General features: G+C 41.2%; 6 protein-coding genes and 2 pseudogenes across 16 annotated transcripts; 7 read left to right on the forward strand and 1 right to left on the reverse strand.

The window, feature by feature from the left end:
• Positions 1 to 24,514: 24,514 nt before the first annotated feature.
• Positions 24,515 to 44,667, reverse strand: FBXO45 (F-box protein 45). The gene is made up of 3 exons (XM_079764413.1): positions 44,139 to 44,667; positions 34,916 to 35,272; positions 24,515 to 29,178 (listed from the first exon to the last, which is right to left on the reverse strand). The coding sequence occupies exons 1-3, from the start codon at positions 44,454 to 44,456 to the stop codon at positions 28,993 to 28,995; spliced, it is 861 nt and encodes a 286-aa protein (XP_079620539.1). The 5' UTR covers positions 44,457 to 44,667; the 3' UTR covers positions 24,515 to 28,992.
• On the forward strand, positions 44,172 to 75,448 carry WDR53 (WD repeat domain 53). Of its 8 annotated transcripts, none has more exons than XM_079764353.1 (5): positions 44,172 to 44,306; positions 58,929 to 59,058; positions 60,309 to 60,802; positions 69,537 to 70,863; positions 71,099 to 75,448. In XM_079764353.1, the coding sequence occupies exons 3-4, from the start codon at positions 60,323 to 60,325 to the stop codon at positions 70,128 to 70,130; spliced, it is 1,074 nt and encodes a 357-aa protein (XP_079620479.1). In that variant the 5' UTR covers positions 44,172 to 44,306; positions 58,929 to 59,058; positions 60,309 to 60,322; the 3' UTR covers positions 70,131 to 70,863; positions 71,099 to 75,448. The 8 variants fall into 8 exon arrangements, with proteins under 8 accessions (XP_079620479.1, XP_079620481.1, XP_079620478.1 ...); XM_079764352.1 differs by lacking the exon at positions 44,172 to 44,306 and adding an exon at positions 44,838 to 44,916; XM_079764349.1 differs by lacking the exon at positions 44,172 to 44,306 and adding an exon at positions 44,861 to 45,216.
• On the forward strand, positions 45,170 to 87,447 carry SMCO1 (single-pass membrane protein with coiled-coil domains 1). The gene is made up of 4 exons (XM_079764447.1): positions 45,170 to 45,216; positions 69,537 to 69,630; positions 85,403 to 85,552; positions 85,998 to 87,447. The coding sequence occupies exons 3-4, from the start codon at positions 85,497 to 85,499 to the stop codon at positions 86,440 to 86,442; spliced, it is 501 nt and encodes a 166-aa protein (XP_079620573.1). The 5' UTR covers positions 45,170 to 45,216; positions 69,537 to 69,630; positions 85,403 to 85,496; the 3' UTR covers positions 86,443 to 87,447.
• LOC307095223 (splicing factor U2AF 35 kDa subunit-like) lies at positions 49,442 to 58,450 on the forward strand (annotated as a pseudogene). The gene has a single exon. The product of its transcript is annotated as a splicing factor U2AF 35 kDa subunit-like (transcript).
• Positions 87,448 to 93,282: 5,835 nt separating the features above from the next.
• RNF168 (ring finger protein 168) lies at positions 93,283 to 119,080 on the forward strand. Of its 2 annotated transcripts, XR_013813181.1 has the most exons (8): positions 93,283 to 93,516; positions 93,892 to 94,201; positions 97,877 to 97,953; positions 100,490 to 100,669; positions 103,338 to 103,459; positions 109,042 to 109,123; positions 111,890 to 116,800; positions 116,833 to 119,080. XR_013813181.1 is itself a non-coding variant. In XM_079764285.1 (7 exons), the coding sequence occupies exons 1-7, from the start codon at positions 93,400 to 93,402 to the stop codon at positions 112,850 to 112,852; spliced, it is 1,851 nt and encodes a 616-aa protein (XP_079620411.1). In that variant the 5' UTR covers positions 93,283 to 93,399; the 3' UTR covers positions 112,853 to 119,080. The 2 variants fall into 2 exon arrangements, 1 of the variants encoding a protein (XP_079620411.1); XM_079764285.1 differs by having other exon boundaries at positions 111,890 to 119,080.
• Positions 119,081 to 144,873: 25,793 nt separating this feature from the next.
• UBXN7 (UBX domain protein 7) lies at positions 144,874 to 218,451 on the forward strand. Its single transcript, XM_079764406.1, has 11 exons — positions 144,874 to 145,026; positions 177,636 to 177,783; positions 181,015 to 181,082; positions 191,660 to 191,725; positions 193,353 to 193,465; positions 201,528 to 201,674; positions 203,785 to 203,875; positions 204,970 to 205,097; positions 213,886 to 214,279; positions 214,409 to 214,488; positions 216,475 to 218,451. Exons 1-11 carry the CDS (start codon positions 144,954 to 144,956, stop codon positions 216,634 to 216,636), a joined length of 1,470 nt encoding a protein of 489 aa, XP_079620532.1. The 5' UTR covers positions 144,874 to 144,953; the 3' UTR covers positions 216,637 to 218,451.
• Positions 154,384 to 155,647, forward strand: LOC307095230 (putative high mobility group protein B1-like 1; annotated as a pseudogene). Its single transcript has one exon. The product of its transcript is annotated as a putative high mobility group protein B1-like 1 (transcript).
• Positions 218,452 to 238,244: 19,793 nt separating the features above from the next.
• Positions 238,245 to 242,508, forward strand: TM4SF19 (transmembrane 4 L six family member 19; the record flags this gene model as incomplete). Its single annotated transcript, XM_079764476.1, has 4 exons — positions 238,245 to 238,436; positions 238,829 to 238,906; positions 241,837 to 242,006; positions 242,325 to 242,508. The coding sequence occupies exons 1-4, from the start codon at positions 238,257 to 238,259 to the stop codon at positions 242,506 to 242,508; spliced, it is 612 nt and encodes a 203-aa protein (XP_079620602.1). The 5' UTR covers positions 238,245 to 238,256.
• Positions 242,509 to 247,674: the final 5,166 nt, after the last annotated feature.

Consider the following 247,674-nt stretch of genomic DNA (forward strand, 5'->3'; position numbering starts at 1 on the left):
CACTGACTGAAATAAAAAATATTATACAGAGACCTAAAAGCAGACTAGAGGATCGCCAAGAATCAAGTCAAATATTTGAAATACCAAGAAGCAAAAAACACTCCTCTGAAAAAGAAAAAAGAATACAAAAAGTTGAAGATAGTGTAAGAAGCCTCTGGGACAACTTCAAGTGTACCAACATCAGAATTATGGGGGTCCCAGAAGAAAAGAGAGAGCAAGATACTGAAAACCTATTTGAAGAAATAGTGACAGAAAACTTCCCCCACCTGGTAAAAGAAATAGACTTACAAGTCCAGGAAACACACAGAACCCCAAACAAAAGGAATCCAAAGAGGACCACACCAAGACACATCATAATTAAAATTCCAAGAGCAAAAGACAAAGAGAGAATATTAAAAGCAGCAAGAGAAAAACAGCTAGTTACCTATAAGGGAGCACCCATACAATTGTCAGCTGATTTCTCAACAGAAACTATGCAGGCCAGACGGGAATGGCAAGAAATATTCAAAGTGATGAATTGCAAGAACCTACAACCAAGATTACTCTACCCAGCAAAGCTATCATTCAGAATTGAAGGCCAGATAAACAGCTTCACAAATAAGAAAAAGTAAAGGAGTTTATCACCACCAAACCAGAATTATATGAAATGCTGAAAGGTATTCTTTAAGAAGAGGAAGAAGAAGATAAAGATAAAAATTATGAACAACAAATAGGTAACTATCAACAAGTGAATCTAAAAACCAAGGGAATAAAAAATCTGATGAACAGTACTAACTGGTGAATATAATAGAATCAAGGGCATAGAAAGGGAGTGGACTGACAATTCTCAGGGGAAAAGGGGAGTGGGGGGTGCAGGAAGAGACTGAACAAAAAGTGTACACCTATGGAGGAGGATACTGGGGGCGGGTAAGGGCACAGGGTGGGGTAGGAACCTGGTGGAGGGGAGCTATGGGGGGAAAAAAGAGGAACAATTGTAATAATCTGAACAATAAAGATTTATTTTAAAATAAATAAATAAATAAATAAGTAAATAAATAAAAAGAGCTGATAATGCCCTTAGGTCTGAGGAGAGGCAATGATGATCAGAACACAGAAGATGACACAGAGAGGGCCTTTGATGTAGGGAAGCAGCCACCCTAAATATACTTTGAAAGAAGGGAGCCAGAAGAATAAATACCCCAACTGCGCTCTCCTCTCTGCCTCTAATCTCCAGGGATCCCACCTAGAAGCAAAGGACAGAGGAACTGTTGATGTAGTCAATACAGACATGTCAGCTGCCTTGAGCAGAGAGCAAAGTGGACAAGGGTGGAGAGTGGATCCAGAAAGTCAAACGGAATAAATCCGGCATTCTACACAGGATGGAAGGAATCATGTTAACTATTAACTGGGTGTGTGTTTTTCTATTATATTTTTCCAAAATTGTGGCAACAGCAGCATTTAACACAATAGTTTTATTTTTTATTACTTTTATTGGGGTGACATTGGTTAATGAAATTATATAGGTTTTAGGTGTACAATTCTATGATACATCATCTGCATATTGTATTGTGTGTTCACCACCCCAAGTCAAGTCTCCTTCTACCACCACTTATTCCCCCTAAACCCTCTCTTACCTCTCCCCACCCCTCTTGGCACAGTAGTTCTTAAAGAGCATTTAATGCCTCTCACTTTTTTGTCTTGCAACTTCTCATACTATAAACAGAATTTAAATTATAGTTTCTTATTTGTGTTACTGCAACTGAAAAGTGCAGGTTTGGCTGCCTGCTCCAACAAAAGCCAAACTCATGAGACAGGTGCTGGTGCAAAAGGAAAGAGCCGAGCAACCTGGAAGAATGGTGGACTTCCACCTCAAAGACCATCTCCCCCTCCTGCTCAAGCCTGTGGTTCTCATTGGGATAACGAGAGGAGGGCTTTTTTCTATCCAATTATCCTGCCAGCTTTTGGCTGCACCCTATCCATTCATCTTTCTAGCTATTGGTGAGCTCAGTGTAAAAACCTCCCCTGCACCACCTTGGCCCATGGGGGAGATTCCCCAGTGCTCCAACCGACTGTCTAAGGTACCATTAACAGTCATCTGCTTACACCCACACCCAAAATTAAGTCACTTTTCTTGCCTCTAACATGGTCTCACACACGTTCCCTTCAGAAAAAGTTTGCTGGGTTTATTCCCAGTCAGGGCTTGATCCCCAGTAGGGGACATGCAGGAGGCAGCCGATCAATGTTTTTCTGACATTGATGTTTTCTCTCTCTCTCTAAAATCAATAAAAATATTTTTTTAATGTTAAAAAAAAAAGAATTATTCTGTTTGACTTTTCAGTCTCACTGTTTGTTCATTAGTTTCATACCCTCCTCCAGATCATTTACATAAATATTTTAAAGTACAATCTGGAGTAATCAGGATTCTTTTAATTATTAGTGATAGAAACCCAACTCAAATTGGCTTAAGCAAAAAGGGGAATTTATTGGCTCACATACCTAAAAGGTCTGATTTTAGGCAAACCTGGATCCAGGTGTTCAAACAGTGGCTTTCAAAAATCTGTTTCTCCAGCTCTCAGCCCTGCTCACCTCTGTCTGGCTCCACCATCCGGCAGATTCTTCCCAGGTTGCATCTAGGATGGATGCTGGCAGCTCCAGGCCAATATCCTACTAGGTTAGCAATTCCAGGGGAAAGAGGGCCTCTTTCAAAACAAGCCAGCAAGAGTCTGTCTGTGTATGTCTATCTATGTGTGTTGTGAATACGCAGCTACTTGGTGCGACCTGGGGTCAAATGCATCTCCCCTCACCAGTCACTGTGGCTGGAAGATGGAATGTGCGGATGTTTTTCGACTGGGTTACATGCTTATACCTAAAATTCCATCCAAACTACATGAATTAAATGGGAAAGAGGGAGGAGTGGTACCCTAAAGAAAATGAGAGGGGTTTTATCAGAAGAGGGATGGCCGGTCTGGAATGTGTAAACTATTTGCTAAGTGTCCTCCCTTAGAGAAGATAAAGCCTTGTGATTCATTAGCTGGCTGTAAATTGCTCAAATTGTTTGGCCTTATTTGATTATTTTGTCTCAGTTTCCCTTATTCCACCTGTCAAGGAGCTTCTCTCGCTTCTTACTGCTTCTTACTATCCTGCCACAGATTCCCCCTGAGAGAGGGGCCTGAGAGTGGACCCATGCCTTAGGAAGCCTCTCAGCATCTGGTGCCGCTCCCTGGCCCTTGTTCCGGTACTCTTAGGGGGCTAGGCATCTTCGTGGGGCTGCCTGCGGGAGAATTTTCTCTAGGGCATACAGCAGCCCTATAGGGAGAAGTACATGTAATGTAAAGGCTGGCTTTCCCTGAAAGTGTGTTCAGACCCTACAGATCTCAAAATAAACACAGGTAATCACACCTTCCAGGCTGACAAGGCCTCCCATTAACACTGAGATGGCCAAGATGAGTATCCTTTGTTACTTTTAAATTAATTTCTGCATGCACAATTAGAAAAAGCTGGCTATAATACTAGGCAGAATGAATGGAACCCAAAACCTTTTTGGAGTACAGGAACAACTCTCCAAGCAACTGAGCCACTGGCTGAGGCCACAATTGAAGAATTTTGTAAAAGAAGTTTAAAGGGGGAAGGAACCTTAGAGATCTTTTAGTTCAAATCCTTTATCTTAAGCCAGGAAAACTAAGACCCTGGGTGTTAAATGATTTACATAAGAATAGAACACAGTAGCAGAGAGGAAACCTCCATCCATCCCAGCCCTTGCCTTTTTTTTTTTTCTTTCTGATCCATTGTGACTTTAAAATACACATCACTTGACATTTATACATTTGTCTGGTGCTATAATACAACAACCACACAAATTTCTTTCTGATCACAAGAGGAAAAATCACAACGAAGGGGTCAAACTACCAACACCGGGTCCAGGGGTTAATCTTAGCATCACTAATGGTAGGACAACCAAACATGTCTCCCCATGTGAGGCAGCATGAAGTCCAACACCATCGAGAATATATCCTTGCTAAAAATGTTTAACTTGAATTGAATCAAACCCTAAAATCTAACTCACTATTTATAGAAAACAAAGGGCATAAAAGAACCCGCTGGAAGAACATTGCAAGAAAGCAGTCAGATAAATCCAGAAGATGGGACACTCCTTCCACTTACCAGCATTGTACTGAAAAGAGCCTTACACACTAGATGCAATGTGAAGCATGGTAGCAACCATGCTTGGGTAAAAATTGCTGTTTAATATTTGAACCCTGCTGTTTGGCTTCTGTACTTACTTGCTTGCTAAAACAATAGAAAAGTTATTTTGATTTTCTGAACTTATGTATGCTATCCCAATCGATTAAATACTCCATTGATGCTGGTTTGAATATCCCATTGATTGTGATCTCACTAGTTATCGAAGCACATTCTTCTGGGAACCAGGACAGCTCAATTACCCTAAATTGTCTCAGTAGCTACAGATAATGAGTTTCGGTTGACTCAGTGGTCCCAGAATCAGAACAGCACAATTAACCCTAAATTGCCTCAGTAGCTACAGATAATGCATTCCGGTTGACTCAGTGGTCCCAGAATCTGGACAGCATGATTATTAAATTGCCTCGGTGGTACAATGGATCAGAAAAAAAACAAAAAACAATAATGTGTTTCTGTTGATTCAGTGATCCGTAGACCCAAAACTATACTTAATCTTTATAGATAACTAATTTGCTCAATTTCGCTTCTGTAACTGCTTTGTGCAAAACAGGTTCCTCATTCCAAACCCAAAGATGTAATCGATACCTTTGTGATATTCTGCCAATATAAGCCAGATGCGGCAAGCTTTTCAGCGCTGCAAGGTCTGGAGCACTTTTGCCCCTCGTATGCCGCCGGCCTTTAATAAATGACTCCATAATTCGACTTCTTGAGGCGTCCTTTGTGAGATTCGGGGTACAATACAACAAATGCATAGTCCTGGATCAGATCCTGGTTTGGACAAAATAGCAGAGAGACACTTTGGGGACAATTGGGGAGACATTGAATATGGGTTAAGTGTTAGATACTATCAGAAAATTATAATTAACTTTGTTCCATATTATGTTTTGATTTGAACTCTGTAGGAAAATATTCTTAAGTTTTAAACATATATACTGAAGTACTTGGGAGTGGAATGTCATTATGCCTTGAAATATACTTTTAAATATTTTAGCAAAAATTAATAAAGTGAACGGACTGGGGCCAAAACCGGTTTGGCTCAGTGGATAGAGCATCGGCCTACGGACTGAAGGGTCCTGGGTTCGATTCCGGTCAAGGGCATGTACCTTGGTTGTGGGCACATCCCCAGTAGGGGGTGTGCAGGAGGCAGCTGATAGATGTTTCTCTCTCATCGATGTTTCTAACTCTCTATCCCTCTCCCTTCCTCTCTGTAAAAAATCAATAAAATATATATATTTTTAAAAAAATGAACGGACTGGGGAGAAAGTCTCTCCTTAGACACTGGGCACACAGGAGGGGAAAAGGCAGTATGTCAAGGTCGTAGTAAACATCAGGGTGAACCACATGCTTCTCCTTGGCAAGGAAAGGGCCCACTAACAGCCCTTTGTTCTTAGCACTTCCTTCCCACTGAGGTTCCAGTCCTGACTTCCTTTGGGTTTGTAAGTTTCTGATAAATGCATGCCTTTATTTGGACCTCCTGGGGTGTGTGTGTGTGTGGGGGGCATCTGAAGGGCTATGGAGGAGAGAGTCCATGGTGGGCCAGTAGAAATGGCTGGATAAAAGGCAAAATGGAGCGAATTTCTTGAGGAAGCAGGAAAATTCCCACCTCAGGAAGTGTCAGATGGAGGCTGGAAGATGTGGGAGTGCTGGCCTTGATGGCTTCTACAGTCCCTCTCAGCCTCACATGCAGGACCCAGGAAAAGGGTAGGTGGGGCTGGAGGTGGTGAGAACAAGGCTGAGCTGTAGGAAAGCATCCCAGGTGCCAGGCACTGACTGGGCTGGGCCTTGAGCTAATTCTCTGGTTTCCCCTCCTGGCCCCTGCTTCTCAGTGCTGCTTCCTGTTTCTCTCACTCCGGAGAAGCCAATTTCCTTCAGTGGCAGATTTCATCTGATAAAGAAAGTGAGGGAGCCCCTGCCAAGCCATCATTCGGGGCCTGGCCTTGACCAGAAACAGGGAGCTCAGTCTTTACAGGTCCTACCCCATCCTGGTCAGTCCCCAAGAGACGGAGAGTTAGGAGAGAAGCTTGTTACTGCAAAGTTTGTTTTGAACTTTGCCAATACTGTATTTAAAGCTGGCAAAGGTCCTAACTGGTTTAGCTCAGTGGATAGAGCGTTGACCTGCAGACAGAAGGGTCCCAAGTTCAATTCCAGTCAAGGGCATGTACCTTGGTTGCAGGCACATCCCCAGTAGGGGGTGTGCAGGAGGCAGCTGATCGATGTTTCTCTCTCATTGATGTTTCTAACTCTCTATCCCTCTCACTTTCTCTCTGTAAAAAAATCAATAAAATATATTTAAGAAAAATAAAAAAAGCTGGCAAAGGCCCTGGCCAGTGTGACTCTCTCTCTCTCTCTCTCTCTCTCTCTCTCTCTCTCTCTCTCTCTTTCTCTCTCTCATCAATGAACATATCCTCGGGTGAGAATTAAAAAAAGAAAGAAAGAAAGAAAACAACTGGCAAAGTATAGTGACCAGCATATTTCCTAGTTCTGGTGAGGACAGAACAATACAGTTCAGGTCAACCAACCGGACCCCAGGGCTACTTTGTGCTGGGTTTAGATGAGATATGAAGATGAATAGATGCTTTCCCTGCCCTCAAAGCATTCCAAACCTTTGAAGGCAGCCCAAAGGTGAAAAATTAAATATAAAGAGGTCACTGTAAAAGACACTTAGTTTTGAATTATTGGGAGAGGATATGAAATTTCCTCGGAAACACTTAAACAGATAATATGCCATATTCTTTCTTATCCATTGGGGTGGTTTATATGCAGCCTTAGGTGAGAGGCAAGGAAATGGTCTAAGGTCAATAGCTCTTCAGTGTTCTTCTCCGGGCCCAGCATTCTGGAGGTAGATCTCTCTCTCTCTCTCTCTCTCTCTCTCTCTCTCTCTCTCTCTCTCTCTCGGCCCCAGGGAAAGAAAGAAACCTATTCTTCACACATACACTAGGAGCCAAGTCCCCCCAAATAGTCCCACTCAGTTATGTCCTGTGTTACCTCTCAATAGCCCCCAAACCCTCAAGAATCCAGTTTGTCTCAATTCCTAATTCTGTGCCCATGAAACAGGACCCAAAGTACTCTTGAAAAAGAAATATTCACAATAAATGATGTTTTGAAGGCATCCTATTGTTTATAAAACTTTTTCATATCATTACCTTATTTGAATATCTTAATTTTGTGAGGTAGTTACGGAGGGCATTATTAATATCCATTTGAAGATGAAAAAACAACAACAACTGAGGCTAAAAAGCAAGTGACTTGCTTAAAACCACACAGCAGTAAAAGTCAAGCGTATGGCCTGTGGCCTAGTCCCGCTAGGCTTGGGGTGACAGACTCCCACATGCTTTCTCCTATACCACACTGCCTCTAATGGAATCTGACAGAGTGCAGAGAGTATATCAGGGCATTGTAACAGTGGGTTTGGAGGGAAAGCGGTGAGAAGGTACTAGGGCCACATTCTCTTGGGACCCTTGCAAAAGATTCCCATCACTGTGCTTTGGCCCACCATCCCACATGCTCTGTCCCCAGGATCACTTCACCACATGGCATGCAGGTGTGGATCACGTTAGTGGCCAGATTGCAGGTGGGTGCCCATGTGCTCATCCTGTCTGGGCAGGGGATCCGGTGAGTGAGTGAGAACATGAAGCCGTGTAAGAGATCTCCAGAGGCTTTGACCAGAGGTGATTAGAGTCTCTAAGACAAATGTGATGCCCCTGGGGTGGCAAGGGTCCAGCCAGCTTTGCTCCTCCCTCATGCTTCACCCCCTACCCCCCACCCCTACCCCCTCACCGCCCACCCCGTGACTGGGTGTCAATGCAGTGACTATTTAGATTGACCCATGATCACATCACAGTGGTGGAAAAATGGAAGAAATGAAAGAATGGGAAGAAGAAAATGGGAGGAACTAGAACTTTCACCGGTAAAAGCAGAGGATAAAGAATTAGGAAAAAAGCAAAAAACACAAAACCAGGTCCTCCAAAGTCATCCTCTTCTCTCCCGAAGAAAAGACTCTGTCAGCTTTTACAGGAAACGTGGTGTTTGTGGCTCAGCTCACCCTAGGGTGTGGGTTTGGCTCTGAAGTGGAACTGAGGAACTAGTTAACTTTTCCACTCTACGGGTTTCCTCCCGCAAGCTCCGCCCCTCGGGCACCCACAGCACCCCACCCTGCCCTGAACACCTGAAGTGTGCCGCTGCTGCCCTCTGGTGCAGGAACACTGGGGGACCCGGCAGAGGGGTGGATACCTTTGGAGGCCGGCCCTTTTCCACGTCAGGGCCAGAAGAGGATGGACTCTAAAAAGTAGGCAATAAAACCAAGTATTTTAAATACAGTTTAACACAAAAATTAATATTGGCAGGAAATATTTGAAACATCTGGCTTATCATCAGCATATAGGCCTGCTAACAGAGATCAAGGCAGAGCAAGGCAGAGAGTACCCACCTGAGATAGAAGGTTTTCATGAGACCTGGACTACCCATCTTCTCCCTTTGGCCAACCTGAAATGTATTAACCTTCCTAAAGCACATTGGAGGTAGATCTCGATCTCTCTCTCTCTCTCTCTCTCTCTCTCTCTCTCTCTCTCTCTCTCTCCTCCCGGGAAAGAAAGAAACCCCTTCCCTCACACATAGACTAGGAGCCAAGTCCCCCCAAATAGTCCCACTCAGTTATGTCCTGTGTTACCTCTCAATAGCCCCCAAACCCTCAAGAATCCAGTTTGTCTCAGTTCCTAATTCTGTGCCCATGAAACAGGAGCCAAAGTTGGGAGGGCGGGGGGGGGGGGGGGGGGGGGGTGTGTAAAAATCTTCTAAAACTACATAGCTCAAAGAATATTGAGCATACTTCATCTATCTTTTTCTCACCTCTTTTTCCTAAGTCCTCAGATTGATCCCAACTTCCCTTTTCAGCCCCGCCTCCTACTAGTCTTCCTTTCACAGGCTGCACTCTGATCAAACTGAACTGTTTATCATTCTCAAACTCTCCCTCTTCCCTTCCCACTGTCATTTCAGTGTCAATGCTCTATGAGTAATATGCATTATACAGACACAAAACTATGAAACAAAACTGAAATAAAAACAGATAAGTATTTTTAAAAACCCAATAACCTATTTATTATATTTTATAACTTTTGACTTTTGTGCAAATGTGCCTATATTGCACATTCAAAACTAATAAAGTAATGAAATAGTTTACTTCTTTTTTATTTTTACTTTTTATATTGTGTGGCTACAAGTTTATTTTTTTATGATTTGTACACTTTTTTTTTTCTCACCCAAGGATATGATTCCATTGATTTTAGAGAGAGGAAGGAAGAGGGAGAGGGAGAGAGAGAGAGAGAGAGAGAGAGAGAGAGAGAGAGAGAGAGAGGACTGGGGATTGAACTTGCAACCTTTTTGGTACACAGGACAATACTCCAACCAACTGAGCCATACGAGGGCTATAGTTTATTTTTTAAATTAAATTTATTGGGGTGACATTAGTTAATAAGATTATGTAGGTTTCGCCCTGGCCAGTATGGTTCAGTTAGTTGATCGTCACCCCATGCACTGAGAGATTGCCATTTGATTCCCAGTCAGGGCACATGCCCAGGTTTCAGGCTTGATCTCCAGTGCAGGGTGTGCAGGAGGCAGCTGATTGTTGTATCTCTCTCATCAATGTTTCTCTCTCTCTCCCTCTTCCTTTCTCTCGCTCTCTAAATTCAGTAAAAACATATTTAAAAAAGAAAAGATTAGCCCTGGCTGGTGTGACTCAGCAGTGAGAGCGTCAGCCCACAGACCAGAGGGTCATAAGTTTGATTTCTGGTCAAGGGCTCAATCCCTAGCCCTGGCTGGGGTGCATGTGAGAGGCAACCAATCCAAGGGTCTCTCTCACATTGATGTTCCTCTCTCTCTCTCTTTCATTCTCTCTCTCTCCCTTCCTCTCTCAAATCAATAAACATATCCTCGGGTGAGGATTAAAAAAAAAAAAAGATGACAGAGGAATAAACACTATAAAAAATTTTTAAGAAAAAACAAAAGTAACAGCAGTCAAGTGACATGAAGAATAGATTTAGTTTCTAATCTAGTCTCTTTTAAAGTCTCAGGAGAAAAAAATAGAATGGTGGAGAAGAAATTTTTGAAAATTAATAGTTTACATGTATATCTGCATGCAAAAGAATTAAGTTGGACCCCTACCTCACACAACAAATAAAAAGTAACTCCAAATAACCATAGGCCTAAATCTAAGAGCTAAAACTATAAAACCCTTAGAAGGAAACAAGAGTAAATCTGTGACCTTGGACTAGGCAATGGCTTCTTAGATATGACACTAAATGACAAAAAAAGAAATAAATTAGATTTCATCAAATTAAAAAAAAAATTTTGGCACTTCAAAAGGACACTCTCATTTTAGGGTATATAAAAAAACTCTGACCAAAAAAAAAAAAGGATAAAAAGACAAATTTTCCATTTAAAAAATGGACAATTATTTGAACAGACCTTTTTCAAAAAGCTTATACAAAGGCCAATAAGTACATAAAAAGATGTTCAACATCATTTAAAAATCATGAGATACCACTTCACACACACTAGGATGATTAAATTTAAAAACAAACAAGTGTTGGGAAGGATATGGAGAAAATGTAACCCTCATACACTGCTGGAGTAATGTAAAATGGTGCAGGTGCTGTAGAAAACAGTTTGGCCATTTCTCAAAAATGTAAACATAGAGTTACTATATGATCCAGGAATTCTACTTGGAAATTTCACTCAAGGCAATTTAAAGCATATATTCATGCATATGTTCAGATAAAAACATGGACATGAATGTTCACAACAGTATTGTAGTAGCTAAAAACTAGAAACCCAAATGTCCATCAACTGATGAATAGATAAACAAATGTGGTATCTATATATAATGGAATATTATACAGCCATAAAAAGGAATGAAGTTACACTCTTCATTGCCTTAGTTTCCTCATCTAAAAGAGCAATAGGGGACTCTTTCCCCCTCCCCATGTGGGAGCCTGTGCTTGTTTCTCAATAAATTTCCACCTTTTGCTATAAAAATAAATAAATAATAAAAGCATAATATGCAAATTGACCGAATGGCTGAACAGCAGAACGACCATCCAGACAACCACACTATGACACACACTGGTGCCAGGCCAGCCAAGGTGGGTGCGATGCAATTGGTCAGGGGACCCTGCCATCACCCCACAGAGGGAGGCCCAGGCCACCCTCTGCAGTGCTATCGATCAGGGGGCTCTGTGATTGCCCCAAAGAGGGAGGCCCAGGTTACCGAGCCAGCGGCACTGCGGCTGGTGGATGGGGCCTCCCTCTGCGGGGCTCGATCGTGGGCCTCCCAGACTGCAAGAGGGCACAGACCGGGCTGAGGGACTCTCCACCCCCACCCCGAGTGCACAAATTTTGTGCACTGGGCCTCTAGTAATAAAATAAGAGGAATAGCCCGGCCGGCATAGCTCAGTGGTTGAGTGGACCGATGAACCAGGAGGTCACAGTTTGATTCCCAGTCAGGGCACATGCCCAGGTTGCAGGCTCGATCCCCAGTAGGGGTGTGCAGGAGGTAGCTGATCAATGATTCCCATCATTGATGTTTCTATTTCTCCCTCTCCCTTCTTCTCTGAAATCAATAAAAACATATTAAAAGAGCAATAATAGCCCTGGCCAGATGGTTGGGGCATCATCCCATACACCAAAAAGTGGTGAGTTCAATTTACAGACAGAGCACATACCTAGGTTGTGGGTTCAATCTCTGGTTGGAATGCGTACAAGAGGCAACCGATCGATATTTCTCTCTCACATCAATGTGTTGTTTTTTTCTTTCTTTCTCTCTAAAATCAAAAAAAAGCATATCCTTGAATGAGGATTTTAAAACAAGAGAGAGAGGAATGACAATAGTATGTATCTCATAAGATTGTTCTAAGGCTGCTGAAAATGAGGTCATCATAGATAGATCAGTAGAATTCCTTTATACCCATAATAACCAATAAAAGAATGTAGTGGAAAACAAATTCCATTCTCCATTTTAAAAACGAACACCTTAGGTACCTGTAAGGAAAGAACACTTCTTTCCTACTTGTAAGATGACCTTGCATTTGAAAGGAGCTCTACTGGTGTGACTCTCCTCTCCTTTACTCATTCTGCTCCACGGAAGACAGAGTGATGTTAGTTACTAAATTTAGGAGGAATAATTTGGGCATGCTAGGCTCAATTCTGTTTATCTTCTTCTTGGGGAGCAAACTACATACAGAGCCCTATATATAGCAATATCTATTATATTGTTTGTATAAATCTTTTGAATGCTTACTAATATTCATTGGCTTGATCTACCAAGCACTTGGATACCTGTCTTAAAGCCACGTCCTATATCCTGATCTCTATCATCGGTAAAGGTAATGTTTTGGCCTCCCAGATACAACTCCTGTATTTCTCAATTTATTCCAATCCCAAGTGAGGAATTCTATCTAATTATTGTCCCCTTAAAGATGATATTGAAAGATATAAAGGATAGTGAGATACACCATCATCACAGATAAGAATACACTTTATCATAAAGATATCACTTCTTTCCAAATCTGTTAATTCAATATGTATATTGATTTATATTTTCTATTTTTAATACAAATAACAACAGAATTTTCAGGTCGTGACAAGTTAGCTCTAAAATTCATATGAAAGAGCAAAGGGCCATGAATAACCAAAATACTTTTTAAAAAATCACAACGTTAAGGGACTTGCTCTTTCAAAAATGAAGACTGATGAAAAGCAAGGACAACTAAGAGTTTATGGTTTAAGTCTATGAATAGAGAAATAGACCAAAGGAATAGAACAGAGAGCCCAGAAACTGACCCATGTATATATGCAAACTTGGTAAGTGACAAAGAGGGCATGCAAACCAATGGAAGAAAGCATAAACTTTTCAATAAGTAGTACTAGGATAACATGTTAGGCATATTTTTTCAAAATATTTTATTTATTTTATTTTTTTATTATTTATTGTCTAAAGTTTTACATATGTCTCCTTTTTCCCTGATTGACCCCCTCCCCTCCCAGCCATTCCCACCCCGGGCAAGCCCCCACCGCCCCAATGTCTGTGTCCATTGGTTATGCTAATATGCGTGCATATAAGTCCTTTGGTTGCTCTCTAATCCCCCTCCCCTCCCCTGCCATTTGTCTCTGGATCTATTCTTGTTTTTTTTATTGATTTCAGGGAGGAAGGGAAAGGGAGAGAGAGATAGAAACATCAATGATGAGAGAATCATTGATTGGCTGCTTCCTGCACACCCCACACTGGTGATTGAGCCTGCAACCCAGGCATGTGCCCTGACTGGGAATCAAACTGTGACCTCCTGGTTCATAGGCAGGTGCTCAAACACTGAGCCATGCTGGCCCGGCAATCATATTTTTTAATAATAAAATTGCTACTTTATAACAAGAAATATATTCTAGGTAGATGAAAGACCTATATTTTTTAAAAAATTTTTTAAACACTCTTTCTTCCTTTGTATTACAGATATAGACAAGAAGTTCCCAAATAACTTTCCTGTCTTTCATAGCCTCTGATGCAAACTCATCACAATGCTGTCAACTAATGTAGCCCTGAGTTGGAAGGCCTCTGTTTAACAAGCCCCCAGGGTCAGAGGTGTCATGTAGAGAGATAAACCAGTTGGTCAAATGGATGACCATTGTGAACTTTTTCAGGTAGCCTAGCAATGAGCCGGCTCTTCAGGGAGGGCTGCAAAGCCTCTGGTCTATAAATTCTCTCAGTTAGTGGGCTTTCTCTAACACATTTTTCATGCTACGAAGATTGAAGCCTTAATTTCAAAGCCAGTTTTTTTTTTTTAGATGATCCTGATTCCTCAAGACTCCTCTATAAATGTGTGAGGCAACAGGAAATTTGAGGTCCCTCTCCTGTACACAATGCTGTTTTAGGAAGCATGCATATGTAAAAAAGTTAAAAACCAAGCATGGGAGTGAGAAGCATCAGATTCTGGAGAGAAAGAGAAAGGAAAGGAATCAAATCACAGGTGAGGATATAAAGAGGCTTCAACTGTATCTACAATGTTTTGTTTCAGGGAGAAAATGATATGAAGCAAATATGGCAAAATGTTAAGATTTGTTAAAGCTGAACAGTGGACACATGGGTGTTTGTTATTATTCTCTCACTTTTCTGCTTATTTCACAAATGTCAAAATTACAAAGGAATAGCCACAAGACAGAAAGCTTCCCGCTTGTGTCTGCAGAAGGGGCCACCCGTGGGAATCAAGTCAGTGGAGTCACAGAAGCCCATGGAGGCAGCACGATGGGTTTAAAATTGGGTAGAAGAGAGAAGGCAACCTTGTCACATTTTTTGACATTTGGGACATGAACATCACCTGAGACTTTTTAAAAATAATAATAAACGGAATCTTTGAAAGCCTTGGTAAAAAAAAAATTGCCATAAATTATATAAATAGTTAAAATAAACAAAGTTAGCCCTAGCTGGTTTGGCTCAGTGGATAGAGCATCAGCCTGCAGACTGAAGGGTCCCAGGTTCAATTCCAGCCAAGGGCACATGCCTGGGTTGAGGGCTTTATCCCCAATAGGGGATGTGCAGGAGGCAGCCAATCAATGATTCTCTCTCATCATTGATGTTTCTATCTCTCTTTCCCTCTCCTTTCCTCTGTGAACTCAATAAAAATCTATTTTAAAATAAATAAATAAATAAAATAAAATAAGATAAACCAAGTTTTAATAAGCGGGTCATTTGACAAATTGGTACAATTGCTATTAATGAATTAGTGTTCAACAATTAGTTACTTAGAAAATTGAGAGATGTTTAAACATGACTTATTCTTTGAGGGTCTGCTCAAAAGACACCTCCTCCATGGAGTTGCTTGGATTGAACTCCTCCCTCACTCAAAATGCCCTCTTCTTCCTCTGGAGTCTCTCCACTTCCCTTATCATCTTCTACCATATGGTACAGCTATTTGGCCAGGTCTTGAGTTCCTTGCTGGGCCATGAGATCCTTGAGGACAAAGTTTTTGTCATCTCCGCCTGCCTGGTGCTATGGTGCTTAAGGTAGATCCTTAGGAAGGATCTGAACAGAGGAGAGGAGAAAGGAGACCAGGAATCCTGAGGAAAGGATCAAACTAAGAACGTCTGTTTGCAAAGTGAAGGATATTTATAACAGTCTGTGCTTTGAATTTAGGCCACAGACTTTTGCTATTTCAACATTTTCCCCTCGTAGGCCATTTCCTTTGAGATGATGTTCTGCCAATTTTTACCATCAGGCTCTGCCTATGGTGCCAGCCTACCAGTGTGGTGCTGGGGAGGTGCTCTCAGAGGAAGCAAAGCAAGAAAATATGACGAAAGCTTTTCTCTGCAGCAGCAGCAGACCCAGCTCTCACGCTGGGGCCCGTACAGCAGCAGATGAGGAGATCTTGGGCGGGACCAGGAGCCTACAGCCAGGCTGCTATCAGGATGCTACATGGAAAAGGGGAGAAAAAAGCCAAGGGTTGAAAAGGGTAAGGCTGCTGACAGTCAGGATCAGACAAGAGGCTTCTGGCTGGGTTTTAGAGTTGCCAGATTTAACAAATAAAAATACAGGACACTCAATGAAATTTGTATTTCAGATAAACTATAATTCTTCTTTATTTTAAGGGAAGGCACGGATGTGTCTTTTTTTTAAAATATATTTTTTATTGATTTCAGAGAGGCAGGGAGAGGGAGAGAGAGAGAGAGAGAGAGAGAGAGAGAGAGAGAGAGAGAGAGAGAGAGAGAGAGAGAAACATCAATGATGAGAGAGAATCATTGATCGGCTGCCTTCTGCACACCCCCTACTGGGGACCGAGCCCACAACCTGGGCATGTGCCCTTGACCAGAATCAAACCCAGGACCCTTCAGTCCAAGGCTGATGCTCTATCCACTGAGTCAAACCATCTAGGGCAAACTATAATTCTTTAGTAAAAGTATATCTCATGCAACATTGGGGCATACTTATACTAAAAAAAAAAAAAAAAAAAAAAAATCATTTATCTGCAGTTCGCATTTCATTGGGTATCCTGTATTTTGTCTGGCAATCCAGACATAGGTTGAGGTTGTATAGTTATTGCTGATCATAAGTAATAGGCAGGCTAAGACGGAACAGTTCACAGAGGTTAGAAGGGAAGCAGAGAGGAGCTGGCCCAGGCCCGATGTGGCTCGAGGGCAGGGACAGGTGTTGTTCCAATTGTCTCCCTAGTGCTGATGAATAAAACAGTGGTCAGTGTCCCCACTGGCTCTCCAGGCAAGTCAGACACACCACCACCACGCTTGTCTGCCTCTTCAAGAGCTCTTAACCTTGTTATAGGATATCTATTGTTGAAATGTCTGCCTCCCTCTTAGTGGAAAGTGACCAAGCTTTTGAGTCAGAGATCTGAGCTCAAATCCAGACTCCGAAACTTAAAGCTGTGTGACTATAGTAACTTATCCTCTGTCTCAGCTTACCCTCTTGCAGAACATGTACCATTCAGAGTTGTAATAAACAAATGAGATAATGAAGGTAATGCATGCAGTCGGTGCTCAGAAATACTAAACGCAACATCTATGAAGACCGAGTGCAAGGACCTAGTCCTAACACCACGCTGTACATGCTATGCCATACTTAGATGGAGAGATAAGTGAACAATGGAAGGAGTGTGAGCTCTATATTGATTCTCTAGACTAGAGGCTCTTCATATGTTACTCTTGCTGCTAGTCATGATTCTAATGCAAAAAGAGATAAGAAAGCCTCAATCATAATTTTCCACTAGCCACCTCCGATAAGGCTCTGAAAGAGGGATGCACAGAGGACAAGCCCTGGTAATACCCTTGTCCTTGACCATATCCTGTGCTTCCTCATGGGAGGGACTCCTGCAGGGAAGATCCTTTCATTCCTTGTGGGGATCCCCAAGTCAGGGACTTGGGTGTGAGGGTGGCAGGCCACAACAGGTCATGCAATCAGGGGACACATAAAGGCTTAGGCAGGGGGCTGTGCTGAGGGTACGGTAGGTCTTCCTAAGCCCCCGTGGGCAGATGACTGGCTCCATCTTCCTACAAGAGTTTCTTTTCTATCTAGAACCCTGTAGCTCCAAGTTTCACTCTGTGAGAAGCAAGCAGGAACATTTTATTTGGTTGAAGCAGTAGAAGATCTGAACATTAAATTCCTTTGCTATCTGTCATGGACTGAATGTGTCCACACAAAATTCATATTTACAAACCCCGCACTAGGAGGCGCGCTTTTGGGAGGGGATGAGGATTAGATCAAGTCAAACAGGTGGCGCTCTCATGAGTGGGGTTAGTGCCCTTAATAGAGTCCTGAGAGCTTGCTTGCTCTGCTCTGCTCTCAGATATGTAAGGATGCAATGAGAAGTCCGAAGTCTGCAACCTGGAAGAGGGTTCTCACCAGAAACTGACTAGGCTGGCACCCTGACCTTGGATTTCCAGCCCCCAGAACTGTGAGAAATAAATTTCTGTTGTTTATAAGCTTCTGGTTTATGGTATTTTGTTATAGCAGCCTGAGCTAAGACACGGTCTTTTCCCTAAAATATTTCCTCAGTTTACCTCATCACCAAACTCCCCCCTAGGCTGTGACCCTCAGATCACTTTAGTACCCCAACAGCAATCAAAATTAAACTATGGGGTCTCCAGAAAAGGATTTTTTTTTAATTTGTTGATTTTAGAGAGAGAGGAATGAAGAGAGAGAGAGAAACATCGATGTGAGAGAGATATGTTGATTGGTTGCCTCCCGCTGCCCAGACAGGGGCCGGGGATGGAACTGGCAAAGAAGGTACATGCCCTTCACTGGGAATCGAACTTGTGACCCTTTGGTGCTCAGGCTGACGCTTTGACCACTGAGCCCACCGGCCAGTGCCAACTACCCTTGTTTTTAATGCTCAAAATGAGCAGTGAGTGAGCAGCTGGTTGTCAATGATTCAAGATCAGCCAAACAAAAAGCAGACCATTGAGCTGGCTTTCCTTTGAACTTCAAACCTCACCATCCTTCAGTCTCTCTCTTAAAAGCAGGGACCAGAAGCTTGAGGCAAGAAGCATCTTTATTTTTTTTTAATCCAAAAAACCTGAGATTCTTATTCTTGCCTTTAATTTGGCAACACCGCTTCTCTCCCTCACCCCCCCCCCCCCGCCCCCCGGGAGTGTCTGTTGCCTCTGAGAGCGGAGTCTGGCATTGAAACATGGGTCCTCTCCCTCAGGGTGCTGTCCTGCCATGAGCCTCCATACCTCTATGGCAGGGGTGGGGAACATCCGGCCCACAGGCAGTATACTAGTAGGCCCACGAAATCATTTGGTCTGGCCCTGCCAAGGCACTGGAGGTGAATTATTTAAACGTCTGACCAAATATAGCAGGCTAGTTTTTTAGTCGATAATCTTATATGGCCCTCGAATGATGTTATAAATATCCAAATGGCCCCTGGCAGAAAAAAGGTCCCCCACCCCTGCTCTATGGGGTTGCCCAGTTCTCCCCTCTATATCTTTTTCTCCTCACACCTTTAAGCCTCTTTGTCTTTCTTCTCTCAGATTCCCTAAAAGTACTACTGCTCTTTATGTGGCCACACTTTGCACATTTGTTAGTGTCTTTGTGCAGCATCCTGCCACTCTTCTCTGTCACTGCCTCCCACCTCTCCCACCCCTCAGCCAAGGTCACAGACTGGAACCCTGGTGACTTCATAGGTACTGTGTGAACCCACTCCCCATCTCATGACATGACCACAGCTGATAGGACCATTAGTGAGAAGTGGAGTCCCTATCTTTGAAATTTGGTATTGGGCTCAGAGTCCAATCTCATCCTGGGTTGACCTCTTGAAAGAAGGAGAGGTATAGGTAGCCTACAATGGGACTATGTTGAAGGGAATGCTTGGGGAAAGAATAAAGAGACATCTCAGGGACAGTTCAACTGCGTTCTTGCCATTGACCTCGGTGAGATACCCCTGTACTTCCATAATCAACTCCTTTTGCCTAAACTACCCCAAGTTTCTGTTGTTTCCATTTTTTCCCCCTTTAATCCTCACCAAGGACATGTTTTTCATTGATTCTAAAGAGAGAGGAAGGGAGAGGGAGAGAAACATCAATGTGAGACAAAAACATTGATTGGTTGCCTCCTGTATGCACCCTGGCGGGGGATTGAACCTGCAACCTGGGTATGTGCCCTGACCAGGAATTGAACCAGGGACCCTTTGGTACATGGGACAATGCTCCAACTGAGCCACACTGGTCAGGGCTGTTTTGAATATTTAAAAAAATGTTTCCTATTTTTAATTTTTGGATCAAATGAGTTAAATTATATTTCAGACATACAGAAGAGCGCGCGCACGCACGCGTGCGCGCACACACACACACAATGCTTTCCTCTCATGGTTGGTTCCTAATGTTATGTACACGTTGTAGAACAGTCCAGTAATAATAATGAGAAATGTGTTTACCATGTTCCTGGCACTGTTCTAAGAAGCTCAATGTGCCTTTCATTTCATCTTCACAACATCCTTTAGAGTAGATAGCACTATTCGCCCATTTTACAGGTAAGGGAACTGAAGCACAGAGAAATCACTTTCCCAGAGTTAATAAGTGGTAGAAGAGGGGTTTGAATCTAGACAGTCTTGACTAAAGAATCCATGCCCTTATCCACAATACTACTAGTATATACTTTACAAACACTGGGTTACAAATACAACCTGACAAAAGAACTTCCAGCAAATCTATAACACCTTGAAATAGTTCCTGGCCTTACCTCTTGTTCCAGTTAACAAAACACAGTATTGAAGTTACCTTCAGAGAGAAGAATTTGTAGAGAGAAAACTTACCAGGTGTATTAGTTTCCTAGGGCTGCCATAGCCAAATACCGTACACTGGATGGCTTAAGCAGCAACACTTTATTGTCCCACTGTTCTGGAGGCCAGAAGTCCGAGACCAAAGAGTTGGATCCTTCTGGGAGCCATGAGGGAGCAATCTGTCCCATGCCCCTTTCCTAGCATCTGGTGGTTTGCTGGCACTCTCTGGCATCCCTTGGCTTCTGCTGCATCATCTGATCTCTGCCTTCATCTTCATGTGGCATTCTCCTGTGTTCAAATATGCACTTTCTATAAGGACACTAATCAATTGGATGAGAGGCCCAACCCTACTCCAGTATGACCTCAACTAATTAATCTGTGATGACCCTATTTCTAAAAAACGGACACATTCCGCCCTGACTGGTGTTTCTCAGTGGTTAGAGCATCAGCCTGCACACCGAAGGGTCTCGAGTTCCATTCCCAGTCAAGGGCACGTACCTGGATTGCAGCAGGTTCGATCCCTGGGCCTGGGCCAGGCGCCTGTGGGAAGCAACCAATCGATGTGTCTCTCTCACATAGATGTTTCTATCTTTCTGTCTTCCCCTCCCTCCCCTCTCTGTAAAAATCAATGGAAAAATATACTTGGGTGAGGATTGACCAAAAAAATAAAAAAAGGATACATTCTGAGGGACTGGGGGTTTGGACTTCAACATGTGAATTTGGGGGTGGGTATATAATTCAACCCATAACATCGGGTTTTCTTTCCTGCAGCAATTTTCAATGATTATGTTATCTTTTTTTCTTTCTTTTCTTTTTCCAAAGACGAAAAAGGTTTGATTTTAAAGTGTGGCAAACCACAAATGCAGCTTCTCAGCTTTGGCTTTGCACTCAAATTTCATTGCCTTCCTGATTCAGGAAGGATATCAAACCCACTGCTAAGGACACCAAATCCTGATAAGGACACTTCCCTCTTTTAATGACTGCAGAAATTTAGCTCACCTAAAAGGAGATATGAAGTGTTATAGGTTCTACCTCTGACTTTGACTTGCTCTTGGTCTAGGACTAGAGGTTTATTCTTCCTGGTCATAAAACAGAGAATTTGCTTCTTCTCTCGGGCTCCTCAAAAGTCAGTTTTGAATGGTGATCTTCTAGTTCAGTGGAGAATTATCTGGGACTTAAAATATACATACCGAGACGTACTGATGCCTGAATCCATTCCCCTATTCCATCGAATTTGTCTGGGCATCTTATCTTTTAAAATCCATCTTGATGCAGACTGAAGGGTCCCAAGTTCAATTCAGGTCGGGGATACATGCCTGGGTTGTGGGCTTGGTCCCCAGTGGGGGGCGTGCAGGAGGCAGCTGATCAATGAGTCTCTCTCATCATTGATGTTTCTATCTCTCCCTCTCCCTTTCTCTCCGAAATCAATAAAAATCTATTTTTTAAAACCTTATAAAATTGTACACTTTAAATATGTGTAGCTTATTGTATGTCAATTATATCTCAATTAAGCTGTTTTAAAAAATTAAAACTTCTCAGATTATTCTAATGGGCATCCCCAAATGAGAACCATTGAGCTGGGTCAACCTCCTCTTTTAAGTAGATAGGGAAACAGCCCTAGAAGGGAAGAAATCTGCTCAGGAATCAAGTCATGCTAGCAACACTGCTAGGATTTAGAACCTGTGACTCCTGAACTACTACTCTTCTGATCTTATCTTAGAACCAAAATGCTAGAAAATTACTGAGCGCCCCCCCAAAATTTTAAGAGGCATTTGAAATATTTGAAGTGTTAGGATTGTTACTCAGAGGTGTAGGGCATGAGAACTAAGACAAAAAAACACACACCCAAGTCACCAGGTAGAGGGGCAGTTCAATGTACTCCAGGCATATCCTCCATCTGCCTGCCCCCTGAGCAGTAGAGTCTAGTGGAGAAGGTAGAGCAAGTGAGGAAAGAACACATCAGCAGCTGTCACTTGCTGTTTAGTGGCCTATTGGCTAAATCCTTCCTTAACCCCTGACTTATTTTCAACACCTTTGAGTATTTCTACCTCAGGTTCAACATGGACAAAACTGAACTCTTGACCTACTCCAATCCATTCCTGCTTCTCGGTTCCCTATATTAATAAAGCGTACCGTTATTCTCCCAAATGTACACACACACACACACACACACACACACACACACACACACACACACAAAGTGCCTCATCTTCTACATACAAATTGTGTCCATTTATCTTCCTGAATATCTCTTAAATACATCCTTTTTCTACATCCTTATGGTGACCTGAGTTTAGGTCCTCGTCATTTTCTGCCTAGACCTCTTGACTCATCCTCCATCTTTCTATCACTGTCTTGTGCAGCTGGAGTAATCATTGAGAAATACACCGATCATGCCATGCCCCCACTAAAAACCTTTGGCTTCGCCCTAGCTGGTTTGGTTCAGTGGATAGAGCATCAGCCTGCAGACTGAAGGGTCCTGAGTTATATTCTGGTCAAGGGCAGTCAAGGGCACATACCAGGGTTGTGGGCTCAATCCCCAGTAGGGGACGTGGTAGAGGCAGCCAATCAGATTCTCTCTCATCATTGATGTTTCTCTCTCTCCCTCTCCCTTCATCTCTGAAATCAATAAAAATATATTTTAAAATAAAAATAAATTAATAAATTAATAAATAAAAACCTTTGGCTTCCCCATGAAAAATAGAATGAAACCCAAACTCCTTCGCATGACAATTATAATCTGGCCCCAATACTCCTGTTCCTTATCCTCTCCCATCACTCTTCCAGGATGCACCATTTCCAAATATACTGGATATACTTATGCCTCCCTATCATTGTTCCTGCTATCCCATCTGCCTAGAATGGTGGATCTAACCTAACTCTTTGTCTTCTAAGGCTCAAGTTTAAGTATCACTCCAGATTAAGTTAAATACTCCCTTTCTATGCCACACTTGAACTCGTACATAACTCCATTAAAGCAACTATTCCACTGTTTCATGCTAGTCTGTTTCCACATTTGCTCTCTCACTAGCTTGTGAACAACTTTAGAATAGACCATTTTGGGTTTTTGTCATCCCTATATCCCCAAGACTTGGCAAAATCCTGGTACATATAGGTGCTTAAAAATATTTGGTGAATTATGAATTACCTTCTCTGCACTTTCATTCTCCTAACCCACAACCTACTAAGTGGGTGACTAGCAGCTGGGTGGGTAGGGAGATCCTCACAATTTCAGAAGCTATGGCTCAGCTACGGCCACCTAAAATCCAGAGTGGTATAGGGAGTCACTATTCATTCCATGTGGCTCCATCCATAGGTGCTTTAAGTTCACTATTCCCATAGATTGTGCTTGGAAAAGTGGATGCATTTGGCTGTTCCCCCAAACTAAATGCTGCCAGTGTCCCTTAACAATGTGCCTTTCAGCAAGTAGCCATCCATCCATGCTCTTCACTGCCCTGGGAAACTTGGTCATGAATTGTATTGCTCTTTGGCTTGGTGAAGCAGGGAGAGGACTCATTGACTTCTCTCATTCCAAGCATTCTTTCCTTCAAAGATAAAGGTGATCAATAAAGGGGCACAGATGAATAAAAGACCTTTAAAACATTGGTTGGGGAATGTGACAAGTTAGTTACATTAAAATAAACAAAAATATTGGGCCTATTCCCATTTCAATAGGCCTCTAATCTAACTTTGGAAATCAGCATTTTAAAAAAATATATTTTTATTGATTTCAGAGAGAAAGGGACAGATAGAAACATCAATGACAATTATTGATCAGCTGCCTCCTGCACCCCCACCACACTGGGGATCGAGTCCTCAACCCAGGCATGTACCCTGACCAGGAATCAAATCATGACCTTCTGATTCATAGGTTGACGCACAACCACTGAGCCACAGCCCTAACCGGTTTTGCTCAGTGGATAGAACATCGACCTGCAGATTGAAGGGTCCAGAGTTCAATTCTGGTCAAGGGCATGTACCTGGGTTGTGGGCTCAATTCCCAGTAGGCAGGATGCAGGAGGCAGCCAATCAATGATTCTCTCTCATCATTGATGTTACTCTCTCTCTCCCCCTTCCTTTCTGAAATTTAAAAAAATAAAAAAGTATAAAAAATAAATTAAAAATAAAAAACCACTGAGCCACACCAGCTGGGTGGAAATCAGCATTTAAAATATTTCAGAAAGACTTTCTCAAGGGAGATGGAACCTCAAATCATCATTACTCAATGTCATCCGCCACTTTATTTGTAGGGGAAGAGAGGGAGCAGAAATACAATATAACTTACTAAGTATCATACCATAGGTTAGGCAGGATTTCTCTTTTTTCTTAAGTGTTTTCTTGTTTAAAAAGAAACAGAAAGTAAGGACTATCAACAGGATGATCTAAGGAAAACTCCCTAAATAATTCTTATTTCTTGTGTCGCTCAGTATGAAATCCAAAACATACAAGCTGAATAATAAAAATCTTAAATCCTGAGGGGCTGCTTCTATTAACAAACTATAAAGAGAACACATTGCTCTCAACAATATTTTAATGAATACATTAAATATAAAGCAAACGGTTCGGAGGAGGATCCAAAAAAGAAAATAGGACAACAGACTGGTAAAGCTATCCCTGAACAAAAAGACACAGAAATTTTACACTTTTCTTGTAGAAAATTAAAACCCTTTGCATAAATTTTAGCATATTAATACATCAAGCAACTTTGAGCAACATGATCAACTGATTCTCTCATAAGGTTTTGGATCACAGGAGCCATTTGTTCAGCCATGCCAGTCTCTTATTACTCTTGGCAAACTACCACATTGTCAAACAACCGTTAGCTGGGGTGGAGACAATAGGTGAACAGGATCCTAGTGAATTACTACTCCCTATCTACATTCCACTCTAAACATGGGAAATGTAGATTCCAGTATTAAGCGCCATGGAATTTGTAGGTAAATTCCATTAGGTTTGATTATTAAGGTTCCCGTTTTTCTTTCTGACTAATGTATAAAGAAGTTCTTTGTTTTAAATGTAAGCAATCACAGGTGATTAAATTTTTTTTAACTTTTTATTATGAAACCAAAGCAAAATAACAGAATTTCAAAAATTAAAATACAGGATTTTAATTCTAAACAAATATTAAATCTACACCAATAACTAAAAATCAGAGTTTACCAATATTTAAGAATAAAGGGAAATGGCTAAAATGTTCACAGTCATTATTTCTTCCTTATTAGCCTCAGAGTTGCATCATTTTCCTTTGTGCTTCACTTGGACAGGATACAGAATTTCTTTCTCATCTATCTTTTGTTACTGTAGACTGTAATTTCAGAGTAACTTTTGTCTTCCTACATAGTTCTTTATATGTTCCTTCAGCAAATATGCGAGCACCTGCCTATTGGGCTGAGATGATGTGGACATAAAGAAGAGTCCATCAGTGATCCTGTCCTAAGATGTTCAGGGGAGATAAGACACCAACAAATAATCAATAAATATAAATAAACTTATACGAGGTATAAATACAGCTTAAGTATAGATAAAATATAAAAATAGGGGAATTTCAAGGAAGAAGAGATTAAATTCAGCTATTGCAACTGAGGAATGCTTTATGAGGATAGTATTTGGGTTGAGAATGGACTGGTCCTTCAAAGAAGGCTTCAAAGTGGTTCTGAATGTGGTGGCCTTGATTTCTGGAGTGTAATCTTCTCAATGCTAATTTAAAACTCCTTACCTGTCTATCTCTTCAAACTGCTCATTTTTTTAAATGATCAAAAATATTAATATTGCTGTCTATATAAACAGCAATTGGGGTACTTAAATTAAAAGTTAATTATAACACCTACTATATGGTTTAGGGCTCTGTTATTTTCTAAACTCTTTCCCAGGTAAAACCATATTTGAATTGCAGAAGATGCCTAATTATTGAGCCATGACTTTTAAGTATTCAACTGGGAAAAACCTACTTGCATTAGGTGCTTTCTCAAGTCTAAACCTAAACTTACATGAATAAAATGAAGGAGACGAAATAAATGGCTTAACATTCAAAAGTGAGATGATGAAAAAATGGCAACAGTGAAATGATATATACTAACCACAGATTTCTTTGTATGAAATGTTTTAATTATGAGCCATTCACCATTACAGACTTTAAGTCTTAATATTTCTTCTTTCCTATGTAAAAGCAGATAATGAAAACTGCCTATCTCAAGTATGACAGAATACCAGAGTCTGAATGAGAGTATTAGTAATGTCTGCTTACACATCTGCATGCTTCACTATAGAGCTAGAGAATGCTCCTGGTTTCTCAAGTCAACAAAGCAAATTCAGTTACACGTTTTTCCTGCTCATAGTTTCAGTTGAAATACAACTACTACTTTGCCTTTCAATAGCACCTCTTATCCATCATACAAGCCTTTTGACATTATTTTCTCTACCCTCAATACTCGTGTAAGGTAGTGAAGAGAGGGAGCAAAGATTTTGTTTGTTTTTGGCAGATGAGAAAACTTAACATTAATTTTGAACCCAACTTGGCAACATATTTGAAAATCATCTAGAATTATTTTAATCTTTATGGTAATGTCATATCCCAGACCAACATCAAAATCTTAGGGTATGAGATCCAAGTATCAAAATTTTCAAAACACACATGATTCCAAAGTACAGCTGAGGTTGAGACTACTGGTTTAGATGATTCATGCAACTGTCTTCTACTTAACTGCTCAGCACCAATGAAAAAAAGATTCCATTTCCTTGAACATTGTAGTAGTTTGTTTTACTATTCTGTACAGCTACTATTGGTCTCCAGTAACAAATTCATTTACCAGGTTATAAATGAAGGCTCTTCATTCCCCCAATTCTTGTGCTAAATATGAATCTCCATTTTATAAAATTTGCAAATGGGATATTAGTGAATTTAAATCTTTGAGATAAGAATAGCTTGTTGTTAAATATTTAGGCAATTATTTGATTCTAGCTTTGATATGCAATAACCATGTGTTTCTGTTTTCCATTCAGCACCTTCAAAACTTTGTTACAAAATAAATGTTTACTAATAAGTCAAAACAGAAGTTATAAACAAAACTTTCAGCAAAAGCTCTTGGAATTGGCTGTATCACAATCTGAAAAAGAAACAAGTACTTAAAGGATTTTTAAATTTTCTAACTAGTTCAATTTTCATTGTGACCAGTTGTCTTCTTTAATTAAATTTTAAACACTTGACCAAATCGATTCATTCCACAGCAAGAAAAATCAATTTCTGTAGCAGCTATACTCTTTAATATATGTAAAATAATTTTGCTTTGTACTATTGAAAATGGTTTCCAGATTTCTTCTTGACATGGATATGGAAAAGAATCTGTAACAGATTTTATCTTTAAGCAACATACCAAACACACAACAAATATTTGTAAGCCTGTCACGTGACAAAAATAAATCTTTGTTCATGACTGAAATCCCCTGCTTCATAGGATATTGATAACCTTAACTCTCAAGCAGCAACCCAAGACCCCCAGCCAGCTGCTTGCTGTCCCTAATTTTATTAGACTTAAGACAAAATATACATACAACCATAACCTAAAAAAGTACAAAGATTCCACTTGCCTTAGTCAATTCTTATCACAAAGATTTATCTGAAACCATACAATATATACTTTCATACAGAAAGATGCTTGTTTCTCTTCTAACAAAAGAAAATATCAAATCATATGTTAGATTATTAATTTGAAAGAGTATTAGTGAAATCAGTTATTAGTCAAAAATTCTGAATAGGAATTAATGTTAAGCTCTTCTACAATGAAACCTTCAAAATATTGCCAACCTGAAGTTTTCAGCATAAGGTGTTTTATTTCAAGTCCCATGGGGGCAATTACTACAATAAGATTAAGAACATTCTTAACCTGGGTTCAGGTTGGCACTGTTCCAGGTGGGTGAGTAAACATTTTCTTGATAACCCAATGAAGAGTTTGAGGCTTAGATTGTTGCATGTTGTAAACAATATGAAATTTTTTAAAAATTATAATATCTACAGCAGTATAAAGTTACAAAATAAAAGGACCATTAATCAATTCTTTTCCTAAGATCTGTGACTAACAGCTTTCATATTTGAGGCCTACAAGAGCAAATAGCAATATTCTGTGTTTTTATGAGACACTTTCTCAGAAGGCCAAAAAAACAAAACAAAACAAAAAACAAACTCAGATACTATAAGGTGGACATTATTATATATATAATTAGAAAGAAATTTGTCTCCCCTCAATCTTTATCCAGTATATTAAAATATTTTTATAATAATTTTGATCATTAAAAAAAGGGACTATAATAGTTATGGAAACTGTAAACCAAATCTAACACAAAATGAGCCAATACAACATACCTCCTCTTAAAATCCTCTTCTTTGTAGTTACCTAATTGTCCCTAAATGTTATTTTAATTTTGTACCATGTAGTGGTTTTTAAGAAATTGAACTAGAACAAAGCAACCCCTTTGTCCTGTTTGTTTTTACACACATACTGTATATACAACTTTTAAAATAGCTGCACAATTTTACATCTCACTGTTAAGAGAAGTGCAGTCCAAGCAGACCATGCTTCTCAATATATTAAAAATATTAAATAAAACCCAACCAGTTTCATACTTTTCTAATAGTCAAGCTGGCTGGGGGGAAAAGGGTCTGAAAAAAAAACAGGCAGTTGTAAAACAGTACCAGTCTTTCTTCAAAAACACACTACTTTAAAATCTTGCTATTTCCTTCTTATCCCTTTTACAGCATCTCTAAGATCTTACCTTAAAAGTTGGAAATAACACATTGCTTGCTTAGAGACAAATTCTGTTGCAACATGCATATGTCAACTGCCCAACCAACTGCAACCCTGAGGATTTTTCTGGCCCAGTAGAAAGAGGAAACACTAAGATTATCTTTGCTGTAGAGTTGCTTCTACAGTTAACATTTTCATGTGTTTTTCAGGATGTTTCTTGGACATGCATGTATGACACTGTCACTTCATGATTTTACTTTCCACAAGCAGATATCTCCTCTACTCTGTCTTTCATCCCAAGAAAGCCACTGTCATCCATCCAAAGGTTTTCCAAGGTAAACCAAAGTCACTTCTGTGTTGCCATACACAGCAGAAACTGCTGGATACAAGCAGGCCTTTGGAAGTCCTCTAAAGGCAACCCCCAGGAACTCATATCCACGTTCAAAAGCTAAAGTCTTATCTTCCATGTCCAAGATGACTCGAATTCTTTCTCCTATCTGCAAACAGATATCAAAAGAAGATTAGAGAAAAAAACCAAGTGCATAGCTAATAGAAACATAACACAAATGAACAGGCTGAAAATATTAAGAACTAGAGGCCCAGTACATGAAAATTCATACAGTGGAGGGGGGGGTGTCCCTCAGCCCGGCCTGTCCCCTCTCACAGTCTGGGAGCCCTCAGTGGCACCATCACACCTCTGCTGCTGCCACTGCCAGCAGCGCAAGCCTTGGCCGGCCCTGGTTACCTGAGCCTTGGGCGGCCCTGGGCAGCTGGGCAGCCGCCATCCAAGGCTTGCCTGCGCTTCGGGCCAGCCCTGGGAAGCAGCTGGGGGGCTGAGGGGACTGGGGGACTCCGGAGGCAGGCAGGCGCCACCCGGGCAGGGCTGAGGGGACTGGGCACCACCATCTGTGGCTGTGGGTGCTGCCATCTTTGAGGGCGGGACAGTCAATTAGCATATTCCCTCTTTATTGGCTGTAGGTGCCACCATCTGAGGGTGTGACAATTAGCATATTCCTTCATTATTGGCTGTGGGCGCCGCCATCTTTGAGGGCGAGACAGCCAATTAGCATATTCCCTCCTTATTGGCTGTGGGTGCCATCATCTTTGCGACGGCTTGAGGGTCAATTAGCATATCCCTTCATTATTGGCTGTGGGCACCGCCATCTTTGAGGGCGAGGCAGCTAATTAGCATATTCCCTCCTTATTGGCTGCGGGTGCCATCATCTTTGTGACAGCTTGAGGGTCAATTAGCATATTCCCTCTTTATTAGATAGGATATATTACCTAGAAAAACCAAAAGAGAAGATTTCTAGTCAGGGAGAAACATCTAGAACAGTGATGGCGAACCTATGACACGCGTGTCAGCACTGACACGCATAGCCATTTCTGATGACACGCGGCCGCATGCCGAGGATGAAACATTTGCGAAATAATGTTTTTTCCTCAAAGTGACACACTACCCGAGTTATGCTCAGTTTTTTGGCGAAGTTTGACACACCAAGCTCAAAAGGTTGCCCATCACTGATCTAGAAGAATATATATCAATTTCATCATAACTGCTTGATTTTTTTTTCAGTTAAGACTTATATGGAATATACAAATATTGAAAATTCAAATGTCCCCTAGAACAGTCCTCTAATCTTATTTACTCTTTGTTTACAGGCTTTTCTTAAGAAGGATATCACTAAAATCTATAACTTGGTATCATATTTTACCTAAAAAAGGCTATCTAAGTAACCTTTTCAAATTACTATAGTATACACACACACATACACGGGTATTATTCATCCATATAAAATATGCACCTTGCCCTAGCTGGTTTGACTCAGTGGATAGAGCGTCGGCCTGTGGACTGAAGGGTCCCAGGTTCGATTCTGGTCAAGGGAACATGCCTGGGTTGCGGGCTTGATCCCCAGTGTGGGGCATGCAGGAGGCAGCCGATCAATGATAATCTCTCATCACTGATGTTTCTACCTCTCCCTCTCTCTTCCTCTCTGAAATCAACAATATATATATATATATATATATATATATATATATATATATATGTGTGTATGACAGACCTGAGTTTGCTTCCCAGTAGTCACTTATTACAAAAAAAATGCACCTTTGATATATGCTACATGGATGCACCTTGAACATTATGCTAAATGAAATAAACCAGACACAAAAAGACAAATATTGTATGATTCCACTTATAACAGGCACCTAGAATGTTCATATTCATAGTCAGAAAGTAGAACAGAGGTTACCAGAGGCTGGGGGGGTGAGAGGCACAAAATGGGGAGTTATTTTTTAATGAGTACAGAGTTTATGTTGGAGATGATAAAGTTTTGGGTATAGATAATGGATGGTTATACAACACTGTGAATATATTTGATGCCACTGAATTATATACACTTACAAATGGTTAAAATTACAATATCGTTGCATATATTTTATTACAATAAAAAGTACATATCTATATATATAAAAGCCTAAGCGAAAAGACCTATACGCGGAAAACTACAGGACACTGAAAAAAGAGATAGAGGAAGACGTAAACAGATGGAAGAACATACCATGTTCATGGATTGGTAGAATCAACATCATTAAAATGTCCATACTACCCAAAGCAATCTACAGATTCAATGCACTCCCCATCAAAATACCAACAGCATATTTCACAGACCTAGAAAGAACTCTCCAAAAATTCATCTGGAATAAAAAAAGACCCCGAATAGCCGCAGCAATCCTGAGAAAGAAGAATAAAGTAGGAGGGATCTCAATACCAGATTTCAAGCTGTATTACAAAGCCACTGTTCTCAAAACAGCCTGGTACTGGCACAAGAACAGACATATAGATCAATGGAACAGAATAGAGAATCCAGATATCGACCCAAACCACTATGCTCAATTAATATTTGACAAAGGAGGCATGAACATACAATGGAGTCAAGACAGTCTCTTCAATAAATGGTGTTGGGAAAATTGGACACACACATGCAAAAAAATGAAACTAGATCACCAACTTACACCATACACAAAAATAAACTCAAAATGGATACAGGACTTAAACATAAGACGGGAAACCATAAAAATACTAGAGGAATCCACAGGCAACAAAATCTCAGACATATGCCAAAAGAACTTCTTCACTGACACTGCCCCTAGGGCAATGGATTCTAAAGAGAAAATTAACAAATGGGACCACATCAAAATAAAAAGCTTTTTTACAGCAAAAGAAACCATCAACAAAACAGCAAGAAAGCCCACTGCATGGGAGAACATATTTGCAAATGCTATCACTGATAAAGGTTTAATCTCCAACATCTACAGGCAGCTTATGCAACTTAATAAAAGGAAGATAAATGATCTAATAAAAAAAATGGGCAACAGACCTAAACAGAATATTTTCAAAAGAAGACAGAAGGAAGGCCAAGAGACACATGAAAACATGCTCAAAGTCACTTATTATCCGAGAGATGCAAATCAAAACAACAATGAGGTACCATCTCACACCTGTCAGAATGGCTATCATCAACAAATCAACAAACAACAAGTGTTGGCGAGGATGCGGAGAAAAAGGAACCCTCGTGCACTGCTGGTGGGAATGCAGACTGGTGCAGCCACTGTGGAGAACAGTATGGAGTTTCCTCAAAAAACTGAAAATGGAACTCCCATTTGACCCAGTAATCCCACTCCTGGGAATATATCCGAAGAAACTAGAAACACCAATCAGAAAGGATATATGCACCCCTATGTTCATAGCAGCACAATTTACAATAGCTAAGATTTGGAAACAGCCTAGGTGCCCGTCAGCAGATGACTGGATCAGAAAACTGTGGTACATCTACACAATGGAATACTATGCTGCCATAAAAAAAGAAGGAATTCTCATCATTTGCAGCAACCTGGATGGAATTGGAGAATATTATACTAAGTGAAATAAGCCAGTCAATGAAAGAAAAATACCACATGATCTCACTCATTTATGGATAATAAAGAACATTATAAACTGATGAACAAAAAGATAGATACAGAGACAGTAAAGCAACAAACAGACTTTCAAATTACAGGGGGGAAGTTAGGGAGAAGTGGGGGAGATAAGAAATCAAACGAAGGACTTGTATGCATGCATATAAGCATAAACAATGGACGCAAAACTGGGGGGTGAGGGCATGTATGGATGTGGGGTGGGGGGGGGGTAATGGTAAGATATGTACACATATAATACCTCAATAAAAAAAAAAAAGAACAAGACAAAAAAAAAAGCCTAAGCGACCGTTTGACCGGTAGCTATGATGTGCACTGACCACCAGGGGGCAGACACTCAACACACAGTCATGGAAAACATGGAACAGGCTGATGAATCTCAGAGGGAAGGGGGGAGCCAGGAGGACGGGAAGAGATTAACCAAAGATCTTACATGCATATGGGTTCGTGCACCAGTGAGATCCCTCGGCTGAAACCAGCAGTCTAACATCCCCCAGAATTGGCAGACAACACATAAGCATTAGTAAGTGTAAGAAAGTTGGAGTGGCTATATTAATATCAGAGAAAATAGAAAAATAGACTTAAAGACAAGCAATATTGCCTGCCTGGTGTGGCTCAGTGGTTGAGCATCGACCTATGAACCAAGAGGTCCCTGGTTCGATTCCCAATTAGGACATGTGCCCGGGTTTTGGGCTCAATCCCCAGTAGGAGCCATGCAGGAGGCAGCCGATCCAAGTGTCTCTCTCATAGATATTTCTATCTCTCTAAGCTTCTCCCTTCCTTTCTCTAAAAGTAAAAAAAAAAAGACAAGGGGTATTACTAGAGTCAAAGAAAGTCATTTCATAATGATAATAGTTAATCAAACTGGGAGATATAACAATGATAAGTATATATGTATGTATGTGCACCTAAGAAGAGAGTTCCAAAACACAAGAAGCAAAAACTGACAGAACTGGGGGGGGGGGGGGGGGGAATTAGCAAGTATAGTGGAAATTTCAATTCTACTCTCAATAAATGATAGAACAGGTAGAAGGAAAAATCAGTAAGGATATAGAAGATTGAACACTATCAATCAACTTGACCAAAATGTCATTTGTGGAATATTCCACACAACAACAGAATATATGTTCTCTTCAAGCACACATGCAATAATCAAGATTGATCATATTCTGGGACTAAAACAAGTCTCAATAAATTTTAAAAAATTGAAATCATACAGAGTATGTTCTCTGAAAAACAAAGACCCAAAGTTTTTCACTACAAAATCACCACAAGGTTGGTCACAGGATTTTATCGCCAAAGTCCAGACACTCTTCTCCTTAGAGCCTGAAAGCACAGTGAAGAATTCTATGAAAGAAAATCCTTCCAGGGTTTTCTACCTCAAGAAACTGAATATATTTTTTAGTTCTTCTACTTTAGTATCCCTGACTTGAGGTTATTACTGAGGCTAGAGCTTTCAAGCCACATGTTTTCCTGAAATATGCAATCTATAATTCCTTCAATTTATAATTTCTTATCAGATTACTATCTTTTAGACCTATGGGAATCATATAGCTTTTACAAATAGAAACTATAATTTTGACCCTAAACTAACATAAATATGATATAAGGCTAAGATGAAAAGAATTTTAAAATGTAGAAGTTTGCCTGAGCTTGCCAGTCTTTATAGAAATTACTGACACATCCAGAGCTTTGAATCCACAGATTACTAAGTAGCAGAGGATATGTGTGTGCATGCACACTGGTGCATTCATGGGGGTGAGATGTCTAGAAAAAGCAGATTTGGAGGTGCCATAAGGAAAAATGACAATCTAGAGCACAAGTTGGAAAACTATGGCCCCTGAGCCAAATCTAGCCTACAGCCTATAAATAAGATTTTATTGAAACACAGCTATGCTCATTCATTTACATATTATTTATGGCTGCTCTTGTGCTATAAAAACAGAATTGAATAGTTGTGACAGAGACCATACAGACCACAAAGTTTAAAATATTTACTATCTGGCCCTGTACAGAAAAAGTTTGCCAATGCCTGATTTAGAGCAAAGATGAACTGCTCAAGGTTGAATATGTATTAGGAAACAAATACTGAGATACTAAAAACTTATTAGAATAGCAAAAAAAAGGCCAGTTACACTATTTAATAAAAAATTACCAAAAAGGACATACAAAGCCACTATATAAAATTTTGCAAATTTAAAACAAATTAAGGCATGATTTGACAAAGGCCCACATCTAAGAAAATACCTAATTTCTCACCTGATATTTTGGTGCATTATTGCATTGTGGAAAACTGCCATTGATTTCTCCATTATGTAGTAGATTATTGTCCACCAGATTCCAGCCCCAGCTCTGGTCATCACTGCCCAGCAGTGCCACATAACCTTGGCACTGCATAGGGGCCCGTTTTGTGGCAATTCCAATCACTGCCACAGTGCCCAGAGGGCCCTCCCACCACACTTCCCATGCATGGCGGCCCTCACTGAAACCAATCTTGGTCCTTGCACCATCAGTGCTCTGAGCAATGGGGTTTCGATGTAAAGTAAAGCCATTCTTCTTAATGTAGACATTCCTGGAGCAGTCATTAGTGCTGAAGGCATGTTGGAAAGCACGTACCTGAAAAGATGAAAAAACAGACCAAAAAATAGAAGTTTGATTTTTCTTAAATATAAAAGGTACTTAGCCCTAGCCGATGTGGCTCAGTTGGTTGGAGTGTCATTCTGTACACAGAAAGGTTGCGGGTTCGAGTCCCAGTTTGAGCACAGACGTAGGTTACAGATTCAATCCCTGGTCGAGGCATGTATGGGAGGCAACTGATCAATGTTCTGTCTCACATCAATGTTTCTCTTTTTCTCTCTACCCCCTCTTCCCTCCTTCCCTCCCTCTCTCTCTAAAAGCAATGCAGGTCCTCGGGTGAGGAATAAAAATTAAAAGTACCCAAACCTCAGGCTATGTGTTTTTAAATAATAAAGTTACATATTTTTAAGTAATATAATAAACATTTCAAAAAAGCCGAAACCGGTTTGGCTCAGTGGATAGAGCGTCGGTCTGCGGACTGAAAGGTCCCAGGTTCGATTCCGGTCAAGGGCATGTACATTGGTTGCGGGCACATCCCTGGTGGGGGGTGTGCAGGAGGCAGCTGGTCGATGTATCTCTCTCATCGATGTTTCTAGCTCTCTATCCCTCTCCCTTTCTCTCTGTGAAAAATCAATAAAATATATTTAAAAAAAAAACAAATAAAAACATTTCAAAAAAATTGCTAGTTTTAGGATGGGCCACTAACATAACATTTAAAATAACTGCCAACTATTTCATTTCTGACCAAAATTCTAACCCATGGTATTTCTCCAAATAGACTTCTTAAAATATCAAAAGATGTTATATAAAAGAATCCATATATTTTAGAGATGATACTGAAATGTTTATGCATAACATAATGTTATCTGGGAACTGCTTTGAAATATCCAGGGTTGTAATAGGACTGGGTAGGGTAAACAAGAAACTAGATTATGAATTAATCATTGGTAAAGCTTGGTAATAGGTATAGGGAGATTCATTAAACTATTTACTCTAGTTTATATTCAATTATTTTTATATAAAAAATTAAGAGATGCATAGTTTTTATGTTGGCAATCCTGTCAACTAAAAAGAATATTTTAAGTAAAAGAGAGAATTTAGTCATAGCAGCTCTAAAGTTTATGAAAAATTTTAATAACCACAAACGATATTAGATCCCCAGCCTCCTGGCTAGGTATTACTCATACACTGAGACAGCACCACTCTCATTTTACCAAATCAAATAATCCCCCTAGATAGCATCTAAATTCAACCACTAGAACTTATAAAGAGATAGCTATTCAGAATAGCTTCACTGGTAGGAAAGGTTAGTTAACCTTCAGTAATTACCAGTTTTTTTAAGCTTCCAAAATAAAGATGGCATAAAAATTGCTTTTCTGTATAAATAATAACAATTTCTCATGTTTTAATAATTTAAAGCGTTTGGCTCCCCCCACCCCCTTTTATTTTATTTATTTTTATTTTCTTTATTGATTAAGGTATTACATATGTGTCCGCTTTTGGCTTTTTAAAACAAATAAATCTCCTACTTTGTTCAAACTACCCAAAAGCAGCCAAAGGCTGGGACCTATTGCTTTAGTTAACCTGAGAAATCAACTCCAGAATCACAGAATTTCAGCATTAGGAAGGGCCTTAAAAGTCACCTAGTCCAACTCACATAAAAGTCAATAGCTAGACACCCTGGCTGGTGTGGCTCAGTTGCTTAAAGTGTCAACCCAAAGGGTCACAGGTTTAATTCCCAGTTGGGGCACATACCAAGATTGTGGGTTCAACCTCCAGTTGGGGTGGGTTCGGGAGGCAACTGATCGATGTTCTTCTCTTCTTTCTCTCTCTCTCAAATCAGTGGAGGTATATCATCAGGTGAGGATTTTAAAAAATAAATAAAATATTTAAATAAATCAGTTAAAAGGAAATATCTAATTAGAGAAAGGGCCCCAAAGAGAAGTCAGGTATCCAGGCCCCTCATCTACTGTTCATTTACTATTAGCAGCCAGTACTTCAGGTTTTACTGTTGTATTCCAGAGCAGAGAGATTTAATAAAAACAAACTAACCTGCTTATTTCAGATATCCCATGTTTCCTTAGAGGCTGTAAAACTGAAGTATTCCTATATTTTTTTCTACCTGTTCCTATTTATAACCAACGTTTAAAAACCTGAAATATCAAAACAGGATTAAAGGAGTCAAGCATCCACAAAATATTAAGTATTGCCCAAATAACTCACGAGATTACTATAAAGACAATTAACTCATTAGAAAACATTTCATTAATATGCAACTATGCCTATCCTTAATTCTTATAAATACCCATTTCATTTTCTCTATCCTTATTCTCTTCGCCACACTGACACTGTTGACAACCTCTTTCTCAAAATTATATGACATTTTCCTACTACCCAGGACTGATCCTTCATTGTAACATTTTTGGTGACCATTCTACTCCTCCCAATCTTTCCAGCCTCAGTTCTTAACTCTTTACCTGAATTCTTTCCAGACTTTTCTTTTTTCATAGGAAAGGGAAGCTAGTTTATTTATTTATTTATTTATTTATTTACTCACTTATTTTGTTAATCCTCACCTGAGGATACTTTCTTTTCCATTGATTTTTAGAGAGACTGGAAGGGAGGGGGAGAGACAGAGAGAGAAACATCGATGTGATTGGTTGCCATCCCCACACTGGTTGGAGCCCAGGATTGAGCCCACAGCCAAGGAACCAAGGTCCGTGCCCTTGACCTGGATAGATCCTTCGACTCTTCAGTACATGGGCCGATGCTCTAACCACTGACAAAAACTGGCCAGGGCCAGACCTGTCTTTCTAAAATAGCATCTTTATTACATCTCATCCCAGTTCAGTAACCTTTGATAGTTCCATATTGATGACCATCCTATCTAATAATAGAGTAACATGTAAATTACCATCACTCCGCTACACCTACGATTGGGCGGCGGGAGGCTGGGGGGCGGGACTCGGGGTGGCCTATCCGGCCATTGAGAGGCACGGATCCACTGCCACTGAGGGGGGCTACCCTGCTGTTGAGAGGCGCAGGGGGCGGGACTCCCGCCCCCTGTGCCTCTCAACGGCCAGATCCGCGGCCGCTGAGGGGGCCTGCCGTGGACACCCAGCTGCGCCTCTCAACGGCAGAGTAGCCAGGTGTCCGGGGCAGCCCCCCTCAGCGGCCGTTGAGAGGCGCAGGGGGTGGGAGTCCCGCCCCCTGCGCCTCTCAACAGCAGGGTAGCCCCCCTCAGCGGCCGCGGACCATCAAAAGTGGGGGAGCTGGGTGCCTGTCTGCTCCGGCACCAGGCCTTTCAGAAGCCTCCGCCGAGCCGGAGGCTCCTGAAAGGCCTTGTGCACCAGCGGACAGGCACCCAGCTCCACCGCGAAAAGCGAAAGCGTGTAGGGGACCCTACACGTGCATGATTCAATCATGCACTGGGCCTCTAGTATCAACTATAAATTCGTCTGTCTGGCTTTCAAAGCCCTCCAGATCTGGTTCCTCCTATTTTCCTTTCTAATTTTGTGTTAATTTTCCTTGTCTGTAATATCATACCTGCTTTCCTCCTCCCACATATCCTCTAAGATCAGCCCCAATCTTACCATCTTCTTTTTTTTTTTTTTTAATGAATCTTTATTGTTCAGATTACAATTGTTTCTCCTTTTTCCCCCCATATCTCCCACCACCCAGTTCCCACCCCCTCTCTGCCCTTACCTCCCCCCCACTGTCCTTATCCATAGGTGTATGATTTTTGTCCAGTCTCTTCCCATACCCCCCACACAGACACCCCTTTCCCCCTGAGAATTATCAATCCATTCCCATTCTATGCCTCTGATTCTATTAAGTTCACCAGTTTATTCTGTTCCTCAGATTTTTAATTCACTTGACTTTTAGATTCACTTGTTGATAGATATGTATTTGTTGTTCATAATTTTTATCTTTACTTTTTTCTTCTTTTTCCTCTTTTTAAAGAATACCTTTCAGCATTTCATATAATACTGGTTTGGTGGTTATGAACTCCTTTAGCTTTTTCTTATCTGTGAAGCTCTTTATCTGCCCTTCAATTCTGAATGATAGCTTTGCTGGGTAGAGTAGTCTTGGTTGTAGGTTCCTGCTATTCATCACTTTGAATATTTCTTGCCATTCCCGTCTGGCCTGCATGGTTTCTGTTGAGAAATTAGCTGATAATCGTATGGGAGCTCCCTTGTAGGTAACTAACTGTTTTTCTCTTGCTGCTTGTAAGATTCTCTCTTTGTCTTTTGCCCTTGGCATTTTAATTATGATGTGTCTTGGTGTGGTCCTCTTTGGATTCCTCTTGTTTGGGGTTCTGTGTGCTTCCTGGACTTGTAAGTCTATTTCTTTCATCAGGTGGGGGAAGTTTTCATTCATTATTTCTTCAAATAGGTTTTCAGCATCTTGCTCTCTCTCTTCTTCTGGCACCCCCATAATTCTGATGTTGGTTCGCTTGAAGTTGTCCCAGAGGCTTCTTACACTATCTTCAACTTTCTGAATTCTCTTCTCTTCATGCTTCTCTGGAGGAGTGTCCTTGGCCTCTTTGTATTCCAAATCTTTGAGTTGATGCTTGCGATCCTCTAGTCTGCTGTTGGGTCTCTGTATAATATTTTTTATCTCAGTCAGTGTATGTTTAATTTCTAGTTGGTCCTTTTTCATATCCTCGAGGGTCTCATTGAATTTATTGGCCTTTTCCATGAAATTCTTGAAGAACCTTATAACCGTGGTTTTGAACTCTATGTCCAGTCGCTTGTTCTCCTCCATTTCTTTGGTTTGTGATCTGTTTCCTTGCCTCCTCATTTCGCTGCTTCCCTGAATTGGTAGGGTAGCTTTGTGTACTAGATGTCCTATTGGTTCAATGGGTCAGCCTCTCAGTTACTTGAGGTGGACACTCTTGGTGTACCCTTGTGTACTGTGTGCCCCCCAGCAGGAGCTACAGCAAGAACTAGTTTTCTCCTCCTTTGCTTGGGCGGTTTTGGAGCAGTCTGACTGGAGCTGCAGTTTATTTGGTTAAGCTGCCACAGAACAGGCCATTTATATGCAAAAGCCGCTGTGTGGAGCCTGGGCAGATTTGTAGAATGTGCGGGGCGGGCCTCAGGGCGGGGCGGGATCTCAGGGCGTCCCTAGGCTGGGGCGTGGCCAACGGCAATGGCTGGCGTCAGCCGTCTCTGCCTTTCCACGTTTCCAAGTCCCTGCGCCCCGCGTTCCAGCGCAGTAAAACAATGATTGCTGGGCGCACCTCTGCAAAAAAGTCACTCTCACTTTCTGACCCAATGGCCGAGAGTCCAGCTTTTCCCCGTAGGTGTCTGGGTCCCCCGCGAGTCCCCAGAAACTGGGTTTCAGAGTGATCGGGAGCTTGTCTCCCTGCGGGTTGAAGAAAAACCGTGTGCCCAGTCGCCCGCCGCCAGCCTGATTCGCGCCTCCGTACCTCAGCTTTTCAGCGTTTGTGCTCCTTTCTCTCCTTAGTTGTAAATCTTCCACTCAGCCAGCTTTCCCGTGGTTCTGGGTGGTAGACGTTTTGTCTTTTAGTTGTATTTTTGAAATTGTTGTTCGAGGCAGCAGATTAGTTGTTTAACCATGCCGCCATCTTGGTTCCTCCAATCTTACCATCTTCTTGAAGCTAGCTATTCTTAACTGTGATCATCCAATCTTGCTCTCTCTCTCTCTCTCCTACCCACTATAGTCTGCATCATACAACACAATTCTGAACACACCCCAACCACTTGATTCTAGTAAAAACTACTTTGCAAAATGTTTAATCTAACCTAAACTGATCAAACCTCTAGGAAATACAGAGGACAGAAGAGCATGTTAAGCAACACCATGGGAATAAAATATGCAAAATTCAGACCAAGGGAAACTACATGGTAAATTACCTGATTTTTTAAAGATGTTTTCATTGATTTTAGACAGAGAGGAAGGGAGAGGCAGAGAAAGAAACATCAATTGGCTGCCTCCTGCATTCACCCTACTGGGGATCAAGCCTGAAACCCTGGCATGTGCCCTGACCAGGAATCCAACCAGCGACCTCTTGGTTCAAGGGACAACACTCAACCAAGTGAGCCACACTGGCCAGGGCTTGACAACATTGTTTGTTTGTATTTTTTTGTTCATCCTCACCTGAGGATATTTTTCCATTGATTTTTTTTTTTAGAGCGAGTGAAAGGAGGGAGGGATGGGGATGGGGATGGGGATGGGGGAGGGGGAGGGGGAGGGGGAGGGAGAGGGAGAGGGAGAGGGAGAAGGAGAGGGAGAGGGAGAGGGAGAGGGAGAGGGAGAGGGAGAGGGAGAGGGAGAGGGAGAAACATGGAAAGAGACACATCAATTGGTTGCCTCCTGCATGAGCCCGGGGGTCAGACTAAGCCCGCAACCCAGGTACATGACCTAGACCAGGAATCGAACACGAGACCCTTAGGTCCAAGGGCCGACGCTCTAACCACTTAGCATACCAGCCAGGGCATGACCTGATTTCTTCAACAAATAAGTTGCAGGGATGAGAGGTGGGGAGATGGAGGGTGAATTTATAGCCTTAAGAGACATGTCAACTGTTTGCCATTGGAACATTATATAGATCTTGATTAAATAAACTGAAAATTAAAAATAAATATTTAACATTTATGAGACAACTGGAAATCTGAACACTGCATTTTTTATATTAAGGAATTACTGTTAGTTTCTTTATACTTTAGAGATGTAATGATATTGTGCTATGTTAACTGTCCTTATCTTTTAGAGATGGATACCAAAAATTCAGAAATGGAAAAATACACAAATAAAATAATATATAGTTCCTGTCCCAGTCTCATGCACAACATGGACTGTACATTATGGCTATCAGCTTTAAGACCTACTTTAGGATCTAAGTCTGAAACTTAAAGAATTATAGTTAGATGCTAAGTATGACTGGAATAATTGATGCTATTAGGTGACATGGAAAATTTGAACTTTGAAAAAAGAAGACAAATCCTAAATAGACTGACAGCTCGAAATACTTTCCAGTTTTATATTATCCCAAGCCTGTTCCCATCCTTTTTCAGTTACCAGGCTCCCTGGAAATCCTGACTCCACCTTCTTCCTCATCTCACTTAGCCAGTCAGCTAGCTGTCCACTTATGTGGATTTGTTCTCCGCAATAGCTCTCCCAACCATCCCTTTCTCTCCTCTATACACTTGTTTATACATTTGTTCTATATACTTAAGTACCTCTGGTATAGGCACTAACCCCTGTCCTCTCCAATTCATCTTATAGCCAAGTTTTCCTAAAGCACAGCTCTTCTTTTGTTACTCCTCCATTCAAACATCTGTGGTTTCCAAATGTATAACAAAGCCCAAACTATATAGACTCAAAGCTATATTTCAAGGACCTCCATGATATAGCTCGCTTCAGCTTACCTTTACAATCATATTGCCCACTATTTTAATCCAATCAAATTAAACTATTTTTTAATTTAGTCTCTCCTCTAAGCTCCAAACTGTAACCGGTGCCTATCTGAAATCTCTTGGATATCTCAAATACAGTCAATTCTATTCTACCCAAACTGAACTCATTCTTAGTCCTGTAAATCTAGCCCAGGTGACCCCTATATTATGTAAGCCAGATATCTAGGAGTCATCCTTAGGACCTCCCTCTTCCTCACCCCTAATTCACATCTACCGCTAAGTCCTGTAGATTTTACTTCCTAAATCTCTCCTTAATTTCTCTTCATCTGCTCCACTACCTACTTCCTAATTGACCTACCCATATTTCTAAGGTTCCCTCCAACCTGTGCTCCATACTGAAGTTAGAAATAACCTCTTAAAAAATGCAAACTAATCATATCATCAATCCCCACACGCCTAACCCCCTCTTGCTTACAGTTCAAAATGACTTCCCTATAGTTTAGCCCCAGTCTACCTGTTCCATCTTATCTCAAACCTGCCTCACTTTTGCTCTCCATACTCCAGCCACACTGATGTATTTTTGTACCTCATACTCAGCAGGTTCTCCCCTAGCAGGTTCTTCTCACTCCTTGGCTTACACATCCTTATCCTTCAAGTCTCAGTTTATCATTATTTCTTGAAAGAAGGCCTTCCCTGACCTCCCTACCTAGGTCAAATTCTCCATTACTCAAACTAGGAGCGCCAGTGTCCCCTCAGCCCAACCATACCTGTTACTTGACATTTTTTATTTGCATATGAAGAAGGCAGGGATATGCACAATAAGCTAAGGGAGGAGGGGGGAATGCAACAAAACCGGAATTCTATGACAAATAGAACTAAAGAGACACACCATCAAGATGGAACTAGGAAGAAGTTGGCAAGGAAGTAGCCAATAATAGTGGGAAAGGCAGTATTTTGATGGTTAAGCGATGCCGATTGATATCCTGAGAGGTAGCAGAATGCCCAGGACCACACTCTCTTATAAGCCTGAAACATAGCAGAAAGAATTAGAGAACCCGGCTGAAAATATAAGAAAAAAATGATTATAAATCAGATTTTGGGAAAGGTTAGGTGAATGTGAGCGTGAAAACCGAAGTACGAAAGCAGGAAGATCTAATAAAGCCTATTTGGAGGGCACCGAGAGAGAGAGAGAGAGAGAGAGAGAGAGAGAGAGAGAGAGAGAAAGATGCAAGTATTGAAAGGAACAACAATAGGGTGGTCTGTCTTTAAAGGGAAAGACTATGAAAAGTAGAACGAGTGATGGAAACGATACCATCTGGTCCTTTAAAAAGTATCACGGAAGTAGAGTGGGTTAAGGAGCAGAACTTGAATCCAAAGAGATGTTTATGGAGGGGAAGGAGAGGGAAGGCACTGACTGGTGCACTGGGAAGGCGGGATGGTGAAGCGAGGCGGCCGACTCCAGCGGAGATGAGAAGCACTGAGAGCGGGGCTGGGGGTGGCGGCGTGGCCCTGAGCTCCCTCACCTTGGCCTTGTAGCTGGGCAGGTTGCAGAGGATGTCCGTGCGCAAAGCCTCTTCGGCCAGGCTCCGGGCGCACAGGCTCCGCCACACCTCGCTGTTCTCATCGCCGTGCAGGCAGCGGTACCAGTGCTTGCACACCAGGGCGCAGCTCCGCAGCTCGGACAGCTCCAGGTAGGAGAACACCAACTCCAGCACCCGGCTGGGAAGCCGGCCCCCGGTGCCCGCGGACCCAGAGCCCGAGCCGGCGGCCGCGCCGCCGCCGCCGCCACTACAGCCAGCGCCGCCGGAGGCTGCCCCCGCCCCCGGGGCCGGCGCCGCCATCGCCTCACCAGCCGGCCCGAGGGCCGCCGCCACCGCCGCCGCTTCGCCCCGTCTCTGCTGGGGAGGCCAAGCCTCGCCTAGAACCCGGGGCAGCGCTCACCGCCCCTTTCACAGCTCACCGCCGGCCCCTCCGCCACTCCCGCCCCTGCCCGGGGGCGTCCGCCGCCGCCCCGCCTCACTGAGGGCAGACGCGCCCGCACACAGGCGTCCCCGCCCCTCCCCCGCGGTTCAGCGCGGGCGTCGGAACCGCCCGACTCGCGAGGCCTCCCGGAGGCGCGCCCGTGGCCCCGCCATGCGGGTTGAGGGCACGAAGCAAGGGCGCACGCCCAGCTCGCTCGCGCTTCCTCTCGCCCCGGATGTGACCGTTCGGCCGAGGCGCCTCGCGCCCTACGCTGCACGGGATTGGGCGCCGGTAGGTGAGGTCATCACGAGGCGCCGCGGAGGGACGCAGGAAGAGCAGGTAGGAAGGAGTGTGGCGCCGGTGGGCTCCAGACTGGCCTACCGCGCCTTTTCCTCTTTTGGGTCTCGTGGTCCGCGTTGGCTTTCCCGGGCCTCTCTTCCTGTTAGACTTCTCTGTGTCAGCGAGGTCCCCGTTGCCGACGCCACCCTCCCGCTGGAAACGTCCCTCGCCGAGCTAGCCACTCCCGGGCGCCGTCGCCTTCGGCCGAATTGGACCTTCGTTCTTCACCGTCGGCAGCTACGGTGGGCTTTTCCTGGTTGGGTTCTCTTCAGAACGTGTGGCCCAGCGTGTGTTCGGAAAGTAAGGTCGCTGCTTCTGAACTTCCCTCTCCCCAACGTTTGGATAACTACTAAGTGCTACATTCTTTTGGTCAACATGGAGCCTTTCCCAGGCTTCCCTACAAACGAAACGATTGATTAGTAGGAGGATTAAGGCAGAGTGTTCTCATTTAATTAGACATTCCAACGGGAGAATGACTTGGAGACGTCATTATAGAGGCCTTCTTGGAAGGGAAAGAACTTCAGCATTATTTGGTCATACTGTTTTCTTAGCTGAAAACTTGACAAAAGGTTTTCTGACAACTTTCAAATGTTATTCAGTTAGAGAAAATAATAGCTATCATGTGAGCCAGGCACTCTACTCGGGTCCTTGATGGGGGTTTTTATGTAATTCTCAAATAACTCTCCGAGGTAATAATTACGATAACAGGGTTCCTAGGTTTCTTTAGTAGTCAGTGCCACTGTCTTGTTTTTATGTAGTAAGAGTTCTTTCCTGAAACTCCCTTGCTGTGTATAATCCACTTCTTGTCTGCCAGTAAAAATAAAAGGACTAGTTGCGTTCCCTTCTTTCCAGGTTTTTTTTTTCTTCTTCTTCTCCAACACTCTTAGTAACCCAGATTCTTTTCATTCTTGCTAGTGCCAGTGGCACAGCTCTTTAGTCGTTTTGGCTGCTAACCAGCTTCTCCACATCAAGAGCAACTTTGGGAAACCCAAGCATGTGAAGAAAAGCTGGCCTATACTTACTACAGTGATAATGACTATGTGGTAGCGTAACCTCAGTCTTCGGAGTTTTACTCATTTTTCAGCTCTCAACCATAGGACATCCGAGGAGGAAGACCAGCATTTGTCTGGGAAGACGCTTAACTTTTTCTTTTAAATCTTCAAGGATACGTAGAATTGATACATCTGAGGAGGGGGCAAAGAACCAGGCGGAATAACAGTTTTAAAGGCACAGATACTTGCAAAGGAGTTTTAAAGGCACAGATACTTGAAAAGGACAACTGGGTGTATGGTAGTATGACTGCAGCAGAGTGTTTACAGTAGAGATCACTCAGTTATTAAAGATGTTGCCCTTTATCCTGTTTTTTTACAGTGTAGGTGAAGTTGAGCCTTTCAAGGCTCTGATCAGGCGATTCTGATGCTAATCTAGTCCAGTCAATGAGGTGACGTGTGTGTGTGTGTGTGTGTGTGTGTGTGTGTGTGTGTGGGGCAGAGTACCCCCCCCCCCCCCCGGTGGCCCAAGTAGAATTTCAAAATAGGAAAATATTTTCTTTATCATGCCTCCTTTTCTTTATACAAATCTTTCACCTGCTCATCACTCTCCTGACCATGTCCCATTCTTCATGTTCAACCTCATTCTCTCTGGTTGTTCAGAACTGCCAACTTTTGCACTCCACCCTTTCTAAAAATGCTCTCAAAGTACCCCACCTTTCCCAACCCACTCTATGATCTCATTAGGTGTTGGAAGGAATCTATTATCTAATTAAAGTAATTCACAGTAGGATATGATTAATTGTGCTTGACCCTTTAGGCATCTGTGTATAAGAGGTTTGTTGACTTGAAACCTAAATGTGGGGATAGTGGCACTTAACCTATTTCTGGTGGGCTTTCCAGTCCTCATAAGAGAATAACAAGAAACAGTAGCTTGACAACTTATTTCTAAAAGATTGTATTGATTCAATGCAGATTTAATTAAAAATTTTCCCACTACCTTTTACTATAGCAGTTTGATTGTTTAAAACTTTTTGATGGTGGTCTTTGGGTATGTTTCAAATAAAGTAATTTTGGGGACTCTGGTTGAGTTATGGATTAATACTCTGCGTGATAAATGTTGATTGACTAAAATCAAAAGCCTCCAGTGTATGAATTTCTGGGGCTTTCCCAACTTTTTTAAACATTCCCTGTATTAGGTCTCTTTGTCGTTCTAACTAGCTAGGTAATCAGTAAATATTATCCATGTGAGATAGAGATTATAAAAAACAAATTAAACTTTTTTTTAATTTAAATTCTTTATTGTTTAAAGTATTACATAAGTCTTCTTTTTCCCCCATTGACCTCTGCCTGGCCACTTTCACCCCCCAGCACATGCCCTCATCCCCCTACTATCTGTGTCCATTGGTTATGCTCAGATGCATGCATACAAATCCTTTGGTTGATTTCTTACCCCCTAACCTTCCCAGCCTTCACTCTTAGGTTGGATGGTCTGTTCGATGCTTCTATGTCTCTGGCTTTATTTTTTCATCAGTTTATGTTGTTCATTATATCCCACAAATGAGTGAGATCACGTGATATTTATCTTTCTCCTGCTGGCTTATTTTGATTAGCATTATACTCTCCAGTTCCATCCATGCTGTTGCAAATGGTAAGAGCTCCTTTTTTATAGCAGTGTAGTATTCCATCGTGTAGATGTACCACAGCTTTTTTATCCACTCATCTGCTGATGGCCACTTAGGCTGTTTCCAAATCTTAGCTATGGTAAATTGTGCTGCTATGAACATAGGGGTGCACATATCCTTTCTGATTGGTGTTTCTGTTTTCTTGGGATATATTCCTAGAAGTGGGATTACTGGGTCAAATGGAAGTTACATTTTTAATTTTTTGAGGAAACGCCATACTGTTCTCCACAGTGGCTGCACCAGTCTGCATTCCCACCAGCAATGAAGGAGGGTTCCTTTTTCTCCACATCCTCTCCAGCACTTGTCTTTTGTTGATTTGTTGATGATAGCCATTCTGACAGGTGTGAGGTGGTACTTCATTGTCGTTTTGATTTGCATCTCTCGGATGATTAGTGACTTTGAGCATGTTTTCATACGTCTCTTGGCTTTCTGAATGTCCTCTTGTGAAAAGTGTCTATTCAGGTCCTTTGCCCATTTTTTGATTGGGTTATTTATCTTCCTTTTGTGAAGTTGTATGAGTTCCCTATAAATTTTGGAGATTAAACCCATATAGGAGATAACATTGGCAAATATGTTCTCCCATGCACTGGGCTTTCTTGTTTTGTTGATGGTTTCTTTTGCTGTGCAGAAGCTTTTTATTTTTATGTATTCCCGTTTATTTTCTCCTTAGTTTCCATTGTCCTAGGAGCTGTATTGGTAAAGATATTGCTACGACATATGTCTGCTATTTTGCTGTCTATGGATTCTTCTAAGATTTTTATGGTTTCCCATCTTACGTTTAAGTCCTTTATCCATTTTGAGTTTGTTTTTGGTATGGTGTAAGTTGGTGGTCTAGTTTCATTTTTTTTGCATGTATCTGTCCCATTTTCCCAACACCATTTATTGAAGAGACTGTCTTAACTCCATTGTATGCTCTTGCCTCTTTTGTCAAATATTAATTGAGCATAATGGTTTGGGTCGATTTCTGGGTTCTCTGTTCGGTTCCATTGGTCTATATGTCTGTTCTTGTGCCAGTACCAGGCAGTTTTGAGAACAGTGGCTTTGTAATATAGCTTGATATCTGGTATTGTGATCCCTCCAACTTTGTTCTTCTTTCTCAGGATTGCTGTGGCTATCCAGGGTCTTTTTTTATTCCACATGAATTTTTGGACAGTTTGTTCCAGATCTGTGAAATATGCTATTGGTATTTTAATGGGAATTGCATTAAATCTAGTATGGACATTTTAATGATGTTAATTCTATCATTTTCATCATCCTATAGTTTTCTGAGTACAGGTCTTTTACCTCCTTAGTTGATTTTATTCCTAAGTATCTCAATTCTTTTGTTGCGATGGTAAATGGGATTGTTTTTTTAGTTTCTCTTTCTGTGAGTTCAGTATTGCTGTATAAATTTCTGAGTGTTAATTTTGTATCCTGCTACATTGCCGAATTCATTTATTAAGTCTAATATTTTTTTAATGGCGTCTTTAGGGTTTTCTATGTACAATATCATGTCATCTGTGAATAATGACAGTTTTACTTCTTTTCCAATTTGGGTGCCTCTTATTTCTTCTTATCTGATTGCTATGGCTAGCACTTCCAGTACTATGTCGAGCAGGAGTGATGAAAGTGGGCATCCCTGTCTTGTTCCTGTTCTTAGGGAAATTGTTTTATTTTTTGCCCATTGAGTATGATATTGGCTGTAGGTTTGTCATATAAGGATTTTATTATGTTGAGGTATGATCCCTCTATTCCCACTTTGTCAAATGCTTTTTCTGCATCAATTGATATGATTATGTGATTTTTCTCTCTCAATTTGTTTATGTGATGTATAACGTTTATTGATTTGCAGATATCCTACCAGCCTTGTATCCCCGGAATAATTCCCACTTGGTCATGGTGTATGATCTTTCTAATGTAATGCTGGATCCGATTTGCTAGAATTTTGTTGAGGAATTTAGCATCTATGTTCATCAGGGATATTGGCCTATAATTCTCTTTCTTTGTACTAGTAGTGTCTTTATCTTGTTTTGGGATTAGGGTAACGCTGGCTTCATAGAGCTTGGAAGTGTGTCTTCCTCTTGAATTTTTTGGAATAGTCTGAGAAGGATAGGTTTTAGTTCTTTGAATGTTTGGTAAACTCCCATATGAAGCCATCCGGACCAGGACTTTTGTTTGCTGGAAGTTTTTTTTTGGTTGTTTTTTTAAAATATATTTTATTGATTTTTTACAGAGGAAGGGAGAGGGATAGAGAGCTAGAAACATCGATGAGAGAGAAACATCAGCTGCCTCCTGCACACCTCTTACTGGGGATGTGCCCGAAACCAAGGTACAAGCCCTTGACTGGAATCGAACCCGGGACCTTTCAGTCTGCAGGCCGACACTCTATCCGCTGAGCCAAACAGGTTTCGGCTGCTGGAAGTTTTTTGATGACTGTTTCAATTTCATCCATAGTTATTGGTCTATTCAGGTTTTTTTATTCTTCCTGGTTGAGTTTTGGGAGCTTGTAATTTTCTAGGAATATGTCCATTTCGTCTAGGTTGTCCAGTTTGTTGAAGTTAGAGTTGTTAGTAGTACTTGTTTTTTTACAATCCTTTGTATGTCTGTGGAGTCAGTTGTTACTTTACCTCTTTCATTTCTGATTTTGTTTATTTGGGTCCTCTCTCTTTGTTTCTTGGTGAGCCTGGCTAGAGGTTCATCAATCTTGTTTATCTTTTCAAAGAACCAGCTCTTCGTTTTATTGATCTTTTGTTTGTTTTTTTGTTTTGTTTTGTTTTGTTTTGGTCTGTATGTCATTTATTTCCACTCTGATCTTATTTCCTTCCTTCTGCTGACTCAGGGTCTTTCTTGTTGCTCTCTTTCTAATTCTTTAAGTTGTGGGGTTAGATAATTTATTACAATTTTTTCCTGTTTTTTTGAGGTAGGCCTGTAAAGCTATGAACTTCCCTCTCAGGACTGATTTCACTGTGTCCCATAGATTTTGGATTGTTGTGTTTTCAATGTCATTTGTTTCCAGGATGCTTTTTATTTCTTATTTGGTAACCCAATCTTTGTTTAATAGCATGCTGTTTAGCCTCCAAGTGTTTGAATTTTTTCATTATTTTTATTGTAGTTGATTTCTAATTTTATGCCATTGTGATCTGAGAAGATGCTTGATATGATTTCTATCTTCTTGAATTTGAAGAGACTTTGCCTGTGTCCTAATATGTTGTCTATCTTTGAAAATGTCCTGTGTGCACCTGAGAAGAATGTATATTCTGTAGCTTTGGAGTGAAATGTTCTGAAAATGTCAATTAGTTTCATCTGATCTAGTGAGTCATTTAGGATTGCTGTTTCTTTGCTGATTATATATTTAGAGGATTTATTCAGTGGTGTCAATGAGGTGTTAAAGTCCCCTACTATGAAAAATAAAAAAATAAAAAATAAAGTCCCATACTATGATTATATTGCTGTCGATCTTTCCATTGATAGCTTCCAGAAGTTTTTTTTATGTATTTGGGTGTTCTAGTATTAGGTGCATATGTTTACCAGTGTTATATCCTCTTGTTGAATTGCTTCCTTTAGTATTATGAAGTGGCCCTCCCTTATCTCATTATGGCCTTCACTTTGAAGTCTATTTTGTCAAATATAAGTATTGCTATCCCAGCTTTTTTTTTATTTTTATTTCCATTTGCCTGAAGAAGTTTTCCATCCTTTCACTATCAGTCTGTGTGAGTCCTTTTTCTGAGGTGGTTTCTTGTAGACAGCAAATATATGGGCCATGTTTTCTTATCCATTTGGCTACCCTATGTCTTTTGATTGGAGCATTTAACTATTTAAATTTAAGGCTGTTGATATGTACTTGTTTGTCAAGCCATTTTATTCTTTATGCCTATGTAACTTCTTCCCTTTCTATTTCTTCTTTTTACAGCAGTCTCTTTAGCATTTCTTACATTGCTGGAATTGGTGGTAATAAACTCTTAGCCCTTTTTTGTCCATGAAGCTTCTAACTTCACGTTGACTTTTGAATGGTGGTAGCCTTACTAGGTATAATATTCTTGGATTCAGTCCCTTGCTTTGCATCACTTTGTATATTTCATTCCATTCCCTTCTGGCCTGATGTGTTACTGTTGAGAAATCAGTTGATAGTCTAATGGGAGATCCCTTGTAGGTAACTTTCTGTCTGGCAGCCTTTAAGATTCTTACTTTGTCATTGATGTTTGCCAATTTAATTATGATTTGTCTTGCTGTCAGTCTTTTTTGGTTCATCTTGTTTGGACTTGTGTGGCTTTTTTCTTCCCAACATCAGGGAAGTTTTCTGTCATTATTTCTTCAAACAGGTTTTCTATTCCTTGCGCAGCTTCCTCTCCTTCTGGCACCCCTATTATGTGGAAGTTGTTTCATTTCGTGTTATCCCAAGGCTCCCTTAGGCTCTCCTCCTGCTTTTTAAGTTTTTGTTGCAGTTGCTGCTCTGCTTGGGTGGTTTTATCCACTTGTCTTCTAACTCGCTGATGCGGTCCTCAGCTTTTTCTAGTCCAGTGGGGTCGCCAAGACCACTGGTGATCCGTGAGGTCCTAAAGGTTGGCGACCGCTGTATCTAGTCTGCTTTTGAAACTTTACATTGTGTTCATTATTGCACCTATGTCATTCTTCATTTCCTCTTGATTCTTCATTTTTCCTTGATTCTTACATATGTTGTTGAATTTGTCTTCCATCCTTTTCAGCGTCCTTATAACCATTGCTCTGAATTCTTTCTCTGACAAACTGCTTGCCTCCATTTTGTTTATTTCCTTTTCTGGTTATGCCTCCTTTTCTTTCAAATAGGGGTGGTTTATTTATCTTACCATTTTTGCTGTTCCTTTGTGATTGTTTCTAGGTATTAAATCAAAATGTCATGCCACCCAGATTTTTTGAGTTTGTTTTATATAGTAGATGTTTTGTGGGACCCAGTAGTGCAATCTCGCCAGTCTCCTGGGCTGGGTAATCTAGGGATGCCCCATACTTGGGATATTTGGGTACTCTTGGTGTAGTTGGGTCTTGAGTGTTATTGTCCCGTTCGTGGATGGAGTCTCCTTGCAGGGTGTCTGGTTATGAGGCTCACTGTCTACCACATTTACCAAACATCACAAAATACAACTCAACAAGTCATGACACAAGGAACAAAACACAAATGGACTCACAACACGGATAACCCCAATATAAGTGATCAGCAGAGAATTAGGAGAGAGAAAAGAGAACAAAATTGATACAGAGAAAAGAAGAAAAAGGTGAGAGAGAAAAGAAAGAGAAGAAAAAGGGAGAAAAAATATATAGGGAAAAAACACCACAAAGTAAATAGATAAACCAAAAAATGCAAACAACAAACACCCAGAAAAAAAGGGGGCGAGAGGGCAGGATCTGTAGAAGCAGAGCTTACTAGGTATACCGGTTAATAAAGCTGATTTTTTTTTTTCAATAGCTGGAGTTACACATATGTTGATACATATGCGATTTGATAGGTATGCTATTTAGTTGTATTGACAGCAAGCTTCAAAACTTCATATGTCAAATTTGCTGAAGGTGTTAATATCATAGGTATTTTTACGCTTAAAAATGTCAAATTTCGTGCCAAAAAAAGAGCATTTGCAGGAACCTTAATTCATTATTTTGAAGAAAAGTGCTGCTGAATACTTCGAGAAGCTTATGGTGAACATGCTTCATCTCAAGATACTTGTGAACGCTGGTTTAAAAGCTTTAAAAGTGATGATTTCAATGTGAAAGACAAAGAACGTCTAGGTCAACTGAAAAAGTTTGAATACCAAGGATTACAAGCATTATTGGATGAAGATGAGTGTCAAACTCAAAAACAACTTGCAGAAAGATTAAACGTTGCTCAGCAAACAATTTCCAATCATTTACAAGCAATGGGAAAGATTTTAACCTTTTGCACTTGGATGTCGAGTGTGACTCGACACGGTTAGCATTAGAATAAAGGAATTGAGAAAAAAGCAAGCAAGTGCAAAGGGTTAAAGGAAGGAAAACGGGTGCCACATCGTCTGAACAAAAGTCAAATGGAAAACTGAAAAGTCATCAGTAAAATGTTGCTTCAGCGGCACAAAAGAAAAAGTCTTTTTTTGCATCGAATTGTGACTGGCGATGAAAAGTGGATTTATTTTGAGAATCCCACATGCAAAAAATCATGGGTTGCTCCAGGTCCACCATCAACATTGACTGCAAGGCCAAATTGCTTCGGAAAGAAAACAATGCTCTGTGTTTGGTGGGATCAGGAAGATGTGGTGTATTATGAGATTCTAAAACCCGGTGACACGTTAATACTGATCACTACTGACAACAAATAATCCATTTGAACCACATTTTGATCTTGAAATGACCAGAATGTTCCAGAAGACATGGCAAAGTAATTTTGCTTCATTATGACGCACCATCACACACTTCAAAACCAGTTAAAGACACGTTAAAAGATCTTGCCTGGGAAGTATTAACCCACCTGCTGTATTCACCAGACCTTGCTCCTTTAGATTACCACTTGTTCTGATCGATGGCACACACACTTTCTGAGCAGCAATTCAAAACGTACAAAGAAGTAGAAAATTGGGTCTCTGAGTGGTTTGCCTCAAAACAAGAAAAGTTCTATTGGGACAGTATCCACAAATTACCTGAAAGATGGGGAAATGTGTAGCTAGCGATGGACATTACTTTTAATAAAGCATTTTTGAAGTTTCTCTTGAAATTGTGTTTTCTTTGATTACAAAATCCGCTATTATTAACCGGTACACCTAGTATATACAGAAAGTAAGGTTAAGGAGTTGAATGAATAGCAGAAGGACCTCAGTTCAGTATAGAGGAGGAAGAAAGAGAATGAGTGAATAAGATGAAAAGAAATTTTTAAAATTAAATAAATTAAAAGATAAAACAAAAATAATTTTTAAAAATTTATCTTCACTTATTCATCCATTTTGGGAAAAGAATAGAGGAAAGAGCAGGTAGGCTTGAGTTTAGTGAGTGATACTAATTAGGAGAAGAAGAGAGCAAGAGAGGAGAGGAAAAACAAGCAAAAAAATTGGTGAAGATAAAATAGTAGGGTGCTTGGACTTGGAGCAGAGGAGAGGAAATTAGATATATGAATAAGCCAACAGAGACCACAGTAATAATAACACATCAATAAAGCAGATAAAGAAGATCAATTTAACAAGGGGTAAAAAGAAAGAGAAACTAAAGCGGGACAGGAGAAGAGGAAACAGGATGAAAGAGGGAGAAGTGAAGAAGAAAAGGGTGGTGGGGGTAAAATAATAAAATAAAAATAAAAATGAAGGAAAAATATGAAAAAATTAAATATAATAAAAGATTTTTTAAAAAGTGAAGTGTCATTTGTTTCAGCTAAGTTTTAATGCCCCAGGGGGGCTGGTTTAAGACCCCACTCTTTTGTCTGCCACTTCTCAGTTTCCTGTTAGGTAGTCAGCACCGTGTTGAAGCTCCAAGCGATCCACCGCTCCTCTGTGTCTATCTCCACAACCTTGGCTGCAAGCGGGTGGGGCCAATCTGCCCACTTTGCCTGTCTGCCTGCTGACAATCTTAATCTCTGAAGCCTTCGTTTCTGACAGGGCTAAATGTGGGCCTGGTGGTGTATCCATTTCCAAGACTGAATAACCTCTCTTCAACCCAGTCCCTGAGGGCTCCTCATGACTATTCAGAGTTTTTGTGTTGTTTGTACAGCTCAGGGTGTAGTCTGGGTGTGGCTGTATTAGCTGTCTTGAGGCTGCTGAGAGGGCTGGCTCTTCATGCTCTCCTCCACCGCCTCTCCCCAGACTCAACAGTCCACACCTCCACCTGCACCGCAGCCACAGGTTGGTGTTTGTATTTAAAAGGTCCTATGCACTGGGTTCAGTGAATAAAAGCAAAAACAAAACGGGCAAAACAACCGTGGAACTGCCAGGACAGCTCTTCAGGCCGCCTTTCTGGGCTCAGCCTCTTGCAGCTGTGGACTTAGATCTAGAATCCCCTGCTGCCAGCAGCCCTGTGGACTTCCTTTCCACAGTTGAATGTTATACCTTTCCCCAAGGGATGCAGACTTGGTGCTGGGCAGCTTCCTTCTGATCCTCTCAGCTTGGTGGTCTCACAACTCTCTCCAACCCAGTTCCCCAGTCCTACAGTTCTCCAGGCATCCTCTGCCCTTCCCGGCGTGAATTGTCTCACCAGCTGTGTCTAATTAGCCAATTTTGGGTGGATGTTATTCAATTTAGATGCTCATTCTATCTGCTCCAGGATAAGGCTCGGGACACATTTGCTTATTCAGTGCCATTTTTCCCTCCAATCAGTGTTCAAGTTAAACTTCAAGTTTTACTCTGGTGCATAGAGGTTAAAGTATAGCTGACCTTAGTCTTATGAGATTAGTAGTCTGAGAGTTACTACTGGTTCTATTGTGGAAAAAATTTACAGGAGCTATGTTGTTGCTTGCAATAATCCCTTTTTTAAAAAAAAAAAAATTTAGCACATTCTCTGTGTTGTTTTTTAAAAAAATATGTTTTAAGTGACTTCAGAGAGAGGAAGGGAGAGAGAGATAGAAACACCAATGATGAGAGAATCATCAATCAGCTGGGTAATAATCCTGTTAATGCAAAATCCATTTATTGCATTGCCTGACCTCACACTTTGGCATGGAGCTTAACCAAATCTATTTTTTAAATTGAATTAATCTTTTTCAGAAAAGAATTGTATTAGGAAAAAACCTGCTAAAACTTTTGTCTCTCCAGTTAGCATTTACTTAAGTCCCCTGTGAAAAACTGCCTCATTCGTATCTTAGAGAAACCTAAAATCCCAGTAACAATCCAAAATTATATGCATACAGAATCTTAAAGCTGCCTGACCGGTGTGGCTCAGTAGTTGAGCATGGATGGATCCATGAACCAGGAGGTCACGGTTCAATTCTCAGTTGGGGCAAATGCAGGGCTTGGAGTTTGATCCCGGTAGGGGGCGTGCAGGAGGCAGCTATTCAATGATTCTTGTCATTGATGTTTCTATCCCTGTCTTCCTCTCTCTGAAATCAATAAAGACGTTAAATAATAAAATAAAGAATCCTAAAGCTGTAGAGGGCAGATTTCTAGACTTTAATGTTAATACACCATAAAAAAATTAAAAGTTGAGGGTGGGTGGCCTCAGCAGCGCTGTTGGAGGCTGTGGGCGGGAAATGACGGAGTATTTGGCCTCCATCTTTGGCACTGAGAAGGACAAAGTCAACTGTTCATTTTATTTCAAAATTGGAGCATGTCGTCATGGAGACAGATGCCCTTGGTAGTACAATAAACCGACCTTTACCACACCATTGCCCTCTTGAACATTTACCGTAACCCTCAAAACTCTGCGCTGTGCTGTGAGCAATGTCAAGATGCAGGAACCCTATGATGAGTTTTTTGAGGAGGTTTTCACAGAAATGGAGGAGAAGTATGGAGAGGTGGAGGAGATGAATATCTGTGATAATCTTGGAGATCACCTCGTAGGAAACGTGAAGTTTAGCGGTGAAGATGCAGAGAAAGCTGTGATTGACTTGAATAGCCGCTGCTGGTTCAACGGGGCAGCCCATCCAAGCTGACCTTTCCCCCTGTGACCGACTTCTGGGAAGCCTGTTGCTGCCAATATGAAATGGGAGAGTGTACACAAGGTGGATTCCACAACTTCGTGCATCTGAAGCACATTTCCAGAGAGCTGCGGCGGGAGCTGTATGGGTTCCGGATTGTGAGAGGGATGTTTAACTGCCGGCCTAATCACCCCCAACTGTCCTTCCCTCCTGGCCTGATCACCCCTAACTGCCTCTGCCTTGGCCCCACCACCATGGCTTTGTCCAGAAGGTCTCCCAGAAGATCTCCCAGTCTAATTAGCATATTACCCTTTTATTAGTATAGATTGTTGACTGTTAACTATCCTGTACCCACCTAAGTAAAAGAAGTATGTGTCCATCATTTTACTCGTTATTCAATCCCAGACTTCCCCCCACCCTTTGCTTTCTCCCGCCTCTTTAATCTATCACCAATGGATTTCATTTCATCTCCTCCTTTGATTGCAACCTATAAAAATAGATGAAAAACTGCCATTCTTCTTGAAATATTAATGTTTATTAATGTGCATGTAACATTGTTATATTTAAAATTGTTTTTCTTGAAAAAAAAACACACCATTTTTCAGAGCATTATCCCAATCCATTGAGATTCAGCTTACTGGCAATTGTCGACAGTTTGGCTCAAATAAACTCACAAAAATTCTTTGAACGTTTTTACATTAATAACCTGACAACCAATGGGTCCTGGCTGCCTGTCACTACTTGAAGCAATTAAGCAGAGACAGGGTTGAATCATATATGAGTATTTATTCCAATAATGCCAGCAGTATGGGAGAGCAGCAGGTCATCCACAAAAATCTACTCTGAAACCCCCCCATAAGCAAGCTGCTTATATTGGGTAGGACAAAGATTACATGGGGAAGTAGGCATTGTGTGCTGGGCAGGACTCCCATTGTTTGGGCAACCTGATTGTTAATCCTTCCATGATAATAGGCAGTTACTGAATGAGACTGCATTCCTAGGTTGACTCCCTATTGCACAACTCCCAGCCAGATTAGAATGTCCTTTCTTTAATCAGAACAAGGCAATCAGAACATGTTTAATATTTCTTATAAATATAGCTAGTTCTCAATATTCTATTTTTGCCCCCAACAAGTACATTTAAAAGCAGTAATGAATTATTAGTATCTTTTAGTCATTTTCTGTACTTTACCTGGTAAAGAATACTAACAAGCCCAGCTGGCGTGGTTCACTGGTTGAGCATTGACCTATGAACCAAAAGGTCATGGTTCAATTCCCAGTGAGGTCATATGCCTAGGTTTCGGGCTCCATCCCAGGTGTGGGGGCATGCAGGAGGCATTCTCTCTCATCATTGATGTTTCTATCTCTCTCCCTCTCTAAAATCAGTAAAAATATGGGGGGAGGGGGAAAGAATACTAACAAGTAAACTGTTTTGAATAAGTTTTTAAAATAAATTTTGTAAAATTTCTATTGATTTTTTAAAATTATTTTTATTTTTAGAGAGAAAAATCAAGTTGTTGTTTCACTTAGTTATCCATTCATTGGTTGGTTGATTTTTTTTTAATTAAATATATTTTTATTTATTTCAGAGAGGCAGGGAGAGAGAGCTGCTAGAAACATTAATGATAAAAGAGAATCACTGATTGGCTGGCTGCCTCCTGCACACCCCCCACTGGGGACCAAGACAGCAACCTGGACTTGTGCCCTGACCAGGAATCGAACCATGACCTTCTGGTTCATAGGTTGACACTCAACCATTGAGCCACACAGGCTGGGCTATTGGTTGATTTTTGTATGTGCCCTGACCAGGTATGGAACTCTCAACCTTGGCATACTGGGACAATGCTCTAACCCCGTGGTCGGCAAACTGCGGCTCGCGAGCCACATGCGGCTCTTTGGCCCCTTGAGTGTGGCTCTTCCACAAAATACTACAGCCTGGGTGAGTCTGTTTTGAAGAAGTGGCGTTAGAATAAGTTTAAGTTTAAATTTGGCTCTCCAAAGAAATTTCCATCGTTGTACTGTTGATATTTGGCTCTGTTGACTAATGAGTTTGCCAACCACTGCTCTAACCAAATGAACTACCCAGCCATGGCCTGGTCTTCATTATTTATTTAAAAGTTTGGTATCCCTTTATACTGGGTCCCTGTACAAATTTTAAGGGCCAGGAGACTTTGGGCAAATTATTGAACATTTCTGAAACTCAGTTTTATTATCTATAAAATGGAATAATGCCAAGCAGAAAGGTTTTAAGAATAAATAACCTTTTAATTTAGTCTCTGGTGACAAGACCTAAGGGTCTGCATTTCTAACCAGTTTCCCAAATGATTGGTGTAGTACAGGTTCTCAAATTCTAACATGCATCAGAATAATCTGGGGGAGGGGGTTGTTAGAACATATAGCTGGACCCCAACTCCAGTTTGTGATTCAGTGGGCCTAAGGCGAGGTCTGACAATTTTTATTTCTAACAAGTTCCTAGGTGATATTGATGCTGCTAGTCTGGAAGCCATACTTTGAGGATCATTGGTGTAATATATATGATGCCACTTTGACCAGCTTAATAAAAATGAAAAAAGGGATAATGGTAATATTTGTTGAGCACTCATTATTTACCAGGCACTATTTTATGTGCTTTACATATATTGCTTCTTTTTGTTCTCTCTGATTCTATGAAATGGGTGTTACCATTATTATCATTATCCCCATTTTATAGAGAAGGAAAGTGAGTCACAGAGAAGAGGTTCTGTAACTTGCCCAAAGTCACCCAGCTAGTAGGTGGTAGAACTAGTCAAACCCAGAGACTCTAGTTCCGGAGCTCACTCTCTAAGACATCATTCTGATAAAAAATATTACCTGATGGTTGTGCAGCCCTCTCCTAAAAATAATTTTTCCTAATTTAAAGTAAATATATTTAGTGTTTATTCTTATGTGAGCCTCACCAAAGGCTGGAGAACCAGGCTTACCTGGGTTCCTGATTGCAAGGGAAGCCCATTTCAGCATGTTCCAGCCTTGTGTGCCCACAACTCTGTTCAGCTAGGCTTTTGTAGACTTGATCTTCAATTGTCTTTTTGTTGTTGAGTTGTTTAGATGTCTTTTTAAAAATATTTAAATGAAATACTACTTATTGCATTTGTCTCCTACCATTAAGTTCTTAAGTAAAATATGACATTATAGTTCTTTCCTCCTTCACAGTCTTCTCAGCCATTATGGCTGTCAAGTGGATTGGTGGACATTCTTCTCCTATTCTCTGCCTGAGTGCAAGTTCAGAAGGACTAGTGGCTTCTGGAGCAGAGGGTGGAGATCTCATGGCTTGGGGTGAAGATGGGACTCCATTGGGACACACACGCTTTGAAGGGGCCAACGACGTTACCTGTGTCTTATTCTCTCCTTCCTGCCCCACCAAGCTCTATGCCTCGCATGGAGAAACTATTAGCATACTGGATGTCAGATCCCTCAAAGGTTCCCTGGACCATTTTCATGTGAATGAAGAAGAAATAAATTGCCTTTCATTGAATGAAACTGAAAACCTGCTGGCTTCTGCTGATGACTCCGGAGCAATCAAAATCCTAGACTTGGAAAATAAGAAAGTTAGCAGATCGCTGAAGAGACATTCCAATATCTGTTCTTCTGTGGCTTTTCGGCCTCAGAGGCCTCAGAGCCTGGTGTCATGTGGACTGGATATGCAGGTGATGCTTTGCAAATAATATTTGGGTAATTTCTAAATGGGATTTGTTAGTAGAATCAAATTGAACAGACTATATCTTTGAATTTTTTATTTTCTACTAACATGAGCCAAAAGCTTTACTTCTAATGCATGTTTTATGCTAACTTGACAAAGCCTGTTAGATTTTATTCACAAAGTAATCACTAATTATTTAGTCTTTTCTCTGTGCTTTAATACATTCCTGATATCTGAGAATTCAAATATTTGATTCTAAACATTTGTTTAAAAAAGGGACATGCTGAAGGCAGAGTTAATCTCCCACTTTCTAAAAAAAAAAAAAAAAAAAAAAAAAAGTTGGAGGGACTGGATCTGTTGTTTTGTTTTTGTTTGGCCAGGGTGGATCTGTTGTTTACTTTAAACTTCTGGGGTGCATTGCCCAGCTGGTGTGGCTCAGTGGTTGAGCATTGACCTGTGAACCAGGAGGGCACAGTTCAATTCCTGGTCAGGGAACATGCCTGGGTTGCAGGCTCTGTCCCCCGTAGGGGGTGTAACAAGAGGCCCCAATCAATGATTCTCTCTCCCTCTCCCTTCCTCTCTGAAATCAATAAATTAATACATATTTTTTTAAAATTCTGGAATATGTTAATTGAAATATTGTATATTGGTGACCAGGATTGGAGCATTATATTCATTCTGAGTTTTGAAAGGAACATCACAAATCAGCTCATATTCAGAGGAGAGTGGGTATATCTAGAAACCCCATTATGTCTGGAACTGTAGGTGTTTAACTTTTGGTTTTCATGAGGGGGAAAAGTCTAAATAGAAGTCATAGGGAAACAGATTTTGGTTTAATTAAAGAAAACTTTCACTCTGGCACCTGTAGTTCAGTTGGTTAGAGCACTGTCCCATACACTGAAAGGTGTCAATTCCCAGTAGGCAACTGCCAATCAATGTTCTCTCCCCCACCCCCCACTTCCTCTCTAAAATTAATAGAAGCATGTCCTCAGGTAAGAATTGAAAAAAAAACCCAACACTTTCAAATAGCCAAATAGCTTGAACTTTCCCATAGCAGATGTGCTTTCTCTTGAGAGTAAATCTCATATCACTGGAATGAGAAGAATCATAGCTTCTTTTTGGTGAGCACTTAGTACTTGCCAGTGATTTACATATATTAGCTTTCATTCTAATTATGCCCTGCTAGATAGCTATTCTTTTTCATACGTGAGGAAATAGATTAAAATTTAGTGTTCACACAGCTGCCTGACTTGGTATTCAAACCACAATCTCTCTGGCTCCAAAGCTTATATTTTATCTGCATGATATTTCAAGCAGAATACCATGAATAATGTAGTAAAAAACGTTTTTGGTTTGGGAACACATCACTTCCAGAAAAAGAACCATTGTTTATTAAATGACCTATATGCCCACCACTATTCTAGGCATTTCATCTGCTTTTTCAACTATATACAGTATCTTTCTTCTGAGATGCTGTGAGTCTGTTAATTACATCAAATATTTTTTGTCTTTCCACCTTCTTTGCCAGTGATCTTTGCTACTCCCTCCTCTACCCTCCTCACCCCTCAGAATTTAGAACTAGATGAAGCTGATTTTTGTTGTCATTGTGACTGCCACTTCTCCTCTCTCAGGCTACTGGCATTTAGTAGGCAGAATCAGTGGATGTCCTGCAGTGCTGGGACAGTCCCTAAACAGTGAAGAATTCTCCTACCCAAAATACCTATTTAGAATTATTCTAAACTTATCAGGCACAGTAAGTCTATAACCTCTAAAGTTTTTTTCCACTCTAGGTCTTTTTTATTTATTTTTTAATATGTTTACTGATTTTTAGAGAGAGAGGAAGGGAGAGGGGGAGAGAGAGAAACATTGATGTGAGAGAATTGAGCCCAAAACCTGGGCATGTGCCCTGACCGGGAATCAAACCAGCAATCTTTTGCTGCAAGGGACGACGTCCAACCCACTGAGCAACACTGGCTGGGGCTCTCCTCCTAGGTCTTGATCAAGCCCTCAAAGAACTAAAATTTTCTACTGTAGTGGTGATAACCTGCCTACTTGGTTGTGCAGAAAGATCTACACAACCAGGTGGATATCTGTTTTAAGTAGGCAGATTGTACAGTGTCTCTTTGACTAGTCCTCTTATCACTGGTTCATTATTTAATTACTAGAGGCCCGGTGCATGAATTTCGTGCACTCAGCCCATCCTGTACCTTCTCCAATCCGGGACCCCTTGGAGGATGTCCGGCTGCCAGGGATTGGGCCTAAACCGGCAACCAGACATCCCTCTTACAGTCCTGGACTACTGGCTCCTAATTGCTCACCTGCCTGCCTGTCTGATCGCCCATAACTGTCCCCCCTGCCGGCCTGGTCGCCCCTAACTGCCCCCGTTGCTGGCCAGGTCGCCCCCAACTACCCCCTCCCTGCCGACCTGGTCACTCCTAACTGCCCCCTCCATCGGCCTGGTCACCCCTTATTGCGCCCCCCCCCCCCCCCCCCGCGCCAACCTGGTCGCCCCACGCAGCCTGCTGTTGAGTCATTTGGTTGTCCCTCATTAACTCCCCTGCCGGCCTGGTCGTAGGCAGCCATCTTGTGAGGGTATGAGGGTTAATTTGCATATTACCTCTTTATTATATAGGACTAGGCATGGCAATAATGCAAAATGACCTGTATTCTTCAGATTAGAAAAGTGTGGGCATCCAGAATTTACAGTTTTGCATCCAGTTCTAGGCAGGAAGCTTTAGTGGCAGGCAACTGCTAGAGACCAGTATAAAAAATAAATATTTTATGACAAGGAGGCTTAGGTCATTGCTTGACTGCTAAGAATTGTTAAAAGTTTGTTGTAGATTACCTTCTGCACTGGGTAGAATAGTGGCTAAGACAACACAACCATGCTTTTAAAAAATTATTTCCTTACTGAAGGTGAAGCTCTAATTTGCACAATTTACCTTTTAAAACCTGATTATCCAGCATTATACTTTAAGAATATCCAGCCTATAGGGGAGTCTAAGAATATAGTTATAATAGTGGGAGAAAGTTCATATCAGGTTAATTTTGAGTTATTTCTCTCTGAGCAAATGTATTTTATCTCAAGGCAAAAACTTAATTACTACCACACACAGTAGATATGTTTAACACACCTATCCTTGTTATTATAGAAATTATAAAAATTATATCTTTTGATTTAGATAGGTTTAAGTAGGCAAAGCATACTCAGAGAGTCAGAGATTTATTTATTTTTTTAACACTCCAACCCCATGCTCTCCCAAAGGAAGAGAAGAACGATCATCAATGGGCAGTAGCATTGCAAAAGCAACACCAAAAGCCAGTTTCACACTCAGGAGAGAACACTGCACCTCCTCCTCGTGGTTTCAGTTGTTCCACACGTTCAGAGATTTCTCTAGTAACAAACTGTAGAAATGATCCCTGAAAGTATAATCTTGAGCGTCCAAACTGTGATTAATTAAGACACTGGAGACCACTTAATTTTATATTAAACTAGAGGCCCATTGCAGGAAGATTCCTGCAAGAACAGGGCTTCCGGCAGCTTCCCTCCCGCCACCGCCACTTCTCCCGCCCCCCCCCACGTTTTCCCTACTGCCTCTACCCCCCACCACCCACCCCACGCTTTTCCTCTCACCGCCGCCACCCCCCCACCCTCTGCACTTTCCCTCCCACAGCCGCCACCGTCGCCCCCCCCCCCCCCCCCGCGCTTTTCCTCCCACCACCACCGCTGCCCTGCACTTTCCCTCCTGCTGCCACCCGGTGCTTTCCCTTCCCTCCCACCATCTCTGCCCCCTACCCCACACTTTCCCTCCTGCAGCCGCCGCCCCCCACACACACTTTCCCTCCTGCCAACGCTGACCTGTGCTTTCCCTTCCGCAGCCCACCCCGCCCGTGCTCTCCCTCCCGCAGCCACCTTGCTTTCCGCTTTCCCTCCCTCTTCTATGCTGTCTTCAGTCTTCACTCCTCCCTCCCTCAGCGTATTCAAATTAACCACCATCTTTGTTGGGTTAATTTGTATACTTGCTCTGATTGGCTGTGGGCGTAGTGAATGTACGGTTAATTAGCATTTTTCTCTTTTATTAGTGTAGATAGGTACAAGTAATAATTATAGTATATGTGAAGGTATAAAGAATAACATTAAATAGGCATGCTCTCCATCCGGGAGCACTGGGAGTATGTTCCAGTCTTTCCCTTCCCCCTCTTCTTCCCTTACAGGCTCCCTTCTTTTCTCACTGGAGTGCATCTCCCAACTCTAGGGGACCCCATGAGACTTGCAACTACAGGAGCAGTGGGCAGCAGCAGCTTGTCCCAGGCTAACCCCCCAAACCTATCTCCAAGGCCCTTTTTCCTCTGACTTTCCAGTGAACCAAGCAGCCCCACTTAGGCTCATTTCTTTCCTATAACATTTCTGGAGAACCAAAGCAGCCCCACCTAGGCTCTCTCCTGATGCTGCTTCTATCCAAGGCCCTCCCTTGTTTCACTATCCCCAGCTTTAATAAACATACTGTACTCTCAAAGTCAAAAGGAAAAAAAAAAGAATGAAATAGTTTTTTTCTTTGGAAATCTGAAACCATCATATATTTCTGTAGTATACATGACTCCTCCAGCACCCCCATATCCACACCTGGAAATAAATGGTTTAAAGGTTTGTTCTTGTTTCTGGAGTTTGAAAGGTTATTAGTACTAACACAAGGATCAGGATGATGGAGGAGACTTTTTTCCTTTAAAATTAATCTTTACACTTGATCTTAGCCAAAAGGCTGAGAAGTGATAAATGAATCTCTTATGTGGAAAGAAATATTTTTTGTAGGGGAAGAAATAGTGTGTGTGTGTGTGTGTTTTTATTGTAGGGGGAGAAATTTTTGATCAGGGTCACTTTGATATGATTGCATTCACTTCTAAACATTGGCCAGTTGTCCACTTTTTCTTCCTATTAGTGTTTTATAAGGACTATTAGAGGCCCAGTGCATGAAATTCGTGCACGGGATGGGGGGGGGGGGGTCCCCTCAGCTCAGCCTGCACCCTCTCCAATCAGGGACACTCGGGGGATGTCCGACTGTGGGTTTAGGCTCAATCCCAGGGATCGGGCCTAAACCCACAGTTGGACATCCCTCTCACAATCCTGGACCACTGGCTTCTAACTGCTCAACTGCCTGATCGCCTCTAATTGCCCTCCCTGCCAGCCTAATCACCCCTAACCGCCTCTGCCTACTGGCCTGGTCGCCCCCAACTGCCCCCCCCCACCAGCCTGGTAGCCCCCAACTGCCCCCCTCTGCCAGCCTGGTCTCCCCTCACTGCCTCCCCTGCTGGCGTGGTTGCCCCCAACTGCGCCCCCCACCACCACCACCGGCCTGGTTGTCCCACACAGCCTGCTGTTCAGTCGTTTGGTCATCCCTCACTAACTCCCCTGCCAGCCTGGTCACCCCACAAAGCCTGCTGTTCAGTCGTTACTGTGACAGCATCCTGGTCAATTTGCATATTCCTCTATTATTAGTATAGATAACCTCCAGACTTTTTTTTTACCCCAAACTCTTGTATTTTTTTTCTTCATTATCTCTAGCTCTCCTACTTAGGTGATACAGCTTGAACAGTGGTTGAGAAATTGTAAAATACTCTGGAATCTTTAGCAGTTAGGAAGAAGAAAGAAATATAAAGAGAATGTACAGACAAGAACAATTTGGGAATCTTCAGTACTTGGAAATGATTCTTGAATTGGTAGAAACTGGGATGGTTATTAACACATGTAGATGATTTAATTAATACAAAATGTTTAAGCTTCTGAAAACACTTAGGTTATAGTTCATGTTTGGATGTCTTAGGAGGACAATAAATATAATCCAGATATTATGGGGCCTGTGTGAGAAAGAACTTGGGGGTAACTGCCAATACAGTTAAGCTAGCAGATTCTGGAATGTTTATTTTCCTTTGTTCAGGGTGGGGTTTTTGTTTTCGTTTTGTTATTGGTTGTTTTGTGTATATGTGTTATTTATTTATTTATTTTTATTGATATCAAAGAGGAAGGGAGAGGGAGAGATAGAAACATCAATGATGAGAGAGAATCACCAATCTGCTGACTCCTGAATTCCCCACACTGGGGATGGAGCCTGCAACCCAGGCATGTGCCCTGACCAGGAATCGAATGGTGACCTCCTGGTTCATAGGTACATGCTCAACCACTGAGCCATGCTGGCCAGGCTTTTTTTTTTTTTTTTTTTTTAGAGAGAGAGATTATTTTCACATCAAGTTTTAGTACTCACTCATTTTTTGTTATATTTTCTGATATTTTTTATTATACTTAAAGTTACTTTAATTTATTAGTATGTTGGCTTCATCCCAATAGAAATTACTGTCCACTTAGTATCCTACCTAATAATAGACAAATATGCAAATTGACCATACCTCCAACACACCCACAAGCCACACCCACCATCCAATCAGAGTGAGTATGCAAATTAACCCATCCAAGATGGCTACAGCCACAGAGAGCAAGGTTTCCCAGGCAACAGAGGGAAATAAGCTTTCTGCCAGCCATTGCAGGCCTAAGCCTCCACTCAAGCTACAAAGTTTCAATTATAGAAGGTAAACAAATTCAAACAAGAAATGGCATCAGAATGGAGCTTGTGAGAGCAGGCCAGGGTTGCCACCGGCAACAGGGGAAGCAAAGCTTTCTGCACACCCTGGCCGGGACCACCTATTTAAGGCAACAAAGTTTCAATTATAACCCCAACAGAAATGGCTGCCGGCCTCGGAGGGAGCCCCAGGCTTGACTCCGCTCCAGGCTACAAAGTTTCAATTGTAGAAGGAAAATAAATTCCAGATACCAGGGCCTCTGCTTGGGTTGCCAGGAGGCGTGACTGGCCTGCATACCACCAAAGGCCTCTCGCTCAGGCCGCCCCACGCCCCAAGGGAACCCCACCCTGATCAGGGACACCCTTCAGGGCAAACCAGCTGGCCCCCACCCCTGTACCAGGCCTCTATCCTACCTAATAAAATGGTAATATGTAAATTACCATCACTACACTACGCCCAGGATTGGGCCAGAGGGAGGCGCAGGGGGCGGGACTCGGGGTGGCCGGGGTAGCCGATTGGGCCGGCGGGATGCTGAGCTCGCGCTGCCGCTCATGGCTGTGCTGCGGAACAGAAGGGGCCTCTGGGGCAGCGAGCTCACGTCCCGCCGCGGACCATCAAAAGTGGGGGAGCTGGGTGCTTGTCTGCTCCGGCACCAGGCCTTTCGGAAGCCTCCGCCGAGCTGGAGGCTTCTGAAAGGCCTGGTGCACCAGCGGACAGGTACCCAGCTCCACTGCGATCGAAAGCGAAAGCGTGTAGGGGACCCTACACGTGCATGATTCAATCATGCACTGGGCCTCTAGTAATGTTATAAATCGAATCCAAAAGGATTTTCAGTTCTTTTCCTACTAGAAGCAGAAAATAAATGTTACTGTATTTAACTTATTTGGAAAGTAGACTTGATGGAAGTTAACCTTGAATAGAGCAGTAGTAATCTTATCAATTCAGATCTATGGTTTTCACTAAACAAAGTCTTGCTTATCCTAGTATCCATTTTAAATTGTGAGTCATAATTCAGGGATAATACTAGATAGTAAAATAAAGCTGTATATTCTCTCTAAAAGTATTAAAAATATTTTCCTTTTCAAATTGGTTGCTGCAGGAAGAAAACGAATCACTATAGAGTGAAATCAATTCACAAAGCTTATTGTTTCATTTTATTTTATTTTATTTTATTTTTTAATATATTTTATTGGTTTTTTACAGAGAGGAAGAGAGAGGGATAGAGAGTTAGAAACATCGATGAGAGAGAAACATCGATCAGCTGCCTCTTGCACACCCCCTACTGGGGATGTGCCTGCAACCAAGGTACATGCCCTTGACCGGAATCGAACCTGGGACCCTTGAGTCTGCAGGCCGACGCTCTATCCACTGAGCCAAACCGGTTTCGGCTTATTGTTTCATTTTAATTAGCACTTCATTTAAATAAATTTAGTATGTGAGATCGTGGTAGGGAACAACAAAAAGCCAAATATACCAAGATGTCAAATTAATCAACAGATAGGTTTGGAATTTCTGCTCTTTTCCAGGCATTATACTAAGCATTATCAAAGATGTATTAAATCTTCAAAAACTGACAAGCTAGTAATGTTAGTTAATAGAATAGGAATTAAATATGGGAAAGAGAAAAGCGGGCTGGAATAGTTAGGAAAGCCTGCTTGCAGAGACAGGGACTTGAGCTAAGCCCCTAGAATGGATAATCTAATCTGGGTAATGGGAAAGGAAAGGAAAACATTCCAGATACAAATTATTTCAGTGATAACCCAGATTGTTTGTTTTGTTGATTTTTACTTGTAACCAGCATAAACTAAGATTAATAAATTTCATAATCTATCATTTTATTTGCAGAGATGAGGGTAGAATGACCTAAAGAAAACTGGCAACTGCTTAATAATTTGGATTACATTTTAATAGTCTTGTTAATCGAAAGTTATTTAGGATCTTGTTTTCTAAATTCTATCTTACTGCCCATTGGCACTCTAGTTTTGGCACCACGGTAGCATTCTAGTGCCATATTGTAGTGCCCTCTAAATTTTTTCTTAATATTACTGGAAATACATCCTACTAATCAATCTCAGACTATTTTGATGATTTTATTAGAAGCAGAATAAGCATAGTAGTTTAGCAAGATGGCTAGAACTTTATTTGACTGTGTAACATCCTTTTGTTTAAAGGTGATGCTGTGGAACCTTCAGAAAGCCCGGCCACTCTGGATTACAAATTTACAGGAGGATGAAACAGAAGAAATGGAGAGCCCACAGTCACCGGGTCAGCTTTTAAACCCTGCTCTAGCCCATTCTGTGTCTGTGGCATCATGTGGCAATATTTTTAGTTGTGGTGCAGAAGATGGAAAGATTCGAATCTTTAGGGTAATGGGAGTCAAGTGTGAACAGGAATTGGGATTTAAGGGCCACACTTTGGGAGTATCCCAGGTCTGCTTTCTGCCAGAATCTTACTTGCTGCTTACTGGAGGGAATGATGGGAAGGTAATGATGTGGGATGTAAGCAGTGAAGTTGAGAAAAAACAGAAGAGTCCTACAAAACATACCCACAGAAAAAGCACTAAAAGAGCAACTTATACCAACCAGGGTGGAAACACTAATACTTCAGTGACACCTGAGGAACAGGGCAAAATTTTACCAAAGCTAAGTATTGAACATGGAGAAAAAGTGAATTGGCTCTTGAGTACAAAAATAAAGGGTTGCCAAAATATATTAGTAGCTGATCAAACTAGTTGTATATCTGTGTATCCCTTAAATGAATTTTAAATCCAATAAAAACATTTGAATAACTGAAGCCAACTTTTTAGGTTTAAAAAATCTTGCTTCTTTGTTTAAACTGTTTGTCATATGTAGAATAATACCATTCCATTGTATAAATTTTAAGACATTTGAGCAAAAGAAGATAATTGGATAATACTTCATATAGTGAGTGATTAATTGGATAATACTTCATATAGTGAGTGACATTAAAATTTAGGGGAAGTGAACTAATATTAGCTCAGTACTGAACATATACCAGTGATTTGATGTATATTTCATTTTTTATTCCAAATCAATGATTTCCCCCATTTTATTGGCACAAGAATTGAGACTCAGAGGTGTTAAGTAACTTGAAAACCCAGGAAATTTGCAGATACAGTTACTTGCCTACAAAGGATCTCAGTTGTCTTGTTAAGCCTCCTAACTTAGGGAAGCCCACATCCTGACCCAAATGTGGTTACTACACTAGTTAGAACATAGTTATTTCAGATTCTAGGATGCTATGTGGAGCCTTACCAGGCTGGAAGAGGAAACCTGTTATTGTTTGTTCTGTGTAAAGCCCAGAAGGCTTTAGTGACAATTTACCCTTTGCTGTTTCTAAGAAGAGGGTTTTAGAATCAAATCAGTTTAGTATATTATGCAGCAGTCCTGGCCATGATGCAGGTAGGACCAAAAATAAACTGAAGTCACAAATAAGCTCAAGAAATAAGATAGAAAAAAGAAAAGGTAGAAAATAGAGGCCAAGCCGAAACCGGTTTGGCTCAGTGGATAGAGCGTCGGCCTGCGGACTGAAAGGTCCCAGGTTCGATTCCGGTCAAGGGCATGTATCTTGGTTGCGGGCACATCCCTAGTAGGGGGTGTGCAGGAGGCAGCTGATAGATGTTTCTCTCTCATCGATGTTTCTAACTCTCTATCCCTCTCTCTTCCTCTCTGTAAAAAATCAATAAAATATATTTTTAAAAAAGAAAATAGAGGCCAAGATAGAGTATCAATAGTAAACTTCTTTTCATGGCCTGCATTGCTGTCTTCCTTCCTCTTTTCGGCTTCTGCTTATACATCCTACTCTTATATTCAAAGTTTTGAAGAGAGAATCTGATTGGTTACCATTATCCTTGTTTGAGGAGAACCCTTTGATAAGCTTCATTTCTGTCAGAACACTTGTTACAAGTGACAGAATTCAAAATTGAACTGGTTTAAGGGAATAAAAAGGAATTTATTGATTCACATAACTGAGAAGTCCAGTGATAGCTGACATGTACTACTGGGGTAGCTAAGCTGATAGGATGTCAGTCTATAGTGCCTCTCCTGTGGAAAGTCTTTCTTAGAGGTGAAGAGGTAGAATCCTCACAGTAATTTTGAGCCTGGAACCAGTCATGCCTAAAACAAGTGTATTCCTGGAGCCTATTTTTTTTTTTTAAGCTTAAGCTATTTGAGCTAGATTTTTTAACTTAAAATTAAAGGAGTCCATTAAATGGGCAATCAGTAAATATTGTTTAGTGATTTCGCTTGGAATTTAAAGAAAGGAGAATATCTTGGCCCTAAAAAATTTATTGACAAAGAACCTTGGCTTGAGTACTGACAGAAACAAGATTCTAATCCCAGCACTGGGCAACTTTCTTGGCCATGTTGGGCTTTAGTTTCCTTATTTGAAAGTGAAGGGGTGAAATTAGTTATTCCCTAAGGGGGTATGCCACTTTTAAATGAAAACTTAGATACTGATATCATATCTAAGAAACGTAGCAATAATTCACATTCTTGCTCTTAACCACCCAATTGTGACTTAATACCACCCTCTCTCATTAGTCTGGTGATAGGAGCTACAACTGCAGGAGACAGGCCCTTAAGCCATGAGCAAGGCTTATGGAGGTGAAAGTCTGGGGCCAAGTGGGACTTTGTGGCTCAGTCAGGGATCTGAGCAGAGGTGGGTTTCCTTCGTAGCCAACCCTCTTCCTGTGGGGTGCTCCCAGTGGGGAAGATCACCCCTTCCGCTGTGCTAAAGTTAATTTTTTTTTATCAAGGTTAATTTTAAAGTAAGTTGCCAGAGGGATATTGTGGAAGAGTAAACAAGGTACCCTACTATCACCACCACCACATAAGCCATATCCCAACCAGAGGAGCAGAATGTTTTAAAAAATATTTTATTGATTTTTAGAGAAGAAAGGAGGGAGATCAGCTGCCTCCTGCATACCCCTACTTAAAAGCTTCTGCATGGCCAAAGAAACAATTTTCTTTTTAATGTATTTTCATCGATTTCAGAGAGGAAGGGCGAGGGGGAGAGAGAGAGAGAAATGTCGATGAGAGAGAATCATTGATTGGCTGCCTCCTGCATGCCCCCTACTCTAGTGGGGGAATCAAGCCCACAACCCAGGCATGTGTCCTTGACCAGAATCGAAGCTGGAACCCTTCAGTCTATAGACCGATGCTCTGTCCATTGAGCCAAACCAGCTAGGGCCAAAGAAACAATTTTCAACAAAATGAAAAGGCAACCAACAGAATGGGAGAAAATTTTTGCAAACCATATATTGGATAAGTGGTTAATATCCAAAATTTATAAATAATTCATACAACTCTAGAAAAAAATCTTAAGCTGAAAAAAAAAGGACATTTTTTCAAAGAAGATATCCAAATGATTAACAGTGCATAAAAAGGTACTGAGCATCACTAATCATCAGGGAAATGCAAATCAAAACCAAGACCAATTATTACCTCACACCTATAAAAATGCTACCATCAAGAAGACAAGACAAGTGTTGGTGTACATGTGGAGAAAAGGAAACATTTGTGCACTGTTGATGAGATTTTAAACTGGTTCAGCCACTGTGAAAGACAGTATGGCCATTTCTCTAAAAATTAAAACTACCAAACAATCCAGCAATCTTGCTTCTAGGTATATATTCAAAGGAAATGAAGACATATGGCCTGGCCAGTGTGGCTCAGTGGTTGAGCATCACCGTTCAATTCCCAATCAGGGCACATTCCTGGGTTGCAGGCTCCATCCCCAGCATGGGGCATGCAGGAGGCAGCCAATCAATGATTCTCATAATTGATGTTTCTATCTCTCCCTCTCCCTTTCTCTCTGAAATCAATTAAAAATATATATTTAAAAAAAGACATAACACTCCCATGTTTATTACTTTTTAAAAATCTTTATTGATGAAAGTATTACATATTTCCCCCTTATTACAGCATTATTAATAGCCACAATATGCAAACAATCTAAATGCCTGTCATCAAATGAAAGGATAAAGAAAATGTGATACACATGCACGTGCACACACAATGGGATACTATCCAGCTATGAAAAAAGGAAATTCTGCCATTTGCAGCAACATAGATAGACCTTCAGTACATTATGCTAAGTGAGATAAGTCAGAGAAAGACAAATACTGTATGATACCTCATGTAGAATCTTAAGAAAATGGAAATTGTAAAAGCAAAGAGTAAAATAGTGGTTACTATGGGCCCAGGTGTGGGGGAATGGGAAATATGTTTAAAGGTACATGTTTGCAATAAATAAATCCTGGAGACCTAATACACTACAGTGGTTATAGACAAAAAAACTATTAGAAATATTAAACTTGCTGAGACTAGATTAAGATCTTAATTGTTCCTAACACTAGAAGAAATTATAATTGTGTGATACAATAGAGGTGTTAGCTAACACTACAATGTCAATCATCACAATATAACTATCAAATCAATATGTTGTACACCTTAAACTGATTTTTTTAAAGGCTGCTGTTATAAAGTAAGTCTCAAGACAAGTGTCTTGGTGCTCTTTCCAAACTTACTACCTCTCGGTGCCCTTGTATGTGGAAGATTTGTAGCTTTCACATCATTAATATTTGTCTTATTTAGATTTATCACTACGAATTTTTCACTTAAAATAAGAATATTTTTCCTTAGGTTTAACAACTTAATGCTTTTTCCACCCTTTATTTTTGTAGTTTAAAAGTTAGGATGTTAGGCCCTAGCCATGTAACTCAGTTGCTTAGAGCATTGTCCCAATACACAAAGGTTGAGTGTTTGATCCCCGGTCAGGGCATGCAGGAATCAGCCAAGAATCCTATCTAATAAAAGGGTAATATGCAAATTAACCATCACTCCATCACAAAGATGGCGGCACCCAGTCCTCTCAGCCCCGCCAGAGGCCCCCAGTCCAAGGAGCGGGCGGCTGAATGGTTAGAGCATCAACCTGTACACTGAAGGGTGGTAGGTTCAATTCCCAGTTAAGGGCAGGTACCTGGGTTGTGTCTGTGGGAGGCAACCAATTGATGTGTCTCTCTCTTATCGATGTTTCTCTCTCTCACCCTCCTCCCTCCCTTCGTTCCACTCTCTCTAAAAATCAATGGGAAAATAAATCCTTGAGTGAAGACTAAGAAAAAAAAATTTTAACTTAGGATATTAGAAATAATACAGAGAAAACCAAGATGGTGGCATAAGGTAAACACCTAATTGTTGCCTGCCACAACAATTTTGAAACTACAACTGGAAAACAGAGCGCACACCGTCCAGAACCACCGGAAAGCTGGCAGAGTGGAAAACCTACAACTAGAGAAAAAAAGAGAGGGGGACGCTGAGCCTCAGGAGCTGTGGAGGTGCAGAGATCCGTGAGCGCGGAAAGGGCGGATCGCTGAATATGCGGCAGGCTTGCTCGCAGCGCGCGGAGAGGGAGGGCAGCAGACGCTGCGTGGCTAGCTTTCTTATTTGGGAGAAAAACAAAACCTCCCGACTGCACTGAAATCCAGCTGCGGTCGGGGAGAAACTGGTCTGTTTGGCAGCGGGCGAGGCTCGAAAGCTGCCTTCTCTCAGAGGCGCAGCCATTGATTAGGGCACGGAGAAACCTGCCCTCTTAGGGCGGCACGGACGAAAACCAAGTTTGTCTGCACCATTCTGAGACTCCGCCCCATCCAAGCTGAGCACAGCCCTCCCAGTGACTGGTGATGAATAGCAAGAACCTACAACCAAGGTTACTCTACCCAGCAAAGTTATCATTCAGAATTGAAGGGTAGATAAAGTGCTTCACAGATAAGAAAAAGCTAAAGGAGTTCATCACCACCAAACCAGAATTATATAAAATGCTGAAAGGTATTCTTTGAAAGGAGGAAAAAGAAGAAAAAAGTAAAGATAAAAATTATGAACAACAAATACACATCTATCAACAAGTGATTCTAAAAATCAAGTGAATTAAAAATCTGAGGAACAGAATAAACTGGTGAACATAATAGAATCAGAGGCATAGAATGGGAGTGGATTAATAATTCTCAGGGGGAAAGGGGTGTCTGTGTGGGGGGTATGGGAAGAGACTGGACAAAAATCATACACCTATGGAAAAGGACAACATGGGGGAGGGAACCGGGTGATGGGGAGATATGGGGGGGAAAAAAGGAGAAACAATTGTAATAATCTGAACAATAAAGATTTATTTTAAAAAAATAAATAAATAAATAATACAAACGAGTTTTAACTGGGCAGACCCATGTCCCCCAAACCCAATAAGAGTCACTCAAAAAAAGTGTCAATAAATCCTCTCCCCAGTGTCCCATTATCAATTTTCCACTCATCAATAGCAGTAGCAAAAGTAACAGGAAGAATTTATCTTTTATGACATGTTATATCAGTCGTTCTCAAACTACGGCCCGCGGGCCACATGCAGGTGTTTTTGCCGTTTTGTTTTTTACTTCAAAATAAGATATGTGCAGTGTGCATAGGAATTTGTTCATAGTTTTTTTAAACTATAGTCCGGCCCTCCAACGGTCTGAAGGACAGTGAACTGGCCCCCTGTTTAAAAAGTTTGAGGACCCCTGTATATGGTATCTTTGGTTTGAAAAAATTCATAAAATATAAAAATTTTTAAATAAATGGCAGGTGATTTATTTTAATCTAAAATTTACAAACTGAGAATGCATAAACCAAGTGATGGATGTAACTCATTTAGAGAAAAGTGTATGAGTCAACTCTGCCCAAGGTAGTATCAACTTGCCAAATTCAAAAGAACCTTCTTTAAAGCAGTTAATGCTAAATCCATGATGTGAGAAGTTATTTAGTATCAGCAAAATAGCATCAGCCATCATAATACATTAATGTTGACAATTGAATTTTATTAGTTGTAATTTGGGTTGTATTTAGTATGTAGATTTGTTTTGATTTTATAGTTGCATAAGAGTTCTAAGAAGTTTATGCCTAATACTGGGTTTGATATTAAAGCATCATTATATTAAAGTAATTTTAGTATAATAATTAAAAATAACAAGTCCTAGAAGTCTAATAATTTTTTATTTTAAAAATACACAGAACTGAAGCTTGAGTGCATGGACTTGTAGATAATGTCCCAGAAATCCTCTTAGTGGCCTTTAGCGTCTCCTGTTAAGACTAGGAGTGATGTTGCTGGGGCGTGTAGGGAAACAGCAAGGCTGGAACAAATAGCTTGCTCTGAAAGAAGGTATTCTGGAGAAGCACAGAGGATTTTTCTGTATAAATTCTAAGGTAGCTAGGTAGGGAAACTAGTCACATTATCAATAGGAAACTTTGGGATCAAGAATGAAATCCAGCCCGGCTGGCATGGCTCAGTGGTTGAATGTTCACCTATGAACCAGGAGGTCATGGTTCGATTCCGTGCCCTGGTTTCAGGCTCAATCCCCACTGTGGGGCATGCAGGAGGCAGCTGATCAATGATTATCATCATTGATGTTTCTAATTCTCTCTCCCTCTCCATCTCTGAAATCAATAAAAAATGTTTGTTTTTAAAATAAGTATGTCTTCAGGTAAGGATTTAAAAATATATATCTAGATGCCTGGGTCCTATCTCTCAAAAATCTGAATCAGTACAAGTTATAGAGGTTTAATATTTACAGATGGGGGAGCTACTGGGGAGAGCTCAATGAGGGGAAAAGAAGACATGTAAGACTTTCAACAATAAAGAATGTAAATAAAAATATTTACAGATCAGTTCACCCTTCAAAAATATTTAAAATCTGGATTATATATTTTTTATTGATTTGACATCTGTCATAATGGCTAATATTTAAAAAAATAGAACACGAAATGCTAGTAAGGATTAGAGAACTAGATCTATAATTTATTGCTTGTAGGTATGTAAAATGGTACAGCCATTCTGAAGAGGCTAGCAAGTTTCTTACAAAACTAAGCATGCCACTACTTTATGACCCAGCAGTTGCACTCCTGGGCATTTATCCCATGAAAAAAAACATATGTTTGCATAAAAACCTGTACATGGGTATTTATAGGAGCTTTATTTCTGATAGCCCCAAACTAGAATCGGCCCAGATTCCTTAAACAGGTTAATGGTTAAATAAACTGTGATAATATCCACTCAATGGAATACTGCTTAGAATAAAAAGGAACAAACTGTTGGTATATGCAGCCACTTGGATGTTCATATAGATTTTCAAATTTATTGCATGAATTTGTTTATAATATCTTCTTAGCTTTAGCCCTGGCCATTGTGGCTCAGTTGGTTGAGCATCATCCTATGTACCCAAAGGTCACAAGTTTTATTCCCAATCAGGCACATACCCAGGTTATGAGTTAGATCCCTGGTCAGGGTGTGTGCAGGAAAGCAACTGATTGATGTTTCTCCCTTCCTCTCTCTCTAAAAAAATCAATAAAATATGACTTTATTTAAAAATATATCCTTTTTTCGTTTTTTAATACCTGTTTACATGTATAGTGATGTGCTCTTCTTCAATCCTGTTATTGCTTATCTGGTTTCTCATTTTTAGTAGTCTTATCAGGAGCATGTCTTTTTTTTTCCTTTTTTTTTTCAGGAGCATTTCAATAGTAATAGCCTTTTCAAAGAACCAGTGTTTGCCTTTGATAATTCTATTATTTAGCTATTTTCTGTTTCTCCTTCAGTCTATCATCTTCAGGTTTAATTCTTTTTCTAACATCTTAAGATGAACACTTAACTCACTTATTTTTCAGCCTTCTTTGCATATATGCATTTATATTAAGTGTACAGAATAGACAAATCTATAGAATCAGAAAGTAGGTAAATGGTTGCTAGTGCTGGTGACAGGGAAAAGCAATTAGGAAGATTGGGGAGTGATTGTGATGATGGTAAATATGCTAAAACCTCTTGAAATTTATATTTAAAATGAGTCAATTGTATAACATGTGAAATATATCTCAATAAAGCTGTTAAAAATATATACTGCCTGATCCCATTTACAAAAAGTTCAAAAACAGACAAAACTAATAACTAATGTATAATGAGACATAGTGGTTATCTTTTGGGAAGATAAGGAGAACAATGATTAGGAAGAGTCCCAGGTGCTATGCCAATTCTGGCAAGTTGGTAATATTCTGTTTCTTGATTTTGGTTAGGGTTACATGAGTGTATTCACTTTGTAATAAGTCATTAAAAGAAAACACATCGTTTCCTCTCCACACTCAATATTTCTGACACCAGATATGTGGGTTTTTCACATTGAGCAATTCTCCAGTTCTCAGAAGATACTACAATTGGGTATCCTACAATTTAACCCAATTTTCAAACTAACTGCCCAGAGTTAGCTTGGACCCCACAGGTTAAGGGGTCAGTCCCACAAATCTGCTCCCACTTCAGATGCCAATCAAAAGTCCCAAGTTGTCACCTGTACTTCTGACTGACCGGCTGTAAATAAGGGTTCCCATGACCCACTCCTCAAGTTTGATAATTTGTTAGAATGGTTCACAGAACCCAAGGAAACAGTTTACTTACTATTACTGATGTATTACAAAAGATATATTGAAGAATACAAATGAATAATCAGATGAAGAGATGCATAGGGTAAGGTCTAGAAGTGTTCAAAGTACAGGAGCTTCTCTCCCTGTGGATTTGGGGGTACTCCACCCTCTCGGCATGTGGATATGTTCTTGTTCACCAAACTTCAGGTTCTCCAAACCCCTTTGGTATGGGTTTTTATGGCTACTTCATTACAGTAGGCATGGTTGATAAAATCATTGGCCATTGGTGATTAAACTAGTCTCCTGCCCTGACCCCTTTCCCAGAGGTTCAGGGATGGGGCTGAAAATTCCAACCTAATCATGAGGTTGTTCTGGCAACCAGCCCCACATCCTTAGGGGCTTTCTAAAAATTGCCTCATTAATATAAATTTGGGTATGTTTGAAAGGGGATGGTTATGAATAACAAAGGACACTCACTTTGATCATTTCAGAGCTATTCTTAACTGGAGGATTAAAACCAAATATAATAAAGATGCTCCTTTCACCTGTTTTTGGAGCTAGGGACAAAGAAACAAATATCATAACAAAAGATGTTCCTTTTTTTCTTTTAAATATATTTTATTGATTTTTTACAGAGAGGAAGGGAGAAGGATAGAGAGCTAGAAACATCAATGAGAGAGAAACATCGACCAGCTGCCTCCTGCACACCCCCTACTGGGGATGTGCCCGCAACCAAGGTACATGCCCTTGACCAGAATCAAACCTGGGACCTTTCAGTCCGCAGACCGACGCTCTATCCACTGAGCCAAACCGGTTTCAGCTGTTCTTATCACTTAGAAAGTTACAAGTGTTTTAGAAGCCCTGTGCCAAGAACCATAACAAAGACCAAATATAAATTTCTTATATCACATCACCGACATTGTTTGTAAATACTTCAATTTTTGGAAATCATTATTATTTTTTAAATGTTCCTGTAAAATATTATGCTAAGTGAAATAAGCCATTCTGAGAAAGACAAATATCACATGATCTCACTTATTTGTGGAATCTGTTGAACAAAATGAATTGACCAATAAAAGACCTGAAGCATGGAGGTATGGAACAGACTGATATACCCTGATGTAGGGTTAGGGGGACAAGAAAAGATAAACCAAAGAACTTATATACTTACTAGAGGCCCGGCGCACAAAATCGTGTGCTGGTATGGTCCCTAGGCCTAGCCTGCAATCGGGGCCATCTCCCCACCACCCACCCTGTTTCCCCATTCACCATCCAGTGATGGGAGCCTAATAGCGGGGGGGGGGGGGGGGGCAGAGGGACCGAGAGGTTGTTATTACTGTCTGTGAATATGCCTATACATGTATAATAAATGTGAAAGTAACACATTTTGGGGTCAATGGCTGATCTTGCTGTAAGTACGTGTAAGTCTTAATTTGATGTACACCAGAAGCAGGGCCTAAGGAGAGAATTACACATATTTTGTGAGGTGATTCCATTGACGGGGAACAGCACCAGATGTTAGACCTCGGTCCTTGAGTTCAGCTAAGAAAAGAACTCAGAGCCAAAGAACTCAAATACAGCCAAAGTTTATTTAGAAAGACAGAGGTAGCCCTGGCCAAGTAACTCAGTTGGTTAGAGCATTATCCTTATACACCAAGGTTGCTGGTTCAATACCTGGTCAGGGCACATACAAGAAGCAACTAATGAATGCATAAATAAGTGGAACAACAACTGGATGTTTCTCTCTTTCTCTCTCTCTTTTTTTCTCTCCCTCTCCTTCCCTCCCTCCCTCTCAGCCGTATGGACTCCGGGAAAAAGTTACAGAGGGTTCAGTACTATTAGAGGTTTCAAGACATCAACTGGGAGTCTTGGAAAGTATCCCCCACAGATAAGTGGGGGGGCCTACTGTATATTATTTTCAGGGTTATAACATAATGACCTGATAAAAAAGTATATATTGAGAAATTATCAACACAATAAATCTAGTTAACATCCATCACCACACAGAACTACCAATTTTCTTGTGATGAAAATTTTCAAGAAAACTCTTAGCAGCCCTAACCCATTTGGCTCAGTGGATAGAGCATTGGCCTGTGGACTCAAAGGTCCCAGGTTCTATTCCAGTCAAGGGCATGTACCTTGGTTGCGGGCACATCCCCAGTAGGGGGTGTGCAGGAGGCAGCTGATTGATGTTTCTCTCTCATCGGTGTTTCTCCCTCTCCCTTCCTCTCTGTAAAAAATCAATAAAATATATTTTTTTAAATAAGAAAAAAAACTCTTAGCAACTTTCAAATATATAGTACAGTATTATTAATTATAGACTTCATGCTATTCATTACATCCCCAAAACTTTTTTATATCTGGAAGTTTATACTTTTTGATACATTTTACCCACCTTCAGTAAAATGGTAAATTTTATGTTATGTATATTTTATCACAATTTTAAAAAATAACACAACACCTCAGAAGCCCCACAGTAGACCTCTTCTCACATTTCATAGGCCAGAATTCTGCCACCTGCCTATTCCCAAACCAATAGTAATAGCAACAATAATAAAATTAGTATGATTGGCTTAGTCCAGTGGTCGGCAAACCGCGGCTCGAGAACCACATGCGGCTCTTTGGCCCCTTGAGTGTGGCTCTTCCACAAAATACCACGGCCTGGGCAAGTCTATTTTGAGGAAGTGGCGTTAGAAGAAGTTTAAGTTTAAAAAATGTGGCTCTCCAAAGAAATTTCAGTCGTTGTCCTGTTGGTATTTGGCTCTGCTGACTAATGAGTTTGCTGACCACTGGCTTAGTCTAATTAAGATTCACTCCCCTGTGACTGGGGAGAGGCCCAGCCTTCCCTGAAGCACATGAACTTGAACAAAACTTGGATTCTGTTAATGAGATAAAAGTAGATGGGGTCAGAGAGGGGAGGATGGCTATTTGGTAGGACATGAGACCCTAGCAAGGTTTTCCCCACTGAGGCAAGGAGGGACTTGATTCCCAAAGTTTTCTAAACATTTATGTGAGACTTACTGACTCTAACCCCCAGGAGTCCATGGGGGGGATTAGAATGTTTCTCATATCTGTCCCTTGGCCTTTCCACTCTTTGTAATCTACTCCCTCATCATCTCATATCTGACTGTGCAGCAGTGTTCAGAGGGGCATGTCTGCTCTGGTTTTATTCCCACTTAGATCTATCCTAAACACCACTGATTAACTTTATAGAACCTACATCTCACCTATATGTCCTGACTGGGAAACTTCCTACCAGGCTATCTTGAACCATTCATTCTTTTGTAATCCTTGTTTTGTTTCTTCTTACTAGTATGCTCCTTACGGCAAGGGTTTTGCCTTGTTCATCACTGTATTCTCAATACCTGGAATAGTACTGATTATTCCTAGGTTTTATCCATTCCATTGGTATTTATGGTGTTCAGGAAATATTGAATAAATATTGAACAAGTGAATAAATTATTCAATAAATAAATAAATCCATGATCTGGATTTATCCGTTTAAATGCTGTTTTTCTTTTTCTTACATGAATCTTATGCTTAAGACATACCCACACAATTTTCCCTAACCATTATTTACCTTGCCACCTCTATAATTTTGGTCACACGATTATTCCAGTTTGTAATACCTTTCTCTTTACTTTCTGATAACTAAAGACTTACGTTTCCTTTAAGGCAAAGCCCAAATCCTACTTTCAATGTGAGCGTTTCTGAATTACGCAAGGCTTCAGTGACCTGCTCTCATCTTCTATTATTTTTATGGTCTGTACCTATTTAGCACACATTTTATACACATTTTCTTAAAAAAATTTTTTTATTGATTTCAGAAAGGAAGGGAGAGTGAGAGAAATAGAAACATCAATGATAAGAAAGAATCATTGATCGGCTGCCTCCTGCATGCCCCACACTGGGGATGGAACCTGCAACCTGGGAATGTGTCCTAACAGAATCAAACAGTGACCTGTGTGCACAGGAGGACACTCAACCATTGGAGCCACACCAGCCAGGGCCACATTTTCTTTTTAAGTGAAGTCCTATCTCCCCAATTAGAGTTGGAATCCCTTAAATTCCAGAATCCTGTTTTATGCCTGTTTTTATTTACAATACCTAACCTAATACTAGAAGCTCTCAATAAATGGTCTGGGGCTTTCTTTAAACCTAACTTAGGTGATAATTGAATAATGTTAAAATTTGAGTTATATTTCCATCAAACTTAATTCTAGTATATGTCTCCCTTTGTGTATCCATATATACATTTACAAGAATATAATTAGAACCACAATTACATCTGGTTTTTGTGCTCTGTTGATGTACTACAGCTCACTTTTCAAAGGCAAATATTATAGTGCATTCCAGGACACCTGTGTCCACACGATCATTTCTTTGAAACTATATTTGGATGTACAAGCTATTAAAAGCTTCTTGTACTGAGTGACCTTTCAGGCAGAATTTAGATCCAATACTTGCGCTGGTGCTGCCTGTTGCTGAGTGGAAGACAGCAGGAAATCCTGGATTCAAACCTCTATTGGGTTTTTGTTTTGTTTTTGTTTCCTTTCATTTTGCCTTAAGAAGATGAATAATGAAACCGCAACCCTGATATCCTTGAAAGAAACGATGGAAAGGTTGCTAAGGGCTATAGGGAGGGAGCAAGTATAGGCCTTATTTACTGGGAAGATGGGTTAAAGAAGTATAAGGATTAAAAATAGGCAGAGAACTACAGACATGCCAATTAGACTTCTATGTCTGTTAAAGTGGTTTAAGTCTTCCAAGTTAAAAAATATATGTAAGTTAATAAAAAAGAAAAATTTACTCCCAGGTGCAAGAATTCCATTAAATTAGTGCATGTGCTATGTGGTAGGTATACAAAAATAAATGAAATGTGGTTTCTGCTCTGAAGGTACTCACAGCCTGTAGGGATAACAAAAGTATTCAAAAATACTTAAAATTTATTGTGATTGGCCATATAATGGTCATGTTCCTAAATGGCTATGAAGAGAGGATCAATTAATTTTGCCTTTGTTACTAGGAAAAGGAACTCTTCATAGAGAACATTTAAGCTAGATCTTAAAGTGTGAGTAGGAGTTTATAAGAAAAATATGGAAGGGAACTCTAGACTGGAGACGCAGTATATGTAAGCCATATAAGCTTGGAATCACATACCGTATTCATTCAGCAGCTAGATGTCTCCAGGACTGGTGACTAGGCTGTGAGAGGAGTGGCAGAAGATGGGAGCACAGGGTAAAGGACTTTATGTTTCCTGCTGAGGAGATACAGCTTGGCTCTAACAGTATCACTGGGCAAGTCAGGGTGGCATAAAAAGTTGAAGGGCATGATCAGAAGTGTGTTTCAGGAGCATATTTCTAGAGGATGGATTGGAGGTTGCAGAAATTGATAGCATGGATCCAGCTAGGCTGCTATAATCCTAGGTCTCTTTCCTTCCTCTCCCTCACTTCCCTTCTCTCTAAAAAAAAAAAAAAATGTACAAGAAAAAGACTCTGAACCCCTCCTTCCAAGAGTGTACAATTTTGCTCATGAAAAACTAACTCAGAATAAAGCAGTAGGTGGGGAGTGACAGGTGATAGAGGTAGTTCTTGTGAGAACAAAGTATGCAGGGAGGAGATCTTCAGGTAAACAGGAGATTCAAGCAGGCAGTGGACTTTGAGCTTATCTTTAAAGGAAGGATAGGATTCGAACAGTCAGAATAGGACAGAGAAAGCAGTCTTATTAAATACTGGTTCCAGCACTAGCTAACTATATGACATTAGGTCTCAATCTTTTTAAAAATATATATTTTCATTGATTTCAGAGAGGCAGAGAGAGAGAGAGATACCAATGAAGAGAGAGAATCATCGGTCAGCTGCCTCCTGCACGCCCCCACACTGGGGATCGAGCCTGCAACCCGAGCAAGTGCCCTGGCTGGGAATCGAACTGTGACTGCCTGGTTCATAGGTTGACATTCAACTACTGAGCCAACACTGGCCAGGCAGGTCTCAATCTTTTTGATATTTAATATCTTTATCTGTAAAATAGTAGAAATGACTATTTCACTTCCTATGGTGGTTGTGAGACTCAAAGTAATGCTTGTATAAAATACTATTTTTTTCTTTTTAAAAAATATATGTTTTTTATTGATTTTAGAGAAGAATGGAGAGGGAGAGAAACAGAGAGAGAGAGAGAGAGAGAGAGAGAGAGAGAGAGAGAGAGAGAGAGAGAGAGAGAGAGATCCCCTATTGCCCATCACCAGGTATTGAGCCCCCAACCAAGGCATGTGCCCTGATCGGGAATTGAAACAGTAACCCCTTGGTGCATGGGACAAGGTTCAACCAACTGAGCTACTCCAGCCAAGGGCTGTATAAAATACTTTTTAAAGTATAAAGTACAATAAGAAGATAAAACATGACAAATGAATTCAAGTAGACGATTCAAAAGTTTGGCAATATAAGGAATGTAAGAACTAGGATGATGGATAGAGAGAATGGCAAATAGCTACCCAACTTTGGTTGTGGTTGTAAATAATACATTCTCATCTTAGGCAACACCTTAATTTTGTCCCCTGACTTAAACCAACCCTTGATTCTTTTATCCTATAGAGTAGACCACAAACTCCAAGCTTTAGAAGCACAGTTTAAAGAACTGGACTTCACCAAGGATAATCTGACACAGAAATTTGAACATCATAGCAAAATGTTGGCAAGCCAGGCAGCCCAAGATGAGCTGTGGACAGCAGTTCTGGCACTCAAGTGAGTATCCAATGAGAAATCAGTGGAATTTTGTGGCTTTGTGAGAATGGCATGGTCCTTCTAAAATTGAATTTCTTAATGTGGTTCCAGCAATGGATTGTGAAGAAATTACATATGCTTAGGTTCATTTATTCCAAAAATATCAATTTGAGTACCTGTTTATATGCCAGGCACCGCAGTACTCATCTATAGTTTCTTGTTTGCCAAAATCTTACTAACACAGAGATGGATAATATAACTCCTCTGCCATTAAGAAACTTATAGTATGGGTGGCTGGAGAACTAGGTATCCAGTTTAGCACAGGTCTTATTTCTAAAGTATTTTCTAAAATACAACAGCTGGTTCTCCTAGTGGGTTTGTACTTCTTTGAGCTATCCTAATAGAATTTATTTATCTTTGAACATAAAGTATTCTACTGCTTTAGAAGCTCTCCCCTTATTTGTAGGTTCACTTCAATGGAATTAAGTATTATATACAGCTATGTCATTGAAGTACTCATCTGCTTGCACACTCGTGTGCTTGAGAAGCTGCCAGACCTGGTGAGAAGTCTTCCTACCTTAGCCTCTGTCCTTAGAAGAAAAGTCAAGAACAAGCGCATTAGAGTCGCATGGGAATCTGTCCTGGAGGAGTGTGGGCTGCAAGAAGGAGATACCACAGCACTTTGTACCTTCTTTATTGCACATGGTAACAAGGCAGAACACTACAGTGCCAAAGTGAGACAGATGTACATCAGGGATGTCACTTTCATGATCACCAACATGGTAAAGAACCAGGCACTGCAGAATGCTTTGCTGATGGCTGTCCAGCTCATTGAGAAGGGGAAAGCAGTGACAGCCCCTGAAGAGCAAAAGTCATCCCTAAAAGAGTTGATGCCAATTGTCAAAAACTAACCTGTTACCTTATGACCTAGCAATTCCACTTCCAGTAATTTATCTTGCAAATAAGAAAAAAATATGTATATACAATTTTGCTGTGGACTTATTTTTATAGCAAAATTTGGGAGAGTATTAGAGAAATTATTAGATAAATAGATACAATGGATATTTCTGTATAGTCATATAAAAGAATGAAGAAGCTCTTTGGTTTTGGCTCAGTATATAGAGTGTCTGCCTGTGGACAGAAGGGTCCCAGGTTCAATTCCAGCCAAGGGTACATGCCTAGGTTGCAGGTTCAATCCCCAGTAGGGAGCGTGCAGGAGGCAGTAGATCAGTGATTCTCATCATTGATGTTTCTCCCTCTCTCTCCCTCTCCCTTCCTCTCTGAAATCAATAAAAATCTATTTAAAAAATAAAAATAAAATATTTATTTCCAATATGTATTGTTAAATGGAAAAAGGGACAAACACATATACATAAGCTAATATATCCATAAACTTCTTCAGGAGAGATACAAGAACGTGAGAACATTGACTGTCTTAAGGAAGAAAACTAAGAAGCTAGTGGGTCAAAGATAGGAAGAAATCTTGTTAATGCATATATACATTTTGAATTTTGAACCATGTAAATGTATTATCTATTAAAAGACAAAACAATAAAAATACCTTATATTGTATGTTGATGTACATTTTCTCTCTAGTACAGTATCACAGTTATTTATACCAGAAAGGGAACTCACACACATTGATCATATATCTATGATATTTATTGAACACCAATAGCCATGTGCTAGGTGCTACAACAAAAACATTTGAAAATGTGGGTCCTGCCCTAGCCGGTTTGGCTCAGTGGATAGAGTGTCGGCCTGTGGACCAAAGGATCCCAGGTTCGATTCCGGTCAAGAGCACATACCTTGGTTGCAGACTCCTACCCAGCCCGGGCCCTGGTCAGGGTTTGCAACCTATTGATGTGTTTCTCTCACATCAATGTTTCTCTCTGTCTTTCCCTCTCTCTTCCATTCTCTCTAAAAATCAACGGGAAAATATCCTTGGGTGAGGATTAACAACAACAAAAAATGTGGGTCCTGTCCTCCAGGTAAATGTTAAATGCTGATGCTTTTTTGGGAGGTACAAATTCAGGACAGTGAGACTCCGGTAACACTCTGGAAGGATGCTAGGTAGAGAAAGATAAGAAATAATACAAAGTGATATGTTACCTTGCTGGTTCCTCCTTGAAAATGAGCCACAAGAGATACAGCAGGTTGCTTGGCAGATATATCTGCTCAATCTGGTCCTTCTCCAAACACACCATTTGAAGGAGCCATGCCTTGGAAAAAAGAAAATTTCTGTTTTCAATTGGCCAAAGTTTGCTCCATGGGAGTGACACCCCATACTTCCAGGATGCATCATCTAAGCCCTCCCAGCAGCCACAGGCAAGTCAGAGCCTGCATTGTTCAGTGCAGTGTTTCACAGGAGTCCACAAGTGGCAGAAGACAGAGATTTCAAGAATGTCCCTCAGGCAGACCTAGGGACAAGGCCAAGGAAATCTGAAGAAGTATATAAAATGTATCCATTACAGAAGATTTCTAAAAATAGAAATCAAAATGCAATAATTTAAAAATGTATTAAGCCAAAACCGGTTTGGCTCAGTGGATAGAGTGTCGGCCTGCGGACTGGAGGGTCCCGGGTTCGATTCCGGTCAAGGGCATGTGCCTTGGTTGCGGCTGATCGATGTTTCTCTCTCATCGATGTTTCTGGCTCTCTATCCCTCTCCCTTCCTCTCTGTAAAAAAAAATCAATAAAATATATTGAAAAAAATAAAAGTAAAAATGTTTTGATTTTTATAGATAGGAAGGAAAAGAAAAACATTGATCTGTTATTCTACTTTTTTATGCATTGATTGGTTGATTCTTGTATGTGCCTGAACAGGGATGAACATATAACCTTGGCGTATCGAGTCAATGCTCTAACCCAGTGGTCGCCAAACTCAGTCAACAAAGCCAAATATCAACAGTACAACGATTGAAATTTCTTTTGAGAGCCGAAAATCGGCTTCTGCGCATGGGCCACGAAGTTTCAATCACACTGTACGTGTGTGCCCACACGTGGTATTTTGTGGAAGAGCCACACTCAAGGGGCCAAAGAGCCGCATGTGGCTCACGAGCCACAGTTTGCCGACCACTGTTCTAACAAAGGTCTAACTTTTTAACTGAGCTACTCAGCCAGGGCTCAAAATTAAAGAATTAAATAAAAGTATGATAAAAACTACTATAACTAGGGGATATATTGTTACCGGAAAGGGAACCTGGCCCTGAGTGGGTCTGCCTAGGGCTGGCCGGTAGTGTGTGGGTTTTTGACTTCATGCAGGAAAAATTTCACAACACGAGTTCAGATGACTATAGGAGTGTTTATTAACGCTGGAGACAGTGAAACAAGAAAGGGCTTAGCATAGAAGAAGCATCAGGAGAGCCTAGGCTGGGCTGCCTCAGCTCTCTGGGAAGTCAGAGAAAAGGGGGCCGGGAACAGGTTCAGGGGACTAGCCTGCAATGAGCTGTTGCTGCCCTTTGCTCCTCAGGTTGCAAGTCTGGTGGGATCCTAAGGGAGTTTAGGAGATGCATGCCTGTGGGGGGAAAGGAGGGAAGAAGAGGGAAAATGGAATGATGGGGGCTGCTCTGGGTCCCTTGTCTTTTTAAAAATATATATATTTTATTGATTTTTTACAGAGAGGAAGGGAGAGGGATAGAGAGTTAGAAACATCGATGAGAGAGAAACATCGATCAGCTGCCTCCTGCACACCCCCTACTGGGGATGTGCCTGCAACCAAGGTACATGCCCTTGACTGGAATCAAACCTGGGACCCTTCAGTCTGCAGGCCGACGCTCCATCCACTGAGCCAAACCAGTTAGAGCTGTCTTTTTTTTTTTTTAGATATATTTTTATTTATTTCAGAGAAGAAGAGAGATGGAGAGAGAGATAGAAACATCAATGATGACAGAAAATCATTATCAGCTGCTTCCTGCACACCCACTACTGGGGATTGGGCCCGAAACTCAGGCATGTGCCCTTGAGCGGAATTGAATCCAGGATCCTTCAGTCCTCAGGCCCACACTCTATCCAATGAGCCAAACCAGCTAGGGCCTTTGTCTTTTTTTGTTTTTTTTTTTTTCAGAGATGAAAGGAGAGGGATAGATAGAAACATCAATAATGAGAGAGAATCATTGATAAGCTGCCATGCTCCCCTCTCAGGATTAAGCCAGAAACTGGGGCATGTCCTGACCTAACTGGGAATTAAACCGTGACCTCCTAATTCGTAGGTTGAGGCTTAACCACTGAGCAACACCTGTCCAGCTGGGTTCTTTGTGTTGAGGCTTTATCTCTTTCTCAAAGGTGGCGGCCAGAATCTTAGGGGAGTTCTCAGGGAAGAGTTTCAGCAGAATATTAATTTTCTAGGTGTGCTCCTCCAGAGCTGTGGTCTTCACTGATTGGTCAATGTCAGGGCATCACAGCTGGTCCTGGTGTCGCCCACCTTGTTGCTGCTTTTTTGGGTCTGGAGCTGAAATGCAACTGAGGCCTAGATGTTATTTCTCTGGATCTGCTGTAAATTGCTCTGCTAGTTTATTCAGCTATCTGTCTCAATTTCCCTATTCCATTTGTCCTGGCTTACTGGCCTGTCTCAATATGACTGGGTGATTTCAGAGGAGGGGTATCACTTTGTGATGGAGAAATACTTCTAGGAAAAGTGCATTGGTTGATCCTCGAAGCAGGCAAACCAGAAACCAACTCATTTAGGATGAATTGAGAAAGCAATGACCTGAAAGCACAAGATGACAGCAAACAGAGAATAGTTGAATGTTTCAAAGAATAATGGAAGATTCCATGGGAAAAGTAGGTTGGAACCCTATTAGGGAGCTGGAATTCTGGGTTAATGGATTGATACGATGGACAACTAGATGGCAACAAAGGTTTCTGAACCATATTAAAACAAAACAAGCCCTAGCTGGTTTGGCTCAGTGGATAGAGCGTCAGCCTGTGGACTGAAGGGTGCTGAGTTTGATTCCAGTCAAGGACACATGCATGGGTCGTGGGCTCGATCCCCAGTGTGGGGCGTGCAGGAGGCAGCTGATCAGTGAGTCTCTCTCATCATTGATATGTTTCTATCTCTCTCTCTCTCTACCTCTCCCTTCCTCTTTGAAATCAATAAAAAAATATAATTAAAAAAAAAAGATGATTAAAAAAAAGCTTTCTAACAAAGACCAACAGTACCTCCTTGTTTTGGCTCCCTCTGGAAACAACCAATCTCTCTAACCTGAATGACTTCAGCAAAGTCCCAAAACCTTAAAGACTATTTTCATGCCCAGTGATTTTTCTTTTCTCTTTCTTTACAATTGATTTTCTCAAAAAACTCAGGTCTGGTTCTTTCTTCCCCCCAATTTTTTTTTTATTGTGGTAAAATACACATAAAATTTACCATCTTAACTATTTTCAAATAATCAATTCATTGGTATTCAATTCATTCATAAATGCCCAGCCATCGTGGCTCAGTAGTTGAGCATTAACCTATGAGCCAGGAGGTCACGGTTCCATTCCTGGTAGGGCACGTGGGGATTGTGGGCTCAATCCCCAGTGTGAGTGTGCGGGAGATAGCCGGTCAATGATTCTCTCTCATCATTGATGTTTCTATCTCTCTCTCCCTCTCCCTTCCTCTCTGAAATCAATAAATATATATATTTTTTAAATTTCATTTATAATGTTGTGCAACCATCACCACCATCCATCTCTAGAACTTATAAAACTGAAACTCAATATCCATTAAACAATAACTATCCCAACACCATTCTACTTTCTGTCTCTAGGAGGTGTTACCATAAGAACATCCAAACCTGCAGAAAACTTTTATAAGAGTTTATTTGAGCCAAACTGACAACGTATGTCAAGGTAAAAGATCACAAATGCTCCTGAGAATAATTTTTGAGTTTCTTTTATGCATTTGAAATTAACAAAGGAATAGTAAGGAAGCTTGCCTGAAGGTGGGAGAAAGCAAAGGCAATGTTTGAATTACAGGAGTTAACAAGATTATGTGCTCTAGTTACAGCTATTTCAAAGGTGTGTTAATCTCAAAGCACAGAAACAATAGACATTGCTTAAAGTAAAGATAAAACCTTTTAGTAAAAGATATATACCCCAGGTGTGACCACCCACCAGGACCTGCATTAGGAATTTAGGAACAGATCACCCTGTGAGGTTCCTTTCCATAGAAAACTTTTCTGTCCAGAGGCTTGGTTCTAAAGTACTAAGGAGTACTTGAATTTAATTTGCCATTTTAATTTAATTTAATTTGCCATTTTTCCAGCTAAAATATATATATATATATATTTTTTTATAGCAATCAATTCACTAGGCTTATTGGTGGCAGCAGGAATGGCACCACGTGTTAGCCCAGACCTGGGTTCATCAACTTCAGTACTTGAGTTCTGGCTAGGAAAGAATTCAGAGCCAAGACTCAAACATTAAGAGAACATTTTTTGGAAAATCCTGGAGGTAGAAGTAATTAGTAGAAATGGGTTTAGGAACCAATTATAGAGGCAAAGGAAGGGCCTTTGAAGCTTAGAAGTGAGGTAGGTAAAGGTGACTTGCCTGAGGGCAGGGGGCGGGGAGGTGATAGGGAAAAGGGCTGGCTTGATCCTGGAAGGGATTGCTGACTGGCGTCCTCCTCCTATGGGTTTTAAGTGTGGAAATCTTAGGGAGGTTCCAGAGGAGGATTTCAATAGAATATTCATCAGCTTTCCAGGTGTGTCCTTTCAGGGGCTAGGTCTCCACTGATTGATTGGTCAGCGCCAGGGCAGCAGGTCATTATTCAATGCAGCTGGTCCTAAGGCCAGCCATGGTGTTGCTTCTCTGGTTTTGCTGCTTTTCTTGGTCCTGGAGCTAAAATCCAACTGAGGCCTAGATGTTATTTCTAGGGAGGAAAGGTCAGAGGGTCTAAACTGAATGACCAGTGATATGAAAGGTCAGGGAGGTCTAACTGCATGCTAGGGAATGAGGTCCCACCCTACAATTGTCCCTCCCTAGGAACCCAGGGCTTTCCACTCTGGTGACCTTCTGTACCTGGCCCACCTCCTTTCTCTGCTCTCGTCTAACTGCCTACCATAGGGTCAGTTGTCAGTACAAGAACTTAATGCCAAGATGTTAAACTATTTTGCCTTTGGCCTCCTAATAATTTTGACTGTTCTAGATTGATTTAATAATAAAATACTACATTATATACGATGCACACGACTGCTGAGCCTCAGGATAGAAGCAGCCTTGCGCCCGGCAACCCTAAAAGAACCTACCTATGAAAGGCAAATTTGAGAAGGGGCTGGGCTACGGAGGGAACAGTAAATGCTTCTATAAATTATACAAGTTTGCAGATTCTCTGATCACAACCTTTCCCCGAGATCAACCTCAGATCTGCTTTTCTAAAAACTTTGGATAGCAACCTAAGAGGCTTAGTTACAAACTGATAGAAATAGAAAGGTAGTTTGAAGAGTACTGGAAGAATTTTTAGAATTTGTTTGGAGGTTCCCCTTTTCTGACCACAGACGATAAGCCTCCCTGTTTCCGCAGCCTCCGGGAGCTGTAAAATGCGGGGGAAACTCGGACTCCGAGTCCCAAGCTGAAGTAGGAGGGGCTAAGAGGCTGAGGCAGGGACTTTACCCCCCTGCCTCCCGCCCCGTGGAGCGAGAAGGGCGCGCTCAAGCCCCGGAAGTCCCGCCTTGCATAGCGTTCCTGGCCTCTGCTATTGGGCGGCTCCCGGGAGGGCGGGGCCCTTTTCGGCGGGCAGTTGTGACGTCACTAGCTCTGGTGGGGTTGCTGCGGCAGCACCGTAAGGATGTAGCGATTTGACTGCCTCTAGAGAGGGGAGAGGCGGCCTCCGAGCGCTCCAGATGCCGGAAAGCTGGGACGCGGGGGCTCGTGCGCTGACCCCACTGCGATGGTAAAACGGAAGTCCTGCTCCAGCGGAGCCAGAAGCCCCCGCGGAAGCAGGGTCCTTTCCAGAACGGTGGCCCCGAGGCTGCTGCCGTGGCGGCGGCGGGAGCATCCTCACCTGGTAAGAGGGAGGAGGGGAGCTTGTCACACGCCTGCCCCCACGCCGGAGGGGGGAGCCCACCAGCTGCGCTGCGGAAGCGGTTATAGTAATACCTCTGGAGCTGCCACGGTCTCAGGACGGGAACGTTCCTTTATTTTCTTACCTGACGTTTGTCTTAAACGGGGACGAACACACAGCCTTCAGGGTGGTATTGTTTACCTGGCCCGCAGAGCGCCTTTTGCTTCAACCGTTTGGTGCTAACCACCTACGAATTCTGAGACGCTGCTGGGCATAACATTTAAACACAAAACTGATCATTTGATTTCTCTTTGGTTGGGCCGGAAATACTATTTATTCTTTGTCTTTCGGGCGTTGATGTTGAATATGTCTTTTTAGCATATTAAAATGGCTGTACCCAAAGATGCCATCCCTTCCTTGTCGGAATGCCAGTGCGGGATCTGCATGGAAATCTTCATCGAGCCGGTAACGCTGCCTTGTAATCACACGCTCTGTAATGCATGCTTCCAGTCGACTGTGGAGAAGGCCAACCTGTGCTGTCCCTTCTGTCGTCGTCGGGTCTCTTCGTGGACCCGGTATCATACTCGAAGAAATTCTCTCATCAATAAGGAACTGTGGGAGATAATCCAGAAACACTACCCAAAGGAATGCAAACTTAGAGTCTCTGGGCAAGAATTAGAAGAAACCGGTGAGTAAAACCCAGCGTGTTTGTTGGCTAAAAAAAAACAAAATCCTTTTAAAAATGAATAATAAAAAGAATCATTGCTAATCCATTTTTTAAAGGATTAAAAAAAAAAGAGAAAGCTCAATTAGTATTTGTCTAAATTATTTAGCGGTGGTAAAGTCAGAGACAAGATTTCGTTCATTGGTATAATATTCAGGCTGCTGTTCAGTTAGTGTTTGTTGGGTTAAAAATGAAAAGAAAAAACAAGAATTTGAGTCTTATTCTTATGGAAAGTTGTATAAATATTCAGATGAGCAATAGTGGTAGTATAGTAACAGCAGAAATAAGGAAACTACTGGGTTCCTGTGTTAATATTTCTTTTACTTTCACTTACTTTCTCTAACTTACTTGCTTATACATCTCCATCTTAAGCACGCAGTGATCCTAAACTAGCTTTTTTCTTACCAGTTCCCTCTGGTTAAGCCATTTTTATACAAAGTCCTCCACAGTGTGGACTCAGCAGCTATTGAGAATGACCCAAACGGAACATTTTTGATTGTAGCATTTTGATCACTTATGTGGATCAATAAGCTATGAAAATGTTTTTTGTCTTAAATGTGGTGTCTGTGCTCTGGAGTGCTTGCCTTTTTTGTGTTGGAATTATTTTTATTGTAAATATATATAACAATGTGCTATTTTAATCATATTTTAAAATATTTTTAAATTGATTTCAGAGAGGAAGGGAGAGGGATAGATAGAAGCATCAGTTATGAGAGAGTCATTCATAGGCTGCCTCCGGCACACCTCCCACTGGGGATTGAGCTTGCAACCAAGGTACATGCCCTTGACAGGAATCGAACCCTGGACCCTTTGACCCTTCAGTCCGTGGGTTGACACTCTATCCACTGAACCAAATCAGGGTGACATGTTCTCTTTAATTTTTTTTCTAATTACAGTTTATATTCAATATTATTTTGTATTAGTTTCAGGTGTACAGCATAGTGTTGAGACAATCATGTATTTTACAAAGTGTTTCCTTAATATTTCCAGTACCCACCTGGCACCATATATAGTTATTACACTATTATTGACTATATTTCCTATGCTGTATTTTACATCCTCATTACTATTTTGTAATTACCAATATTATCAATCTACTTCTCAATTCCTTCACCTTTTTTTTTTTGAGAATTTTTTGATTTTTTTAAAATGTTTTATTGATTTTAGAGAGAGAGGAAGGGAGAGTATTAGAGAGGTAGAAACATCAATGAGAGAGAAATATTGACCGTCTGCCTCCTGCATGCCCCCCCTCCACTGGGGATGGAGCCCACAATCCAGGTGTCTTCCCTGATGGGAAATCGAACCGTGACCTCCTGGTGCATAGGTCAGTGCTCAGCTACTGAGCCACACCGGCCAGGCTGTACCAAGCTTTTTTATCCACTTATCTACTGATGGACACTTGGGGTTGCTTTCGTATCTTAACTACTGGAAATAACATTACAGTGAACATAGGGATGCATATATTCTTTTGAATTAGTGTTTTACGTTTCTTCAGAGATAAATTAGAAGTGGAATCACTGGGGCATAAGGCTGTTCCTTTTTTTTTAATTTCAGAGAGAAACAAGAGCAAAACATTCATCGGCAGCCTCCTACACACCCCCTACCGGGGATCAAGTTTGCAATCCCGGGCATGTGCCCTGACTGGCAACCTTTCAGTGCACAGGATGATGCCCAACTGAGCCACAGTGGCCAGGGCAAGGCCCCTCCATTTTTTACTTTTTGTGAGGAGCCTCTGTACTGTTTTCCATAGTGGCTGCAACAATCTGCATTCCCACTACCACTGCATGAGGGCTCCCTTTTCTTCACATCCTCACCAACACGATAGCCATTCTGATAGGTATGAGGTGATATCTCATTGTGATTTTAATTTGCATGTCTCTGACGATTACTGACATTGAGCATCTTTTCATATGTCTGTTCCACACGTTTTTCTTATTCCATGGTGTTCCTTGGCTTGCAGTTGCATAATTCCAATCTCTGCCTCCAAGTCACATGGCCTATCCCAGTGTGTCTCTGTCTTTACATATTCATCTTCTTTCTGTCTGCTTTCTTTTTTTTTAAATATATTTTATTGATTTTTTACAGAGAGGGAGAGGGATAGAGAGCCAGAAACATCAATGAGAGAGAAACATCGATCAGCTGCCTCCTGCACACCCCCCACTGGGGATGTACCCGCAACCCAGGTACATGCCCTTGACCGGAATCGAACCCGGGACACTTCAGTCCGCAGGCCGACGCTCTATCCACTGAGCCAAACCAGTTTCGGCCTGTCTGCTTTCTTATGAGGACACCTGTGATATTGGATTAAGGGCCCACTCTACTCCAGTACATCTTACATCCAGTACTTAGTTACATCTACAACAACTCTTTCCAAATAAGGTCACATTCTTAGGTGCAGGGTGTTAGGACTTCTATATTCAACTCATAACAGCAATCCTGCTGTGTGTATTCTTTTGTGCAAGGTTCTTTTACTCAGTGCCAAGTTCAGGATTCATCTTACGTTATGGGTATTGCTAGTTTATTAATTTTTTATTTTTAAATATCATTCTGTTTGATTATATCATACTTGGTTAGCTGTGCTCCAGTTGATGGCACCTCAGCCATTTTTATAAAGTTGCTGTGAAGATTCTTGTACAAGTTTTTTTTGTGGTCTTATGTTTTCATTTTTTTCTAGTGTAAGTACTTAGTGGAATGCTCAGTGATAGAGTAGATGTATGTTTGGTTGTATAAAAAGCTGCCAGATCATTTTCCAAAGTGGTTGTATTTTCTAATCCCAGCAACAATGTACAGTTGACCCTTGAACAACGGGTTTGAACTGCATGGGTCCACTTATTTGCAACTTTTTTTTTTTTTTAAATAATACTTGTGCTGTTTCAGTTCGAGTTTGGGAGTCAGCTGATCCGGAGGGCCAATAGTATGCATTGCTCTATAGTATTTTATATAGGGACTAGAGGCCTGTTGCAGGAAGATTCCTGCAAGAATAGGGCTTCCTGCGGCCATCTCTGACGCCCCGCCTGCTTCCCTCTCTTCACCACCACCCTGCTTGCTTCTCCGCAGCTTCGCTCCCTTCTGCAGCGCTTAGCTTCCTTCTATACTGTCTTCTGTCTTCGCGCTGCTCCTGAATATGCAAATTAACTGCCATCTTGGTTGGGTTCATTTGCATACTCGCTCCTGATTGGCTTGTGGGTGTGGCAGAGGTACGGTCAATTTGCATGTTTCTCTTTTATTAGATAGGATGTAAACATCCTTCGTTTTTGGTATCCATGAGGTATCCTGGAACAAAGGGATGGAAGAAGAATTTTCCACAAATTTTTAATTTTTTGTTGTTTACTGAGACTGTCTACTAATCTCTTTGCTGTGTAGGGTTACTTTCTTTGTATTCCTTTAATGGAGTCTGGAGAAAGATTTAAGTGTACATATTCATGTGGCATTTTGAACCTCTGGTTGTTCTTTTCTTTTATTAGTTAGTTTTTCTTTTAAAATGGAACTCCATAAAGTAGATATTGCTGTAGCTGTTAATAATTGTACATTTTATTTTAATTCTGGATTTTTATATTAATACAGTTTTAATGGAAGACAAAGCTAGCCATAAAATTTTGTGTTGCCTCTTATATTATTTTCTTTCTTAACCTGGAACAGTTGATGACTATCAGCCAGTTCACCTGTTAAGTAAACCTGGAGAATTGAGAAGAGAATATGAAGAGGAGATAAGCAAGGTAGGAATTAAATAGTTATTCTGTTTTTGGAAAATTCTCTGTTGTGTTTTCATTTTCACATTTTACATGTAGTTTTATGTGCTTATATAAATAGTATATATTAAAATGTAAGTAATTTTAATGTACTTTATAAAGGCTCCATTTTTTATGTGTTCACAATAGTTACAAACTAGCTTTAATTTATTGGTGCTCTTATGTGATAGTTATTCCTAAGCATTTTCATTTTCCTGAAGCTTTGAGCTTAAAGGAAGAAATATTGTGGTAGATTATGGGTGTTTTAGTCCATTAAGGATGCTAAGACAAAAATACCATAGATTTAGCGGGCTTGAAACAACAAACATTTCTTATAGTTCTGGAGGCTGGGAAGTTCAAGATCCAAGGTATTTGGTAGATCCAGTCGGGAAAAGGAGAGAGAAAAAGAGGAGAGAAGAGAGAGAGAGGTCAGGAGAGAGACAGCAGGAGATAGAGAGACAGAGAGAGCATCTCTCTTGTGTCTCATGATATCAGGGTACTAATCCCAATATCAGGGTACTAATCCCATTATCCTATTCATGAGGACATGACCCTTTACTTCCCAAAGACCCTTGTGTGGCTCAGTGGTTGAGCATCGAGGTCACAGTTCTATTCCCAATTGGGGCACATGCCCAGGTTGCAGGCTTGTTCCCAAGTTGAGGGTGTGCAAGGGGTAGCCGATCAGTAATTGTCTTATCATTGAAGTTTCTGTCTTCCTCTTTGATATAAATAAAATATACATTTTTTTTAAAAAGACCCCAACTCCAAATACTATCACATTGGGGGATTAGAACCTCAATATATGAATTTTGGGTAGACAAAACAATGAGTTTAGATGAGGAGCGTATAAAATAATGCTCATTGTGAATTATCTAAATAGGAAAAGAGGGAGTAGTGCTTTCAATGAAGCCTTTGAAATCCACTAGTACTAGGAGAGCCCTATTATCTCCCTATCCTGCTTAGTGTAGAGCACTGTTGTCCAATAGAAAGGCAATGTGAATCTACATACAATTAAAAATTTTCTGGTAGCCACATTTAAAGAAATTTTCCAAACAACAGATGAAATTAATTTATATTTTAACGCATTATATCTAAAATATTTTGTTATCAATATAAATGTACTAATTATATCAAATTATAATTATATATGAACTATATGTATATTATAATGTGATTGGGCATTAATTATATAAAGATATACAAAAACTAATCATTGGAGTTTGCATTATTTTTAATTTTTGTACTTATAGTACATATTGCTTTGGTCTAGTCATTTTTCAAGTGCTCGATAATGTAGCTAGTGGCTACTATAATTATGATAGTTAACTTAATTGTCTAAGCGGTGTTCTTAAGGGTTTTTTGTTTGTATCATCCTCACGTGAGGATATGTTTTTATTGATTTTGAGAGAGAAAGAGAGAGAGAGAAAACCCACATCGATGTGAGAAAGAAACATCAATTGGTTTTCTCCTTCCTATATGCATCCTGACCAGGGATTGAACCCACAACCTAGGTATGTGCCCTGACCAGGAATCGAATCTCTTGGTGTACAGGACGATGCTCCAGCCAACCGAGCCACCTGGCCAGGGCTTAAGTAAAGGTTTTAAAGGAATGGTTTAGTCCTTATGATAAGGTAGTGAGAACAGGCTCTATTTTTGACTGCAAATAAAAGAAAACCCAACTTAGCTACCTTAAACAATCAGAAATTGTAATAATTTGGAAGTCCAGAGGTAGGGGCTTCAGGCGTGGTTTTATCCAGAGCTCTAGATCCAGATCTTTGCTAACTTCTGTCAGCTGGCATTATCTCAGGCTAATAGCAAGATGGCCACACCATTCTGAACCTCAGTTTTCTTATGGGATTGGATCAAGGACATATGAGTCAAACCCTTTGGAATTCTAAGTGGTTCTTTTGTTTTGTTATGTGTATCTCCTCCTCCCCCCCCCCTCCCCGCCAGGAGAAGTATTGTTTGTTTTTAGGAGAAGTATAGTTTAAATGACCATAAGCATGGCCTTAGAGTCTAGAATCAGAGTTTGAATCTCTATTTTGCCACTTACTGTTTTAAGTAGGTTACTTGTTTTTCTTTGTTTGTTTCTTCTTTTGTAAATCATATAATAACCAATGGGGGTGTTTCTTCAGCAACGATTCCACTCCTGCCCACTGTGTTTAGGGATTCTTCCAAATTTCAGGGATAGATCCTATCAGTCTTAGTCAGTTTTTAACATTATATTTGCTAGGTTTTGGTTCAGGAACCTAGGCCTAAGTTAATCTGCACATGGCATTCTGTTAACTAGAAGCCCGATGCACAAAATTCATGCAAGAGTAGGCCTTCCTTCCTCCGGCTGCTGGCACTGGCTTCCCTCTGGCACCCGGGACCCAGGCTTCCCTTGCAGCCTGGCTTCGTCCAAAAGGTCGTCCGGAAGGATGTCCAGTCTAATTACCATATTACGCTTTTATTATTATAGATAGATATTGCAAGTATATTAAAAAGTTCAGAGAAGAATTGTTCTCTATTAATTATTTTTAAGGTGGAGGCAGAGCGACGGGCCAGTGAGGAAGAAGAAAACAAAGCCAGTGAAGAGTACATACAGAAATTATTGGCAGAGGAGGAGGAAGAAGAAAAGAGACAGGCAGAAAAAAGGAGAAGAGAGATGGAAGAACAACTAAAAAGTGATGAAGAATTGGCAAGAAAGCTAAGCATTAATATTGTAAGTTTTAGATAATTTTGGAAGTTTTAACATTCCTATTGCTTTGACTATAATTTTCAAAGAAATGTTCACCATAACTACAAGCTATTGCTGACATTTGTTCTACTGAAAACTTCTTTCAGTTTTCGTATATTGTTAATATTTGCTCTAATTCAAGTATACTTGAAAAAACTTTTATATTATTAGTAAACTGAAATTATGCAGGAAAGCTATTCAATGAAAAATGAGAGCTTCCTTTTCCCCCTCCACCTCTTCACTCCCATTCTGTTCCATTACATCAGTCCCAAAGTTTAGCACTATTAACCATTTCTTAAAACTATTTTTCTTATTTGCCTAAAAAGGATTTATCAGTTATACTATTTTTTTCTTGCCTTTTTTCACTTGATATATCTTAGAGATTTTTTTTTGTGTGTGTATTACTACATATACTCTAATTCTTTTAAAGAGTGTTATACTATTCCATTGTATTGATATAGATCATTTTTATAAAGTGAAGCACATTAAATTCTTAATATATTAAAGCTGAATTTTATTATTTTGCTGTAGTTAAATTACTGCATAGGGGAAATGAATGAAAGAAAGGGTAAAAACGCATACTTTAAGACTAAAGAATACAATGGGACCCAGTGATTTGAAAGAACCTGGCAGAATTACCCTGGGATTTTTAAAAAATATAAACTGTTCTATATCTACTGAATCAGAATCTCTGGGGATGGGACTTAGGGAATACCATTCTCAGAGGCATCTAGGGAAGTCTGAGGTATATTCAGGTTTGAGAGCCTCTAAAAACAATTCCTCTGCTTTCAAACAATAAATATGTTAAAGTACACTTACTAAAAAGAACTATATCCAGAGTTGGGATTTTTTTTTTTTTCATTTTTGAGAGGCCTACCATTAATAATAATATATTCAAGTTTTAGATTGTATGTCCTTTTTAATATACTTTCTTTTTAAAATTTAAGTAAAATAGCTTTATAAAGGTACACAATAAGAAGTAAAGACATTGCCGAAACCGGTTTGGCTCAGTGGATAGAGCGTCGGCCTGCAGACTCAAGGGTCCCAGGTTCGATTCCGGTCAAGGGCATGTACCTTGGTTGCGGGCACATCCCCAGTAGGGGGTGTGCAAGAGGCAGCTGATCGATGTTTCTCTCTCATCAATGTTTCTAACTCTCTATCCCTCTCTCTTCCTCTCTGTAAAAAATCAATAAAATATCTTTAAAAAAAAAAAGAAGTAAAGACATTGACCGATAGAATAACAAATAGGATAAGAAAGAGAATACAAGGGTGGGCAAAATAGGTTTACATAATACAAATAAATAATACAGTAGTTAATAAATGATACAGCCCTAGCCGCATAGCTGTTTTGCATGCTCACAGCTGTACACATACTTTTGCCTGCCCAGTAATTCAAAGAGGATAATCTTTACCTGTCTTTTAAGAGTCTGTTATTCTGACCCTTGTTTTCACATGGGATTATAGAGTAGATTTTTTGATATTTTAGGGTAACTTTTGTTAATTGTGAAAGTTGGGTGGTCCAAGGTTAAATGCCTATCACCACCAGTTATATTCATTTTTCCAGTAGTGTGGTAAGAAACTTATGAGAATACAGCAAGTAAATATTCATGTTATTTATTGGTATGACCGTAAGTCCCCAAGTTAAATTACTTATACATAAAACTAACTTTTATTCCAGGTATATCTATACCTCTTTGAATTTACCCCTATATATAAAGGTAGTTATGTGAAACTATTCATTAGAAATATTAACAAATTATCCTATCTAATAAAAGAGTAATATGCAAATTGACCGTCACTCCAACACACAAGATGGCAGCCCCCATGTGGTCAAAGATGGCTGCCACAAGATGGCCAGCAGGGCAGGGCAGTTGTGGGTGATCAGGCCAGCAGGAGAGGGCAGTTGGGGGAGAGGACCAGGACTGCAGGGGAGGGCATTTGGGGGCGACCAGGCCAGCAGGGGAGGGCAGTTGGGGGTGACCAGGCCTGCAGGGGATGGCAGTTGGGGGCGACCAGGCTGGCAGGGGAGGGCAGTTAAGGGGCAACCAGGCTGGCAAGGGAGGGCAGTTAGGGGTTAGCGGGCCAGTAGAAGAGGGCAGTTAGGGGCAATCGGGCCGGCAAGGGAGCAGTTAGGTGTTGATCAAGCTGACCAGGGAGTGGTTAGGGGGTGATCAGGCTGGCAGGCAGAAGCGGTTAGGAGCAATCAGGCAGGCAGAAGCGGGGTGAGTGGTTTGGAGCCAGCAGTCCTAGATTGTGAGAGGGATCCCAGATTGGAGAGGGTACAGGCTGGGCTGAGGGACACACACCTCTTCCCCGCCCCGCTCCCCCTCCCCCCATGCACGAATTTCATGCACCAGGCCTCTAGTCAGATAATAAGATTAGTATCGTTATGCCTTTTGTGCTCTTTCATGTATAGTAAAAATACAATTAATTTAGATCAACTTGGATGAACTTAATCTTTTTTGTTTTGTTTTTGGACTTAACCTTGTTTATACTAATTTTTACATAATTTCATTCAGAGGGTGTGTAGAATTTAAATGTAAGCATAATTCCTGAAAAATTTTGTTGTGAATTCTGAGTTAGTTGAATTAATAGCTTATTTTATTATAAATTTATTTTAATAATGTCTTTTATGCTTTTTCTGTTGTTAAAGAACAACTTCTGTGAGAAAAAAGTCTTGGCTTCTCCCATGAATTCCAGAAAATCTGATCCAGTCACAAACAAGTTGCAAAAGAAAAGTAAAAATAAACAAACAAATACTGGAGATATTCAGAAGTAAGTGAACATGGCTGTTTATCAGTTATTGACCACCTACTGTATGCCAGTGTTTTTTGTTCATGTAGTTCACTAACTGTCAAAATTTGGTCTATGTGCTCTGCATGAAAACCCTCCAAATGGTCTGAGATTGATATAAAATGAAAATAAGAGAGCTACTCACATAGCTTATATTCCTGGCTAGCATGAAGAGAGATATGAATTATTTTTTAATCTTGATTGCTCAGGGTTTCCATGATGTTCCTATTTTCTCAAAACTAACCATTGGGCCTGGCCGATTTAGCTTGGTGGTTCAGCACATTGGCTCTTGGACAGAAGGGTCCGGGTTCAATTCCTAGTCAAGGGTTGAAGGCCCAAGCCCAGCCTTGGATGTGGGCAGGAGGCAGCCTATTGGTGCGTCTTTCATATTGGTGTTTCTTTCTTTCTCTTCCTCTTTCTTTCTCTCTCTCTATCTCTCTTTCCCTCCCTCCCTCTCTCCCTCCCTCCCTTTCACTTTCTAAAAATCAATGGAAAAAATATCCTTGGGAGAGGATTAATCAAAAAAAGATTAAAAAACTAACCAGTTGGATTTTGTTTTCCCCTTGGTTTAGGTCTTCCTCACTGAAGGAGTTTATAATTTGGCATCTAGATCATTCACCCACTTTTTCCCAGTTTATGCATTATATTTCTTCTCTACTCTAAAAAGGTATGAGTCATGTAGTCAACAGTGGAGCAATGGTTTAGCTTCCCCACAACACCCCTCCAGCATCAGGTAGAATTGATGACTATGAGTATATAAGCTTTCCTATCATAATTCATAGTTTAAAAAGTTTAAGAAACACAATCTAGAATTCAAAAACATAATGGCTTTTGGTTCAGCTGAGACAATATGTGCAGAATTCTTGCGGAATTCTTAGAAATTTTGGATTTGGGGTTTGGACAATTAGATTTAGGGTGGGGGCAGAGTTAAATGGAGTGCCTGCTATTAAAAGAAAAACTAGCTCGGCCAGTGTGGGTCAGTGGTTGAGCATCGACCTCTGAACCAAGGAGGTAATAGTTCCATTCCTGGTCAGGGCACATGCCCAGGTTTTGGATTAATCCCCAGTGGACCGCGTGTAGGAGGCAGCCAATTAATGATTCTCCCTCATCATTGATGTTTTTCTCTCTCCCTCTCCCTTCCTCTCTGATATCAATAGAAATATATTTTTAAAAAATAAATAAATATGGCAGTATCAATATTGTTAATGCTGATATTATGCAAAGTAGAAATCAAAAGAAAATCCATTAATAGGAGAAAAGCAGAGGGATTGCATAATTACATAATATTCTGCTTAAAGCAAATAACATGAATCTTCATGCATCTAAATATATATTTTGAAATACACAAAAATAAAAAATTAATAGAAAAAATGGACCTAATAAACTGACAAATTTTAATAAACTGGTGAACTTAAAAGCAGGAATTGAGAAGCTGGTGGATTAAAAGTTAAAATAAAGCCCTAGCCAGTTTGGCTCAGTGGATAGAGCGTCGGGCTACGGATGAAGGGTCCTGGGTTCTATTCCTGCCAAGGGCACATGCCTGGGTTTTGGGCTCGATCCCCAATAGGGGGCGTGCAGGAGGCACCGATCAATAATTCTCTGTCATCATTGATGTTTCTATCTCTCCCTTTCCCTTCCTCTCTGAAATCAATAAGAAGAAATGTATTTAAAAAAGAATAATTTAATAAAAGAAGTTAAAATAAAGTTAAAACAGATAAGGTCTAGTCTCTAGAATATATAAAGAATTCTTAATATAACTCAACAATAAGACAATAAATGGAATTTAATAGATATTTCTTTAAAAATGCACAAATAGCCAGTAAGCACATAAAAAGATGCTCAATATCATTAGTCTTTATGGGAAATGTAAAAACTACAATGAGATACCATTTCATACCCACTAGGATATCTATAATCCAAAAAAAGGAGGAAATAACAAATATTGGCAAAAATGTAGAAAAATTGGAATCTTATGCATTGGCGGGGAGAATATAAAGTGGTGCAGCCACTGTGGAAAACAGTTTGGCAGTTCCTTAGAAAGTTTAATAGACTTACCATGAGAGTCAGCATTCAACTCCTAGATATTTACCCAAAAGAATTAGAAACAGGTTTTTAACAAATGTTAGTGTCAGCACTTCAACTAGCCAAAAGGTGGAAACAGCCCAAATGTTCATTGAGGGATGAATGGATAAACAAAATGTATATCCATAAAATGGAATATTATTCAACCATAAAAAAGGAATGACAGCCTGGCCGACGTAGCTCAGTTGTTGAGTGTTGTCCTATGAACCAGGAGGTCATGGTTCAGTTACTGGTCAGGGCACATGCCTGGATTTCAGACTCAATCCCCAGTGTGGGGCATGTAGGAGGCAGCCAATTAATGATTTTCTCTCACCACTGATGTTTCTATCTCTCTCCCTTTCCCTTCCTCCCTGAAATCAATTAAAACATATATATTTTTTAGAAAAGGGGAATGACATACTGATATAGTCTATAATTGGATAAACTTCAGAAACATGCTAAGTGAAAAGCTAGAAATTAAACTTTCTAGCAATATTAAGTGTTATAGAGGATAAGAAGCACTTAACATGCTTCGGGGGAGTTTAAAAGATTGATACTCTATAACTGGAGTATAGACACTAAAGAAACTCCAGAAGACACGTCCAGGAATGTGCCCAGCAGTACTATTCATAACAGTAAAGAGCCAGAAGCACCCATATTCCAACAGTAGAACAGAGTATTATCCAACAGTGAAAATGAATTTTAGCTAAGGAAAACATGCATGATTCAGGAAAACGTTGGGTGAAAAAAACAAGTTGTGGAAGAAGACATGTAGTATGATTCTCTATACATAAGGTTCAAATTATGCAGTACTAAAGCAATAAGGTGTTTAGGATACAGGTGTGTGGTAAAACTATTTTTTAAAGCAAGAGATAAATAACTCATGCCCTAGCCAGTGTGACTCAGTGGATAGAGCATCAGCCTGCGCACTGAAGGGTCTTGGATTCAATTCCATTCCAGGGCACATGCCCGATTTGCAGGCTCAATCCCCAGTAGGGGGCGTATGGTAGGCAGCCGATCAATGATTCTCTCTTATCATTGACGTTTCTATCTCCATTTCCCTCTCCCTTCCTCTCTGAAATCAATAAAAATATATTTTTTTAAAGAGAGATAAATAACTCAGGATAATCATCTCTGAAGTGGGAGACAAAGAGGAGGCCCCCCCATAGGGATTTTAAAATCAGTGATTGTTAGTATAAGGGTTCTTATCTTGTAAATTTTTTAGTATATTTTTATTGATTTCAAAGAGGAAGGGAGAGGGAGAGAGAGATAGAAACATCAATGATGAGAGAGAATCATTGATCAACTGCCTCCTGCACGCAACCCGGGCATATGCCCTGACTGGGAATCAAACAGTGACCTCCTGGTTTATAGGTCAACACTCAGCCTCCAAGCCATGCTTGCCGGGCTCCATGTCTCTTTCCATATGAACAGCTGAAAACATACTTTTGCCCACCCCCATATTGTGAATGTTACATATATTTTGTAACTATTCTCTCCAAAACTATTTGTTCTCATGAGGAAGGCTCTCTTAGAAAGATCTTTATGACACAGTGAAAAAAGAAAATCTCAGCCCTGGCCAGGTGATTCAGTTGGTTGGAGCGTCATCCCATACACCAAAAGATTGTGGGTTCGATTCCTGGTCAGGGTCAGGGCACATAACCTAGGTTTCGGGTTCTATCCCTGGTCAGGATGCATATGGGAGGCAACCAATCGATGTTTCTTATGTCAGTGTTTCTCTCTCTCTCTCTCTCTCTCTCTCTCTCTCTCTCTCTCTCTCTCTCCCCCCCTCTCCCTCTCCCTCTCCCTCCCTCCCTCCCCCCCCTCACCCCCCCTCCCTTCTTCTCTAAAAAAGCAATAAAAACATATCCTTGGGTGAGGATTTTTTTAAAAAAAGAAAAATCTCAGATAATTAGGATTCCTTTAAAAGAGATGTGTACTCTATAGAAATAAACATTTTTTAAAAAGTGGTTACAGCCCTTTGCCCATGTTGCTCAATGGGTAGAGCGTTGGTCCTTGCACTGAAGGGTTGCAGGTTCAATTCCCGGTCAAGAGCATGTACCTGGGTTGCATGTGGGAGGCAACCAATCAATGTGTCTCTCACGTTGTTTTTCTCTCTCCTCCACCCTCCCCTTCCACTCCAAAAATCAATGGGAGGGAAACTATCCTCAGGTGAGGATTAACAACAAAAAAACAATTAACAAAAAATTGGTTATATATGAGGAAGCAAATAGGCATGGAAAGGGATGATGACCTATATTTCCTACATTTCCGTTTAGTTTTATGGTTATTATAAGTAAAGAAGATCCAGGACAGTTCCTAAATCTTCACTGATCAAGTTGGATAAGTATCTGATCACATCTTGTTTTGTTCTTTGCTTATGGATTTCAAAACAACTATTATGCTGTAATAATTCTTACTTGGAACTAATATACTTGATGACTAATATCCAACTTTGGCAGAAGGGATTCTTCAGCTTTGGGAAACAGTTAAAATGCAACTAAATCTGGACTCCTGTTTTTCTCTTATCAACTGAAAAGGTGATTCTTGTTCTCATAAGTGTGTAGAGTATTTAGGTTGATGTAATTAAATATGTGGGTTAAATACTCTAGTTTATTTATAAGGGATATTTATTATTCTTTATATTCTATATACTACTCAGTGCTTTTTTATGCAGTGGAACTCTGGTTGTATATATTATTTGCAATCAGACCTTTTTTTTCATTGTTTTCTTTATTAAAAATGAAAGCTAGCTGCTCTTTGAAAATCACCCAAAGTTACCACTACTTAAAGACATCCAACATTTTGGGAGATTTCTGCCATGTTTAAGCATAGTTGTATATGTGTTTGGATTTTTACAATTTTTAAATATACCTACCAGCTCATTACATGTCCTTTTATTCCCATTTCTTTTACAGCATTTTCCATTATATTATAAACTTTATATTTTTAGTGGTAAACAGCCTGTTAAAGATGCTTAGAAATTTTGAGAAATAATCTTCTGCTGATATGTTGATATATCTGTTTGTCCCTAAGTAGAATGTGTATGTAACAAAAACATATACCAACATGGTAAAGAAGCTAATCATGGACTTTTCCATGATAAAAAAATATATATATATTTTCTGATATTAAAAGCAAAAAACAGAAACTGAACATATCCTTTCTTCAGATTGAAATGTTATTTCCAGTACTTTTGGTAAGACTATACAGTCTTGGTTGTTTGATGCTATCTACCTTTTTAAGTTTTTTGAGAGTTAAGAAATTTTTAGATTTTACTTCCTTTTCTGCTCTTTTTCCCTAAGATACCAATACTCAACTTTTTAAGTTATGCTCTGGAGTTAGACTAAAATATCTGAGACAAGGGGATAGACTATGCTCTTTCTGATAAATCATTCAGGCAACCAGACAACCTTCAGCATAAATAGCTAGTGCTTTATTATGTTGGGTACATACCACTTCTCTTTCAAAGCATTCAAACTTTGGCAAACTTTTTTTTAAAGGTATTTGTCACCTAAATCTCAGTTTGGGTCAGCATCACAGTCTGAAGTTGTACAAGAAGGCAAAAAAAACTCCATGTCTAAGGTATGTGGATGCTAAAGATGTTCTTAGTTTGGCATGTTTACTAATGCTATAGATTGCAAATACTTGTAGGTTCCTAACTTTTTTTTTTTACGTCACCAGAATACATGGGACACCATTTCTTAGTCATTTTACGCTTACCTAGACTAGGAGTCAGTAAGCAAACTTTTTCTGTAAAGGGCCAGATAGTAAATATTTTAGGCTTTTGGCCCTTATAGTCTCAACAATTCAATTATGCTGTTGTCATGTAAACAAATGAGCTTGTCTTTGTTCCAATCAAACTATTTGCAAAAACAGCAGGCTGAATTTGGCTCATGGGTCACAGTTTGTGGATCCTCAGTCTAGGCAATCAAACTCACAAAACTGAATAGGCTATCCTTGGTACCAACTTCACATTAAAGATTACAGGATAGGAAACAAAGCATGCTAGTAGGGTACCATCAGGCACATAATTCAGTAAGAGTCCTCATTGCACAGCTCTTAAGTGATGGCCTGGAAATGATACCACACAGATGACTGTGGTAACCATTCTGGCTTAGAAGCCTCATGACCCTTGAAAGTCGTTTATTGTAACAACCTATGGGGGTAACTTCCAGGAGTCCCCATCAGAAACACACCCAGAGGAGTTATAAGTCATTTACAGACGCCCCACGCTTTGACTTCCTGGTAGGTGTTGTAGATCACTTACAGTTTTAGTTCAAATGCAGTTCAGCAGTAAGGGTCATTTTTACCATAAGCTATGTGGCCTAATAACACAGGTGACATTCCACCTTTATCAGGTTTCTAGGTAAGTAGAACTAGGAAAGGTGAGCTGACACCCGGGTCTCTTTCCTGCATAAAAGGTTTGTTAACCCTTTACTCACAGGTTCCTTCTTTATTTTTTTCAATTCAGGTAGGTGGTTTTTATGAACATTTACTGTGCCAGATAATGTGTGTGTTTTCTTTAAATCTTCATCACAACCCTCAACTCTGTAATGTGGGTATCATTCTTGTGCCCATCTTACAGCTGGGAAAACTGAGGCACACAGAGATAAGAAACTTGCCCAAAGTCCCTTAAAGTAGAGGTAATGGAGGAGTCAAGTCCAGATAGTCTGATCGGTACTTGCATTGAGGATAGATGGAAGAGGCATTGTAGGGCTGGGATATTTTTTCTACCCTGTTGTTCATATGCACAGGAAAACTAGGTAAGCAGCCTAGAATTTGTTCAATCCAAACCACATTGGTTTATAAGAAATGTTATCAGGAATGATAAATGCAAAAGCAAAGAAGGTAAAAGAGCCCTGGCCAGCGTGATTCTGCAGCTAAGAGTGTTGGCCTGTGCACCAAAGGGTCCCAGGATCGATTCTCCATCAAGGGCACGTACCTGGGTTACAGATTCGATCCCAGCCCAACCAGGGCTGTGTGCAGGAGACAACCAATCGATGTGTCTCTCCGATGTGTCTCTCTCGTATCAACGTTTCTCTTTCTCTCGCTCTCCCCCTCCCTCTTTCCCTCTCTCCTTTTCTGTCTCCCTCTCTCCCTTTTTGTCTATCCCCTCCCCCTCTCTCCCTTCCACTCTCTAAAAATCAATGGAAAAAATATCCTGGGGTGAGGAATAAAGAAGTTAAAAGAACAGAATGTCTCCAACAAGGAATCATTTTTATTCTTAGACAAATTCTCATTGAAGACTTTCTTAAGGCTTTCCCATGGTCAGAACTAATCCTGGATCTTGACTTACCTAAGACCTATAAGTGAGAAGAATTATATTGGCCAAAGCAAGGGTTCTCAACCTAAGGTCTATGGTTAGAATCCAGAGCGTACATATGAACTTAGATGGAAGAAAAAGTTTACTTTATCTGAGCTCTCATTTTAGTGTTTTCTTTAATTATGAATGTAGACAGCAAACTATAATACATTTAATGGTACCTATGACTTTGTCATCAGTAGGAAGGATGGGTTTTTTAATCATATTTGTTGAAAATCTCTTGAAGTATCATTTATACTCATCCTTATGTCAGTATTATAAGTTATTAGACTTGCCACTGGATCTTATTTATAGATACATATTGCATCATAACTTTTAACATTTTAATAAATGTGTTGCAGTATAAACTGTTTTATTTGTGATCCTACATACTTATATTTTAAAATACTATTCTTAGAGGAGGTCTATAAGCGTCACAAAAATGCCTAAGGGAGGAGAGTTCGTGGTACAGAAAGGAGTTTAAAATCCCTGGGCTACTGGAAGTTTGTAAGATAAAAAAGAGGTGAGGTCATGGTGCCAGCTATTGGCTATATATTCTAGTTTTTTATATTGGGGGGAGGGTTGTTAATCCTCACCTGAGGATATTTTTCCATTGATTTTAAGAGAGCATGGAAGGAAGGGGTAGAGACAGAGAGAAACATCAATATGAGAAAGACCCATCAATTGGTTGCCTCCCACATGCGCCCCAACCAGGGCCAGGGATTGAGCCTGCAACCGAGGTATGTGCCCTTGACTAGAATCGAACCCAGGACTCTTCAGTCCATGGGCTGACACTCTCTCCACTGAGCCAAACCAGCTAGGACTAGTTTGTGGGTTTTAATCTGTAGGTTTTCGTGGGAGTAAAAATGAGGGAATGCCTTAATCTCAACTGGCACACAATAAAAATGCTATTAAAATCAATATACCTTATTAGTAGTGATAGTAATAACTACCTAATAGTGACAATTCAACTATGGTATCAGTGTAAGACATATGTAAGCCTTGATGTATAACTGTTTCACTGAGTCTTTTTCTGTTTTCTATAGGAAACTGATAGTAGCAATGTAAAGAGCCCTATGTGGCCAGACACAGACGTGGAGGAAGATATGCCAACACTTTCTCCACAAATATCCCTTGAAATTCAAGAACAAGGTGCAAAGTCTTCAATAGAGTCACCTATGCCTCAGTTATGTGCCAGTGATACAGAATGGTGCCTTGAAGGAGAAGTCAAAATGAGACCAAACAATCATGATAAAGAATTAAGTGCCATAAATCATGAGAGACCTGAAGCCAGCATCCCCTACCCTAGAGAAGCTGCAGTTAAGCCTTGTGGCAAAACAGAGAGTGGATGTGCTCTATCCTATATGACACAGATAATTGGAAATAACACAGTTGAGACAGAAAATGAAGAGTCTTGCCTACTGATCAGTGAAGAAGGTATTTGCAAAAGAAAAAATCAGGAGTCCTCTTTTGAAGCAGTCAGGGATCCATGCTTTTCTGCAAAAAGAAGGAAAATGTCCTCCGAATCTTCCTCAGACCAAGAGGAAACAGAAACCAGCTTTACTCAAAAACTGTTAGATTTGGAACAGCTGCTTTTTGAGAGACATAAGCAAGAAGAACAGGACAGGTTATTAGCACTACAGATTCAAAAAGAGGTGGACAAAGAACAAATGAAGCCAAACCGACAGAAAGGATCCCCAGATGAATATCATTTACGTTCTACGCCCTCACCTCCAGACAAACTGCTAAATGGACAAAGGAAGAAATCCAAAAATAGGAATGTAAAAAGACAAGCTGATATAGAGCATTCAAAACCTCAAAGAGGCCCAAAAACTGAAAATTGCCAACCTTCTTTTAAGATCCAGTTGAGACATTCAGTTAATGTTAATGGAAGAAAGATGCCAAATTCTGCTAGAGATCGTTGTAATGTATCTAAAAGTGTTGATTCCCTACAGCCTAGTAAGTCACAGAAAAGTATTTTTCAGATGTTTCAGAGATACACAAAGTAATGTGTGGGTAAAGGAAGAAGTATTTTAGAAACTGGTAAAGCTGGATTTGATGCTCTCTTTTCTATCATAGAATGTTTATAAAACTTATTCTGCTTGTGGGCACACTCATTGCCTCTAATTGAAGGACTGTGTGATTACAAGGGAGGAATATACAAATGTACTTCTGCCAAAGTCAGTGATAACCCAGAGTCTCAATTCTTTATGAATAACTGTGATACGCTAAATTTGACAATCCTTATAGGTAATAGATATAAAAATGCCTGGGCCAGCTCCCAAGAAACCTTCAGGTGCCATTCTCTTTCCTCAAAAATGCTTGCTTTTTGTATGGCCTTTGCTCACCTTTTTGTTCTGACTAGTGATCAAAGCAAGATTATACTATACCAAATAGTTAAGGAATCGGGTTTAAAATCTAAGTTTATTGCTGTTTTGCCATGTATTTGTAGATCACTTGAAATCTTCCATAACACTAAAGTAATCTAATCTTTATAATTATTTTAAGCATTATAGCATTTTCTTTTATTTAAAATGGATTAAAAGCATGTGAAAACAGAAAAGTCAGAGTTTTCTGGAAAATTAGGATTATCAAATGTGCCCTCAATCAGGAATTGAATCCAAGACCCTTCGGGGCCCAGGCTGACTCTCTAACTACTGAGAACACCGGTCAGGGCGGAAACTCATCTCTTGATGCAAAAGGAGTTAGTTGGGGTGAGACTGAACAGAGTGAACTGATCATTTGGATGCATTAAAACTGAGTGGGTGATCAGAAACTGGGTCCGGGATGGAGTAGCAGAGCATTCTTCCTTATTCTTTCTTTGCTAAATGACACAGAAAACATTTGGGTTTATAGCCTGTCACACGATAGTAACTGGTGTTAAAATAATTAGTTACTACATTACCTGAAATTTTGGAAATTCACATTTCTATTAATCTGCTACTCTAGGGGAAAAAATGGAAATTTACTGTAGGAAAGTTAAATTATAATATACTATGTTGTAGAACCTGAGACATAAATAACCATGTGTTTATTTCCTTATTTGCAATGGTAGTGATTTTTATTTGTGTTTATGGACAGAAATAGTGTGGTACTTGGGTTGGCCCTCTCAAAGTTAAATCAGAGGCTGTGATTCCATTTTGTGAAAGTTAAAGAATGTTAATCTATGTTTCATTAATATGAACAACTTGGAGCAATGAATAAGTTTTAATAGCATTTCTGATGATGCTTAGTTATTCATCCTTTTAAGGTAAAAATATAATAAAATGTCTTACAGCAAAAGTCTAGCTTTAATTTGGTAATATTTTTATACATTTTCAAAATTTTTTTCCTCCAGATGTTGTAACTGAAATTCTGTTAACCCTTTGCACTCGCTTGCTTTTTTCTCGATTCCTTTATTCTAATGCTAAACGTGTTGAGTCACACTCGACATCCGAGTGCAAAAGGTTAATCTTGATGCCATCTACTTCAATATTTATTGGGTAGATAATTAGGGGTAGAATTATGATGCTGATTTAAAATTTACTTTTGTCCTTTCTAAAAAAATAAAAGTAATTGCCTTCTGAGTAATGATTGTGCTGAAATGAAGTGTAGTCAGAAACTAATAAAATTTGTAAAAAATATACTAAAATTTATTATCAAACTGATATTTTTCTGCCTTTCTTTAAAGATAGATTTTTATTGATTTCAGAGAGGAAGGGAGAATGAGAGAAATAGAAACATCAATGATGAGAGAGAATCATTGATCAGTTGCTTCCTGCACACCTCCTACTGGGGATTGAGCCTGACATCCAAGCATGTTCCCTGACCGGGAATCGAACCGTGACATCCTGATTTGTAGGTTAACACTCAGCCACTGGGCCACTCTAGCGGCTTTTTGTCTTTTTGTTGTTGACAGTATTAGAGATGTCTTCCATTTCCCCTGCTTTTCCCCCCTCCACCTGGCCCTGATACTTTTCTAAGAGTGGTTTCACTTTATATTTTAGGGAAGACTTTGGATCTTCACAAATGAAAAGTTAAATAATTAAATCTTCCGTGACCAAAAAGGGGGTGGGGGGATACTGTGATGTACATAGGATTTATATATTTAACCACTTATTTGTGAAGAAGTCTTCCTGACTAAAGTTGGTTTTAAGATAAATTTAAATTTCTGTATTAGTCTTAATGATAGTCCTATGTATATGCCTTTTTGTTAAAAACTAACAAATGTTTTGTGTCAGTCATTAGAATGTATAGCTACTTTTTCCTCTTTTGTAGAAGGGGTATGAGAGCTTTTAATTTCTCCAGGAGTACTAAAACTGTGCAGAAGTTGAGAATCAGAAAATGTAAATATTAAAAATAAAAATGGAGTATCGTATATTTTACAAAAACTACCATAAAGGAAAATTGGAAGACATGGCAGACTAGGGAATAGATGCACTTCATTACAAAAAAACTAATTTCCTTTATATAAAGTGTCTGTCAATACATTAAGAAAAAGACTACTAACCCAAAAGGAAGGTTAGAAAAGTTTGATCCCAAGGAACATAGTTCCCAGGAAGGGAAATACAAATGTTTCTTAGATATGTGAAAAGGTGCATGATATCATTTACACTTTGCTCATACATTTTTCCACTCTTCAGGTTAGTAGAGATAAAAGTGCTGTTTTGTTTTTGTGTAAGGTTTTAAAAAATCTTAGCAAGCATGTCAAACTCAAAAGGCTAACATAGGCCAAATAAACAAGGTTTAAGTTTATGTGGGCCACAAAAGAAACAAAAGCTTTAATTTTCATAGAAACGTAAGTTTATTTCAATAGAGACATGCTGAATACAATGAAGTACTCAACATAAAATAGAACATTTTAATAAAATTTAATATTTTTTTCTTGAACATTAACTTACCAGACACTGAATAATTGCACAAATTAATAAGCGTAACGCAAATAAACCTTTTTTCTCCAAAAGTGAAATATTTCTTGTTGCGCACACCAAACAAGTCAGTCCAAGACTAATGATGTGGCAATCGGCTGCTAAAATATTCGCTGCTAGTATTAGTGGAGAGAAATGGTGCGCCTGTGAGTAAGGTGTGTAAGGGAAATGAATGCAACATGATTATAGTAATTAGTCATTAGTGGACGTTGTTCGTTAATTATGTATAACAGAATATTGTAAAAATTAAGTTACGAATTTTTTATTAAAACGTTTCTTACATGCCATTATATTGGCTGGGCCGCAAAAATATTTGCAGCCCACAGGCCCCAAGTTTGACATGCTTGGTGTAGGGAATTAGGCACTCTTACATGTTCCTTGGTATGAATGGAAAAGTTTAAATCACTTTGGAGGTAAACTTTGCATTTCTGCCTCTAGGAATTTCTGAAAGCTGTCTTCACATGTGTGTAGAATGACATATACAAAACTTAGAAACAACCATAATGTTGCATCAGTGGACCCTGAGTAAATGATGGCATAATGGAGGACTATATAGCCGTTAAACAAAAAAAAAACATCACTTTACAGATATGAAAAGAACTATCAGATACAGAGTTAGATAAAAAATACAAGATGTAGAATAGCATATGTAGTGTGCAAACTTGTCCAAAAAATAGAAACATATATATGTACTAGAGGCCCGGTGCATGAAATTCGTACACGGGGCGGGGGGGTGTCCCTCAGCCCAGCCTGCACCCTCTCCAATCTGGGATCCAGTGGGATCGGGCCTAAACGGGCAGTCAGACATCCCTCTCACAATCCAGGACTGCTGGCTCTCAACTGCTCACCTACCTGCCTTCCTGATTGCCCCTAACACCTTCTGCCTGCTAGCCTTATCACCCCCTAACCACTCCCCTGCCAGCCTGATTGATGCCTAACTGCTCCCCTGCTAGCCTGTTTGCCCCCAACTGCCCTCCCCTGCAGGCCTGGTCCCCCTGCAACTGCCCTCCCCTGCAGGCCTGGTCACCTCCCAACTGCCCTTCCCTGCAGGCCTGGTCACCCCCAACTGCCCTTCCCTGCAGGCCTGGTCACCTCCTCTGCCAGCCTGGTCACCCCTAACTGCCCTCCCCTGCAGGCTTGATCGCCCACAACTGCCCTCCCTTGCAGGCCTGGTCCCTCCCAACTGCCCTCCCCTGCTGGCCATTTTGTGGTGGCCATCTTGTGTCCACATGGGGGCAGGATCTTTGACCACATGAGGGCAGCCATCTTGTGTGTTAGAGTGATGGTCAATCTGCATATTACTCTTTTATTAGATAGGATTTGTATAAAATATTCCTAGAAGGAGAAACAATTCTTCCAGCAGGGAGAAAAACTGGGTGGCCGTATGATAGGAGTGGAAGAATGCCTTTTCACTATATGTTTTTATACTTTTTGAATTTTCAGTCATACTGAACATATCTATTAGAAAAAAAAACTTAATGTTCTTAAAATAACTGCAGGATAAAGGAAGCTTATACATTTCAGCCTGTACTATTCTAGATGGTCCTTTTTTGCCTTTAAATTTTAAGAATCATAATTCAGGAAAGTTTTTTTCAGCATGAAAAAATAGCATTGTGTGCCCTGACCAATGTGGCTCAGTTGGTTTGGAGCATCATCTCATACACTGAAAGGTGTCGGGTTCAATCCCTGGTTGGGGTGTGTATGGAGGCAACCGATTGATGTTTCTCTCTCATAATGATGTTTCATCTCTCCCCTTTCCTCTCAAATTAATGAAAACATTCCTTGGGTGAGGATTTAAAAAAAAGAATAGCATTGTTAATTTTTGGAAATTGCACAAGTGAGTGAATTTGAATTTATTTAGCTTTAATGTACTATTTTAAAATTACTTGAAAAGCAAAACTTAGGTTTCTAGGTAGCATGGCTAAGAACACTGAGGAAAGCCACATAAAAATGTAAAATTGGCCCTGGCTGGTTTGGCTTAGTGGATAGAGTGTCAGTCTGCAGACTGAAGAGTCTCGGGTTAGATTCTGATCAAAGGCACGTGCCTGGGTTGCGGGCTCAGTCCCCTGTGGGGAGTGTGCAGGAGGCAGCCGATAGATGATACTCATCACTGATGTTTCTCTCTCCCTCTCCCTTCCTCTCTGAAATAAATAAAAATATATTTTAAAAAATAAATGTAAAATTGTCAAAACTATCAGCTACTGAAACAATAACTAATGTAGAGGCTAAAGTTCTACAAAGTGGAAACTTAAGAGAGGTGAATTGGTTTGTAATCATTTTTTTACTGGTTAGCATGTGCCTATTCTGAATGCAGGATGAGAATCAGGGCTGCTGGTAGTGGACAAAGAAAATGTCAGAATCTTGGCCATTCATGAAGCTTGAGTTTTGAGGGTCATCAAACACAAGGCCAGTTTTCCCATCAAGATAATCTCTGTGCTTTGAAATTTGAGGGCAGAGGCTAAAAGGCTAAAAACCTCTGAAAAGCAGAGAGAGTTGTCATCAGGCTTACAGTGCTAACGAAAAAAGAGTAAAGTTTGGTACCTACCAAGGGAGGGAAGCCTATTAACACATCAGGGTCTCAAAGCCCTAGAACAGGGGTCTGCAAACTACATTCTAGGGACCAAACCTGTATGCCACCTATTTTTGTGGGGCCTATGAGCCAAGAATGGTTTTAAATAGCCTTTAGATTCCTTAGCTCACAAGTACTTAATCCATAAGGAATTGAACTGTTGACCCAGTAATTTGTGCAAGTTTTGGACCATCAAAAAAAGGACATGTATTGTAGGAAGAAATTCCCTTCTTAGTCTCTACCTGTATGAATATAGGTGAGCTACTTAACTTGCATCACCTCACTTTCTTATTTTGTAAATGGAAATCATGTCAGCAGGGTTGCTATAAGAGTTTAGTAATATACATAGAGCACCTGGCAGGGGAGAGGTGAGTGGAGTCTTCATCAGTAGACTGAGTCAAAAAGAAAATTAAGTGATAGTTTCTTCCTCCTGGCTACTCACCCCATCCACCAGTCCACTTTCATTTAGTGCTTCATGCCCTCTTAAGTCCCCCCGCCCCCCGTGTGGCATAAATAAATTGCAATTAACTTGTGTCTACTGATGAAGACTCCACTCACCTCTCCCCTGCCAGATGTGTCCATAGCTCCCTGTGTCACAAGAGATCTTGGCCCCAGAGGAAACCAATTCTCAGAAGTACTTCGTGGCTTCCTCTAATTCCTATACTAGTTCTATACATTTGGTTTGCATAAAGGCATATAAAACACTAAAAAGATGAAAGAGACCAGGGAGTTGAACCTCTACTGTATGTTTACCCATTACTTACTCCTGTGTAAAGATCTTAATAAACAAGGATGACTTTAAAGTTGGAGTCTGATTTCTTTTTCCACAGAATATTTTGCCTAAGAAGGCAGGACTTGGAGCAACATGGGCCCTGAGTTCAACTGAGGGGACCCTTCTCTTTACAGTTTACTTTACATTTCTCTTCCACTTGGCTTTTGTGCTCCGAGGCTGCCACAATTAGGCTCTCTCCCTGGAGCTAGTTCAGTTCACAAGACTTTCAGTTAGTGATCATCCATAAAAAGTTTGGGGTGTCTGTTTTTCACTGCAGATTAGACTTAACTCTTGAGCCCCAGAATCAGGATGAGAACCCCACTCCCTGCTCAGTTTCTACTACACAAATACAGATTCTACTGGGTGTATTGATTGGGTCCAGTTAAAAACACAATAGGTGTTTCAGCAGAGGGTATGCAGTCCTACAAAGAATTGGTTAGACAGGTAAGGGAGCACCAAACCCAAAGATGACAGCTGCAGGATATGACTACCAACCCCTAAGGCTGGGTTTTAGTTACTAGAATGAAGAGCTCAGGAAGTGGGGGAGAGTGGACCCTGCAGACCTGATGTTCAGAGCTTTGAGAAGGAAGCACCTCCCAGATGCTGGTACTCTGGCAGGGCCTAGTGAGTCCAGTTCTAGAAGAGTTGGAAGAACTTGGTAGCTGGAGTCAACTGCCACTCCTGGGGCAACACTGATGAACAGAAAAAAAAAATAGCTGTCCCTTTTCCCCTTTCATCCTAGTACCTCTTATTAATAAAACTTGATAGGAGTGTACTGACGAAGGAGTCTGGGAAGTATTTTTTATATCGAAGCAAAGTTTGGCATGTCAAGCTTGGATCTGAGTGACAAGAAGCAGGTGGGGAAAATCACCACGATGTTTTCCTTTAATGGATTCTAGGACTAAGATATTGCCATTTCTAAAGCAAAAACCTGGAAAGCTACCCTCCTGACAAGATGGAGGGGTAATATGTGTGGGAAAATGATGCTTAAACATGCCCAGGTGAGGCAGAACCTCATTAAGGATCTATGGGAGAAAACTGTAGAGAACCCTTTGGGGTACCTGTAGAAACCCCTCCCAGTTGTTTAGTTTCTATTGCCCTGATTATACCCTAGTGTCCCTATCTTGTCTGGAGCTGATGCTTCAGAAGAAGGTTTGTGTGCACCATCCCACACACAGATTAATAATCAACTAAAGCCATCATTGCCCTGAGTCCCTACACACTTTCCAATTCCTCACCTACGGGAATGAAAAGAACCCTTCTCTGAAATTTCTTAGAAAATTTCTATGGAAAATTAAGGCATCGGGCATCATCACTAAATTCCCAGAGCTCCTAGGAGGGTGTCCCAGAAATAATAAGAGAACACAAGATTTAAAGGAGGGCAATTGAGTAATTGAAATAGATCATAATGAAGTAACTCTCCAGAGTGAACCTAGATTGCAAAAAAAAAAAAATAGATGACAGAGGAATTGGGAAATAATGTTAGCAAGAGACACTGAGATGATACTAAGTCAATTTGGTTTTAACATGTAAGAATCCACTTCCAAAGAGTTGTTTTTTTAACCTTTTTTTCAATATGTATTAAAGGGCATTGACTTGATTGAAACTAGCAAAAGTGTTTCATGACTAGTGATGTACCAATGAACAGCTCTTTCTACAATTAGTACTTTAGGGCAACACACAGGCATGAATAAAATATCGTATCTAATAAAAGAGTAATATGCAAATTAACCATCACTCTGTTACACCCACACGCCACATCCATCAGCCAATCAGGAGTGAGTATGCAAATTAATCCAACCAAGATGGCTGTGGCCACAGAGAGAGCAGGAGGGAGGTTTGGGTTTCCCTGGCGATGGAGGAAGCCAAGCTTTCCGCACACCCTCAACTCCAGGCTACAAATGTTCAATTATAGAAGATAAATAAATCCCAACAAAAATGGTGGCAGTCATGGAGCTGGAGAGAGCAGAAGGCTAGGGTTGCCCCCGGCAATGGAGGAAGCCAAGCTTCTGCAGTCCTGGCCTGCCTTGGCCTCCGCTTAAGGATACAAAGTTTCAATTATAGAAGATAAATAAATCCCAACAGAAATGACTGCTGCCACAGAGCGAGCAGAAGGCTTGGCTCCGCTCCAGGCTACAAAGTTTCAATTATAGAAGATTAATAAATCCCAGATACCAGGGCCTCCTCTTGGGTCACCGGGGGGCCTGGCCAGCCTGAAAACCACCACAGCCCCCTCGCCCAGGCCACCCCACGTCCCAAGGGAACCCCACCCTGATCCGGGACACCCTTCAGGGCAAACCAGCCGGCCCCCACCCGTGCACCAGGCCTCTATCCTATCTAATAAAAGAGTAGTATGCAGATTGACCATCACTCCAACACACAAGATGGCTGCCCCCATGTGGTCAAAGATCCTGCCCTCATGTGGACACAAGATGGCCACCACAAGATGGCCAGCAGGGGAGGGCAGTTGGGAGGGACCAGGCCTGCAAGGGAGGGCAGTTGTGGGTGATCAGGCCAGCAGGGGAGAGCAATTGGGAGGGACCAGGCCTGCAAGGGAGGGCAGTTGGGGGCGATCAAGCCTGCAGAGGAGGGCAGTTAGGGGTGACCAGGCCGGCAGAGGAGGGAAGTTGGAGGTGACCGTGCCTACAGGGAAGGGCAGTTAGGAGGGACCCAGGCCTTCAGGGGAGAGCAGTTGGGGGGGACCAGGCCTTCAGGGGAGGGCAGTTAGGGGTAACCAGGCCTGCAGGGGAGGGCAGTTAGGGGCAAACAGGCAGGCAGGGGAGCAGTTAGGCATCAATCAGGCTGGCAGGGGAGTGGTTAGGGGGTGATCAGGCTGGCAGGCAGAAGGTGTTAGGGGCAATCAGGAAGGCAGGCAGGCAAGCAGTTGGGAGCCAGCAGTCCTGGATTGTGAGAGGGATGTCCAACTGCCCGTTTAGGGGATTGGGCCTAAATGGGCAGTCGGACTGCCCAGTGGGATCGGGCCTAAACAGGCAGTCATACATCACTCAAGGGGTCCCAGATTGGAGAGGGTGCAGGCTGGGCTGAGGGACAACTCCCCCCGTGCACGAATTTTGTGCACCGGGCCTCTAGTTCTACAATAATGGGAAATGGACAATGCTGCAGCTTACAGTTTCTTAAGCACCTTAAGGATACAAATACCATTTGTTTGTTTGTTTATGTTAATTATCACCCAAAGATATTTTTTCCATTGATTTTTTTTTTTTGAGAGAATGAAAGGGAGGGAGGGGGAGAGAGAGAGAGACATACATATGAGAAAGACACATCAATTGGTTACCTCCCCCATATGCCCAGACTGGGGAAGAGGGGTGCGGGGGGGTCGAACCAACCAGGTATGTGCCCTTGGCTGGAAATCAAGCCCACAATCCTTCAATGTTTAGTCTGATGCTCTAACCACTGGGAAACACCAGCCAGGGCTACAAACTCCTTTTAAAGGACGCTTCCCCACAGACACATGAAACAAAGCACAAACATCTAAAGTTAACCAACACAAGATTCTGAAAGTAAATGGCTACTTAGTGGTAAAATCTGATCAATGGTGAAACACGCAGCAACCTCTAAAACCAGTCACCACCAAGCTGTAATTTATACAACTGTATTCTAAGTTTATTGAATTGAAAACTATGTTTAAAAATCTCAAGATCTCAAGAATGATTATCTGGCAAAACACCTTGTAAACAGCAAAAACCATGTATTTTGATTCCTTCTATTGGCAAATGCTTAGGAAACATACTTAAAGCTTTTATTTGTATAAAGCTAAAATTAGATGAATTTTTAAAAATATATTTTTATTGATTTCAGAGAGGAAGAGAGAGGGAGAGAGAGATAGAAACATCAGTGATTAGAGAGAATCATTGATCACCTGCCTCCTGCACACCCCCTACTGGCGATGGAGCCCACAACCTGGGCATGTGCCCTTGACCGGAATCGAACCCAGGACTCTTCAACCCCCCAGGCCCACGCTCTATCCACTGAGCCAAACCGGTTAGGGCTAAGATCACATGAATTTAACTGGTTTATTTTTAGAAGAAGAAATTTTCCTTTGAGCCAATAAGAACAAGTCACACAACAAAAATAGATAAAAGGCATAATTACCTAAGACTTATGTCTTTAGGGAGGAAGAAGTGGCAACTTTAATATTGCATAATAAAAGCAGCCAAAAAGATGAGAGCTGAACTAAGAGGATAGCCTATAAGGACTGAATGAAGGGGCTCCCTTACCCTCTGACTTCTGGTTGAATTATGACAAGGGAGCCCTAGCAGGAAATCAGAGAGTACGAGATTGTAGTGTTTCTCTCCCTGACTCCTCTGCGGGATGACCCCAGTCTGTGTCTGGCTGTGCCCGCAACTGAAAGTCCTAACTCCTGTAGGTAGTGCTCCCCACACAGCCTCTCTTTCCAGATTTGGCTATCGGCTTCCTTCTCTCTACTCCTGTTCTAGACGTGTTAACAGCTTTCTGGCATTGCTACACAGAACCATCTTGTCTTTTCCCTACACTATGCCCACGCCTTTGTAAATATCAAATTATCCAGTTTATCTGAGCCCTCTATTTCTTACCAGGCCCCTGACTGATACTGTTAGCTAGATGACGAAGCATACCCAATATTAAAAGTCATGGAAATGCCCCATTTTTTGAAAGTTAACTGAACAGTACCCTTAAAATGGGTACACTTAAAAAAAATCTTTATTGTTGAAAGTATTACATATGTCCCCCTTTCCCCCCCATTAACCCCCTCCAGCTACCCCCACCTTCCAAAATGGGTACATTTTTATTGTGTTAATTATACTTTAATAAAATTAAATTTTTTAAAATCCTCACCCAAGACTATTTTTAATTTATTTTGTTAGGGAGAGGGAGGGAGAGAGAAACATCAATTGGTTGCCTCCTGTACATGTCCTACCAGGGATTAAAACCACAACCTTTGGCCAAAACCGGTTTGGCTCAGTGGATAGAGCGTCGGCCTGCGGACTGAAAGGTCCCAGGTTCGATTCCGGTCAAGGGCATGTACATTGGTTGCGGGCACATCCCCGGTAGGGGGTGTGCAGGAGGCAGCTGGTCGATGTTTCTCTCCCATCGATGTTTCTAGCTCTCTATTCCTCTCCCTTCCTCTCTGTAAAAAATCAATTAAAAAACAAAACAAAACAAAACAACCTTTGGTTGTACAGGATGATGCTCACACCAACCGAGCCACCTGGCCAGGTCTCAATGAAGTTGATTTCTAAAGAATATATATTTTATTGATTTCAGAGAGGAAGGGAGAAGAAGAGATAGAAACATCAATGATGAGAGAGAATCATTGATCACCTGCCTCCTGCATGCCCCTCACTGGGGATCTGCAACCCAGGCATGTGCCCCAACCAGGAATTGAACCGTGACATCCTGATTTATAGGTTGATGCTCAATCACTGAACTACACTGGCTGAGCAATAAAGTTGATTGTTTTAAAATTAGTCCTAGAGCCCTAACCGGTTTGGCTCAGTGGATAGAGCGTTGGACTGTGGACTGAAGGGTCCCAGGTTCGATTCCCAGTCAAGGGCATGTACCTTGGTTGCGGGCACATCCCCAGTAGGGAGTGTGCTGGAGGCAGCTGATCGATGTTTCTGACTCTCTATCCCTCTCCCTTCCTCTCTGTAAAAAATCAATAAAATATATTTAAAAAAAAATAAAATAAAAAATAAAATAAAATAAAATTAGTCCTTGAAATCTGTGACCCATGCCCATTGGTTCCCGTAGGTCACTCAGTGATCCTTTGCTTAGTTCCTATGTCACAAGAGATCCCTGCCTACAGGCTTCCTAATGTCTCCAGAGATCCCTGAACCACAAGAAAAATATGTCACAGAGAGAACAAACCTAAAACCTTCACAGCTTGCTCACGTTATTATGCTGGTTCCACATATTTGTCTTGAATAAAGGTATATTTTTAAAAGTTTGTAATCTGAAGGTACTGTATGAGTGCTGCTGTTTCTTCTTCCTGTCTCTGGTTCTTAGTAAACGGCAGTCTTTAAATTTGGGGACTATTATCTCTTTCTTCTACTCTCTATTATCCCTCATTTAGCTATTTTCAACCAGTAAATAAGGAGGAAAGGACATCCATTCACATGTACTATTATGTGAGTACCTATTGTGTCCAAAATATTTTTTTATTAATTTTAATAACATATTCTCAGAACGTTTCTGAAAATGCTGTTGAAAAATTACCTTACCTGGGATGATCCCGGCATTCACTCTCCCTCTCAAGTCACTTTCTCCAGAATTGTCTCAGGTTTTCAAAACACCTCTCCTGTTTTTGCATTCCTAGGTTCTCCTAAATGTCTAGAAGGGCTTCCTGTGGTAACAGGGTGAGGAGGGATGCAGGAGGAATGCAGTGTCAAGGAAAAAAGAGATTGTGTGATGTTGTGCATGTACTGGTCTTTGATAACTTGGACATTAGTCAAAGACTGCACTATTAATATCACATACTTTAATATATATACATATATTATTGATTTCAGAGAGGAAGGGAAAGGAAGAGAGACATAGAAACATCCATGATGAGAGAATCACTGATCGGCTGCCTCCTGCACACCCCGCATTAGGGATCGAGCCTGCAACCCAGGGCATGTACCCTGACTGGGAATCAAACTGTGACCTCCTGGTTCATAGGTCGACGGTCAAACACTGAGCCACACCAGCCCATAAAATATCACATACTTTTCGGTATAAATGTAAAGATGTTAAATTTAAAAGCTATTAAGTTCCTCCACCCTCACTCTAAAGAAAAGAAATTAAGTTACTATATGTAAAAAAAAAATCCCAATTATAAACATCAAATGTCTGGGTTTTGAATTAAGGTACTGTTATGAATCACATTTATGGTTATAACTTACTCTATTATTCACTTCGGTAAAATGTATGTCAAGAGCCTCAAGCTATTCAATTTGATTCATCACCTCTAAATTATGTCTTGTTTGGGGACAACTATAGAGTTCCAACTAATGAAAACTAAAATATGACTGCCTAAAGGTATGAGATGATAACATTTCCAAGAGTTAACATATATTGAAAACTAACTATGGACGGTGCTATGTGCTTAACATCACCTTTAATCCTTTCAACAATTCTATGAAGTAGACACTATTATTACATCTATTTTACAGATGACAAAAAATGGAAACTCAAAGAGATTAAGTAATTTGCCCAAGGTCAGATAGCAAGAGGCTGATTCAGGATTTGACTCTAGAGATTGAACTCAGACTTACTACTCTATTCTACTCAAAAAGGAAGTAATCCAGGATATGATTTATAAGGGGAAAAGGGAGGGATGGCACAGTTCTAAACACTTAATAAAGGAATGATATGCCCTATTTTATAGAGGAAGAACTTGAGACCAGGCCAGTTGACACTTCCCAAGGGGATTCTGATAGAATAAGTGGAAAAGACCAGGATGTGTGTCCAGATTGGAGTCCAAGGTCCATGTTCTTTCAAGCAAAATGCACTGCCTTCTTAAATATGTTAGATTTTAAAAATATCAGGGTTAAATATACTTGTATAATACCTGAAATTTGTAAACCATATTTATTTCCGGTGATTAAAGTTGAGGGACAGTAAGACTGCCTGTCCTCCAGCAGAAAAGAGATGGGCCTGGGCCAGCCTGGGGACACAGAGAGTGGTTGGTGGAGAACACTATGCTGCCGAGGAGGGGAGACAGGGTCAGAGAGAGAGGAGAAAATCAGCTGGTGTGGGAGCCAACAGTGAGGCTGTTCTAAGAAGGGTGAGTGAGCAAATGCCAAATTCCATTGAGAAGTCAGTTGGGATAAAGACGAATAAATGTCTACAGGAATGAACAATTTTGAGGTCTTAGATCAGTGGTTCTCAACCTTTCTAATGCCGCGACCCTTTAATACAGTTCCTCATGTTGTGGTGACCCCCAACCACAAAATTATTTTCGCTGCTACTTCATAACTGTAATTTTGCTACTGTTAATGAATCGTAATGTAAATATCTGTGTTTTCCGATGGTCTTAGGCTCTACAGCAGTGGTTCTCAACTGCTAGCAGGGTCGTCTGAGGTTTCTCTCTCATTGATGTTTCTGGCTCTCTGTCCCTCTCCCTTCCTCTCTGTAGAAAATCAATAAAATATATTTAAAAAAATAAAAGAAATAAAAGAATGAGGAAGCCAATTTAACGGAAACTAAATTTTGCCACCCCAGATATCAGGGGCTCACAGTAGAAATTAAATTGAATTAAGGAAGAGTAAAGCTACTGGACAAGCCCTGGCTGGATTGGCTCAGTGGATAGAGCGTCAGCCTGTGGGCCAAAGGGTCCCAGGTTCGATTCCGGTCAAGGGCACATACCTGGGTTGCAGGCTCGGTCTAACGTGCAGGAGGCAACCAATCAATGATACTCTCTCATCATTGATGTTTCTACCTCTCTCTCTCCCTTCCTCTCTGAAATAAATAAAAATTTATTAAAAAAAAAAACTTAAAAAAAAAAAAAAAGCTACTGGACAAGTTCTTCTGGTTCAAGATTAGTATCACCTGTTTGTAGAGCTCATCCAGATGTTTTGGAATTCAGAGGTAGCCCATATTGCTCGAGGGTATAGTCTAACCCCAGACTAGGATGAGAGCCAAGTCATCCTGACACAAAGGCCATGATCTGGCTGGAAATGTGCTGTGTATTGCTGACGTGACCCCTCAAAAGTCTGCTGATTTCCGAAATGCCAGCACATAGTGATGAGACCAAGTATGAAAGAGGCCTACAGAAAGATTAAATCCCCTAGACCAGTAGTCGGCAAACCACGGCTCACAAGCCACATGCGGCTCTTGGGCCCCTTGAGTGTTCTCACGCCACTTCTTCAAAATAGACTCGCCCAGGCCGAAAACCGACTTCTGCACATGGGCCACGAAGTTCAATTGCACTGTATGTGCACGCCCGCACGTGGTATTTTGTGGAAGAGCCACACTCAAGGGGCCAAAGAGCCGCATTTGGCTCGCGAGCCGCGGTTTGCCGACCACTGCCCTAGACAGATACAGGACGACTGATAAAAGAGGGTGAAATGCCCTGGCCAGAGTGCCTCCGTTGTTTGAGCGTCGTCCTGTGCACTGAAAGGTCACAGGTTCAATTCCCAGTCAGGGCACATGCCTGGTTGTGGGTTTGATCCCGGGTCGGTCGGGATGTGTGCAGGAGGCAACCAATTGATGTTTCTTTCCAACATCGATGTTTCTATCTCTCTCTCCCTCTCCCTTCCTCTCTCACTAAAAAAAAAAAAGGGGGGGGTGTATGTGAAGCACCCTTGTTAGAGTTTGCATTCATGATTAAGTTTTTCTAAATCAGAGATGAATAAAGTCATTGTTATAAATTGTATGCCCCCCCGAAAAGATATGTTGAAATACTAATCCCCATTACCTCAGAACGTGACCTCATTTGGAAATAGGATCATTGCAGATATAATTAGTTAACATGAGGTCATATTGGATTATGATGGGCCCCTAATCCAATATGACTGATGTCCTTATAAGAAAATGTCCATGTGAGAATACAGACACACAAGAAGAATGCAATATGATGACAGAGGCAAAGAGACTCGAGTTATATAGCTGTAGGCCAAGGAATGCCTACAAAGATTGCTGATAACACCAGAAGCTAAGAGTAAGGCATGGAATAGATTCTTCCCATCATCCTGATGACTACTTGATTTTGGACTTCTAGTCTCCAGAACCGTGAGAGAATACAGTTCTGTTGTTTTAAGCCACCCAGTTTGTGGTAATTTCCTGTGGCAGCCGGAGGAAACTAATAAGTCATTATAATGCCCTTGTCCTAGGGTGCATTTTTAAAAAACTGAGCCTCTTTTTAGGAAAGGCAGAATAATTTCAATGGCACTAGCCTCAGTTGCCAAAGTAGAGAAGCCCTCAAAACCCTTCCAAAACTGGCACACCTCTTAATCTGCTGTAAAAATGGGGGCCTGGGTATGTGGGGAGAAACCAAGTTTTGGAGGATGAGTTACTCTCCACAGCACTGTCCAGCTCCCAGTGGCCAGGGGAGAAATTATTTGATTATTTAGGACCTTAATATTGTTGCTAAGACTTTAGGGAAGTGCAAGCATTTCTCTACCACTACTACTACTACTACTACTACTACTACTACTACTACGTGGTAAAAATGGACAACTACATTCACAAAGAGAACCTTCCGCTAATAATGCAGAAGCTAAGTCAGGCCTTAGGGAAAACACTGTCTCAGAGCCAGGAAACGACCAGAGTCCCCACAATACCTAATTGTGTCGGTATACATTTTCCCTCTTAGGTAGCTACCCAAGGCCCCAGACGCCTATATTGTCTGAGAAAAAAAGATGGCAGATGACATGGCTGAATCCTGCTGCCTTTAAACCAAATCAGTGCTTCCACCCTTCCTCCTAGCTGTATGAGACCAGTCTGAGGAAGGCCACAACTCTGGGAAGTAGAGGAAATGGAACCAATATTCCAGTAGGAAGACTCTTCAGGGGATACCAAAGAGGTATCATCCACATCGTTGCCGGTGAGCATATTGCCCTGGAGCTAGGCTTACCAAGAACCCAAGGAGCCCACCCAGAGGGAATGTGGCATTAGTTAACTATTACTGCATAACAAATTACTCCAAAAATTAATGACAAACATTTATCATCTCACATACTTTTTGTGGGTCAGGAATTCTGGAGTGGCTTAGATGGGTGGTTCTGGGTAGAGCTCTTATCAGGTTATAGACAAGATGTCATCTGAAGGCTTGACTGGAACTGACAAGTCAGTGCTGGCTGTTGGCAGGAGGCCTCCGTTCCTTGCCATGTGGGTCTCTCTACAGAGCTGCTTCAGTGTCCTCATGACATAGCAGCTGGTATTCTCCAGAGCAAGTGATCCAAGAAGGAGCAAGGTTGCTGGGATACCTTTTATGACCTCATTTTGGAAGTCTCATGCTGTCACTCTATTACAGTCTTTTCATTAGAAACAAGCCATATAGTCTGGTTCATACCAAAGAGGAGAAGAATTATGTGTCATTTTTGGAAGGGAAACATGGCAAAGAATTTGCAGATTTTTAAAAATCATCACATAATATCATGAACACAATCCTGAGCTGCTTTGTAAGAGAGTTACTGTCCTATAAAATCTAATTTAAGATAAGTACCCAGGTCCCATAATCATGAAGGTCAGGGACTTTTGGATGAGAAGTAATTTTCTTTGCAATTATGCCCTAAAACATAATCATGACCAATGAGCAAAAATGCAGAAATTTGCTAGGGGTTTCTGGGAAATTCCCCCCCTCCCCTTCTCTTTTCTTCTTGTCTCAAACATAGTTGTGATGGCTGGAGCTGCAAAAGCTATCTTGAAAGTATGAGTAAAAGGCCAAGTCCTGACTTCATTGAACCAGTACCAGCCTGCCTTCCCCTAGACATCTTGTTATGTATGAGAAACAACTATTACTTAAACCACTGGTATTCAAGTTTTCTGTTACTGACAGCCCAAAGCATTCCTAACAAATGTCAATGATATAGTAGGAAAGAGAAAAACAAAAGGAGCCAATTCTTAGCTTTTGAATTTAAAACCTAGCTGCCGAGCTGGGCCACTGTGGTTCAGTGGTTGAGCATCAACCCATGAACAAGGAGGTCATGGTTCAATTCCTGGTGAGGGTACATGTCCGGGTTGTCAGCATGATCCTCAGTGTGGGGTGTGCAGGAGGCAGCCGATCAATGATTCTCTCTCAACATTGATGTATCTATCTCTCTCCTTCTCCCTTCCTCTCTCTGAATTCAATAAAAACATATTTAGGGGAAAAAAAGAAAAAAAGAAAAAGCCCCTAGGCCTCAGGGTGGTAAAAAAAAACAAAACCTCAAGGTATGGACAATAGATTTAAGAGGCTAATTGGTGACTAGTATGCAGGCTACCCCAGACTACATAAAAATTCCCTGGTCTGGAAATGATAATAGTTAAATTGAGTTGTAGAAAAATAAAATTACATTTCTTATTACTGCGTTTATGCACTAATATTTTTACTTACTATATGGTAGCTCTCATTTGACTGAAAATGTTACTCCTTTCTTACACTTTAATGTCTTACTATCACTCTAAATCAGCAATTTTCAACCAGTGTGCCCCAAAATTTTTTAAAACAAGCAATACCTGACTATTTAGTCAGGGACACTTACCTCTTTTCCCTTAGATTATCAAACTTAAAAAAATGACAACAGCCAACACATCAATAGCCATCTGGTATAAATGCCTTGTCTTCAACCATAAATCTATAGGTTATATAATAGAGTTGAATCTTATTGGTCATGTCACAAAATAAGGTTGTGTCTGATTGGTTAATTCTTGGTATCAAAAATCATTATATACAAGTATAGGCACCTGATTCTTTTTTTTTCTGCAGCAAATTTATTTATCCATTAAACAAAATTTGATTGATTTATTTCTCTGTTTCTTCTCATTACAGCAATACCTTTAGCATTTCTTGTAATGCTGGCTTGGTGGTGATATACTCTTTTAGCCTTTTTTTTTTTTTGCCTGGGAAACTCTTTATTTGACCATCTATTTTGAATGATAGTCTTGCTGGATATAGTAATCTTGGTTTCAGATTCTTGCTTTCCATTACTTTGAATATTTCATGCCATTCCCTTATGGTCTGTAGAGTTTCTAAGGAGAAATCAGGAGTCAGCCTTATGAGAACTCCTCTGTAGGTAACCATTTGCTTTTCTCTTGCTGCCTTTAAGATTCTCTCTGTCTTTAATTTTTGGAATTTAATTATGATGTGTCTGGACCTGTTTGGGTTCTTCTTGTTTTGGGTTCTCTGTGCCTCCTGAACTTGTGTAACTTTTTCCTTTACCAGGTTAGAGAAGTTTTCTGCCATTATTTCTTCAAACACCTTCTCTTTGCCTTTCTCCCTTTCTGCCTCTCTGGCACAGCTGCTATTCTAATATTGTTACATTTCACATTGTCTCACAGCTCCTTTAAGCCATCCTACTGTTTTTTTTTTCCTGGTTTTCTGATTGAGTGATACTTTCAACTCTGTCTTTTAATTCACTTATTTGATCCTCAGCTTCCCCTAATCTGCTGGGTATTCCTTCTAATGTGTTCTTTATTTGTGCTATGTCATTCTTTATCTCATAGTTACTATATCTTTTTTCATGCTGTTGAGCATCTTTAACCATCATTACTCTGAACTCTGTTTCAGATAAATTTCTTATCTCTGCTTCATTTATCTCTTCTTCTGAAGAATTCTCTAGTTCTTTCACTTGGAGGTTGTTTCCTTGTCTCATTTTGGCTTTCTGTTTGGATTTGTGACTATATATTAGGTCAGTGATCGGCAAACTGCGGCTCGCAAGCCACATGTGGCTCTTTGGCCCCTTGAGTGTGGCTCTTCCACAAAATACCACGGCCTGGGTGAGTCTATTTTGAAAAAGTGGTGTTAGAAGAAGATAAGTTTAAAAAATTTGGCTCTCAAAAGAAATTTCAGAGAAACCAAGATGGCGGCATAAGGTAAACACCTAATTGTTGCCTACCACAACAATTTTAAAACTACAACTGGAAAACAGAGTGGACATCGTCCAGAACCACTGGAAAGCTGGCTGAGTGGAAGTTCTACAACTAGAAAAAAAGGGAAAAGGACGCTGAGCCTCAGGAGCTGTGGAGGTGCAGAGATTCGTGAGTGCGGAAAGGGCGGGCAGCTGAATACGTGGCTGGCTTACTCGCGGCACGTGGGAGAGGGCGGGCAGCAAACGCATAGCTAGCTTTCTCGTTTGGGAGGAAAACAAAACCTCCCAATTGCACTGAAATCCAGCTCCAGTCAGGGAGAAACTAGACTGTCTGGCAGTGGGCGAAACTCGAGAGCAGTCTTCTCTCAGAGGTGTGCGCAGCCATTGTTGCAGGACATAGAGAACAGGGCCCTCTTAGGGCGTGGCTGACGGGAAACCAAAGCTTGTCTGCACCACCCTGCAACTCCGCCCCATCCAAGCTGAGCATAGAAGCCCTCCCAGTGGCTAGCTTTCTCGTTCGGGAGAAAAACAAAACCTCCCGACTGCACTGAAATCCAGCTCCCATTGGGGAGAAACTGGACTGTCTGGCAGCGGGCAAAACTCGAGAGCAGCCTTCTCTCAGAGGTGCGCAGCCATTGTTGCAGGACACGGAGAACAGGGCCCTCTTAGGGCGGGGCTGACGGGAAACCAAAGCTTGTCTGCACCACCCTGAGACTCCGCCCCATCCAAGCTGAGCACAGAAGCCCTCCCAGAGGAGACACTGCTGATCCTCAGAGCCAATTGGCTTGTAGATCAACTCCCCTCAGTGATACCAACAACAAGCAAGGCTTAACTACAACAAGACTGCACATACAGCCCACAAAGGGGTACACCAAGAGGGTCCACCACAGGTAACTGGGGAGGCTGAGCTACTGGGCCCTGCTAGGACACCTAACACACAAAGCAACTCTATCAACTCAGGGAAGCAGCTAAAATGCGGAGACAAAGAGGCAGGCCACAATTGAAGGAAATCAAAAGACTGGATATAGAGTTCAAAACCACGGTTATAAGGTTTTTCAAAAATTTCCTAGAAAAGTCTGATAAATTAAAAGAGACCCTTGAGGATATGAAAAGGGATCAACTAGAAATTAAGCATACACTGACTGAAATAAAAAATATTATACAGAGACCTAAAAGCAGACTACAGGATCGCAAGAATCAAGTCAAAGATTTGGAATACCAAGAAGCAAAAAAACACTCCTCCGGAAAAGTAAAAAGCAAAAAGAATACAAAAAGTTGAAGATAGCGTAAGAAACCTCTGGGACAACTTCAAGCGTACCAACATCAGAATTATGGGGGTGCCAGAAGAAGAGAGAGAGCAAGATACTGAAAACCTATTTGAAGAAATAGTGACAGAAAACTTCCCCCACCTGGTGAAAGAAATAGACTTACAAGTCCAGGAAGCACACAGAACCCCAAACAAAAGGAATCTAAAGAGGACCACACCAAGACACATCATAATTAAAATGCCAAGAGCAAAAGACAAAGAGAGAATCTTAAAAGCAGCAAGAGAAAAACAGTTAGTTACCTATAAGGGAGCACCCATATGATTGTCAGCTGATTTCTCAACAGAAACTATGCAGGCCAGACGGGAATGGCAAGAAATATTCAAAGTGATGAATAGCAAGAACCTACAACCAAGATTACTCTACCCACCAAAGCTATCATTCAGAATTGAAGGCCAGATAAAGAGCTTCACAAATAAGAAAAAGCTAAAGGAGTTCATCACCGCCAAACCAGAATTATGTGAAATGCTGAAAGATATTCTTTAAGAGGAAGAAGACAATAAAGATAAAAATTATGAACAACAAATATGTAACTATCAACAAGTGAATCTAAAAACCAAGGGAATAAAAAATCTGATGAACAGAATAAACTGGTGATTATAATAGAATCAGGGGCATAGAAAGGGAGTGTACTGACAATTCTCGGGGGAAAAGGGGAGTGGGGGGTGCAGGAAGAGACTGAACAAAAAGCATACACCTATGGAGGAGGACAGTGGGGGAGGGTAAGGGCAGAGGGTGGGGTAGGAACCTGGTGGAGGGGCGCTATAGGGGGAAAAAAGAGGAACAACTGTAATACTCTGAACAATAAAGATTTATTAAATTAAAAAAAAAAGCAATTTCAATCGTTGTACTGTTGATATTTGGCTCTGTTGACTAATGAGTTTGCCGACCACTGTATTAGGTAGATCCTCTATACCTCTCAATCTCTAGGCAGGACAGTGTTAAAGGCTGTTTCTGACTAATTAGATCAGGCAAAGACTCATAGCCTCCAGAGACCACCTCTGTCTACAGACTAATAGGATTCTGACTTGAACTGCCCCCAGGCAATCATCGTGTGGTGAGAGTTTTTTCAACAGGGTGGGGCAGTTGCTACTGCCTGGAGGCTAATTGTTATTTTTAGTGTCTTAAGTGGCCTTAGGGCAAGGTGTTTTCCAATAGGTTTGGTCACTGTCTTCCCCCAGGCAAGGCAGATGTCTATGTGGGAAAGATGTCCTCTGCTGAGTGAGGGAATGACTCAGCCCAGGAAACTTAGGGTGACTGCCTTCTGAGCTCTATTCCCCAAGTCCCCAGTCCTGGCTTCAGCCCTCACAGCTCTAGTCCACTTTACCCTCCCTCTGGCAGAGCACAAGGTGGGTGACTCCACAGGGAATTTTGTGCATTGGCCCTTTAAGAGAGTGCCTGAATTTCCACCCGTCTCTCCCTGGCAGGCAGCAACCCCACTGCTTTTCACAGCCAGATGTTATGTGGGTACCCTCCTCAGTTTTGGTGCTCTCTGCTGGGGTCCCAGCTTGGGAATTAGATCCCAGAGTTCTCAATGCCAAACCTCCCACAGCTTAGATATCTCTCTGGGACTTTAGTTGCTGTCTGTGAGTGCCCGGCCAGCCCTATCATGCCTCTGCCCCTCCTACCAGTCTCTATGCTGTCTCCACTTTCAGTCCTTGGGTATCAGGGTTCTCTTCAGCGAGTCTTTCATTGATTATTCAGGAAGTTTTTCTGTATTTTAGTTATAATACCAGTTTGTTCCTGGGAGCATGTCCGTGCAACATACACTTATTCTGCTGCCATTTTTAATCTCTCAGCACCTGATCCTTTAAAAAGTTACTTTGGAATAAAAAGGATAGGTAATTACTATTATTATTAGTAAATCAATCAAAATTATACCTATTTTTTTGCCAGATCAGCAAAAAATATATTTTTGGGTATGCCACAGAATTTGAGTAATTAGTATATGTGTGCTATGAGATGAAAAACGGTTGAAAATTGCTGCTCTAAACCATACTCAGGGTCATTCTCTGAAAATTCACTTTTATTTTAGACTTCTTTGAGAGAAACCACAATTCTTTCTCTTCCTACACTTGAAAACTGAGGTTGCCCTTCATTTTCCTTCTTCATCTCTTATGTCTGATCTGTTATTTCTTGACTTATTTTCTTTTCTCTGTCTCTCCTTCTCAATTCCTTCTCCCTCTCTGCCACTCTCCTCCCTCTACCTTTCTCCACTTGCCTCACTCCTTTTCTCTCCTTCCCCTCTCTCCACCTCCCTCCCTCTTTTATTCTTTTTGTTTGTTTTGAACAAAATATTTAATTTTGTTTTTCCATCACCCCCATTTTATAGCCTCATCTGAAAGTTGTAACGTTTTGCTATTCTTATTTAAACCTTTAATAAATCTATAATTATGCCCTGGCTGGTTTAGCTAAGTGGTTAGACTCGCAGACTGAAGGGTCAATGGGTTCGATTCCTGGTCAAGGGCATATACCTGGGTTGCAGGTTCCCTGGTCAAGGGCATATACCTGGAGGTGCAGTGATAATGGAGTCCAGTTAGGGGGGTGTGCAGGAGGCAACCAATTGATGTGTCTCTCTCACATCAATGTTTCTCTCTCTCCCACTCCTTCCTCCCTTTCACTCTCTTTATAAAGCAATGGGAAAAATATCCTCAGGTGAGGATTACAATAAATAAATAAATATATCTATCTATAATTTATTTTTGTATATCATATGGGGGTCTGGGTCCAATTTTATTTGGTTCAAGTGTCATAGATCCATTGGTCCATCTTTTCCTCCAATTATTTGTAATGTCACTGCTGTCATAGTGTCCATATATGTTTGTGTCTGTTTCTGGACTCTCTATTCTATACTCTATCTGTCTATGCTCCACAAATATCACACAGTCTTACTCTACCTTTATAATAATTCTTGATATCTAGTAGGGAAAAATTCCATCTCATTCTACTTCTAAAGTGTCTTGACTATTGTTTATCCTTTCTTTGTTCTTAAATTAAAAAATCACCTTATTGCCTGGCTGGTGTGGCTTAGTGGTTGAGCATCGACCCATGCACCAGGAGGTCACTGTTTGATGCCACAATCCTTACTTTTTTACAAGATTAATCGAAAATCACACCACTGTAGAACTAAAATACGGAAAAACTTCCTGAATAATCGAGAACCCTGATACCTGAGCACCGAAAGCGGAGTCTGCATAGACACTGGTAGGACATGTGGAGGTGCGACACTGGTAGGATGGGCTCCCACAGACAGCGACTGAAGTTCCAGAGATATCTCATCTGTGGGGGGTCACCACTGAGAACTCTGAGCTCTGATCCCAAAGCTGGGCCTCCCAGCAGAGAGTACCAGAACTGAGAAGGATACCCACATAACATCTGGCTGTGAAAAGCAGTGGGGTTGCTGCCTGCCAGGGAGAGATGGATGGAAATTCAGGCACTCTCTTAAAGAGCCAATGCACAAAATTCCCTGTGGAGCCACCCACCTTGTGCTCTGGCAGAGGGAGGGCAGAGTGGACTGGAGCTGTGTGAGCAGAAGCCAGGATTGGAGACTCGTCTTAGAGCTCAGAAGGCAGACACCCCTGGTTTCCTGTGCTGAGTCATCCCCTCATGCAACAGAGCACGTCTTTCCCCCACAGACATTTGCCTTGCCTCTGGGGAAGACAGTTGACCCACCCTATTGGAAAACACCTGGCCCTAAGGCCACTTAAGACACTAAAAATAACAATTAGCCTCCAGGCAGTAGCAACTGCCCCACCCTGTTGAAAAAACCCTCACTACACCTGAGGAAAATTTCCTGGGGGAAATTCAAGAGGAATCCTATCAGTCTGCAGGTAGGGGCAGTCTCTGGAGGCACTGAGTCTTTGCTTGATCTAATTAGTTAGAAATAGCATTTGACACTGTCCTACACTAGTGATTGAGAGGTGTAGAGGATGTACCTAATATATAGTCACAAATCCAAACAGAAAGCCAAAATGAGGAGACAAAGAAACAACCCCCAAATGAAAGAACTAGAGAATTCTCCAGAAGAAGAGATAAATGAAGCAGAGATAAGAAATTTATCTGAAACAGAGTTCAGAGTAATGATGGTAAAGATGTTCAACAGCATGAAAAAAGATATAGTAACTATAAAAACAAATAAATAATGACATAGCACAAATAAAGAATACATTGAGCCCTAACTGGTTTGGCTCAGTGGACAGAGCTTCGGCCTGCGGACTGAGGGGTCCCAGGTTCGATTCCAGTCAAGGGAATGTACCTTGGTTGCGGGCACATCCCCAGTAGGGGTGTGCAGGAGGCAGCTGATTGAAGTTTCTCTCTCATCGATGTTTCTGGCTCTCTAGCCCTCTCCCTTCCTCTCTGTAAAAAATCAATAAAATATATTAAAAAAAGAATACATTGAAGGAATACACAACAGATTAGGGGAAGCTGAAAATTGAATCAGTGAATTAGAAGACAGGGTTGAAGAAATCACTCAATCAGAGAATCAAAAAGAAAAAACAATTTAAAAACAGGAGGACAGCTTAAGGGAGCTGTGGGACAATGTGAAACATAACGATATTAGAACAGCAGGTGTGCTAGAAGAGGCAGAAAGGGAGAAAGGAATAGAGAACATTTTTGAAGAAATAATGGCAGAAAACCTCCTTAACCTGGTAAAGGAAAAAGTTACACAAGTCAGGAATCACAGAGAACCCCAAGGAGGAAAAACCCAAACAGGACCACACCCAGACACATAATTAAAATAACAAAAATTAAAGACAAAGAGAGAATCTTAAAGGCAGCAAGAGAAAAGCAAATTGTTACCTATAAAGGAGCTCCCATAAGGCTGATACCTGATTTCTCATCAGAAACTTAAAGGCCAGAAGGGAATGGCAGGAAGTACTCAAGGCAATGGAAAGCAAGAATCTGAAACCAAGATTACTATATCCAGGAAGGCTATCATTCAAAATAGACAGTAAAATAAAGAACTTACCGGACAAAAAAAGGCTAAAGGAGTATATCACCATCAAGCCAGCATTACAAAAAATGCTAAAAGGACTGCTATAATGAGAAGAACAAGCAGAGAAACCTAGGCATACCGAATTAAAATGGCAATAAGTACCTATCAATAATAACCCTACTAGTAAATGAAAATGGATTAAATGCTCCAATCAAAAGGCATAGAGTAGCTGAATGGATACAAAAACATGACCCAACCATATTCTGTCTACAAGAGACCCACCTCTGAACAAAAGACACACATAGGATGAGAGTGAAGGGATGGAAAAAAAATTTCATGCAAATGGAAAAGAAAAAAAAGCTGGAGTAGCAATACTCATATCTGACAAAATAGACTTCAAAATGAAGGTCATCACAAGAGACAACAAAGTTCACTACATAATACTAAAGGGATTGATCCAACAATAAGATATAACCCTGGTAAACATATATGTACCCAATATAGGAGCACCTAAATATATAAAAAAACTTCTAGAGGATTTTAATGAAGAGATCAACAACAATACAGTCATAGTAAGGGACTGTTAACACCCCTCTGACTTCACTGGATAGATCTTCCAGACAAAAACTTAATAAGGAAACAGTGACTTTAAAGGACACACGGGATCAGATGGATTTAATTGACATTTATAGAACATTTCACCCCAAAGCAGCAGAATATACATTCTTCTCAAGTGCACATGGATCATTCAAAGATAGATTACATGTTAGGACACAAAACAAGTCTCTACAAGTTTAAGAAGACTGAAATCATATCAAGCATCTTCTCAAATCACAGTGGAATGAAATTAGAAATCAACTACAGTAAAAACACCCAAAAACATTCAAACACATGGTGGCTAAATAGCATGTTATTAAACAATGAATGGATCACCAACGAAATCAAGAAATAAAAAAATTCCTGGAAACAAATGAAAATGAACACACAACAACTCAAAATCTCTGGAACACAGCAAAAGCAGTCCTGAGAGGGAAGTTCATACCACTACAGGCATACCTCAAAAAGACAAGAAAAAGCAACAATAAACTAACCCTACAACTTAAAGAACTAGAAAGAGAACAAGAAAAGGCCAGAGTAAGTAGAAGGAAATAATAAAGCTTAGAGCAGAAATAACATAGAGACTAAAAAACAATACAAAAAATCAATGAAACCAAGAGCTGGTTCTTTGAAAGGATAAACAAAATTGATGAACTGTTAGCCAGACTCATCAAGAAACAAAGAGAGAGGACCCAAATAAATAAAATCAGAAATGAAAATGGAGAAATAACCACTGACACCACAAAAATACAAAGGATTGTAAGAAAATACTATGAACAACTATATGCCAACAAGCTGGACATGTGGATGAAATGGACAAATTCCTAGAAAAATACAATCTTACAAAACTGAATCAGGAGGAATCAGAAAACCTGAATAGGCCAATAACAACTGATGAAATAGAAGCAATAATTAAAAAAAAAATTCCCAGCAGATAAAAGCCCAAGACCAGATGGCTTCACAGAGGAGTTTTACCAAATATTCAAAGAAGAACTAACACCTATACTCCTCAAACTATTTCAAAAAATCCAAGAGGAAGGAACACTTCTAAACTCTTTTTATGAAGCCAGCATTTTCCTAATTCCAAAACCAGATAAAGACCACAAAGAAAGAGAATTACAGGCCAATAACCCTAATGAACATAGATGCTAAAAACCTTAACAAAATATTAGCAAATTGTATCCAGGAATATATTAAAAAGATCACACACCATGACCAAGTGGGAATTATTCCAGGGATGCAAGGCTGGTACAATATTTGCAGGTCAATAAGCGTGATACATCACATAAACAAATTGAAAGACAAAAATCACATGATTGTATCAATAGATGCAGAAAAAGCATTCGACAAAATCCACACCCATTTTTGATAAAAACTCTCAGCAAAGTGGGAATAGAGGGAGCATATTTTAACATGATAAAGGCCATATATGACAAATCTACAGTGAACATCATACTCAATGGGCAAAAACTAAAAGCATTTCCCCTAAGAACAGGAACAAGGCAGGGATGTCCGCTTTCACCACACTTATTCAACATAGTACTGGAATGCCTAGCCACAGCGATCAGACTAGAAGAAGAAATAAAAGGCCACAGCGATCAGACTAGAAGAAGAAATAAAAGGCATCCAAATTGGAAAGGAGGAAGTAAAAGTCTCATTATTTGCAGATGACATGATATTGCACACAGAAAAACCTAAAGACTCCACCAAAATACTAGATTTGAAAAATGAATTTGGCATTGTAGCAGGATACAAAATTAACACCCAAAAATCAATGGCTTTTTTATACACCAATAATGAATTCTCAGAAAGAGAAACTAAATAAACAATCCCATTTACCACTGCAATAAAAAAATTAAGATACTTAGGAATAAACTTAAACAAGGATGCAAAAGACCTATACTAGGAAAACTATAGGACATTAAAAAAAGAGATAGAGGAGGATATAAACAAGTGGAAGAATATACCATGCTCAATGGATTGGTAGCATCAACATCAACATTAAAATGTCCATACTGCCCTGACCAGTTTGGCTCAGTGGATAGAGTGTCTGCCTGCGGACTGAGGGGTCCCAGGTTCGATTCCAGTCAAGGGCATGTACCTTGGTTGCAGGCACATACCCAGTGGGGAGTGTGCAGGAGGCAGCTGATCCATGTTTCTCTCTCATCGATGTTTCTAACTCTCTATCCCTCTCCCTTCCTTTCTGTAAAAAAAATCAATAAAAAATATATATTTTTAAAAATGTCCATACTACCCAAAGCAATCTACAGATTCAATGCAATCCCTATTAAAATACCAATGGCATGTTTCATAGAGATAGAAGAAATACTCCAAAAATGTATATGAAATTAAAAAAAGACCCTGAATAGCTGCAGCAATCTTGAGAAAGAAAAATAAAGTTGAAGGAATCACAATACCAGATTTCAAGTTATACTACAAAGCCACTGTAATCAAAACAGCCTGGTACTGGCACAAGAACAGGCATATAGATCAATGGAATAGAATATAGAACCCAGAAATTAACCCAAGCCATTATGCTCAATTAATATTTGACAAAGGAGGCAAGAGCATACAATGGAGTCAAGAGAGTCTCTTCAATAAGTGGTGTTGGGAAAATTAGACAGATAGATGCAAAAAAAATGAAACTAGATCACCAACTTATACCATACACAAGAATAAACTCAAAATGGATAAAAGACTTAAATATAAGTCATGAAACCATAAAAGTCCTAGGAGAAACCATAGGCAGCAAAATCTCAGCCATCTCTGTAGCAATATGTTTACAGATACATCCCCTAAGGCAAAGGAAACAAAGGAGAAAATAAACAAATGGGACTCCATCAAAATAAAAAGCTTCTGCACAACAAAAGCAACCATCAACAAAACAACAAGAGAGCCCACTACATTGGAGAACATATTTGCCAATGATACATCTGATAAAGGGTCAATGTCCAAACTATAAAGGAACTCATACAACTTAACAGAAAGAAGTCAAACAATCCAATTAAAAAATGGGCAAAGGACCTAAATAGGCACTTCTCCAAAGAGAACACACAGATGGCCAAGAGACATATGAAAAATGCTCAAAGTTACTGATCATCAGAGAGATGCAAATTAAAACGACAATGAGGTATCACTTCACACCTGTCAGAATGGCTACCATCAACAAATGAACAAATGACAAGTGCTGGAGAGGATGTGGAAAAAAAAAGAAACACAGTCCATTGCTGGTGGGAATGCAGACTGGTGCAACCTTATGGAAAATAGTTTGGAGTTTCCTCAAAAAATTAAATATGGAACTGCCATTTGACCCAGTAATCCCACTTCTAGGAATATATCCTAAGAAACTGGAAGCACTAATCAGAAAGAACATATGCGCCCCTATGTTCATAGCAGCACACTTTAAATAGCTAAGATCTGGAAACAGCCCAAGTGCCCATCAGTAAATGAGTGGATAAAAAAGCCATGGTACATTTATACCATGGAATACTATGCAGCAGTTAAAAAGAAGAATCTCTTACCCTTTGAGACAGCATGGAGGGACCTGGAGAGTATCATGCTAAGTGAAACAAGCCAGTAAGAGAAAGACAAATATTACATGATCGCACTCATATGTGGAATCTAAGTAACAAAATAAACTGATGAACGGAGTGGATCCAGAGACATGGAAGCGTGGAACAGAGTGCAGAATCTCGGAGGGAAGGCGGGGGAGGATGGGTGGGTGGGAAGTAATCAACCGAGGACCTTGTATGCATATATGCCTAACCCAGGAGCACAGAGAATAGGGTGGTGAAGGCCTGGGATGGGGGCAGAGGAAGAGGGTGGGTGGGCTGGAGGGGGTCAATGGGGGAAAAACGGGGACATATGTAATATTTTCAACATTAAAAAATTATAAAATAAATTAAATTCCTGGGTAAAAATAAATAAAAATCTGTATTTTTGAATTTTAAGACTTGGAAATAAACATACAGATCTCATTATTAGCCTCTCCATTTAATGGAGGTGCAGTGATAAATTGTGTCTAGTTATTGTAGTCCATTTTAATTGGAGCCTGATTTTGCATGTTTGGCTATACTGACACAGCCTTTCGGATTAAGGCCTTAGGAAAGAAGAGATCACATTGTTTCCCCTTCTTTTTGCACCTATGTGCCAATGTTAACCAAACAGCTTCCCAAATCCATGACTGGTCCATGGGATTCCTAAACCCACATAGGGAACTGCAGCAACCTGAAAGGTGGTGCCAGGATCAATCTTTGCCATTTAACTGGCAATGCTCTTGATTAGGAATCTGCTTTATTTTTTGAATTTTTATTGTTTTCAGAGAGGAAGAGACAGAAACATCAATGATGAGAGTGAATCATTGATCAGCTGCCTCCTGCAAGCCCCCCTACCGGAGACCAAGCCCACAACGGGGACATGTGCCCTTGACTGGAACTGAACCCAGGACCCTTCAGTCTGCAGGCCGACACTCTATCCACTGAGCGAAACTGCTAGGGCAGGAATCTGCTTTCTTATACACCAGTCATATCTTCCTGAAACGACATAACCTTATAGTTACCTTGACTTTGTTATCTCTTTGTTCACTCCACTAGCACATTTACAGGCTCTTAGGATGGGTCAATTCTCCAAATGACTCATCCCATCTTTTCTTGGACCATTTCATATTTAGATGCAAAATATGTAGGTGGGGTTGGGAGGTGGGAAGCTAGAACCTAAACCGAGTCTCTTTAACTTTATTCTCAAGGTGGGAGATCATCAGATTTGAGTGTACCCCTATAACTGTTTTTAAAAATACTAAGGTCTCGCCAGGTGGCTCAGCTGGTTGGGGCATCGTCCCGTACACCAAAAGATTGTGTGTTTGATCCCCAGTTGGAATGTGCATGTTTCTCTCTCATATCCATGGGTTTTTTTTAATCTCTCTTCCTCTCCCTCTAAAAAAAAAATCAATAAAGCTGGCCAGTGTGGCTCAGTGGTTGAGTGTTGACCTAAGAACCAGGAGGTCATGAATCAAATCCCTGTCTGGGCACATGTCTGGGTTGCTGGCTGGTGCGATGATGTAGACTTTGTATTTTGATGGGAGCTACAGGAGACTTAAGCAGAAGGCTATGGAGCTGCAAAAAAAGAAAAAAATGTCATGGGCAGTTGGGTCTGCCAATAAGGCTTGTGAAACCGAAACGCGAAAAGCCTACTACCTGCCAAGCCCGAAAATTCCTTCGGAAACCAGAAACCAATACTGCGTCTAGGAGAAGGGCCTTGGAGCGTGGAGAGCAAGGCACCAGAGGATGCAAAGAAGATTGCGGCCGCAGGGAGCAACGGAACAGCGCACCCGGAGCAGAGACCACTCTCGGGCGCGTCTGCAAGTGCGCTTGCGCCGACCCTCGCGGGGGGCGGGGAGCGAGAGGCGGAGCTTGGTGGCGGTCTCTGAGCCTGCGCGGGCCGAACGGCGCGGTGGGGGAGGGCGGCCCGTGTGTGTCTGTGTTGTTGTTCCGCGGCAGCGGCGGCGGCGGTAAGATGGCTGCCCACGGGGGCTCCGCGGCGTCCTCGGCGCTGAAGGGGTTAATTCAGCAGTTCACCGCCATCACCGGTAAGAGACGCGGTTACCGGAAGGTGGAGAGTGGGGTCTGGCGCGGGCGGCAGGTCTGCCCCGGGCTTCCCCTTACCTTCCTGCATTCCTCCCTCGGGCTCTCCCCACAGCTCCCGTCCTCTCTCCGGAGGAAGAGGCGACGACGGCGTCGGGTCTCCGGGTTCAGGCGGCGGGCTGCCTCCCCCTCCCCCCACGCACCCCAAACCCTCGTTCTCGGTCTCCTCGTAGTGTAGAGGGAGACTCCCCGCCCCCTGTCAGCCCAGACCCGGAGAATGGGCCGAGCCCCTTGGCCCCCGCCGGCCCAGGGACCTGGGGGCGGTGGAGGTGGGGGGCCGCACCCGGGCCACCGCCCTCTTCCTTCTTCATCATCATCATCATCATCTCTTTTCTGTGCATCCATGGGGTGCAGGGCATCCCCTTCCCTCTTTCCTTTCTTCCTCGGCCAGGTCATTCCCTCCCTATCCCTGGCCTGCCCTTCCCTTTTCTGGGCCCCTCGGAACCACCGCTTGTGGCCCTGGAGTGTTTGGGGCCTCCGGTCCTAACGGCGACGCTGGTGGTGTCGGCAGCGCCTTCACCTATCCCGCGGGATAGGCCGCCAGAAAGGGAGGGCTACTGAGGAGTACCTTCAAGTCTGAGGTTTTAAGAGAAGAATGAGGGACACCCCCCCCCCCCCCCAACTTAATAGGGAAGGCCTGGAGGAATCCTGGGTGGCGTTTCCCACCTCCCCATAATAAAATCAAGACCGAGACCATGGCGCCGGGGCCTCCTGCAGATAAAATAGGGATGGCGGCAGAAACTTCTTTGAGAGAAAATCAGTTTCTGGTTGTCAGTAATTCCCCACACTCTCGGTTTCTATTTTCCTTTGGACCCTTTGCAAAGGCCACACGCAGAACCTCTAACCGCCCGGAGGAAAGGCCCTAAGCCATTCTGTGAATTCTCTGTGACTTGTTTCTCTCTGATGGTGCTGAACTTTTTTTTGCATGAGTTATTAGAGGGCGGAGCAAATGATGAAGTTCTCTGTGGAGTGATTTGAGAGAAGTGTACTTCGTGTGCCGAGTATAATTTTGCCGTTCTAGTTTGTCATTTTGGAAAGAGGTCAGAATGTTAGTTCTTTTCCTTAGGAGATCTATCCTTTATCTGGTCATTTCTTAGATGCAGAGAACGGCTTCACTCTTAATGCAAGGTAGTGTTTGAGGTGCAAGAGCTGGTTAAATAAAATTTTACATTGTTTTAACTACTGCAGGTTGTATGCAAGTTGCTGTTTTACAATTAAAGCTAGTTTTATTTTTTTTGCTTTTTAATAATAGCTAGGTGTTTGATGCATTAGTCTGTGGGTATGAAACATCATGTCAGAGTAGGTAAAGTAAAATTTGTAATTAAATTGGGATGAAGAGTGGAATAACTTTTCTTAATATTTAAAAACTTTTGTGATTAAAGATGTAATGGATTTCCCAGTGGTTAAGCGGATCATTGTTATTGAGAAAATGATAAAATTATTGTGTATATAAGTTAATACATATTGTTGATTATGTTTATATAGAAAAATCTTTGTAGTGAATCAGATATTGAAGATTATTAATCTTTTATTCAGTTTTTTTAGAGATGATTTAATATGCTACCTGTTTAATTTCAGTTTTTATGCTATCCTACCACCCCTTAAGGAACTCAGATTGTTTTAACCTCACATTGTTTCTTCTAGTACAACATTTTTGTTAGATAGAGACAAAACCTAGAGTGTGGTGAGATGCAGTGACTCACTTAATTGCTTTAATTCTGTTTCTGTCTGCTCTCTACATGGCTTATTTCTTGGTCACAGGCTTTTCTATTTCTGAATCAAGTTGGAGACCTTCAGTAGACTATGGTATCTGTAAGTCTGCAAAAGGGAAAATACCTTAGATTGTTCTTAATGTATTATGAATGTCTATTAAGTTTTGGGGATTTTTAAACTTATTTTTTACAAATAGTGATGAACTATTAGAAACATGATTGACTTTCTTAGTCTTTGTCATGTATCGTAATAAAATTTGGGGTTCTGACCACATATATTTTTAAATTGTAGTATTTATGGTAAAAGGATCCTATCTAATAAAAGAGTAATATGCAAGTTGACTGTAACTCTGCTACACCCACAAGCCACGCCCACCAGCCAATCAGGAGAGAGCATGCAAATTAACCCAACCAAGATGGCTGCGGCCACGGAGAGAGCAGGAGGCTTGGGTTTCTCTGACAGTGGAGGAAGCCAAGCTTTCCGCCTGCCCTGGCCTTCCTTGGCCTCAGCTTAAGGCTACAGCAGGAGGCTAGGGTTGCCCCTGGCGATGGAGGAAGCCAAGCTTCTGCAGCCCTGGCCTGCCTTGGCCTCCGCTTAAGGCTACAAAGTTTCAATTATAGAAGATAAATAAATCCCAACAAAAATGGCTGTGGCCACAGAGCGAGCAGGAGGCTTGGCTCTGCTCAAGGCTACAAAGTTTCAATTATAGAAGTTAAATAAATCCCAGATACCAGGGCCTCCTCTTGAGTCGCCGGGGGGTATGACCAGCCTGCCAACCACCACAGGCCCCTCACCCAGGCTGCCCCACACACCAAGGGAACCCTAACCCTGATCCGGGACACCCTTCAGGGCAAACCAGCCGGCCCCCACCCATACACCAGGCCTCTATCCTATCTAGTCCTCCTATCAAATAAAAGAATAATATGCAAATTGACTGTCACTCAAACACACAAGATGGCTGCCCCATGTGGACACAAGATGGCCAGCAGGGGAGGGCAGTTGGGAGGGACCAAGTCTGCAAGGGAGGGCAGTTGTGGGAGATCAGGCCAGCAGGGGAGGGCAGTTGGGAGGGATCAAGCCTGCAGAGGAGGGCAGTTGGGGGCGATCAAGCCTGCAGGGGAGGGCAGTTAGGGGTGACCAGGTTGGCAGAGGAGGGAAGTTGGGGGCGACCAGGCCTGCAGGGAAGTGCAGTTGTGGGGGACCCAGGCCAGCAGGGGAGGGCAGTTGGGAGGGACCAGGCCTGCAAGGGAGGGCAGTTGGGGGCGATCAAGCCTGCAGGGGAGGGCAGTTAGGGGTGACCAGGCCGGCAGAGGAGGGAAGTTGGGGGTGACTGTGCCTGCAGGGAAGGGCAGTTAGGGGTGACCAGGCTTGCAGGGGAGGGCAGTTAGGGGCAAACAGGCTGGCAGGGGACCAGTTAGGCATCAATCAGGTTGGCAGGGGAGTGGTTAGGGGTTGATCAGGCTGGCAGGCAGAAGTGGTTAGGGGCAATCAGGATGGCAGGCAGGCAAGCAGTTGGGAGCCAGCAGTCCTGGATTGTGAGAGGGATGTCCAACTGCCCGTTTATGGGAGGAAGGAAGAGGGAAAGAGAGTTAGAAACATCGATGAGAGAGAAACATAATTCAGCTGCCTCCTGCACCCCTCCCCCCACCGGGGAGGGGATGTACCCGCAACCAAGGTACATGCCCTTGACTGGAATCTAACCTGGGACCCTTGAGTCCGCAGGCCGACGCTCTATCCACTGAGCCAAACTGGTTAGGGCCAGCCACCTTCTAATTAGTTTCAATGTGCAGGAATCCGTGCACTGGGTCACTAGTCTACATATATAAAAGTCTAATATGCCAAGTGTCTGTCCAGGTAATGACATCATGTAGCAACACCCGGCTTCCTCTCCCTTGCGACTAGCCTCCTTGGGGTTTCTTCAGCCCAAGAACACGACTTGCTTTATAGCCAGGTGGAAACATTTTACACTGTAACCAAATGTCTGTGAAACGTTTTTCTGCCTCATCTCATTTGATCCTCACAGAAGTCCTGGAGTAGGTAGATAGGAGACTCGGTAGAATCCTATTTTCTTTTCATTAGCTGGAAAGTGGAGATTTAGAAACTTGACCCGACTGAAAAGAAATAAGAAATAGTGGACCTTGAAAATGACTTCAGGTTTTCTCAATACGTAGACTATATTCAAACACTGCTGCAGTTAAATATTCTACCCTTTGTTCTCCCTGAGTGATCTACAATAATAATCTGCTTTGTGTTTATATTTACTTCTGTGTTGCTGACAATTACCTGAAAGAGAAGTTGGGGTGCTTCACTGGCTGGATAAAGTAGTTTATTCTGTATAAAAGGCTAAGATGACTTGTGCATGCAAGATACATATAAAGCTCTTGCTGGCGCCAATCACAAGCATGTGTTTCCATCTGTCTTGTCGATTGCGACTTTGGTTGACACTTCTATTACAGAGAAAAGGCGAATAGTGATATTGAAATATTTCTTCTAATTAATTTCCTTTCAATGTGCATGAATTTGTGCCCCGGGCCACTAGTAGAATATAAATATATTCTGTATTTGTTTTGGTTCGAGCTGGATGATAGTCATAGAAACCATTTCAACCCATTTCTGAGTTATCAAATGAGACATTAAAGGCCCAGAAAAAAAAACTGATTTAGGTCAGTGCTTCTCAAACTTATTTGTAGAAAAGGACTTAAAATTTCAATCATCATGGACCAACATTTTTGTAAAAAACAAAAAATAATTGCTTGAACATGAAATAAAAATAGGAAACATATAAGCCCACTATTTTAAAATGAAGAAAAAGCCGAGGCCGGTTTGGCTCAGTGGATAGAGCGTCGGTCTGTGGACTGAGGGGTCCCAGGTTCGATTCCGGTCAAGGGCATGTGCATTGGTTGCGGGCACATCCCCGGTAGGGGGTGTGCAGGAGGCAGCTGGTCGATGTTTCTCTCTCATCGATGTTTCTGGCTCTCTATCCCTCTCCCTTCCTCTCTGTGAAAAATCAATAAAATATATTAAAATAAATAAATAAATAAAACGAAGAAAAAATTTGCGTACAATAAAATCTACCCTTTTTAGTGTATAGTTATGAGTTTTGATAAGCATATACAATTATGTACCTGTAACATATACAGCATTTCTAGTATCATTCTCAAAAAATTACTCCTGCCCCTTTGTAGTTAACCGCTCCCCCCACCTGTAGCCTAATCTTTTTGTCTATTGTTTTTCTTTTCCAGAATGTGACATAAATGTAAACACAATATTTAACCTATTGAGTATGGCTTCTTTCACTTAGCATACTATATTTGAAATTCATTCATGTTGTGTTAAGAATAGTTTCTTCTTTTTTATTGGTGAGTAGTATACCATTGTATGGGTATACTACAATTTGTTTATCCATTCATTAAATGATTGACTAATTGTATTGTTTCCAGTTTGAAGGGTTATAAATAAAGCTGCTAAAAACATTAGTGTATAAGTGTTTGAATATAAGTTTTATTTCCCTTTGGATAAATACAGAGGAATGGGCTTATTGGATCATATATAATTAAGAAATTGCCAAATAGGTACATAACTAGGAAATAGCTGAACAGTTTTCCAAAGTCATGATTACCATTTTACATTCTCATCAGCAATGTATGAGAGTTCCAGTTGCCCATTTGGTACTTTTAATTTTTTGTAGCTGTTTTAATAGGTGCCTAATGGTATGACATTGAGTTGTGTGTTTTTTTTCTTAAAATGTTTTTTGATTGATTTTACGGAGAGAGGAAAGGAGAGGGAGATAGAGAGAAACATTGATGTAAGAAAGGAACATTAATTGGCTGCCTCCTGCATGCCCCCCACTGGGGATCAAGCCTGCAACTGGGCCAAGTGCCCTCACGGGGAACCAACCAGCGACCTTTTGGTGCATGGGACAACGCTTCTCAACTGAGCCACACCGGCCAGGGCGGCATTGTGGTTTTCATTTGCATTTCCCTAGTGATTAATAATATTGGTCATTTTTTCATATGATAATTTGCCATCCATAAATCTTTCAAGGCCCAACTATTTATTTTAATCCTCACCTGAGGATATTTGATATTTTCCCATTGATTTTCAGAGAGTGGAAGAGAGGGGGAAAGACACAGAGAGAAACATTGATTTGAAACAAATTGATCGGTTGCCTCCTGCATGCGCCCTGGGCAGGAGCCCGCAACCGAGGTATGTGCCCTTGACTGAAATTGAACCTGGGACCCTTCAGTCCACAGGCTGATGCTCTATCCACTGAGTTAAACCAGCTAGGGCTCAAGCCCCAACTTTTTAATTATTAGGTTCAACAGACATAAAATTACTCTGTTTCTGTAAAAGTTTTTAAATTCTTACACTGGAATTTCTGTTTTTATTTTGTCATGGGCTAGTAGTGGATAGCTGTTCTGCACTGGTCTAGGTAATGGTGGAACAGGGACTAGAACTCTGCTGTCTTTACTCCCAGGCCCATGCATTTTCCTCCATGTTACCCCTTTCCCTCTCTATAGGCTCCTTTTGTTGACCCAAATAAAATTAGCTTTGTTTAAATAATATCTAATTCCTCTTGTACTTAATAAATTTAGTTTTCTGCATATAAGGTTATTTTTTCTTTTAATGTTTTCTACTCCTGAATGCTTAACAACTCCATGATGAGAGACTGATGAGGAGGTTAAACGTTCACCTTATTTCTTACAACTATCACCCACTCCCATTTCATTGATGGGCAGTCTAGCTTACTGTGTTATCATTTCTGGGGAAATGTAGGGACACACAAAAAGTAACCTCTTTGTGTCTGTCATTTCTGTTCTCTATCCCTTTGGGTCCAGAGGGGGTCTGTAGAGGAATTTCCTTCTTTCCTTTTTTCCTTCCTTTTCAACTCTGTGACTGCTATGCTTTGGTTCCTTGATAGTAGTGAAGATACTGTTCTTTGGGCACTGAAAGTAGTGTAAGACTAGACATAAGGTACTATTAAATCTTGATTCCTCCAGCTGTGGTAGAGACAGGGACTGCATTATAGGTTTGGGGCTATTTCCTGTATCATCGTTAATGGAGAGAGAGTGTGAACTAAGAGGCAGCATGGAGGAAATAGCCACTGATAAATCGTGTGCCACAAGCTGGGTTAAATAATGTTATTTTGGTGCCATTAGCAAACTTAAAAGAGATGGAAAGAAAAAAAGATAAAGGATAAATAAAAAGGGTACATGTGTTGAGAAAGAGTAAAGTGGGATTCCTGCCATGGGTTATGGATTGTGTCCCTCCTTCCCCCAAATTCATATTTTGAAATCCTAACACCTAATGTGATAGTATCAGGTGGCTGAGGCTTTGGGGGGTGGGGGTGGGGTGATTAGGTCATGAGGATAGAGCCTTCATGAATGGGATTAGTGTCCTTAAAAAAGAGAACCCAGAGAGTTCTTTTGTCCCTGCCATGTGAGGACACAGAAGATAGCAGTCTATGAAGGAGGATGTGGGCCTGTACCACATACCAAATCTGCTGGAGCCTTTATCTTGGACTGTCCAGCTTCCAGAACTGTGAAAAAGAAATGTTTGTTGTTTAAACCACCCAATCTATAGTATTTTTTAAAAATATGTTTTTTTTTGTTGATTTCAGAGAGAAAGGGAGAGGAAGAAAGTGATAGAAACATCAGTGAGAGAGAATCATCCATCAGCTGCTCCCTGCATGTCCCTTACTGGGGATCAAGCCTGTAATCTGGGCATGTGCCCTGACCAGGAATCAAACCGTGACCTCCTGGTTCATGAGTTGATGCTTAACTACTGAGCCACACTGGCCGGGCTATAGTATTTTTATGATAGCAGTCTGAACAAACTAAGAACACTGGGTTAGATTAAGCTCTTCTGCTGCTACCTATAATATTGTAACCTCAAAAGAAGCCCATTTAAGCAAGTTTCCAGATAGTTTAAATCTGCAAACTTATTAGTCCCCCCATTTAAATAAATAAATATATATATATATATATATATATATATATATATATATATAAAATAGAAGTTCAATTTTTTTCAGCTAACCCATCAAAAATTGTTATTACCTCTTAACATATAGGTAAAACTTGTAACTATCACTGTTCCTTTTCCCTATGTCATTTAGCCCTCCTTTACCTCTGTCCTCTCAGTTAACCTTCACTTCTTCATATTCCTCTGTTTAGCTCAGTGGGAGTGTTATTGGCATTTCAGCTAGGGCAGTGGTCAGCAAACTCATTAGTCAACAAAGCCAAATATCAGCAGTACAACTATTGAAATTTCTTTTGAGAGCCAAATTTTTTAAACTTAAACTTCTTCTAACGCCACTTCTTCAAAATAGACTCACCCAGGCCGTGGTATTTTGTGGAAGAGCCACACTCAAGGGGCCAAAGAGCCAATGTGGCTCGCGAGCCGCGGTTTCCTGACCACTGGGCTAGGGCAACTATTTGTTGCATAGGACTATTCCATCCATTGCAGAAGATTTAGCACTTGTATTAATTTCCTGTGGCAGCTGAAACAAATTATCACAAACTGCATGGCTTAACACATTCATTCTTACAGTTTTGGAGGCCAGAAGTCTGTAATGAAGGCATGTGCAGTCTTTGGGGGAAGATGGACATTTTTGAACCTACTACATCACCCCTAGCTTCTCGCCACTAAATGCCAGTAATGCCCCTGACCCCCAATTCATGAAACATCAAAAGTGGTCTTTCACATTACTAAATGTCTCTACTACTTCTGGACCTTAAGAACTGCTGGTAATTTTAATTACCTTTCTGTTATCTTCTGTTTCTAAAATGATACACTAAGTGATGCAACAAGTGATACACTGAGAATGACTGATAATGGCACAGATAATTTGCCTTTATTTAATAAAATAAATGGTGTACATAGGATGGGAATCTGGGCCTCTAGTATTGACACTATCTGCCCCCAAAATCTCACAAATCCTATTTTAATCTATAGTTCAATAGACCTGTGAACCTTGAAAATTTTAGAATACTTAATACACTTTTAAATTGTCTGCTGCTTCTGTATATTAACTTTTTTTTTTAGAATTGTTCCACTTATTTATGCATAATATTGGTTGAATTTTTTTTTTAATCCTCACCTAAGGATATGTTTTTTTTTATTGATTTTTAGAGAAAGAGGAAGGGGAGGGGAGAAGGAGAGGGAGAGAGAGAGAGAGAAACATCTATTGGTTGCCTCCTCTACACGCCCCGACTGGGGATCTAACCCGAAATGTAGGTATGTGCCCTGACCAGGAATCAAACCCACAATAACACTCCAACCAACTGAGCTACCTGACCAGGGCTGTATATCAGCTCTTGATGCTTCTCAGTTGTACTGGAATGCTATTTAGTTGCCACAAATTTTGGAGCAGATCCCTTTCATGTATCATTTTACATTTTATCCATAACATTCACTTTTTTCTAGAGTAATATTCTTTTTGTTTTTTTCATTGCATTCCTACTTTTTAAAAAATGCATGTTTAGCATCTGGCCCCTGCTCTCACAGACATTGCAGTACATTGAGCTCCATAGAGACAGCACTGGGGCAAGTGTGAGTTGGATGAGCACTGAGGAAAATAAGTAAACATGGGCAAAGGAGATCCTAAGACACGAGAGGCAAAATGTCATCATATGCTTTCTTTGTGCAGACTTTCTGGGTGGAGCACAAAGATGAAGCACCCAGGTGCTTCAGTCAAGTTCTCAGAGTTTTCTAAGTTCTCAGAGAGCTTGAAGACTATGTCTGCTAAAGAGAAAGGAAAATTTGAAGACATGGCAAAGATGGCCCATTATGAAAGAGTAATGAAAACTTACATCCCTCCTAAAGGGGAAACAAAAAAGAAGTTCAAGGATCCCAATGCACCCAAGAGGCCTTCAGCCTTTTTCTTGTTTTGTTTTGAGTATTGCCCCAAAATCAAAGAAGAGCATCCTGGCCTATCCATTGGTGATGTTGCAAAGAAGCTGGGAGAGATGTGGAATAACACTCCTGGAATTGACAGGCCTGGTGAAAGGAAGACTGCTAAGCTGAAGGAGAAATACAAGCTAAAGGAAAGCCTTATGTGGCAAAAAGGGAGTCATCACGGCTGAAAAAAGCAAAAAAAAAAAAAAAAAAAAAAGAAGAGGAGGAAAATGAGGAAGATGATAATGATGAATGTTAGTTCTAGTGCAGTTTTTTCCTTGCCTATAAAGCATTTAATCCCTTTGTACACAACTCCTTTTTCAAAGAAAAAAAAAAAGTAAGGTGTGGCCCTAGCTGGTTTGACTCACTGGATAGAGCGTCGGCCTGGGGACTGAAGAGTCCCAGGTTCGATTCCGGTCAAGGGCATGTACCTTTGTTGTGGGCACATCCCCAGTAGGGGGTGTGCAGGAGGCAGCTGATCGATGTTTCTCTCTCATCGATGTTTCTAACTCTCTTCCTTTCTCTCTGTAAAAAATCAATAAAATATATTTAAAAAAATCAATAAAATATATTTTAAAAAAATGTAAGGTGTGTAAGGTTTGTTTTTAAACTGTACAGTGTCTTTTTTTTTTTTTTTTTGATAGTTAAAACACTACTGAATGTGTCTTTAAATAGTCCTGTCCTGGTGCTATTTTCAGTAGCCGCTAATCTTGCCTGGTGCAGTATGCAGAACAAATTAGTTATATATGGGGATGGTAGTTTTTCATCTTCAGGTCTCTGATATAGCTTATATAGAATAATTGTTCTGTTAACTGAATACCACTCTAATTGCAAAAAAAAGTTTGCAGCTATTTTGTTGACATTCTGAATGCTTCTAAGTAAATATAGTTGTTTTTTTAATGAGGTAAAAAGCATTTAACGTGAGTGAAACACATGTTCATAGCATCAGATGAATGAGGGAAAGAAAACTGATGACCTGGTGGGCCAGGTAGCTCAGTTGGTTAGAGCATTATCTCAATACTAGAGGCCTGGTGCACGAAATTCATGCACGGGAGGGGGGCGTTGACCTTCAACCAAGCCTGCACCGTCTCCAATCTGAGACCCCTTGAGGGATACCCGACTGCCTATTTAGGCCCGATCCCACGGGCAGTTGGACATCCCTCTCACAATCCAGGACTGCTGGCTCCCAGCCGCTCACCTGCCTACATGCCTGATTGCCCCTAACTGCTTCTGCCTGCCAGCCCGATCACCCCCTAAACACTTCCCTGCCAGGCTGATCGACGCCTAACTGCTCCCCTGCCAGCCTGATTGTCCCTAACTACCCTCCCCTGCTGGCCTGGTCACCCCCAACTGCCCTCCCCTGCTGGCCTGGTCACCCCCAACTGCCCTCCCGTGCTGGCCTGGTCGCCCCTAACTGTCCTCCCCTGCAGGCCTGGTTGCCCCCAACTGTCCTCCCCTGCAGGCCTGGTCCCCCCCAACCGCCCTCCCCTGCAGGCCTACTCCCCCCCAACTGCCCTCCCCTGCAGGCCTGGTCCCTCCCAACTGTGCTCCCTTGCAGGCCTGGTTCCCCCCAACTGCCCTCCCCTTCTGGCCTGTTCGCCCACAACTGCCCTCTCTTGCAGGCCTGGTCCCTCCCAACTTTCCTCCCCTGCAGGCCTGGTCGCCCCCAACTGCTCTCCTCTGCCAACCCGGTCACCCCTAACTGCCCTCCCCTGCAGGCCTGATTGCCCACAACTGCCCTCCCCTGCTGGCCATCTTGTGGTGGCCATCTTGTGTCCACATGGGGGCAGCCATCTTGTGTGTTGGAGTGACAGTCAATTTGCATATTGGCCTTTTATTAGATAGGATGCCAAAGTTGCAGGTTCAATCCCAGGTCAGGCCACATACAGAAATCAACCAATGAATGCATGAATAAATGGAACAACAAATCAGTGTTTCTTTCTCTCTAAAATAAATTAAAAAAAAAAAAAAAGAAAACTGCAATGTCTTACTCTGCCTGTTCATTATCTGACAGTGTGGATCTCCATAAGCTACACAAAAATACTTTCAGTGTTTTTCATTTGTCATTGATATATATCTTGAATACCATATAACTTGGGGCAGTCTTTTTATTTTTTTATTAATAGCCAACTATTTGCCAGTGAGGAGTTGCACCAAGTTATTTTAATGTGAATTTTCTATTTTTTAAAAATAAACCTTTATTGTTCAGATTATCACAATTGTTACTCTTTTTCCCCCCCATAGCTCCTCTCCAACCGATTCCCACCCCACCCTCTGCCCTTACCTCCCCCCAACTGTCCTCATCCATAAGTGTACGATTTTTGTCCAGTCTCTTCCCACACCCACCACACCACTTTCCCCCTGAGAATTGTCAGTCCACTCCCTTTCTATGCCCCTGATTTATTATATTCACCAGTTTATTCTGTTCATCAGATTTTTTATTCACTTGATTTTTAGATTCACTTTTTGATAGACATGTATTTGTTGTTCATAATTTTTATCTTTACCTTTTTCTTCTTCTTCCTCTTCTTAAAGAATTCCTTTCAGCATTTCATAATACTGGTTTGGTGGTTATGAACTCCTTTAGCTTTTTCTTATCTGTGAAGCTCTTTATCTGACCTTCAATTCTGAATGATAGCTTTTCTGGGTAGAGTAATCTTGGTTGTAGGTTCTTTCTATTCATCACTTTGAATATTTCTTGCCACTCCTGCTGTCTGGCCTGCATAGTTTCTGTTGAGAAATCAGCTGACAATCGTATGGGTGCTCCCTCGTAGGTAATTAACTGTTTTTCTCTTGCTGCTTTTAAAATTCTCTCTTTGTCTTTTGCTCTTGGCATTTTAATTATAGTACATGAAATTCATGCAAGGGGGGAGGGGTGTCCCTCAGTCCAGCCTGCACCCTCTCCAATCTGGGACTGCTGGCTCCCAACTGCTCCCCTGCCTGCCTTCCTGATTGACCCTAACCGCTTCTGCCTGCCAGCCTGATCACCCCCTAACTACTCCCCTGCCAGCCTGATTGATACCTAACTGCTCCCCTGCCAGCCTGATTGCCCCTAACTGCCTGCCCCTGCCAGCCTGGTCACCCCTAACTGCCCTCGCCTGCAGGCCTGGTCCCCTCAACTGCTCTCCCCTGCAGGCCTGGGTCCCCCCCAACTGCCTTTCCCTGCTGGCCCAGTCGCCCCCAACTTCCCTCCCTTGCAGGCCTGGTCACCCCTAACTGCCCTCCCCTGCTGGCTTGATCGCCCCCAACTGCCCTCCCTTGCAGGCCTGGTCCCCCCCTACTGCTCTCCCCTCCTGGCCTGATCGCCCACAACTGCCCTCCCTTGCAGGTCTGGTCCCTCCCAACTGCCCTCCCCTGCTGGCCATTTGTGGCGGCCATATTTTGTTCACATGGGGGCAGCCATCTTGTGTGTTGGCGTGATGGTCAATTTGCATATTACTATTTGATTAGATAGGATTGGTGTGGTCCTCTTTGGATTTCTTTTGTTTGGGGTTCTGTGTGCTTCCTGGACTTATAAGTCTATTTCTTTCACCAGGTGGGGGAAGTTTTCAGTCATTATTTCTTCAAATAGGTTTTCATTATCTTGCTCTCTCTCTTCTTCTGGCACCCCCATAATTCTGATGTTGGTACGCTTGAAGTTGTCTCAGTGGCTCCTTACACTATCTTCATATTTTTGGATTCTCCTTTCTTTTTGCTTTTTCGGTTGATTGTTCTTTGCTTCTTTGTATTTCAAATCTTTGACTTGATTCTTGTGATCCTCTAGTCTGCTGTTTGATCTCTGTATATTATTTTTTATTTCAGTCAGTGTATGTTTAATTTCTAGTTGGTCCTTTTTCATATCCTGGAGGGTCTTGCTAAATTTATCGGCCTTTTCTAGGAAATTCTTGAAAAACCTCATAACTGTGGTTTTGAACTCTATATCCAGTCGTTTGCTTTCCTCCATTTCTTTCATTTGTGACCTGTTTCTTTGTCTCCGCATTTTGGCTGCTTCCCTGTGTTGATAGAGTGGCTTTGTGTGCTAAGTGTCCAATAGGGCCTAGTGGCTCAGCCTCCCCAGTTACCTGAGGTGAACACTCTTGGTGCACCCTTTTGTGGGCTGTGTGCACAGTCTTGTTGTAGTTAAGCCTTGATTGCTGTTGGTATCACTGGGAGGAATTGACCTCCAGGCCAATTGGCTGTGAGCATCAGCTGTGTATACGCTGGGAGAACTTCTGTGCTGGAGACACCTTATGAGGCAGGACTTGCAAAAGCCTCTGTGCTCATCTTGGATGGGGTGGAGTCTCAGGGTGGAGCAGACAGGAATGGCTTCCAGTCAGCCCTGCCCTAAGAGGCCCCTGGGTCTCAGTGTCTCCTGGTAATCGCTGCAAGCACCTCTGAGAGAAAGCCACCCTGAAGTTTTTCCCGCTGCCAGACAGTCCAGTTTCTCCTCGAATGAGTCTGGGTCCCCAGAGTCTCACCCAGAACTGGAATTTAGAGCAGTCGGGAGCTTTTGTCTCCCTCCTGATTGAGGAAGCCAGCCGCGTACTCAGTTGCCAGCCCTCTCCGAACATGCGCTTCTGCAGCTCCTCTGAGTCTCAGTGTGCTTTTCTCTTTCCTTCTAGTTGTAGAATTTCAACTCAGCCAGCCTTCCTGTGGTTCTGGATGATGTCCGTTTTCTCTTTTAGTTGTAGTTTTGAAATTGTTGTGCGAGGCAGCAGTTTAGGTGTTTACCTATGCTGCCATCTTTAATGTGAATTTTCTTAATCTACTTCATGAAGTTGGTAACATCCCCATTTTATAACTGAGGAAACTGAGGGCTAAATAAATTAGTAACTATCTCAAAACCACACAACTAGTGAATGACAAAATTAAGATTCAAACGCAGGTTTATCTGAGTACTATCCAGACTCATAATGTTTATTCTATCTATAACTCTCTAGCCAGAGAACAGATGATAATATGAAGAATGTTTTCTCTTCATTACTGGGTATAGGACTGGCCAGAGGGAGAATTTTGATACCTTCATTCCAGTTGTTTGGTATCTTTATCTCCAGGGTACCTTGTGTCTTTTTGATGCTCTAAGTACACCTCTTCCTTGTCCGTCCCCTCTGCTCCCCGCATGCGCCCTGACTAGGCCAGGTATCAAACCTGCAACCCAGGTACCTGCTCTTGACTGCAAATTGAAACTGAGACCCTTCCCTTTGGTGCTCAGAGCCAGGGCTCTAACCACTTATGGCCAGGGCATAAGTTTATAGTTTTAAAAAGGATGTCTGCTTACCCAAATTAATCTCTCTATTCAGGGGTCGGTGATGCCCATATAAGGCCTGAGAAATCATTTGGTCTGGCCCTGCTATGTCATTAGGGATGAGTTAATTAAATGTTTGACCAAATAACAGCAGGCTGATTTTTAAGTTGACAATAAAAAAATTTTTTTTATTGATTTCAGAGAGGAAGGGAGAGGGAGAGAATAATAGAAACATTAACCCTTTGCACTCGCTTCCTTTTTTCATCGAGCTGCTACTAATGCTAACCGTGTCGAGTCACAATCGACATTTGAGTGCAAAAGGTTAATGATGAGAGAGAATCATTGATTGGCTGTCTCCTGCACCTCCCACACTGGGGATTGAGCCTGCAACCCAGGCTTGTGCCCTGACCGGGAATCAGACTGGGAATTGAAGCATGACTTCCTGGTTCATAGGTTGACAATCTACCACTGAGCCATGCTGGCCAGGCTAAGTTGATAATTTTGTATGGCCCGTGAATGATGTTATAAATATCCAAATGGCCCTTGGCAGAAAAAAGGTTCTCCCCCCCAGTCTTAAATGGTAGCATGTTAGGCAGCTTAATAAAGTGGAAAAAATTTAGGCAGTTAAGAAAAGACTTGGGATAGGCAGACCATATTGTTGACAGGCTAGCTTGCCTGAGGATTGACTTAACAAGGTTTTGATTTTTCATAGCATCTTTTATTTCACAACTCACAAATTCTCTTGATGGTTCCAATTTAGTGGCATTGGAGTTCTGATGGTTGGAGGGTAGTGGACAGCAACTATTTGTATGCTTTGGTCATTTTTAAGTTGAATTTTCATATGAACAAATAAATTTACAAAGAAGTGAAAGCAGCCAGCATTGGTTGCTGTTGTGGTAGAAGGGAATTTCAATGTCCATCAGCATGTTCTTTGTGCTTTTTGTGGTGCTTTAGTGCAGTGTGAGTACACAAGGACAAGAACCAAAATGGTATGAATTCAGCTAGTAAATTCTCTGGGAAAGAGAGAAACCAAGATGGCAGCCTAGGTAAGCACCTAAACTGCTGCCTTGCACAACAGTTTCACAACAACATCTAAAAGACAGAATGGACATCATCCAAAACCACAGGAAAGTTGGCTGAGTGGAAATTCTACAACTAGAAGGAAAGAGAAAAGCTCACGGATCTGAGGAACCAAAAAGCTCTGAGGTACGGAGACGTGCACGCAGAGAGGAAAGGCGGCTGAGTGCCTGGCTGGCAGGAGGGGAAAGGAAGTCCCCGACTGCACAGAACCCCTGTTCTGACTGCACTGAACCCCAGTTCCGGCTGAAACCCTGTGGACACAGGCTCATACGGGTGGAGTCTGGACTGTAGAGAAAGGCACATGGAGAATCAGAGACTCAGAGATTCGGGGGAGCCGCGGTGGGCAGGGGTTTGGAGACGCGTGTGCAGAGAGGAAGGGCGGCCGAGTGCCTTGCTGGCGGGAGGGGAAAGGAAGCCCCTGACTGCACTGAACCCCAGTTCCGACTGCTCTGAAACCCAGTTCCAGGCGAGCCCCTGGGGGACCTACGCTCTTACAGGGGGATTCTGGACTGTCAGGCGGAAACTCAGGGGAGCCGCGGAAGGAGGCGTGTGTGCAAGGGCAGGGCTGACAGGAAGCCAAGACTGTCGGCTCAGCCCTGAGACTCCACCCCATCCAAGCTGAGCACAGAGGCTTTTGCAATTTTGCAAGTCTGGTCCTACAAGGCTGTCTCCAATACAGAAGGTCTCCCGGCATAGACACAGCTGATATACATAGCCAATTGGCCTGAAGGTCAATTCCTCCAATTGATACCAACAACAATCAAGACTTAACTACAACAAGGCTGTACACACAGTCCACAAAGGGGAGCACCAAGAGTGTCCACCTCAGGTAACTGGGGAGGCCGAGCCACTGGGCCATATAGGATACCTAGCACACAAAGCTACCCTACCAACTCAGGGAAGCAGCGAAAATGAGGAGACAAGGAAACAGATCACAAACGAAAGAAATGGAGGAAATCAAGCGACTGGATATAGAGTTCAAAACCACAGTTATGAGGTTTTTCAAGAATTTCCTCGAAAAGACCGATAAATTTAACGAAACCCTCGAGGATATGAAAAAGGACCAACTAGAAATTAAACATACACTGACTGAAATAAAAAATATTGTTCAGAGACCCAACAGCAAACTAAAGGAACGTAAGAATCAAGTCAAAGATTTGAAATACAGAGAAGCAAAGAACAATCAACTGGAAAAGCTAAAAGAAAAAAGAATCCAAAAAGTTGAAGATGGTGTAAGAAGCCTCTGGGACAACTTCAAGCGTACCAACATCAGAATTATGGGGGTGCCAGAAAAAGAGAGAGAGCAAGACGCTGGAAACCTATTTGAAGAAATAATGACAGAAAACTTCCCCTACCTGGTGAAAGAAGTAGACTTACAAGTCCAGGAAGTGCACAGAACCCCAAACAAAAGGAATCCAAAGAGGACCACACCAAGACACATCATAATTAAAATGCCAAGGGCAAAAGACAGAGAGAGAATATTAAAAGCAACAAGAGAAAAACAGTTAATTACCTACAAGGGAGCACCCATACGATTGTCAGCTGATTTCTCAACAGAAACTATGCAGGCCAGATGAGAGTGGCAAGAAATATTCAAAGTGATGAATTGCAAGAACCTACAACCAAGATTACTCTACCCAGCAAAGTTACCATTCAGAATTGAAGGTCAGATAAAGAGCTTCACAGATAAGAAAAAGCTAAAGGAGTTCATCACCACCAAACCAGTATTAATGAAATGCTGAAAGGTATTCTTTAAGAAGAGGAAGAAGGAAAAGTTAAAGATAAAAATTATGAACAACAAATACATATCTATCAAGTGAACCTAAAAATCAAGTGAATTAAAAATCTGAAGTACAGAATAATCTGGTGAATATAATAGAATCAGGGGCATAGAAAGGGAGTGGACTGACAATTCTCAGGGGGAAAGTGGTGTGGTGGGTGTGGGAAGAGACTGGACAAAAATGTACACCTATGGATGAGGACAGTGGGGGGGAGGTAAGGGCAGAGGGTGGGGTGGGAACCGGGTAGAGGGGAGCTATAGGGGGAAAAAGGAGAAACAATTGTAATAATCTGAACAATAAAGATTTATTAAGTTAAAAAAAAATTCTCTGGGGAAAAAAAAAAAAGACCAACACATGCCTTGAGAAGCTAGTTTTAGTGTTCATCATGAGGCAAATGTAACAGTTCATGATCTCTGTGCTAGAACAAGCTTCCAGAACAGTCTACGTATAGCAACATTTTATCTTGGAGAAGCTGCTGTGTAGATAAGTAAATGAAAATGGTGGAGTACAATAGACACTGAACTTTTAGACTAGCATTTAGGAAATATAATAATACTAGAGGCCCGGTGCATGAAATTCGTGCATGGCGGGGGTGGGGGGTGTCTCAGGCCGGGCAGTCGGACATCCCTCTCACAATCCAGGACTGATGGGCTCCCAATTGCTCGCCTGCCTGCCTTCCTGATTGCCCCTAAGCGCTTCCGCCTGCCAGCCTGATCACCCCCTAACCACTTCCCTGCCAGGCTGATTGATGCCTAACTGCTCCCCTGCCAGCATGTTTGCCCCTAACTGCCCTCCCCTTCAGGCCTGATCACCCCTAACTGCCCTCCCCTGCAGGCTTTGTTCCCCTCAACTGCTCTCCCCTGCAGGCCTGGGTCCCACCCAACTGCCCTTCCCTGCAGGCCTGGTCACCCCCAACTTCCCTCCTCTGCCATCCTGGTCACCCCTAACTGCCCTCCCCTGTGGGCTTGATTGCCCCCAACTGCCCTCCCTTGCAGGCCTGGTCCCTCCCAACTGCCCTCCCCTGCTGGCCATCTTGTAGTGGCCATCTTGTGTCCACATGGGTCAGGATCTTTGACCACATGGGGGCAGCCATCTTGTGTGTTGGAGTGATGGTCAATCTGTATATTACTCTTTTATTAGATAGGATAGAGGCCTGGTGCATGGGTGGGGGCCAGCTGGTTATCCCTGAAGGGTATCCCAGATCAGGCTGGGAGTTCCCTTGGGGTGTGGGGCGGCCTGGGTGAAGGGCCTGTGGTGGTTTGTAGGCTGGCCACGCCCCCTGGTGACCCAAGCAGAGGCCCTGGTATCTGGGATTTATGTAACTTCTACAATTGAAACTTTGTAGCCTAGTGCGGAGCCAAGCCTCCTGCTTGCTTTGTGGCGGCAGCCATTTCTTTTGGAATTTATGTATATCTATAATTGAAACTTTGTAGCCTGGAGCGGAGGCCTAGGTCAGCCAGGGCAGCAGAAGCTTTGCTTCCTCCATTGCCGGGGGCAACCCTAGCCTTCTGCTCTTTCCAGCTCCATAGCTGCCGCCATTTCTGTTTGGATTTGTTTACCTTCTATAATTGAAACTTTGTAGCCTTGAGTGGAGGATTAGGCCGGCAAGGGCAGGCGGAAAGGTTGGCTTCTTCTGTTGCCGGGGAAACCCAACCTCCCTCCTGCTCTCTGTGGCTGTAGCCATCTTGGTTGGGTTTATTTGCATATTTGCTCCTGATTGGCTGGTGGGCATGACTTGTGGGTGTAGCGGAGTTAGGGTCTATTTGCATATTACTCTTTTATTAGGTAGGATAGCACAGTATAACTGGACATGGTGTAAAAATATTAGGGAAGCATTTACAATCTCAGGTTTTCTGACAAATGGAAGCACATGAATCTTGAAATTGTTCACCGAATTTGTGCTACTTTTGTCCAGTGGTTTGTATTTAATTATCCTATATAATAAAGAGGTAATATGCAAATTGACCCTCACAAGATGGCTGCTTACGACCAGGCTGGCAGGGGGTTAGTGAGGGACTCCAATCAACTGAACAAACAGGCTGAGTGGGGCGACCAGGCCGGCAGGGTGGTTAGTGAGGGATGACCAAACGCCTGAACAGCAGGCCTTGTGGGGCGACCAGGTCAGTAGCGGGGTTAGTGAGGGACGACCAAATGACAACAACAGGCTGCGTGGGGTGACCAGGCCGGTGGTGGCGGGGGGCAGTTGGGGGCAACCAGGCCAGCAGGGGAGCAGTTGTAACGACCAGGCTGGCAGGGGGGCTGTTGGGGTGATCAGGCCAGCATGTAGAGGCAATGAGGGGCGATCAGGTCAGCGGGTGGGGGGTGAGGCAGTTAGGGGCGACCAGGCAGGCAGGCAGGTGAGCGATTAGGAGCCAGCAGTCCAGGATTGTGAGAGGGATGTCCGGGATTGGAGAGGGTGCAGGCTGGGCTGAGGGACCCCATGAATTTCATGCACCGGGCCTCTAGACTAACATAAAGTTGGTTATTGGGCTATGTGAACTTCTCTTTCCCTTTGTTGACCTTAAAAATAAAAGTTATTTATTAGCAAAAATGGGTTTATTCGGGCACAGAAGAGACTTGCAAATTGGGACAAGCATGCTATAGCAAAAGCCACAGGCAAGTGCAACAAACAGTGGAAAGCTATTTTATGGAGAAAAAAGGAGAAAGTTGAGAGGGGTTGTTTTGAAAGTCCATTAAAGAAAAGTAATAAATCAGGAAGATGACAGTTCAAGGACATGAAGATTTTTGTTGGCAGAGTTGCTGTGGTAATCAATTTTTAAAAAAATTTTATCTTTATTGTTGAAAGTATTACAGATGTGCCCTTTCTCCCACACCCCATAGACCCTCCTCCACCCCACTCGCCCCTCCGAGGGCCTACCACACTATTGTCTGTGTCCATGGGTTATGCATATATGCATATAGTTCTTTGGTTAATCTCTTCCCATTGCCCTACCCCCGTAATTGATTTATTATAGGAGATGCAATGTGCAATGGATGTGTTTTCCTGTTGGGGTCTGTAATCTATTTTTCCTGAAGATTTCTTTTTGTTGTTGTTATTTGTTTTTGTTAATCCTCAACCAAGGATATTTTTCCATTGATTTTTCAGAGAGAGTGGAGGGGGGAGAGAGAGAGACATCAATTGGTTGCCTTCCACACGTGCCATGTGCCCTGACCGGTACTGGGGATGGAGCCTGAAACTGAGGTATATGCCCTTGACCTGAATTGAACCCGGGACCCTTCAGTCCATAGGTCGACGCTCTATCCACTGAGTCAAACTGGCTGGGGCTCTTTTTTTTTTAAGTTTTTATTGATTTGAGAGAGAGATAGAAACATTCATCTGCTACCTCCTGCACGTGCCCCCCTCACCCCTTTCCCCCCCCCCCACACACACACACACACTGGGGAGCAAACCAGTAACCTGGGCATATGACATGGCTGGAATCCAACCAGTGCATGGGACAACACTAAACTAACTTAGCCCCTCTGAGCAGGGCTGTTGAAGATTTCTTTTGTTGGAGTCTGTAATAGATAATTCTTCCTGTAATTGACATGGAGTGGTATGTGTGAGAGTTTCCCCCCTCTGGCCTCCCAATTCCACTTTAGAGCAGTTTTTTTTTATTTTATTAATTTTTTAATCTTTATTGTTCAGATTATTACAATTGTTTCTCCTTCCCCCCCCCCATATCTCCCCTCCTCCCAGTTCCCACCCTCCCCTCTGCCCTTACCTCCCCCCCTCGCTATTCTTATCCATAGGTGTATGATATTGTCCAGTCTCTTCCCGTACCCCCCACACAGACACCCCCTTCCCCTGAGAATTATCAATCCACTCCCATTCTATGCCCCTGATTCTATTATGTTCATCAGTCTATTCTGTTCTTCAGATTTTTAATTCACTTGATTTTAGATTCACTTGTTGATAGGTATGTATTTGTTGTTTATAATTTTTATCTTTACTTTTTTCTTCTTTTTCCTCCTTTTAAATAATAGCTTTCAGCATTTCATGTAATACTGGTTTGGTGGTGATGAACTCCTTTAGCTTTTTCTTATCTGTGAAGCTCTTTATCTGCCCTTCAATTCTGAATGATAACTTTGCTGGGTAGAGTAGTCTTGGTTGTAGGTTCTTGCTATTCATCACTTTGAATATTTCTTGCCATTCCCGTCTGGCCTGCATAGTTTCTGTTGAGAAATCAGCTGACAATCGTATGGGTGCTCCCTTGTAAGTAACTAACTGTTTTTCTCTTGCTGCTTGTAAGATTCTCTCTTTGTCTTTTGCCCTTGGCATTTTAATTATGATGTGTCTTGGTGTGGTCCTCTTTGGATTCCTCTTGTTTGGGGTTCTGTGCGCTTCCTGGACTTGTAAGTCTATTTCTTTCACCAGGTGGGGGAAGTTTTCAGTCATTATTTCTTCAAATAGGTTTTCAGCATCTTGCTCTCTCTCTTCTTCTGGCACCCCAAAAATTCAGATGCTGGTACGCTTGAAGTTGTCCCAGAGGCTTCTTACACTATCTTCTACTTTCTGAATTCTCTTCTCTTCTTGCTTTTCTGGAGGCGTGTCCTTTGCCTCTTTGTATTCCAAATCATTGACTTGATTCTTGCCTTCCTCTAGTCTGCTGCTGGGTCTCTGTATAATATTTTTTATTTCAGTCAGTGTATGTTTCATTTCTAGTTGGACCTTTTTCATATCCTCGAGGGTCTCATTAAATTTATCGGCTTTTTCCATGAAATTCTTGAAAAACCTTATAACCGTGGTTTTGAACTCTATGTCCAGTCGTTTGTTCTCCTCCATTTCTTTTGTTTGGGATCTGTTTCCTTGCCTCCTCATTTTCATTTTCGCCGCTTCCCTGAGTTGGTAGGGTAGCTTTGTGTCCTATTGTGTCCTATTGGTTCAACGGGTCAGCATCCCAGTTACCTGAGGTGGACACTCTTGGTGCACCCCTTTTTAGACTGTGTGTACAGCCTTGTTGTAGTTAAGTCTTGATTGTTGTTGGTATCACTGGGAGGAATTGACCTCCAGGCCAATTGGCTGTGAGGACCCGCTGTGTCTATAACGGAAGAATTGCTGTGCTGGAGACATGTTTATGGGCCAGGACTTGTTGCAGTAGGGCTTTGGCGCTCACTGAGTCTGCTTCTTGAATGTGTCCCTTATGCGAGTGGTTGAAATCTGGTGTCGTCTCACACCGACCACTAGATGCCCTCGTTTCTGGGTCTTCAATGGGGTGCAGGTCAGCTACTGTCTGAGGCCACTCAGCAGGAGTTACAGCAAAAACTGCAGTTTTCTCCTCTTTGCTTGAGTGGTTTTGGAGCAGTCTGACTGGAGCTGCAGTTTATTTGGTTAAGCTGCCACAGGGCAGGCCATTTATATGCCAAAGCTGCTGTTTGGAGCCTGGGCGGGTTTGTAGAATGTGCGGGGCGGGTCTCAGGGCGGGGCAGGGTCTCAGGGCGTCACTAGGCTAGGGCTTGGCAAACAGCAATGGCTGCTAGTCTGCCTTTTCTGCCTTTCCCGTTTCCAAGTCCCTGCGTCCCGTGCTCCAGTGCAGTAAACACTGATTGCTGGGCGCACCTCTGCAAGAAAGTCACTCTCACTTTCTGACACGATGGCCGAGAGTCCAGCTTCTCCCCGTAGGTGTCTGGGTCCCCTGTGCGTCCCCAGAAACTGGATTTCAGAGTGATCGGGAGCTTATCTCCCTTCGGGTTGGAAAAAAAGCCGTGCGTCCTGTCGCCCGCCACCAGCCCGATTCACGCGCCTCTGTACCTCAGCCCTTCCGCGTTTGTTCTTTCTTTTTCCTTCTTAGTTGTAAATCTACCATTCAGCCAGCTTTCCTGTGGTTCTGGGTGGTAGACGCTTTGTCTTTTAGTTGTATTTTTGAAATTGTTGTGCACGGCAGCAGTTTAGTTGTTTAACTTTGCCGCCATCTTGGTTCCTTTCTATTAATTTTATACCCTTAAAAAGTTGCATTTGTTTTTGGGATTTCATTTCTGTAAAGTGTGTTTTCTGATGAGAATGTGAATTTGTACATACTAGAGCCTGAGAACTTTTGGTTTAGCTTGATTGAGAATTTGAAAGGGAACTAGCTTGAGGCCCTAGCCAGTTTGGCTCAGTGGATAGATTGTCAGCCTGTGGACTGAAGGGTCCCAGGTTTGATTCCAGTTGCAGGCTCCTGGCCCTGGTCAGGGTGCATGCAGGAGGCAACCAGTTGATGTGTCTCTCTTACATCGATGTTTCTCTCTCTCTCTGTCTCTCCTCCCTTCCACTCTCTCTAAAAATCAATGGAGTTCAGCATGGTATGGCTCAAGGGTTAAGCATCGACCCAGGAACAAAGAGATCACTGGTTTGATTCCTGGTCAGGGCACATGCCCACGTTGTGGGCTCAATCCCCAGTTGAGGGCGTGCAGGAGGCAGCTGATCAATGATTCTCTCTCATCATTGATGTTTCTCTTCCTCTTCTTTCCTCTCTGAAATCAGTACAAATATATTTTTAAAAAATGAAATAAAAATCAATGGAAAAACATCAAGTGGGGGTTAAAAAATAAGAGCCCTAGCCAGTTTGGCTCAGTGGATAGAGCGTCGGCCTGCAGACTGAAGGGTTCCTGGTTTGATTCCAGTCTAGGGCACATGCCAATGTTTCGGGCTCAATCCCTGGTAAGGGCCATGCAGAAAGCAGCGGATTAATGATTCTCTCTCATCATTGATGCATTTATATCTCTCTCCCTCTCCCTTTCTCTCTGAAATCAACTAAAAAATATAGCATGAGAAAAGTGAGAACTGGGCCAATTCCGTGAGTTGTGTGTTTTTTACAATTGATTTTTAGAGAGAGAGGAAGGGGCGGGGAGAGAGAAACACTGATGTGAAACACAGATTGGCTGTCTCCTGCACGACCACAATTGGTGATCGAGCCGCCAGGCATGTGCCCTGACTCAGATTTGAACTGGCAACCTATCCATGCATTGGACGATGCCCAGCCAACTGAGCCACACCGGCCAGGGATCATGTTTTTAAAGTTTGCAAGATAGAAGAGGTAGCAGAGACAACAATAGAGATTAAGACCACATGGAAAAGGGTATATCTTTTCCTGTATCTATTGTAGGGTGGAGGTGAAGGAGGAAGGTCTAATAGAGGTGTCCTCAAACTACAGCCCGCGGGCCACATGCGGGTGTTTTTGCCATTTTGTTTTTTTACTTCAAAATAAGATATGTGCAGTGTGCATAGGAATTTGTTCATAGTTTTTTTTAAAGTATAGTCCGGCCCTCCAACGGTCTGAAGGACAGTGAACTGGCCCCCTGTTTAAAAAGTTTGAGGACCCCTGGTCTAATACTTAATAGAAAGGTGGGTATTTGGTGTGTCGTCAAGAAAAAGGAGGCAACTGATATCACTGTCCACATCATGCAAAGACATGGCATGGTCAAGTACCACCAAGGGATCTCCCTAAATTGCATAGACCTGTGTAGCTGGAGGGAATGGGATAGAGGTGAGATGAGAGCATAGGGATCTGAAATGGGAGCAGTAAATAATGACCAAATCTTGGATGTAGCTCAAGAGAGATGAAAACTTTTCCAGCCAGCAATGCAGAATTATTGAACAGGGGAGACAATTAAGTTTACATTATTTTCCAGTGTAGGAGGTATATCAAAGCGAATACAGCCAAGGGCGGAGAGATGAGATAGTTCTTGTAAGAGATGTTGAAAGCTTGAACCAAGACTATAGCAATGGGCATAGAAAGGACAGAATGGATAGGATTAGATGGAAACTATAGGATTTGTTGTTTGATTGATGGGATGTTTACAGTTGAAGGAGAAAAAAGAGTTGAAGAAAGTTTCTCATATTTAGCAATATATATAGCTCCTTTAAAAGGACAAAAACATTCCTGGTCCTTAGCCATATATCTGAAACGCATCCAGCACGGCCAGGGGTGAACCTGAGGAGGGGCGGTGAAGGATTAATGAAGACAGACAAGAGAAGACAGTTGGGACCAGGTGGATCACTGCCTGGATGAGGAAACAGTGACCCAGCCTGTAAGCTGAAGCTTTATTTTATCATCAGATCACACAAAGCAAAACAAGGGGAGTGGTCAACATGTTTACAACGTTCATGTGAGTTTCAAATCTATTTCGTTACTCAAGCCTTGTTTTGGCAGCACTTGCTGCACCTCTCACAGCCCATTAGCTACCTAGGAACAGGGGAGGACTATAAGGTCAAGCTTAATTGTGCTAGGAGGGCTTTGCCCTCCAAGCTGCGACTTGTATGTGGCTCTGCCACAGGTCAGTCCGAGGCTTGACCCTATAGCCGCTCCCTACATATACCCATATCTAAGGCAAATACCAAATAAAAGGCAATTCTATATTTGTCCAGTTCCCCAAGAAGATTGTTTTGGCCAACACAAATATGTCATTTTTTAGAGATTTAAGTGAAATGGTCAGATGCTTTATTTGTAATATGTTTTATTTTGTATCACATGAGGATATTTTTTTCATTGTTTTTCAGAGAGAGTGGAAGGTATTGGTGGGGGTGGGGGTGGGGAGAGAGAGAGAGAGAGAGAGAGAGAGAGAGAGAGAGAGAGAGAAACATTGATGTGAGAGAGACATACTGACTAGTTGCCCTGACTGCCCAACTTGGGATGGGGAGTGAACCTGCAACCCAGGTATGTGCCCTTGACTGAGAATTTAACGTGAGTCCCTTTGGTGCTGACGGGAATGGAGTGCAATGCTCTAATCATTGAGCCATGCCAGCTAGGGCTATAATATGTTTAATTAACATCCTATATAATAAAAGGGTAATATGCAAATTGGCCGGATGGTGGAACGACTGGTTGCTATGACGCACACTGACCACCAGGGGGCAGATGCTTAATGCAGGAGTTGCCCCTAGCCCGCAGGCCCCAATTGCCTGATGGGAACAAGGAACTGGGAGGTGGGGGGTGGGGCTGGTGAGCAGGCGGGAACAGCCAACCTCTCAGTCCCGCGCCCCCCCCCCCCCCCCACCTGCAGGCTCTGATCGCCCAATGGTGAACGGGGAACCGGGGATGGGTGGCAGCGGGGCCGGGGCCAGGTGCCGGCAGCCAGGGAAGATGGCCCTGATCGTCGGTCAGGCCTAGGGACCGTACCCATGCACAAATTTCGGGCGCTGGGCCTCTGCTTAAATCATAATATTGTATATTAATGCTTTTTCCACTCAGGTTTCATGAAATAATTTTGTTCATTCATATCATAGGAGTATGTCTTTGTCAGCTATCAGACAAAGGTATGTCATCTGACAGTTTTTTGAGCATATGATTTTCACTTTCCATTGAGATATAGCTCTTTTAAAATTTGTACATGGTGCTCTCATTGGAAATTTTATCTTACCTCCATTTATCCTATGTATCCATTTGCAGTGTGTGATTTCTGTAGGGTAACCATATTGCTTTATAAATGAAATTTAAAATATGAATATATGCAGACAGTATAAAATTCAAAGGATATATAGAAGAGTTGTTTTGGCTGAAGCCTGGCCCTTCCCTGGTGTAATAACTGGTGAGCTGAGTACTATGAGGTAGGGCTAAGTCAGTTTATTAGACATTGGTCACATGCAAGCAAACTTGCTAAATGTTGGGGATACCAAGGCAAAAAAACTAGTCCCCATGTTTAAGAAGCTTTTCTTTTGGAGGAGCCAGAAAGTAAACCAACATTTACTGCTTAGTAGTATATCCATGTATATTAATTATACCAGAGGCCCAGTGCCCATGCACCAGTGGGGTCCCTCGTCCTGGCCTGCAGGGATCAGGCCGAAACCGGCTCTTTGACATCCCCCGAGGGGTCCCAGATTGTGAGAGGGCAGTTCTCGGGTGACGCACCCCAGAATCTGGCTCTCTCCCGAGAACTGCAGCTGCCAAGTCCCTGCAGCACAGCAGCTCTTGCATTCAGTGTCTGCCCCCTGGTGGTCAGTGCACGTCATAGTTACCAGTCTGACGGTCACTTAGGCTTTTATATATATAGATTATAGAGAGTGTCAGAGGGTTAGGAGTGAGGAGGTAGTGTAGAGAATGCTTAGCACACAAATAGGCACAGTAACACTTAGGGAGATTGTTGAGCATACATGAACCAGATGAAGTAGAAGAGAGAAGGGGGTATGAGGAGAATAAGGATATTCCAAGCATGTATTTTAGTATATTCAATTGTGTAGGATTTGGAAGAGGAGAGGCAAAGAGCTGAGACCTGATCACAAAGGTTTTTCAGGTCATAAGGACTTTGTAGATGTCAGAAAATCATTAAAGAATTTAAATTGGGGTATGATACAATCAGACTTGTATTTTGGAACACAACCTCAGCAGCCAGGTGGAAGATAGAATGATGATTAGTTAGAAGCCTAATGTGGTAATTCAAGTAAGAAGTATTTTAAGGGGTTGCTTTAAAGATATTAAAAAAAGAAAAAGAAAGCCTCAGAGGTAGTAGTAGAGAAAGCATATGAGAGATATATTAAGAGTAGAACCAGCACTTCTCCTTCTGGCAGTAGGGCTAAACTAGAGAGAGAGCATGGATAACTCTCCTGTTGAGAATAAAATTCTGGGGGAAAAAAGGGGGATTTAAAAAAATCTTACAGGATGTATCATTGATCTGGCAAGAAAGTAAGGAATACACAGAGACTAAAAAATGTAAATGGGAATGCAGTTGTTAGCTAGATTTAAAGCAAGCCTTTATCCTGATGGAATCTGCCCAAACTGATTGGCATTGACCTCTTTTGATAGTGTGTTAGGGCATAAGAAACAGGAAACAGCTTGTGGCTTTCCTAAGGAGAGGAGTCTGAAAGAAGACCACTGCTCCTTTATGAAGTTGAGACTTTATTGTTTCAACCTGGGTAGCTGGAGAGTGGCAGGAGATAGCTTCATTGAGAATTTATAACAATGGTCCATTCAGGGTCACATTTCCCATGTTGTCTTGTAAAATTTCAAGTCAAGAATGTATTTGAAGTGCCCACAGGTGCCTTACAAAATCTATCAAATCATATTCTCTTTGGAATGGAACCTTCAACCCAGGCTTCAAAAATTTACAGGTTAAAATTCCAAAGCACATGAGATCTCAGCAACAACAACAACAAAAATTTAAAAACAAATATGTGATACCTTAATCAATAAAGAAATTTTAAAAAATAAAAAAATAACAAAATGTAAAAGACCATGGGACAGTAAGCAAGAGCCAGCAGAAATAAGACAGTGACCCCTAGAGACTGCAGAAAGTTTATATTTTGTCTTAGTAATTCCAGTAAGTTTAATTAATATTGACACATTGAGTATGAAGTAAGGCTCTCTGAGACACAACCAAGCAGATTAGGAAAAAATAAAAACAGAACTTCTAATTATAAAAAATTAACTGAAATTAAAAGTTCAGTGAACAGATAAAAAACAACACACAAAACAGATTAGCACAGCCTAGAGTGAAGAGTTGTAACATATATTTGCTCGGCCGGCATGGCTCAGTGGTTGAGTGTCCACCTATGAACTGGGAAGTCACAGTTTGATTCCCAGTTGTGGGCTCAATTCCCAGTATGGGGTGTGCAGGAGGCAGCCAATCAATGATTCTCTCTCATCATTGATGTTCCTATCTCTCTCTCCCTCTCCCTTCCTCTCTGAAAAAAAAACAAAACAAAAAAAAAAATGAGTTGTAACATATATCTAATTGGAGTTGCAGAAAGAAATAAGATAATCCTATATAATAAAAGCCTAATATGCTAAGTGTCAGGTGTAATATGCTAATGATATGCTAAGGCAACTCAATCACTTGTTACTATGTGCACTGACCACCAAGGGGCAGAGAGTTGACCAGTCGACCAGTTGCTATGACGTGCACTGACCACTAGGGGGTAAATGCTCCGACCGGTAGGTTAGCTTGCTGCTGGGGTCTGGCTGATCTGGACTGAGCGAGACGGGCCGGACACGCCCTGAAGCCCTCCTGCGATCCCTCCCCAGCTGGCCAACCTCCTGCGTCCCTCCCCGGCCCTGATTGTGCACCTGTGCGGTCCCTCAGCCTGGCCTGCGCCATCTTGCAATCTGGGACCCCTCGGGGGATGTTGGAGAGCTGTTTTCAGCCCAATAGCGGAACGACCGGTTGCTATGACACGCACTCACCACCAGGGGGCAGACGCTCAACGCAGCAGCTACCCCTTAGTGGTCAGTGTGCTCCCACAGGGGGAGCTCCACTTAGCGAGAAGCTGGGTTCACGGCTGTCGAGTGCAGCGGTGGCAGGAGCCTCTCCCGCCTCTGTGGCAGCGCTAAGGATGTTCGATTGCTGGATAAGGGCCTAAGTCGTCAGTTGGACATCCCCCGAGGGCTCCCGGACTGCCAGAGGGCACAGGTCAGGCTGAGGGACACCCCCCCGCCCCCCCCTGCAAGTTCATAAATTTCATGCACTGGGCCGCTAGTTATTAAATAAAAGTGGCTGAGAATTTTTCAAAATTGATAAAAGATAACAGTTCTTATATATCGTGAAAGTCCAGTGAATCCCAAGGAGGAGAAATGAAATAAACCCTGACAAATTGGAGTGAAAATGCAGACCAAAGACAGATCTTAAAAGCAACTGGAGAGAAACAACAGATTGCTATACAAATGTTTTTCTTTAGCAACTGATTTCCCAGAAGCAACAACAGAAGCCAGAGGACATTGGAATGCTGTCTTCAATGTACTGTGAGAAAATAGCTGTCAGCCTTAAGAAAATAGAACATGTATTCAGTAAAACTGTCTTTCAGAAATGACAGCAAAGTAAAGACATTTTCAGACCCTCTCCTCCCCCTACACACACAACCAGCAGACCTCACTGATGTAGATTTAAGGGACAGCATTCAGGTAGAAGGAAAGTCATCCCAATGGAAAGCCGGAGAAGCTTTTTTTTTTTTCTTTTAAATATATTTTTATTGATTTCAGAGAGAAAGGGAGAAGGAGAGAGAGAGAAACATCAGTGATGAGAGAGAATCACTGATTGGCTGCCTCCTGCATATCCCAAACTGGGAATTGAGCCCGCAACCAGGCACATGCCCCAAGCTGGAATTGAACCGTGACCTTCTGGTTCATAGGTCAGTGCTCAACCACTGAGCCCCACTGACCGGGCCCTGTGATGCTTTTTAATGACTACAATATGTTTTATCAAATAGATTCTATAAATCAGATTCTACTATTGAATATTTATGTTGTTTCCATTTTTTCATATTAACTGAAGTTATACTGGATATGTTTATGCATGTATTATGTAGAGTAAATAATAGAGAATACATCTTTTTACTAGAAACCCAAATTACTGGGTCAAAAAAAGGAATGAGTATTTTTATGTTTCTTGATACATATTTTAAAATTATTTTTCTAATTTATATTGCATCTGGAAGACTATGCTGGCTTTACAAATGTGTGTGATAGGGCCAGTTTTAAATGATGAAGATTAACATTTCTTACCAGGTTTTGACTTAGTTATATCTTCGACAAAAATGTTTTATCTCACTACTCTCCCACTGTTACGAAAAATGCTTCCTTTTCAATAGAAGTGAAATACTGTTGGCTGGAGCGACTTACTTACACCAAAAGCTTCCTGGTCAGGGCATAAACCCAGGTTGTGGGTTTGATCTCTGGTCAAGGTGCATATGGGAGGCAACTGATTGATGCTTCTCTCTCCCTTCCTCTAACATCAATAAAAACTTACCCTCAGGAGAGGATTAAAAAAAAAAAAAACTAACTGAAATGTATTCTTTAATTTTCCAGTTTTCTAGAATGTAGTCTTTGATTTTTCTTTTCAGTTTATTAACAAATATATAGTCAGACCATTTAAAGAAATGTCAGGTAAATACTTTAGTTTTTTATTATGAAAAAAAACTTTTAATGCTGCTACTTTTCTTTTTTTGTTAATCCGCACACAAGCATATTTGTCTATATTGATTTTTTATAGTAGAAAGGAGGAGGAGACATAGAGAGAAACATCGATGTGAGAGAGACACATTGACTGGTTGCCTCCAGCATGTGCTTCAACCAGGGCCAGCAACCAAGGTACATGCCCTTGACCAGGAATCGAAGCCAAGACCCTACAGTCCATGGGACAGCACTCTAACCACTGAGCCAAACCGGCTAGGGCTACTTTCTTTTCTAGCTCTGTATATGCCATACTATAGCAACAGTGTAGAAATTTGTTTATTTTATTTTATAATTATTATTTTGAGATTATGTTTATTAAAGCTGGGGACAGTGAAACAGGGAAGGGCTTAAGATAGAATAAGCAACAGGAGAGAGCCTAGGTGGGGCTGCTTTGGCTCACTGGAAAGTTAGAGAAAAGGGCCTTGGATACAGGTATCAAAAAGGGCCTTGGATACAGGTATCAAAAGGGCCTTGGATACAGGAGTTAGCCCAGGTTGAGCAGCCGCTGCCCATTTGCTCCCCTGGTTGCAAGTCTTGTGGCGACCCTTAGAGTTTGGGAAATGCACACCTGTGGGGAAGAAGAGGGGGAAGGGAAAGGCACAGGCATGCTCCAGAGAGGGAGAATGTGCCAACAGTGTGGAAGTTTAAACAGGGTTTTTTAAAGACATTCGTGTTTTTTTAAAATATGTTTTCATTGATTTTTAGAGAGAGAGGAAGAGAGAGAGATAGAAGCATCTATGAAAGAGAGACATCGATTGACTGCCTCCTGCACACACCTTACTGGGGATCAAGCCTACACCTGAACATGTGCCCTGACCGGGAATCAAACCAGGGAACTCTTGGTTCATGGGTTCAACCACTGAACCACACCAACTGGGCTAAGTCATTCATTCTTAAAGGGAAAATGTACTGTTTTGGGGAATTCTGTATTCTAAGAACTGAATATAAAAAGGTGTCTTTTTTTTTTTTTTTAACCTTTAACCTTTCTGCTATTTCAGGTGCAAGTGAAAGTGTAGGGAAACATATGCTTGAAGCCTGCAACAATAATCTGGAGATGGCAGTCACAATGTTTTTGGATGGTGGTGGAATCGCTGAAGAGCCCAGTACCAGTTCAGCAAGTGTCTCCACTGTTAGACCACACACTGAGTATGAATTTATTATTTCTTGTTAGGACCACCCCCTTGCCTATATTGAGTAGCTGCATTTTTATCAGGTTAATTCTCGGTATTTGAAAAAAAATTATAGTTGAGAGCATCTGAAAAAGTGTCAAATAGAAATTTTTTACACCTTAAATTCTCAAAAGCACTGTTATGTCTTATCTATTATTTAATCCTCAAAAGAATCCTGTAGGATGGCATTATTAGCCACGTTTTACAGCTGAGGAAACAGAGTCATAGCTATTTTCCCAAGTTACACACAGCATTTAAGTAGCAGATATGAAAGTAAAACCCAATAAAGTTGAGATTTCCCAATTCTGGATTTTCTTACATTGTCCTAGGAAAGTTTTGAGCTGCCATGAAAAAATTTTGAAAAATAATTCTAGTCTTTTATACCTTAAATCAGTGATGGGCAACCTTTTGAGCTTGGTGTGTCAAACTTCGCCAAAAAACTGAGCATAACTCGGGTAGTGTGTCACTTTGAGGAAAAAAATTATTTCGCAAATGTTTCATCCTCAGGAGCAGCAAATGTTTCATCCTCAGGAGCAGCAAATGTTTCATCCTCAGCATGCGGCCGTCTCAGTGGCCGCGTCATCAGAAATGGCTACGCGTGTCAGTGCTGACACGCGTGACATAGGTTTGCCATCACTGCCTTCAATAGTTACATGTTATTAGAAGCACCTACAGTATATGGAACCATACTATATAGAGAATAGTCATAAATGTGAAGTAGATTTGTTATTTTTTGCCCTTTACATTTGATACCAATGAGAGTTTGAAATGAATACCTTTTGGGCAAAATTCCAACAGTCTTTGGAAAATATTAGAAATGAATGTTACTCAAAGGAAAAATGTTTGATTAAAAAAACCCACACAAAATGTAAAAGATCCTTAAGTAAGACTTTACTACTCATAGTCCTTTATAATTCAGTGTTTATAAGATGAGATACAAAATAGAGGAATCTCCTTAAATAGGGATAGGCAGAAGACATGGATTTTATTTTTACCAAATTAGATATAAATTTAAGAGGCCAAATAACATTCAGGGCATTCTTGCCTCTTTTATTTTATTTTATTTTTATATATTTTAATGATTTTTTACAGAGAGGAAGGGAGAGGGATAGAGAGCCAGAAACATCGATGAGAGAGAAACATTGACCAGCTGCCTTCTGCACACCCCCTACTGGGGATGTGCCGGCAACCAGGGTACATGCCCTTGACTGGAATCGAACCTGGGACCCTTCAGTCTGCAGGCCAACGCTCTGTCCACTGAGCCAAACCGGTTAGGGCGTTGCCTCTTTTATTGATATAGTTCTAGGTTCCAGAGTAATATCGTTTCCACATGAAGCATGAACTTTAGAGATCATTATTAATATTTTATAAAGTTCTTTTCTCTCTCAATGTTGGCCATATAGTTCAGGTGTGATATCCCATTCTCTCTGAACTTAGCGTGTAAATCAATATGAAAACGTTATTTATTTTATAGAAACTTGGGTAACAGTTATTCACAGCAGATTTGGGAAATACCTTAATTGTGTTTAAAAATAGTTTTGATAAATGAATGTTTTTCCCTATTGAATTACATTATAATTTTATTTAGATTATTTGTATTGTTAATTGGTTAACATTTGATAGTGGCTCCTAATTTTTAAACTTTAATTTTCACTGTTTACAGTTCACCTTATTCTGTTCCATTCTTCCATCTTGTTAGGTAGTTAACAATTTGGGACAGATACCCTCAAATATGTAGTAATCAAGTATTTCTGTGTAGGGACTACTACTGATTGAAATAATTATATATATATAAAAGTGAGGTATGCTAATAATGGAAAGATTTATTTAGGTAAAAGATGTTTTTTAAATTATTAGTTTTCTTAAGATAATGACATATTTTTCTTTGATGGAAGAGGATTAATAGAGCTTCCTCTTACAGACACATTGTTCCTTCCTTCAGATCAATGAAATTCTATGTGTAAGCAGTGAATGATATCTAGTAGGAAAAAGTATTAACATAATTTTGAATTATTCTTTATTCTTCAGTCATTTGGCTTATTGCATATTTCTTTGTCTAGTTATTTGATTACAGGATGTTAGTTCTTGTTGACAAATGAATATACATACCTTATTTCATAAAGTATGTTTTGGATTTTCAACTCTCAGATATCAAAAAACAGGGCCTTCAGTTCAGCTATTATTATTAGACACACCTGAATGAAAAACATAGGACCTAACTTAAATTAACATTTATTGTAAACAGGAAGATAATAAATTTGGAACTTACTGTTTGCTATGAAAATCAGCAGAATTTAGTATTTGGGTTAAAACTATAAAATAAACTGATATTTAAAGGAACATACACCATTTTAACAGTATGTTTAAAGTATTTTTTTACTGGAAGAAGTAGATTATTAGTAAACCCTCTAGAGGTAAACTTTGAAAAGTTTATAGGCTTTTATAAGAGGAGTAATTACTTTTTCTGTTTTGTGTATAGTAGGGTCTACTTAATAAATAATTCAGGGCAATACTTATGTTGGCCATCTTCATAACTGGCATAAAACTCAAATTCACTGCATGTTTGTTTAAGCTTATTTTACTATATCTGTGTAATTTAACCCTTTGCACTCGCTTGCTTTTTTCTCAATTCCTTTATTCTACTCGGGATTTAATTTTTTAAATACCCCAGATTTTACAAAGCGCGGCAGTAGAATAAAAAACTGGAGTTTCTTTTCATACAAACTTATTAATTTGAATTTTTTTTTATATTTCAAATTATTGATACATTCTAAGAGTATAAAAAGAGCTGCTACCGATGCTAACTGTGTCGAGTCACACTCGACATCCGAGTGCAAAAGGTTAATTATTTTATATGGTAGTAATAGTGCTTTTATTAAGCCAATATTTTTCAATTAAATTTTTTTTTAATTCCCTCTCTTTTTTTTTGGAAAGAATTTAGGGTAGAGAACTTGAGAGGAAAGGGGAAATACTTTTTACTTTTGTTTGTTCTTTTTGTAAATTATTTGAGATATCTGTGCCATGTACTTTATTCCAATTGATCTCTATATGGAAACGATCTAACAATCATTTATCGCTGTGGTTCCTAAAATTCACTAGGATTGGTATTCATTTTACTTATTAATTTGAATGCATTCACAATAGTTACAGTGGGAACAGGTAGCAAAAAAACATTTTCATTTTGATATTTTTCCACTTTTTTTAATAGAGAAGAAGTTCGTGCCCCAATTCCTCAAAAGCAGGAAATATTGGTAGAACCAGAACCTTTGTTTGGTGGTAAGTTTCCCTTTTTTCCTTAGTTTTGTTTGACTTTGTTGTTGTTTCTAGGATTTTAATGAAGCAATCAAAAGATGTGAAGGCTTGCTCAGATTGTTACTTCAAGTATAGAGTCAATTCTTATCTTGTAATTCTGTACTCTTCTCAGGAAAGTGATACAATTGATCTTTCCAAGGAGTGAACCAGATTAAAACGTTGATATTTGTTACAGGAAGCCAAAGGGAGTAAAATTAGCAAAAAGAACTGTGCCTTATAATGGAAACCAGTCAATCTCATTAAAGATTCCAATTATTTTTATGTTTTATACCTACCTGACTGTCATAATCTTACTGTCTTGATATGCCTTACATTCACTCTTTCTTAATTTCTAGACAAGCTATTCCTATTTTGAACAGAGGAAATGATACCATATCTATATTAAAAAAAATTATATCTATCTGGGTGCAAAGAAAATATGGTAGAAAATAGGATGTTTAATCAGATGTAAAGAAAATTTATAGTTTTAGTTTCATAAACACTTATTTACCTTCTGGGAGCCAAATATTGTAGACATTAAAAGGTATATTAAAAAATTGAAGATAAAGTAATCTAGTTGGGTAGACAAATGCATAGAAATCTATATAGTACATACTGAGGACAGTAATGCAGAGAAATAGGCCCATGAAAAGTTTTATAGGTAAACTAGACTAAAGGAGAAAAAAATAGACAGGGATAAAGAAAAGCATATAAACCATATTTTTTTAAAAATTGAATTTATGGGGGTGACATTGGTTAATAAAATTAAAGGTTTCAGGGGTACAGTTCTATAATACATCATCTGTATATTGTATTGTGTGTTTACCATCCCAAGTCAAGTCTCTTTCTATCACCACTTATCCCCCCTTTACACTCTCCTATCTCTCCCCATCATCTGTCTATGAGGGTTGTTTGTTTGTTTTTGTGTGTTTTTTTTAATCCTTTTTTACTTAAACCTTTTTCACCCAGTCCCCTCTTCCCTCCCCTCTATAGTTGTCAGTCTGTTCTCTGTATCTATGAGTCTGTTTCTATTTTGTTTGTTAGTTTTATATAAACCATATCTTTTTTTTTTTTTAAAATATATTTTATTGATTTTTTACAGAGAGGAAGGGAGAGAGATAGAGAATTAGAAACATCGATCAGCTGCCTCTTGCACACCCCCTACTGGGGATGTGCCCGCAACCAAGGTACATGCCCTTGACCGGAATCGAACCTGGGACCCTTCAGTCCGCAGGCCGATGCTCCATCCACTGAGCCAAACCGGTTTCGGCATATCTTTTTTTTTTTTAATGTTTTTCTTTGATTTTAGAGGGAGAGGAAGTGAGAGGGCAAGAGAGAAACATCAGTGTGAGAGAGAAACATCCATTGATTCGTTGCCTCCTGCACACCCCTCACTGGGAATTGAGTGAGCATCCTGGGTATGTGCCCTGACCTGGAATCGATCCTGCGGCCTTTTGGTGCATGGGATGATGCCCAACCACCTGGGCCATACAGGCCAGGGCCATATCTTTTGATTTGAAAAAGCACCTTAGTTGAGAGTTTGTGTTTTTTTTTAAAGATTGATCTTTAACTTTGGAGTTTACTGTAGTAAGAAATAAAATATAATACACTGTTTTAATTCAGAAATAGAGATGGAAGGAAGAAAATGATACGATCTGAATATTGAAGTATAATATGTGCTTTCTGTGTTGTTTGATTTAGCCATTGTGTTGTTAATATACCAGAATAAAGCAAGTAATAATTTTTAAAAATATAAATGTTATGAATAGATTTTTAGAGCCAAGGAGTAAATACCTTGGGAGCTCTATCTTTTCTTTATTGCAAGGAAGAAGGCGAGATCTTTGAGTGGAGAGAGACAACAGGAAATAGATTTTGTGCTGTTTATTGTTGAACAGAGGCAAAAGAGTTCCCATTTGAAATCTCACTTTCCTCCTTTTACCTCTGGTTTGATATACATTAGGAAGGGGATGAGAATGACTTTATACAGTTGGGAATTCAGTCTGACTGTTACTATTGGACCTTATTATAACTTAAGGAAGGTCTTCGGAGAATTATTTGTTTTTAGGACAGTATTAAAATGTGATTTTTTAAAAAAAATATATTTTTTATTGATTTCATAGAGGACCTTAGGGAGAGAGAGATAGAAACATCAATGATGAGAGAGAATCATCCTCCTGCATGTCCCCCACTGGGGATCAAGCCCACAACCCTGGCATTTGCCCAGACGGGGAATTGAACTCTGACCTTCTGGTTCATAGGTTGATTCTCAACCACTGAGCCACACCAGCTGGGCTAAAGTGTGATCAAGGGTTCCCAATAACCTTTCAGGGTGTCTGTAAGATCAAAACTATTTTTATAATAATGCTAAGAAGTTATTTGCTTTTTTTCACGGTGTTGATATTTGGATTGATGGCTCAAAAGTAATGATGGGCCCTAGCTTGTTTGGCTCAGTGGATAGAGCATTGGCCTGTAGACTGAAGGGTCCCGGGTTCGATTCTTGTCAAGGTTGCCTCCTGCATGCTCCCTACTGGGGATTGAGCCCGCAAACTTGCGGGCTCAATCCCCAGTAGGGGGCATGCAGGAGGCAACCAATCAATGATTCTCTCTTATCATTGATGTTTCTCTCACTCTCTCCCTCTCCCTTCCTCTCTGAAATCAATAAAAAAATATTTAAAAAAAAAGTAATGATGGGTTAAACTGCTGCATCTTAATTAAATCAGGGTAGTGGCACCAAACTGTACTACTTACTACTCATTAAATTCTTCACTGCCACACACTTGCAGTTTTTAAAAAAAGACAATTTTGTTTAATAATTCTTGATGAAGCAGTAAAAATTAATTTCATTTAATCTTAACCCTTGAATACATATTTTTAAACTATTCTGTTTGATGAAATAGGATGTGTGCACAAAACACTTCTGCATATTGAAGTACTGTAGTTTTAAGGAAAAGTTCTTGTACAATTGTTTGAGTTGCAAGCTAAACTAGCTGCTTTTTTTATGGAACATTATTTTTACTTAATTGCTGACAAACTGTGGGATTTTTTGTTTGTTTGTTAATCTTTACCAAGGATATTTTTTCCATTGATTTTTTTTTAGAGAGAATGGGGAGCGGGGGGAGAGAAACATCATCATGAGAGAGACACGTTGATAGGTTGCCTCCCACTTGTGCCCTCACTGGGGCTGGGAATTGAATCTGCAACTGAGATATGTGCCCTTGACCTGGAATTAAATCCACGACCCTTCAGTATTCTGGCCGATGCTCTAACCTCTGACCCAAACTGGCCAGGGCAACATTTTTAATTTTTTGAGGAGCCTCCATACTGGTGCATCAGTCTGCATTCCCACCAACAGTGCATGAGGGTTCCCTTTTCTCCACATCCTCGCCAACACTTGCTGTTTGTGTATTTATTGATAGCCATTCTTAAAAGTGTGAGGTGATATAGCATTATGGTTTTAATTTGCATTTCTCTGACAATTAGTGACATTGAGTGTGTCTTTTCATATGTCTGTGGGTCATGTGTATGTCTTTTTTGGAGAGGTATCTATTCAGGTCCTCTGCCTTTTTTAAAAAAAATATTTTTTTATTTCAGAGATGAAGGGAGAGGGGAGGGGAGAGAGAGATAGAAACATCAATGATGAGAATCATTGATCGGCTGCCTCCTGCATGCCCCCCACTGGGGATCGAGCCTGCAAGCCAGGCACATGCCCCCGATCAACATCAAACCTGGGACCCTTCAGTCCACACGCTGGTGCTCTATCCACTGAGCCAAACCAGCCAGGGCATCCTCTGCCATTTTTTAATTGGATTGTTTGGGGGTTTTTTTTTTGGTGTTGAGTTACATGAGTCCTTCATAAATTTTGGATATTAACCCCTTATTAGATGTAGCATTGACAAATAGCTTCTCCCATTTAGTAGGTTGTCTTTTTGTTTTGTTGATGGTTTCCTTTGCTGTGCAAAACCTTTTTAGTTTGATATAGTCCATTTGTTTTTGGTTTTTTTTCCTTTGTACAGACTATGGTTATTTAGATTTAGGTATTGGACAGACATTTTTTAAAATATGAACAAAGCCTGTTACTGCTTCAAGGCAAACAACTGATATTATTTGTTACCAGTGATTTTTTTTTTTAAAAGCTTTAAGCAGAGCCCTGGCCGGTTTTGTTCAGTGGTTAGAGCGTTAGTCCAAAGAGTCTTGGGTTTGATTTCTGATCAAGGACATGTCTCTTGGTTGCAAGTTTGATCCCCAGCCCCAGTTGGGACATGTGTGGGAGACAACCAATCAATATGTCTCTCTCACGTTGATGTTTCTCTCTCTCTCTCTCTCCCCCCCTCCCCCACCCCTTCCCCCTCCTTCCTCCTCCTTCTTTTCCACTCTTTCTCTAAAGATCAGTGGAAAAAATATCCTCAGTTGAGGATTTTTTTTTTTAAATATATATTTTATTGATTTTTTACAGAGAGGAAGGGAGAGGGATAGAGTTAGAAACATCAATGAGAGAGAAACATCCATCAACTGCCTCCTGCACACCTCCTACTGGGGATGTGCCTGCAACCCAGGTACATGCCCTTGACCGGAATCGAACCTGGGACCCTTCAGTCCGAAGGCCGACGCTCTATCCACTAAGCCAAACGGGTCAGGGCAGTTGAGGATTTTTTTAAAAAAGTTTTCAGTCAGAAATTGGAATTTAGGAAGTTTATATCCATGATTGTGAGCCTAATAGTGCCTCACTTTTTAAAAAAATATATATTTTATTGATTTTAGAGAGGAAGGGAGAGGGAGAGAGAGATAGAAACATCAATGATGAGCGAGAATCACTGATTGGCTGCCTCCTGCACGCCCCCCACTGGGGATCGAGCCCGCAACCCAGGCATGTGCCCTTGGCCGGAATCGAACCTGGGACACTTCAGTCCGAAGGCTGACGCTCTATCCATTGAGCAAAACCAGCCAGGGCATGCCTCACTTTTTAAAGACTTTCTGATGAGATTATTGGTGATGTTAAAATGGTGATTTTTAAAATATTGCGTAATGAAATGGTTAATATTTGAATTGTTTGCATAACTCAGTGAACATATTTTTAATTTTTTGTTAATCCTCACTTGAGGATATTTTTTCATTGATTTTTAGAGAGAGGTTAAGACAGAGAGAAAGATCGATGTGAGAGAAGCACATTGATTACTTGCCTCCTGCATGAGCCCTGACTAGGGCCCAGGCTTGGGAGGAGCCTGTAACCAAGGTACGTGCCCTTGACCAGAATTGAACTTGGGACCCTTCGGTCCATAGGCCGACACTCTTATCCACTGAGCCAAACTGGCTAGGACTGAATAGATAATTCCAAAAGATCAATACATTCGATATAATAAAGAGGTAATATGCAAATTAACCCCCACACCCTCACAAGATGGCTACTGACGACCAGACCGGCAGGGGGGTTAGTGAGGGTTAGTGAGGGACGACCAAACGATTGAACAGCAGGCTTCATGGGGCGATCAGGCTGGTGGCGGGGGTGGGTGGGTGGCGCGAGGGGTGACCAGGCTGGCCGGGGGGGAGGGGGCAGTTACTGGTGACCAGGCCGAGGGGGGGGGGAGGTGCAGTTGGGGGCAACCAGGCTGGCAGAGAGGGACAGGTGGGGGCGACCAGGCCAGCAGGGGTGGCAGTTAGGAGCAACTAGGCCAGCGGAGGTGGGGGGCATTTAGGAGTGATCAGGCCTGCAGCGGGGAGCAGTTAGGGGTGACCAGGCAGGCAGCCAGGTGAGCTATTAGGAGCTAGCGGTCCAGGATTATGAGGGGATGTCTGACTGCCGGCAGTCAGACATCCCCCAAGGGGTCTCGGGTTGGAGAGGGTGCAGGTTGGGCTGAGGGACACCCCCCCCATGTGCTCAAATTTTGTGCACCGGGCCTCTAGTGATGATATAAAACTGTACATAGGCAAAAGATGTACTCCCATTGGATTATAATCTAATGCTGTGTAATAAATTGTTCCACAATTTAGCATTCTGAAACAACAAACATTTGTTATTTCTCAGTTTCTGTGGGTTAGGAATCCAGGTGTAGCTTAGCCAGGTGCCTTTGGTTAGGGTCTTTCACAAGGGTATAATCAAGGTATCAGATAGGGCTACACTCATCTCATAGCTTGAATAGAGGAAGATCTCTCTTTCTGAGTCCACTCATGTGGCTGTTGGTTGGTTGGAGATATCAGATCCCTACCAAAGAACAAATGAGAAAGCCAGAGAGGGCTTCCCAAGATGGAAGCCACCATCATCTTTTTAAATCTAATCTTGGAAGTGACATACCTCTGCCACATTCTATTCGATCCTGCTCATCTCAGGATATCCACACACAGGTTATGACTATGAGGAGACAGAGATAATTGGGAGCAGTCTTAGAGACTGCCTACTCCATAGGCCTATGGACTTTAATGGAGCAGAATATGAAAAGTTCATTAACAAGATAATCAGATTCTAAATTGCAACCACTGGTTGAATTTTGGTGCACTATTAAAATAGTCCTCTTGGGGGAGAGGAACCAAGATGGCGGCATAGTTAAACAACTAATCTGCTGCCTCACACAACAATTTCAAAAATACAACTAAAAGACAAAACGTCTACCACCCAGAACCACGGGAAAGCTGGCTGAGTGGTAGATTTACAACTAAGGAGAGAAAGGAGCACAAACGCTGAAAAGCTGAGGTACGGAGGCGCGCGAAGCGGGCTGGCGGCGGACGACTGGGTGCGCGGCTTTTCTTCAACCCAAAGGGAGACAAGCTCCCGATCACTCTGAAATCCAGTTTCTGGGGACACGCGGGGGACCCAGACTCCTACGGGGAGAAGCTGGACTCTCGGCCATCGGGTCGGAAAGTGAGAGTGACTTTTTTGCAGAGGTGCGCCCAGCAATCATTGTTTTACAGCGCTGGAGCGCGGGGCGCAGGGACTTGGAAACGCGGAAAGGCAGAGACGGCTGACGCCAGCCATCGCCGTTGGCCACGCCCTAGCCTAGTGACGCCCTGAGACCCCGCCCAGCCCTGAGACCCCGCCCCGCACATTCTACAAACCCGCCCAGGCTCCACACAGCGGCTTTTGCATATAAATGGCCTGTTCTGTGGCAGCTCAACCAAATTAACTGCAGCTCCAGTCAGACTGCTCCAAAACCGCCCAAGCAAAGGAGGAGAAAACTAGTTCTTGCTGTAGCTCCTGCTGGGGGACACACAGTTCACAAGGGTACACCAAGAGTGTCCACCTCAAGTAACTGGGAGGCTGACCCTTTGAACCAATAGGACATCTAGTACACAAAGCTACCCTACCAATTCAGGGAAGCAGAGAAAATGAGAAGGCAAGGAAACAGATCACAAACCAAAGAAATGGAGGAAAACAAGCGACTGGACATAGAGTTCAAAACCACGGTTATAAGGTTTTTCAAGAATTTCATGGAAAAGGCCGATAAATTCAATGAGACCCTCGAGGATATGAAAAAGGACCAACTAGAAATTAAACATACACTGACTGAGATAAAAAATATTATACAGAGACCCAACAGCAGACTAGAGGATCGCAAGAATCAACTCAAAGATTTGGAATACAAAGAGGCCAAGGACACTCCTCCAGAGAAGCATGAAGAGAAAAGAATTCAGAAAGTTGAAGATAGTGTAAGAAGCCTCTGGGACAACTTCAAGCGAACCAACATCAGAATTATGGGGGTACCAGAAGAAGAGAGAGAGCAAGATGCTAAAAACCTATTTGAAGAAATAATGAACGAAAACTTCCCCCACCTGATGAAAGAAATAGACTTACAAGTCCAGGAAGCGCACAGAACCCCAAACAAAAGGAATCCAAAGAGGACCACACCAAGACACATCATAATTAAAATGCCAAGGGCAAAAGACAAAGAGAGAATCTTACAAGCAGCAAGAGAAAAACAGTTAGTTACCTACAAGGGAGCTCCCATACGATTATCAGCTAATTTCTCAACAGAAACCATGCAGGCCAGATGGGAGTGGCAAGAAATATTCAAAGTGATGAATAGCAACAACCTACAACCAAGACTACTCTACCCAGCAAAGCTATCATTCAGAAGTGAAGGTCAGATAAAGAGCTTCACAGATAAGAAAAAGCTAAAGGAGTTCATCACCACCAAACCAGTATTATATGAAATGCTGAAAGGTATTCTTTAAAAAGAGGAAAAAGAAGAAGAAAGATAAAAATTATGAACAACAAAGACATATCTATCAACAAGTGAATCTAAAAGTCAAGTGAATTAAAAATCTGAGGAACAGAATAAACTGGTGAACTTAATAGAATCAGAGGCATAGAATGGGAGTGGATTGATAATTCTGAGGGGGAAAGGGGTGTCTGTGTGGGGAGTATGGAAAGAGACTGGACAAAAATCATATACCTATGGATAAGGACAGCGGGGGGGAGGTAAGGGCAGAGGGGGGGTGGGAACTGGGTGGTGGGGAGATATGGGGGGAAAAAGGAGAAACAATTGTAATCTGAACAATAAAGATTCATTAAAAAAAAATAGTCCTCTTTACAATTACATGTCTATGCAAGGTTGAATTTTAATTTTCTTCATATAATTTAAAGGAATAGCAGCGGATTGTAGAATAGAATAAGCCAGTTATTAACAGATTTGTGAAAATGTGAAAGTGTCACTCTTCTCACTAAATTTTTTTCTTCACCTGCCCCACTCTCCTAAATATGATGCTCCTTTCAGCTCTTTTAGCTCTTTGTAGGTTAGTCTCTTTAGCCTCAGTGACCAGTACTCCCATTATGTAGGCAGCAGAGTGAGAGTACATAGGACTGATGTTTACTTTATAGCAGATGGTCTGGAAGAGCCAGGAAACCACGTACTGAAGAGGCAGGCAGGAGTAATGGTTGTAGAGCTAGAGTTATTGTGGCCTTGGGAGTTTCTTGGTTAGACTTAGGATAAATAAGGGGGAAACAGGTTATGAGATAACCTAAGAAATAAAAGGGGTTGGGTAGAAAACTAGCAATAAGAGGAACTAGTGAGAATCCCTCCTAATGAGAACTAGGAGATCTAGAGCCTGAAAGAGAAGGGCTGAATTGAGGGTGGGTGGTACAGGGGAAAAAGAGAGAGTGGGAGAGAAGGGAAGGAGGCTGTGAGAGAGAGAGAGAGAGAGAGAGAGAGAGAGAGAGAGAGAGAGAGAGAGAGAGAGAGAATGCGTAGAATATTGACCGGCCTGCTTTTGGCAATTTAAAAGTAGAAGAAAACTACCTTCATGTACTACCTTACCAATAGTAGGATGCTACCTTAGGTAGTTATTCTGTCTTATCCTAAGATACTCTTACTTCCTTAATTATGCTTAAAATGTATCTGATAATGAGTTTTAAGAAGGCATTCTTGAGAGAATACATTATTCCTGCTAGAAACATATATTTGACATAGGACCTCTTGATCAAAAATAGTTTCAAGATGGAAAAGAATGACATTCCTTGATTCTTTATTAATTAAGGGAGGGAGGGAAAAATAATGCAATATTTAAATTTTTAAAAATTCAATTTAAATAAATGTAATGCAACTAAAATTCAATTTAAATTAAAAATTTTAATACAAAACTAAAACATGAAAGTTTCTTTCTTTTTTTTTTTTTAACCAAATCCCTTTGCTAGAGATACTGTCCTTGTTTTGTTTTGTTAATCCTCACCTGAAGATATTGATTTTTTTATTTTATTTTATTTTTTGTAAGAGGAGGGGGAAAGACAGAGAGAAACATTGATGTGAGAGAAACACGTTGGTTGGTTGCCTCCTGCACGCATCCCGACCAGGGCCCCGGTCAAGGTATGTGTCCTTGACTCTTTGGTCCAAAGACTAACACTGTCCACGGAGCCAAACCGGCTAGGGCGAGATATGGTGCTTTTTAAATAAAAATACTGATATGTGTATGTGCATAAATGATACACAGCCCAATAATGCTTTAAAGGAAAATGAGATTTTTAATGTGTGGTTCTGTATGTTTGTTTTGTTTGTTTATTTCTCAATAGTTCTTAGAATTATTCTATATGATAGCAAACACAGGTTGTTGGGAAAGAAGCTTTGACATGAGATGGGGAACTTTTATACTTTCTATCTAATCTTACTATTAATCATCATTAATTAACATGGAACATTGTTCTGGTTACATGTTGGCCAGGAATGCGATAAGCCAACAGTGACTGTTACCCATACTGAGAGAGTCATTTAAATGTCCTTATTTATTGTAATGTATACAAATGATCTGGCATTTTTTTTTAGGTTTGAGAACACGTATAGGAAGATAACATTTTGACTATTGCTTTTTAGACTTCACCTGTAAAATACACAGGTTTGGTCAAGTCTCTTTAACAGGACCTTAATTTTCTCATTTGTAAAACAAAATCATTGGGCTGAAGATGGTTGAGTTAATTATGTATGAATTATTTGAAGGTTTTTAAAACACTTCATTTTTTTTGAAGGGGGGCACCATTGTGAATCCATGTATGTTTTAAAACCAATACTTATAGATAAGGAAGTTTTTAGAATTGTTTCAAAATTAATGTTTAAATTTTTGTATAATTCTGTTTTTACCCCTTAAAGCTCCTAAAAGACGACGGCCTGCACGTTCAATATTTGATGGTTTTCGGGATTTTCAAACTGAAACTAGTAGGTATCTATGAATCAGTTTATCCTCCCTCTGTCTGTCTGTCTGTCTGTCTGTCTCTCTCCTTGTCTTCCCCTCCTTTCCTTTTCCCTCTCTCTCCCACGCATAAAACCACAAAGTGGAAAAGTTCCTATACACTCGCTAACAGGTCGAGTTCTTAGTTTCATTTATATACTTCTTTTTTTTTTTTTAATTTTAGGGAGAGAGAGAGATGAAAACATCAATGATGAGAGAGAATCTTTGATTGGCTGCCTCCTGCATGCCCCCTACTGGGGATCGAGTCCGCAACCCAGGCATATGCCCTTGACCAGAATCGAACCAAGGACCCTTCAGTTCGCAGGCTGACACTTTATCCACTGAGCCAAACTGGCTAGGCCGGTGGTCGGCAAACTGCAGCTCGCGAGCCACATGCGGCTCTTTGGCCCCTTGAGTGTGGCTCTTCCACAAAATACCACGGCCTGGGCAAGTCTATTTTGAAGAAGTGGCGTTAGACGAAGTTTAAGTTTAAAAAACTTGGCTCTCAAAAGAAATTTCAATCGTTGTACTGTTGATATTTGGCTCTGTTGACTAATGAGTTTGCCGACCACTGGGCTAGGCTATATACTTTTTCTTAAAAAGATTAATATGAGGTCTAATTACTTTGAAGAATCACCTTATTTTAAAAGTAAAATTATGAATTCAGTCTGTGATTGTTATTAATTCTTCCAGCCTGATTTGTTTTAAATTTTAACCTATTTGGTGATGGAATAATAAGAGATGGAGATAATGTAAAAAATTAGTTAATTTACAAACTTAATGAGCTTTTGAATGAGTACGCAAATACTGACTATAATAAAAAACTGATTACCCTCCAGATCCTAGTATCTGTCAGTGAACACAATGGGGAATTGAAAAATAGAAGAAAAAGCCCCACCCAAAGCAGCAAGTATTAACATTTTGGCTACAGTTGTTTAGAATAGGTTTATATATTTCTGTGGAATAAGTTAGAATGAGAGTCTTGACCTTAAACTTTTAGAGGAATTAGTACTGATTTAGCAATGAAACTAAAGAAAAGCACAGTTACGTTTGAGGGAATATTTGAGAAATTCTTGGACCATGTTTGATTTTGTAGTTGATTTATAATGAGCTCATTGGAGCACAAGTAGGTCTTGTAACTTTGGAGAGTGTTGAAGGGGAACCCAAACTGACTCAGGTCTTCCAGGGAATCCTGTGCCCTGCCAGGAGAAGGTGATAGCAGTGGTCATTCTTACTATTGCCAGAAACTTTGAGGATTGGGAATATAGCTGGAAACTACAGGTAAATTAAGATCACTTTTAGAACTAGATAAATGGAGTTGAAAGTTTTCTCCTATAATAAAGTTATTTTTCAATATGTGAAGGAAATACTTTGATTGTGAAACTAATATAAATTTCTGCTTTTATCCTTATCTTTGGGTAGAAAGCCACCACCAAGTTTTAAAATTCCCTTCCTACCTCGCTTTGTATTTTTTTTCAGAATTAGCATTTAATAATTGCAATTTGAGGTCAAGCACATTGTTCAGTAATTCTTGCAATTGATACATGGTTTTTATATTGTTAGATTTATTCCTTTTATGGTTAGTTGAAACTTCCTCATCCTTCTGTGTTTCAGTTCGGCAAGAACAAGAGTTAAGAAATGGAGGAGCCATAGATAAGAAATTAACTACCCTGGCAGATCTATTCCGGCCACCCATTGATTTGATGCATAAGGGCAGCTTTGAAACAGTAAGTAGTTGGAAATTCTAAGCTTTAGCTATGAATTCTTCTGCATTTTCAATGTCATTTTTTTTTCTAAGAGAAAAAAAAGTTTTCAGTATACTGTATAGAGAATTGGCATCCTAATAAGTATGACATGAGAGATACCTAAAAGGTTACATTAATTTATATTTGTACCAGCAGTATATGAGATTGCTTGATGAAAGCATTTTATTAGCCTGTGTGGTATCATTTTAGAATCTGCCATTTTGATAGTTCTTTTATTATCTTACTTTTTTACAGTTTACATATCTTTGATTACTACTGAGAATAGTGTGCATGTGTTTGTTGGCTGTTTGTGAATTGTTTGTAGGTATCTTTTGCCCACATTTCTAGGGGGTTCTTAGTGTATTTTTTAAAATACATTTTTATTGATTTTAGAGAGGAAGGGAGAGGGGAAAGAGAGATAGAAACATCAATGATGAGAGAGAATCATTGATTGGCTGCCTCCTGCACAACTCCTACTGGAGGTCAAGCCCACAACCCGGGAATGTGCCCTTGACTGGATCGAACCCAGTACCCTTCAGTCCGATGGCCGATACTCTTATCCACTGAGCCAAACCAGCTAGGGCAGTGTATTTTAAAAGAATATCTCTGTAGTTGCAGAATACATTCTGACTTACTTCTTGGCTTTAACTTGGTTAATTCCAAAGAAAAACTTCCCAGAGCAAGTTTATTTGATTATTTGCTGAATTATAAGCTTAATAAGTGCAGGGAGAATGTGCATCTTTTTATTTTGGTAAATCTTGGGACCTAGTCTCTGGCATTTAATAGGACCTAGTATTTGTTAAATGACTGAATTTAGTTAGGATTTTAAATATTCTTCTGTTGAGATGTTCAAACAGCTTGCTTTTGTGTATTAAGTAGCTTGTTAATGCTCTTTTGCATTAGAATAGCATTTGCATTGATGTAAATCAATTACATTTAAGATTAAGTCTTATCTGTTAGAATAAAGTAGGCCAAACAATAACCATAAAAATGATGTTGGTAGCTACAGCCACATATTTGAAAGTGAATTATGATTGTTTAAAAAATGTTTTTTTTTTTTTTTCCTTGACATACTCTTACACTAGCCTAAATGAAGTATTTAGGGTAAGAAATTTAACCATAAGCTTGCTCTTCAGTTTTAATTTTTTGAATTGGAAAACCTGAAAGTGTTTGGCTGCATGTAACAGAAGATCCAAATGATGGTGATTTGACCAAACAAAGGTTTCTTTTGCCCAGCTGGTATGGCTTAGTGGTTAAGCGTCAACCCATGAATCAGGAGGTCACAGTTTGATTTCTGGTCAGGACACATGCCCAGGTTGCAGGCTCAACCCCCAGTGGGGGTATGAGGAGCGGTGCAGGAGGCAGCCAATAGATTATTCTCATCATTGATGTTTCTCTCTCCCTCTCTTTTCCTCTCTCTGAAATCAAAACAATTTTTTTTTTTAAAAAAGGGTTTCTTGCCCTAGCTGGTTTGGCTCAGTGGATAGAGTGTCTGCGGACCAAAGTGTCCTGGGTTTGATTCTGGTAAAGGGCATGTACCTTGGTTATAGGCTCCCACTGGCCCAGGCCCTCAAGGCAGCCAATCGATGTGTTTCTCTCACATCCATATTTCTCTCTCTCTTATACTCTCTCTCTAAAAAAAACACACAAAACAATGGAAAAATATCCTCTGGTGAGGATTAAAAAAAAAAGATTTCTTTTTGTCACGTAAAAAAGTCTAGAGTTGAGGGAGTCTTTGGTGTTTATCAGCTCAAATATGTCAGGTTAGATACCTTCTCAGTTTTCTTCATCCTTCCCTCATGATCTTAACATGGTAGCTGCCTATACTTTCTAGTGTTCCAGGTGCTTGTCTGCCTATCCTTTCTAATGTTCTGGTGATAATATAGCCACTGAGAGAGAGTAGCAGCAATGTGAAAGACAAAAATGATCTGAGTTTGTTTTGCCATGTTTTCCTTTTCATTAGCTTTTGAGTTGCTCTAGGGTTTAACAAATAACTCTGTGCTTGATTTAATCTTGTCACTTTGGACTCATTGAAGTAAACTGTGAATCTTTTTTGAAATTACTGTCTGATTTTTTGTTCATTTTTTTAAAGTTACATCACCTTTTTTCTTTGTATTTCATGACCTGCATTGTTTGCAATAATCTATTCATATTTTCACTAATACTAAACTTTATCATTAATCTTTAAATGATATTAACACTCCCAGAAAAAATAGGCATTTCATTATAATTAATGATATATCTATTAGTTTTATATAAATTAGGGAGGTCATATGCAAAATTAAGTCATTGATGTTTAGAGAGGTGAATGTTAAAAATTATACGGACTCTCTTTGGTTGCTCAGGCAGGGCCCATAGGTTTGGGCACAATATTAGATGTAGCTCTGAGCCATAGTTTTACAGGTTTAGAAACTAGACTGTCTTAGTGTAACTAGAGGTAGACCATATTCAAGGGTTCTGAAGAGACTGATTAATTTACTTGTTCATTTAATATTTATCGAGGCCTCCTTTTGTAAGGCCTTGTTCTATGTAATAGGGATTATATTTGTTGGGATAGATTTTACTGTATGTGAGAGAGACCAGGAAGAAAAAAAATAGTAGCTTAAACAAGATATAGAAGTCCAGGCTATTAGGATGGTTCTGCTCTGTGAAGTTATTAGCACAAGTTTTCTTTGTCTTTTTTTTCTATTTCCTAGGTCTTGCTTGCCTTTGTCTACATGATTCAAGGTGGCTTACCACCATGTTTGCTTTCTAGCCAGAATGAAGGAGGGAGGGGGCTGAGAAGGGTATACCTTTTTCCTTTAAAGGCACAACCTAGAAGTTGTATACATCACTTCTGCTCACATCCCATTGACCAGAACTTGGTAATATGCTTACACCTACTGCAAGGGACACTAGGAAATCCAGGTGCTTAGAAGAAAATGGATATCTGGTACCTATAAGCAGTTTCTGCCCCTGGGAGATAGTGCAAATTACACAAAGTCCTTGCCATAGAAGGTTTATAAAAAAGAGGGAGAAACAGACTATAAACAAATAAAAATCAAATGTATATACATATATGTAAAACATGTTTTTGTGTGTGTGTATGTATATACAGTATAGAGAGATAGGGTGTGCCTTTAGATTATAGTATGTAGTGGGAGAAAATAAACTACAATAGAATAAGAGACCCAGTCAGCGTGGCTCAGTGGTTGATCATCGACCTATGAACCAGGAGGTCACGGTTTGATTCCCAGTCAAGGCACATGCCCACGTTTCGGGCTGGATCCCCAGTGTGAGGTGTACAGGAGGGCCACTGATCAATGATTCTCTTTCATTATTGATGTTTCTATCTCTTTCTCCCTCACCCTTCCCCTCTGAAATCAATAAAAATATATTTTAAAAAATAAAATAGAATAAGGGAAAAAGAGGGTAATTTTTTGTTGTTTAGAGCCACTAAGATGCATGTATACTTAAGCAAAATTAAAAGCAGGGTTGATTTCATAGGTTTCACATATGTTTGTAATTGTGAGGAGAGAAGACTGTTTTAGATAGGAAGATCAAGGAAGATTCTGAAGGATGAGATTTGAGCAGAAACCTGAGTGAAGTGAAGGAATGTGGACCATAGGAACATCAGGGGGAACAGCAGATAGTTAGGCTGAAAGGAACTAGGGTATATTTCTGGTACAGCCAAGGAAATCAGTATAGCTGTAGCTGAGTGACCCACTTAGGATGAATGATCTTACCTAGGCAAGGGAACATGTAGCTTCCATGAACACAGGAACTTTGTTTTATTTGTCATTGTATTCAATGCCTAGAAGAGCTTTTGGCACATAATTGGCCCTCAATAAATCTTTCTTAAATGATTGAATGGCATAATCTGGAGTATATGGTACAGAAAGAATCAGAACAATTTCCATAATAGTCCTTATTTTCATTATAAATGCATATTTATTTGTTATCATTTAATTCACATGTACCTAGTTGTAATTACTAAGAATACTTTGTTAATTTTAAAAGTCCTGCTAGTAATGGGGGGATGAGGACACATATGTAATACCTTAATCAATGAAGAAATTAAAAAATAAAAAAAATAAAAGATTCATAATTGCCACACAAAAAAAGTCCTGCTAGTAAGTAAAAATATTTTAGCTAAAAATATAAAGAACCAATTCAGTAACAAAATATGTAAGATAAACTTTTAAAAAATAAACTGTATACATAGCTTATATTTAGTTTTATTCAAAGTTGGCAAATATAGCAAACCAGTGGGGGGGGGGGAATAAAATCACAATTTCCATTAAAAAGTACTGTGCATATCTACATTAATAAAAGAGAAACAAGCAAATTGACCGTACATCCGCTACACCCACAAGCCATGCCCACCAGCCAATCAGGAGCAAGTATGCAAATTAACCCAACCAAGATGGCTGCGACCACAGAGCGAGCAGGAGGCTTGGGTTGCCCTGATGATGGAGGAAGCCAAGCTTTCTGCCTGCCCTGGCCGGCCCTGGCCTCTGCTCAAGGCTACAAAGTTTCAGTTATAGAAGATAAATAAATCCCAGATACCAGGGCCTCCACTTGGGTCGCCGGGGGCGTGGCCAGCCTGCAAACCACCACAGGCCCCTCGCCCAGGCCGCCCCATGCCCCAAGGGAACCCCCACTGATCTGGGACACCCTTCAGGGCAAACCAGCCAGCCCCCACCCGTGCACCAGGCCTCTACCCTATCCAGTAAAAGAATGATATGCAAATTGACCATCACTCCAACACACAAGATGGCTGCCCCCATATGATCAAAGATGGCTGCCACAAGATGGCCAGCAGGGGAGGGCAGTTGGGAGGGATCAGGCCAGCAGGGGAGGGCAGTTGGGAGGGACCAGGCCCGCAAGGGAGGGCAGTTGGGGGCTATCAAGCCTGCAGGGGAGGGCAGTTAGGGGTGACCAGGCCAGCAGAGGAGGGAAGTTGGGGGTGACCGGGCCTGTAGGGAAGGGCAATTGGGGGGGGGGACCCAGGCCTGCAGGGGATAGCAGTTGGGGGAGACCAGGCCTGCAGGGGAGGGCAGTTAGGGGTGACCAGCCTTGCAGGGAAGGGCGTTAGGGGTGACCAGGCCTGCAGGGGAGGGCAGTTAGGGGCAAACAGGCTGGCAGGGAAACAGTTAGGCATCAGTTAGGCTGGCAGGGGAGTGATCAGGTTAGGGTGTGGTCAAGCTGGTGGGCAGAAGCGGTTAGGGGCAATCAGGAAGGCAGGAAGGCGAGCAGTTGGGAGCCAGCAGTCCTGGATTGTGAGAGGGATGTCCGACTGCCCGTTTAGGCCTGATTCTACCGGGATCGGGCCTAAACGGGCAGTCGGACATCCCTCGAGGGGTCCCAGATTGGAGAGGGTGCAGACTGGGCTGAGGGACACACCCCTGTGCACGAATTTCTGCACCGGGCCTCTAGTTTTAATATATTTTCTTCTTGATTTTATATCTATTATTATAAAATATCATTTCCTTTGTATTTTTTTAAAATATATTTTTATTGATTTCAGAGAGGAAGGGAGAGGGAGAGAAACATCAATGATGAGAGAGAATCACCGATCGGCTGCCTCCTGCACAACCCCCCACTGGGGATCATGCCCACAACCCTGACATGTGCCCTTGAATTGGACCTGGGACCCTTCAGTCCGCAGGCCGATGCTCTATCCACTGAGCCAAACCAGCTAGGGCTATTCTCTTTCTTTATCTTTCTTACTTTGCTGATCTGTCTGGGACTGGGAGAGATACTCTCACTGTTTCCTCCTTGTCACAGATAAGTCATATCACAAACATCTCTATTTGATGTAGCCACACTTGTCCTTGGGTCTTCATAAAATGGCTTTTGAATGTTGATTCTGAACAATCTAATAGATTCTAAGAGGGAAAGTTCATCATTTGTGTAAGACTCTCTTATATTCCCTCTAAACATTGTTGCTTTGCATAAAATTCATGTCTTTGGGCCTTTTCCTTCCAGCAGTAATTTAGTGTCTTATACTGATTGATATAAGGTTTCTCTCCAATGTATGCTTCATGAAGGCAGGGATTTTTGTGTTTTGGTAACTGCTCTAATTCCAGCATCTATAGCTATACCTGAAACATGATAGGTACTCAATAAGTTTATTTGTTGAATGACTGAATCTGAATTAAAGCATAAATGTGAATAAATGAATTTTTAAAAACAAAAGCAAATGACCATCATTTTTAAACTCTTGACTATTTTTTCTTCTCTGTGTTGTAGTTTTAGGCAGACTTATGTACATTTACCCTGTTATAGAAATGTGTGTTAAATTTTCCCCTCTCAAATACTTTTTCTTCAGTTAAGGTATATAAGTATACATTTATCACTCATTTATCAAATCTGTGTGCATGCTATAGGTAAGGAAGTAAGTTGAACACTATTACTTTATAGGAGTAAGGAATTATTTTATTATCCTATATAATAAAGAAGTAATATGCAAATTGACCATCACTCCAACACACAAGATGGCCGACCCATGTGGACACAAGATGGCCAGCAGGGGAGGGCAGTTGTGGGCGATCAGGCCTACACGGGAGGGCAGTTGGGGGCGACCAGGCCAGCAGGAGAGAGCAGTTACGGGCAACCAGGCCGGCAGGGGAGGGCAGTTAGGGGTGACCGGGCTGGCAGGGGAGGGTAGTTAGGGGCAACCAGGCCTGCAGGGGAGGGCAGCTGGGGGGGGGGGTACCAGGCCTGCAGGGGAGAGCAGTTGGGGGGCGACCAGGCCTGCAGGGGAGGGCAGTTGGGGGTGACCAGGCCTGCAGGGGAGGACAGTTCGGGGTGAACTGCATACCCTGGGCTATTAACTGCATACCCTGGTCTATGAACTGCCTTCCCCTGCAGGCCCGGTGGGATCGGGCCTAAGGGGGCAGTCGGACATCCCTCAAGGGGTCCCAGATTGGAGAGGGTGCAGGCTGGGCTAGGGACACACACACCGCCCCCCCCCCCCCCTGAAATTTGTGCACCAGGCCTCTAGTATTTATATATTTTAAAATAAGCTTTTGACTAGTTATATACAGCTTTCTGGCTCAATTCAGGGATTCCTTTTTGAACTTGAGTTTTCACCTGTGGAATCAACATTAAATATTAGAAAATGATTTTTTCTGGAGGATCCATATAAAAAAATAGGATAACAGTTATCTGTAAGACTGTGTAAACCTTCTTAAAGCAGAAGATAGTCTTACATTGTTCAACACCTCCAAAATGATGTATGTTTTTCAACTGTTATTAATCTGAGTTAATTGAAGATCTATGTCAGTCTGGTATGGGAAATAATATTGTTCCAAGACAAAATTACTCAAAACTATGGCTTTCATTTCATTGTTCCTATACAAAGGTTTAAGGAAGCATTTGCTCGCTCATTTGCTTTTCTGCCAATCTTTGTATTCAGCAACTTTTTAGGTTTTTATGGTGACAACGAACTATTAGGTAAAAAGTACACACTCATGATTAATATTTGTGCTATAAATTGGGGGGGTCTTTTAAAAATCATTCTGAAACATTCTTTGATCCTATAATCTCATTTTTTGAAATCTAGGAAAACAACCCTAAGAAAAAAACCCTTAGCAACTTTTACAGAAATATTTAAGGTGATCCTATAAAATAGTACATGCCTAATAGGGGTTGAAAGAGATAATGTGATAGAATTTTGTGACTTGACCTTAAGTTTGTATAATTTTTTTCAGATGTTTAAATGTACAATAAAAGTCCAGCCATTATGACAATAACAGTTTATTTAAATTTGAAAAATGCTTGAAAATAGACAGTATAATTATATATATCTATGCAAATTAATGTAAATTATATATATATATATATATATATATATATATATATATATATATACACACACACACACACACACACACACACACACACACACATACATATACCAAAAACTCTAGATGTTATACTTGAGGGGAAAAACTTAGTAGTATTTAAATGAAAAGATAACAGTTTCTGAACTCTGAAACATATCAGTTACCAAGGAGAAATTATTTCTAACAGGTGTTCTGTAACTTTACTCTTATAGGCCAAAGAGTGTGGGCAGATGCAGAATAAGTGGCTGATGATAAACATTCAAAATGTACAAGACTTTGCATGCCAGTGCCTCAACCGTGATGTATGGAGCAATGATGCTGTGAAGAATATTATCCGGGAACATTTCATTTTCTGGCAGGTGAGGAGAGTTAAGGTTTTAGTAGCATTTTACTTTTGTAGTATGGGATGTTGAGAAGGAGGAATTCAGTAATAAACTGTAAAAATTTTAATAACTGAGTTAAATGATGATCTATGTAAAGGTGTAAAACCACACATAATGGCTGAAATAGTAAGGACAAGTGAAAATTAGGGCAACAATGAAGAACTCTTGAGGGAAGGAAAGAAAGAACCAAGCTGCGTAACTATATAATATTCATATCTCAGATGACCTTAAATATCTTGATAGAGTGTTCAACCATACTATTCAGTTCTATATAATAAAACCCTAATATGCAAATCGACTGGTCGCTATGATGTGCACTGACCACCAGGGGCCAGATGCTCAATGGAGGAGCTGCCCCCTGGTGGTCAATGTGCTCCTACAGAGGGAGCGCTGCTCAGCCAGAAGCCGGGCTCATGGCTGGCGAGTGCAGCGCAGTGGTGGGAGGTAAGGAGCGAGGGGTCCCAGACTGTGAGAGCCCCCAGGGGGGTCGGGCCTAAGCCGGCAGCCAGACATCCCTCAGGGGTCCTGGACTGAGAGAGGGCGCAGGCCCGGCTGAGGGACACCCCTCCCCCACCCCCAATGCACGAATCTCGTGCACCGGGCCTCTAGTAGGAATATAATGTGAGCCACATATTTAATTAAAAATGCTCTAGTAGCCACATTTTAAAAGGTCAAAAGAAACAGGTGAAATTAATTTTAATGTTTTAAAATCAATATATCTAATATCAAACAAATATTAAAATCTTAATGAGATGTTTTGATTTTTGTGTATGTGTGAAGTTTCCAAGATGTGGTGTGTATATTTTATACATACAGAACTGCTCAGTTCAGACCAGCCACGTTTCAAGTACTTCAATAGCACATGTTGTAGTGGTTGTTATAATTGACAGTGTGAATGTAGAAGATCTTGAGTAATGGAAAAACATTTGACTAAGAATTGGATTTTAGCTTGAGTTTTATACTTTTTATTTATATTTCTTAGGCTTGTCGTTTAATCTTGCTGATTCTATTTTCTTATTATGTAAATTACCAAGCTAAGGTTAGATAATCTTGTTAATTTTTTATTTTTTTATTTTTTTATGAAAAATTTAGAAAATAAAAACATCTGAATGAACTTAATTTTTTCCTCTATAAGATATGCTGTTAATGTTATTTATTTTTAAAAAAATATATTTTATTGATTTTTTACAGAGAGGAAGGGAGAGGGTAGAGATTTAGAAACATCAATGCGAGAGAAACATCGATCAGCTGCCTCCTGCACACCCCCTACTGGGGATGTGCCGGCAACCAAGGTACATGCCCTTGACCGGAATCGAACCTGGAATCCTTCAGTCCACAGGCCGATGCTCTATCCAGTGAGCCAAACCGGTCAGGGCGCTGTTAATGTTATTAATTTATTCATTCATGTTTTACAGGTTCCCTAAATTCAATATTTTTTTGAATGGTAAACTTTTCTTCTGCAACTATTTTTTTTAATATGTTTATATTGATTTTTTTTTTTAATAGCAAGAGTGGAAGGGAGAGGGATAGAGAGAGAGAAACATCAATGAGAGAGGAGCATCATCGTTCAGCTGCCTCCTGCACACCCCATACTGGGGATAGAGCCCACAACCCGGCCATGTGCCCTGTCCAGGAATCGAATCAGTGATCTGTTGGTTCTGGGTCAATGCTCAATTGCTGAGCCACACCAGCTTGGCTCTTCCGCAGCTATTGATTGAGCATCTCTTTGACTAGCACTATGCTAGCCACTCAAGCTTATCATCTCAATATGTAGTGATTTATTAAGATGTATATGATAGAGTTTGGAATAATATAGGTGGACAGATAACTTGATCAGAAAGAGCAATATCTCTTCTGAACTGGAAAGAGAGGAAAAATGGATTGATATATAAGTTTTCACAGGGACTGAGGACAGGAAGTTGAGGTAGTTCACACCAGATTACTTTCATTTTTCTCTTTAATGTAGGAATGAATCCTAACATATACTAAAGGTGTATTTGGAGAATTAATTGTTGTTGGTATATGACAAGGATACAGTTGATACTTTTTTAGAGGTTGACTTTTCTTTATATCAATGATTTAACAGGTTTATCATGACAGTGAGGAAGGTCAGAGATACATACAGTTTTATAAGCTAGGGGATTTCCCCTATGTTTCCATCTTGGATCCACGGACAGGTAATATTTATTTTATATCAGTTTACAGCAATTGACCTATGACTTATTTTTCAGTTACCTAAATATTTGATCTTTAATACTTGACTGGATTCAGTTTCAGAATTCTTTGTAATAATTTAGATGAAGGGTTTTTATTCAGGTCCTTTAGAATTATTTAAACATCTATTGAAATATGTTAGGGAGTCTGTTTCTGACAATTTGGGGAGATGATAGTATTTTATATTTTTGCAGCTCTGTACTTTCTAAAACTAACTGCTTTACCTTGTCATATTTTAAGGGATCCCCTTGGGTTTTCTATTATTAAAATATTAAGATTGCTCAGGTACTGGTTGTAATCCCAGTGGAGAAATGGAGGGTAGAACTGGTTTTATTATTAATGAATTAAGTTTTATCAGGATTTTGCTTTGTTTGAATCTCTTCTTTCTAAATACCAATAAATGATATTAGCAGATAAAGAAGTTGCCAGATGGCTGGGAATCTTAGGTTGGCTATAATTGATGAATTCTTTGGGTTATGAAAACACTATGTAATTTAAACTGGTGAAGGGTGGATGAAAGGTTAACATGGTGGTACTTGGGCAGGCTAAATAGCCATTTCAGATGATGGATAAAGAAAAATTGAATTTATTTAAGAGGGGTGGGGGAAGGGATATCCAAAGGGAAGGGCTGCAAAGCACTGAGCCAAGGGGATATTGGGTTGATGATGTCTGTCCCAGGAGCTGGAGTTTCATCCTTATATGCAGTCAGTGGTGGGAAGCTCTTGTCACAGTGGGTCTGGGAGGCTGAGTTGGTGGGCTTGGAATGTGGATGTGCGATCAGGCGTTTTTAGGACAGTTTTAATTCCTTATATAGTCTGATTCCTGGTGTCCAGCAAATTTTCCTGATCTTTGTCCTCCTGTGGCGGGAAGCTTGGACAAGTTCTTGGTCTTTGTTCTCCTGTGGCCATTAAGGACTATATTGCCCTGAGTCCTAACAAGTGGGAATATGTGTTCCTAAAATTTTAATTATGCAAATGCCAAAAAAAATACTTAATGAGAATGTTGGTAAGATATGTTGATTTTATTATATTTATATATCCCGGTTTTTTATTTTTAGGCCAGAAGCTAGTAGAGTGGCACCAGTTAGACGTATCTTCTTTCTTGGACCAAGTGACGGGATTTCTTGGTGAACATGGGCAACTGGATGGACTTTCTAGCAGTCCCCCCAAAAAATGTGCCCGTTCAGTAAGTATGACTAAGATGTGATGATGAGCAATTAAATGTAATTGTATATAGATGTCTTGTGTAAAATGTTTGAGGTTAAGATCTTAAAGATAATTAATGTAAGTATTGGACAGTTAATTTGTGGCTGTACAACATCTTAAGATGCCCTTCTTATATTTTGATAATTTCCCACATGCGGATTCTGTCTTCTCAGTGAAATCATACGATTCATATTTTCAGTCTCCCTTGCAGTCATGTGACCTAAGACCTGGGTTTAGAAGTAAGCAATGTGAATATGTAGCAGTGAGGAGGGGAACTGATTTAGCAAGCCCCGGTGATAGAGGAAGGAATCCACTTCTTTCAAGGGCAGCATTGCCAGGTCTAAGCAGCAGTAAAAAAAAAAAAAAAAAGTATTTTTGCTAGAAAACTCTCATGGTATAGGTGGTCATTATTACTGGTTATATAGCTTTAGGGCCTGGCTCTCTAGCCCACCTTGAGATTACTTCTATACTTAATTTCTATAATATGCTATTATTAGGCAGACCTATTTGATAATTGGTCTAAATATTAATTGGAAATCATAGACCTACAAAGATATCAGAATTTCACATTGGTTGTAGGAGCTGTTAGGGTTTGATTGTCAGTAAGGATAAAATTAGTTTTCAAAGATAGGAGTTTAATAGTCCATATCATGCAGTGATGTAAGTTTCTTAACTAATCACATAGAATAAAGTACCCATTTAATGAAAGACTATATGGATACTTGCCAAGAGGTGGTATAGAACCCCCCTCCCCCCAATAACTCACACACAACAGAGCAGAACTAAAACATTGTTTCACTTTTATCTATAGACTATTTCTTTGTGTGTTTTTTTCATTGCTAAGAGTTTTACTTACCTATAATTCTTTTTTAAGGCATTAAAAAATCCAGAGTTTCTATAATTGTCCTAAGAGAGTTCCTTATCTTTTGCAGTCATAAGGCTGATATTGTAAAAAACCAGAGTTGCTGAATTTCAACATAAATTGAATTTACAACCTTACCAGCTCTCTTATAAAAATTAAGGGAATTAATGGAAAATAGTGGGACCATAAAAATTGGACAAATACATAGGGATGATTTGGGTTACTTAGTACCTCAGACTCTACTTACTATACTAAATTATCTGATTATTATAAATTTTGATCAACTGTGTGCAAGAGAAACATCAACAAATAACGGCTTAAACGAGGAAGATGACTACTTTTCTCAGCAAGAAGTCCAGAAGCAAGCAGTCTAGGGATTGACTTTGTATATGTCATCAAGGAACCAGGTTCTTCCTCTTTTTTTCTCCCCTCCATCCCTAGTGTTTATTGGCTTTTGTCCTCATGGTCAGTCAGATGCTATGCTCTTAGGTGCAAGCATGACAAGGAGAAATGGGGTGTTGACTCTGTTACAAAGGTAAACAGATAGCCACGGATAAGAGTTTTGCTTATTTTAACTGGGCACATTTTCTTGCACAAATATAACGGAGGCTCTGTTAATAAGGAAGCAGAGAAGACTGGATGAGAGATAGGAAACTAGCAGTGTTCATCATGGTGTTATTCTTTAAAATCAACTTACATGGTATATAGTGTTATCTGCAGTCTGTCCAAGCTGTTGCATGTCATGCGGGCACATCTGCTTGCTTTTCTGTGTGTGTGATGAATTAACCTTAAGTTTATCATATTAAAATTTTTATAGCCTTATAATTACTGTGCAATAAACCGAACACATTTAAAAATTAAAATTTGACAAATTTTGATATGAGTATCTTTTCATGTGCTTTTTTGCTATCTCTTTTGATGAAGTGTCAATTCAGGTCTCTGGCTTGTTTTTATTGGGTTGCATGCCATCTTACTGAATTGTAAGGGTTCTTTTTTTTTTTATCCTCACCCGAGGATATGTTTTTTACTAATTTTAGAGAGGGGAAGAGAGAGAGAAATATCGATCAGTTGCCTCCTGTATGCACCCCAACCAGGGATCGAACCTGTAATATAGGAATGTGCCCTGACCAGAAATTGAATCCACAACCTTTTGGTTTACGGCAGTGGTCGGCAAACTCATTAGTCAACAGAGCCAAATATCAACAGTACAATGATTGAAATTTCTTTTGAGAGCCAAATTTTTTAAACTTAAACTTCTTCTAACGCCACTTCTTCAAAATAGACTCGCCCAGGCCGTGGTATTTTGTGGAAGAGCCACACTCAAGGGGCCAAAGAGCTGCATGTGGCTCGCGAGCTGCAGTTTGCCGACCATGGATTTATGGGACAATGCTCCAACCAACTGAGCCACCTGGCCAGGTCTATAAGGGTTCTTTTTATAGTCTACATATGGAGTTTATAGATAATTTTCTCCCAGTGTGTTCCTTACTTATTCATTTCATAATAGTGTCTTTTGAAGAGCAAATTTTAAATTACTGATGAAATCCAATTTATCAACTTTTATATTCTTTGTTTTTTGTCTTATGTGATAAATCTTTTTTTATATTTTTAGCTCTTAAGTCAGTGATCCTCTTTGAATTAATTTTTGTATATGGTGTTAGGGTAGGTTCTAGTTAGGGTTTTTTGGTTGTTTGCACATGGCTATGCACTTGTTCCAGCATCATTTGTGGAAAGGTTATCCCTTCCCCATTGAATAGCCTTTGAACCCTTATCAAAAAATGATCATATACGTTGGGTTTATGGACTCTCTTCTTTCCTGTGATTGATACATCTTTCTTTATACCAGTATTTATACCAGTATTTCAGTCTTAATTACTGTAGCTTTATTAAGTCTTGAAATGTCATAGTTAAGTCCTCCACCTTTGTAGTTGTTTTGTTTTGTTCAGGTCTTTTGCATATAATCAGCTTGTCACTTTCTACAAAGAAAGGTACCAGGACTTTGATTGGAATTGCATTGCCTCTATGGATAATTTTGGAGAGAATTTACATCCTAACAATATTGAGTCCGCAGATCTGTGAACATGGCATATAGTATATCTCATTTATTTAAGCTTTGAATTTTTCTTAGCAATGTTTTATAGTTTTTATATAATGAGCTTGTAGCCTGCAATCTTGCTAAACTCACTAATTCTAATAGCTTTTTTGTTGATTTCCTTTGAATTTTCTATAGAAATAGTCATGTTGTCCACAAATAGACTTACTTTATATCTTCCTATTCAATCTCTTGCCTTTTATTTATTTTTTCTTAGTTAGGACTTCCAGCACAAAGTTAAAAGCAGGAAGATATTAGAGATCCTTATTTCTGGTGTTGGGGTGAAAGTATTGTCATTCACCATTAAATTTGATGCTAGCTCCCTAGCCAGTTTGGCTCAGTTGATAGAGAGCATTGGCTTGCAGACTGAAGGGTCCAGGTTTGATTCCAGTCAAGGGCACATACCTCAGTTGCAGCTCCTCCCGCCCTGGGCCCTGGTCTGGACACGTGCAGGAGGCAACCAATTGATATGTTTCTCTCACATCGATATTTCTCTCTGTCTTGCCCTCTCTCTTTCACTCTCTCCAAAAAAAAAAAATCAATGGAAATATATCCTCAGGTGAGGATTAAAAAAAATTGATACTAGCTATATGTTTCTTGTAGAGTGGAAACTTTTAAAAAATATATTTTTATTGATTTCAGAGAGAAAGGGAGAGGGAGAGAGAGAGAGAAACATCAATGATGAGAGAGAATCATGGATCGGCTGCCTCCCACTGAGGATTGAGCCAACACGGAATCAAACCTGGGACCCTGCAATCCACAGGCCGATGCTCTATCTACTGAGCCAGACCAGCGAGGGCTCTTAAAGATAGACTTTATCAGGTTGAGAAAGTTTCCTTCTAATCCTAGTTTGCTGAATTTTCATTATAAGGGGATTTTGTCATATGATTTGTCACATCTTTTGAGATGATCATACAGATTGCTATTTTTAGTGAATTCCATTGTTTGGGTTTTTAATGGTAATCCAACCTTCCATTACTGTGCTAAAACCCACCTGGTTATGATGCATTACTTTTTAATATATTTCTGTCAAGAATTTTTGTGTCTAGTTCACAAGAGATGTTGTTGGTAGTTTTTTGTATGATTGTTTTGTTTTTCTTGTAATATCTTTGTCTGGTTTTGATATCAAGTTAATGCTGGCCTTACAATGAATTGGGAAGTGTTTTCTCCCATTATGTTTCCTGGAAGTTTGTGTAAAATTTATGTTATTTCTTCCTTAATATTTGATGACATTCACCAGTAAAACTACCTGAGCCTAGAGTTTCTTTGTGGGAAGTTATAAACTAAATATTCAATTTAATTAATAGATATAGGACTGCTTAGATATCTATCTTTAATGAGTTTTATTAGGTTGTGTCTTTCTAAGGATTTGTCCATTTTACCGAAGGTGTCATATATATTGACTTAAATTTATTATATTTCCTTGTAATTCCTTTAATGACTACAGTGTCTATAGTGATGTGCCCTCTCTCAATCCTGTTATAGTAATTTGTGGCTTCTTTTTTCCCCTGACAATTTTATTATTTTAAAAGCTTTTGGTCTCGTTGAATTTTTCTTGTTTTCTAGGTCATTGATTGATTTCCGTCTTTTCTCTTTTTCCTTCTGTGTAGTTGGGTTTAATTTTATCTTCTTATTCTATGTGGGCACTTTTTAAAATTTTAATATGGAAACAGGGAACTAATTGAGACTACTTTTTTCTAATATAGGCAGTTAGTTCTATACTTTCTCTGTAAGTGCTTTAGCTCCATACCACAAGTTTTTTCTAGCTACAAGGGAAACTGGTAAATGGACATTTTTAGCTTGATAGGTTTTCTTTTATGCACATTATTAGGATTCTGTAAGTGAGGAATCAGGAGAATGGATATTGAGTAGGAAGCCAGCAGTTGCCAAGATGACAATCTTTTTTTTTTTTTTAATATATTTTATTGATTTTTTACAGAGAGGAAGGGAGAGAGATAGAGAGTTAGAAACATCGATGAAAGAGAATCATCTATCAGCTGCCTCCTGCACACCCCCTACTGGGGATGTGCCAGCAACCAAGGTACATGCCCTTGACCTTAATCGAACCTGGGACCTTTCAGTCCGCAGGCTGACGCTGTATCCACTGAGCCAAACCGGTTTCGGCCCAAGGTGACAATCTTTAAAATCAAGCTATGTGCTGTGCAATGTCATTGTTATAAAATTGAAGTCTACCTAAGTCATTGTAGGTCACATGGGCACATGTACTTACTCTTTTTTTTTAGGGGGGTGGGAGTGATAACTTAGCCTTAACTTTATTTTTTGCTATATTATTGGCAGATAGTGAAAGCCAAAATGAGATTTCTTTAGTTTTTTTGTTAACAGCCCATACTTTTTTTTTTTACCCTTTTATTGTGGAATTTTTTAAGGATATTCAAAACTATAAGGAATTTATTAAACTATGTATCCATTAACTAATTTCAGTAATTATCAACAAGTGGCCAGTCTTGTTTTATCTGTATCCTATCTTATTCACATTATTTTGCAGTAAATCTTAGAATTCATTGTTTCATTCCTTATACCTACTTTGGCATATATCTTTAAAAGACAAAGGCTTTTTTTTTTTAAGACCTTCAAGTAAAAGTTATATATATAGGGAGAGAAAGTTAGAAACATTGATGAGAGAGAAACATCAATCAGCTGCCTCCTGCACACCCCCTACTGGGGATGTGCCCGCAACCAAGGTACATGCCCTTGACCAGAATCGAACCTGGGACCCTTGAGTCCGCAGGCTGACGCTCTATCCACTGAGCCAAACTGGTTAGGGCAAAAGTTTTATATATTTTTAATTTATTGAATTTATTGGGGTGATATTGGTTACTAAAATTAGGTTTCAGGAATACAATTCTATAATACTGTGTGTTCACCACTCGAAGTCAAGTCTCCTTCCATCACCCTTTATCCTTCCTATACCCTCTTCTACCTTCCCCCACCTCCCTTTCCCTCTGGTAATCACCATACTGTTGTTGGTATCTATGAGATTTTTAGGTGTGGTTTTTTTTTTTTTCCTTAATTCCTTCACCTTTTTCACCCAGTCCCATGACTCAGTCTCCTCCCCTCTGACAGCTGTCAGCCTGTTCTCTATAGACAAAAGCTCTTTTTAAAAAAAATCACAAGCCCTCGCCGGTTTGATTCAGTGGATAGAGGGTTTTGATTCAGTGGATAGAGCGTCAGCCTGCGGACTGAAGGATTCCAATCAAGGGCACATGCCCAGGTTGTGGGCTCGATCCCCAGTAGGGGGTGTACAGAAGGCAACCGATCAATGATTCTCATTATTGATGTTTCTATCACTCTCTCCCTTCCTCTCTGAAATCAATAAAAATACATTTTAAAAAATCACAATACCATTAACACACACTTTAAAAATTAATAATTTTGACATCATGAGATATCCAGTGTTCAACTTTCGTTATCTCACAGATTTTATATTTTGTATAGCTTTGTTTGAGTTAGAATCTAAATAATTTCGACCCAAACAATGCTTTTTTTTGTTTGCTTGTTTAGTTTTTGTTTTATTATTTTAAAATTTTTAATATATTTAAAATTTTTTTAAATTATAGTTCACATTACATTGTTAGTGTCAGGTATACAACATACTGATTCAACGTTTATATACCTTATGAAATGATCACCACAATAAGTCTACTAACTGTCACCATACAAAGTTATTACAATATTATTGACTATATGCTCTATGCTATATATTACATACCTATGACTTAGTTTATCACTGGAACTTTGTACTTTTTTTTTAAAATATATTTTATTGATTTTTTTACAGAGAGGAAGGGAGAGGGATAGAGAGTTATAGACATCGATGAGAAAAATCAATCAGCTGCCCCCTGCGCACCCCCTACTGGGGATGTGCCCGCAACCAAGGTACATGCCCTTGACCGGAATCGAACCTGGGACCTTTCAGTTTGCAGGCCGACACTCTATCCACTGAGCCAATCTGGTTTCGGCGGAAGTTTGTACTTTTTAATCTTCTCTCTTTTTGCTCATCCTCTCACCCAATTCCCCTTTAGCAAACATCAGTTTGTTCTCTGTATTTATGAGTTTGTTTTGCTTGCTTTTATTTGTGTTTTAGATTCCACATAAAAGTGAAATCATATGCTATTTGTCTTTGACTTATTTCACTTAGCATAATACTGTCTAAGCCCATCACAAATGACAAGATTTTACTATTTTTTATTGCTGAGTAATATTCCATTGTGTGTATGTACCACATTATTTTCATCCATTCATTCTATTGATGGATACCCAGATTGCTTCCATATCTTGGTATTGTGAACAATGCTGCAGTTGGTGGGGTTTGGCTATCATTGTATATATTGCACATATCTTTTCTAATTAGTGTTTTCTATTTTCGTTGGATGAACACCCACAAGTGGAATTGCTGGGTCACATGGTAGTTCTATTTTTAATTTTTTTTAGAAATCGCCAGACTGTTTTGTAGTAGTCGCACTAGTTTATAATCCTACAAACAATGCACGGGAGGGTTCCCTTTCCTCCACATCCTTGCCAACACTTGTTCTTTATTATTGTCTTTTTTATAATAGCATTCTGACAGTTGTAAGGTAATAATCTTTGTGGTTTTGATTTACATTTCCCTAATGATTTAGTCTATTTGCCATCTGTATGTCTTCTTTGGAGAGATGTATGTCTGTTCAGGTCCTCTGCTCGTTTTTTATTGGATTATTTGTGTTTTTGATGTTGAGTTGTATGAGTTACTTATATATTTTGGATATTAACCCCTTATCCGATATATCAGGTCTTATATTTAAGTTTTTCATCCATTTTGAATTTATTCTTGTATATGGTATAAGAAAGTGGTCTAGTTTCATTTTCTTGCATATGGATATCCAGTATTCCCAGTATCATTTATTGAAGGGACTGTCTTTTCCCCCTTATATATTCTTGCCTCCTTTGTTGTAGATTAATTGACCATGTAAGCATGGGTTTATTTCTGGGCTCTCTGTGCTGTTCCCTTGTTCTGTGTGTCTGTTTTTATGCCAGCGCCATACTGTTTAAGTACGATAGCTTTGGAAAACAGTTTGAAATTGGGGAGTATGACACCATCAGTTTTTTTCTTCTTTGTCAAAATTGCTTTGGCAAACAACCCATATTTTGTGACTGAATAAGTTTAATGAAATCTGTGGCATTAGAACTTTACCAAAAGGAAAACTAGTAAATTTGCATTTCTCATCATCACAGTGAAAATCTTATTGTAATTAAGCTTGGGGAAATATAGTTGTTTTTCCCAATTTATTGTATGGTATTTTGTTTTGAATGTTAGAGATCTGTTAGTTTTGTTTTGTTTTTGTTTTTTTGCAAAACGATAATTACTGAGCTGTTTATTGATATTCTGTGTGGCAAAACAATGCTAATTGAAGAATATAATGGTGAACAAGGTAGACATGCTTCTTTATATAGTCATGTTAAAGACTAATTGTTTTGCTTTATATATAAAACCTTAATTCTTGTCTTTTTCTGGGCAGTCAGTATTCTGTTTTCTTAATTTTATTCATTTTGATGTAAAAAACTCCCCTATGCTTGCAACATCATTATGCCAGGTGGTATGACAGTTTTTATTTTTATTTTTAAACTATCCATTCCAACTTGGCTGTGTAAGACAAAGTGTTGCCTTCAACTAGCTGAAAATTTAGTAGAAGAGATACATTTAGTAGAAAATAATAATGGCAAACTATCATATTTCTTGTGCCTTGTCTGGCTTGACTATTTTTTGGTTTAACTGTTTTCTTTCTCTTTGCACCCGTGTTTTATGACTGCGTCTTGCAGGAGAGCCTTATAGATGCAAGTGAAGACAGCCAGCTAGAAGCTGCCATCAGAGCCTCCTTGCAAGAGACACATTTTGATTCATCACAGACAAAACAGGATAGCCGCTCGGATGAAGAATCTGAATCTGAACTCTTTTCTGGCAGTGAGGAATTTATATCCGTTTGTGGCTCTGATGAAGAAGAGGAGATAGAGAATCTTGCCAAGTCCAGAAAGTCTCCCCATAAAGATTTGGGGCATAGAAAAGAGGAAAACAGAAGGCTGCTAACTGAGCCCCCACCCAGAACTGAGCCTGGAACAACCACAAACCACCAAGGATTGTCAGTCATGGATTCAGAAATATTAGAGATGTCACCTGAAAAATCAGATGGAATAGTGGAGGGCATAGATGTAAATGGTGAGTTATGTTCTAGACCTACTTTACTTGAAACTTGAATATTACTGAAGGGATGTATATTTATATATATATTTGTTTAAATTAGTCTTCCATCTTAAACTCCTGTATTTTTTTTTTTTTTAACTCCAGGACCAAAGGCACAGCTGATGTTGCGGTATCCAGATGGAAAAAGGGAACAAATCACTCTTCCAGAGCAAGCTAAATTGCTAGTAAGTATATCTAATTTAAGCACTGGCTTAAAGGAGAGAAACTAATTAATTGGTATAATTGGCTTGTTCTTTGAAATAAGTGTTAGGTATTCAGTCTGACCTCTAAGGAAATTTAACAGTTAATCTGAATCCTAATTAGTATATTTCCTTCCTGAATTATCTTAGACAAGTCACATAGGGTCTGTTCCAGACAAGGCTGTTCTATTCCATGGCTGCATTTCATTTTCCAACTGGAAATTATTACCTGGAAAAAAGGAGTGAAGACTATAATGGGGCTTCTGGCTTTCTTGTAGCTAGACCTACAAAATAATTAAGAACCACGGCAGTTGTTTTTTTGTGTTTCTGTCCTGGGGCCTGTTCGGTATCTCCACTGTAATTCTCTGCTTCATACCATTCTTCTCTCTGTATACTGGTGGCTTTTGTTTACCTCTGAGTGCGTACATGGTCCACGACATAGTGATGCTGAGGGGCTTTTCCTCTAAAGTTCACATCTGATGGACCTTCCTCTGTCGTTTTTAACTCCTGGAAAAGAGAATGAGTCTGACTAGCTTTTTGAGTCCCTTGCATCTTTTTATCAGATACCTGTGAATGAATCCCCTTTGGGTCAGATATTTTTACCTGGCTGTTTTCTGTGGCGCGAGAGAGTGTGTGATTCTTGAAGACTGTGTGACTGGAATGCACGTCGGATCTGACTGCTGGTGCTGATACACAGACTGTTTACCAGGTCTCATATATGGAAGGGAATGTGAGATGAGAAAGTGGATGGAGCACTTTTTTGAGAAGCTTGGTTGTGAAGCTAGAGAGGAGTATGCAGTAATCACAGTGGGGGGGAATGATTGAAGGAGAGACTGAGCATGTTTAAAGTCTGATGGGAAGCATCTGTAGAGAGGGAGATGTAGATAATACCTATAAAAGCAGGGATGTTCAACCTGACCGGTTTGGCTCAGTGGATAGAGCATCGGCCTGCAGACTGAAAGGTCCCAGGTTCGATTCCGGTCAAGGGCATGTACCTTGGTTGCGGGCACATCCCCAGTAGGGGGTGCGCAGGGGGCAGCTGATTGATTTTTCTCATCGATGTCTATAACTCTCTATCCTTTTCCCTTCCTCTCTGTAAAAAAATCAATAATAATAATAAAAAAAGGCAGGGATGTTCAGTAGAGGCATGATTTCTGAGAAGGCAAGAAGAGATTTAGTACACAGGTGGCAAGATTGGCTATAGGTAGAATGAAAGACACATCTTTGCCAATAAAAAGATGGAAGGGAAAACTAATCAAATGTTTAAAACCTAGGACAATAATTTTATAAATAGATAGTGGGTTTGTTATTGAGGAACTAGTAATAACCCTGTATATTTCAGTATCACTTAATGTACGTTTATTATCTCTCCATCCAAAGTGTTATATTGGCCCTTAAACTTCATATTTTATCTAATATGATAAAACTGAATGTTAGTCTGGCCAGTGTGGTTCAGTGGTTGAGCATCAACTCATGAATCAGGAGGTCAGGGTTCGATTCCCAGTCAGGGCACATGCCTGGGTTGCAGGCTCAATCCCCAACAGGGAACATGCAGGAGGCAGCCAATCCATGTTGATGTTTCCCTCTCAGCGATGTTTCTGTTTCTCTCTCTCCTCTCTCTCTCTCTCTCTCAAATCAATAAAACATTTTTTTAAAAAGAATGTTATATTGCCTGGCTGGTTTGGCTCAGTGGTTGAGTGTTGACCCGAATACTAAGAGGTCGCCAGTTTGATTCCTGGTCAGGGCACATGCCTAGGTTTTGGGCTTGATCCCAGGTCAGGAACCTGTAGGAGGCAGCCAACCGATGTTTCTCTCTCATCAATGTTTCTATCTCTGTCTCCCTGTCTCTCTAAAACCAATGAAAACATATATAAAAATTATTATTTTTTAAATTAATGATATATATGTAATTCTTTAATATGCTCTTTCTATTTCCATCTAACAGTCTTGTCTTTCTTTTGTTTTTCATAGGCTTTGGTGAAGCATGTCCAGTCTAAAGGATATCCAAATGAACGTTTTGAACTTCTCACCAACTTCCCTCGAAGGAAACTCTCTCATCTGGACTATGACATTACATTACAAGAGGCAGGCCTTTGTCCTCAAGAGACTGTCTTTGTACAGGAAAGAAATTAACATCATGGCCTGACCTCTCTCAGCTTACCCCTTTTTTTCCCTTTTCCTGTGAGATACCATGTCACTGAGTATGCATTTTGGTTCATAGGACCATAGAGCCAAAGTTGGGCAAGCAAGTCACCTGCCTTCTCTTTTATTCCTTGCTCTCTCCTATAAGTCTTTTTCACTTCCTACCCCCTCTTTTCCCCTCTCCTCTCCTATTTTCGTCTTTTTCCTACTTTTCTTTCTTTCTTACCTAATCAGGTGACCAAATGGAAGTATAAGGATAACACCTCCTAGTACTGGCAGCAGGAAATGTGTGTTCCAATAAGTGGTCTCTTGCATGGCACTTTTTCGGGATCAAATGATAATGTTACTACTCCTCAGACTCCTTTGGTAAAGGAATGGCTAGATTCAGAATAAGAACAACCTCCCTTTTTTGTAAGCCCTGTTTTTAGTAGGGAAAAGAAATTCTCTAACATGTTTTGTTTTGTTGTTCATGTAAGAAATATCACAACAGAATATCCAGGCTTTTATTTACATGGAAAAAGTATCCCTTATAATTATTATTCATCTCATTTAAAAATCATTTTGAAGGATTCCCATCCTCCCAAGCTAGAATTATTTCCATGAGATGTGTTATTGGCAAAATGAGTGTTAAATGTTGGGTGAGTAGCATGGGTTGGCATTCAATAACTTAGCCTGAGACAACTTTCTTCATTACTACTATAAACTATATTGATCCTGCTAGTCCCAGAGTGGACCTTTAGTGAGCATATTGTGGTGACTGGGATAGGAAGGTGCTTGCTGTTTTTGCCAGTATGGCATATTAATTCCTTTGGCCCTTCCATTGTTTGGGTCCACAAGTGATCTATAGGAAGGCAGCTATTCAATAATCATGCAATACAGTGGCTTGTAGTTTAACCACTATGGTTATTGATTGTCCTATGTGCTTTAGGCATACTTATGTATATCCTGGGGGAAAAAGAAAAAGATGCAGCTGAGAGTAGCTAACCATGTTCCTTTGGTTAGAAATAGTGATTCATTTATTACCCCTGGTTGAACAGTCTCTAAAAGGCTCTGGTGACTAAATGAGCTTAAATCCTCATGCTTTTTCTTGCTAAAGGTCTCAAAATTGAAAGCCTAAGGGGAAAACCTTTAAATTAAATCCATAAGACAACATTTAGTAAGGGAGGTGGGGAAGATTGCCAGTAGTCTTCAGATATTGTGGGGTTTTTTTCTGCCTACAAAAGCCACATTCAAATTGTAGTTGGTGAAAGCTTTTTTCAGTATTGTTTAGAAGATGCCATCTTGAATCTCCATAACACTACTCAACTTACCAGCTTCATTATATGCTTAGTTCTTATTTTGAGCTTTAGTCTTCTGATGGGGTAGTGGTGATTCTGGTGGCAAAATCAGAACTTTTTAACTTGCTATAAAACCATAATATAAAATGGACCTTATTTAATCAGTTGGGGATTTAGATTGATTGATCCTTCTACTTGAGGAACATAAATTGCTATTGCTCAGAGACCTTTAAGTTCCCATCTATTTTAAGATCATTCACTTGGTAACTAGGGGATTTTAAAAAAACATGCTTATGTGTTGCTAGTACTTAATTAGAGAATATGATTTCTAACGGTTGAATTTCGAGGGACCCACCCTAAAGAACGAGTAATGTTTCTCCTCAAGGAAATCATGGAAAATTCTGTTTATTCTTCAGTGAGTCCTTTTGGATTAATGTTCTTACATTTTTTCTAAGTGTGTGTAAGTGCTTATGTATAAGTATATAATTGTATAAATATTTATAAATATATTTATATAATTACAATTTCATTTATATCTTGAGTCAAAGTTCTCTCTTTAGATTGGTGACTGAGTAATACCACTTGGTGTTTTTTCATAGGCTCTTGAGGCTAACTAGCAGCTTCTGAATTATTGAGGAATTATGGTTTTCATGTTAATTCCTTAATTGTATCTGAACTTGGGTAATAGACTTACTATCTAAGGAATAGAGCTGTATACTATCAAAGATGCATTAGAAGGTAAAAAGACTGTTGGTAGTAGACAAGGTCAAGAATCTAAAAATTCAGGGAGGTACAGGGTAAGAAGTGAGGGTACGCCCACTTTGGGTGCTATGATGGCACCTGTCTCCACTCAGCAGAGTCACAGCTAAAGCCCAAATCTGTCAAAAATGTGAAGTCAAGAACTTTCCCTGTAGGACTCTATTTTATTCTTTTACCTATTAGCTTCTCTTTATAAAACATATCTAGGGAACCTGAGACAACATGTCCATTAATCATAGGATGTAGTTCTTTTTGATAAGCTCAGCCCTAGCATATCCATGCATGAGAAACCAAAGTGACTTTTTCAACTGTGAAATGACCAAGTATATATATAAAGGGATTTAAGTAAGCATATTAAAGAAATGGGGCATGAGATAATGACTCAACTTAGAGACAGCTGGGGTGTTTAGAATATAAGATCTAAAGGATTTTATTTTACTTTGAGGCAGGAATGTAATTATCCTGGGCTTGATATAGAGGCCAGTGGGACGGAGGGATTATAGATTGTACATGGGAAGAGTGAATAAGGAATATTGCTTTACTCAAGAACTTAATCCACTTAGAGAGTATACTTCCTCTAATTTGTCTTATTTTCTCTGTAAATTCCTTTGCTTTTTGGAGGAGAAGTTTTATTGAATAGATTATATGAGGTTAGTAAGATAATTAAAAATTAATTTAAATAGTAATTCCTTGTAGGTATTGAAAACAGCTTGAAAGAGATAAAAGGTACGGAGAAAAAGAACAAGGTAGATTTTGAGAGTAAATGATGTGACAAATACAGGGAGATAAAATGAAAACTAGTGGGGGGAAAGGTGACAGGAAACCTCTTTTGAAATTGATTTAGGAAGAAACCAGAGAAGAGAAAGAATAGTCAAATGAGGGAAGACATGCATCTAATTTTGAGTAATTAGCATGTAGTAGCTACCTTGTACACATTTAATCTTTATAAGAACTCCACAAAATGCACATTTCCCCCCATTTTATGTATAAGAAATAAAATTGAAGTTCAGAGAACTTGTTCAGGATGTCATAGCCAGTAAGTGGCAAAATCAAAATTAGCATCCAGAGTCCATGCTCTTTTCACTCCCTGTATTACTCACCTGTATTCTTTAGTTGCAACTTTTGTAACTACTTAGGGCATGACGTTTGTCAGTAAGGCATGCTGCTGTCTCCTCCAACAGGGGCATCAGCCCAAAAAGTTACCTTTCTTTTGTTTGGCTCTGTAAAGTATCATTTGGTTATGTTTCCTTAAAGCTGGTGGGATTGCTGCTATGCCTATAAATTCCCATTTACACCATTATTTTGAGGGACTGATAAAAATGTGAAAGGAAAATAATTATGTGGCATTATTTGCTAAGAATAAATAGAAAGGTAAAAAAGGATTTTATCTTTTTTAAACAACTTTTCAGAAAAGATATAATTATCTTTTCTGCATCCCACCTATGCCAGATTATTAAATCCTTTTATGTATATCTTTTAAAATATTCTGTAAAATTCTTCTTCCTTGACTGTGTAAGCCAGTAATTTATTGAGTTCTTAATCAAAATTGGAAACATCTTGAAATCTAAGATGTAGTTCCTGCCTGTTTTACCCAGTTGGAGAGACACACTACACATGAGATAACTGGAGAACTGTAAATGCTCACATTTCTGGGGCTGAACTATAATTGCAAAAGACGTTTAGAAAGGGGAATGAATAGTATACGCTTTAGTTAGGACAGTCTTCACAAAAATGTAAAACTGAAAAGTGTCAAATACTGTAGCTCATTTTCTTTTGACTCACCTGTATTCTTTAGTTGCAACTTTTGTAACTACTTAGGGCATGACGTTTGTCAGTAAGGCATATCTAATACACAAAAAGGAAAGGTTTACTGATTCCCAGGGCTAAAATTTTAGCTAGGAGGGATCTCACTTGAACACTTAGGAAAATACTAGAGGGAGTCACTAGCAACTGAAAAGTGAAGGAAAGATTGAATTTCTCTACCCAGGTACAAATTAAATATATATTATATATTATATGATATGCAGAAGGGGCACTGTATGTAGGCATAAGTGCACTTGGGTAATAGCTCTGCTACTACTTCACAGCATATTGGACTAGATCAAGAGTTCTTAGTCTGTTCAAGTAAAAGAACTTGTGATTTTAAAATTTGGCAGAGGTGGGGAACTGTGGAGTTGAGTATTAATATCATTTATTTCATTGATGGAGAAAATGTAAATGTGCATATGGAATTGCAGACTCTTGCAGAAACTCTAGGAACCCACAGATTGTAGAACACTGAATTAGATTATCTCTGAAGTCCTTTCCACTCCAAAAGTTTATGCTTCTAGTCTCTCCTCTTTATTATATATTATCCCTAGGTTAATTAAAAGTATACTTGCTAATCAATTCCTTTGCTTTTTTTCTGTGTCCAGGTTTCATTTGCCTAATAACTAACCTCACTTGACTGAAATCTCCAAAAAGGAGAGTATAATGGTTATAGATCTAGTAATGATCTTTTAAACACAATTCATTAATTTAAAAAACTTAATGCAGTATTCCTGTTCATAGTTGAGTATGACTAAAATGTAATTAATGAGAACCAAATATTTCTCTGACACCAGAGTTAAATTTTATTTTACCTGTGTGTTTACACTTTACCACTGAGCCATTGTTAGGAAATCGATTTGTGTTAGTTGTAAAATTGACTTACTTTTGGCAGAAAGAACTTTTTCAAATTCAGTTAGGCTGACTTTTACAATATTTCTTATCCCACACAGTGTATCTCTATTGTGTCATTCCCTCTTTCTTGCTCTCTTTCATTTAACTACTTAATAGTAAATATAGGATGCAGATTAATGAATAAGTAATGTGTAAAAAAGTAAGTGAGAGTGGGAAGAATCAACCCTCTGATGAACATGGCCGTTTTCCAAAAATAGATGCCTTGATGAAAAGGCTACTTAAAGACATCTATGTACTGTGACTATTCAACTTTATTGATTTGCCTTGCTTAGCACTTCAGTTATTGTCATGAAACTTAATTGCACTGTACACATTTTAGAATAGTGGCAAGAATATTCTTTAGTCCTGAAAGTAACCAGCAGAGAATACCAAGCCAATATGTTGATTTCTCCTGTTATGAGAAATTTGATATTTTAATGATGGTTATTTTGATCTTTGACTCATCTGTGTGTCAGTCCTGCTAGAGAGGCCACTTAGAATCAAGAGTATTTTTCATAGAGGTTATGATTACCTTGGTAGTTTTCCCGTTGAAGTGAACTTGTGGTTAAAGTTACTGGATATAATGATATGGAACCCTTAATTAGAAACTCTTTTAATCCTTTTATACTTTTTCATTCTCTGTTCCTAATTTTTCGACATCCATTCTCTGAAAATTAGTCATGATTTTAATAAAATTGGCTATGTTTAAGAAATTCACTTCTCTTTTAATGGTAACATTTTAACTATTTTATAAATATACAAAGGAAGATTTTGAGGCAAACATCATTTTTATGTCTACTTTTAAAAAGCTCATTTTCTGTCTACTTAAGAATGCTTTTATTCCAAATATAGAATGGCTAGCTCCATGACATCCCTCTCCCCTTTTTGGCCTGCAGAATGCTCTTGTATCATTGCATAGGACCTCAGTCATTCTCATGAACGTGATTTTTGGTACAGGCCTTTCTCTGACACATGATCTGAAAGTAGAGTTGGGTAATCCATTACGAACTACATTAATAAAACAATTTAGCATTTCTGTATTTTCAAAAAATAACCACATTTACTTATAGGGTTAGAGATACAAATACTAATGGTAGTATTTTGCCTAAGCACAGTCACATATTAATCTATTAATATGGGAAGTTACCTTGTACTTAATTTTGTTGCAACAGATAGCAAGATTTTGTTGCTTAATGGTATTTCCTCTATAAAGATCAAAATGCCCTAAGATTTATATCCCTTATAAGGTCACTTGGGTTTTCAAATAAGAATAAGTCAAGCTAAGCTAGATTGAACATAAAACTTTTATCTCCATTAAAATAACTTATTAATCTAACTGAGCCTACCATGAATCATTCATTTCATTAGATGTGGTAAATAAAATGGGAAACATTTCAAATCATTAGATAAATTCTGACCTGGAATTGAATTCTCTCTTCCTTAAAATCTTTTTTATTTGCTTTTTTCATGGCTTCAATATGGGCATTTTAACTGATAAGGGAGAGATTCTTGATCTGGAACCATTCCCTGCCATTCTGCTTTTCTTTCCTATCAAAGTCACTGGTTTTAGAGTACATTGTCACCAGGATCTATTTCAAGTTAATGACATCAAAATGTTGATGCTCAGTTGAATATGTTGCTGTTTTCAACAAAATCGTTCTGCAGTATGCTTTCTCAAAGCTTCTGTGTTCTTAATAATGAAAAATGTCAATAAATTAAATGGTGTGATTCATAATATAAATAGGTTTTTTACATTAATCATATGCTCTGAATAACTTTGATAATTTATTGCCCTGTAAGTTAAACCTCACATGGAGTGACCATTGCCACCAGAAAATTTCATTTTACCTGCTAATTAGAATGAAAGTAGTGTGTGACCTCCACTTTTTAGTTAATGAGGAGTAAGCTTATAGTAGGGGCTGTTTATCTTACCCATTTTGGGACTTGAAAGTTGTTACTTTCCTATGTTTCTCTCTTCAAATTGGAAAGGTAACTGGGAAGCAGTCAATCTAGTCATAGATTTAGAGAGATGGGTACCAATTTATGCTAACATGACTTTGAAGGGCTTCCATCCAAGTTTTGGCATGAATCTGTTAGACAAAATTTTATTTACTCCTTTAAGAACCTTTTTCTTAGGACGGTTTTCCTTTTTTTTTTTTTAAATTTCTTTATTGATTAAGGTGTCACATATTTGTCCTCATCCCCTCATTCCCATCCCACACCCCTCCCCAAGGATGCCCCAACCCCCTGTTGAACTTAACCATTGGTTAGGCTCATATGCATGCACACAAGACCTTTGGTTGATCTCTCCCCCCTCCCCCCACCCTCTCCTATCCTCCCTCTGCGGCCCGATAGTCCGATCGATGCCTCCTTGTTTCTGGTTCTGTTGTTGTTCATCAGTCTATGTTGTTCATCATTTCCCCTAGATGAGCGAAATCATGTGTCACTAAAGATATAAGAACTGAATGTGAGACGAGCAATAATAGTTATGCTGACAGGCAAATGAATCAGTCTGTAGTGAGTTTCTTTCTGGACCAACAGTTCTTTTGAGACCCAATATCAATGTCCAAGGACGGTTTTCCTTTTGATAACAATTTCTAAGTATCTGGTGTCTTTTTCTCTTTTTTTTAAAAACCCTTTAAGAAACAAAAGTCTGTTTTCAAGTAGGTATTGATTGTTCCTGGAAACTCGAGTGTTTGTAGGCTCTGTGCATGCTTTGTGTGAGTTCAATTTGAACAATGCGTTTTAAACATCTGGGATGTCCAATTCTGGCATGTCTTCACTAATTGTATTTTTAAACATTTTTCATGTCATTTTTTAAACCTCACTTCCCATCTTACTCAGAGAGGTTAATCAAGGAATTAAATTTGGGGGGGGGGGGGGTAGCGATGGGGGTGGGCTGGGTACTTGAGTGAAGTCAATTTGGGGGTATTTGCTTAAGGTGTTTCTCAAGCAGTTCCTAACGGTATTTAGAGATTCTCTGGGATGTTTGTGTACTCAACTTATTCTGGACAAAGTGGTGGTCTTAGTGAGAGATTTGCATTCTTAATGCAGGATGGCTCAAAATTCAATCTGTAGCATAACTTTGTTATTGAATCCAAGAAGATAATGGACAGAAACAGTGCTTCTATTTTAGTGTTTCTGGCAAGTGCTCCCTAAAATGCACGTATAGCTCAGTTTTCTGGGCTTTTAATTCCGTGGTGCTAGGAGGTACCATCTCCCACTCTTCTCAAAAATGGAAAGAAGGCGTGGGACTAGTGAGTAAGGGGCAACTGGATCATTCACTAAAATTTTTTTGTGAAGACACACTAGAGACCCTCCTGTATATCTAGTAAGTGATAATAAAGGTGCTAGGGAAAGCCTTAAATTTGAAGACACACAGAAGCCGTAGAAAATCTAAGACTTGGAGGAGGAGAAAAATATGCCATTAGATAAAGCAGAGCTGTAACTGCTGGCTAAGACTCAATGGAACTTCCACCAAAACCAGGGAAATCTTAGATAACTGGGTGTGATATATCTATAGATACATAGTCTATAGGTAAATAATTTCTAAATTGAGGATCTCTTGGTGATCCTCTGTTTTGGCTGTACCAAATTGTGAATATTCTTGCTGTGTTGTACCCAGTTGCTTTATATTGATACTGCAACTTGAATTGGGGAAGCGGGTGGGACAATTTGCGGGGGGTAGGGGGGTGGAGGGAAGGGAGTGGGGTGATAAGTCCTTTGAAGACATCAGCTCACTGTGCTGAGAGAGGGACCAAACTCAAGGAAACCTCTGATCTATAAATTCAACTGCTGCATTTTTTATAAATACATGTAAATGTCCTGTTGTAATATTTGATCTTGGAAATAAAATAAAAACTTTTCAGTATTAGGTTTTTTTGTATTATTATTTTGTAAGATAAGACTGGATATTACTTTTATTAATACAATTCAGGTTTCAAAATCTTGCTCTCATATTCTCATGTTTAGGACAGTAGTATTTATAATAATAATAAAAGCATAATATGCTAATTAGATAAGACAAAGCCATGGGGGCCAAGGCAGAGGCAGCCGCCGCAGCGGCAGGGGCCAAGCCCCTTGCACGAATTTCATGCACCAGGCCTCTAGTTTATTAACTAAAGTTCATGGTCTCATTATTAGGGTAATGTTTGGTAGCTTCTTTTCTAGCTGGACATTTATGGTGAGTGCTCTGTAAATGTTGGTTGAATTGTCATGAAATCATTGGGTTTGCTAGTCTTGTTAGGAAAGTAAGATTCTATATTTGACATATTTGGGCAATTCAAGTGTCTAGTTTTTCAAACCACCAACAATGACGAATTAAGGACTCGGCTTAAGCAAGTGAAGGGAAAAAGTAATTGCTAAATTAAAGGGAGAAAAGCCGTTACTGTTATTGTGTAGTAGAAATTGGGATTGGTGCCTAGTTCACAGTAACCCCTGGGCCTGGTTTGTGCTACTACTCTTCCTTTTGTGAAACTGTTCCTCCTCCTCATGCTTCAGCAGTGTACCCTCATGGAACTTGCCATCTTCTCTCAAGACCTTCTTCTCTCCCTGGCCACATAGACTGGTCAAGAAGTGGCCATCCTACTTAGATTTAGCCAATTCCTCCAGGGACAAACTACCTATCCTTATTCTTAACTAGCCTCACTATGTGCCAAAAGATAGAGATGTGATAAGTAAAACAGACACAGCCCCTGCCCTCTGGGAACTTCCTTTATAGTTAGGGATACATACAATTAGCAAATGAGAAAAATACAGCTTTAATTTAAATACAATGAGAGGGGGGGGGGACTAGAAAAGGAGCCAGTAGGGAGTTTCCTGGCCAGTGTTGCTCAGTGGTTAGTACAAAGAGTCATGGATTTTATTTCTGATCAAGGGAACCTGGGTTGCAGGTTCCGTTCCTGCCCCAGTCAGGGCAAGTATGGGAGGCAACCAATAGATGTTTCTCTTTCCCTTCCTTCCTCTCTTCCACTCTCTAAAAATCAATGGGAAAAAATATCCTTGGGTGAGGATTAACAAAAAATAAACAAACAAAAAGATGTTGGGGAATAATATTAAGGTTGAGACCTGAAGGATGAGAAGACCCTGGTAAGAGGAGGAGGAAAACAAATGCAAAGGCTGTGGACCAGGAATGTCTTTGATGTATTGAAGGCCAATGTGTCTGGCCTGTGTAGTGAGCAAAGGGAATGGCAGAAAATGAGTAAAAGCCAGACCATATAAGGCCAGCTTAGGCCCTGGTAAAGGGCTCAGGTGGTGTCCCAGGTGCAATGAGAAGCCACTTATTACATGGAGAGTGGATTGGAAGAGAGCAAGAGTAGAGACTATTGCAGTGGTCAAGGTACAAAATGAAGGTTGCCTGGACCAGAGTAGTGGCAATGGAACTTGGAAGTAGTATATAAATTAGACATGTATCTTGAAGGTAGAATTAAAACTGTTGAATAAGATGTTAGGGAAGGAAGGAAAGAAACCAAGAATGACTCAAGGTTTCAGGTGGGTAAGTAGTGGTATCATTACTAAGGCAGGAAGACTGGTAGGTCAAGCAGGTTGGGTGTGGAGAAAGCATTTTGGCTGTGTTAATTGTGATACTTCCAAGTTCAGGTATAGTATAGGAAGCTGGATATGTGAGTCTGAAGCTTGAAGGAATGGTGGACTGGAGTTAAGATTTGAGAAATTGTCAGCCTTTTACGTGGAGTTTAGTTCCATGAGAAAGAATAAGGCCACGTAGGGAGAAAATTAAAGAAGAGGGCCCAGAACCTAGGCCTGAAGATCACCAACTGGAATATTGGCCAGTGAGGGAAGGAGAAACACCAGAGTCGAGTGTCAAGAGAGCCAATAGCAAAAATGTTTAAGAAGGATCTGCAACCAGCTATGTCTAATTCTGCCCAGGAGTCAAGTGAAAAGGACAGACAGCAAAGTCTTCATGAGATAGAAGAAGTCACTGGAGACCAAGAACATTTTCAGTGTGATGTTGGAGACGGAAGCCTAATTTGAGTGGGTTGAAGTTTGTAATATTTTTATACTAGTGAAGAAAAAGAAACAAAGAACTTCCTCTTTGGCGGACTGGTATAAATGGCAGATATTTCAACATCTCCTATCTTCCTTTTTCTCTCCCTCCAATTAAGGGAATGTGCTCTCTTGTTTAGTCAGCTGTCAGTTGAGATTGAACCCCACCCACAAGGAAGCTAATTAGTGTGTCCCTCTTCTTTGGGTTTGGGGAATATTGGCCCGATTGTCATCATCTTTTCCCTTTTCCTTCTGCCAGTAAATTCCATTTTCTCAACTTCCTCTATTCCTTGCTCAAATCCCACCTCCAGACTCCACAATATCCCCCAGAATGGAACATCTGTCTATCCTGCTCTCCCACGCCTTTCAGCTTTAGGAAGCCTTTTATGGCCTTGGGCAAATCATTTTCCCAGCCACGCCCCATTTGTGCTCTCAGACTCCCATTTGCTTCCTCCCCAGAAATATCACCAACAAAGTGATAACTAGTAGCTGTGTCTCCAGGAAGCCAAATTGTAAGATTATGAACACATCTGTGAAGAGGTAATGCTTTAATTCTTTCACGGCAGAGTCCAGGCTTCTGTTACCGTAAAGGGCCGACTACAGGGAGGTGAAGAACTTAATCTAAAGCTGGCCTTACTTAGTAGAACTACTTAGTGCAATTATATAGTTTCCAAAAGAAGTGTCTGGTTCATAAGATTAACCATTGAATTCATTGTCACAAATTTACCCTAAGGAAAAGGATCTACAGCTGTCATCACCAGTCTCAACTAAGTTTGGCACTTTAAGGGGTTAAATCCAAATTCCAACGATTTTTTTTTTACCCACAAGCACCATTTTAATATCCATTTGAGAGTGTCTGCTGTTAGATAAGCCATTGGGTTCTGAACAGAGATACCATCTAAAAATCTGAGTGCTATCGGGCAGTCAGCTATCAGATCATTGTAATTGCCCAACTATAAGATGTTCTAATAGACATTGCATATAAAGATTATTTTTGCTAAGCTGAGATTCAAGAACAGAAGGAGAGGCCCTGACCAGGCCAGTGTGGCGCAGGTGGTTGGAGCATCATCTGTACGCTGAATGGTAGGGGCGCACGCCTAGGTTTGGATTCAGTCCCTAGTTGGGGTGCATGCAAAGGGCGACCACATGATGCTTCTCTCTCACATCGATGTTTCTCTCTCTCCCTTCCTCTCTCTAAAATTAGTAAACATATCCTTGGGTGAGGATTTAAAAAATAAAACAGAAGGAGAGGACTAACCCACTCTAGGCATCTTGCATCTTATTAATTCTCAAAATAAACTTGTGAGGTAGGCTTCATTTTATAAATGAGGAACAGGCTCAAATTATTACTGAGGCTCACTGAACTGCCCAAGTTCACATAACGAATAGGTATTTTAGCAGGAATTGAGATCCAGGTCTCTCAGGTGCCAACGCACCATAGTACTGCCTCAAGAAGAAATACCTTAAGATGGAATCGGGATTGGGGAAAAGTATCTCAACCATCAATATTCAGGACTGTAGAGTCAGATGACATAGGATCATCTCTCCAGCCCTACTCACTGTTACGCAGGAAGTCAAGTTCCTCCGGGGTATAATCTCTTTGTTGGCATAATGAAGCTAACCTAACAGTTATTTTACTTGCTTTAGGTTTGTTGGAAGAATCTAATGAGATAGTTTTATATAGTGAACAAATGTTTCTTCATATCATAACGCTTTGTGAGTGCTCAGCTTGTATCTTCTATCTAAATTCAATTCTCTGGGAAGAAACAGGAATTCATTTAAATTCTAAATGATTCCCTTTTACAATGAAAATGAAAACTGGATCCTATTTAATGAACTTTTCAATAGTTGGTTACCAGCTTTTGCTGCAGGCATACATATGTCTGCATACATAAACATTTCATATAGAAGGCAGTTCATATGCAGTTTCAAGAATTAATAACCAGATATAATTATTTCTTCTCATATATATGCTTCAAAGGTTTCCTCAATATTGTTTATTTTCATCATTAGAAGTAAAATCTCTGTGCCCAGAGACTATGTGTGTTAGTTGATGCAGTGCATGAATTAATTCATTAACCTTTTGCACTCGGATGTCGAGATTAAAATTACTCTTTGAATGTATCAATAATTTGAAATATAAAAAAATCCAAACAAATAAGTTTGTATGAAAAGAATCTCCAGTTTTTTATTCTACTGCCGTGCTTTGTAAAATCTGGGGTATTTAAAAAATTAAATCCGGAGTAGAATAAAGGAATCGAGAAAAAAGCAAGCGAGTGCAAAGGGTTAATCAAGTGATTCCTGAACTGCTACCACATTCTAAGCTCTATGCTAGATTCTGGGCATACAGAGCAGAATAAGATACAGCCTCTGCCCGCAAGGATCTCACAGATGTGCGGAAGAGGCACATAAATAGTACAGGTAAATAAAAATGCAGTGGGGAGATTTTTTAAAACAGGACACAAAAAGCAGTGACCATAAGGGGAAAGATTAATAAATGGAACTTAAAAATCAAGAACTTCTCTTCATCGAAAGACATCATTAAGAGTGAAAAGGCAAACCACAGACAGGAGAAAACATTCATAACACACACATCTGACAAAGGTCTCATCTTGGGAATTCTAAAGAACTCCTATAAACAAGTAAGAAAAAGACAAAGAACCAGTAAAAACTGGGCAAACAACTTGAGCAGGCAGTTCTCAAAAAAGGATCTCCAAATGACCAATAAGTATATGAAGAGATGTTTACTCATCATGAAAATGCAAATTAAAACCACAATGAGATACTGCTAGACATCTACTAGAATGCCTGTAATTAAAAGTGTTGGTGAGAATGTGAAGCAACTGGAACTCTCATATACTGCTGGTGGGAGTGTAAATGGGACTACTTTGGGTAACTGTTTGGCAATATCATTTGTCAAAATTAAATATCCATATTCACCTACCCTATAACTCAGCAATTTTACTCCTACATATATTCCCTGGAAAAAAATTAGTGTATAAGTACATCCTCCAAAAGACATGTATAAGAATATTCATAGCAGTATCTATATCTACAAAAGCCTAAGTGACCGTTATGACCGAATGACTGGAATGACCAGAACGACTGGTCGACCAGTCTCTATGACACACACTGACCACCAGGGGGCAGACGCTAACACAGGAGCTGCCTCCTGGTTGTCAGTTCGCTGCCACAGCCAACCTCCCATGGCCTGCCAGCCCCCATCAGCCCCTGGTGCTAAACCATTCATAGATGACCTGCTTCTGGGTTGGGGTTTTGTACCTAGCAGAGCAACTCCCTTGCTGCAATCCATTGAAAGTCAGCCCTCGACACAAGGGTTTGTCTCGCTCCCGTCCTCTCCCTTCCCCGGGGGCCATCCACTTGCCACGGTGGCAGCACAGTGGTGAGGGAAGGAGGAGGGGGGAGGCGGGGAACCGCGTGATGGGGCAGCGTCAGCATCTAGCGTCCGTTCCTTCCATGCCCAGCCCTGTGACTGTCGCCTCCTCTCCTGACCCTGCTGGGGCCTTCGGGCCCTGGGCTAGGATGGGGAACCGGGGGTGGGTGGCAGCGGACGTGGCCCCTTTCCCAGTGGGGCCAAGGGCTGGCTCCCTCCTTGGAGCCAGCGGCCAACCTCCCGCGGTCCCTCCCCACTTGTGCACAAATTCGAACACCGGGCCTCTAGTCAATGATAAAAGCCAAATGGAAGTCAACACTAGGGATAGAGATAATGATGGGAGGGAACACAATAGAGCATTCTGGGGATTTGGAGATGTCCTATATCTTGATCTGTGCAGTGCTGTCTGAGTGCACATGTGAAAATATTTATCAAGTTTTATAATTAAGATTTGTGCAGTTTACTATATGTATGTATGTAATACCTAAATTAAAAACAACAACAGTGCAATAGGAGCACAGAGAAAGAAGTGCCTAACTCTGAGTAAAGAAATCAGGGAAGATTGCCCGGCTGGCGTGGCTCAGTGGTTGAGCGTTGATCTATGAACCAGGAGATCATGGTTCAATTCTCAAGCAGGGCATATGCCCAGGTTTCAGGCTTGGTCTCCAGTGGAGGGCATGCAGGAGACAGCCAATCAATGATTCTCTCTCATCGTTGATGTTTCTCTTCCTCCCTCTCTATCTGTCTTTCTCCCTTCCTTTCTGAAATCAATAAAAATATCTTTTAAAAAAGAACTCAGGGAAGACTTCTCTGGGAATGTTTGAACTGGACCTCAAATAGGAACTTGTTAAAATGGGATTGCAGATCAGAGAAGACAAATACTATATGATTTTATTTATATGTGGACTCTAACAAAAACCAAAATAAACAAACAAAATAGAACAGACTCACAGATACAGTGAACAAACTGATGGTTGCTAGAAGAGAGGGAAGTTGGAAGACTGGGTGAAAAATATGAAGGGATTAAGAAGTACAAATTGACCCTAGCTGGTTTGGCTCAGTGGATAGAGCATCAGCCTGCAGACTGAAGGGTCCTGGGTTTGATTCCGGTCAAGGGCACATGCCCAGGTTATGGGCTCAATCCCCAGTAGGGGGTGTGCAGGAGGCAACCAATCAGTGATTCTCTCTCATCATGGATGTTTCTATCTCTCTCCCTTCCTCTCTGAAATCAATAAAAATATATTTTTTTAAAAAAAGGAAGTACAACTTGGCAGTTACAAAGTAATCATAGGGATGTAAAGTACAGCATAGGGAATATAGTCAATAATATAATAACTATGCATGGTGAGTATGAGACTTTTTTGGGGAATCACATCATAAGTTATATAAATGTCTAATCACTATGCTGTACAATTTTTTTAAAATCATAAAAATGTCTATCCATCTATTTGAAATTCCATTCTTGGGAATTTATCCCAAAGAAATAATTAAACATAGGATGAAAGCTATACACATCACATCTAATGTAAAAAACAACAACAAAAAACCACCAAAAAATAGAAAGAATCTAAATGTCTAATAAAAAGGATAAATAAATTATTGCCTGAGCAATATTATATAGACACTAGAGGCCTGGTGCACGAAATTCGTGCATGGATAGGGTCCCTAGGCCTGGCCGGCAATCAGGGCCGATCAGGGACTTCCTTCCCCGGGGCCTTCCTTCATTCCGCGCCGCCCCCTGCTGGTCAGCACACATCATAGCAAGCAGTTGAACTCCCGGTTGGTTGAACTCCCAAGGAGACTATTCGCATATTAGCCTTTTATTATATAGGATTACAAGGATTACTATGAAAGCTGCAGAATCATAGAAAAGTTTATAATTGCATAATTAGTGAAAAAGGCAATATATATTACTATTATACTTATGTAAAATAGGCTATGCATATGCACAAAGTCTAAAATGAAACATGCAGATATAAAAATCATTGTATAAAAAGATTATGGTGCTCTGACCGGTGTGGCTTGGTACACCGACGGTGGCAGGTTCAAAACCCAGTAAGGGCACATACTTAGGTTGGGCGCAAGAAGCAATGGATCTTACGTTGATATTTCTCTCTCTCTTCCTTCCCCTCTCTCAAAAAATCAATGAACATGTCCTCAGGTGAGGATTAAAAAATATATTATGGCGAAGGTTTTCTTATTTCTGATAGATTGCCCTCATAATAAAGTTATTTTTTAAATCTTAAAAATAGGGGCAGAGGTCACAGATCTCCCACACAGAGAGCACCACCAAGTACGTGTTCAACAGTCTGGTGTGACAGTGCTACAAGGATGATGGTGACCTGGGATGTGAACAAAAATGTTAGAAGGCACCATGTAAATAAAGGAGCTACTGAACACACCCCGTGAGCTAAGAGCAAAGCAAGGAGGGTGACAGAGAGAAAATGGTGGCCGTTCTGCTCAGGCCTGCTCTTCCAAAGAGCCCAAATCCCGCACTGAGTGAGACAGATACGGGCAGCTGGTGTGTGAAACAGTGTTGCTGCTTGGGAAAGAAGGGAAAGTAAGATATTTCTCTACATGGGTTTGACTACAGAAACTAATAAAGTATTCTTAAAAAAATATATATGTATATTTCTCACGGGTGCATCCTCTGACTCATTCAGGCGTTTTAGCTCACGAGGCCAAGCCTCCCGTTTCCTTTCTTAGGGTCACATGAAAATGAGCAGCGGGTGGGTCATCAGGAGAGGGCTCTCCAGGAAGAGGAAAGTTCCTTCAAAGGAAGCCTGTGGGCAGTGGTGTGGGGGCGCATACACACACACACACACACACACACACACACACACACACACACACACACACACTCATGCCTGGGGCGACCTCTCCATATATACAGAGCCTCCCTGGCCTCCTCGAGGAGGGTGGGGCACTGCAGGAGTCCGGCTGGAGCTGGCAGGAGTCAGGCCCCCTCCGAAGACAGAGCCGTCTCCAGGTTCTCTCTCTCCCCTCCTGATCTTTGCCACGGGATGCAGGTAAGTAGGAATGGAAGGGCCCAGTGAGGTAATGGCCAGGGAACAGTGTGGCCCAGCAGTTCAGGGCACTCAAAGGAGCCCTGGCTCTGCCACTGAGCAGGTAATCCACTCCACTTCTCTTTGCCTCCGTCTCTCCGTCAACTTCAGGCCTTTACGCGTGCTTCCCGTACTTTCCCCTTCCCAGCGTGGCCTGTCTAAGCCTGTCGTCAGTCAAGTGCGGCTTGGACGGCACCTGCCCAGGAGGTTTTACCTCTTGTCCGCAGGACAGGATCCCTCCAGGCGCTCCCATCACACCGTGAGGCGGACACCTCTGCTCGGCGCTTGCTTATTGCCTTGTCAGTGTCCCCACCGGACCTGATGTTCCTCAAGAGAACAGACTGTATCGGAGTCACCATTGTACCCCTAACCCCTGGCATAGTGCCTCGCAGAAAGTGGTCCCCTAAATATCTGACTGTTGATGAAGGAATGAAAGAAAAGTCGGGCTGATGAATGAGGGAGACACACACACAGAGAATTGGCATTCCCCTCCTCCAAAGGACTTAGTTGATCACTTACGTTGTTGCCCAGACATCCAGCCCAGGATCTGTTCACCCAGCCGGGATCTCCGGTTGGAACACAGCCTCCCCTAAAGCCCGATGTTAAGGTTTCACCTTATGATTCTGCTTGTCCCGTCAGATATCAAATTAGCCAACCACTTGGCTAATCTCCTGGCTCACATTTTTGGAAGCATTTCTCAGAATGCTGTGGTTTCTAGGAAAACAAGAGAGAAAGTGAAATTCAAACGAAGCCCTGGCCCTCCTGGATGGCCAGGATTCTCTGATTTCCACTCATCCAGAGGCCAGCCTCAGCTTCTTAGTTTTCCCTCTGCATGTCCATATTCTTTAGTTTCCCTCTAAAACTTTCCTGACAGGAAAATTTTACATTGCAGGGATGGTCAGGGGGCGGTTATTTTGGTGATCTGGTCTATTCAGGCCTTCCTCATAGGTGGAATGACTCGAAGGCGGCTGAAGGCATTCCTGAAGAAAAGCTTCTCCCAGCTGGTCTAGAGAGCTTGCTTGATAGTCCAACCACACACCAGTCCTCACTGGGGCCCTTGACCAAACGTCATCTGGGTGGGGTGTGGGTGAAAGTTGTCACTTGCTAACACCCCCACCTCCCCGAATTGATGAATTCACTCGAACAGAGACACACACTGAGAGCCCGGCCCTCGGTGACAAGACAGTCTGGAGAGGGAGGTTGTCCAGACACACACTTGCATCCAAAACTGTGGGGAGGACTGTTATGCTATAGGGGCCCTGCCTCCTGACAGCAGGGCAGGCTCTTCACCCCAGGACTGAGGAGGAACAGCTGGTACTGGGGGGCCTAAGTCAGGAAAAGAGGCCTCCTGTGATGGGTCCGCTCGGGAAGAGGGGAGGAGATAGGACGCATCGTCTCTCCTGGTCCCTGATCTGCACCCTTCCTGTCAGGCTCCTTGTATCCCTGGGGTTACTGTTCCTTCATAGCCTATCCCAAACTCCCCCAGCACATGCCCCTCTCCACTGAAATCGGAACTTTCGTAAGAGACAAATTATTCAATTCACGGTGAGAAACAAGGCATAGAGAGTGAAGACCCTGTGGAGAGGACCCAGGGTGAAGGCAACTCATCACACTGAAATGCAAATGCCATTGAAGCAGGACCTTCCCTGTTGGCAGGAGCCCAGAGATGAGCTTGGGCTCCGAGATTAGGGGAAGCAAAGGTCACCAAGGGCTGCGGGGCTGGGGAATGAGGGAGAAGGGCAGGAGCATCCCCCAGTCAAGAGCCCTACTCAGTGCTCTGTCTGGCATCAGCCTCTCTACCATAAACGTCAGTCTGGACAAAATAAAAATTTAGGGTAGTCATTCCTAGGAAGGGATCCAGGAAGATGATAGGATCAGAGAGGGCACACTTGGGGCTTCGTAATATTAGCAGTAATGACCTATTTGTAAACTGTTGTATTTACATGGGTGTTATTTAATTATTCCATACAATTTACAAGTACAAATATATTATACTAGTGGCCCAAAATTCGTGCACGGGAGGGGGGATTTCCCTCAGCCCAGCCTGCACCCTTTCCAATTGGGGACCCCTTGGGGGACAACCCTCTCACAATCTGGGACCACTGGCTCCTAACGGCTCACCTGCCTGCCTGCCTGATTGCCCCTAACTGCCTCTGCCTGCCTGCTTGATCGCCCCTAACTGCCCTCCCCTGCTGGCCTGATCTCACCCCCAACTGCTCTCCCCTGCCAGCCTGATCTCACCCCCAACTGCCTCTGCCTGCCTGATCACCCCTAACTGCCCTCCCCTGCCAGTCTGATCTTGCCCCCAGCTGCCCTCCCCTGCCAGCCTGGTTGCCCCCAACTGCCCTCCCCTGCCAGCGTGATCTCACCCCCAACAGCCCTCCCCTGCCAGTCTGATCTTTCCCCCAACTGTTATCCCCTGCCTGCCTGATCTTGCCCCCAACTGCCCTCCCCTGCCAGTCTGATTTTTCCCCCAACTGCTCTCCCCTGCATGCCTGATCGCCCCTAACTGCCCTCCCCTGCTGGCCTGATCTCACCCCCAACTGCTCTCCCCTGCCGGCCTGATCTTGCCCCCAACTGCCCTCCCCTGCCAGCATGATCTTTCCCCCAACTGCTCTCCCCTGCCTGCCTGATCACCCCTAACTGCCCTCCCCTGCCGGCCTGATCTCGCCCCCAACTGCCCTCCCTTGCCAGCCTGATCTCGCCCCCAACTGCCCTCCCTTGCCAGCTTGATCTTGCCCCCAATGGCCCTCCCCTGCTGGCCTGATCTCACCCCCAACTGCCCTCTTTGCCTCGGCCCCCACCACCATGGCTTTGTCCGGAAGGAAGTCATATGTCCGGAAGATGGCCGGTTGACCCAGTCTAATTAGCATATTACCCTCTTATTAGTATAGATTATTAGTATAGATAGATTATATAGGACAGGATTGCTTAAATGGCGGGGGGGGGGGGGGGGGAAGCCTTTTTCAGCAGGAGGAGATGCTCTTGGCAGAAAAAATACATAATCCCTATATCTGGACTGATAGCCAGCCATATGCACTATACTGCCAAACCGGTCATTAAAAAAAAAATTTAACCACTTTCTTGCACCTTACACCAAACAGCTGTTGCCCTTAAAACCCCTCCTCAGCCCCCCACCTTAGGTTCTGCCTTTGCAGTTCACCCAGATTTGGTTCTGACTTGTCGATTTCTATGCCAGTCAGCATCTTCGGGCCTATCTCTGGGCCTGATCAGAGAGGTGGGGCTGATCAGCAGCCCCCTCGGAGGCCCAGAGAGAAAGAGAGGCGTGGCTGCTGGTGAAGCCCAGAGAGAAAGAGAGAGGCAAGGGCTGATCAACAGCTGCCACAGAGGCTATGGATCAGACCCTGCTTCTCTCTCCAGGCCTCTCTCCGGGCCTGATCTGCAGCCCCCTCAGCAGTCAGTGCTGGGTCGCCATGGCAACCCAGCACTGACTGCAGGATTGACTTCCGGTCGGTTGAGCCTTCAGTCGTTTTGGATGTTATAGACCCTGGGTTTTTATATATTAGGATACATTATGTTTAATTCTTTAAACACTGAAATATTTTATTATATGTGTATGTATATGTATATGTGTGTGTGTGAGAGAGAGAGAGAGAGAGAAAGAGAGAGAATGATCCATACATTTAAAAAATATTATGTGCAAAACAATGTGTTAGAGAGGCGTGTCAAGACCCTTAAGGTGAGACAGACATGTAACTGAATATAAAGTGGCAACAGGCCACTTCTTGAGGAAGTCATGATATTGACTTTTTTTCAGATCCACATTGATGTGACTTTACCCTAATATTTCTAGTCCTATATATATATATATATATATATATATATATATATATATATATATATATATATAAAAGTTCACATATCAGTGGAAATATAAAAGATTGTAATGGCTATAAGTAAAGGTATGGAGGAGACATTTTATAACCTATATAGGCATGACATTTTAATTTTTAATCCGTTTCATTGATATATAATTAAAATATAATAAAATTCATTAATTTTCAGAGTAGTTAGATGAGTTTTGTCTATACCTATAGTTGTGTATTGACCAGCAGAATCTAGACTTAGAACATTCTGATCCCCTCAGAAAGTTTCCTATGTCCCTTATATTAATTCCCTCTTCCATTCCCAGCACTTGGCCACCATGGATCTACTTTCTGTCACTAGTTTCACTTTTTCTAGAATTTCATGTAAACAGAATCATACAGGGAGTAGTCTTTGCTTCTGGCTTCTTTCAGGAGCATGTGTGTATGAGTCGACGTTCCTTGGCTCTTCTGTCTGACGCTGGGAGGTGACAGTGTCTGTGTCTGTTTTCCCCGCCCCATGCTCCCCGCAGCAGAGCCACCACGACCCTGCTGCCACCGTCCCAGGACCCTGTCCTCTCCCTGCGTGATGGCATGCTCAAGGACCTGCTCCCGCATCCTGGGGCTGAGCCTCGGGACGACAGCCCTGTTTGCTGCTGGGGCCAACACGGTGCTGCTCTTTCCTAACTGGGATGCGACCTACCTGTGGAGGGGCCTCATTGGCAAGCATGCCATGCTGGGCTCTGGGCTCTGGGGAGGAGGCCTCATGGTAAGTGTCCTGGGTTCTCTTAGTGTGAACTCCCAAAGTGCCCCCAGGGATGAAGCAGGGAGTGGGTGGGGGAGGAGTGTTCTGATTCCTTGCAAAAAAGTTTGATCTAACAAGCTAGTCTTGAGTCTACAGCAACTCCAAGGGATAGAAGTGTCTAGGGAGAATTGCTGAATTTTGGACGAGGCATACTAGGTGTGAACGTTGCCATCAACAGAGTCGGGTCAGGCTAGTCATCCAAAACTGGGTCCTGACAGGCAAAACCAACCCCCCTGGGAAAGAGAGGATAATCAAGTCCACGTGAGGTGCCCAACCACGCTAGTTCCACAGCCACAGGTGGCGGCAAGAAGTGTAAATTACCCAGTCTGGTCTTAACGCTCTTTCTCCTCTCCCAGGTACTCACTGCAGCCGCCCTCATCTCCTTGATGGGCTGGAGACGTGGCTGCTTCAGTAAGAGCGGGCCCTGCCGAAGCGTAAGCACCAGACTTCACTCTTCTAATACCTAGAATGTCCCCACATTCCATTACTTCAGAGGCCGAGTGGTGAAAAGGCAATTTTGGTCTTGGGGTTTGAAGTCAGGTCCTGATCATGCCCCTTAATCACCCTAAGCTCTTGGGCAAGTTGCTTAACTTTTCTGAGCCTCAGGTCCTCATCTGTAAAATGGGAGTTAACAGAATCAAGTCAATGACCCTGCAATTTAATGAACCATGAATGTTGTGATGAACCATAAATGTCTATACAAATGTGAGAACTGTCGTTATTAATTTTTTAACTTATTTTTTTAAATATATTTTTTATTGATTTCAGAGAGGAAGGGAGTGGGGAGAGAGATAGAAACATCAATGATGAGAGAGAACCATCGATTGGCTGCCTCCTGCACGTCCCCCACTGGGGATCGAGCCTGCAACCCAGGCACGTGCCCTTGACCGGAATTGAACCCAGGACCCTTCAGTCTGCAGGCCATCGCTCTATCCACTGAGCCAAACCAGCCAGGGCTAATTTTTTAACTTATTGAACAATATGAACATGAGTTATGTACATTGCAATCATGTTGTTGTTGTTTTATAATTTTAATAGATTTTTACTGATTTCAGAATGGAAGGGAGAGGCAGAGAGACAAACATCAATGATGAGAGAGAATCGTTGATTGGCTGCCTCTTACACGCCCCACACTGGGGATCCGAGCCCGCAACCCGGGCACGTGCCCTTGACTGGAAATGAACCAGGGACCCTTCAATCTGCAGGCCGACGCTCTATCCACTGAGCCAAAGCAGCTAGGGTGTAATCATATGTTTTTGAAAGAAAATTTCTTGCCCATTTGTTTAATTTTTCTGTGAGCTGGAAGGTTCTCCAGAGATCATCTAAGGACTAGATTCTAGTCTAACCTCTCCATTTTACAGATAATGAAACTGAGGCCCAAATACATTTGCACTTTATTAATTACAGTAACATCTATATTTATTTGAAAACTCAGTTTTCTTGCACAGTATGTTGCTTATTCACTCTCAGACACCTGAATTTGTGGCCTCCTTACAGTAACTCCACACCCTGCTTTGGTATCTGCCACCCATATGTTGGGAACCCCCTGATTCAGAATTACATGGTAAAGAATTAAATATAAACACCCACACATTTCATTCACTATCTGTTCTCAGCCACGTCGGTTTTCCCCTAAGGGAATGGTTCTCAGGTTGAGCGTACACCAGAATCCTAGCAAGGTCTGTTAAAACACCGGTGGCTGGGTCCCACCCCCAGAGTTTCTGATTCAGTAGGTCGGGGGTGGAGAGGAAAAATTTGCATTGCTAACAAGTTTCCAGGTGAGGTGATTGATGCTGCTGGGACAGGGACCACATTTTGAGAATTACTGTCCTAGGCTTACATCAGAGTAATTAATCTTGAATCTTTTAACTTAGAGTCAAAGCTGACTACGCACCTGGCCCTACCTGGGTAGCTCAGTTGGTTTAGAGCATCGTCCTGATACACCAAGGCTGTGGGTGTGATCTCAGGTCAGGGTACATACCAGAATCAACCAATTAGTGCATAAATAAGTGGAACAATAAAAATCTCTCTCTCTCTCTCTCCCTCTCTCTCTCTCCCTCCCCGCTTTCCTCCCTTCTTCACTCCCTTTCGCTCTCTAAAATCGATAAAAACAAACAAAACCTTCCTCTGTGCCCTCCCAAGCTTCAAACCAGCTTGACATCAGTGGGGAAATTACTATGATTCTGTATAAAAACTATTTATATGTGTGTTTTGTAATTTTAAAATATGTATTCTTTGGAAAGGAGAATAAAATGTCTAGTATCCTGGGAAAGAAGACAATTTGGGAGCAAGCTAAAATCCTGCCAAGAAAATAAACTCATTGTTACCTTTTGGGAGGGGAGAGAAAAGTGCAGCGACAGACTGGTGTCCTTTCAGAGTTGACTGCTACTTCTGTCTCTGTTTCTCTTCTTCTCTGTCCCTGTCTCCCTCTTTCCCTGCTTCCTCCCTCGCTTCCTTTCATGCTTCATTTGAAAAAGACTGGAATCAGGGATGGGATGGGAGAAAATGCAGCTTTGTCTTAAAAGAGTCAGAAGAGGGCAAACGACAATCTGACGCTTTAACTCAGAGGCTGAAGGACTAAAGTCTGAGCTTTAAAGTTTTGTGTGTGAAACATTGAAAGATGTGAAAGAGAAACATGGATCAGTTGCCTCCTATACATGCCTCAACTGGGATCAAACCCGCAACCTAGGTATGTGCCCTGACCGGGAATTGAACCCACAATCGGAGTATGGGAAGATGCTCCAACCAATTGAACCACGCCAGTCAGGGCTAAGCTTAAAAGTATTTGATGCCAACCTGTTGAGAAGTTCCCGAGAGCCTGCTGACACAGAGAGATCCAGGTTCAAGGGCCAGTGTTTCCCCTTCTCAGTTCTTTCTCTTCCACCCCTTCCTAGCTCTACCCTGTGACCCCTCCTCAGCCACTGGTCCTTGGCCAAGCTTTCAAGGAGGTGCCATGGGTAGGCGTAGCCCCATGTGCTATCATGGAGAAAGCCTGAGCACCACAGACATTTCCAGGTGGCCCCACAAGTCACCTAGTCACGACCCCATCTCAGACTCACCGTTTCTTTTCTTTTCTTTTTCTGTTAATCCTCAGTGGAGGATATTTTTTCCATTAATTTTAGAGAGAGTGGAAAGGGACAGGAGAGGGGGAGAGAAGAGAGAGAGAGAGAAAAAAATATCGATGTGAGAGAGCCACATCAATTGGTTGCCTCCCGCACATGCTCCTCCAACCAGGGTGGGGAACCTGCATCCCAGGTACATGCCCTTGACCTGAATTGAACCCCCTACCCTCCGGTTGGCGGCTGATGCTCTAACCACGGATCCATGCCAGCCAGGGCTCACTATTTTTTCTCTCCCTCTGCAGATGCTCGCTGCTCTATTATCAAGTGGCCTGGCTTTGCTTGGAGCCTTGATTTGCTTTATTACTTCTGGAGTAGCCCTGAAAGTTGGCCCATTTTGCATGTTCGATGTCTCATCCTTCAACCAGACGCAAGCTTGGAAATATGGTTACCCATTCAAAGACCTACACAACAGGTAAGTGGGTGGAGACTTGAATGAATTTTCAGCCTTTTCAGAGAAAGAGAGAGAGAGATGGTGAGGAGGGAGGGAAGGAGAGTGGGAGAGAAATAAAGAGAGAGAGTAAAAGAGAGAGACTACAAACTTTTTGGGTGATGCATTCCAGCACCTCACTCCTCTGATGCTCAAACATTGCAAATGCAGCAACAGTAGTCACCCTCAAGAATGAGCCTAGGCTTGTGACCCGAGCTGGGGAGGCCCCGCTGTCTGTTGAGGTTGCTTATTTGGCATTTCTGACTTGTTCCTCAGCCCCTGTCTCTCTATTTCTGGGAACAGGAATTATTTATACGACCATTCCCTCTGGAACTCCGTCTGCCTGGAGCCTTTGAAAGCTGTCATTTGGCACGTGTCCTTCTTCTCCGCTCTTCTGTGCACCAGCCTCCTCCAGATCCTCCTGGTGGTCATTCATTTCTTCAACGCCTTCCTGGGCCTCTTCTGCAGCCTCTGTGAGAAGCCATAGGCCATGCCATTTCACCGACACGGCTTTCATCAGAAACGGCCTTGAATCCTTTCTGCAACTAGGATTTATGGGTATGAATCACAAACAGACTTCCCTTTTAGGTATTCCTGTGGTAATTATAACAATAGTAATTCCTTGCATGTATGTTGCATGATATTATGCATTTTAAACCACATTGTAAACTGCATGATATATTAGTAGAAGGAATAATTGTCGTTATTATTGTGTAAGAACTTAGTCCATAAAATGTCCTCCGGCCATGATCTCATTTCAACTTATTAACAACCCCATAAAAGTTGCCATATGTAACAGATAGAGAAGTTAAGGTTCTTAGAGGATAATGGACTTGCTGCCCCAAAGCACTCAGTTAGGTTCAGGTGAAGTCAGTACTCGAGCCCCTATCTTCTAAATTCAAGTTCCTCAGTAGTTATGGACTAAACTGTATGCCCCCTCCACCCCCCAAACTCACAGGTTGAAGCCCTAACCCCCAAAGGTGACTTTATTTGGAGATAGGACCTTTATGGAGCTAATTAAAGTTAAACAAGGTCATAAGGGAAAGACTCTAATCCAGGACTGACATCCTTATAAGAAGAGGATGAGATACCAGATCTCTCTCTACATGAGCACAGAAGAAAAGGACATGTGAGGACATAGCTAGACGGTTGCCATCTGCAAGCCAAGGAGAAAGGCCTCAGGAGACACCAACCTTGTTAGCACCTTGATCTCGGACTCCCAGCCTCCAGAAAATAAATTTCTGTTGTTAAAGCCACCCCGTCTGTGGTATTTTGTTACAGCGCCCTGAGCTGATTAACCCACCCGTGTTCTTTTCAGTAGTGCCAGAGCAGTTCAGTAAGTGGTATCCACTGAGTACACACGGTGTGCCTGACATCCCCTGCTGTGCATGCTGCAGATCCAAAGATGACAGACATGGTCCTTGACCTTGGACCCTTCCCTGTCCTTGAAGAGCTCATGGTCGGGTTAGGGAAACAAACACATGTACCAATCATTTAAATGTTATATGGCAAGGGCCATGTTAGAGGTGAACACAGGGTACCATGAGAGCTCCGAGGAACGGTGAGCCACCAAGGAGAGGATCTGTGAGAGATCTAGGAAGGCTTCAGTTGTGTCTGAACTGGCTCTTCCAGTGGCCCAGAAAAGAGGGGAGGGCTTTCCCAGGAGAGGAAGCAGCACACTCAGAAGCATGGGGGGCAGACAAGGGATGGGGTGTGTGGAGAACTGCGATGCCACAGCTGCTTCTGTTGTGGAAAGTGGAGAGCAGAGGACCCCCATCTCTCTCCCTTTAGGACCTTTGGTCAGGGGGTGGTGCTGGGTGTGGGTAGTCAGGAGTGGATGAAAGAGATCCTGGTGGGAAGGTTTGATGGGCCGGAAAGAGAATGAAGCAAGCAGGAGTGGCCTCTCTGGAGCTGCTGGCTGCCCAGGGCGGGGAAGGTGGACAGAGAACTATTGGGACAGAAAGAGGCACAGACTCTTAGGTAGGCAGGGTGTCCTGAGGTCCAGACACCACATCATATATCCACATATAGTGTCCAAGAAGCGCTGCCTGTGTCTGTCTCACATTTCCCTGTTGATTTAGTGTCAGGGTCATAACTAGGATGTGCCTGATTCATAGGAGCTTCTCCTGCAGGGGAAAGGTACCAAGTCCTCCACATAATTAATGGAGAATTTAAACATAATTTATGTCTAGTTTTGGACAGGTTAGGCACACATACACACATACATGCACACTCACACACATGCCAGGTTCATAATCCCCATCCTGGCTCAGCTCTACTTTGATGGCTCAGCAGGACACTGAGGTGAGAAAGATCAGTCTTTGGCACCAAGATAATTCACAGTGAAGAGTTGACTCTTACCTGAGCATCCTCCATTCTTTCAGCAACCTCAGAGGGATGTTCTTTAGACCTTGACAGGACTTCAAAAGACAATGTCTCCAATCTCTGTCTCAGCTAGGCCAATCATTCTCTCCTTCAGATACTGCACATTTTGGGTGGATCTTCCTCTAGCTGGCTGCTGGCACTCATAGATCTCAAAGTGCAAAAGGTCGAAAACAGAAGTTTGGGCATGAAGCTGACAACTCTTCCTCCAATCCCACCAGGTGAGGGGTGCAATATCCTTGAATCTAGAGAAGAGCTAGAATGACTCACTTACCTTCTCTCTTCACAATTCAATTTACTGTGAATTGTGAAGGGCTGTAGGGAGAGGGAGAAGGGCCTTGGAGAGGCAAGAGGGGAAAAAGAAGAGAGGAAAGGAGAGGAGGGGAGAGGAGAGGAGGGGAGGGGAGGGGAGAGGAGGGGAGGGGAGGGGAGGGGAGAGGAGGGGAGGGGAGGGGAGGGGAGGGGAGAGGAGGGGAGGGGAGAGGAGAGGAGGGGAGAGGAGAGGAGAGGGAATTCTGCATTCATTCTTCCATGGGCCCATGGCCTTCTGCACATGGCTGTTGGCTGCCCTCTTTGAGATTCCAGGGGCCACCAGCATCCCCTTCCTTCTACCTACATCCCAGGGCCATCTCACACTCAGAGTGGGCTTTCACCTTGTTTCTCCCCAAACAAAATCTACACCTGGCTCTTGGCTTGGCTTCCAACCAGGTTTCAGGCAGAGAGGCTGATGCTAACCCGTTTATCTGGACAGTGTTAAATAAACATTTTATTAAGAAGAAATTTGTTCCTTACCTTGTATGTGCCTTTTTAAATGTCATTCTAAAATGAAGATGTTTGTTTGTATTCCTGCTCAGACAAGAGTAGGCCCATTTTTTAAATAGGTCACCCCTCCGGTTTCTGTTATAGCAAGGACCCCCCCCCCCCCCCCCCCCCACCATTGAGAAATAAATAAGTTTATTTACTGCTCCCCAGCAAAATCTGTTCACTCTTTAGGGCAAGGCCTGGGTCTTATTCATTTTTGTATCTCCAGCACCTAACACAGATGGAATAATAAAATGTGTATTGAATTGAATTATGTACCGGATCTCCTGTGTTTTTAGTTGAACTGGAATAGATAGGGTGAGAGAAACACAGTTGAAGAACTCACTGAAGGTGAGGAAAGTCTGCATCTTGGGGGTATGATTTCTTAAGGCTGGTGAGACAGCAAGGCAAAAACGCACTACCTGCCCCTAGGAGACATGGGGCTTCTGTGCCAGGCGGGGACCAGGCTGACCTGGGAACAGATGACCCCAGTCAGAGATGGGGCTGGTGTACTGAACCAAGAGGCAGCGTAGAGGGTGACTGAGGCAGCATCGAGCTGGTGTTAGGTGCACACCAGGCCCCGTGGCCCTTGCGCAGACTCCACTCTGCTGGCCAGTGCCAGGAGGAAGTTCAGCAACCCAGCCAGGTCATGATGGGACTTATCTGCAAGCAAGGAAGTGTAAATTCTGGGGGGACAGCCATAGGGAGCCATCAAAAGATTTCAAGCAGACCCGTGACAAAAGAAAGTCATTCTGGGGACAATGGGAAGGGTAAATGGAGGCAATACTGTCAAGAAAACACTGTAAAAAAGAAAGAAAGAAAGAAAAAGAAAACACTTTGTACAACAAAACCTGGAATAGTAAAATGAGTTGGTTTTTAGTGGATCTTGGCTTCCTAGATATCCTCTCTAATAAAATGGTAATATGCAAATTAACCATCACTCCGCTACATCTCTAGTGACACATGATTTCGCTCATCTAGGGGAAATGATGAACAACATGGACTGATGAACAAGAACAGAACCAGAAACAAGGAGGCACCGATCGGACTATCGGGCCTCAGAGGGAGGATAGGGGAGGGTGGGGGGAGAAGGGAGAGAGATCAACCAAAGGTCTTGTGTGCATGCATAAGAGCCTAACCAATGGTTAAGTTCAACAGGGGGTTGGGGCATCCATGGGGAGGGGTGTGGGATGGGAATGGGGGGATGAGGACAAATATGTGACACCTTAATCAATAAAGAAATTAAAAAAAAAAAATAAATAAAAAATAATAAAAAAAACGAAAAAAAACCAAATTAACCATCACTCCGCTACATAAACCACGCCCACCAGCCAAGCCACGCCCACCAGCCAATCAGGGCGAGTATGCAAATTAACCCCAATCCAAGATGGCTACAGCCACAGAGAGCAAGGTTTCCCAGGTAACAGAGCAAGCCAAGCTTTCCATAGCCGTTGCAGGCCTAAGCCTCCACTCAAGCTACAAAGTTTCAATTATAGAAGGTAAACAAATTCAAACAAATGGCGGCAGAATGGAGCTTGAGAGAGCAGGCCAGGGTTGCCGGCGGCAACAGGGGAAGCAAAGCTTTCCGCACACCCTGGCCAGGCTCACCCGCTTAAGGCTACAAAGTTTCAATTGTAGAAGGTGAATTAACTGCCACAGAAATGGCTGCCGCCCCAGAAATGGCTGCCACTCCAGGCTACAAAGTTTCAATTATAGAAGGAAAATAAATTCCAGATACCAGGGCCTCCACTTGGGTTGCCAGGGGGCGTGGCCCGCCTGCAAACCACCACAGGCCCCTCGCTCAGGCCGCCCCACACCCCAAGGGAACCCCACCCTTATCTGTGACACCCTTCAGGGAAAACCAGCTGGCCCCCACCCGTGCACCAGGCCTCTATCCTATCTAATAAAAGAGTAATATACAGATTGAGCATCACTGCAACACACAATATAGCTGCCCCCATGTGGTCAAAGATCCTGCCCCCATGTGGACACAAGATGGCCACCACAAGATGGCCAGCAGGAGAGGGCAGTTGGGAGGCACCCGGCCTGCAAGGGAGGGCAGTTGAGAGGGACCAGGCTTGCAAGGGAGGGCAGTTGGAGGTGACCAACCCTGCAGGAGAGGGCAGTTAGGGGTGACCAGGCTGGCAGAGGAGGGAAGTTGGGGGCAAACAGGCTGGCAGGGGAGCAGTTAAGCATCAACCAGGCTGGCAGCGGAGTGGTTAGGGGGTGATCAGGCTGGCAGGCAGAAGCGGTTAGGGGCAATCAGGAAGGCAGGCAGGCAAGCAGTTGGGAGCCAGCAGTCCTGGATTGTGAGAGGGATGTCCGACTGCCCGTTTAGGCCCGATCCTGGGATCGGGTCTAAACGGGCAGTCGGACATCCCTCCAGGAGTCCCAGATTGGAGAGGGTACAGGCTGGGCTGAGGGACAACCCCCTGCCGTGCACGAATTTCGTGCACCGGGCTTCTAGTAC

Source organism: Cnephaeus nilssonii (assembly GCF_951640355.1).
Source record: "Cnephaeus nilssonii genome assembly, chromosome: 3".
Lineage (NCBI taxonomy): Eukaryota > Metazoa > Chordata > Mammalia > Chiroptera > Vespertilionidae > Cnephaeus > Cnephaeus nilssonii.

What these genes read in the sequence shown, in the direction of transcription:
- WDR53 (XM_079764353.1), top strand. Translation starts at nt 60,323, where the DNA reads ATGGCTGTCAAGTGGATTGGTGGACATTCTTCTCCTATTCTCTGCCTG. An exon ending in CATGTGGACTGGATATGCAG is followed by an intron (nt 60,803 to 69,536) that starts GTGATGCTTTGC and finishes TTTTGTTTAAAG; the next exon opens with GTGATGCTGTGGAACCTTCA.
- SMCO1 (XM_079764447.1), top strand. Translation starts at nt 85,497, where the DNA reads ATGTTGGCAAGCCAGGCAGCCCAAGATGAGCTGTGGACAGCAGTTCTG. An exon ending in ACAGCAGTTCTGGCACTCAA is followed by an intron (nt 85,553 to 85,997) that starts GTGAGTATCCAA and finishes CCTTATTTGTAG; the next exon opens with GTTCACTTCAATGGAATTAA.
- UBXN7 (XM_079764406.1), top strand. Translation starts at nt 144,954, where the DNA reads ATGGCTGCCCACGGGGGCTCCGCGGCGTCCTCGGCGCTGAAGGGGTTA. An exon ending in GCAGTTCACCGCCATCACCG is followed by an intron (nt 145,027 to 177,635) that starts GTAAGAGACGCG and finishes CTGCTATTTCAG; the next exon opens with GTGCAAGTGAAAGTGTAGGG. An exon ending in AACATTTCATTTTCTGGCAG is followed by an intron (nt 201,675 to 203,784) that starts GTGAGGAGAGTT and finishes ATGATTTAACAG; the next exon opens with GTTTATCATGACAGTGAGGA.
- RNF168 (XM_079764285.1), top strand. Translation starts at nt 93,400, where the DNA reads ATGGTAAAACGGAAGTCCTGCTCCAGCGGAGCCAGAAGCCCCCGCGGA. An exon ending in GAAAGCTAAGCATTAATATT is followed by an intron (nt 100,670 to 103,337) that starts GTAAGTTTTAGA and finishes CTGTTGTTAAAG; the next exon opens with AACAACTTCTGTGAGAAAAA. An exon ending in AAAAAAACTCCATGTCTAAG is followed by an intron (nt 109,124 to 111,889) that starts GTATGTGGATGC and finishes TGTTTTCTATAG; the next exon opens with GAAACTGATAGTAGCAATGT.
- FBXO45 (XM_079764413.1), bottom strand. Translation starts at nt 44,456, where the DNA reads ATGGCGGCGCCGGCCCCGGGGGCGGGGGCAGCCTCCGGCGGCGCTGGC. An exon ending in TGCCCAGCTACAAGGCCAAG is followed by an intron (nt 35,273 to 44,138) that starts GTGAGGGAGCTC and finishes TCATCTTTTCAG; the next exon opens with GTACGTGCTTTCCAACATGC. An exon ending in ATAATGCACCAAAATATCAG is followed by an intron (nt 29,179 to 34,915) that starts GTGAGAAATTAG and finishes ATCTGTTTGCAG; the next exon opens with ATAGGAGAAAGAATTCGAGT.